At 30.2% G+C, this 255,943-nt stretch overlaps 25 protein-coding genes across 37 annotated transcripts; 14 read left to right on the plus strand and 11 right to left on the minus strand.

Moving 5' to 3' along the window:
• Positions 1–2,622: 2,622 nt before the first annotated feature.
• LOC145741426 (putative ATP-dependent RNA helicase DDX46) lies at positions 2,623–14,500 on the minus strand. The gene is made up of 29 exons (XM_082559054.1): positions 14,392–14,500; positions 13,975–14,102; positions 13,807–13,887; positions 13,552–13,637; positions 12,682–12,751; positions 12,536–12,604; positions 12,270–12,317; positions 12,006–12,074; positions 11,761–11,881; positions 11,496–11,670; positions 11,309–11,412; positions 10,999–11,121; positions 10,238–10,378; positions 9,793–9,944; positions 9,214–9,389; positions 8,780–8,901; positions 8,322–8,400; positions 7,597–7,679; positions 7,290–7,454; positions 6,600–6,762; positions 6,114–6,307; positions 5,509–5,646; positions 4,776–4,925; positions 4,247–4,426; positions 3,874–4,002; positions 3,663–3,752; positions 3,168–3,312; positions 2,988–3,061; positions 2,623–2,904 (listed from the first exon to the last, which is right to left on the minus strand). The coding sequence occupies exons 1-29, from the start codon at positions 14,422–14,424 to the stop codon at positions 2,857–2,859; spliced, it is 3,336 nt and encodes a 1,111-aa protein (XP_082415180.1). The 5' UTR covers positions 14,425–14,500; the 3' UTR covers positions 2,623–2,856.
• A 537-nt stretch (positions 14,501–15,037) lies between these two features.
• Positions 15,038–30,048, minus strand: LOC145755823 (G1/S-specific cyclin-D2-like). Its single transcript, XM_082572066.1, has 6 exons — positions 29,529–30,048; positions 28,772–28,909; positions 28,493–28,570; positions 26,796–26,955; positions 24,876–25,021; positions 15,038–17,398 (listed from the first exon to the last, which is right to left on the minus strand). Exons 1-6 carry the CDS (start codon positions 29,730–29,732, stop codon positions 17,207–17,209), a joined length of 918 nt encoding a protein of 305 aa, XP_082428192.1. The 5' UTR covers positions 29,733–30,048; the 3' UTR covers positions 15,038–17,206.
• A 2,269-nt stretch (positions 30,049–32,317) lies between these two features.
• LOC145749389 (ras-related protein Rab-21-like) lies at positions 32,318–35,459 on the minus strand. Its single transcript, XM_082565148.1, has 5 exons — positions 35,295–35,459; positions 34,255–34,314; positions 33,859–33,966; positions 33,471–33,678; positions 32,318–33,279 (listed from the first exon to the last, which is right to left on the minus strand). Exons 1-5 carry the CDS (start codon positions 35,403–35,405, stop codon positions 33,125–33,127), a joined length of 642 nt encoding a protein of 213 aa, XP_082421274.1. The 5' UTR covers positions 35,406–35,459; the 3' UTR covers positions 32,318–33,124.
• A 1,629-nt stretch (positions 35,460–37,088) lies between these two features.
• On the plus strand, positions 37,089–41,235 carry LOC145752216 (adhesion G-protein coupled receptor G6-like). The gene is made up of 15 exons (XM_082568491.1): positions 37,089–37,159; positions 37,276–37,466; positions 37,650–37,878; positions 37,952–37,986; positions 38,091–38,243; positions 38,328–38,525; positions 38,812–39,003; positions 39,094–39,186; positions 39,348–39,482; positions 39,553–39,662; positions 39,748–39,942; positions 40,014–40,171; positions 40,240–40,400; positions 40,549–40,722; positions 40,864–41,235. Exons 1-15 carry the CDS (start codon positions 37,123–37,125, stop codon positions 41,068–41,070), a joined length of 2,268 nt encoding a protein of 755 aa, XP_082424617.1. The 5' UTR covers positions 37,089–37,122; the 3' UTR covers positions 41,071–41,235.
• A 136-nt stretch (positions 41,236–41,371) lies between these two features.
• Positions 41,372–45,564, minus strand: LOC145756463 (YTH domain-containing family protein 2-like). Its single transcript, XM_082572369.1, has 7 exons — positions 45,546–45,564; positions 45,361–45,445; positions 45,100–45,210; positions 44,739–44,948; positions 43,769–44,559; positions 42,543–43,233; positions 41,372–42,452 (listed from the first exon to the last, which is right to left on the minus strand). Exons 2-7 carry the CDS (start codon positions 45,382–45,384, stop codon positions 42,357–42,359), a joined length of 1,923 nt encoding a protein of 640 aa, XP_082428495.1. The 5' UTR covers positions 45,385–45,445; positions 45,546–45,564; the 3' UTR covers positions 41,372–42,356.
• A 1,263-nt stretch (positions 45,565–46,827) lies between these two features.
• LOC145758758 (uncharacterized) lies at positions 46,828–49,545 on the plus strand. Its single transcript, XM_082572536.1, has one exon. The coding sequence runs from the start codon at positions 46,879–46,881 to the stop codon at positions 48,091–48,093; it is 1,215 nt and encodes a 404-aa protein (XP_082428662.1). The 5' UTR covers positions 46,828–46,878; the 3' UTR covers positions 48,094–49,545.
• A 275-nt stretch (positions 49,546–49,820) lies between these two features.
• LOC145751982 (cell cycle control protein 50A-like) lies at positions 49,821–52,016 on the minus strand. The gene has a single exon (XM_082568162.1). It carries the CDS (start codon positions 51,969–51,971, stop codon positions 50,901–50,903), a length of 1,071 nt encoding a protein of 356 aa, XP_082424288.1. The 5' UTR covers positions 51,972–52,016; the 3' UTR covers positions 49,821–50,900.
• A 6,083-nt stretch (positions 52,017–58,099) lies between these two features.
• Positions 58,100–70,078, minus strand: LOC145752308 (uncharacterized). The gene is made up of 9 exons (XM_082568607.1): positions 69,739–70,078; positions 65,730–66,013; positions 65,226–65,385; positions 64,237–64,360; positions 62,079–63,631; positions 61,870–61,928; positions 60,784–60,867; positions 60,586–60,590; positions 58,100–60,058 (listed from the first exon to the last, which is right to left on the minus strand). The coding sequence occupies exons 1-9, from the start codon at positions 69,803–69,805 to the stop codon at positions 58,408–58,410; spliced, it is 3,987 nt and encodes a 1,328-aa protein (XP_082424733.1). The 5' UTR covers positions 69,806–70,078; the 3' UTR covers positions 58,100–58,407.
• A 1,740-nt stretch (positions 70,079–71,818) lies between these two features.
• Positions 71,819–89,880, plus strand: LOC145763201 (multifunctional protein CAD-like). Its single transcript, XM_082574738.1, has 45 exons — positions 71,819–72,126; positions 72,290–72,431; positions 72,558–72,685; positions 72,857–72,999; positions 73,217–73,358; positions 73,506–73,580; positions 73,788–73,954; positions 74,157–74,297; positions 74,555–74,744; positions 74,897–75,075; positions 75,278–75,391; positions 75,814–75,933; positions 76,136–76,276; positions 76,447–76,527; positions 77,025–77,213; positions 77,398–77,522; positions 77,842–77,980; positions 78,629–78,736; positions 78,900–79,171; positions 79,373–79,628; positions 80,210–80,410; positions 80,573–80,719; positions 81,284–81,391; positions 81,689–81,815; positions 82,125–82,267; positions 82,621–82,854; positions 83,037–83,106; positions 83,188–83,300; positions 83,376–83,480; positions 83,739–83,993; positions 84,139–84,223; positions 84,825–84,991; positions 85,162–85,326; positions 85,647–85,778; positions 86,003–86,204; positions 86,527–86,642; positions 86,885–87,106; positions 87,423–87,648; positions 87,864–88,126; positions 88,363–88,504; positions 88,614–88,810; positions 89,025–89,180; positions 89,323–89,427; positions 89,511–89,605; positions 89,678–89,880. The coding sequence occupies exons 1-45, from the start codon at positions 72,030–72,032 to the stop codon at positions 89,778–89,780; spliced, it is 6,828 nt and encodes a 2,275-aa protein (XP_082430864.1). The 5' UTR covers positions 71,819–72,029; the 3' UTR covers positions 89,781–89,880.
• Positions 89,881–90,033: 153 nt separating this feature from the next.
• LOC145748978 (protein lin-9 homolog) lies at positions 90,034–93,846 on the minus strand. Its single transcript, XM_082564999.1, has 13 exons — positions 93,740–93,846; positions 93,376–93,431; positions 93,082–93,258; positions 92,611–92,762; positions 92,414–92,539; positions 92,118–92,281; positions 91,819–91,909; positions 91,538–91,718; positions 91,200–91,394; positions 90,986–91,111; positions 90,639–90,830; positions 90,263–90,357; positions 90,034–90,179 (listed from the first exon to the last, which is right to left on the minus strand). Exons 1-13 carry the CDS (start codon positions 93,759–93,761, stop codon positions 90,092–90,094), a joined length of 1,665 nt encoding a protein of 554 aa, XP_082421125.1. The 5' UTR covers positions 93,762–93,846; the 3' UTR covers positions 90,034–90,091.
• Positions 93,847–94,334: 488 nt separating this feature from the next.
• On the plus strand, positions 94,335–100,191 carry LOC145740714 (DDB1- and CUL4-associated factor 11-like). The gene is made up of 15 exons (XM_082558545.1): positions 94,335–94,720; positions 94,954–95,033; positions 95,328–95,380; positions 95,798–95,899; positions 96,209–96,282; positions 96,538–96,638; positions 96,905–97,054; positions 97,177–97,246; positions 97,408–97,473; positions 97,691–97,745; positions 98,150–98,335; positions 98,420–98,573; positions 98,820–98,975; positions 99,290–99,396; positions 99,719–100,191. The coding sequence occupies exons 1-15, from the start codon at positions 94,572–94,574 to the stop codon at positions 99,764–99,766; spliced, it is 1,551 nt and encodes a 516-aa protein (XP_082414671.1). The 5' UTR covers positions 94,335–94,571; the 3' UTR covers positions 99,767–100,191.
• On the minus strand, positions 100,014–101,290 carry LOC145740716 (putative 2'-deoxynucleoside 5'-phosphate N-hydrolase 1). Its single transcript, XM_082558546.1, has 4 exons — positions 101,061–101,290; positions 100,851–100,916; positions 100,542–100,652; positions 100,014–100,470 (listed from the first exon to the last, which is right to left on the minus strand). The coding sequence occupies exons 1-4, from the start codon at positions 101,215–101,217 to the stop codon at positions 100,361–100,363; spliced, it is 444 nt and encodes a 147-aa protein (XP_082414672.1). The 5' UTR covers positions 101,218–101,290; the 3' UTR covers positions 100,014–100,360.
• A 251-nt stretch (positions 101,291–101,541) lies between these two features.
• On the plus strand, positions 101,542–103,735 carry LOC145753239 (peptidyl-prolyl cis-trans isomerase FKBP3-like). Its single transcript, XM_082569643.1, has 6 exons — positions 101,542–101,738; positions 102,114–102,215; positions 102,601–102,832; positions 102,904–102,968; positions 103,075–103,172; positions 103,317–103,735. The coding sequence occupies exons 1-6, from the start codon at positions 101,640–101,642 to the stop codon at positions 103,369–103,371; spliced, it is 651 nt and encodes a 216-aa protein (XP_082425769.1). The 5' UTR covers positions 101,542–101,639; the 3' UTR covers positions 103,372–103,735.
• A 623-nt stretch (positions 103,736–104,358) lies between these two features.
• LOC145763421 (uncharacterized) lies at positions 104,359–105,771 on the plus strand. The gene is made up of 3 exons (XM_082574866.1): positions 104,359–104,758; positions 104,862–105,025; positions 105,139–105,771. Exons 1-3 carry the CDS (start codon positions 104,550–104,552, stop codon positions 105,393–105,395), a joined length of 630 nt encoding a protein of 209 aa, XP_082430992.1. The 5' UTR covers positions 104,359–104,549; the 3' UTR covers positions 105,396–105,771.
• A 462-nt stretch (positions 105,772–106,233) lies between these two features.
• Positions 106,234–111,764, minus strand: LOC145752405 (uncharacterized). Its single transcript, XM_082568723.1, has 19 exons — positions 111,716–111,764; positions 111,410–111,547; positions 111,071–111,223; positions 110,784–110,987; positions 110,557–110,709; positions 110,321–110,470; positions 109,873–110,208; positions 109,617–109,772; positions 109,352–109,504; positions 109,122–109,271; positions 108,674–109,009; positions 108,419–108,574; positions 108,153–108,305; positions 107,919–108,068; positions 107,473–107,808; positions 107,217–107,372; positions 106,954–107,106; positions 106,722–106,871; positions 106,234–106,628 (listed from the first exon to the last, which is right to left on the minus strand). The coding sequence occupies exons 1-19, from the start codon at positions 111,762–111,764 to the stop codon at positions 106,234–106,236; spliced, it is 3,627 nt and encodes a 1,208-aa protein (XP_082424849.1).
• Positions 111,765–115,844: 4,080 nt separating this feature from the next.
• LOC145759398 (uncharacterized) lies at positions 115,845–140,702 on the plus strand. Of its 6 annotated transcripts, XM_082573247.1 has the most exons (23): positions 115,845–116,016; positions 117,408–117,556; positions 123,577–123,824; positions 124,339–124,525; positions 130,809–131,766; positions 131,897–132,609; positions 132,708–132,810; positions 133,057–133,199; positions 133,561–133,704; positions 134,112–134,213; positions 134,600–134,770; positions 135,049–135,291; positions 135,553–135,665; positions 135,943–136,016; positions 136,089–136,162; positions 136,254–136,379; positions 136,546–137,118; positions 137,381–137,777; positions 137,862–137,990; positions 138,071–138,207; positions 138,465–138,900; positions 139,136–139,264; positions 139,655–140,702. In XM_082573247.1, exons 1-23 carry the CDS (start codon positions 115,906–115,908, stop codon positions 139,814–139,816), a joined length of 5,622 nt encoding a protein of 1,873 aa, XP_082429373.1. In that variant the 5' UTR covers positions 115,845–115,905; the 3' UTR covers positions 139,817–140,702. The 6 variants fall into 6 exon arrangements, with proteins under 6 accessions (XP_082429373.1, XP_082429356.1, XP_082429348.1 ...); XM_082573230.1 differs by lacking the exons at positions 115,845–116,016; positions 117,408–117,556 and adding an exon at positions 119,905–120,747 and having other exon boundaries at positions 136,552–137,118; XM_082573222.1 differs by lacking the exons at positions 115,845–116,016; positions 117,408–117,556 and adding an exon at positions 119,906–120,747.
• Positions 140,703–141,287: 585 nt separating this feature from the next.
• LOC145759452 (E3 ubiquitin-protein ligase MARCHF8-like) lies at positions 141,288–145,459 on the plus strand. Of its 3 annotated transcripts, none has more exons than XM_082573299.1 (9): positions 141,288–141,511; positions 141,818–142,165; positions 142,357–142,486; positions 143,079–143,146; positions 143,821–143,956; positions 144,188–144,276; positions 144,424–144,502; positions 144,735–144,905; positions 145,132–145,459. In XM_082573299.1, the coding sequence occupies exons 1-8, from the start codon at positions 141,380–141,382 to the stop codon at positions 144,878–144,880; spliced, it is 1,128 nt and encodes a 375-aa protein (XP_082429425.1). In that variant the 5' UTR covers positions 141,288–141,379; the 3' UTR covers positions 144,881–144,905; positions 145,132–145,459. The 3 variants fall into 3 exon arrangements, with proteins under 3 accessions (XP_082429425.1, XP_082429431.1, XP_082429418.1); XM_082573305.1 differs by having other exon boundaries at positions 145,169–145,459; XM_082573292.1 differs by having other exon boundaries at positions 144,735–145,459.
• A 2,600-nt stretch (positions 145,460–148,059) lies between these two features.
• On the plus strand, positions 148,060–150,312 carry LOC145762070 (PDZ and LIM domain protein 3-like). Its single transcript, XM_082574628.1, has 7 exons — positions 148,060–148,200; positions 148,672–148,823; positions 148,920–148,986; positions 149,323–149,402; positions 149,479–149,578; positions 149,650–149,777; positions 150,012–150,312. The coding sequence occupies exons 1-7, from the start codon at positions 148,093–148,095 to the stop codon at positions 150,148–150,150; spliced, it is 774 nt and encodes a 257-aa protein (XP_082430754.1). The 5' UTR covers positions 148,060–148,092; the 3' UTR covers positions 150,151–150,312.
• Positions 150,313–152,257: 1,945 nt separating this feature from the next.
• Positions 152,258–166,077, plus strand: LOC145764209 (uncharacterized). Its single transcript, XM_082575815.1, has 17 exons — positions 152,258–152,320; positions 152,839–152,937; positions 153,382–153,498; positions 153,686–153,867; positions 154,174–154,276; positions 154,598–154,643; positions 155,585–155,689; positions 156,372–156,564; positions 157,146–157,222; positions 157,979–158,120; positions 158,610–158,790; positions 158,861–158,963; positions 159,111–159,299; positions 159,713–159,898; positions 160,042–160,165; positions 161,132–161,320; positions 161,521–166,077. Exons 2-17 carry the CDS (start codon positions 152,855–152,857, stop codon positions 164,997–164,999), a joined length of 5,499 nt encoding a protein of 1,832 aa, XP_082431941.1. The 5' UTR covers positions 152,258–152,320; positions 152,839–152,854; the 3' UTR covers positions 165,000–166,077.
• A 5,043-nt stretch (positions 166,078–171,120) lies between these two features.
• LOC145764211 (calcium-activated potassium channel subunit alpha-1-like) lies at positions 171,121–188,663 on the plus strand. Of its 4 annotated transcripts, XM_082575816.1 has the most exons (30): positions 171,121–171,429; positions 172,775–172,929; positions 173,844–174,027; positions 174,275–174,336; positions 174,556–174,649; positions 174,885–174,996; positions 175,634–175,785; positions 175,958–176,038; positions 176,302–176,483; positions 176,695–176,805; positions 176,876–177,064; positions 177,331–177,436; positions 178,237–178,356; positions 178,689–178,798; positions 178,976–179,044; positions 179,127–179,171; positions 179,711–179,797; positions 180,380–180,471; positions 180,934–180,984; positions 181,373–181,453; positions 182,270–182,348; positions 182,501–182,654; positions 182,961–183,185; positions 183,526–183,718; positions 184,018–184,113; positions 184,548–184,678; positions 185,348–185,542; positions 185,966–186,039; positions 186,396–186,545; positions 187,417–188,663. In XM_082575816.1, the coding sequence occupies exons 1-30, from the start codon at positions 171,367–171,369 to the stop codon at positions 187,727–187,729; spliced, it is 3,756 nt and encodes a 1,251-aa protein (XP_082431942.1). In that variant the 5' UTR covers positions 171,121–171,366; the 3' UTR covers positions 187,730–188,663. The 4 variants fall into 4 exon arrangements, with proteins under 4 accessions (XP_082431942.1, XP_082431944.1, XP_082431943.1 ...); XM_082575818.1 differs by lacking the exon at positions 181,373–181,453; XM_082575817.1 differs by lacking the exon at positions 179,127–179,171.
• Positions 188,664–189,954: 1,291 nt separating this feature from the next.
• Positions 189,955–202,274, plus strand: LOC145742995 (F-BAR and double SH3 domains protein 2-like). Of its 2 annotated transcripts, none has more exons than XM_082560850.1 (16): positions 189,955–190,553; positions 192,003–192,100; positions 193,136–193,258; positions 193,430–193,574; positions 194,036–194,172; positions 194,583–194,646; positions 194,866–194,994; positions 196,119–196,241; positions 196,960–197,120; positions 197,726–197,819; positions 198,562–198,735; positions 199,045–199,287; positions 199,536–199,869; positions 200,710–200,942; positions 201,143–201,319; positions 201,512–202,274. In XM_082560850.1, the coding sequence occupies exons 1-16, from the start codon at positions 190,443–190,445 to the stop codon at positions 201,578–201,580; spliced, it is 2,415 nt and encodes an 804-aa protein (XP_082416976.1). In that variant the 5' UTR covers positions 189,955–190,442; the 3' UTR covers positions 201,581–202,274. The 2 variants fall into 2 exon arrangements, with proteins under 2 accessions (XP_082416976.1, XP_082416984.1); XM_082560858.1 differs by lacking the exon at positions 189,955–190,553 and adding an exon at positions 191,253–191,438.
• A 12,860-nt stretch (positions 202,275–215,134) lies between these two features.
• On the plus strand, positions 215,135–218,197 carry LOC145756665 (uncharacterized). The gene is made up of 3 exons (XM_082572384.1): positions 215,135–216,591; positions 216,707–216,880; positions 217,085–218,197. Exons 1-3 carry the CDS (start codon positions 215,422–215,424, stop codon positions 217,925–217,927), a joined length of 2,187 nt encoding a protein of 728 aa, XP_082428510.1. The 5' UTR covers positions 215,135–215,421; the 3' UTR covers positions 217,928–218,197.
• Positions 218,198–219,488: 1,291 nt separating this feature from the next.
• Positions 219,489–221,436, plus strand: LOC145752500 (uncharacterized). The gene has a single exon (XM_082568834.1). It carries the CDS (start codon positions 219,562–219,564, stop codon positions 221,434–221,436), a length of 1,875 nt encoding a protein of 624 aa, XP_082424960.1. The 5' UTR covers positions 219,489–219,561.
• Positions 221,437–221,581: 145 nt separating this feature from the next.
• On the minus strand, positions 221,582–230,863 carry LOC145759435 (uncharacterized). Of its 2 annotated transcripts, none has more exons than XM_082573282.1 (17): positions 230,661–230,863; positions 230,160–230,446; positions 229,909–230,022; positions 229,656–229,732; positions 229,108–229,256; positions 228,832–228,890; positions 228,669–228,758; positions 228,378–228,461; positions 227,842–228,036; positions 227,304–227,497; positions 226,916–227,057; positions 226,492–226,676; positions 226,071–226,173; positions 225,083–225,980; positions 222,513–224,957; positions 222,153–222,216; positions 221,582–222,056 (listed from the first exon to the last, which is right to left on the minus strand). In XM_082573282.1, the coding sequence occupies exons 1-17, from the start codon at positions 230,806–230,808 to the stop codon at positions 221,870–221,872; spliced, it is 5,421 nt and encodes a 1,806-aa protein (XP_082429408.1). In that variant the 5' UTR covers positions 230,809–230,863; the 3' UTR covers positions 221,582–221,869. The 2 variants fall into 2 exon arrangements, with proteins under 2 accessions (XP_082429408.1, XP_082429400.1); XM_082573274.1 differs by having other exon boundaries at positions 221,582–222,068.
• A 1,309-nt stretch (positions 230,864–232,172) lies between these two features.
• Positions 232,173–233,270, minus strand: LOC145752602 (putative hydrolase LipZ). Its single transcript, XM_082568942.1, is given in 3 exon segments — positions 232,173–232,714; positions 232,828–233,047; positions 233,169–233,270. Coding segments are annotated over 3 exon segments (864 nt in total).
• Positions 233,271–255,943: the final 22,673 nt, after the last annotated feature.

A 255,943-nucleotide genomic window follows, 5' to 3' on the forward strand; every position in this document is an offset into this window, starting at 1 on the left:
TGGGATCCCGCCTTGGCGAAGGGGTAATTTGGGAAATTTTTCTCGAAGAACTATAATACAAACAAAACATTTCAGCGTTTTATATTGATTTCAAATATCTAATTCTAAAAATCGATAGTTTATTGCATTACCCTAATTATCTAATTAGCCAGCATGGTTATGGCGACGCTTTACCAAAAAATGAAAAACTTATATTTTAATTTATTTTTTTTAAATTTTATGGTTTACCTTGTTAATTCAGCATTCAGACCAGGCTCGCATTCTGAAGATAAATTCTCCGACTTCAAACTACATGTTGAAGTATTGAGTGACGTATGTTCTTCGTCATATCCACTGTAGAATGATGATGTACTGCGAGCCCCATATTCATCGATATCAAAAGAAGGTAAAACTTTTGGCACGTCTTCTTTAGTGGTAGAACACTGTAAATCCGAATTTTCAGCAACACTGTGTTTGTTATCAATTGTAACTGTTTGTTCTGGTTCGTTCATATTACTTTCTAACTTTGTTTTAGCATTATTAGCATTACGGCTTTGGATAGTTGAATCTTCGATATCCTTTAAAATTCTTTGTTTCATTAACTTTTCTATGTTCTTGTCTGGCGACAAAACGCCACATACAAGTTGATCGTTTTTCTTGACAAGGTTACGTAGTCTAAAGTATTCCTGCGCCTGGTTGTCTTCTAATTCAGACGTCTCAGAATTCTGCAATAGCCCTGTGTTATCATTGCAAGTATTTAGCTCATCCGACGATAAGCTATTAAGTCGCCTAACAACGCTTTTCTTTATCGATTTCTTAACGACGCTCGATTTTTTCTTGGTCGATGATTTTGATTCGTCACTGCTTGACCTTTTGCAATCTACCTTGCTGGGTATCGAAGAATATAGACGAGATCGTTTACGTGGCATGGAAGTAGATGGAGACTCGACCAAATAAATGTTTGATGATGTTTTTGAGCAAGATAATGGAACTCGTGATTTAGCTGATGTGTCCACATATTTATTTGATCGGTGAACCGCTCTTCTTGGGACCGCACGCGGCTTTTGAAAATCGTCGAAATCATTGCTCGACTCTGAAGACGTCGTTTGGCTTGATGGTGACCTAGATAAAATCTTATAAACAGTAGCTCTCGATCTACTGTTACTTGAACTAAACGAGCTGCTATTCGATTGCGTTGTTTTAGGCCTCTTGCTTTCGCGGGCATCACTGCCAGAAGAATTACCAGAACTCAGCGAGCTTATACTTGATTTACTTGAACAAATTTTTGGCATTGCCGGTGAATTAACTTTACTTCGATTTCTTTTTACATTAAGCGATTTAATTGGGACGACTTGGTCATTCCATTTACGCTTTCCATTACTGTTTACATTCAGGTTTAAAATTTGATCAAGACTCGTTGCCGAAGGCCTTGGTAGTTTTTTTCTTTGCTGATAATTTACCTTGCTGACTACTCTTGGGCTTTCCATAGCAAAACAAAAAACCACCAAAATAAATGAAACTCAATATATAAGATTTAATATTTACAAAAGACACTATAGGTATTTCTGTAAAATACGTTTATAAAAATAAGATTAAATTAACTTTCATCAGAAATAAAGTTAACCTGTATAAATCCCTTTACTTCTGATTTTTAAATTTAAACTTGCATGTCAAGTTAAAACACTATTCCACCACTGTTGATTAGCTGACTAACTCTAAATATGCCAGTTACTACATTTTTACAGTGTTATAAACAAATTGTTCTCAGTTGGTTACTATTTTAAACTGACGAAACAAAACAAAAGGTGCGAGATACCCGATAAGTTCTGGCTAGAACACTGCGTGCGATGGTTTGATGTTAAGTCTACATTTCTAAACCCTTACTCTAATCATTTGTTTGATAACTATAGCCACAATCGACTACTAACTGTATTTTTAATGTAATATCAAGTTATAAATGAGATCCTCTTGCAAATTAAGTTTACGCTTTAAAAACTACATCGTGTTTTCTTACTAAGTGTTTAACAATTAAACTCATACCGCTTTCACCTTGACAAATAAACTTAAATTTAGTAGAAATGTTATGACGCCATTGTTATCTAATTATCGGATTAGGTCCTTGGCAAATGCTAATTAATAATCCCCAGTAACTTAATATTCAGAACTAAGTAGCTAAAATTAAATAAAATACTGCTTAGTCTAATGTTCTATTTCCTTAGATGTTTGTTTTTAGTCTGTATTAAGTTAAGAAATTAATAATGAATTGTTTATATATACTCACACAGCTGCATGCAAATCACTTTACTTTCTCTGCATGTTATGTCTGCTAAAAACATCATTTATTAGACAAAAGGGTAGTCTGCCTATTAGACATTACTTTGTCAACTACAAAGTAATGGCATTATCAGGCTTTTACCTTGACACTGTTTGATGTCTCCCTAAAACTAAACTTCCATATTACCTTTTTTAACAAAAAAAACAAATGAAATGCCCAATTTAAGGAACAGGAACGTATTTTCTCCTTTAAGTCATTAATTATTTAACATAACAGATAACACTCTTGTGGCGTTAATATAACCATGATTGCATAAACGCCTACATGTCTAAATAATGTTTAAGACTAACAAGACTAGGTTTTAATGCAATATGCATTCATATTTTGTTTTATTTATATAAAACAATATTCAAAACAGATTTAAACAAGTGTGATAATGGTTTTTAGGCAGACAAACACAATTTTAGCTAAATAATACCAAAAATGTATTAAAATTTCAGAACTAATGATTGTAAAGTAAAATTATTATAATTATTGTATAACGTAGTATAGGACCCTAGGGGTCGGCGCTTCTGGTGACATCACAAGAATGACGTCATCAGTTACATGACCTTATAACGACCCTTGTTTATAGGTTGATAGGAATTTTGCTGAAATAGAAGCAATTATTATTAAAGACTTTAGCAAGTTTTTTGAATTTCAAAAAAATATCGAAAAAAAAACAGGTGCTTACCAGTCTAATTAGTTCTTCTTTAATTAAACGAGTAATTTCATTCTTTGCTTTTTGCACAGCCAACTCAGAAACGGCTAAAAATAAAAATAAAAAAGATATTAAACATAAAGAAATTTGGTCTTAAAAAATTTAAAATCTTGACAACAAAATCCATCATAAAAGTGTCCTAAAAAAATCAACCTTCAATTGCAAGATAAAGTTTCCTGTCATCCTCTCCAGGTTGTTTGCCAGGTGGGTAATACTGCCCTCTAATGGTGATACCAGCTTCACTGTAATCACTTATTTGAATCAACATGTCCTTTGAAGTAACTTTCCATCGACATGTCTGCATTTTTTTTTTAATTTGAAAATTTTTTAATTTGAAAAGAGATATTAAATTATAATTGAGTAAAAAAATATAATTTCTGTAAAAAATAAGTAAAGCCTACTTAAAATTTTAAATAAAAACACATGTTTAAGTAATATTTAAGAAAGCTCATTAATTTAAGTAAAATTTAAAAAAGAACACACACTTTTATTAAATTTGAAAAGGGCACTTACTTAACAAAAATTCAGGAATAAAAACTTAGTTGAGTAAAATTAAAGAAAGAACTTAGATAAAACTGAAAGCACGACACTTAATTAAGTAACATTTAAAAAAGTATACCTACTTAAGTTATATTTAACAAAACTTACTTGAGGAAAGTCGTTAATCTCGAGTTCTTCCTCGTATCTCTTAAGATCTCCCTTTCCTTCCTCATCATCCTCGTCCTCCTCTGGTTTCTCCTGTTTTACAAAAAAATAATTTTTTATGTCGCAAAAAAATAAAAAAATTTAAATACCAGTAAAAGGGTAAAATAATGACAACTGTTTCATACCCTTCTAAAATTATTATATTTAGATTAACCTGAGGAATGTAGTTTAGTTTCTGGTGAATTTTCTCAGCAACTTGTTCAGCGATGGTTTTGGCCGAAACCTTAGGAGCTTGAAACACTCCTCCTTTCATCAAAGCTGTTGCAGCTTTCTGCATTACATCCTGTTACATAAAAATCAGTTGTTATTTCGAAAAGTAAGCTAGTTTAATTTTTTTGGGGGTTAACGAGATATATTCTTTTAATAAAAACTAAATTAAAGCATTAAAGTAACAAAATTTTCTTTTTTTAAATATGGAAAAATTATCTTTTAAATTCATAAAAAAAATAATTTTAAAAAACAATAAAACTGTAAACCTAACCAAAATTTTTTATTCATGAAAAGGGAACTTAATAAAAACACTCCACCTGTGCTCCAGCACCTAAGTTCTTCTGCATGTTAATCTTGTTAGCCAATCTCTTTGCAACATCAAGTTTCGCTTGATTGATCACAACTGTACCTGCTGAGCTACCAGCATTTACCAGAGGTCCAGCAATGTCTTTCACAGACTTTTTGCTGTTGAACATACTCTCAATTTTTTCGTCAATCTAAAACAGAAAAAAAATGTTTTATAACTGTTAAATTCTCATGACAAATTGTATTTATACACCCAATACCTAATAAAACGCATATATGAATACATTTAGTAAATCAATAATTAAGTTATGAACACATTAAGTAAATTTGGTTAGTAAATCAATAATTATAATAAGTAAAAGACTGTTAATGAAACAAAAATATTTGAGTTTTAAAATGCATTTTAAAAAAACTTAGGTAAATCTAATAAAAAAATCTAAAAACAAGCTAGAATAATAAGACCGAAGAAAACATAAGCAAGAATTTACTATATGCAAAAACTTTAAAAAAAATAAAAAAATAAATTGTAAAAAAACTTACATCTTGAGCATCTTCATCGTCATCAGAATCTTGTAGACCCAAAGCAGCTTTTTGAATTTGCTTTCTCTCTTTTGCCATCGTGTGTTCAACTTCATCGAATTTGAAACCTCGTCCTGAGAAACCACTATTTGACTTGACAGCTTTGCCCAACTGAAACAAATTAATTTTTGTTAGATCTTTATATAATAAAGCATATTGAACAACATATTTATGCAAATGTTACCCAAAAACCATACTACAGAATAAATATTTGCAGAAATCAAATTTCTTTACCAAAATTAAATTTGAAATGCTTTGAAAACTAAAGACATCTGAAGGACACCAAAAAAGGGTTACAATATAAAAAGTTTATTAAAAACTGGCTTATTGTTGAAAAGATGACTAAAAGGGTGAAAATGCAGCCCATAGCAGACTGGTCCAGTTGTAATGAGGTTTAATGGCAATTATACCAACCTTACGCTAGATTTTTTGTATTAGATACTGACATTAATCAAACTATTGTTTGTAAAATATTTTTTAAAGCAAATCAAAATTCTAATAAAACTAATTCATCTAGAATAACTAAAATCTTTAACAAACGCAAAATTGGACAATCCCTAATTAATTTATAGCATTAGCTAAATTATTTTTAAGACCACATTATAAAATCAATGATAGCTAACGTTTTTTAAGGTGCCCTTGAAGGTATATTAAAAAAAATTTACAAATTAACAGGTAAATCTTCTATACTTACAGCAATTTGATCAGTTTTAAATTGACTCCACAAATCTTCCAAGTTTTTAGGAACTTTAGTTCCACTCAACTCCAAAGCTTTAATAATTTCACCTGAATACCTGGCTTGATTCTCAGTTATAAAAGTAAATGCCCACCCCTGTAAAACAGAAAAATATTATAGGTTAATATGTAATCTTGGATAAAATATAAAGTTTTTTTGTACAATTGTTTTAAACTAAATATTTAAAAAAAAGTCATTACAGACCCCATAATATACCCTTAATTACAATAAATAAACATATTATAAGCCCTATTAAAAAATTTTTTTAGACAATAATAAATAAAATAAATTACTGTCAAAAATTTTAAAAAATAAGACTGTACATAATTAAAGCATGTTTTTTTTTTTAAATTAATAGTTAAAGGTAGGGTTACAAATAGTTTTTTAGATTATCTAGATGTCAGGTTGTTTAATTTAAGCTCTATGTGGTTTCGTGTAATAGTTAGAAAAATTCTATGTACCTACAAAATATTCGAATTGAACCTTAAACCATTTTAAATTCATTTAGTTTTGTATATGTTATAGGTACTTAAAGAAAAAAAGTTCCAAAAAAAAAATTCCACCTTATTTCCTGCCCTTCCAGTCCTGCCACATCTATGAACATAATCCTCATAATGATTTGGACAACCATAATTAACAACCATTATCAGACTTCTAACATCTAAACCACGTGCAGCAACAGAGGTTGCTATCAACAAAGGGTTGACTTTATTTTTGAAATCGTTGATGATAGAGTCACGGTCATACTGATCAATACCTAATATTTAAAATTACAATTAACTTTTTAAACGAACAAACAAAAAATAATATTTATTTCACATAATACATATAAAAAAACTAATTTAACAATATTTTATATGAAATATCAAGTTAATTTTTATTTTTCTAGTAGTTATAATTAAGATTTCGTCACAAAAAAAGATTTACTTGAGTACCACTACAGTTAGTTTTTTTTACTTAAAACGCACATAAATTTAACATAAAAAAACTTTAAATAAAGATTGCATATACTATACTAAAAAAAAAAAATTTAAAAATAATTTTTATACCTCCGTGCAAAGCCATACAAGGATAATTACTTCCCATCAAGTCCTTAAGTAAATGATCAGCATGTTCCTGTTTGTCCACAAACACCAACACTGAACCTTGTTCCTGATATTCTCCAAGAAGTTCGAGCAATTTAAGGTATTTCTGTTCCTCATTTAATATTATCTTAAAAATAAAATATAGATAATGATTTATGGTTTATATTCACTAGTACTGCTACAAGACTAGTGTTGTTGCAAACACATTTATAAAACACCAACAACCACCTTGATAAATCATTTTTTACCAAAGCATGAAAATATATCAAATTTTAAATAAACTTTGTTAACCTTAATATATTTTTTATAATAAAAAAACTAAATTAAAAAAAAATAAATATGTAAAATATATGAAAAAATAATAAAGAAACCTAACATTTTCAAAACTACTATGTCTACGGCATGTAACGCTGACAAGGACAATACAATATACTTACCAAACTGCAGCAATTAACCCAAGTTAAAGTTACTTAACTTAGAAACATAAAAGAAAGACTTTAGAGACATTTATGTGTAAAAAAATGAGGTTAACTGTGCACGTAATTTTAAAACTGTGTACTTTTTAAGCCACCTGTGCAGTAGGTTATTTCTTAAAGTGAACTTTGTTTAAATCACCATTTTGGAAAAAAATAATGTTAAAGTCAGAAAACTCACCACTTTTTGAACCACATCAGAACAAACCACACTTCTTCCCCCAACCTGAACCTCGACTGGTTTGTTTAATATTCGCCTCGCCAGTGCCTCCATCTGGCGAGGAAAAGTGGCCGAAAATAGAACAGTCTGGCGGTCAGGTCGGCAGGATTTGATGATGTGCATAACCTGGAAAAAAAAATTGTTAAGTTTAATAAAAAAATACATTTATATCTAAAACTTTATTTTTATTTAAAGAAAAAAAAAATTTTCCAAGATATTTATTATGTTTTATTCATACAAATTCAAATAAAAAAAAACAATTACTAACTTGGGGTTCGAATCCCATGTCAAACATCCGATCAGCTTCATCCAACACCAGGTAGGTACATCTTCGCAAATTCGTAACTCGACCTACAATAAAATAACCCGAAGGCAGAAACAAAAAAGAAAAGCATTAAAATATGTTTGAAAATTTTTATACAGTTTAAATTATTATATGTGGTATTCAGTGGGGCTTTGAGATGCTGAAAAACCGCACTAAAAATATAAAAATTTGCTGTTATGGTCACATTTCTTGAGCAGGAACACCTATGAAAGAAGTAAAACAAATTACATAGCATGTGTAGTGTGTTTGGGGCCTCTAGTACTAAATTATACCTTTTTTTACTAAATTTTTCATCATTTTTTTTTAAGAAAAATTTAAGATTTTTCTGATTTTTTTTTAATTTAAATAAATTTATGTCGAAATATTTGATATATTTGGTGGTGTGGCTGTGCGCTGGACCTGAAAAAAATTATATCCAATCAGTCCCGATATACATAAAAACAAAAAAAAAATTCAGTGTGCTAAATTTGCATTATGCTACAATGTTATTACTGATACGTGTTTTATAATACGCAAAAAACAAAAAAAAATAGTATAGGATTTTAAAATAACTAAAAATGTATAGAAATATAAAATACTGAAAAATTTAATAATAAAAAAAAACATAATTTTATTAATTTAAGTTAATCAAAACATAAAATTTGAAATAGTGAGGAACAATAAACTACCGTTATTAACAGTGAGCATGTCAATCATTCTTCCTGGAGTACAAACAATTATCTCGGCTCCTCTCTTTAACTCAGCAATCTTAACGAGTAAAATAAAATTAAAAATGTTATCCACTAAAACCACCCCTCAACTAACCCACTTTGACGATTAAGTTAACAAAAGTTTTATTTAAGTAAGACTTTCTCAGCAAATGTTATATTTGCCCATAAAACAAATATGTTAGTGGTACATGCACAAACTATTAAATGAAAATAGTTGTAAAAACCATATAACAACAACCAATTTAATGGTATAGGCTTATTCAGTTAAAACTAAGTCAATAGTCTGGGCATTAAACTATCATAGATAAACCTAAACTGTAATTTTCAACAAGTTTTTAAAACATTCATTCATGTCACCAACCCAATTTATTAGGTTAAAATAGTGAAACTGTAACAGTTAAGCAAGTTTTACAAACCTGTTCAGAAATACCAGTTCCTCCATAAACACAAACAACACGAAGTTTGAGGCCTTTACTGAACTTTTTACATTCCTTGGTGATCTGTAAAGCTAATTCTCTGGTTGGGCTTAATATAAGTCCTAAAAATAAAAAAAACAAGAATTAACTGTATAAAATGTTTAGATGGATGTTTCAATTACTGTCATATTGCCAAAAATCATCTTGCGCATACACATTTGGCCGAAAACCACATTCACAAAGACACCATTTAACAGTCAATGAGATATTTTTTATTAAAGTCCCACTTATCTAACTTATTTTTTTTGAAATGCCCTTTGATTTCTGTAAATTTACTTTATAGTCGTCTTACAATTATATATAGTATGTTAAATTGTTAATATAAACTTACAAAACACAGAAATATTGTTTTTACTTTACAAAAACATAAATACCAATTGGTCCTTCCGTATTTTCCAGTGGTCGTTGGTCCATAATCTGTCTGAACATTGGTAGTAGGAAAGCCACAGTTTTACCACTTCCTGTTTTAGCAATCCCAATCACATCATTACCAGCCATTATAGCTGGAATTGCTTGGGCTTGAATGATGGTCGGTTTCTCATATTTTGCCCTGAGAAATAAAAATAATATATATTGGTTTGATTTTTATTTAAACTAAATACATTTTTATGATTAAAATACAAGATACACCATTTTATAGTGCTTTACTTAATTGCTCTATAACATGAATGCAGTGGTAATTAAACACATGACCTTATGTTGTCAAGCCAAGCTTACTAACCACCACACCATGTCGCTGGGCATGCAACTTTGATATACTTTTTGAACTTAAAAAAAATTAATATTTTGTACTCAGTTTGACAACAAGTATTTATTTACAAAAAATATTACAATAATCCAGTTTTTATTCAAATTTATATAAGTAAAAAAATGCTACCATTTTATAGTCTGAAATATGCTTACAATTAATTTATTGAAGTAGTGTTAAACAAAGAAGTATTAGGCCTACTTACTTTTTTAAAGAGGATAACATTTTATAAGAGACACCAGCTTGTACCCAAGATTGAATTGGTTTTGGGCAATTTTTACCCCTGATTTTAATGTTTTCCATGTTGTATCTCATAGTTTCTACTTCTTCAGTTGTCAAGGATGCCAACTCAGGCACCTAAATATAAATCGAGTTTTATAAAGTTTACCATATATTGTTAAGTATTTTAAACGAGATCTTTTATCTCAAAACTTAACTATAAAATAATATATAAATCCATATTAAATTAGGCTTAATGAATAATATCATAATATACATTTAAGTTTAATTTAAAGCCTCCCAAAATAAAAAAAAACTGCTGTTTGTGGTGCACAGGCATATTTCTATTCGGCAGATGTTTAACTAGTATAAAAATTGCTATAGTAAAAATTATTTCAAATAAAAAAGTGCAAGTGACTTAAGGCATTTACCTCAACATAGAAATTTTTCCTGAAAGTTTCGTATTCAATTTTTGAATGGTCAACAGTTGCCTCAAGTTTCTTGGGTTGTTGTTTTGTTCGAAATTTACTGAAAGCTGAATCCAAACTTTCTTCCTCTTCCTCTGAAGAATACTAAACGAAAAATTTAAAAAAAATTTATTTATTGTAACTTTTTTAATTGTTAACTAAAAACATTTTTAAAAAAAAAAAATAAAGGTTGATCTAACAGCAGTTTTTAGTATAATGATTAATAAATACCTTCATTGAATAAACAACTATTAAGATGTATAATACACTTATCCAAAGGTTACACGGAATTATTTGAAAAACTAACTGTTCTATTTATCTAAGTCTAAAACACTAACATGAAGAATTATTATGTTTTTTTGTATATATCTTCATCCTCGATGTGGGAAAGTCGAATGTGCAACTTAAACATAGAGTAACATCAGTTACTCCGACCCAGTCTTGAGTTGCCTGTGGCAGTTTGGGATATTAGACTATAATTGCCCGATAATTATGCTGCTGATTAAGTGCTGGCTCAGCAGGAGTTTATACCGTTTATAGCGCTTTACTCAATGGCGGTACAGCATGAAAGCAGTGGGGATTGAACCCACGACCTCATGCGTGGTTCTTACCACTACACCACGCTGCCGGCTCAATTATAGAACATACTAGCAGAATAAATAATTTAGATGCAGCTATAAAAACTATGAAATTTAATTTAAAATACTATTATAAAAATATCAAACCTCCATTGCATCCATGTTTTCTTCCATTAATTCTCCCTTTTTCTTTAAAGCTTTTGATTTGTTTGCGACTCCAATTACTTGGCTCACTTTAGGGCCCTTGCTATCACCATCTTTGTTATTTTCCTTTGAACAACATGAATAAATATAGAGTTAAACAAAGAAATGAAAAACAACAAAAAATAATAAAAAAACAATTTTATCTGAAAAATACTTATGCTTAAATAACAAAATAAGTTGTTAAAAAATAAATTAAGCAAAAAAAGATATCAAGAAAATTTTTAATGTAGCCTACAAAAGGTAAAAATTTTACATTATTAGATTCTGGCTTATCATCTTTGTTTAACTCCATCATAAAAGCATCAAGAGGATCAATTTCATCTTCTTCATTTTCCCCTCCTTCAACTTTTTCAACATCTTTAAAGAGGCAATAAAACATTAAAAATAAAAAAATAGGAAAGTAATTTTAAAATTAAAATATATATATTTTTTTTATTTACTTTCGTCATCATCTTCATCATCCTCTAGTGACCAAAACTTTGAGTCGTTCATTTTACTTTCCTCCTCTTCTGCTTCCTTGTCCCCATCTTTCTGCTCAGTCCTCCACTTCTCAACTCTCTCTCTTCGCTTTTTCATTTCATCCTCAAGTTTTGCTTGTTCAAAATCTTTGGAGAGCTGTTAAAAAATAAAAAAGTAATTAAAAATAACAAATTTAAATAAAAAAATTTAAATAACAAATTTCAGTTTTTTATTTAATAAACTTACAGGATTAACATCACTAAACTTAGACGATGTTTTTCGTTGTTCCAAATCTTTTTCTGATGTTGATTTTGCTTCAGTCTCCCTCTTTCGATCTCGTGATTTTGATCTTTTTCGAGAACGAGATCTATATTAAAAAAATTATTTTTTAAAATACAGATTTATGTATTAATATATTTTCTTAGAATCAAACACAAATAAGAACACCTTAAAAATTTTAAACCAAAGAGAAGAGAAGTATTAAAACCAACCTTCTACCATGAGATCGTGATCTTCTACTTCTATCTCTTCTTCTTTCTCTTGACCTAGATCGCCGTGACCTAAAATTTTTTTGATTTTTTTATATTATGATTTTTTAATATAGCATTTTTATAACATAGCATAGCACAATATATTATAATTATGTTTAATCAATTACTAATTTTTTTTTAAATATATCATAGGTGGCCCTTTGTATTTTGAAATTTTGATTTTAGTAAAATAAATATGCTTGAATATTTATTTCTGTTTAATACCTGTGTCTACGATGAGGTGATCGAGATCTAGATCTTTTTCTTGTTCTACTGTAAAAATATACAAACCATAAACCCACCATATAGATAAGTTTGCTAATACTTAATATATGTTAAACACTTAACACTTTAAATTATTAAATTCTCTTTTAAACAACAAAAATATACATAAATTTAATTATAACCTAGGTTAAAGTATGTTTTTTGAATGTATACGGTAATTGATTGAATTTTTCTCAACTTTAAAAAGTTATTTATTTAAATCACACCTTTTTTCACTTTTAGCATCTTTGCTCTTCTTCTTATCCTCCTCAACTTTAACAGCCTGATCTTCCTTCCTGTTTTACAAAAACAATTTTTAAGTTGAACAAAAAAATGTCTAAATCAAGAAAATACGAAAAAGTAAAAACTTTACTTTGAATCGATTTCAGCAACTCCATTTCCATTCGTTGTTTCAGTTGTCTTTTTAACTTCAACTTTTACATCTATGTTAACAAAAACAGCTACATTTAATATTTTCAGGGTTAGCAGAACATTTATTTATTTATTTATTTTTTTTGTATATATCTTTATCCTCGATGTGGGAAAGTCGAATGCGCGACTTAAACATAGAGTAACATCAGTTACTCCGACCCAGTCTCGAGTTGCCTGTGGCAGTTTGGGATATTATAGATTATAATTGCCCAGTAATTATGCTGCTGATTAAGTGCTGGCTCAGCAGGAGTTCATACTGTTTATAGCGCCTTACTCAAGGACACTACAGCATGTGATCAGTGGGGATTGAACCCACGACCCCATGTGTGGTGTAGCAAGTGTTCTTACCACTACACCACGCTGCCGGTTATTCTGTATACTTGTGCTTATATAAGGAAGGTCATATTTGCTGCAGTGGCAGCCACTAGGAGATGTGAGACTAGTTAATACACATTACACTTAAAATGCAATATGTAACATGTAGCCTCACAGTTTAACACATGTTTAAAATTAAATTAGTTATTCAATCACCCGAACAAAAATACACACATTTTGTAACAAATGCTTTACAGCCTTAGTCTGAAGTTATTTTTCCTACCCCAGCTGAAATTGATACTATTTACAGGAGCTTACTTAAGGGGACTATGATATTGTAGTAGTGGGAATTAAACTCAAGATCTAATGCCTTGCACAACACCAATGTTAAATTGTATAAAAGCAATGAAACAACTGAAAAAGACAATTCTAGGCAACAAAACAAAATGTAAAATCTATGTAACAACACCTAAACATCATGAACATATTTTTTAACCTTCATCAGATGAATCTCCACTAGAAGAGCTACTTTCATCTCTCTTCCTATCACTCTTAGACGATTTGGTTTTTCTTTCTCTTGATCTTAAATTAATAATAAAAAGCATAATTAACTTCGATTAACTTAACAAAGTGTATGAATGTTAAAAAGCCATAACATATATACCTTATATATATTTTAAAGGAAACTAAAAAAATGATAAATTTTTTTTATATATATCCTATAAAACAACTAAAATTAAAAAAAAATTACCTTTTTCTTCTTCTCTCTGTTGACCTTGACCTTCTGTGACCTCTCTCCCGAGATCTTCTTCTATGACGACTCGACGGGCTTCTATTAATAAAAACAAAAATGTTTTAAAATTTTTATTAATCAGTTAATATTTTATTACCCTCAAAAATTAACAAATTGTTAACTTACCTTCTTCTTTTAGGAGATTTGTGTCTTGATCTTGACCTCTTTCTGCTTCGAGATCTTCGTCTTTTACGACTTGATTTTAAGTCAGATTTACTTTCTTTTTTCTCAACCTCAGTAATATTTTTAGTTTCCTTAAACGTTAAGATATTAACAAGTTGCTTTAAATAAGTCAAGAAAGGTAAAAGGGTTAGTCTTACTGCCTGACCATATCAATATCCACAAAACATAATAGAGTAGAAATTCTATTAAGCGAATATTTATAAAAATTTATTTATTTTTCCCCTAGCCTTTTACCGGGGCGGGAGTCAAAAGATTACAACTTACAAAGATTCAACCAACAAGAGCAGGGAAATATAAATATTAAACCGTTTTCGAACGTTTTGAGATAGACAACCATTATTTAACAAAAAAATAACTAACCTGGACTTCTTTTGTGGTTGTTTCGTCATTCATACTTGAACGTTTCGAGTTTTTTTAGATGATAAATATTTTTACGTAAAAAAAACGTGCAGCAACAAACATCAACAGCAACAGCAAGAGTAGAGATTTAGACCTAAATGTGCCCCACTTAAAAAAATGTACCCAAGGCGTTCAAAAGTCTTCTTTTAAAATATTTTTAATTTTTAATATAAAAAATTTATAATCAACTAATATAAGTTTTTTTTTAATTTTTACGCAAATATTACATATATACTTTTTTATTTTATATCCTCAACGTTAAAAAGCCACCTTTACATCCTTAGCATACTCATGACTTTCATAACTTTGTTCTAGAGAATACAAGTTTTAGAAAAGATTGCCTAAAAAAATTGTCAAAGTCTATTTTAATAATCGAATTGGAAGTATAAATAGAAATATAAACCTTATGTAATTCTCAATGTCTCAACCATTCTAAAATATAGATGCTTTTTTTAAATTCTATACAGGTTACCTAAATTGTGTCAAGTATTTATACCTTCTTATCTTATTAAAAATTTACAATCTTTACATCTACTACCTTAATTCTATGCAAAAACATTTAAATAACATAACAAAAAAGTTATCAATGAAGATTTTTATTTGCAACTATTCACAAATTAAAATACACTTGTTCAATAAACAAAAAGTGTTTAATCCAATCATATATATTCTACAAACAATTAGAAGAAAACAACATTAGGTATTATAAGAGATTCGAAGGTGGTTGTAATGTATATAATCATGTTTAAAAAGCAAATTTTCGAGCAATTTAAAAAACTGTTAAAAATTAAAGGTTTAAATTAAATAAGTTTAATAGATTTGAGGATATAGGTTCAGTAATTACAATAATGATTTAGCTATTTAGTACATGATAGTGTTAATGCCTATGGTAAATAAAGAGCAACTTATCCAGCATAAATTCGGAATTAATGGTTGATTTACTTATTTATGGATTTAAAATAAAGCACACAAAAGAAATAACATAAGCAATTAAAAAGATGTGACCATACACATAGCAGCATTTCGACAATTAGAGATATATATATTTTTATAACCAGTCGCTTAAATCTATAATATTTTAACACGATATATGGGCTTATATATTAGTATAAAATATATACTGGATTTTGCAGTGAAAACAAAAGCAGAGCTAAGAATGAAAAACAAAACAACAAACAAACGATTGCATTGCAATGCCAAATCGTGCTTAATGCAGCTAAACAAGTTACTTATACTAATAAAGCAAAAGGTTTTGTATCACAGCAAATTTTAACTTGACCTAAATTTTGATTTCAAATTAACTTAAAAGCATGAAATATTAAAAAAACTGCATTTTAATGAAAGTATGTCAGTTGATGAGTAATATTTTGTTAACATTTTGGTCCTTTAACATAGGAATGTACAGTAAAATAATTGACAAAAAAAATAAGACATTAGTGTTTCTATACATGCTATTATTGTTTAGATAAGATAATATACAAATTATTTTTTATATAGAGAAAATTGGTAGTTAGAAAAATATACAAAGTAAATTATAAAGCTATACTTGGAAATCTTGGAAAATACCAATGAGCTGTTATTATTATGCCACAGGTATGTACAAAATACAGCATAGACTGTTGATGATTTATAAAGAGGTTATTTGACACAGAAAATGTACTTTTCAAAGATAGCGCGGCGGTCCCGCATATTTCTCCGTTGACGTAAAAAAATAAGAAGAAAAAGACAGCTAAAATATGATAACAACAACACATCTAAATCCAACACAAGTTTGTTACGCAACCCAAGCTCGTTCTTTCATCTTATTTTTTATCATTTCTATATTTCCATCAACATCTGGTTATTAATTTCCTTTCTCAAACAAACGATCGAACGATAAAATCTTTTCGCGAAAAATGTGAAACAAAAGTGGTAGGATGACGTCATCGATAGGTGGCAGTGTCGGAAGGCGAAAAAAGGCAGCTACGCCGAGTTGGTGCTTATCAAAATAAACGATGAAAAATCTCGAATACGAATAAAAAACGGACGCGACTCGTCCAGTTGGGCAGTGACCGAGCAAACGTCAATAGGGCAGTGGAAATTTTCATTTAAAAAAGGTATAAAATATTGGGCAGTATAGGGCACGTGGCAGTTCTTTAAGGCACCGATTACAATGTCGATATACAAAAAGTTCGCATAAAAAACTATATGGTGGCAAATTATCAAAAATTTTGGCACAGTAGCATCACAAAAATAACTGTATGATTGGTATAGGTATTTACCTGGTATAAGTATTTTACCCTTGTTTAAAATAACGTGGCTTATACATTCTAAGCGGCCACGTGGGTTAATCTGGAAAACGCTCAAAATCATAAAAGCTTTTAAACGAAATCTACGTGAATACCCAAATATAAACACGCACACAAATAAAAAAAAGTAAGTGGTAAAAAAAGAAGTTCAATATATCTCTGGAGTGAAGTGTAAGATCTTTTTGTACAAATATATTAGGAAATATTTCGCGGCCTGCTTCTTTTCCTTGTGATGAAAATCATAAAAATTCCCGAAAAAGGCAATCGAAATACCGGTCTGATCCGGTATTTTAACGGCTCGAAGTATGGCAATATACATGTACACTGTGGCTTTTTGCGTTCCAATGGCTTTAAAGTTGGTAACATTTTGATTGAGGTTGTTTTTAGCATTTCGATGGCTTAAAATCATAAAATGTCGGCTAAAGACGTTTTAACCCAAGCCAAGGCTGTAGATAGCAAACCATGGCTCAAAAATTTTGGGACTCGGGCTAAAATACCATGTCGACATCGGTGGGTGTGTTGTCCTCCTGTCGGCATTCGGTGGTGGGGCCCCCGGAGTTGACCCCGTTTCCACAATGCTGACCCCCACCGACATGGTCAGCGTGCTTGTTTGGGTGATTTGGTGAATAGTTTGTGGCCAGCGTCGATTCGACTTGCTCTAAACATTCCCGCAAAATATCCTAAAAAATGAATAAATTATAAAAAAATGAAATAACAATATTTTCAGTTAAATTTAATTTTTAGCCCACCCATTTGAACACAAGAAAACAAAATCTAATTAAAGTTACCACACTATAAAATTTATCTATGATATTTCACCATGAATGTTGGTAGATAAATTGTAGTAGAGGTTTTGTACGTCACTCAGCGAAAACAAGTTATACAAAACATTACCGGGCAAACAAGAACATACCAGTTATTCGAACGCCGATTAAAAATTTAAAAAAATCACAAAAATAGTCAAAAACTTTCCGTAAAACAATTTGTTTTTAAACAAGCTCAAGGCCTGTGGATACAAACTTTAACTGTGGGTAAAGAGATTAAACAATAACTTGTGTTAAGTTGAACGGCGTGTTTGCTTAGCGCACTTACACACGGGCGAAGGGCTTCGTGAAAATCTAGTTTGTTAGTTTGTATGGTCGGCAGGTTACGCAATATGGCCTCGACATAAAGCACCGTAATTGATATCCTTTAATTGGAAAATTTTAATTGCAAAATTCGACAGCGATTCGAAACACGCCGGGCTTAGTCCTTTTATTCGCAAATAACCTTAATGAATAGAACCGGCGTTTTACTAATAATAGCTCTTTAATTATGTGGTTTATGCAAATAATTATTGGTTTGGACAATGTCGCCGAACATGAACTAACCGCAACTTTAATCTTACAGTAATACAAAAGCCCTTCAAACCCTTCGTATTTTATGACACAAGAGTCAGTAAAAATAATCAATCAGTCAGTAAAAATAACTTGCTTTTTATTGAAATTCCAGCGAGCACAAAAGCAAACAGGTTTAAAGCTCGAATACACAAACTGAACCGCGCTGTAGCTCTCCAATAAAACGCTGACTTTTACAACCTCCGGTATTTTAAGACTCTGGCATTTAATCAGCAGGTACGCTGTAACACTTGAGAAAAGTCGCAAACTCGAGGTTAATTCCCCTTTAAACCAAACACCCCAGAGTGGCGCTGTGTTGACTTTGAAATATGGACGTGACTAGACCGCCACATTGAGCAGTATGAATGCGCAACTTAGAAAACAACGCACACGAACAAAAATGATTAATTAAGCGAGTTCAAGGCATGTTGAAATTGTCGTCGAGTGGCTAAGAGATCAAAGATTGGAGATTATTATAGGCTGATCGATACCTAATACAAAAACCAAAGTTTAATAACAACACACGCGTTGCTGTTGTGCGCTGGTTTATTGTATCAACCTTCGGCAAAGCCGGGATGAGAGAGGGTGCTCAACAGTGGGAACAGCACTCTGGCCGCGAAGCATTCCACTCCAGGAGAGTGTTTCCTCTTGGACTGCGCGTTCAAAGGGTGAACGTTCATTCGCGGGCCCCACTTCACGTGCCTGTGCACTCGATCTCGGGCGCTTTGAATACCTGCGGCTGACGCAGCATTCACACAATGGGCCTAATTAGAGCAAAAAACGGCGCTCGTCAAATAAGACCGAAGAAGAACGCTAGGACTGGACGAGCGAGTGATGCTTGTTCAACCAAGAATGATCGATGTGTAGCCTAAAGTATGTTGGCACATGAGCTTTTCCTTGTTAAAATCTCGTCGAATTAAGAGAGTTTAATTGTTGTCAGCAAACCAGGGCTTTCAAGCTCGCCAACAATGGAATGTCGCGCATACGATTGCACTTCTGCAGAGCACCATCGCCAAAAAAATTCGCCAGTATTATCCGAGGCCTTATTTTGATACTGCACGAAATCGCATAATTGTCTCCACACCGCATTTCTCACGGCCTCGGTCTGAAAGTTTGAACTTTAATTATGTCGTCGCTATGTGCGGGCTTTTTGTCGAGAATAATGACAATGGAGTCTGTTCTACAGACACGCGAGAATCCGACTCGTCTTAAATGACCGAACAGACAAGACATCAAACCGTCGCTGCCCCTGACATTGAGCCAAAATCCGCTATAGGCCAGCGGCGGATAAAGTATGATTTCTTGCTTTACACGTTATACCGAGTCTAACTTTGAAGAGCCGAACGGGCATCTCTTTAACGAAAAAGGAACTCACTTCGCACGGCTAAATGCTAAAGTGCACCATAGGCGGTTGCTAGCTTCGGGCCAAAATACGTGCGTTTCATAATCTCAAAATATGATGCGTTTCGGATGCGCGTCGCCGCTCAGGTTCATGAATTTCGATATACCATCGCTCATTAACACATGAAAAGGGAAGTAAAAGCGATTCAACTTGATTTCAATACATATGCATACCAACTTGATCATTAAATTAGCCTACTATAAAGTACAGGCTTAGAGAACAGTCTGGCAATTCGACTGGTCCTTACACAGTGTCTTGACTGACGTGGTTTATCGTCTCGAGATTTGGTTGAGCGGTTGAAAAATCATTCTAAGAATTCGATCGATTTAAAGCACTTGTGATCGCTCGGTTTTAATTCGTTTAATTCGAGATGAATTTCGTTCAATTACGTGTTTTCTGCGTGAGAGGACCAACACGATAAAGAAAAGGCTTAAAGTAAACGAGTAACCTTCGCACTTGGGTCTTTCGATATTCGATCCCTCCCCGCGAATACCTCGCATTTTTGACATTCAGCCACTTGCAGGTCTTCCTTGAAAAAGGCGCTGGCCTTTTCACCCCGCAACGCCAGTTCGACTGCCTTAATTGTGTGACGTCATAGTTAAAAATGTAAACAATAAAGAAAACATAACAGTGATGACGTAAGTTATCTGTAAACGAGCTTATAAGATTAGTTGAGTAATATAGGCACCTTATCTCTTTAAAATTTGCACGTGATTAAACGGAAACACAATTATATAACAAGTACACTTATCGCATAGAATTCAGCGTCATTCCATCCGACGTGACGTCATTGCGCTAGCCGTGACGTAATTAAATTTGCTGGGTATAAATATTGTTCCGCGTGTTAAAATAGAAGTTTACGTCAGCGGTGGGTTTAAAAATAAGGGAAGACATTTTTCCCGAAGTAATTCTAAGCAAAAATAAACTTATCGGAAACCTCCCAATTATTTACACTACGGTGTATACACACACCCACCATAACAGATGCCTGGGCTCAGAGGCCCAAATTATTTTGATAGCGGATTCATGAAAGCAAAGTAAGAGGAAAACGAGATGCTCGTTAAACCGTGGTGGAACATTTTCTTAACCTAGCCTGACCCACTTTTTTGCTTGTTTAGGCAACAACGGCAACTTTGCTCTTTTGATTTCTCGTTTTAGAATGGTCGGTAAGGGCAAAGCATGTTTGTTTGTTCCTAAATGTAACTAGTTTATGCCCTTTACCACATGCGACCAACAGATCCCCAACAATCGGTTAATTATTACTGCAGGAAATTTCGCCAATAATGGCGCTGTTTGTTCTTTTTGACGAATCGAAATCGAGCGGAAATTGTGCCCAGAGATGAAGAGTAAGTTCAACATAAAGTCACACTCAGGAAATGAAGCGTAATGCTTTACGACCTCTGGTAAGCCTAAAACACCAGCATATCCATCTCTAACGAACACGTGAACAGACAAAACCATACCGCTACAGGTGCAGCAATGACGCTTTGCTGAAATCTCTTTCCCACAAGAAATATAACTACAAGAAATACAAAGAGCAAGCATACGAGTATAGACAAGAGCGTGGTTTAAATATTTTTCAGTTGCCGGACCGTAGACAGCACTCAACTTGACTTCGCCGCGCACTCGTTAGAAAGAAAACGGATCTGAAGCAATGATTCTAACGCTTACACTTTAATACCCAGCGCCTCTTAGTTCACACACATACCAAGTATTATCCGCCGTGTTATTAAGGAAATATGAAAATGGGCCAAAGTATCGTAGAGATTATTCTCTAATAAAGAGAAACTGAGGGATCAGAGCCGCGGAACTGAAAAACCCAACAATTGTAATAAAAAAGATCTGTGTGGAATGTACAATGACGTAACGCCTATATCGGCAGTGGCATTTATGCTGATAAAACACTAGGGTCGCCATTGTTGTTAAAAGCCCTAGAATGTGAAAAGGCCGATTTTGAAACAAACACAAACACACGTATAGAGCTGCTTCAGCGCTGCTGTATATACGATAATAACGATGTATAGTCGAATTAAACACCGCGTTCTTTGAATTCTTCTCGCCAAAGCCTTAAAAACCGTCAACCGCGGCAATTATCGACGATTATCTGTTAAATCGAAATGAATCAAAAATAAACACAGAAAAGATACAGCACCGAGCCGCTTAACTGTAACAAGTGAGGTAATATAATATATATCTCACGAGACAGCCACGTCATAACCTTTGATATGCGCATTATATCACATTAAAGCTTGAAGTTAAGATAGCTATGTACTCACTGCGAGCGTGGGCGGGCCGCAATTGAAAATGATAAAGAAACGTCACACGACTGAAGTTATACATTTTTCCCGGAAGCGGTAAAGAGCAGATGACGTAACGGTGCTTTTACGGGTCAAACTTCTTAATATCAAAACCGTAAAATTCGGAAATCGTGTAAGTTTAAAGTAGAGTCCAAAATTCGCGAATTGTTTTGAAACTTATTTTGACAATACCAAAAATTTGTTTCGACGCGTACTTGATTTTGCACAAAGAGTTCGCATTCACTCATGACCAAAAATGACGAAAAAATAACAGAACACAGAGAAAATTATTAGTTTTAATAACAATTTCGTTACCGACGTAATCTGGGCCCAGCTTTGAAAATTTAGACAAAGCTCGAAAATGAAAAACAAAATTATAATTATAGAAAAGGTGGTTTGTAGGTGTGTCTGTATAGCATACTTGAGGGCAGAAGCTATTCACATATAACCATAAACCGAATATAATTGATCGTTGGTAATGGAACGTTCACATATCGACTGACAATTAATTTGCATTATTGGTATACCGGCGTTTCTTCCTCTCATGTACGTGAAATTGACTGTGAAATCGAGTTGATTAAGCACATCAACACATCCGATAGGTTCAAATCGATCACGTGACCGCAATTCTTTCGTCCGCGTTATATTGTTTAATCGTTAAGTTAGTATTTTGTCAAAGTTGCGGGGTTTACGTAATTCCTATTTATTCGACCGGCTTTTAGGCCTAAAAGCAATAGCCAACAGTAACCTTACACCGTCATTAACACTGTTAAAAGCCTTTGCCGGTAATTAAAGGCCAGTTTTCTCGTCCATTTGTATTGTCAACCGGGATTTCTAAATTCCGTGTGAATGATAAAAAGTGATTCGATCACAAAAAAGATGTTGAAAGAAGTGTTGAAAACATTTTGTCCGCCTATAAATTAATGGCATTCTAGTCGAAAAAATATGCCAAACTAATCCAAGTTTTCATTGTCCCAACACAAAATATTATCTTCACAAAGAAAGGCGGAGGACGGAAGAATGGGCGAACTGCACAATAAGTTCGGGAAACAATAACTTTGGCACTCCCGAGTATTTTGAGGGCATGCTGTATAGTCGTTTGCTTCGCGCTAAAGCACACGACAATAGGCGTATGTGATAAAGGTGGATCTCACATAAAAAGCAAACAAATGAGCTGAAAAGACCAAAAAGAACGGTTGGCATGGGCGCTCGTTCGTTTAAGAGAACAAACAAATCCAACAACCTAACGGAGCCTCCAAATTTTGAGATTTACTTAAGCAAAGCCGATCAGATTCGTGCGAAAAAAGTTGGCCTGCACGCTGAACGGCGTTTACAGACAGCTTCGCACCTGAATAACCCGGGCTGTAATCACATAACGATGCTGTGCATACGTCATTTACCGCTGAACGAACGCTAGCTATGTTTCCGTCTGTGTGAGCTAATCGCCATTGGGCGAGAGTATACTGTTAAGTCCCACGAAATGTAACCGCACGGAGCATTTAAATTGGCTTAAAAATTCATCCGGTGTGCCTTACAGCGCATGGCCTATCATCGAAAGAAGCATTTTAAGCTGGCCAAACGCAAACGAAACAGTGATGTCAATCGGAAAAGGTTATCGTTCCACTTAAACACAAACCACGTCGTTCGAATTATGATTTTAGGCCGCGTCACGTGACTCCACCCACATTCCAAACATTCTCGAGTGTTTTTATCTTCCAAGTGTCGGATGTTTGTTTCTGGCCGCCCACGAGAATGTGTTAATGTTTTAACGTGACTAATCCCGCTTGTTTGCTTACCGGCTACGGGGTTTCCCGTGTTCTAAAGCCTTGTTTTATCGAACGACCTAACTGCCATCAACCTTCAAGATTGGTTAAGAATTATCGCAACAATCATTAACTGTACCCTGACCACACGCCATGACAGTCACACATATATGCGGTTTCGCCAGCGGCGGATCAGGCCCTGTCGCGATTGTTTCTGTTAACTAGGCGTTATTTTTTCAAGAGCATAAAAGGCCCGGTAAGGAAGAAATTAAATCAACGTGTCAGATGACACCGCGCGCGGTTTCAGTTGTGGCTCGTATATAAACATCCCCGATCGATTCCTGGTGTTTAAAAGAGGTTATCGTTTGATCTGGCGCTTGTTAACGAAAGCAGGAATTACGAGCGAATCAGGTCGCCCTAATGAATAGCTCAAATAAAGTCTACGGTGCTGCTAAAATGTCGGGTCGGTGTTCGCGACAAAAAGACCACTTCGACAAAGTCAATAAATGACCTAGGTAGGAAACGGTTGACAAGTCAAGGTATTTACATGCCAAAGCGTTTTCGCTTGTGCGCAGTGACCCGTGACCGTTGCCCCACGCACGAATGAAATACGTCATGCGGTCTTCTCGCTTCTTTGCCCGGGTTAAATCGCGCGCACACCTTAGCTAGCTTACGGCATACGTGGACACAACTTATTACGTGGGTGGAGTTAACGTACTGGAAAATGTTGTTTTTTTGAGGGTGAGGGGGTTACGGTACACAAATAAAATTCCTTAAAATCCTTTTAACCTTTTTCGAGCTATTTTTCATTTTTCGCATTTCGCCTTACCGAATTGCGTGGTTTTGCAAAATAAATGACGTCATTTCGAAAAAAAATTAAACTTTTATTTCGTCGAGTTAGAGAATGGCGTTAAAGAATATAACCGAGATTCGACACTTTTTTATTCCTTCTCTTTGTAAATAAAACGATTAAATTTCAATTTCATTCATAAAATCGACTTCCAAAACAGCCGCTTTTATTCGAGCAGCCGAATTGCGGGGCTCGAATTAACTGAAAGAGCCAATTAAAAGTTATTGTGGCTCGATTTGTGTAAAAAGAAGCCGAAACGCAGCACCTCTATGGAAGTCATTAGCGATGTTATAAATAGATTTAGACAAACAAAGATTGGTCAATAACGCTGAACTGTAAACAAAACTAAAATGAGGCTAAACCAGTAGAAATCCGAAAAAACGCTTACACGAAAGCTATTTTCTCTAACTTAAATATTCAATCGAAGTTAAATATTTATGAATGATTAAGAAAAAAAAAATTTTTTTACCGAGTCAACGGCGGTTATTTCATGTAGTCTTGTTAAAAGATGATGTTTCGAAGGGAACACTATTTGTGCGTTTGGCAGTCCGGAAACAGCCGCTCCGACGCTGCCAGCAGCAATCGTGGAAGGGGTATAAACCGAAAATTTGTGATCTGAAAAAAAAAATCATTAAAGTTTTTTGCAAAATATAACTTTAATATTTTTTTAAATAAAAACGAGAATATATTTAAATTAAATTCTGCCAACTTCAATAAAACGTTTTTTATAAAACAAAATCAAATTTTTGAATTTTTTTTTTTACTTATAGCAGACAACGGAAAAAGTTTTTAGTTTCTATTGCCCGATACGCTAAAACTTAAAATGAATAACCCCAGATTTATCAAAAAGCAGATGGTCGATGGGAAACAGTATTGCACTGGCGGTATGCGGGATTTATTTACTTTTCGAAATGGCAAAGTTAAAGGTAAACATTCGAAAACAAGACCAGTGTATTTATCTCGCAAGTAGGCTGCACTTTTCTAAATTTTAAAGCAACTTAAACCTATAAAAAATATTGTTTTAAACAAGGCATTCACTCTATACAGCTTTTAATACAACATAACTATTTCTTTTACTGTTACATGAAATCGTTTCTTTTAAAATGGAATTAGTAATTGGGTATCAATTTTCTATCTCTAATCGCATTTTGTAAACTATTTGGGGCGCGCATTCATTAGGGCACCCAAAAATGTTTAATGTACGAGCTCGTTATATAAGAAAAAAAGCGTTTCGCGGGGCCTTCTATCATATCAGCGCACACAAGAATTTTCATTTGAACACGTAGAAAGAGCATGCCGAGATTTCGGTTCTAGCTATTTTTGACATTGCCAAAAAGCACACGCCCCGGGGAAATAAGTAATGCATGTGTAGTTGTGTTGGTTGATAAGTTGTGTGTATACTGAGCTGCCAATGAATTCGAATAATGTCAACATGCTTATCTACACGCATTCCGCTCTCGAAACGCCAGGATTCGAATTTCGACTCTTCCGAGAAGAAATAACAAACTTCGCGAATTATTTCTCAAAAACGTTATTTATTAGCCGACGTGTTTGCCCATCATAAAGATAGTTAGGCAAGGTTTTTATTAAATAACGGCAGTGAATCATTATCAAGAAATTAAACAATGTGGCATGTTTATTAAAACACTGGGAACGACTTAATATGCACTCAGAGCCACTTTGACAAGTTATCATCACATATTTGCATATAAGGATGCTTTAAGAGCGTCGTTGGTGTTACCCTATACGCGGAAAAAGTTCTCTTGATTAGTTCCACGAAGCGAGACAACTGTTTTGCCAATATCTTCGAAACCCACACTTCAACACACATGATATTGATAACTGTTGGCGTATTTTCCAAGACGCTGTTGTTGGCTTTTTTCGGGTAGCGTGTCTGAGCCGTATTAGTGCGTTAAGCAGTAGAGACGCTAATTTACCGCGTAAAAAGGATATCCCGTAATTCGAGCCCCGATTAAACAACAGTCGTGTATAACGCGGCTCCGAAATAGACTGCCACCCTTGCTGTATACGCCATACATGCATTTGCACACACGCACATGAACAATTAACGATAATCAAGCTCAGGCACGCTGGGGATTGTGCAACTATGAATAATTGCCAAGGTGACTTCCCTGTTGCGCGAATGACACTATTTATCAATTACACTAAACGTCAGGATTTCTGACGTAACTAGCGGGGAAATTTCTGACGTAACTAGGTTATTTTAATAGAGGCAATCCGGCAAAAAAGGGGAAAAAATTTGCAAAATGAAAATCTACCTTATGCAATATAAGTACAAACATACATTTTTCTATAAGCCCACAAATTACCTTAAAGTTGCTTTAAACTAAGTTTAACACTCTATAAAAATGTTTACTTTTTTAATTACCTGTACAACAAAGATGTATTAAAATGTTGGCATGCTTTCGAGCTACCGATGACGTCACTTCGTCCAGCCTCAGGTTGTACAGGATCTGGTCGACAAAATCGATTGGGGTGATGGCCAATACGTCCCACTTTAATTGCATTAAAAGCAAAAGTTCAAAATGCTAAAAATAAATGCAGAATATACGTCACGACTCGAAAAAAAAATTAGTCAAAGAATTCTTATAGGTTTAAAATAATGGTTTACAAAATACAATACGTTGTTTAATCGCAAAACGGATACACATGCCTTTTAGAACAAGTTGTTAATTCGATGGCACAAAATAAATTAAAATTTCAGGGTTTAATTTGATAAAATATCAGCGATACGCAACGCCCAACTCGAATAGAATTGATCTAATTATGCGAAGACCAAATTAAAGACTTCCTCGAGTTTAAACACATCTAAATATAATATCCCGCAATTTGAACACCAATAAATGACGCCCGGCGGTCGAGAAAACAGCTTTTCAGCTATTTGTCGCCTTGATGTGACGTAGCAAGAAGCCGGTATCGCGTGGAAACCAATCAGTTGCCAACTTTTCAATTTTTCATTACGAAAACAACAGAAAGAACTTCTGCTTTTGCATCAAACAGAGTTATCGCAAGGGCTTTCGTTTTAGCTTCTAACTTTCGACTGGGCATGCCTGCAACTCGATACATAGCCGAAACGCACTGTCGGTTAGCTACGCGTTCCTACACAGGTTTTTCTCGGCTAAACTTTTAATCAGACCACACAGCATCCACTACCCGCCGTTGGAGATTAAATCCCCTGCAACATGGAATGTGCGACCCTTTGCTTATTTGTAACGGATTAAGCGGCACCCCATTTCGTCCGTAGGCAACCTTATCGGAAAGAGTTTAACTTTAACAAAGTCGCCGAACAGTAATTGACGTCACGGCGAATTACGTGTGTGCGTCTTTTGTCGAAATCGCGTCGAGAAATTTCCGAAACATTTGCTGGTTACGCGACTGCTCCGCCTTTTAAACCACTGGCTGCTCATAAAACGGGTTATAAATCGCTTGGAGATACCGAAGAAAATGCCAGGAATGTAAACGTTCCGCGAGAAAGCGATGGTATCGGTTCTTGCTTCGCGATTAGTATTCAGGATAAGTTACGTGCAAGGCAAAAAAAATTCGAAGTTGAATCTTTATTTCTAAAAACACTACAAAGTTTATTGCAACGTTTATACGTGAAAAAAGAGCTTTTTAAGCAAGTAAATTGTATCGCTTTCTAAAATGCATCCCCCTTTATACCACAACGACGTCACGCTTAGGACAGACCTCCGTGCGAGTCTTGAAGGAATTTCTCTGCCTTTGATTAAGAATGGAAGTCCGCCGATTGAAAAATATCCAGCCGTGACACGAATAATAAGAGAGATGGCACGGCCTCGAGAGGCGCGTTTATATAATGCCTTTCTCAGCCTATATCAAGCGGTGACGTCACCGGGCAAAAGTGAACGAGGAATGTAGCCAGACTCGATGCGACCCCGATATACTTCACTAACAATGGCGCTTAAACAAACCAGCATTTTCGAGCTGGCCCAGTTTTTGCGAGCACTGAAAGATAGGCGAAGGGAAGTCCCGAGATAACCGAAAGACAAAAAATCGAGAAAATTAACAGGCGTGTTGAAACGGCGATAGAATTAACCCGATTCTCACCAAAAGTTCTTCTTGTCGCACGGAGTGATCGGTATAAATAACTAACTTTTCGGTCGTGAGAGGTAGAGTTTCTTTCACCTGATAAGAAAGAAGTTAAGGTTAGGCACCAGGCCTTTGTAATTTGAGGGTAATTAATTACAACAATTGCAACTCCAAAACAATTTTAACACGCAATAAAACACAAAAAAAATCACTCCTATACGGTTTGTTGTATCTGCTATTCATTTTTATTACGTCATTTTAAACATTACGTCACCTAAAAACAATGACGTCACTCACCTTTGAAGCAACCAGCATACAGGCCGAACTGAGGGACTGGAGTTGGGTGCGACGAATGGGTTGCACGCTCAAAAACCGGTCGAGGTAGTTCATTGAAAGCGGAAAAACGTCCTCTTCGCATCTCTGCTCGTCGCATACCTGGAAAACACAACAATTCGGTTTAACAACCACCAAACTAAACTTATGTAAATTTCAAATATGCGCAAAAAATCCCATTAGTCAGAAACTAGATCCGTTTTCAAGAAACCGCAAATGTTTTATGCTAAAATCGACATCTACGGGCATTAGTATTTGTGTTATTTAATTTTCTCTCTTTGAAGTTATTTCCAGTTATTTTTATGAATGAAATCTGGCTTGGAATTTCGCTTAAAGAGATCTAACTGGCTTACTTCAGACCGGAAATTATTCAATTGGTTACTTATTAACCACGGTTTGCGTTTATCTGGGTTAAGTAGAGCATTTGGACTCTGCTACGTTGTTAGGCGGCCTACCTGACATAACATGTTAGAACCTAATCCATTAAACGCAAATTTGCAAAGTCACTTGAGGCATGTTTGGCAAATTAACACTAAAGATTAAAGCCTGTTCAATCAGGAGTACGAAATCCGAAAATAGTAGACATCAATATTTATTTTTAAAACCCCTAATAATTTATTAATCGAAAGAAACTCTGGCAAATGTTGGACTACAATCACATATCTTGTATACATGATAAATTGCCGCGTGTGCTCATAAAATATAAATGATTTAAACGCACCTGCATCATCCAGGTAGAAACGATTTTTCTCATGTAGGGCTGAACATCGGGTTGTACACATTCGAAATAACTTGTAGATACGAGATATCTGTCTTCCAATTCCAGCAAATTGCTTAAAACACGTGGGTCCTGTAGCAAAGCTGGGTCTCGTTTTGCTCGAATAACACGCTCCAGCATACAGGTTTCGGGACAGGCAAGATTCATGTTTAAATTTCGTAAACGTTCGAGTCGTTGGATTTCAATAAAAGTCCGTCAAACGTAAAAAGGGGCAAAAAAACACGCGCGCTAAGTTTGTTGTAGAATTAAAATTTTCTAAACTTGTTCTAGGATGACTTTTGAGACTCCATCATATCCCCATTCGCTCAAAATGCGCTGGGAGTCGGAAACGGCGGATAATGCAAAATAAAACCTTTTAAACTTTGATTAATTTGAACAAGTGATTTATAACGTCATAGTACGGTTACAGACCTAAATGACATTAACCTGCGAAAAAAAGGCATGAAAGTTAAGCTTGCGTTTTAATGCTTTGCAATTACCCGGTGCAGTAATTAAGAGATTTATTCGAGAGCTATTTGCCTGGGAGATGCACGGCTGGCATGTTCCTGTGGCAAGTTTACATCAGTTTGACGAAATATGCGAGCATATAATAGTGTCTAGACGTGTCTTATCTCGACACGGAAGGGGCGAAGCGATGTTACCAAGCTTGCACTGTTTAAATTTAGCAAAACTGGGCTACGAAAAAACCATCGATGGCGACGATACATTAAAATTCGAAAGGTGTTACCAGATCGCAGCAACGGAGTGACAATTGACACGAACAACAAAGCGGAAGAGATAACGAATTGCTAAAAGGAAGGGAAATTAAATTTTTAGGCCATTCACTGGTGGCCAAAAAAGTGTAAGTAATCCCCAAAGCGGTTGGGTTTCATGATTTAGCTTTTATCTAAGTTTTATTTAAGCTATAACGCGTATTTGGAGCACATCAATTTGAAACTGTTGCAAAATACCGCAGTGTATTGTGGGAACTTCATCAAAAAATTTAATAAATAAGCCATGCGGCCACCATTTTAATGTGATAATAAAACACTTATTTTGTCAGACTACATTTGAAATAAATTTTTAATGACAAAATGCACCTGCATGATGGTATAATAAATGGCATTGTTTAAAAATATAATTTATGCTATTACATTCCATTTAGTATTATTCTCTATCTAACAGCCTGTACGTTTGCAATATTTAAATTATTACTTTTACATAAAGAACTACATACAGCAAAACACTGACTGACAAAAGACATTTGACATAAAAACATAATTAGAGGTAGTGAACAAAAACTAACAATACCAGTAATTGGGATTAACAGCAAACACGCAGTTACCAACACGCTGGGTCTTTGTTAAGTTAATTTGCGATGCGACCTGATTCTATTGTTTTTTCCATAAAATGTTAATTGACCAAAAATTACTAAACCTGACAAGATAATCGATTAATACAACAACATTCTTATGTATTTATTATATAAAAGATTCTGTTAATGGCGATTTTTGCTTAAACGGATAAACGGCATATAACGCCCGAGGTATGCTTAAAAAAACAATATGAGCGTTTTTAACATTTTTTTGCTGTCATGCTATGTAAGCACCCCATTTAATTACAGGTTTATGTGTTCTAACGAAACACCTTCAAAATAGAAGCTGCCTGTAGACGCAACTACCAAAAAATGCATAAGTTACTGAGAACGTCGTACTAAAGTTTCTATAAAGTTCCCAAATAGTAACCAAATAAAAAAGTGGGTTTAAAATAATTTACACCTAAATTATTCTTTAACCAAATTACTTATTTCTACGCTGCACATAACCTATAATGCTTATTTTTTGTTGTCAAACGTGGTGCTAAAGCTTTTAAAGAATACCCGCACAGCATCTTGCCGGGAGTTGTAATGGTCTAACAACAGCTGATTGTGCCTGTTTTTTTCCCCTTTCTCTATTCCTCTCTCTCGTGGTAAATTTGATAGAAGTTTCGCACACGTGTTTAACAATTTTGGTGAATTAATTAGAAAATTAATAAATTTTTTTTAAAGAATTTTATTCTGTAATAAAATGCTTTTTTTAAAACAAGTTAGTTACCAATTTAAACTTTTTTTGCAAATGTATATTTTAATAATAAGGAATCAGAAAACATTTGTTTTTGTTTGTCCTCATATTTTCTTTAGCGTTAACATCTTTTCTAAAAGTTATTCTTGAAAAATACACCAGTAACAACAAATTTCTGCTTGTATTAAATACAATATAAAATTTACGTTGTAGAGTTTCTTTTTTTATATAGTCTTTAAAACACATTGTTGCACAGGTAATTTTTTGACTTTTGCAAAAGGGTAATTTATTAAACAAAAGCTAATCAGTTTAAAAATTAGACTTTTAGTAAGTTCGTTAGATGTCACAGATTTCGTTCTTCGCGTGCTGCGAGTTATAAATACACACATATTGCCGGATGTAACCAGTCATGAATAGGCTGGCTGGCCCATTCAGCAAATTGAACGAATGGCAGCGCTTGGTGGTTTGAAAGCCAAAAGTTACATTACATATATCATCCGTTTACAGTTTTGACTACAGGTCGTGGCATTTTTATGAATGAAATATCAGCTGTTTAGTTGAGCATTTGGCTAGGTCAACCTCGGTTTAATGTACGTAAATAATAGCAACTACACGATAATGTCATTTCCTTCTGCCACAACATTTTAAAACAGTCGCACCTTCCCATTACCAATAACAGACTACACATAGAATGTTTAAATTTTACTTTATCAATATAAATTAAAGGTCGATAAAAGGAAAGATATCACAATAAAAACAATCGCGTTATTGTAACAACAAAAATAACTTAGACCACAAAACATTCATAAGCAGTTGCAAAAAGGAACATATTTCCATAGAAAAAATAATTTAAACAAAAAATCAGCAATATTGCATTAAAGAAATAATCATTTTAATTTGAGCGTGTGCAGTGTGTTAACTGTGATGTAAAGTTGACATTAAGAGTAATAAAAGCTATCATTAAGTAGAAAGGTAAAGAATATACAGCTAATTTACTAAACAACACTACGCATAAATTGTATGATGAATATTTTTTTAAATATTTAAAACTTTACAACAATTTGCATTTAATTTAAAGATTACATCTATTGGACTAGTTAATAATTTAATCACAACAACTTTTACTTGCTAGTATTAGTATTTAAATTCTTTTGGTTAAAGAAATTATTTCTAGCAAACAAAATTTACATATAAGGAATTTTTTTGTACAAAATATTATGCTATAAGATCACTGACAATAACAACTAAAAAGAAAAAAAAGGGAATTACATAAATAGAAAACTGAATTTTGAGTTCCAACAACGGCAAATTTGAAACATGTTTGATTACAATCGAAGCTAAATTTAAATCATATTTTTATGAAGGTTTGCCAATCAGATGCTTAAAAACACAGCAACATGCAAATATAGTAGTTAAGCAGTGTTATTGGAAAAAAACATAACATAGACCAACTATTCTAGTATATCCTATGCTTAATAATTGTATATTGTACATGAAAAATCAACTACAACAACCAGATTTTTGATTCAGATTTTCAGTATTTTCGTCGCTAACAACAACCACCCCCCTTCTACTGCCTCCTCTTGTATTAGTTGTATTTAAAGATTCACTTGTTGGTGCATTTTTATCATTTTCCTCAGAAACTTGAAGCATTTCTAGACAAAATTGCATTAAAATATTAGTAAATATGTTTTTAAAACTGTAACCTTGATCAATGTGTTCTGTACATTAAAAAAGTGGTCATGAATAAGTTTTGATTCAGGTAACTATACTTTATTATCAAGTATTAACAGACAATTTGCACAACAAACACTTTAATATTTATTAAATATCTGAAAGTACTTACTTTTCGAAAGTGTTAGAAATACTTCGTCAATTCCTCTGTTTAACTTTGCACTAGTATGAACGTGTTTTGCACCAACTGATCGTGCATATTCTTCTGCCTCTTCCACAGAGACATGCCTATTCTTTTCTAAATCGATTTTGTTCCCAGCAATGCACAAGCAAATGTCTTGCCCAAGAATCTTTCGTAACTCCTTTACCCAATTTTTAACCTAGAAATTTATATGTAACTATTTGATAAACACTTTACATAATATTTTGCCACAATTTAAGCTTTAGTATTTAATTACCTATAAATTGCAAATACAAACAAAAGTTTGTTATTACACATGCAATACAAGAATCAGTTTGAATTAAATTAACAATATTGAATTTAAGCCCTTTGGCACCACCTTTTGAAAGGAATCTTCATCAGTGATGTCATAAACAAGAATAGCACCATTACTATCTCGATAATATATTGGACCAAGTGCATGAAATCTTTCTTGGCCAGCAGTATCCTGATACAAAAAAATGTAAAAATAAAACTGAAATCATTTTCTGTAAGTCAACAAATAGCTTTAATTAAATACTGGTTGATTTTTACTATTTTATTAATGTAAATATTAAAGAGAAATTTAATAAAATGCAAAGGTATGCTTTTTGTTTGTTTTATTTAGGTGAAACTATTATCTTAGTAAATACTAACTTTAATATAGCTCAACAACTTTTAATTGTTAAGGCTATTTAAGATACCAAAAATGCAAAGTAACAAACACTATAAAAACAGTACTAATTAACTGTCCTACCCAAATTGATATGTTTATTCTCTTTCCTCCAACATTTAACTTTTTGTTCAAAAATGAAGCCTAAAAGAAATAAAAAAAATTTTAACATAAAAAATTATCAACAAGTTTCTAATAAAGTAGTTTGTGCCTAAAATACATATATTTTAAATTGATGCTGAAAACTACTAATAAAGATAATTTGATTTGTACATAAGTCAGTAACAAACTAGATATATTTAAAAAATAAAATATTGTTTAAATCGTTTGATATTTTTTTCATAAATATAATAAAATTTAATTCGTAACTTAAATGAATTATAAATTAATTAAATTTACATATAAACTTTTTAATGATTAAACCAAATTTCAATTAACAAACAAGATATACCTGAACAAAATTTTAAAGCAAAATAACATTACTTAAATTTTTTAGATAAACAAAACTTTTAACACACTTTTACTTTACCAATATTTTAAACTCCTACTTATTGAATTTTTTTAAACAAACAAAAAATTATCAACTAGTTTCAGTTAGATCTTTATCTTAAATAGCAACATACTGAAAAACAGTTTCAACAACATATTAATTTTTGAAAGATTTAATAAATCATAACAAAAGTTATGACAATACTGGCAGCATAGTGTAATGGTAAAAACACTTGCTACACCATGCGAGGTCAAGGGTTCAATCCCCACTGCTCTCATGCTGTATAGCAGCCTCAGGTAAGGCACTATAAGCGATATAAACTCCTGCTGAGCCAACACTTAATCAGCAGCATAATTATTGGGCAATTATAATCAATAAAATCCTAAACTGCCACAGGCAAATCGAGACTGGGTTGGGGTAACAGTTGTTACTCTACGTTTAGGTTGCGCATTCGACCTTCCCACATCAAGGATAAATATATATATATATAAAAAAAAAACATTTCGAACCATAGTATATAAATAAAAATATGGCAAACCACATATTAAACACTTTTTATTTACTTTTAAGATATAATACTATAACAGACCTATTTTAATTAAAAATAGCAAGTTTAAAAAAAAATTAAACTAACCTGCAATGTAGTAATGTGTTTATCATTAAATTTATCTTCACAATATCTTAGAACAAGTGAAGTCTTTCCAACACAGCCTTCTCCCAATAAAACAACCTTAAACTGTTTCATTATATCATATACAAATTTCTTATTTTAATTATTATATATTTAAATTGTGTTGTAAAATCTAAATAGAAAAATATTATATTGACTGTTCAGCGATTAAAAGAGGAAGTAACTATCCTAAGGTTGTTTAAATTCCTAACCAACAAAAGATTTGTGTAAAGCATACGTTATACCTCTTTTACTGACAATACCATATTAGAAAGGCTATGTGTAGTTTTTCACGTCTTAAGACGTTTATTCGTTCGTTAAGTCATGGGACCGTGATGATTTTGATAACATTGCAAAATAAAGAAAAAAAGAAGTGTTGCCAGATATCATTTTTATTTAAATTGTTACGCAATAGAAATAAAAAAAAAATTATCTATCAAAAGACTAAAACGGCAACTATAAATATTTCTAAATAAAGTTTTTAGATCTTTAAATATGCCAAAACTTTTAAATATGAAAGTTTATACTTAACTTTAATGTATACTAGCAGATGGCAATCAAAAACTTATCCCCGTAAATTGGTAAAAGTATATTGATTAAACTTGTGTTATTATTGCTTAATTAAAGCACACAATTTTTGTAGAAAAATAACGAATAATAAAAAGCATTTTTATCAAATTAATAAGAGACAGTCAGTCTATTAGTTATAATTATTTTATAATTTATAACAGCATAAAATAAATAATAATTTTTTTTTACAGTACTAGACATTTGTGAAACATATTTTGAAAGAGTTAGTTTTCCGTTTTTGAAAAACACTACTGTTCATTCAGAAAAAAAACACAATACATTTTTTCTTCACAAAAGAAATGTTTTTAAGTTTTTTACTTTTGTGAGTACTATCCACTGAAATGTGACCGATTTATTGACCAATAGCTTTTTTTTCATTGTTTATGGTTTACGAACCCCGCAATTTTCCAGAAAGTAGTACCTTTAAAAAATGTTGTCGATTAATACAGCCAGTGTAAAATGTAAATAAAAAGTAACTTAACCCATTGTATTGTCATTTAGGTATTAACTTAACACGTAGATCCTTTTACTGTAGGCTATGGACGTTTTTTTACGTTTAACAGCATGACTAAGTGGTGTTTTATAAACGTAGCACATAAGTGACGCGTATAAAAGCTCCTGACCAGACGTGATTTGTTGGCAAAAATCGTGATGCCAGTAGTCTAAAAACTAAATCGCCATAGCTCATAAATTTTAACAATGCAAGTGTTTTGAAAAAAAAAATATTAGAGCAATTTCCTGTGCAAAATTACTAGTTTGTAGTTAAAATAACTTAATATACCATCTAACATTTTATGAGTTCTAGATTTATATTAGGCGTGACGTAGATTAGGATGAAATAATAGCTGACATAATAATAACAATATGCTACATTATTGTTTATGATTAATTTTTATTTTTATTAATATATAATTGTTATGTAACTAAAAAGAACTTATTGTAAAATGCAGCGTTAATAGTATATACGGTTATAACCCTGTTATCATAAAACTACAGATAGTTATTACTAGGTAAGTAGATGCGGTACTTTTATGTGAAGTGTGTTAGATTGTTGTGATAGCCTCCCGCAGGATAACGTTAACAATTTACTCTTTGCTTTAAGTTACAAATATCAGTCTTTTAAACAGTTTTAAAAAATTTAACAAATGAGTTTTAGAAAATGTTGTTTAAAATAGTTATAATCGGTATTGCAGTAATTTTAATACAACAGACGTCGTTGTGTATGGCGCAGACTTCGAGCAATAATGAAGACATATGGTGTAAGTAACACATTGTTATAAACTGTATATAGATTTAACATTATTGTAATTTACTTGTAATTATAATTTTTTTGCATTTAATCTGGAATTTTTTATATTTTGTTTTATTACTTTAGCCCAATGGAATTACGAGGGTACCATAAGGTATGGAATTCTTGAACAAAATCGCACTCGAGCAGAGGCAACAGAAATATGCCGTAACAACAACTTTCAGAGAGTGGTTACGATAAAGGACTCTCTAGAAGATGAGGAATTTTCGGAAATTTACAGACGTTTTTTCACTCAGAATGGCATAGACGAATCCAATGTAAAAAAGTGTTTTATGTATAAACTAACTACATCAAAAATTACACCACGTGTATAAATATCAAATTATATATTTATTTCAACTAAATTATAACTAATTCTATCTACAAAAACATTAATAACAAATTGACATAACTTGTTAAAAAGCTTTGTAATAAAACTTATCTTTTTTTTTAATTTTAAGTTTTTTCTTCCTTCGCGTACATTTTGGCATGGCCTTGATAGAATTAATCTAACCACATTTGAGTACGTGGATGGAACGCAGTTGGGTATGTATGAAAGATGGTTACCTCCTGCTCCCGGAATCGAAGGCAATTGTTCGACTATTCTTTTTCGGTGTATAGAAGGCTGTGAGCAATTGTGGCAAAATCAAAGTTGTGATTCAAGATTTTTTGTCGTGTGCCAATCTGTTGGTACGTCATCAAAACATCATTTTTATTTTTTGTTTATTTTAAAGGAAAATCTTATAAAAACATTTTATTGCAGAGAATAGAACAGAACTGGACGAAATACAAGAATTTGTAAGTACAACTTAGTAAATGTTAAGTACAACGTAAAAAGGCACTTCATATTATGGAAATGCCATTTAGGAATTTTGGTAAATCTATAACTTTTTTGGTTGAAGTTGGAATCTGGAATCCCCCTTACCTCAGCGCAAGCTGACGTTGTAACAGACGTAATTTTAAACGCAACTACAGACGAAAATTTAACTCCAGAGACTTTAGTTCAAGGAGTCGAGATTCTTACAGAAATTACTTTTCAAAACCCAGATTTAGAGGTAATTTTGCCATTACTAGATATTTTGATTTTTTTCGGTTTTATTATTTATTTAATGTATCATTTTTTTAATTTTTTTGTTTAGATATCTGAACTTGCTTATCAAAACGTAATAGAAACGGCTGAAAACTACATTGATTTTATTGAAGAAAACCAGGAAGAATTTTTGAATCAGAGCATTGGCGGACCTATCGTTTTGATAATCGAAGACTACCTCAACCGCGTCAACATCACTTCTGTACTGCAAGAAGTTGGTTTTCAAACAAACCGACTTATTGCAGAAGTAATTATAAAAAATCATTTTAAAGTTGCCAAAGTTAATGTGTTTGAATTATAGCACTTAAAGTGTTCTATGGTTACATTGCACATACGCAACTACTATAAAATGTTGTTTTAAAAACTTACAATAATCTTTAAAAAAAATTGTCTTAAAGGGTATTTTTTTAAGGCTAAAACGTTGCAAGGGCATTTGAAACACATTTAAGTGCATTTTTTTAATATAAAGGTTATAGTGTTTCATTGCTGTTGTCCAAGAATTTTAAGACGTTACAAATAGTTTTAATGTGTAGGTTCGCTACGTTTCTCCAGAAACAAACTTAACTTTCACGGTAATGCAAAATGGTTCCCTAGCCTCTATTTCAGTCCCACCAGAAGCCGTCGAATCAGTGAACCAAGTTGAAGGTCCAGGTAATCGCTCAAGAATTTCATTTGTGCGTTACAACAGCTCGATTTTATTTCCATCCCCTTTTAGCGTTTTTCAGGTAATTTGGGAATTAATAATACTTAATAAGTTTTACATAAACAATGTTGATTTATGCAAAAACAATTCAAAAATGTATTATTTTTGTCAGGTGATTTCTGCCCAGGTGAATAGACTACCGATAAACAATTTGGTATTTCCCGTCAACTACGTTTTAGATTTAGCGGACCCAACATCAATTTTAGTAAAAAGACTTTAACTTTAAATAAGATATTAGTTTAACATCTATATTTACACACCGGAATTTCGAAAATAGGATATTAGCCTCATATCTCTTTTTAACATTAAAATTTAAAAAATAAGATATAGTCTACTATCTATATTTATAGATTGAAATTTTTTAAGGACGTTCGTTTTATTCAATGTGCAGCCTGGAGTTTCGAGTCGTCGTCGTGGAATAGCAGTGGTTGTTTTGTTATTGCTCTTTCTGACCCGCCTCAATGTGGCTGTAACCACCTTACAAATTTTGCGATTTTAGTGGCAAGTACCAAATACAATCTCAACATTTTTCTATTATTAGAAAATAAACTAACTTTGTTTAACAATTTAGGAGACTTTTCAACGACCTTCATACGCAGTGTTTGATATCATTAATTCAGTAATTGGAGCTCTATCTTGTGTTGGATTCTTTTTAACGGGGGCTATCTTCCTTTGGTTCAAGTAAATGTTATTTATGGGGGACAATTCCTAAAAAAAGTTTTAAATTAAATTTTTATTAATCTATTATATTTATTATGTCCTATAGGGATTTACGTCAATCGAAGCCTGGCCCGGTACACATTCACCTTTGCTTTAATCTATTTATTGGATTTACGATATTTCTTGCTGGTTCAGACAAAACGGGCAGCAAGATTGGTTGCATTATAATAACTGTTGTAACCCATTACTTTTTTCTTACCAGCTGGTTTTGGATGTTTATAGAAGCCTTGTTGTTACACAAGTAAGCTTGTTCTCTTGGTTGTATATCTGAGTTTGTCGAAGGTTCAACTTACAAAATTATTTTTTTTCTAGAATGCTTGTGGTTAAGTCTCAGCAACTTGACAAACGGTTCCTAGTTTATTCATCTTTGTTGAGTTACGGTCTGCCATTAATTATTGTAATGATAAACGTTGGAGTCACTATACTGTGGCAGGACATGCTTAGCGATAACCCATGGACTCAACTAAATGGTAATTATAATTTTAAAAGTATAAAAGATTATTTTTATTTAATGTTCTAACCTGAACCCTTTTTTAAGATGACATTCTGTACAACTCAACTTACGTAGGCAATTTTTACTGTTGGCTTCAAGGATATTCGCTTTACTTTGGATTTCTAACGCCTGGAGCACTTATTTTTTCGACAAATTTGATTTTATTTATACTTGTAATTCGTGCGTTTACATGGGGCAGAAAAAAGGTAATTTCAGTTTTAACGTAAATTTAATTTACCTTAACTTAACAACACAAAACAATTTATTTTATTTTTCGCTTTATTTATCCTTTAGGAGTGACTTCACAAATTTGTTTTAAGAAAAACCTTAACTTAGTTTAACAATGAATTTTAGGTTCAGTCTTCTCGAGCAGAGGCTACTCCTGGGCAACAAATATGTCGAATAATGACAGTTGCTTTTATGATGGGAATCGTGTGGGTATTATCCGTTCCGCTGGAACTTCTTGCAAATGTCGAAACTTTAACTGAAATCTTAACTTACATTGTTTCTGTGTTACTTGCTATTCAGGTTAAAGATTGTTTAAATAACAAATCTTATTTATAAAATAAAATTTAAAACAATTTTTTTATTTTTTTAGTTTTTTTTCGATAATACTAATTTAAAATGTTACATCAATTTAGTTTTTTTAATATGTCAACTTATTTTCAGGGCATTCTTGTGTTTTATTTGTTTTGCATAAGAAACGAACGAGCAAGGCGCTTGTGGCTGAATCCGATCATTAAAAAAATGACCAGTTGTTGTAGTGAAAAGGGGGGCTACGAGGCCTCCGAAACGGGACAAACCAATCCAACTTCCACTACAAGAAATGTCCAAGGTTTGACTATTCAGGCTAATCGGTCAACAACTACTACCTAATGTTGTTATACCACATGGAATAAAACCTCAAATCTTTATCGAAGCAGATATATAAACATATATTCTAAAATAACTTTCTGCCAGTACCACGTGTCAGTTTTTATCATAATGCTATGTTAATATTTTTACGGTTGGCTGGCTGTAATTAATATTTTGTCATTTGGTAACAACTTATTCTCTATTCTAGCCACAACTTCTTCTTAAAAACTTAAAATTAATTAAAACTACCATGATAAACAGTCTACAGTCACCTTATTATTGATTTTAGAAAGTAGGGCATTCAATATAAATGAAGTTAGGCATGAAAGTCATCGCCTGAATAAATAAATATTAGATTAACTCTCAATCTGTATGTTAACTAAATTACATCAAAAAAATAAATAATCAACAATTTACAGCCATTTAGATGTATACTATTAATAATTTTTAGCAATATGCAGAATATATTTCTATTCTCCACACAAGCATATTTTTTCTAGTGATATCAAACTGTACATATCAAAAAATTTGTATACAAAATTACAACTACCAAATTCCACAAAATAATTATTATAATAGGCATGTCACAACAGTAATGACACTTTCAAAATAGGAAACACAATTTACAGTTAGCAAATCGTTCTTGCAATTAATTAAAAATTTTAGTCACAAACTAATGTTTTTTACTAAATTAATTCAAGCTAGCAGTTGTTGCTATTTTGACAACAGAATAGTTTAAAGCATTCATAATTAGCTAAAAGGCTTACAGCATCGCGCACACACACACACACACTATTTAAACAAACTAGATAAATTAATTACAATCATAACTTTAAAAATAACATAATTTAAATGCAGATTTAGGATTAATTTACGCGATCTATTTTAGTCAACCAAAACTTTTACTTTTCAACAAATACCCCACAGTTTGTATTAAAATAAGTTATTAAATACCAAAATGTGTATTTGCTGTTACTTCAATTTACTGATTAATTAACATAAAATGAATTGTAAAATTGTTTTACAAAATGAAGGAACTTAATGTTAGCAAAAAATTTCGATAAATAAATTCCAACAATTTGTAAAACAAAACTCACAATTAAGAAAAAATAAAAAAATAAAAACCAATCAAATTCGAATAAACACTATGTTTGCAGGACACACATTAAGTAGAACAAAACAAAAAAGGATAAGTTAATTAAGATTAAAACTGGGTTGTCAAAAACGTGATGGTTATTGGTTATATAATGTTGGATAATATGAACTTAAATGCCTAATAATAACTATTCACATCGCACAGAAATAAATTAGTTTCTGGGTGAAATTTGTTCAACCTGATCTTGTGGATGCAAATTTTTGTTATCTCCTCTGCTATCACCACGACGATTATTATCACGAGCTCTCTAAATAAATATTTCAATTTTTTATTAAACTTCAAAATTTTGCTCAAAAAACAGATAAAAATTTGTAAATGGCTAAAAAGGTGTATTTACCGATTGTTGCTCACTTCGCTTTGCACGAATACCGTCTTCTTCCATTTGACGACGTTCATAATGCGAAAAATCATCAAAGATACTTGTTTGATGTTTATATCCACTAATTATTTTGAGTACTTGTCGGCCCTTTTCTGCCAAAACTTCCTGCGTATCTCGAGAGTTAGTTACCGGCTTATTTTCGTTGTTTTCTAGTCGAATGTGCCTTAGTAAACTGTTTGGAACGTCCTTGGCATAAATCCACTTAACCTGAAACTTGCCTTTCCACTTATCTTGTGCCCAGACGCCCGCACGTTTGCTGTAGTCAATAGGAGTGATCATCTCAGCAACGCCGCAAAAATGACCAGAACCGTTTACAGAGTACAGCAAAATAACAGGCCCACGTCCTTGTTGAGCACGAAAAGCTGCATCGAGTCGCTTATTACCATGCTCAGTTGAACACCAAATATTATACTTAATAGAACGATGAATGTCGTCCTCAGAATAAGATTTGATAACAAAAAATCTGGCATTTCGGATGTCCAAAGTAAGCCTCTTAGGGTTGTAATCGTTTTCTGATTTTAATTTTTCAAGAATTGCTTTTCCGGCTTCATCGTCAGCAGAAGCTATACTTGCGTTCTGATTACCCATATTGTTGTCATTCGGCATTGGATTCACGGGGTACTGTCCATTACTTGCTGCATCACCAGGGCTACATTAACATAAAAAAAGTTTACCATATAACTTTGACAATTGACAACAACTTTTTACAATCTATTGTTACTTCTGTTTAAACAAAATACTCTACCTACAAAAGTTTTGAAAATTAAACAAATAGAATATTAAGTAAACAATATGGTATATTGTATATGAGTCAATAAATCAATAAATTCCTAAGAAAGCAAGATGGGTGAAATCTGATGGGCAAAAGCTTACCAAAATTTTATCTTACTAAAACCAATACAATATTTTAATGATTAACAAAGACTGTAGTAAAATTAACTAATAAGTTTAATAAATACCAATATTTTATGAAAAAAATAGCCCTTTTCCAATAGTTTAAATTACATAAAATCATTGATAACCCAAAAGGTAGGTATATATAATTGAAAATGAATAAAAAGAGACAACCTTTATCACTTTATGTAGTAAATTTAAATCTAATGGAAATTGTTGTTGGGTTATAAAACAAATATATGTCATAGAAAAAAATAATCATGAATTTTTATAACTTTAATAAAACTTACTTAAAATTTTGGGGACCACCTTGTCTAGGAGCAGTCCATCTTTGTGGGGCCATTTGCTGGCCAGGCATTTGTCCCCTAACAAGTCCTTTTGGTGGAGGGGGCTGTGCTGAGTCCCAACTACCAATATCCATATTATGTTTAATTGGTGGGGGTAATCCAGGACCAACATTTGCCTTAACTTTTTGCTTAGGTTGAGGTTTTGCAGGTTTTGATGCAATGGCAGCCCAGGAAACAGGCTTTGGCGCATTAGAACCAGGAGGGTTCCCACTATTTCCAACTTGTCCAGATAAATTAGAACTTTGATTTTGACCAGAGGAAACAACTGGACCAACATTAAGTGGCATTGCTAAACTTTGTTGAGGAGCTTGTTTCATAGGGTCGACAGTCATCGCTGCAACACCCAAACCAATGTTTTGCAAACCCTGTTCAACCATTTTACTACCATTAACAGTGGAACCAACTGGCATTTTTCCCATATGTTCAGAACCTGGCATAACGTTACTTGAACCTAGTGGCGGCATTGTGCCGGGTGCAGCAATATGCCCAAGCATGTTATTAGCGCCTGAAGGCATTCCTTCACCACCTCCAAGATAATCATGAGGAGTTGCAGGCATTATTGAATGATAATAATCTGCAGTGTAAGAAGGTGCAGTAACACTTTGCTGGCCGAAGCCAGGATTTCTAGAATTGTCTGGCATGCCACCACTGCCCTGTACAGTGCTAGGTGGAGCACCCCATGCACTAAAGTCATTGCCAGCCGGTAAAAAGTTGTAAGGCTGATTAAAGTAGGCCTAAATTAAATGAAAATAAATATCAATAATCTTAGTTAAAAATTGCTCTATACACAAGGGTATTTTTCAAAAATTTGACCTCTTCTTATGTTTATTAAAATAATAAATTACAGAACACATACATACAAACAGAACACTACTAAACAATATATCTATACTAAACTAACTAATAAACATACTTGTTGTGTGCTACCCAATGGCTGATTAGGTGGATGGCCAAACATAGCATCAGGCATAAAGCTATGCTGTTGGGCTTCGCCACCATAACTAGATAAATATGGCATCGAATCACCACCAGTTGACCATTCAGAACCACCCATATAAGGAAATGGCATTTGACCGTAATAACTTGGCATGTAGGACTCGCTTGTGGGTGCCATTCCATAAGTCTAAAAGCAGAATGCGTCTTATTATCAAGCTAACAACCATCTATTCGAAAAAAAGTTACAAAAAAAATCAAGCACTAATATTTTTCAAATATAATGTCAAGCACTAAGATTCAAATAAAAGTAAAAACATTAAAAAAAAACAGAAACAAACTTGATTTATGTTTGATTGTGGCATGTAAGCAGATTCGAACTCATCTCCTCGGTTATTTTTTTGCTCTAAACCATTTTGCACACCTCCTCTTCCACTTTGGTCTTTATGGTGCTACAAAAATGTGTTAAATATTTAAATTTTTGGATTTATTAATGTAACAAAGTCGATTTCATTGCTCATATAAATTGTCAAATCAAATATATACTGCTTTCATTTTGTGGTTTAGGCATAAGTAAGTAGAAAATGTGAAATATCACTTACGTGGTCTAGAGTTGTATTTGACATTACAAACTGTTAACTATTAGCAAAAATACCAATCACAAAATTATTTAACAGTTTGAAAATTCTGCAAAAAATGTAAAAAAGCATCTTTTTAGATAAAGATCTTTGTGCAATTACATCAATAAACCGTTAGAAGCCCAGACGAAATTTCATTTGTAGCTTACTTTTTGTAAATAATAAGTGTAGACTTATAATAACATATTACACCGACTGGCTGACTTCTGCTTACTAAGATATGGCTACCATCTGACAGGCACAGTGAGAGCGACAATCGGACAAGTACACTAACAGACTAAGTACCTGCCAGACAGTCTGGACAGTGACAGACAGTTCCGTATCAGAATTTAACAAATTTTCTCTGTTTATTGTGCAAGTCTGTGTTAGCACATCTCCCAACTATTTTAACATTATAATATAAAAAATTAAGCAATTGCACTTGTTTATTTGTTTATATAAATAAAAATTGGGCACGTAGCAATATAGCATTTTTAAGAAATTCCTTGACTTCGTGAATATGGAACCCACAAACTGAGGAAGTAGGTCTTTATGTTACTGCAGGGTTGCCAAACTAAATCACAGAAAAGCTGTAAACAAGTTTTACACGTTCCAATACATTCCTGTCTTGGTTTATACTGACCCAATTGTAGAAATAAAATTACTCAAATAATTAAAAAACTCTGTTAATGCTAAAAATATAAAGCAACTATTTTTTAATTAGAGAACTATTGCAGCGTAGCATATTAACATTGTATCTTTCCGATAATTGATTGCAAAATCAAGTTTTAGATTTTTTTGTTACATTTGTTTCTGATTTTCAGGTGGTTAAGTAAATAAATATTCCAGATTAACTTAAAGTTATGCTACATTTTTAACGACAAAACGTAAATACAATTTGCAAACACATTTTGATTAAACTGTTTGAACCACAAAGCCACGCATGCCTATGGTCATTAAACTTCGCGTAATAAAAATGTACCAAAATACCAAGCTTCGCGTAATAAAAATCATACCACAATATTACATAAACAAGTACTTTTACCTTTTTTAATATAAGATAACCAATGTTTGTAATAAGGTTAAGCAAAGCTCTTTAAATCTAAATTTTTATGTATCTGGATTTTTTAAGTAAGTACCATTTACATGGCAGCTCTGCCATTTGTAATTATCGGACTAATGAATATACAACGCAGAAGCGACTTGCCCATATGGTTTTGATAATGCGCCCTGTGTGGTGTGTTGTTACAGTAAAAGTAGCAACGGATGATAGTAGATGTGTATTGTAACGTATGCTACTGTTTTTATAGTCTAAATATCTGCTGGAGTGCTAGTAAATTAAAACCAGTAATACTTAAAATTAAAACAGCGTGGTAATAAACGAAATCAAAGTTTTAAGTTATTTAAATGTTGAACTGAATAATGGTATGTTTGTTAATTGTGGTAGATTAATATAGGCTACTTGCTAACTGTGACTGGCACTGCATATCTAAGAGTTGAATTATGCAAGCTGAGTGTGACAGAATGATTTTAAATGAACTGAAATTAATTCAACAATGTATGAAGAAAGAACTAAGATCCATCAGGGAAGAAATTATTAATCTCGGTGAGATATTTAAAAGTTCAAAACCCGAAAATCTGAATATAAGAAGAGATTCCAGTAACTATCAAGATCAGAATACTGATTTAAATGACCCATCTGAAATTAAAATAGAAAATTTTGGTAACTCTGACTCGAACTTCCAAACAGAGGTTATTAAAAATACAGACGATTTATCCAACAGGGAAAACTATGACCAAAGTATTAACGAAAGTAATTCAAAATCTTTTAATACCAATACTATAGGACAGGAAATTACTAAATTACGAATTCCATATGTCTTGATCAAAAATGAAAAAGAAATTGTGCAAAATAATTCAGGTTTTGTTACACCAACCTTGGAAGTTATAGAAAGCCCTAACATTTTACCGGATTTTAACTCTTTGCCTGATATTTTTGAAAATAAAGAAGAAATGGGTTATTCAAGTGTTGCTGATAACTTAAGAAGCAGAAATAAAGTTGACATTGATTCTGAAAATTTTGTTGGTTCAAAGAATACTTCAAAAAAAAAGACCGAAAAAAAATCTAGAAAAAAAAGAGACTGTAAGAGATCATTTTGTGATAAAATAAATGACAATAAAAAGTTGCATTCCAGTGAAAAAATCTATAAGAGATCATCTTGTGGTAAAATGAATGACAGTAAAAAGTTGCATTCCAGTGGATCATCTTGTGATAAAATAAATGACAGTAAAAAGTTGCATTCCAGCGGAAAAAGCTATTACAACAAACCGGGTTATTGTTCAATATGTAATAAAAACTTTGCTCAAAAACAATACTTACGACTTCATAATCGAATACATACAGGCGAAAGACCATTTACATGCTCATATTGTAATAAAAAATTTACTCAAAAAATAATGTTGGATAATCATATCCGAGTACACACTGGTGAGAGGCCGTATCGTTGCACATATTGCACAAGACGCTTTGGACGAGCCACTGCCCTTAGCAGACATTTAAAATTACACACCGGTGAACAATGTGAAAAATGTCCATATTGTAGTAAAAGGTTTGTTACTGGCTATGATATGAAAAGGCATATTAGATTACACACTGATAAAAAAAACCTTGTAAGTGTAAATAATTCACAGTCTAAAAGCTTGCGTGGGCAAATTTAACTGAAAAAGTAATTTTGTTGAATGGTTTTCATTTACCTATACCCTAGTTTTGCCAACATGTTAAACTAAATAAAATGGAATGAACGGGATTAAGAACTGTGAAAAATTTAATTACTGAACTTATGGTAACAGAATTTTAATTACTGAACTTATGGTAACAGAAAAGTATAATAAGAATTAAAAAAGTTAACCTGTAATTTTATCTCTAACTTAGAAGTTTACTTTTTTAAATCATGATTAATGAATCAACATTTTAATGCCAAATTTTTTTTTAAAACTTTATTTATTTGTAAAAAGAAATTATGTTATATATATATGCTTTATTTAATTCTGGGATAAGAGCTTTACTCTTTTAGTTTAACCTTATATTTGATCTTAAATTCGCACAAAATATAATCTTGTACTTGCACAATATATTAATCAAGGTTACTCGTGTAAGAAGGCATATGTATATTTGGATAAAAACAAATTTGTTAATAATTGCAAAATTTTTTAATAAAGCACCAAACTACAAATGCACCTAAACAAACAATGGTTTAGTTGTGTGTGGTATCACAGTGGCATTACAGTTACGATATATTTACTTTGCAAACTGTACCAATTTAAATTTTTATTCATACTGTGTAAATGTTTTTTTTTTGTTTTACCAAATTTTTACAAAACTACTTTTGTTTAACAAATTTAGAAACAAAAGTTGTTTTGTTGAAAGTTAACTTTAAAGCTGCAAAACAAAGATGAATACTTTATGTAACAACACAACTAGTTATTTACTTTTAAAGGAACTGAAATCATTTTGACAAGGCATAAAAGAAGTTAATTAATAATTTAAATCTGAGAAATAATGGTATACAGTACAATTTTTATCAGAAGGAATTCTGATTTTGGAAAATAACCTGCAATTAAAAAAAATGTTTAAAAATGTATGTAAACTAAATTTTGTTCTTAATTAAAATAATTTGTTAAACATCAAAATCAAAGAGTGTGACTTTGTATATTTGAATTCACAAGCGAAAATGGGCATTACTTTAGGGAAGCATATTAAAATGCACAATGGTGATAAGCCCTTTCAATGCAAACTTTGTAATAAACGCTTTTATAATACAAACAATTAAAAAAACTCATATTGAAATAACTAAGGGGTGGTAAACCATTTTTGCATATACTGTGATAAAAGTCTTGGTCTAAAGTTTTTACTAAATGGACATATGCAATTACATGCTAGTAAAATAACTCCATATTATGGGACAAAACTTTGCCATAAACATTTTTTTTAAATTCATGTACAAACAGGTGAAAGGCCTTACAAATGTATACATTGTAACAACAGTTTTTCTTGGAACTTTCGTTTAAAACAGCATTTAAAATTACAAACATTTTGATAACAAATTTTAAATGTATAATCTAAAACCTTTTAAATTTTTGTACACAGAGATTTTGTTGTGTCTTTGATTATGCTCTATATCGCTTTTGTTCTAATCCTGTTGAAATTATCATATTTAAATAATTTAAAAAAAAAAATTATGTTCATGTTAGTTTAATTTTTACAACAACATAATAAAAAAATTTAAACACTAAGAACTCCCTTTTACTATTAATTTTCTGCAGAAGATTGTTAAAACATGAAAGTTTAAATTTAAAACGTTTTTAACTGTAGCTAAAAAATTAATATTATATACTTTTTTATATTAAACAAGCCAATATAATTAAGAAATTTATTTACAGTATATAATAAAATAAAACAGGTTTATATACAATAAGCACAACGAACAGTAAATGCAACTGCTTTACTTAAAACATGTTAACAAACAATTAACTCCAGATATGTAAAAATTGCACAAATCGTTTAAAAAAACAACAAATTGCAGCTGGAATATAATGTCAATCAATAGTTTTTAAGTATAGACATTAAAATAAATATATTAATAACAAATTACTGGTACAATAAAGATTTACTTATATTATGTATGGTAAGTTTAATAGAAATTTATATTTTTGGTTTTTAAAATAAAAAATTTGTTATTAGTACAAAATTAAAATATTAACACTTACATTTATTCACATATTACACTAGATATAGTAATGATGTTGGGCATATTATCTGTTGATATCATTTAAAATTTACCAGTCAAAAATGTATACAAAATTTAACATACTAATGTATTAATTGTAAACCAAAACTTGATAACCACAACCCACAATGACAAATATTAATTTGTTATAATTAAAGCAGCTGTAAATATTACAAACATAAACTAAATAGGCCTATTAAATAAAAACCCAAACAAAAAAGTTTAGTCATCATATTGTTTTTCTATTTAAAAACCAACAACAAAAAACAGTTCCAAAAAAACAAAATATAAAACAAAGTTTCATATATTTTCTTTGTCAATGACATAAAACCTATAAATATACTCACAAATCATATATTAAAGCAAACTAGAGCTACAAATATAACTAATGTGCTAAATATTAATAAATTGTTAGATTAGCCTAAAACATCACTAGCGAATGTAGAGAAATATTAAAATGGCAAATTTTAAACAGATTTTGTTTCAACAACACTAGACTCACGGTAAGTGCAACAAACAATCTAATAAAATTAACAAAGCGCAAACTAATATGGTTGATTACAATAGTTATGTAGGGGGGACCCAGTTATGATTATGTAGAGTTTGTATTTGAAATTATTTTAGTTTAATAAATTTATTAAAAAAATTGCAGTATATTCTGACGAATGGACAGTTAAATATATATTTAGTTCTAAAATTAAAATTGAGAAATGTAGAAAAATTTACAATTAGTCAATGTTACTCAGAATTATGTCGATTTCGAGAAGAAGCATAATGAATAATACACAAACCAATACCAACTATAAAACTAAGCGATCCAACTACAATATAAGCAATGCCAAGAAAGTTATTTTTTCCACCCATCCAGCTTGTCGTTGATAGAATCAAACGTTTTGTGCCATCAAAAGCAGTCACAGGAAAGTTGTAGTCCACCACAATGGAATAGGTTCCCACATCTAGACTTTGGTTACCAAGACGACCGTAAAGCTTGCGGAAAGTTGGAAAAGCAGCAGTTCTCATCCAGACTTCAAATGCCTCATTTTTATATCCATTGTTGGCTGGTAGATCTGGATCCAGTTCCTCCACCCTTCTGTTCCAAAAAGGTGGCTTTGCGAATGGTGCAAAGGCTTCGGTAAGATTATTTGGAGGTGGTGGATTTTTAAACTTAAGTGTATGGTCAGTATACCAGGCGATGTTAGTTCGATCAACACCAATAGCAGTGTTGTCACTTAATCTTAAAGTATAAGTATCATTAAACATACTGTTCGCTATTGCACCACATGGTGCAATTGGGGTTCCATTAACATCATATTGATAAGGCTCACAAGAAGCATCCACAGTTGTTCCTCCTTCTCCTATTAGCTGAACATCATCACGTGACTTTACATACCTTCTGTGATTCTGAAAAAAATTAGTCAAGCCATAATACATAAACACAGGTGAGGCCAACCGCTTTGTAATCGTGAAATTAACACGGCAAGTACAGGGCTCAGCCATTCTGGAAGCGTTAAGGCGAAGCGTACTGCACATCATTCCAGGAGTTTCCAAGGAATCGCAGTTTGTATATTCAACTAATGTTTCCACCACTCCATCTGAGGTTGTGAGCAGCACGACACCAATAGGAATAAAAACTACAGCAACTAGAAAAAAAGTTGGAAGAACAGACTTTGGTGTGAGTATTGGTTGCCATGCAGGTAACTTCTGTTGCTTGAAAGCAGTATCATCTGGTTTTCTTGAATGAGTTGTCTGTTCAGAAACTGAAGTTTCTGTGGTGCTGTTATCACGCAAATCATAACTTGTTTGAGCCATTATATTTACTATACTTAGCTTTTTTTTAAAATCTTAAATATGTTTAACCCTAAAAAACAATTATTGTGAGTTTTTTAATAGTAGTCAATTTTATGCAGGGGTTAAGATTGGGTTGGCATTTTGGATCCTTAGTCAGTTAGCACAAACCTGTGATTTAAAGGATTAAAGAAAAGTTTATTAAAAAACCCTATTACAACTTTCGAGTTAGCTGATTAGAGAGTAGGAATAAAGTTAAACTCACAAAACTCCATCTGTCCACTGCCACTGTCCGTAAGTCGTAACTAAGATTTCGTTTTTAACGCTAATTTGTTAGGTGGTAGATTTTTACTAAAGATCTGACTTAACTAAATTGAGGTTTACCAAGGTTACTTGCCGATGGCGATTTTCAGTTAAACTGTGACTGTCTGTCAGTCTGTCAGGATGTAAAAAAAACTTAAAATTTCTTAACTTCGACCTTACGCTTGGTTGCTACCTTGGCATTAAATTATGAATCATATCTTTTTCTATGGTTTAAACAAACTTATCTACCAATCTTTTGTGACATCACGCCCATCCCATTTTCTACTATAAAACAAACAAACCACCAACGTCACCTGACTGCTTGACAATCATACAAATATATCGAGTTTTTTTGGTAACCAGACACTTCGGCCCCCGGACACTTCGGCCAAGACACTTCGGCCAAATTTTTTTTTTCAAAACAGCGGGGATTTGGCATTTTAATTACCGCGAGAAATTTTATTTTCGCGTAGTTATATACAGTTTTTTAGACAGTATTTGAAACAAAATAAGCAGTAAATTAATATTTTTTTTTAATAATAATGTGCAAGAACATGTTATCTTTCTTTTGCCGTGTCAATTTTTTAATTTTACAAACTAAAACCTATAAAAAACTTATTTTGAAAGCGCGCGCTTTTAGGTGACACAAGACGATGATGCATTATGATATCACGAAAGCGCGCGCTTTTAGGTGACGGAGGACAATGCATAATGATATCTCGTATTTTGCCAAATAGTGCCGCCTTTCCAAACAATATTTGAAGAAAATAAAGCGTTAATTTTTTATTTTTTACACTGAGGATTACTCATAAATATGTTATCTTTCTTTTCCCGTGTCAATTTTTTAATTTTACAAACTAAAACCTATAAAAAACTTATTTTGAAAGCGCGCGCTTTTAGGTGACACAAGACGATGATGCATTATGATATCACGTGTTTTGCGAAATAGGGCTGTCTTTCTCAACGATATTTGAAGAAAATAGATAATTAAATAATCATTTTTTACACTGAGGAATGTGCATAAATATGTTATTAGTTATTGCCTGTGTTAATGTATATAAATTTATATACTAAAACACAAAGAATAAAACGTTTAAAGAGTTGCCAAAAGATTTGTTCTGCAAAAAAACGGCGGGGAGTCGGCGATGAAATTCCCGTGTATAAAGTCAGCGTAAGACCGTATTTTACCGATATTCAAAATAAAATTTTGCATAAAGTACGGTATATTTAAAAGTTTTTATTGGTTGTTACGTTAATGACATATGTTAGTCATAAAATTTTGCAGTCCAAAAGCACCCATCTTTTTTTCGTTTTAAAAAAAGGTTTTTGAAACAAAAATCTTTAAAAAAATAAATATTCCAAAAACCAACATATGTCAATAACGTAACAACCAATAAAAACTTTTATATATACTGTACTTTGTGCAAAATTTTATTTTGAATATCGGTAAAATATGGTCTTACGCTGACTTTATACACGGGAATTTCATCGCCGACTCCCCGCCGTTTTTTTGCAGAACAAATCTTTTGGCAACTCTTTAAACGTTTTATTCTTTGTGTTTTAGTATATAAATTTATATACATTAACACAGGCAATAACTAATAACATATTTATGCACATTCCTCAGTGTAAAAAATGATTAATTAATTATCTATTTTCTTCAAATATCGTTGAGAAAGACGGCCCTATTTCGCAAAACACGTGATATCATAATGCATCATCGTCTTGTGTCACCTAAAAGCGCGCGCTTTCAAAATAAGTTTTTTAACGGTTTTAGTTTGTAAAATTAAAAAGTTGACACGGGAAAAGAAAGATAACATGTTCTTGCACATTATTATTAAAAAAAAATATTAATTTACTACTTATTTTGTTTCAAATACTGTCTGAAAAACTGTATATAACTACGCGAAAATAAAATTTCTCGCGGTAATTAAAATGCAAAATCCCCGCTGTTTTGAAAAAAAAATTTTGGCCGAAGTGTCCGGGGGCCGAAGTGTCTGGCATTCGAGTTTTTTGATAGTGACGAAATAATTTATTTCAACAAAAAATTTTATTATATGCGGGTTTCCAAAAAAAAAAAATATTATTTTGTGCAAATTTTAGCACGGTTTGGCCATAGCATGACATTACACTATAATTTACTAGTGTAACAGTTTATATGTAAGAAATCAAGTATAGTAAAGTTATTAATATTAAGTGTATTATAACTTTGTAAAACAGCAAAGTATAACTTTTTTTTGGTAAAAGTATTTGCCAATGATATATAATAAGTGTTTATTATATATCATTGGTATTTGCTATTACAATTTAAACCAATAAATACTATTTTTGTTTATTTTTTTGGTTAAATTTTCTTCATACAATAGTTAAAAAAATGTATACAGGGTATGTATGAACTAATTTAAAAGAAATATAATAAAACAAAAAATTTTGGAACATTTTAAGAATAGAACTACTGCAATAAATTGGATACGTGTCGAGTCAACGGTATTTATGTACAACTTTTACTCGTGTTTCGACTTTTCATGGCGGTGCTATTTTTATACACAGTGGGGATACTTTTCCGCTATGCTCCCTTTTTTCCAAGCAATTCCACTATCATGGAAGGGTAAAAACAGGCCATTGTATTGGTCGCCACGCAGCAAACTAGAAGCGGATAGTCGGTCTTCTGGATACGGTGACAAAATCTTCAAAAGGCAATTCGTGAACTTGGGACTAAATTCAGTCCAAGTCCTGTTTTCGTTTTTGTCATCCAGCTTATCTTAAGTTGTAAGAAATATTTAAAAAAAAAAAAAATCTAACCTATACTGAAGGAAATTATCTGTAAAATAAAACATAGTTACCATAATTTGTTTTTTCTAAGTAACCGCTCTTCATCATTTTCAGATGGCGGTAAGACTTGCGCAGTCGTTTTGTTATGCTATTTGCCCTATTAAAATACATTAAAACCATTGGTTAAAAAATTAACAGGTTATTTTTGACAACATAACAATAAGATTAGATTAAAAAAGAATTAAACTAACCTTTCAAATGTATTAAATTCATTATTTATTAAGTTGTCGTTTTCGCCATTACGCATGGAGCAGTCGGGATATCGTTTTGCGAAGTTTTGATCACACAAACATTCTTCGTCCCATGGGTTAACATTTTTTAAGCATTTAAACATTAAAAGTCCAAAGCATTTAACATCGTATTCGGTACCCAAGGCTTTAGTTTGGGAAAAGTTACATTTAAGACATATTAATTGTGCATTGTCATCCTTAGGCGACGACACAGCGTCACGTGACTTGCGAAAATCGTATAATTTGACGTGAAATCCGTCGATAGCGTGTTGGTCGTCTGTATTAGCGTCGGTAATAGTTTTAATAAGAATGTTAGATCCCACCACATCACCGTGGACAATTTTGATGGCATGCAAGTAATCGAGTGCCCTAAGAACTTGCGCGGATATTGATTTTGACGTGATTTCATCCAACACTTTATCAGGAAGCTGACTTTGATATTCGTTTAGAGTCAAGTTAGTAAAGTATTCTAAAAACAAATATAAATATTTAAAAAATAAACATAGAAATATTTTTTGACGGTTTTAAATTAAAAAAAAATACATATATATAATAGAAATAAAAAACTACCGGTTGAAATGTAAACGTTTTGATATCGATCCAACGCATATCCGAAACATAAAAGTGTGTATGGACATTTTCGTGCACACCTCATTAGCACAACTTCTTTAAACTGCTTTTTTGTCATTTCAACGATTTTTTGATCAGCCTTCTCTTGCGTTATTTCGACATATTCAGACAATCGATTGGCATTTTCCCCGATCCGATGTAAAACAACGTTTGTGTTGGTTAATTGGTCAAAAACCATCCATTTCTATAAGAATGGTTAATAATATATCAATAGATGGTATACTTTAAAGGGCTCAAATTTTAAAATATTGGTCGAATAATTTGATTTATTCGACAGAATTAATTACGCTTGATTAGCGTGGGTTTACCTTTCTGTTGCTCTGTAAATATACGGGTAATTTGCTGGTAAATTTGTGACGTTTCGTACTCAAATGATCGCAGGCTTAAAGAAATTACATATTTTATTTGTATATGAAATGTACTATTTAAACTCTATACAATTGTGGTCTATCCGACGAGTTTTTATACCAGTAAAAAGCTATTATCCAAACAAACCTACGATTTAATGACATGTCTGTTTCGTCTAAGCGATTCATGTCTTCCTCAGTTGGCGAAGTTCTCATTTTGCCGAAATCAATTGAACGTCTGGGGTCAATTGATTGCCTGTAATTATAACAAGAGCAGTATTACTAATAAAGACACTTGCAACGTATGTCCACACAATAACATAAAACAAGAACTAAAAATAGCAATACACAGGTTTCAAGGCAACTTTTTTTTACTGCTTCACTGCTTAAAATTAAACAACTAACCTTCTGTAACTCCCTTGGCTAAAACAGGACGGAATTTGGTATATTGTCAAGTTTTTAATCCTTCTCAACAAGTTCAGAATCCGAAAACGTTTGCCGCGTCGGCTAATTGGTATAACTTCATTCTTTTGAGGTTTTAAAGTTTCGTACTTATGCGGTTCTAATTCAATTTGCATAGTGTTTTCTAGCATCTTAATTTTATTAAATAATTAAACGCAAAATTCTTAAACCCCAACCTTTAAACACAAAAATAAGTAGCAATCCCAATTCCATATGGAAAATGCAATATTTATTGACACATTATTAAAAACACGCCAACTACACCTGCCTGTATTGCAATCCGTAACAGCTAATCGCATCGATAAAAATAGATTCTACCTGTTTTCATGCCCTTTTTTCTCAATTATTCTCAAGCTAATTCGCGATTCCAATTACTAAAACTTAAATAATCAATAATTTCGAGGTTTCACTGGAAATCGAATTATAAGGTACTGATGTGAACACTCACAGCTTAGCTACTACATTGAACATTTAAATTCGGATGCAATTATAGGCACGGTGGTGATTTAATATACTTAATTACAAGCCAGCTAATTTGACTGAAGGTGATAGTAGATCGTTCTTACATCGGTAATTATACCACTTTAACACGACTAGTTCTAACAAAAATTGACATTAGATTAATAGGGGTATAAATTGAAATTTTTACGACCCATTAAATATGAGAATTTTTTAACACATTTTGAACTTAAAGCAAAACTTTACTTGCCTAGAAAATATAAGATTTTTTTCTGTTTAAATTTTAATTGGTTACAAAAATATTGGGAATAATTTACAAAAAATCCATGACTAGTTCGACAAATAAATCAATAACATATATTTTTTAAATTACACACTTTGGTGCTCTTACAAGTGGCTGTATCCTAATAAATCAAATATGTTTGTATGTTTTTAACGTTTGAATCTATTTTTGGCGATCTGGAAAATGGAAAACGCGGATAACGCAGGATGTAAAAACAAAAATGTAAAACTAAATGGCATAACTAGGATAACGATAATTATTATAGTTGTGATAACAATTGGTCTTTTCTAGTGCTAAATAATTATTACACTAGTAAGGCGTAAAAATGTGTTCAAAATTTCATGTTTTCACGGCGAGAAAGAATCGTCACTTGAGCGTGCCTGACAGAAGTTGACTTAATTAAAAATAGATTTTAGTATTTTTGTTTAATAAGTAGGTTTACCGACAAATAATTCGCTAAGCGAATATTTGAATTTTTTTAATGCTTTTTAAATTTTTAAAGCTTTTCTGTCAAACTTAAGAGTTAAAGTTAATATATTGCAAAAAAAACAAATTTACCCCTTTAATTGTTTTTTATTTCAACCACAGAAAAACTTTACAAAATGAACTATTTTTTAATCTAGAATTTTATTTATCGCACCAATTTCCACTAAATTTACTTGTACCACCAAACCATAAAACATGAACAAAACTTTCAAAATCAAATGTTGGGAAAATCAGATAGGTTAAAAAAAATAAGAATAAAAAATATAGCAGAAAACATGTTGCTTTTTTAAAGAAGGCAGCATATTTTTAAAGGCCCTGATTGCCCATTAAACAAAAATATAACAACAAACAAAATATATATGATTTATGTACTTAAATAAAAAAAAAAGATTGAACTAACAAAACACAGACCACTTACAAAATAAACATCATGAAACAGGAACCGCACTGTTATCTATATCACTTATTATTTGAGAAACAATATCACAATCTTCTGCCGAAGTATTGACCTCTACTGTTTCGGCAATAGACATATCTGCTTCTGGTAATATTGACAATGTTTCTAGTTCTTCAGGAGAACAGTCAACACTTGCTGGTTTTTTTAACTTTGTTTTTCGACGTTTCTTTGCGGGTTTACTAATTTTTTCTTCATCTTCAGAAGAGGTGACTGGCTGAAACATATCATCGGTCCATTTGCTTAGATGCTGTTGCTGCAGTGCATTGTCAACTTTCTTGCAGTTTCGCCTGCTTTCGTTGTGATACTTTCTTCTAAGTTCGTCTGATTTACGATGTCGAAACATGGCAGCCATCAGTTCAAAGTCGGCCCCAACCACTTTAAGAGCAGAATAAAACTTTTCCGTTTCCTTGACAGTCCATCGACTTCCTCTGGCAATCGGTCTTCGTCTAAAACTAGTTTGGGTTATTACATGGTTGAGTCCGCTTTCATAGACAGCAGGACCATCTAATATATATGTGCTCGGTTTAGGTGTCGATTTTATAGTAAGACTTTCTTCATCAATAACAACAGTACCGTCTTCATTAACTCGAATTTGGGGAGTCAGCGAAGGTTCTTCATCATCCTGACTCACGGAGTCAGAGGAAACTTTAGTTTTTGGTGTAGATGAGGCCTGGCTTGCTGCATTGCTTTCCACGCTCTCCATTTGCCTTATTTTTGCTCTAATACCAAGCTCCTTGCCTGTACTCTCAGGTGGGTTTAAGTAAATTAGATCTGACATTGATATAAGATTATGATCGAGTTCAGGCCACTTTGGTTTGGTCCCATCTGCATCTGGTTTCGATTTTTGTTCTAACATTTTTAACTTGGTTAATGCTTTTTGCCTGTTATGCCTTTCCTTTACAACGGTCTCTCGTATGGAATCATGACGTATCCTACTTGCTTGTTCAAAATTTGGTAAGCGCTTAGACGAACCTCTTCCATGAAAGTTGGAATGCTTTGGAATTGGTGGTGATTTATATTGGGGACTTACGTTTTCAGTTGGAAATTTATCAACCTTAGGTGTTGGGGAAGAAAAAGGGGGTTTATCATTTGATCTCTGCTCAGTATTTTCTTGGTTTTTATTCGCCAATAAAGTTTGACCCAAAAAACTTGCATCTTCTGAATTTTCATTAACTTTATTTTTGTCTGGAGGTAAGTTGGATTTTAGTTCTGTTAACTCTGTTTGTGAAGATTCTAATGATTCCTTAAATTTTTGAGCTTCACTTTCACAAACAGGTTCAACCAATTTGGTCCCCAAGGTGTTTAAAACTACATTTTCGGAAGCAGTTTTTTGCAATGGCTTAGGCTTGACAACTGGGGTATGTACAGTTTTTCTTCGCCTTGCCTTAGGTGTTCGAACAACAATTTCCGACTTTTCAATAACTTCATTTGGGTCTTTCACATTTTCGTTATTGTTGTTTATTGGCGAATGGTTTTGCTGTGGGTTTTGTGCTAAGGGATTTTTAACAGATTCAGATGATAAGTTGACTAACTCAGTTTTTGCTTTAGGTGTTTTGGGTGTTAAACAGGGACCAGATCTTGGTAAAATGGGACGAAACTTTTCTTTGCGCCTTCTGCTCATACTTGGTCACAGTCAGTTAAGTTAAAAAATACAATAAATAAACAGATCTTTAAAAAAAAGTAAAAACAAATAAATTATGTTATCTTGATAAATAGTTTACTTTTAGTTCAGCACGCATTTAGGTAAAATTTAAGTTTGTAAATATGCGTAACTAAAGAGGTCATGTGAATATGCATAACTGAATAATTTTTTAGAATAGTATAAAATGTTTGTACTAAAAGTATAACTGGACCGGCAGCATGGTGTAGTGGTAAGAACACTTGCTACACCACACATGGGGTCGTGGGTTTAATCCCCACTGACCTCATGCTGTAGTGCTCTAGAATAAGGCACTATAAACGGTATGAACTTCTGCTGAGCCAGCACTTAATCGGCAGCTTAATTTTCGGGCAATTATAATCTATACAATATCCCAAACTGCCACAGGCAACTCAAGACTGGGTTTGGAGTAACTGATGTTACTCTATGTTTAAGTCGCGCATTTGACTTTCCCACATCAAGGATAAATTAATATACAAAAAAAACTACCCTGACTGTAAAAAGGATTAAGTTATAATGATAGATGTTAAAATTGACATAAATTAATCAAGAAGTTACTGGCCAGACTGGCAAAAATATCTGATGGTCAAAAATGTAATTTTATGTAGAGCATAAGTTTGTGTTAAGATTTACTAAAAATTTGTCAGTTTGTGTAAATGTTAATATTTTGAGTATATTTTAAATTACCAAAATTGATTTTGTTCGTTTTTTCTGTTGCATTAATACATTATCTATTCTATTTTGTATCTTTCTATTACTTTTATTGATGGACTAAAAACAAGAAAAACTCTTATGTTTTATTAACAAAACTTGGTATAAACTGATAAAAGTAATCCCAGTTACAAATTGGTCTAAGCAGCTAAAAAAATAGTTTAAACACATACTGTGTTTTGTGCCAATTTCTTTTACATGGAAACCAAAACATGTAAGTTTGATGTCCAAAATTAGTTGTTGCTGCTATAAACTGATACTTATATATGCTTTATTATTGTATTTGTTTTACAATTTTAATTTCACGTGAGCATAAAAACATATGCGGATTCTGAGAAAACGCGGATCGATTACGGATCATAAAAACAAAAGGACCAGCGGAGAACCATAGAAATACTAAAAAAACATTCTCTGATTTCAGCTATTCGCTTAATCTTTATTGAGAGCATATGTTTATTTATTTAATGATAACACCTACACGTATGTGTATTAGCACAACAAATGTAAATTAATAAATATTTATTTTAACTTTAAAGTAAAGTTTTTACGCAAAATTATAAAAAGTTTCCTAAAATATGTCCTATTTTTTATTTTCAAAAACTTATTTTACTTAAGTGTTTTTTATAGGCATATTTACATAATTAATCAACATAGAAAACGGCTTTTTATATTAAACTAAAAAAATAAGCCTGGTAATTATAATTATAAAGTATACTTGTGCTAAATAAATTCTGGCGTTCTGTACTATTTTTACTTTTGTCTAAATGCTTCCATCAGTACTATTTACGAAATTAAACATCAAACGCCACGATCATATATGCATTCTATTTTATTTGACAAAATATATCATTTGGCTTAGTTTGGCGCACTTTAAAATTTAGAAGAAATTAAAAGAGATACCGTAAAGCATTTGTACCGTTTCTAAGATCTCTAAATAAATAAAACAGGGTATACAGTTGTTCGCACTTACAGCTTATCCCATTTGTTCAATGGAAGCGCTTTGAAAAATATAAAAGCAAAAAAGAAACGATATATTAATATTTAGGTAACCTGTACATTTACGACAGCTTTAAATATACTAAATCTTGCTAACAAAACAACATTAATTGCATTGCACGTGTCTGGATAATAACGTAACATCTAAAATTAATAAAATAGTAAAACCTTTAGAGTATGTTTGTGTTGCGTTGTACAACACGAAGTGTATTTCTTGAAAATTTCGCAATATAATTTAAATTTATAGAGAAAACGTAATAAAGAATGTTATGAACAGCTTATCATTCCAACACCGTTGTTACAATGGTTCATGACAGTTGGCGACGACGGAGCGACGTCAGGTGGCGCCTTTGAGCCAGAACATTCTGCGATGTTCATGGCAGCGTCGCAAGGCTTTGGTGACCGTTGACGATTCCTCCAACGCGGCTTTAAATCGGTACTGGCGACCAATCGAAACGGTTCGTTGGTGCCGTCCGCACTTTTAAAATTGTTGTTATTAATGATATGGTTTGTGGTGTGCGCGACACCACGCGTTAAGTTATTAGTTCTTGAAGATACCGACGCGTAAGGTTTTAAACATTGTTTTGTGTCTTTAGAGCGCAAACAGCTCTTCCCTACGACCAAAAGCGGATCGTCTTTTGCCGTGACAGGTGACGACAGTGTCAGGGATGAAAGCTTTTCTGCACTTGGACTGACACATCGCCTGACAACTGTCACTCTGTCAGAGTGACCTCGGGTCCTACTGGTGGCGGTAAATTGTGAATTGGCAGACGACAATTGTTTTGAGCTTAGAAAAGCTTGATAGCCGTATTGTGGCCTTAAGTTTAAGTTAAACGACTTTTTTAGGACTTTAGGGCTGCGCGTGTTACGTGAAACGAATTTATCCACGCCTGGTGAGGTACAGGGCGAGCGACGAAGCTCACAAGGTGAATTTGATTCATTGATAAATGGTGATGGATCGGTATGACTTCGAAATCGGCCAAATGGAGAAGGGGGCGACATTGATTCGTCACTTTGAGTCATTTCAACGTCACTTGGGGTGTTACAGTTCTCCGTCAAGCCTAAGATTTCGTGCCTTACAGCAGGTGAGTTGGGTGCGGTGAAGGAGCGAATTTGTTGCAGCGATCGAACTCTGGGGATATACCCCGAGTTGCCTGATATAAATTCGCAGGACGTGCTTTGCGCTAAAGTTGGAACATCACCCGGGCGGTGTAGGAACACGTCTAGCCCCTGCGGCCGGTGACTGCCAACGCGACGCGGTAGGCTGCTTGATTTTTGCACGGCGTCCATTTTGCCGTAAGTGTTGTTGGAAGGCTTGAAATGCAAATCATGCCGATCGTCGCTGTGCTCGTCTTCGACGCCATCGCTGCCAAGTCTACGTGAATGCTCAACTGAGACGTGCAGGTCCAGTACAACTCCAGCCCCGCCCTGTACGGAAGGCTCGCTGGCAAACAATTGCCTGTCAATGTGTGAGGTGGTATTAACTAGTTCAGGATTGTGCGAAAAACAGCGGTTAAATGCGAGAGAGGGGCCCTTGCGTCGCCGACAAAACGACGAAGTGGATGACGTAGAAGCCGCCGTGCTCTGCGAAAAGTTGTTGACGACTTGACCCTTTGCCCTTGGGGGTGAAACTTGTATTTTTGGCACGACCGTTTTTTCTTGATTCTGTGGTGGCTCGGTGGGAGTTGAAGGCTCTTGTGTGACAGAATGATTGCTGGAAGTAGATTTTTTCATATGGCCTTGTTTTTGTAAGCCTTTCTCGTACTCCATAAGCTGCCCGAGAAAATTGAAGTTAGGCGAGATGGTCGTTCTTTTCTCTTTGACAAATCTTTAAAAAAACACATGTCAATAAAATATTGTTTATTATTGTTCAATAACAAGTCTACTAACGATGAAGGATGTAATTTAGAATACGCAGCTGTTATCGATAGATAACTGCCGATTTTGTATTACAAACAATGAAATGTTTACGACATTGTAAAGCCCTATGTATGTGTAAATGACGTAACGTATATAGATAACCAATAGGCTGGGGAACAAATCAGAGTGCTGTTAAAATACCATGACGTAACGGCGCTTAACCGATCTCACATAACTGAGATTCTTTTTCAAAAATGTACGGCCTTAAAAATAGATGACCTGATTTAAGCATGAAATCGAATGCCAGTAGTTTATAAAGCGCTTAGCCTACAGCAATAAGTCTGTGACGTAACAATGGCCTATTGTTAATAATTAATATGCGACGTTAATGGCATGTTGGCCTGATTAAAAATCACGAATATCAATAAACAAGTAAATGGACAACCAGCTAATCGCATTCCTTATCAATTTACCAATTAAACAATAACGCTCATTACATACACGAGTATTTGTTGAAGACGACAAACAGAATATTGCTTTTAGGGGGATAGCATTATAGTTATTTCAACTAACCTATAAGCTTCATCGAAACTAAGTCGCATATAATACATGACGTAGGCAATCGCAACAGTAGCTGAACGCGATACTCCAGCCAGACAATGGACCAAAACTCGTTCGTTCTTTTCTCTTGCTGCCTCTGTGAAAAAAAAAAAAAAATATATTGAAAGTGTAAACATATTTTCGATCGAAAATAATACGTATCATATTTCTATGTTTACACAAATTTTTTTAAGCTACAAATTGCCCAATTTAAATACAAATTTCTGAGTTTCATAACATTATTAAAACGTGATAATATATTAAGCATGTTTTTTTATTAATCGTTAAAATTGCTGAATAATACATTATACTAACTGGAAAAAAGCCCATTTTGTCACTAAAAAGCACGTATTAAATTCGCGGTAACATTACATTATCTGTGGCCAATTAAAACGTACGATTAGGTATTGTCTAAATAAAACACGACCTATTGACGTCAGAATCAATATAAGCACCACCTATTTAAAGCAAAACTAAACAATAGCCCAAAGGTGTATAAGTCGACTTTCTTTTAATATATTAAAATATACCATACATGTTTTTTTAACCTTCTACCATAAATATTTTTCCATAATATTTCTTAATGTCTATCCATTACACTAATATATATTTAAAGCAATAGGCTTTTTAACACAATCGCGTTTAAGTGTGAAAAAGATTTAGCACTGTCGTGGGAATATCCTTTTTTGGCGTTAATTTATTTAATTACTTATTCCGCGAATTAAGATTTAGTGGTAATATACTTTTAACGAACCTAATTGCCGAATAACGAACCCAATTGTCGAAAAACTTCAAAGAAATGTCATAATAACCAATCCAAAGTGTAATGTGCAATTATTACTATTTTTAAATCAATTAATATTTGGGTCTTTGGGCCAGCGAAAAATCATAAAAAACAGTCAAAAAACACAACTTTTTTTCCCTTTAGCTAAAGACTTGGTAACATTAGAATACTGGCTTACCTATAAATTTGACAGCGTCGTCCAAGTGCGGTGTTATATATTCCTGGTGGTTATCTCTAATGGCAATCCTTCGAAAATGGTCGTCGTCGAAGTTGTCAGGTCGGCCGCAGTCGCAGCTCACATTCAACACGTTCGTTATATGATGACTTTCGAGCAAATTCTGAGTTAAGCAAATTGTCATCAAGATATTCAAAATTAGACAAAACACAAGAGACATAATGAATTTTTTAGTAACTATTAATAGCATGTGATAAATTCAACGTTTTTACCATGAGTTTCTAATATTATGTGATATATATGCATTAAAAATCGGTTTGTTACATAACGTGACTCGTAAATCTCTATAAAGCGCACGATTAATAGTCAAAAAGTTTATAAAATAAAGTGGCATTTTTAATGACTTTACCGTACGTGTTAATAAAATGAACATTAACACGCCGCTGCATAGTCTTTGTACAAACATAATAGGCAACTAATCAAGCCGATGTTAACACTTGTAAATACCTTGTCGGCAACATCATTTTGCGAGCCCAAAAATAGATGTGGAAATATCCGGGTTGCAACGGTCGTTCGTTTCGTCAGGCATGGCTGCGATAAAGTCTCGCGAGAGCTAGTTACTTGCAAGTGATCATTAGTTTTAGGACTCTGCGCACTTTTGTCATCTGCCATGTTGTTTGTACCATCCTTGCTGGACGGCAGTTTGAACGTGGCATCGTTCGTGCTAGTCGTGGCGGCTAGATCCAATTGACACGGCATTGTAAAACAGTGTTTTAAAGCGTGCAAGTCGTCTGTAAAACAAAATCATTAAGTTAAACACAACTAATAAGGTTAATTCAAAGTATATAATACTATTAAGTTGGGGGTAACGTTAGCTTAGAGCTGCATTAATTTCACCGGTCGACCGGTTAGAGGTTGCGAGTGACGTCAAAAATAAATTATTCAACGTATGAAATCGAAGGATTTAAAGTGGCTTTCAGTGACGTACATTTCTCGTTGGAATCGAGCGAAGTAATCTAGTTAGAGGCAAATACGTCATAATCCAATAAACAACAAGTTTTGATTGGCGTCGTTCTTACGTGTTACGTAAACTCTTTATACATTTTTAAATAAAACATTACCTAACAAAAATGTTTTTTCCCATTTTTTAAAATAATTTTTATAAATTTTGTGTAAAAATAGAGCTGCGACCTTTTTGAGAAAAAAATGCGGCATTTAATTAAACCTCCTTGGCGGCCATAAAAAAGCCCAAAATAGATCTTGAAGAGCTTGGAATTCTAAACATATTTACAAAGTTGTTGTTGGCATAAACAGAGGCAGGCAAGGGAGAACAGGGAAGACAGTTAAACGTATTCGTCAAATTCCTGGTACGCAGTGAGTCAGTTACGATCGCGTGTCAAATGCAACCTCGCTTCGCTAACGACAGTCTTTTCTAAGCAGGAATTCCCGCACTTAAAAGCATACAGGCAAGGCATGGTCCTGCGCGCTTTATCTACATATTAGGAGCGCAAATGGCTTGCCGCGTGTCACCTGTTAACGAAAATATTACTCTATTATGGTAGTACGTCAGTTGCTTTACGATCATGATCGGGTTATCATGTCTATAACAGGAAAATAGCCCTTATTTAAATCCCCAGAGATTTTCGCGAAAAACATTTTAGGCGAAATTATTTTTGATACGCTTACGTCATTTTCGCTGTATCTATAATGCGATACATTATCTGATGGAGTAAATAGTGGCAGCAATGTCCACGTTAATAGCGCCGCATATGCTCTTACCCCACATGTTAAATTATTTCTTTATAGATAACGTAATGTCTAAAAGTATATGTGTTTTGTAAGGCTAACGCATGACGTCATTTATTTAAGTGCTTTCAGAGTCTTCTGAAATAATGGCGTAAGAGCGCTGCGGAATTTTAATGAAAAAGAATTGAAACTGTCTGTCAACCCGTATTTAACAGAAGGAAATTTTTCCAGTGATACATGCAATTTTTCATTGACAAAAAAGGAACACTAACACGATTCTACAAAGTCTTATTTAAAACTACCAGTCAAAACGGTACATGTGATAATTCATTGACAAAACAAGAAAAAAAAACTGTCTGACACTTCACTAATGTCAGCTTGAAAACTTGTGTAATTCCACTTATCAAACAACGCTTGTTTGACAACTTCCCCGTCCAGAAAGTTCCCCAACGACCGAACAAAATGCGACATTTTTTTTGTACCAGTATCAGGTCATTACTAACTTAAACACTTTATTTAGTGCTAGCCCGCAATTGAAATGCCTTCTAGAAGATTTATAGCGCTAACTACATAGAATTATGCCATTAGATCGGGGTGTGGTGCGCGGTAAAAGTTCACCACCTTACCTTTTAGGGAACCCATCTGTCTTTAATACACAACGCAGTCAAGTTAAGTCGACGAATTACTTAACAAAAACAACGCCATATTTGGTTGCAGGTTTGAAACTGGTGCGAACGCTTGCGAGTTATTTTAAGTAACGCTGTTTTGCTCGAATTTTACAACGCTTGACGAAAAAATGGTAAATCGTGATACACAAACAACGGAGCCTCTGTAATGCTCACAAACAACGTTTGTTCTAGTTTTGAAAAAAAGTAGGGTTTGGGTTCGAGCCAGATCGTAACCTAACTTTCTCGTGTTCGGCGAGGCGAGCTTTCGCTTTACAAAATATCGACCAGCGGTGACGTAACCACTCGATTATGTTGATCGCGTGCAAAGCCCAGTCGATAGATGGCACTGACTCACGATCATTTCGCCTCGGGATACGCTCGCTGGATTCCATCATGTGTTTCCGAATTGTCTGATTTCGTCGATTATTTTCCGTCGGCTAGCTTCGATTTTTATTTCACTCTCGATCGAACTTTATCACAGCACAATCAACACAATGCAAGCCTAAATAACGCGTCCACAAATAACGTTTTCTGACGTAATGCGTTGAAACATTCCGAGTAATTTTCGCAATCGTACAGTAACCACAATATTTAATTTAAGTAATTCTGTTGATTTCGTGATTGCATGAAATTTGCGGGCGTCCGCGAAACAGATCATTTTGGCTGCGAATAACATTTCAACCACTAACTATATACATATATACGAGCTAGGAAATATCAAAGTTTGAAGGCACTTCTATTTTTGTATGATGATTCGCTTGAGTGACGCATTAGAGCGAGGCGACAAGAGATAAAACAACAATCATCTCCTTATTTTACATAAATCGAAAATAAATTGACAGACTGACACATTTTTATGAATAAAATCGATAAACCCGCGCATTGAGGTTAAAAACAATCTTATTTTTTCCGTGACGACATGCACGTTATGAATACAGTTAATAACTGAATCGATTTTCGAAACAAATGAAGTTTCACAGTTAACAAAAATAGGCCTTATCGACAAATAGGCTCGGTGGTAGGCTAGTGCTAAATTGGTCGAGATAAATGACAAAACACACATGCGCAATACACACTTTACCACATGCTGGTTAAAACTGTCAGTTTTAACCCCCTCTATCTTGAGGAGGCCTGGTTTTGTATATACTAATTTTTACGAAAACATGTATTGGCATAAGCCAGTTTAAAGTAGAATTCGCAGGTGTGAGTAATATTACATCACATATAGCTTACGAATTTTATTAATATAGCAAATTTAAATGTTGTGTGTTTCTAACCGAAAACACAGGCCCGCACTTGTTTTGCTTTAGTTCCAATATGCCTGTGTTCCGATGTCATTAATCAAAACATGGAAAAACAAGTCTAATGATTCAGCAACGGCTGGCAGCTAAAACAAAAGCTAGATTTATTTTAAGCGAATGACGTAAAATCAATCCTTACAATTAGTCTTAGCTCTGGAATCCCTCTGGCTTGAATGTCATACGATTGAAACAGCAGAAAAGTATTCAAAACATATCACACATTCACGATCAAACAACGAGAAGTCGCTGGTTTTGTTATAACATTACTCGCAATGTTTCGCGATATACTGGCTCGCGACCAACGCAAAGACGACAATCAATGGAAATCCAAACTATTTAAGTTATCGACCAGTAGACTGAGCTAAGGTGTTACTTTAATCTTAAATTATCGACCTATCGGTGTCAGTATTAGGCTTAACCTTGCCTTAGAATAATTTTGTAAAATGCTGTAAATAATAAAAAACCTATCTGTTACATGCGCTAAAAGTAAAATACTAACCGCTACAAACTACTAAGGGGTAACTAATCTTGAACTCATGACATTGTGCGTATACCTGATTACTTTTAATTAACATACGTTTAGTAATTTGATCCAAATTACGTCATAAGCAACGTTTTTAAAAGAGTAAGCTCATTATCAATTTAAGCCTACTTTAAACGAACCCATAACAAATAAGTACTGCCGTACGTGCGCTAGGTTTCAGGCTAATCGATATTTAGTAATATCCGTAACCTTCGACAACAGTTTAACGTAAACAAAAACGACATTTTGTTTTAATTATTATCACAACAAAAACTCACCTGGACGTTTTATGTACTTTCTTGCCTCAATAGACGAAGGCAACGAAAGGTTTCTACAAACTGGCATCTTTATATCGTGAATAAGAGATATTTATCTTTGAGGTAATATATCTGACGTTGTTAGCTGTGTTTTTTAACGATGAAGGTAGTTCTTCTACAGTTGATTTAAAATCAGCCTTTTAACAATGCTGCATATTCGCTAACAGTAGAAAAGAATACTATCTTGTTTTGTACGTAACAGTTTTAATTCACCTCTATTACCAAAATGGTTTATCCTATTTCTGTAAATCCAATTAAATATAAGGTTTTGTCTGATTGTATATTACAGATACTGTTTAAATTTTAAAAGTGAATAACAGTTTAAACAACTACTGATTAATCATCTAGTTGTTTGACTACCAGACTGTAACAGAGCGAACAGCAAATAAGACTAGCTTAACCACTAAGAATAACTAATTATTTTAAAACTCTTTAAATAGTATTTAAAAACGGCTTTAAATACAAATTTCATGTTGTTACGCTCGAAAACAATCTACAGGCATCTACAGTTAACCTAATAAAAATAAAGAACCCATTTAACCTGGTTAGACTAGAGTAATAAAGCTATATATTTTTTAGTCCCAAAAGAATACGAAACAGAGCTCGCAGAACCGTACAACTGCATGGTGATGTAATTCTAAACGATTACGTATTTCTTTTCGCGTACCCTCTCTTTCCCAGCGTAAAGCCAGATGTCTTTCCTTTTTTTAATAAACGAGCTAGCTGCACTCTCAAATGGCGTTCTGCGCTCAACCCTTGGTTTCTTTTATTCTCTTAATTCAACAATGGTATGCGCACATACCACAAAATACATTACGTCATTGGCAATATATATCTCTCTTTTTAGTACAGCCTTTTTTTCCTTTCTACATTCCGCGTTTACTCCTCTCGATTTTTAATTTAATCGTAATTAATTTTCCAGTTGTAGTTTATTTAATACATATTCTCTGTGTTGCTACTCTTTTATATTTGTGTAAAAACATTAAAACCCATGTGATTAAATCAACAATTAACTTAAAACTATATTATAATGCAGTATTTTTCCATAAAAACTACATACCAAACATCTTTAGATTCTAAATTTCAGCTTTTAGTGTTTTTTTTTTATTAGTTTTAATAAAGGTCGTTTAAAACACATTACACTTTTTTATAGTACACGAATTATACTCAAATTAATATAAAAGTCTAAGTTATTTATATTGGGCGAGTAATATTTGTATTTCTACGTAGTTGGTGACGTATGAGTCACGTGATGTTTGCGTTGACTATATTGCGCAACGATTTTCAATGTAGAACTATGAATCATAATACCTTTTACACCACTATTAATTTTCTAGTTAAACATACAAAACTACATTTTATGTTAAGGTCTTAAAGTTACACAATGATCTATTTTTAAAAAGGTGTGTAGTCTTTTGGTTATTATTCATTAAAAAGATAATTATCCGCCAATTTTTATTTGTTAAAAGTGTCATATGATCCCTAGCTTATTTTATTACTTAAACTTTTTTTTATTTTACAAGTACCTCTTTTTATGTAAAATGTGACACTTTTAGAAAGTTTTTGACAGTTAAAGGGCAAAACCTTTATATGGCAACATAAGAAACAACTTGAACCTTTAACAAACAATCTTTATATACCGTTTCGGTAAAGGTTAAATATCATAAAAAATAAACACAACATGACTTATAACGTTTAATGCGTCAACGAAATTTTACATAAAACTGTTCTAAAGTTAGGTTTAGAAAACACATGTCTATTTATATAATGTATAAAGAAATTAAAGGTAAATTATTAAATAAAAGCGCTATAAAACGTATAAACGTAATTTGTGCTTGTTTTAAATTATTCAACTTTTTTGTATTATTTAAATTACTTGTAGCTATTAATATAAAACTAAATATTTCTTTTATTCCTTATAACTAGTAGAAACAAAATAAAATCTAATAAAAAGTTATTTGGAAACACATACAGCGTGGTTTTGTTGTTGTCGTCCAATCTCGCTTTAAAGCATTTTTTATTTAAATGGCTCGGTAGTTACATAGAGAAAAAGCTTTTTTGCTATGTAAAACTAATTAAAACTATGATAAATTTTTGTTAATTTTTTATGTTTCTTTTCCTTTAAAACTTATTTCGGTAATAATGCTTTAAAATATTCTTTAAAAGATCTCAACAACAGACATCGACAACATTTCGATTATTTTCTTAAAAAGTAAAATAGACTTCAGACATTCAGACATTTGCAATTTAGAATGCAAGAAAGGGGAAAAGTGACCCTGTATTTGGAAGATGGATCTACTTTTGAAGGCCAGCGATTTGGAGCTAACACTAATATTGATGGAGAAATTGGTAATTTATTTTTGTAATTGAATTAATTTTAAAAATGGTTTTTGGTATTTTAAAGTAAAGTTAAACTGTAATTGGAATTTTTTCAATTACTTTTGTTGTTGGGCATCTTAAGTTTTTACCTTGTGGTTTTTATTATATTCAACAATCTATTTCTATTTTTAAGTTTTTCAAACTGGGATGGTGGGTTATCCCCAATCTTTAACTGACCCCTCCTATTGTCGACAAATACTGGTGATCACTTATCCACTTGTGGGTAATTATGGGGTACCGGGGGATGATTTGGATGAATATGGATTGTGTAAATGGTATAATTGGTGTAAAATTGAATGAATAAGCAATACCCATGGTGTAAAATTAAATGAATAAGCAAACCTGAATTTATTGCATTCTGTTGTTTTACAATAAAATGGAAGACATTTTTTTATATATAGGTTTGAATCAGCAAAAATTCATGTTGCTGGTCTTGTGGTTGCAAAGAATTGTTTACATCCAAGTCACTGGTTATCTAAAAGATCTTTGTCCTCATGGTTGGAGAAAAACAATATTCCAGCTGTGGAAGGTATATATAGCTATTTTAAATACATATTGTAATGCATTAGAGTTAAATTATGCATATCCTATAAGGTAAACATAATCTATAAAAAGTCAATTTATCTTAAACATAACTTAAATATAATTTAAGATGTTCTGTAGCATATGACATAAAAATATTTAAAAACAACATTTTTAGGCATTGATACAAGGGCATTGACGACAAAAATAAGATCCAAAGGAACAATGCTTTGTAAGTTGAGGGTAAATGGAGAAAAACCAGTGTCCGATGTTTTTGAGGATCCAAATACAATTAATTTAGTCGATGAAGTATCAGCCAAGGTAACTTAACTTTTTAAATTTAAAAGTGTTGATTTTTTGTTGTTATTTCAAATTAAATTGTAATCCTGATGTGCCAAGATATAAGTTGTAGTCAGGTCACATACCCCTTTTTAAATTTTTTGTTACATTTTTAACCTTTTTTTATTTTTTTACAACAATTGTCTTTTTATTCATTGCTATTGCAGTTTTGTAATTTTTTTTTATCATTTTTGTTCAGGTTATCAATGTGTTTAATACCTCTGGCGAAATTCACATTGTAGCGGTGGATTGTGGAATTAAACAAAATCAAATCAGATGTTTGTGTGAGCGTGGTGCAAAAGTTACTGTGGTACCTTGGAATCATGATTTCAATAAGATTGGTAAAAATATTTTTGAAAGCCCCCAAAAAACGCTTGTTACTTTTGTAAAATTCATTGAACTCATTTTTTATGTTGTTTTTTTTTGCATTGGAGATTGTGTTAACTTAAATCTGCTTCAGTTAGATAGAATATTACATTTTGTTTCAGAATGTGATGGAATATTTCTCAGCAATGGACCTGGAGATCCAACTAAGTGTATTGACACAATTCAAAATATAACAAGTAAGCTTAAAATAGATTCGGACTAAAACCATTTATTTTTCCCATTTTAAAACAGGGTTTATTTAGCATTAGAATGCCTAAACTTACATAGCTCTGGGCTGTCTTGTTTATTTTTTTATTTGGCAATTATACTAGAACATATTTTGTAGGATTTTTAATCTAGATTAAAGGATTTAGCTCTTATATAATATTTTATCTATTTTTTAGATCATTTGAATAACAAGAAAACAACACCTTTATTTGGAATTTGCCTTGGTCACCAGTTAATTAGTTGTTCTATTAAAGCAAAAACTTATAAGATGAAGTTTGGAAATCGCGGACATAACCAACCTTGCATGCTTTCAGGAACAAACAGATGTTATATTACATCTCAAGTACGTGAAATATTTTCTTGTTACTCAAAATTGTTTTCATGATTAATTTAATAGATTTTTTTATTTTTGTTTGGAAGCCAAATTAAAAGCCGTTTTTTAATTTTAGGTGTTTTTTTTCCTAATATGTTTACCTTTTCCAATATATTTAGTTTATTTAACTTTTAAGTTTTTTAATATATTTTTTTACCAAGTGTTTTTTTAGAATCACGGGTTTGCTGTTGACCAGGAAAGTTTACCCCAGGATTGGCTTCCTTTGTTTTATAATGCAAACGATGCAACAAATGAGGGGATTGTTCATCGAAACTTGCCCTTTTTTAGTTGTCAGTTTCACCCAGAACATACTGTAAGTTATTCAACAACTAGTTATTTTTTTACTTTTAACAACTAAAATAAGTGTTTTTGGCTTTAATAATGCAATTTATCTTCAAGAAAAAAGCCCAATGGTATATGTTAAATTGTTGTTTGTGGTGTGCAGGCAAATGATTTTTGTTTTTTTTTGTTTGTAATTTTTAACTAAGTGGCCAAGTTAAATGCAACCTAGGGAGTATTTAACTTATGTTAAACTGTAAAAATATGTTTTAATATTTTATTTTTGTTTAGCCTGGCCCATGCGATTTGGAAAATTTATTTGATGTTTTTTTGGAGTCAGTAATATTGTACAAAAAAGACGAACCGAACAAACCCACCATGAGTGCTTTAGTTCACAAGCATTTAGAAATAAACAAACAACTACCGAAAACTATCGACAGCACAAATCGGCCAAAAAAGGTCCTTATTTTGGGCTCTGGAGGTAAATGTAAAACTTCTTCAAAAATAATGAGTTTGTTTGGAATTTAAAACAAAAATTTTCTATTTTACTTATTTTAATATACTTTAAAACAGTTTTTTTATATACTATTATTGGATTTGTTGCCATTAATTTTTTGTTTATAATTATTGAAGGTTTAAGTATTGGACAGGCCGGCGAGTTTGATTATTCTGGAACCCAAGCAATCAAAGCCTTACTTGAAGAACAAATTCGAACGATTCTTATTAATCCAAATATTGCGACTGTGCAAACATCTCGAGGACTGGCAGATAAGATTTATTTTCTGCCAATTACTCCAGAATATGTGATACAAGTACGAGTGTATTTGCTTAAAACTGATTATATCCAAATTTTTTTTTGTTGCTATGTTAAACTTCCCCTGTTTACCAACCATTTAAAATAAAATTTTATTGGCAATGTTTTTTAATGTCCAAAATTTATACCTAAATCTTTATGTTTAATAGCCTATTGAACTAATTGGTTTTATTCAGATTTGTTAAAATTTTGTATACTAGGTGATAGCATGTGAAAGACCTGATGGTGTGTTGTTGACATTTGGAGGCCAAACAGCATTAAACTGTGGAGTTGTGTTGGAAAAACAAGGAATCTTTGAGAAATACAATGTTAAAGTAGGAGAAATCTCCTTTTTAAATATTAATTGTAAATAAAACCAAACAGTATATCGTACTTCAACCATTGAAATCTATATATATATAAAATAGAGCTTAGTAGATGATATGTAATTTTTTAAATTTTTGTGGTCTAAAATCTTGTTTTGACCACATTGTATTAATTAGCATTTAACTAGAATTAACAATTTGCTAAAATAAAAAATGTTGGTAGCATGGTACCAGAAGGTCGGAAGACTAAACATATTTTTGTTTTACTTTTGTATTTTTATTCCATTTTTTAAGTTTACTTTAATAGTGCTTGGCAAAACAATTTTTAAAATAAGGTGGTAATGGTATAATGACTACATTGTAAATATTGATTTTGTTTCTAAATATTGAATATTAATAACTCAAAAATGAGGTAATTGTTTATTTTTAAGGTTTTAGGCACTCCGATTAAATCAATAGAGATGACTGAAGACAGAAAAGTATTTGCTGAAAAAATGTTGGAAATCGGAGAAAAGGTTGCTCCCAGTGATGCTGCTTATAACCTAGAAGAGGTCAACATTTTATTTATTTTTTATTTACAGTTCTAAAAAAATTATTTTTCATGACATGATTTTTTAATCTTTATTAAACCTTTTATGAACTATTTTGTGTTTCTTTTTTGTAAATTGGTAATATATTGTTGTATTATATTTTTTATATGCTTAAGTAGGTTTAACTTGGATTTTAAAATACTATATATTTGTTATTTTTTAGGCACAACAAATTGCTGAAAAATTAGGTTACCCTGTCCTTGTAAGAGCTGCATATGCACTGGGAGGTCTTGGGTCTGGGTTTGCTAACAACAATGAAGAATTGACCAAACTAGTCAAAGCTGCTTTTTCTCATACTTCACAAGTAATATATACATCTTATAATACATTAAGATCCGACAAATTTTAACTAAAATGTAAAAATCTTAATATTTTGTTATTCATCTAGTGTTTAAGATATTGGTTTTTAAAATTTTTTGTAATTTGGCAGTGTTTTTTTTTTAATTTTTATATGTTAATGGTTATTATTTGTAGGTGTTTGTGGACAAATCTTTAAAAGGTTGGAAAGAAGTTGAATATGAAGTTGTAAGAGATGCCTACAACAACTGCATTACTGTAAGTTTATATTTTTTTCTTGTTACTTTATTTGATTTAATAAGCATATATTTAGTCAAAGTAACATAAATGCAAGTTAAATTTATATATTTTCAAAACATACTTCTTAACACAAAAAAAACATGTTTTACAATTTAAAGCCAATGTCTAGTGTTGTGGCTAGATCACTTTGCTTAACTACTCAAGGTTTCAGGCACTCAAGGTTTCAATGCTTCTGCACTGTAATGCCTATTAGTAGGGTGCTATCTACAGTATTAACTTCTACTAACACAAAAACCTATGGTTAATTATAATCAATAACATTCCGAACTGTCAGTGTTATTAAAAGACTGGGTTGATGTAAAAAATATCAATCTATGTTTGGGTCTTTGAGTTAGCCTTACCACATCATAAATAAATAAATATAAAAAAAGTTTAAAAGTTAAAAATTGCTTTTATGTATATTATTTACACAATTAAACAACAAAAATTTAATTTCTGATTTCACATATGTTTAGGTATGTAATATGGAGAATGTAGATCCATTAGGTATTCACACTGGTGAATCTATCGTTGTAGCACCAAGTCAAACACTAACTAATAATGATTACAACAGACTTAGATCAACTGCTATTAGTTGTATAAGACATCTTGGTGTAGTAGGAGAATGTAATATTCAGTATGCTGTTAACCCATACTCTGATGAGGCAAGTATTTGTTTAAAATTTATGATCTATGCCACTTTGTTTTTTATTCTACCTGTATAAATAGCTATGTATAAAAATATCTAAAAATAGCTCAAATTGATGGCAAAACTGTTATACTGTAAATTTTTTAGAAAATTTATTTTTAATTTTAAAATATTTTTGTAAATAAAATATAAATTTTTAGTTTTACATTATTGAAGTAAATGCTCGCTTGTCCAGAAGTTCAGCCTTGGCAAGTAAAGCAACTGGTTACCCTCTGGCCTACATTGCTGCTAAACTGGCACTTGGAATACCACTATCTGAATTAAAGTATGTCAACTACTAATAAGTGGTTATTTTGTAGGTTAAATATATAGAATACACATTTGCTTATGTAGAAAATTTAATTTTAACTTTTTTTTATAGAATATTTAAAACTTTTATATGTTTCTAAACTAACATTTTTTTATAAATTGTTGTGAATAAAGAATTTGACTTAAAATCCAAAAAAAAAAAAATTACATTTTCCTATCTAAAAAACATGTATTTATATATATTGTTAATACAAAATTCTACATTTTGCTGTAACTGTATTACATTTAAGTTATGTTCATCAATTTTTTACTTAAATTTTTTATTTTTTTTTTAGAAATTCTGTAACCAACTCAACAACAGCAAATTTTGAGCCAAGTTTGGATTATTGTATTGTTAAAATACCAAGATGGGACATGAACAAGTTTTCACGAGTCAGCTCTGAAATTGGAAGCAGTATGAAAAGTGTTGGGGAGGTAAGTAACACAAAATTATATTATTTTTCTTTCTTATTTTTACATTTTAATTACTGTTTTTAGTGTTATATAGTTATCAATTGCATTTTTATTCCACGACCTCATATGTGGTGTAGAACACTTGCTACACCACACATGATGTCGTGGGTTTAATCCCCACTGCTCTCATGCAGTAACGCCCTCGAGTTAAGCGCTATAGGCGGTATAAACTCCTGCTGAGACAGAACTTAATCAGCAGCCAAATTACCGGGAAATTATAATCTCTATAATATCCCAAACTGCCACAGGCAATTTGGGACTGGGTCGGATTAACTAATGTTACTCTATGTTTAAGTCGCGCATTCGACTTTCCCACATCGAGGATAAAGATATATACAAAAAAAAATTGCAGAAAATTGATTTTTTATTTGTTTTTAAAAAAATTTATAATGTTCGATTTTGTCATCAGTATATAATGGAGCTTATTAAAAGATTTGTGTGTTCAAATTATAAGCCTTAAAAAGTCTGTCGATTGTGGTGCACAGGTAAATTATTAAGAGCAAATATTAGTTACGAATGCAGCTCATAAGGCAGGCAAATGACTAGTATTACTATTATGATTTTCATTTCGTATTTTGGTAAAATTAATATTTGTTTATGTTTTATAAGGTGATGGCAGTTGGTGTGACATTTGAAGAAGCTTTTCAGAAAGCTCTAAGAATGGTGGATGAAAATTGTAATGGGTTTTGTTATGGAAAAGAAGAAGTTTCCGAAAAGGTTAGTGAAAAAAAGAATCTTATAGATGCTTTACACTTATACTATATAATTAAACTGAAATTCAGAATATTTTTAAGGCAAGTACCATGATTTTTTAACATTTAAAAAGTTTTTTTAAATAATGTAAAAACAAAAAATTTGGGATATATTTAAATATTTTTAGGCATTACGATCGCCAACTGATCGTCGTATGTTTGTACTTGCTTCTGCATTAAGGAAAGGCTACAGTTTGGAGACGTTAAACGAGCTTACCAACATCGATATGTGGTTTTTAAACAAGTTTAAAAACATCATGGACGTCACCAGAGAGTTAGAGGAATATGCCCTTGAACAAAACAGTGCAGAAAAAGATGTTGTTCCATTTACTGAAGAACTTTTGCTAAAAGCTAAACAACATGGATTTTCAGATCGCCAAATTGCAGATTGTACAATAAGGTGCTTTTAAATTTTTTAGATAAAATTTTATAGCAAACAGATTTTTTTGAAGTGATAAGTATAAAATACATCTAAATATTAATAAGTTAAAAATCACAAAATTTTACCCTTACTCTGTACCGGCTATTTACAATAAAAATTTATACTTACATTTTTTTAAAATTTCATACTAAAATTAACTTTCAATTTTTTTTCATATAGGACCGAGCTTTTTGTTCGGGAGTTTCGAAAATCCATCGGTATTACTCCCAGTGTGAGACGTATTGACACAGTTGCTGCAGAATGGCCAGCTTTTACCAACTATTTGTACCTGACTTATGGCACTGGAAGTTATACAGCAAACGATGTTGATTTTCCAGGTGGTTCTGTAATTGTTTTAGGTTCAGGAGCTTACAGGATTGGAAGTAGTGTAGAGTTTGATTGGTGTGCTGTGCAGTGTGTAACTGAGCTAAGAAAGGTAAGCATATTGCAATGTTTTATACTTTTACCTAGTCGTATGCTAGTAATCTTAAATTGAATCTAGCTTGTAACGGATTTCTTTGCAAAACATTTGGTAAATTTAAATTGATAATACAATTTATCAGCAAGTCATTCAGCACATTTTATTAAAAATTTGCACAATACAAAACAATTCAAACCCCATTTAAAAATGTAACCTGCCTAATCAGAAAATTCCAGAGTCCAGGCATATAATTAGTAGTTCTGGCAATTTAAAAGGTGCAACATAGGTAAATACATCTCTAGTATCCTTTTTTGAAATTAAATACGCTACTCCACATTAATGTTCGATCAAGCAGTTTCTAAATGGAAAAACTAGTTACATTCACCAGCTAATTTCACTAGCCAAATCTAGCAATTGTCATATTCATTTTTGTTTCTGAATAGTGTTTAAAACCCCATTCTTGAAATAAAACCCAAGAATAATAAATTTCTTGTACTAGTTTATACTAAGTTACACCTTTAAAACTTTTATCTAAAATGGTTATTTTGATGTTTTTTTTCTATGCTATTTTATGAAACATTCTACGTTTTATTTAGCTTGGCTACAAAACAATTATGATTAACTGCAACCCTGAAACAGTCAGCACTGATTATGACCAATGTGAACGACTTTATTTTGAAGAGTTATCATTTGAAACTGTGATGAATGTTTGTGATATGGAACAACCTTATGGAGTTGTTTTAAGCATGGGTGGACAGCTTCCTAACAATATTGCAATGGCGTTGCATCGTCAACAGGTAAAAAATAAAAGTTTCTGATTTTTTCAGTGTTTTTTTTACTGTTATGCATTTTTAACCAGCAAAACTAAAATCAAAACATTTTTTAATTTTTTAAAAATAAAATAAAAAAATGGAGATGAAATTTAAATTAAAATTTTTTATTTATTATGTGATGTTTAGGTAAATGTACTAGGGACTTCACCTGAATATATTGACAATGCGGAAAATCGATTTAAATTTTCTCGAACTTTGGACAACATCAACATAAGCCAACCTCGTTGGAAGGAGTTAAGTGATATCTGTGAAGTAAAAGAGTTTTGTGAGAAGGTCAGTCGGAACTTTTGCTTGCACTAGCTATTAGTGCCAACTTGATTTACTAACCATGTCATATTTTAGGTAACATTATGTATAAATATTCAATATTTATGGCATGTTTTAAAAAATGATAAAATGTTCTGTTACATTTATTTTTTTTTGTATATATCTTTATCCACGATGTGGGAAAGTCGAATGCACGATTTAAACATAGAGTAACATCAGTACTCCGACCCAGTCTTAAGTTGCCTGTTGCAGTTTGGAATATTATAGATTATAATTGCCCAGTAATTATGCTGCTGATTAAATGCTGGCGCAGCAGGAGTTCATACAGTTTATAGCGCTTTACCCAAGGGCGCTACAGCATGAGATCAGTGGGGATTGAACTCATGACCGTATGTGTAGTGTAGCAAGTGTTCTTACCACTACACCACGCTGCCGGTGAATATATATTTACCTGTCATTTTAAAATACTAGCAAGCAACAAGTTATTAGGTTTTTGTCCAAAGCTTCTTTGTATAAAAACCTTAACCTATGTACAATTTAAAACTATATTTATTATACTTATAAATTCAGGTAAAATACCCATGTCTGGTGAGACCTTCATATGTGCTGAGTGGGGCTGCCATGTCAGTAATTCATTCTGATCAAGATCTTACTGAATATTTGGAAGAATCTGCACAGGTGAGTTTAACTGTAGTTGAATTTAAAAACTAAAAAATCACTAAAACATTTTTGAGATTCTAACCATTTAATGGATTCTTTTTTGGGAAAATTTATTTTTGTCATGTAATCTAGGAAGTCTAATGGACGATATGTGAATCTGATTTTTGGACTTTTAAAATAAAAAAAATGCTGTTTGTGTTGAGTGGGTTAATTATATGGGATATTTATTGTTTGCAAATTAAGACCATCTGTAACACAGGCAAAAAAAACTTTTAAAACTGGGTTAAAAAATACCAACATGGTGTCTATGTGTAGGTTTCCAAAGAACACCCTGTAGTGATTTCTAAATTTATTCTGGAAGCAAAAGAAATAGATGTGGATGCTGTTGCTAATGAGGGGGAGGTTGTTGTCATGGCAATATCAGAACATGTTGAAAATGCTGGTAAGGAATTCCAACATAAAATTGTTTTTTCTATAAAATGTGTCTATAACTTACATTTAAAAAAAAAAATTTGTATTTTGTTGGTGTACCCTCCAAAGCAATATTTAAAATATTCGACAAACCATGTTAAACGCATTTGTTTGCTGTAAAACAACTGTTACGAATTCGATCCTAAGATGTGTTTTGTGTAAGTTTATTAAATTAAAATGAAAAAAAATGCATTTACAACCTTTTTCGAAACACAATGAAATACCTCATGTAATAGGCATAGGACTTAAATGATACATTTCAGGTTAATTTTTTTTCTAGGTGTTCACTCTGGGGATGCAACCCTTGTAACTCCTCCTCAAGATTTAAACGATGCAACGATGGAGAAAATAGTTCAGATTGTTCGTGCAATCGGAAGTGAACTTGAAGTTAACGGACCTTTTAATCTACAACTTATTGCCAAGGTAACAACCCTTATTAGTCGATGACCTGCCCTATGGTCTGGTTTTTAATTGTCGTTGCAACTCTCTACTAATATTTGCCCACAACAAAATAACCTGAGCATCATAAATGACAGTTTTATTTACTTTAAAAGCCTATAAATTAACAATAAATATATGAATATATATCCACTTAGCTTCATTATATAAAGATTACTAAAAAATGTATTCAAATGTAGTTGGAAATCATTTTTAATTTGTTTCAGTTTGCAACCCAAACCCTTTTCATTTAGAATTATGTAATTTTTTGTATTTAATAATGGTTTTTATATTTATTAATTTGAAACATTTTTTTTGTAATTTATCTTTTGATTCAGGAAAATCAACTTAAAGTGATTGAGTGCAATGTCCGCACATCCCGCTCCTTTCCCTTTGTCTCAAAAACTCTGGACTGCAACTTAGTTGCCATAGCAACCAGAATCATGATGAAACAACCTTTTGATATTTTTAACATGATTCCTCAGGTTCCCTCAAACAGGTGTAGCTATTTGGTCGGACTCTCGAAAACAATTGTACTTTTATCTGGAAACACTGCAAGGGTTGGCGTCAAGGTATTCAAATTTTCTTAAATTTGTAAAAAAAAAGAAAAAATGTTTAAATTTAACAAGTTGCTATTAATCATTGAATAAATGACCCTGTAGTAATTGTTAGTGCCAGTTCTATATCCAATAAATCATACAGAAAAAAAATGACTAACTTTATGCTAGCAATAACTTGAATTTTTTTTTTTTAGGTGCCACAATTTTCCTTTTCTCGGCTTGGTGGAGCTGATGTAATGTTGGGAGTAGAAATGGCCTCAACTGGTAAAAAAAACTATCTACAATTTTTATATTTTTTATTAGCAACCTATAATTTTTTAACGTTTTCCAATTCCATTTTTCTAGGTGAAGTGGCATGCTTTGGACAAAACAGATATGAAGCTTATCTTAAAGGGTTACTAAGTACTGGATTTAAAATTCCAAAGAAGGATATTTTGCTTTCTATTGGGAGTTATAAGGTATTTTTTACTTTGTCAAATTTTTTTGTCAACATATTATTTTTAAATTTTTTACTAATATTTTAAATTTTTTAGCACAAATCAGAGCTTCTTCCTTCTGTACGAACACTTGAAAGTATGGGATTCGTGTTACATGCTACTTTGGGTACTGCTGATTTCTATACAGAACATGGAATCAAAGTATGTTTAAAATTTTATTTTTTAAACTTTTTTATACACTTATCTAAAAAAGATTGTACTGTGCTTAAGATGCTTAACATCTAGTCTTATCATAACATGGAGTTTAAATTTTACTTTGTATAATAGGATAGTGCAACATTAACAATAATTTTATAACCTTATATCACTGGATGGAAAATTTTATCTAGTATGTAAATTAGCACATTATTATCTATATAAGCTCGTTTATTTATATTTAAAAAAATCATATTTTTTTAGGTTAATTCAGTGGATTGGCCATTTGAAGATTCTGAAAAACCACGAACAACTGACTCGACCCAAAAACCACAAATTTCTATCATGGATTATCTGGCTGATCATGCATTTGGATTGGTCATTAACCTGCCCATGCGGAGTGGTAGTGGTCATTCTATGTCTTCCATCACAACGAGAGGTTATAAGTTTAGAAGACTTGCAATCGACTTATCTGTTCCTTTGATTACCGATGTAAAATGTGCGAAACTTTTTGTAAAGGTAAAAAAACTTTTAAAATTTCGATCTTCTAAAAATAAGTTAAAAATTTATTATTGTTTTTACATCTAGCAAAAGCCTTTGTCAAATACTAAAATTATAATGTTAAAATTGTAACTATATTTTATTGGAAAACTTTTTTATTTAGTCCTTACGTCAAATGAAAGGTCAAGCCCCAGTATTGCAACCTCATATTGATTGCATAACCTTACGAACTATTGTAAAACTACCAGGTAAAGCAAATACTAGAACAACAGTGGCACATATTAAGTTGTACTTTTAATCTTTTTAATATTCACATACATTTTGTTATTTTTTAACATGAATTGTTATCTACTAGTCATTAGCCTGTCTTTCGGTCAGGATTTTATTGTCATAGTGTGATTGCAACTCTGTTTTGTAGGCCTATAAATTGAAGATAAATACAGATTTATTGCCCACTAAGATCTATAATTTCCATAATTTTGAACTGGCATCATGGTGTATGGGTAAGAACACTTGATACACCACCATAATGTCGTGGATTGGATCCCCACTGCTATTATGCTGGAGCGCCTTTAAGTAAGGCGCTATAAATGATATAAACTCCTGCTGAGCCAGCACTTAATCAGCAGCATATTCACCGGAGAATTATATCCTCTATAATATCCTAAACTGCTAAAGGCAACTCGAGACTGGGTCGGAGCAACTAATGTTACTCTATGTTTAGGTCGCACATTCGACCGTCCCACATCGAGGATAAAAATATATACAAAAAAAATAATATATAAATGTTTAGTCAATGACAGTTAGTATCCAAATATATAGTTTTAAGTTATTCAAAAAATATTTAAGGGCTTGTGGATGTACATGTCCATGTTAGAGATCCTGGGGCAACACACAAGGAAGATTGGAATACATGTACCTCTGCTGCCCTCGCTGGTGGAGTGACTACTATCTTTGCTATGCCCAACACCAATCCTGCTATTGTTGATGATGAAGCATTTCAAGTAGCACATAAGGCAAGAAATTTGTTTCTTTTTAAATTTGGAGATTATTAATAAAAATAAATTAAAACCTGTATTTTTTGGGCATTTTGTCTTAACATTAGTGTTATTTACTCTTTTTTATTTGTTGTCATTTGCCAATTTTAGGTATAATATTTTTTTTAAATCTTTTAAAATTCCTTAAGATTGCCAAAGCAAATGCAAGATGTGACTGGGCATTATTTGCTGGTGCAGGACCTGGAAATACAACAACAATTTGTGAGCTTAGCAACAAGACTTGTGCTCTGAAAATGTATTTGAATGAAACTTTTACAACTCTTAGAATGGATGATGTCACAACTTGGATGGAAGTAAGTTTAATATAAACAAATGGCTTTACTGTAAGAGGTACTGGGTCCGATGCCTACTATTTCCAAGCTGTAGCACAATTGAGTAAGATGGTGTAGATGGTATGAATTCCTGCTGAGCAAAAAATAAATAAAAAGATAATAATCAATAATATTTAAATCGCCACAAAACACACAAGACCAGTGTAACAATTTAACAATAAGGGTAATATAAATTTATTTTAAGCTTTATAGTAAAAACCATTTCCATATAGTTGTGTTAGTTTTCCCAAAAATTTTAAATGTGTAGTTAATTCTTAAATTTTTGTTTGTTTTAAAATTAGCATTTTGAACACTGGCCCAAAGATGCTCCAATATGCGTACATGCAGAGAGAAGAACCGTTGCTGCTGTTCTATGGTTAGCTGAAATGTATTCGAGATCTGTTCATTTCTGTCATGTTGCTCGTAAAGAAGAGGTAAAAAAATATTATAATTTTAAATTACTCTTTTTTTTTTATTCCCTGTTTAAGTGTTTTTATTCCTATTTTTTTATCGTTTTTGTTCCTTCTATATTTATTGTTTAAAAAAATAATTTTTCTAGGCTGATTTATTTCATAACTGTCTTATGTCTATAAGATACTAAAATAATTTCAAAACATATTTTTAACCAGTATTTTAACTCTGCTTTTCTTTTTGACAGATTTTACTGATCAAAGCGGCAAAAGAGAAAGGATTAAACATCACCTGTGAGGTTTCTCCCCATCATTTGTTCCTTACTTCCGATGATCTTAAAATTATCGGTGATGGTCATGGTCAGGTTCGACCAATGCTTGCTTACAAATCCGATCAAGATGCATTGTGGGATAATATTGACATCATTGACTGTTTTGCTACAGATCATGGTAAACCATTTTTTTATAACAACTATTACCTTCCATGTTGCATTTTGAAAACATTTCGAAACAACTTTTTTAAGAAATAAAAGTCATTATTTTTTTGCAAATTAAAAGGCTTTTTAGGACAAAGGTTGAGGCAAAAAGAGGTTAAAAAAATTATATTGTTACAAAAATGGTGTTTTCTGACATATTGTTTTTGATTAAAAGTCTTTTTAATAAATTATTTTTTAGTATAAAATTATCCCCAAAAAACTCTTTTTGCGTAGTTTTATTTGGCGTACTTTTATAAGAAAAACTTCTATAAAAAAAAAAGTTATTTTATTTTTAGCCCCACATACAGTTGAAGAGAAAAGTAGTTCAAAGCCTCCGCCTGGATTTCCTGGTTTAGAAACAATGCTCCCACTTCTACTTACTGCTGTTCATGAGGGTAGACTTACATTACAGGTTGGGTTAAAACAATATTATTTTTACTTTTTATAGCTGAATTAGGTGTGTCCTTAAAATGTTTTTAATAGTGAATTTATTTTGTTTGTTGCTTTTACAAACTAATATAGCTATGTTTGTAAAAAAATGTTGTTTATTTAATTTTAAAGTTAGTTTCAATTATTGATTTTTTTGGTAAACCTAAATTTGAAAATATATTAAATTTTGTTCGATTTTAAAAAAATTTTAATTAAATTTTTCAGGATATTATTTTACGTCTCCACACCAACCCCCACAAGATATTCGGCATTCCTGTCATGTCCGATCACGAAACTTACATTGAAGTTGATTTAATGGAATCGTGGATCATACCAAAAGCTCCTAAATTCTCTAAAGCTGGCTGGACTCCTTTCGCAGGGAAAAAAGTTGTTGGTAATGTGACAAGAGTGGTTCTTCATGGAGAAGTTGCTTATATTGATGGCAAGGTAATAAACTTTTTTTTTATTTGTTACTTTAAATTATAAATGATGTTATAAAGTTTAGCAATACCAAATTAAATCAGACTTTAAGATTAAGATTAAGCCAGCTATAAACATGCCATTCTATACTGTAAGATCATGTGTAAGTTATTGATAATTTTGACATGTTTTAAATCATGTATTGTTAATTGTAAAAAATTTTTTAGTCATTTTTGTTGATGTGAAAAAATGTATGAGCTTTCTTCTATGAGTATTAAACACACATGTTTAAAATACCAATTTTTTTTAAATACTTTTATAATTGAACAACATTATTTAATAGGTTTTGGTTAACCCTGGCTTTGGAAAAGAGGTTCACCGTGAAAGTGTTCAACCAAATGAGGCACTAAAAGTTGCCATCCCAGATTACAGTACCACTAATGCAATAACAACGATTGTAAGCCCACAAGGACCTGTAACAGCACCAGATGGAAGGTTGGGCCTACCACCCAGAGTTCACAGAGTTTCTGAGTTACCACAGGGTTTGCCAACACCGTTTGGGCCAATGGGTAAAACTTGTTTTCGTATTTGTTATAAATTACAAGTTTACTTTAAATAAAAAATAAGTTCAGATGCCCAAATTTTTACGAAATTTAGTTTGATTTTTTAACATTAAAAAAAAACTGTGCTAATAATTTTTGATTGGCTATTCATAGCATTTATGTATATTGTCTCAGAATTTTTTTTTAATATATGTAAATTTTTCCACCTTTTTTTATTTAAGGTGACAATACAGGTTTGCTTGCAGTACCAGCAGTCCCATACGAAGTAAGCACACCACAAACTAAAACTGGTGCCAGTGGTGGCATGACAGAATATCCTGGATCACTCGGTGTGTTTCAACGCGAAGTAACCCATGGCTTAACTGGCAAGCATGTTCTGTCGGTAACAAGTTTTACAAGAGATCAACTTCATCACATGTTTAACCTGGCTCATGCTATTCGCACCTCTGTACAGCGAGATAAACTTATCAACACAATTCTGCAGGTATTTTGGTTATTATATTTAAATATATGCAATTCTACATTTTAAAGAATACGTGATAATGTTGATTTACACCATTTTGCTGGTATTTTAAATATTATTTGTAAACATTTAGTTAACTTAGTTAAACTTTTGATTACAGTTTTTGTATGTTAGTTACTAACTAAAATCTACTATAGCTTTTACTTGAAATATGCATTAAAAATAGTAAAATTTAAGTATTTTTTTGTATCATTTAGGGCAAAGTAATGGCCACTATGTTTTACGAAGTGAGCACAAGAACAGTATGCAGCTTTCAAGCAGCCATGCAAAGACTAGGTGGCTCTATTGTGGCAATTGACGAGCAAAACTCTTCTTCGCAAAAAGGAGAATCTCTATCTGGTAAAATTAAAATTTAAAGCTTAAATATTTACTTTTTTTTAGCTTTAATTATGACCTATAGCAAGATGCATTGGTTACAGTTTATAAATATTTGTAATTTTTTACCTAGATTCAGTGCAAGTGGTGTCCAGGTTTGCAGACGTGGTCATTCTGCGACATCCCAAACCAGGAGCAGTAGGCGAAGCTGCATCACATTGTCACAAACCCGTTATAAGCGGTGGTGATGGAACTGGGGAACACCCCACACAAGCATTATTGGATGTATTTACTATCAGAGAAGAACTGGGTACTGTTAATGGCATGACAGTAAGAGATTTTAAAATTTTTTTTAAATAATTTAAATTTTAGTTTTTACTTAATTTCACATTTTTGATTTGACAATATTTAGTGTTGATAATGACCATGTTTGTATGGTAGTATACCCAAAAAACTGTTATTTATGTTTACTATTTAACTTCTTAAAAATTGAAAGGGTGTAGGTAAGTATATGGTTTACTTGAAAAAAGTTTGTTATTTATAGATCACACTTGTTGGTGACTTGAAGCATGGCAGAACAGTTCACTCTCTTGCCAAACTGTTAACCCAATATCGAGTCAGTTTGCGTTATGTTTCTTTACCTGAACTAGCTATGCCTAAAGATGTCGTTGAATTTGTTGCTGCACGCCATATTCCTCAGGTAGTTAAATCAAGTAACTTAATTATAACTAAGAAACAATTAATTTTAAACATTAAATTTTAAAGTAAATGCTAAGTTTTTGTTTCTATGTATTTAAAAAATAAGGTTATTAACAATTTGTAAATTTTAAATTCATTTTTAGGCTGTTTACAATTCAATTGAAGAAGCCCTTCCCGATACAGATGTTCTGTACATGACAAGAATCCAAAAAGAGCGCTTGGAATCAAAGGAGCAATACAACAGAGCAGTAAATTTCTATATTACCACACCTAATTTTTAATAAGGTATTTATTTTTGATCCTGTATGTAAACACAACACTATTTTTTTAGTTACTTGGCCAATTTGTTCTTACACCACATTTGATGACAAAGGCAAAACAGAAAATGGTGGTTATGCACCCCCTGCCAAGAATTACTGAAATTCAGTAAGTAACACAAATATCATGTTTATCATTTTGCATTAAGTGTCAAAATAAAATTTATTATTTTTCAAACAGGAAAACAGTAGACAGTGATCCTAGAGCTGCTTACTTCCGTCAGGCAGAAAATGGGATGTATGTCCGCATGGCACTTCTTTGTATGGTACTCGGTAAATGTTAATCACCACATACACACAAGCAATTAATTTACCTAAGGTACTTTTAACCCACTGCCATTTTTGAAGCTCTGTAACTATGCTATGCTAGCAAATAAAACAAAAGCACAAGTTTGAGGATTGATCATAGTGGTTTTATTTTGTAGTAGAATAAAGAAGAATATTTATCTAGAGTAAAGATAGGAAAGACGTAACGAAATAATCCACTTTTTTGAGGTTTTATGGTATTGTCCCATCCCCAACCATACACCTCTACAACCTAATCCAACTGGCAGTTAGTTTATGCATTCGCCTTGTTTGTAAGTTAGGTTTACTTTCAGCGATTGCTAGAGTGATCAAAGTTAACTTCTTCCATTCCACTTCGTATATGGGCTATATGGATCTCTACATTGTTTTGAAAACACCTAAAAATTAAAAGTAAAATAATAGAAGAAATTTAATTTAAAATCACATGTTATTCCTACAGTGCTTGCCTACTAGTACTTACCCAGCATTTTCGGGGCTTATTTTTAACTTGATGTCCTTCACAGCATCAATTAGAGATTTGTATTCCAAAGATGTCCCCTTGCTTTCTTTGAGGCACTGCCAAGCAAAACATGATTAAATCTTTTAGTTTAAGTAAGGTAGACCTACATAACTATTTTGAAACAGAGTTTATAAAAAAAATCGTCACTGTTTAAACAGAAACACTTAAGTAAATAAATCAATTGCAGGCCCTACAGGCTGCATTTTGCTTGTCATATAATGGTTGTAATTAACATTTGCCCAAAGTAGTTTAACCTAGCCCCACAAAAAGCATTTGTTTATTTTAAAGACCTTTAAATAGAAAGTATATATAGATGACAATCCAAATATGTTTATACCTTCACTTGTATCATTAAAGCAGTTAATCTGGTAATAAGATCATTAAGTTCTACATTCCTGACAGCTTGTCTCGAAGTAATGGCATCTTCTTCGCCAACGTTTTTCGCTGCAACCATTTCTTCAGCTGACTTCATACATTGTTGTCGTAAGTAAGATGATTGATCGTTTGGCAGTGATTGTTCGGGGTATAACTACGAAGAATTAAAAAATAAAAAAAATATTACGTTCTCTATATTATGATTATTTTTTATTATTTAGCCAATACCACAATTTAATTAATTATATTGGGTTTGTAAATTTAGTAAAAATTAATTTTTTTATTTAAAGAAAGTTTAAACCAGCTTACTTCAAGGCAAAATTTTTGTACTCCTAACAACAAATCATTGAGGTCTTTATTTAATCTCTCCAAGTCCAATATGATCGTTGCATATTTTCTTTGAAACTCAAGAGTTAGTGGTTCTCCATATGAATTCTACAAAAATAAAAAAATAATCTAATTTAAGCAAACTTTATTTTTTTTAAAACATTGCGTATATAAAGAAGAAAAGTAAAAAACTTACAGCTTTTTCTGCATCGGCATTCATTTCAGCAAGATTTCTGATCTTCTCCCGTTTCATTGCCAACACTCGTGACAATCTTGCAATTTGTCTCAATAAATTAACTGGGAAACCCCCTAGGGTCCCACCCATCTGACTGGGGGTTGAAACGAGAAGTTTGCTTCTCAAAGGAGATCTACCAAGCACTGGATCATGCTCCTTTAAAAACAAAAAAATTTTAAACTGTATTTACCATTTCCACTAATCTTAATATTAATATCTAAATAATTCCAAACAATTTGATATCATATACATTTTTATTTATTACATATTAACAATGAAAATATTAATAGACTCTAAACCTTTGCTGGGCTTTGGAGGCTTGAATCTAGGTCAGTATGAGTGGGGTTGAAGAAGCTGGGGTACAGGCGATGCGACGGTAAATGTCGTTTTCTTTCCATTAATGAAAGTAGGTTGATCGTTTCTTGTCGGTCACAACTTGCCACTTCAATATCTGGTACTGAGTGAGTACCAAGGTTTGATCTAACAGGGAAATAATTTTTTAATTATTTAATACAAAGTAATGAAGACATTACAATGTTTTTTGGGGGGTTTGGCTGTTTAGGCGTTTTAATAAACAAACCTGGCAAATGTGACTCTATATGACATGTTATTAGTGTCCACCGCATCTATTTGTCCAGTAAATAAACCATCATGAGATCCACGCAGGCGGGCTGCAAAATTAAATATTATTTTAAATAAATAATCTATCTCAAAAAATTAAATTCTTTTTTGAGGTATTATGGTATTTTAATAAAAAGGGTAAATTTTAGGAGCAATAATTAGGAAGTATTTATTAAAAAAATTTCTGAAAACAAAAATGTTAACTCAAATAAATCAAAAAAATCCAAAATTAGAAATAGTTCTGCTAAATATTCTTACCTGTAACATTAGTTCCAACAACCAAAGGCATGGGAACCTCTTTTGGTAAATCTGACCACATATCAGGATCATCTCGAGCAATTTTGCGCTGTTGTAATCTTCTAATCCTATTTCTTTTGCTGTCCAGTGCAGCTCTTTCTTCCTCGAAAAACGCTTCAGAACATCTATCACATCATTTAATTACTTGTTAGTGACTCTTTTTAATTAGTTGTCAGCTTAGTGTTTAAAAACTGAAACAAATATAATTTCCATGCTATTTATTTACACTATTGGGATTTAAATTGTTTTTTAAATACCTTCTGGGCTTCCCCATTAAACGTCTCACTTTTGACCATTGTGCCCTCGTCAATTTCTTTGTTTTTAATTCCGGAAAAGATTCTTTCAGGCAAAGACAAAAGTCATTGTCACCACCAAACAATACACTAAAAAAATATTTTAGTTACAACACCTACCATTGAAATTCACTTTGACAAAAAAAAAATAATTATTTTACCTGTCTAGGTGGGAATAAAACCACTCGAACATGCACATTTTATGAGCTTTTGGCAATTTAAGCAAGTTTCGTAATCTAGTTCCAACATCTTTGGCTACTGCTTTGTCTGTGTTGGATTGTAAGATTCTTAAAGGATCCGATTGTGGAATTGTCTGACAAAAATTTCAAGTAAGTTTACTATTAATTTACTTCTATATTTAACATAAAATTAGGTGGCTTCATTGTTGCTAGCAACCCAGTTCAAGTCTTGAATTGACTGTGGCACCTTTCAATATTGGTGATTGTAATTGCCTGTTAATTTTTGTTTTAGCAGGTGTTCATACCATTACTCAAGGTTGCCATAGTATAAAATATCACGAATCTAATAATATTTTTATGTACATGAAATATTGTGTTACTAAAAACTGCTGTTAAGGTCTATCTAAAAGCCAAGTCCGGATTTAAAAAATCAGAAAAAAATTTAATAAATACCTTATCCCTTGGTCTTATTGGGGACACTAAGTTTTTGTTAGTCCACATCGAGCTCGGACTAGAAGTTGCTCGATCTGAGTTGCTCATTCCACTTCTTTTGTGATTTCTTATTTGATCATCAGATGTTAACTCACTCTCGTTAAAAATTAAACGATTTCTTTTTCGGTTTCGTTGAGGCTGCAATTTGTAAAAAACATGATGATGTTAAACTAGAATTTAAATCTTTGGTTATAAGTTGCTTTATTTGTTTTAATATTTAAAATAGTGGGATTATATTCAAATTTTAATATATACCCTTTGAGGTGATAACCATCCCATCTGCATGTTCATCAAAGCCTCGACCGAGGAACCTTAAAACAAAGTATTACAATACTTGTAAATAAATAAAATTTCAATATCAGTACATAAGTATATGATAAGATTTGCTATAAACAGATAAACGATGTATCAACAGACCTAGGTCACAATATTTTTTATTTAAAAAAAAAAAAAAATTTATATATGACTCAAAGCAAGATTGCTTTTTCTGACAAAGTAAAAATTAAAAACCCAACCCTAACTGCCCAACCAAATATCTCGCGGCAGCTAATAATTGATAATCAAATAACTACCTGACACCATTCCAGCTGACCAGTACAAAATAATAACTTTAACTTACTTTCCATGGCGTTTTCCGTCATTTGACGTCGTTAATATGCACTTATTGCTGTTCAATCAAACTAATTTTCGGACAACCTACAAAGTTATTGGTTCGTATAGAAATACACCCAAAACAATCGTTCAGAACTGCCGCTGCAGAATAATTTATTCCGGTGGTCACGTGATACGTGTCAAAGTTAGCGTACGAGTGACGGGTTTTTAAAAAAATAATTATGTATTTTTAATTTATCTTTAAATTAACATTATTTTTTTTTTAAATGTAATGTTATTTGAATTAAATTTTGTTCATAATGCAACAATTGTGCCGTTTTAAAACTTTTAAGTTGTTTTAACTTATTGCTTAAAGATGATTCTTAGCTTTTGCAATTTTTGAACTTCAGGGTATTCGTATACTTGAAAACGTACAGGTATTAAGTAATTAAATATTTTTTATTTTGTGCCTAGTTTATATAAAGCGCTTTAAATAACAAAGAAACGTATAGTATTTGTTTTGTTTTTGTGAGTTATCGAACTTGGGAAATTCCCGCTGTATCAAAAATTAATGAAAAAAGTTTAGTTTTTGTGTATTAGCAGATTAGTAACAAATTAAAAAAATAAAAAAATATATTTATTTATTGGTTTGTTAATTCCTTTTCCTTTTTGGACAGAGTAAGATTAAATTTTGTGATTTGCAAAACAGCAATCGGGTATTGTTTCAGGTGTTGAAGCAGTAGCTGAGTAGGAAGCAAACTCAGGACCTCACATTTATAGTCATCTAATTTGCTAATTGTGTATTAAAGATATTTTATTTATTTGTTGTAATGTTGTTTACATAGTTTATCAATAAATTAATGGGATCTAGAATATCATCTATTTTCAGAGGAAATAATACAAATAGAAGGCAACAATTTTCTAATATGGAAAGAAATACTGGATTGAATGGGGAAGATATGGATGAAGATCTTGATTTTGCAGCTGTTCTTGCATTACTACTTAGAAAGTTAATAAATTAAAAAATATAAACTATTTTTAAATAGTATTTTTAAATAATATTTTTAAATAACATAATAGAACATAAATATTATGTATTTTAAATAGTTTTATTTTCTCCAAAAAGTAAAAATATAATGATGTTTTATTATTATAACCTAATTAGCTTACAATTGCTTATTTACTAACTATGTGTTTTATAATAATTTTTGGCTAAGTTTATCTAATATTTTTTATTTAAAGTGGAGAAATGCGATTAGTTCAAAGAAATCTAGAATTTTCTGATGCTGAAGAGGAATCAATAAGTGATAATGAAAATATTGGCAAGTAAAATGTTTTGATCATAAAATGTTATTTTTTCACTGGACAGATGGATACTTATCTTAGTCGTACTTCAAGATGCCTTTAAAATATTTGAATATCATCAATGTTGTCATATTGCTGGATTATAACTCGTTAATTGGTTTTCAAATTTGTCATAAGTAATTCCCATTAACATTACACAACAAAATTGAAACATGGAAGCAGTACGGATTAAATCTAGGATCATACATGATTAAAAAAATTCACAATTCTATGATGGTATTATTGTAATTTGTATAATTTATTATTTTTAGAGGTTGAAACTAATGACAGCCCCACCTTGGATTCACCTTCTGAAAGCATGAAGGTCAAATAAATGTCATTCTTAATTTTAAATGTTTCAATCAAAATTTTTGTATATATCTTTATCCTCGATGTGGGAAGGTCGAATGCGCGACCTTAACATAGAGTAACAACAGTTACCCAGACCCAGTCTCGAGTTGCCTGTGGCAATTTGTATTATAAATTATCATTGCCCTATAAATGAGTTGCTGATTAAGTGCTGGCTCAGCAGAAGTTTATACCGTTATAGTGCCTTACTTAAGGGTGTTACAGCATAAGGGCGTAAGGATCGAACCCAGTACCTCATGTACTGTAGAAAGTGTTCTGACCACTACACAACGCTGCTGGTATTTAATTGTATATCATATCTTTTATTTTAATTAACTATTAGTTTATAGTAATTAAATACTGCATTCTGTGTTTTTACAAAATAATTGTTTAGGAAAGTGACCTTTCCAGAGAAATTCTAATGAGACAAGGATACACAATCACTAAATTTGAAAATCTTCAACATCCTCTAAATATTACAAAACACATTCAAATGGTAAACATAAAATCACATATTATATATTAAATAAACTAATATTCATCAAAGCCCATTTGAGAATGGGATTTGGTAGCAAATATTACCCTATGTTTAGAATGTAGGTTAACTTTATAAACATCAAGGATAAATTTATGCAAAAAAACTTGGGAAATTAATGTTATTTGAATTTAGTATATATACAGTTAATTAAATATAAATTGCAGTACTATAGGATACAGCTATGGTTTTTCTTATAGTATGTCATATTATAATTTAAAATATTTATGTTTTATTTTGTTATTAAATCTAAATTTATTATTTTTAAAGAGAGATACTAATCAATGTGGTGTCTCTGGCAAAAGTAATTTCACTCGTGGAGTATGTACCTCGATATCATCAAGGTGAGTATTGTAGCATTAAATAAAATGTTTAATATTTAATGTAAGACAAACTTACTACAACTAAAATACAGAGAATGTTTAATAAGCCATATTCTAATAGACTGGTAACCAACTTTTTTCAAAATTTAATTCCAGTTTTTTATGTACTGTGTATTGTTTATTGTGTTATGTTTCAGAATTTTTTAGGATGCTAATCATATTTGTTGTTGTTATACTTAAATTAATCTTAAAAAATTATATTTTTCATATTCTTAGGTACATTCCAAATCACATCGAACAAAAATTAACATTCGACGAAAAATTATTTTGTGGAATTTTTTCTGAGAATGGAGATATGTTTTTATCAGCATGCCAAGGTAAATTACTTGGACTTAAAGCTTATTTTTGTAGATTGTTTAGAATTAGTAGCATAGCCTAGCATTTGTTAAAAACCAATTTATATAGAAATTTGCATTCCTAAATACATTTTTATATTTTGGTACCTAATTTTTGTGTTATATATCATTTTAAAAATCTTATCCTTACAGGTAACTAACTTTTTTTAGTATACATTTATTTAAAAACTTTTGGTGAATACAGTTTTGTAGTAGGACATTTTTTTAAGTTGTTAAAATTATTTTAGACCGATATCTTCGTGTGTATGACACCAGTCACCGACGATTAAACAAACCAGTAAAAACCATACAGGCAAAAGATGTGGGATGGAGTATTTTAGATACAACTTTCAGTAGAGATTCAAGATATGTTGCTTACTCTAGCTGGTCAAAATTTGGTGAGAACTATTTTTTGATACAAATAAATTTTATTTATGTTTGTTTTTTTACTAATAATAGTGTAAAAATCAGAATAAAAAAAATAAATATTTACAAATTGTATTTTTAATTTATTTATTAGTTCATTTATGTTCTGTGTTTGATGGTGGTGACACTAAATTAAGCACGGAATCTGCCCACCCTTTAGTAAGGTAAAATCTTAATTAATTTTTGTGTTATATATTTGTTTTTGATTTTTGCACTAAGATTATCTTTTAAAAATATTTTATATGCAAATAATAGATCATTGTTTTTTGTCCACTTTCAACCTCATAATTAAATGAACTCTATCTTTTATTTTGTTTTTTTTCAGTGCTGATCATGATTTTGCTATTTTTTCTTTAAAATTTTCCAAAGATAGCCAAGAAGTAGTTTGTGGGTAAGTTGAAATTTACCTTATATGCGAAATTGGTATGAAGATGAATAGATAAGACCTAATACTCGAATACTTTATAAATATTTGCTAAATTTGATTTAAATGGAATTGCTACCTTTGTTACTAGGGCTCAGTCTAAAGATGCTTTGAGCAACAGTGAAATTAAAAATACTGTAATAATAAAAAAAAACAAGTTTACCAATATGTTTGTTTCTTTTAGTGCAAATACTGGTTACATGTACATTTATAACTTTGAAAGAGAACAATCTGTTCAGGTAGGATACCATTTGTTTAATAATAAATCAAATATAAATACCCTTAACACATTTTAAAAATTAAAACCTATTTCTATTAAAAAAACTTAACTTGTAAAAACAAGAAATATTTAATTAAACTTTACTTAAGAAAAATTAAGAAACCATTGGGTTAAAGTTTAACATTTTAATACATCTCATATGCAAATTCAGGTTTTACAAGCATAAAAATCATATTAATGTAACATAGTGTTGAAAGTACATGCTATGCTTTCTTTTACCTTTACAGTCGATAATGCCAAATTGCACAGACAAAACTACAAGATTAAATTATTGCCAAGCCTTACCAAGCAAAATATAAGCACAGTCACACTAAAACAGTAGTATAACTACAACCTTTTTAAATTTTATTTTAATTAAAACAGATAGATGCACATGAAGATGACATTAATGCAGTTTGTTTTGCGGATGATAGCTCCCATATTTTATATTCGGGCGGGGATGATGGTTTGGTAAAGGTTTGGGACAGAAGATGTTTGTCAGAATCAAATTCAAATCCTGAAGGAGTTTTTGCTGGTCATAGAGATGGTATTACTTTTATAGACTCCAAGGTACATATACTATAAACAAAAATTTTAAATACAATTTTTTTATGTTTTTTGTTAAAATTTATAATTTGATTTACTTTTTCTTAGGGTGATGCTCGTTATCTTATTTCAAACAGTAAAGATCAATCCATTAAACTTTGGGATTTAAGAAAGTTTTCATCTGAATCTGCAGTCGAAGAGGTTCGAGATCTTGTTTCAAGGCAAACCTGGGATTATAGGTGGCAGGGTGTTCCCAGGAAAAGTAATTTAAATTAAAAATATTGTTCAACTTTTTACTAGACATGTACCTTAAATACATCCTTAAAGGTCAAAGTATATGTGAATAGCAAAATAAAAGCTTCTATTTTTGAATTGTCAAGATAACTGGAAAAATTGATAGTATTTTAAAGGATTTTGCCTTTTTGCCGCGTGGTTTAGCAAACTAACCAATTTACTTTTTTTTATTTGACAATTCTTTCAGATTGGATAAAATTTAATTTAAATTTAGTGAATAAGTGTGTCCAAAAATTGGAAGGGGACACCTCAATCCAGACCTACCGTGGCCATCGAGTTTTAAGTACATTGATAAGAGCTCGATTTTCTCCACTTTATTCAACTGGAAACAAGTATATTTATGCAGGATGTTCTACAGGGATGCTTTATGGTTTGTTAAATATAGAAACAAACTTTTAATACAGTTAAAAATTATGTATTAGGAAACCTTTTTTAAAAAAATTTGTGTCAAATAATTGCGAATAATCACTTTTTTTTTGGCCTTAAAAATAATTTTTGGCCTTAAAAAATAATAATTAAAAAAATAAAGTCATGTTGGCCTTAAAAAATAATAGTTAAATGAATAAAGTCATTTTGGCCTAAAAAAATAATTTGACAAGATTGTATTAGTTTTTTTTAAATTTTTTGTTGGTAAATGAAATTCACTAAAATTTAATCTAATTTGGTGTTCTATTTTTTTGTCAGTGTATGATGTATTAACTGGTGAAGTTGTGTCAAAAATCAAGAAACACCGAAACTGTGTAAGAGATGCTTCATGGCATCCATATGAACCTTTAATGATAACTTCCTCTGTAAGTATATGTCTTATCATAATAAATTAAAAACTGTTAATCTACTTGAAACATTTTAAGGTTAACAGAACTTATGTCAGTAATACTTTCCTATAAATAAAGCTAGCACAAGGTCTAAGATTTAAATCTTGCTGCTTCTCTGTGCTAACATCATAAGAAAAAAAGGATATTGATGGCAACTGGTTTTGCCAAATCCAAAAAACTAAACCGCCAGCCTAACAATATATCATTTTGGCACAGGCAACTTAGGGCCTTGTAGTAAAAAAAATTTTTGTGAAAATGTTTTTGCATAATTATTACTAAAAAAAATAATTTTGTTTAGTGGGATCACACCTTGGCAATGTGGAACTGGGAGGAAGGTTGCTTTTAGTTTCTCTTTTTATTATAACAATTAAGAGTTTTACTTATTTTAATATAAATCCTTTCTGTGAGGTTTCTAATGTATCTTAAGTGGTTGAATAATGTTCCCAGTGCATGTGATATTTTATGCAATTATATTTTAATGTTTCTGTATTAAAAATCGTAGAGTATTGCATCACTGATTAGTAGATCTAATTACGTAAATCAATTTTTGTCTTTAATATCTAAAAACTAACTGCCTTTGAAATGTTACTGTATTTATAATTGTGGTCCAGTTTTTTATGTAATTAAATACCTTTTAAATCAAATTTATAACTTTTCTTTTAAGCTCTAATTTTTATTTAATTACCCTTATATAATAAACCTTATTTTTTAGTAAAAAAATTATTTTATTGCTTTCTAGTGAAGTGTAGTTCAATAGTACATTTTACAATCCCAACCTTAATTTTAAATAATAAACAATATTTGATATGTTAAGTTTGTGTTGTCAGCTATAACTTTAGCTTATTAGTTTTTAAAAACCAGCTACAAAGTTTAGTTATGAAGTATTATTTGTTGCTTATTAGTGCTATGGTTTGGCAAATTAACCACCTATATTTTTTTCTTAAGTCTTAAAAAAGGTGTCCAATTTTGAACAAGCATCATCAACATTTGTGTAGCTTAACACATGGAAAGAATTACCGTTTTCTGCACCTTTTATCATGGCAGACAATCCTGCAAAAAATAAAAAATATACAGTTTGTTTTGTGGATAGAAAATTTGTAAAATAAATGTTTGCAACCAACTCTTTCCAGGGGTTTCTCTATACAGACAAATTATTTTCTTGTTCATGTGCACAGCTCTTCCAATTTCATAACCAACTCCCAAAGATGTGGTGGTTACTTCCGCAACCACAGCTTTAAAAAAAGTTGGCATTTTATTTTAAGCCCAATATTTAAAACAATGGTTTAAAATTAAAGTTTGAAAATCTATAAAATTTGTTAGTTTTGGGTATGTTTTGATATATTTTAAAAGAGCCAATTTAATGTAATTGGAAAAAATAAATAACTTGATTGGTTTGTTGTGTAAGACACTAAATTTAAAATATTACATACTATCACATTTTTTCAACCATTCGATATCCCTGTCATGAATTTCTTTATCTGATAATTGCCCATCTTCTACAAATTAGATTTTGTGAGTTGTAAAAAATAATTAAATGTAAACCAAATCACTCATAAATTGCTTAATAAGTTCCATTAACAAATAATTAGCCATATCTAATAAACAGTCTTGTTTCTAATTTAAAAAAATGTTTTGGTTACCTTTAAGTATGCCGTCTTGGTTAACATTTTTGCTACCAACATGCTCAGTTAAAACACAGCCAAATTGTTTTAAGTGCTTGATTAGATCAAAATATATTAACGCATCTTGTCTCCCACCTCGTATGCTGCCACAAAAGTATATGCTACGATTTGCCATTTATAAAATTTCTATAATATTTTTGTATTTTGGTAAATGTTTCCTTTTTAATCGGCCTGTTATTTTTTTTCACTATTTTCTGAGGTTTGTAAACAAACATGTTTTGCCACGTGCGTCTATTCAAGCGTGAAATGACTTATAAAATAATTAATTTTTTGTTAACTAATTTTATAGATAATAAATTTTAAACTTAAATATTTAAAAAAAAAATTAAATTAAATTTAAGTTGATCATAACTTGATAGTTGTTATGCAAAACTATTTGGTAACCTTGCATTAAACTATAGTACTTTTCTCCTTTTTGCACGAGGTCTGATTTCAAAATAATAATTTTGCACCTTTGCTTCTTATAAAAATCTTAATTTATATATCTGCAATTTGTGTAGGTTTATATTTAAACATATAAACTCAATAGACATAAAAATGGCCGTAGAACAAAAATGGAGTAAAGACGAACTTTCGTCAGATCAGGTTGGAAAAAAGGACATTATTGTTTTTCTTCAAGAAAATGCTGCTCCAAAGGTAATTTAAAAGTGATTAAATTGTTCAGTTTGCTGAGTGTATAATAATATAATTAATATTTTTGTTACGTTTTAATATTTTTGGTACAGATTTAAGTGTATAAATTATTTCAATATTTTACACATCTTTTAGATTATATAAAAAACAGATTTAACTTAAATTTGCTCATTTATACAAAAGTTAATGTCAAAAATAATGTGAGATAATGCAACAGTGCACTCTTATAGTTATTTTATTTTTGTGCAATAAGGCTTTATTTGCAACCTTCCAAATCCAAGATATGCTTTGCAACTATTAACCTAATAAATTGCAGAAAGTTGCAATTGTTATTCTATGCATTGGCATATTTGGTAATGCAATATTTTCTGTTTTTAGTTTTTGCAAGAGCAAAAATTGCAAGGTAGTTTAAAAAATGTTGTTAAAACTTCTAAGAAGGACCACTTGGTGCAAGCTTATGCAGAACTCTTTGAAAAAGAGGTATTTTTGTGTTGATTTCCTATAAGGTTTTATTATATAAAATTAAATTTCTTTTTGCTAAATAAGTACAAATATATACAAATATGATTATTATTATTGATAAAATAGGAACACATAATAAATAAATGAACACAAAACTGTCATGTTTAATTAAATTATTGTCATCATTCAAAACGAAAAATTTATAGAAAATTATATTTTTTAAAATCAATTGAATATGTATATATATATATAATATATATATGCCTATATTTTATAATGTAAAAAATAAAATAACATAAATAATTATTAAACTAAGTTGTGCATTAGAAACTGTTAAAGATGTAGTGATCAATTGTTAAACACTAAATATTATTGTGATTTGTAATTTTATATTATTTTATAGGCTTTTAAGGGAAGTGCCTATGATGTAGAGATAGAAAAGGTTGTTAAGGTTGTAAAGGATTTGAGTGTGTCTAAAGCCAAAACTGAAGTTGTTGACGAAGGGCCACCTAAGTTTAGAAAAACTGTATTAAAAAAAGGAGACAAAACAAATTTTCCAAAACGTGGAGAAAAAGTAACGGTTTACTACATTGGAAAACTTGCGGATGGAACTGTTTTTGATAGTTGCCAGCCAGGTTTGTATAAATTTGTTTTATTATAAAAGATATCTATTGAAGAAAGGTGAAAATTTGTTTATTTTTATCAGGTTCCAAGAAAAAGAAATTAATGCCCTTCTCATTTAAAGTTGGAAATGGAAATGTTATAAAAGGGGTGAGCGCTATTTAAAAAAATATTTTTATCTTGGCATGATTGAACTAAACATGAGTAACATTTGTTACTTCAACACTTATTTGTAATTTTTGGCTTTATATTTTAGTGGGATGAAGCTTTATTGCAAATGAGCGTAAATGAAAAAGCTGAGATTACGATTGAACCAGAGTGGGCTTATGGTAAAAAAGGAAAACCAGAAGCAAAGTTTGTTAACATTTTTTATAGTCAAAACTTTTGTTATTTTGCTTAAAAGGTGTAGTTTTTTTTTTTTTGAATTTTATAACTTACAACGGCTGAGCATCATAAGGCAACTTAACACAAAGCTTTATATGTAAATATATTGTTTAGAATTCCACCAAATGCAACTCTCATTTTCGAAGTGGATTTGATTAGAATTGATTAAATACGCTATTCTCTACAAACTACAGCAGTTTTTTTCTATCAAACATTACTTTACTGATCCATTTCATTATATCCACTGCCAGTTATATAGCCCCAAGAATACGAAACAGAAATGAGTGGCTGTGATTTAAAGATTTTTTATTGTTTTAGGTGTTTTATGAGTTTATTAAAAACAAAAGTTCAGATTTTAAGTGGGGTCTTTTTTAATCCTGCTTTAAATGTGGCAATAAATACTTTTTAAGCGCTTTAAAGAGCTTGGTATTGTCGCATATATTTTTAAAAATTTTCATAATAAAAAGTTTATGTGCATAAAACTGTAAACCATTTGTTTGTTCTTGTAATAAAAATAAAACTGGGTATTTACTCCATGGGGAATTTAAATTGTACTATCGAATAAATTAGGGCATGTACCTTAAATGAAATATTAATGGCTTTGTGTTGGCAAAATTAATTAATCAGCTATGTAGATACGACGTAGTTGTTATGACCTAATACGAGATAAGGTTATTTGTAACAAAACAAATGTTTGGAGGTGTGTCGGTATTGAGAAAATGTCATTTAACAATTCTGTGAACATGCGCAAATAAACAAAAGTAAACCAGTTCTTAGTTTTAAGAAATGTGTTAAACGCTACTAAAGTAACAAATTACCAAGTTATATAAAAGTTGAGTAAGTAAACAACATATAGATTACCGCAAAAATTGAAAATAGATATTTGTATAACTGAAAAGAATTAAAAAAAAAACTTTTTCTCGAACGTTTATTTTTGTCATTCAATACGCTCTTTTGGTTTGATCGGTCGTAAAAACAATACCCTTTCCCTTTTTCGGGTTTCGCTGTTGTGTCATTGTGTATTTTTAGCCAGTGGAATTACAAAATCCATGCGTCATAAACAAATATTACCGTTAGGGTACTCCCCGTTTAAAACTCTATATATCAAACGTTGTATGATGAAAGCGCTAGCAGTTGAATAACCAAGTAGTAACAGATAATCGCCGGAAATAAGTCAGAGAATACCTAATTAAGAGGAAGTTAAAAAAAATAGTCAGCATAATCTACATTTTGGCTTTAGGTTTATTGAATTGTTTAGCTGATTTTACATTTTAGAATCACTACAGGAATTTTAGAAGAACTACATTTTAATTTATTTACCAGAGATCTTAATATAAATCTAGTATAATGGTGTGCACAAAGAAGGACTATGATGTCATTAACACTTCGTTGGACAATATCAGTGATATATCTAAATGCGTGAAGCCCAAACAAGAAATGAATGGCGAAACGCCGAAAATTTACAGGGACGAAAATGGAGCCCTGATATCAGAGTCAGCAATTAGCTGGGAAATCGCTGAGAATAAAATCAAACAAGGAGATTTATTTTTTGGAAGGTATTTTATAAAAATGACTTTGTTTTTGGTGTGTGAAACCTTGTTGATTTATTTTAATTACTTTGGAAATATCAGAATATTGAAATTGACTTTTATATTTTAGGTCTCTGGAATTGGCATACAATTATAAAGATGCTATGACAATAGTAAAAAGGAAATGGTTCTCTATTGATGATTACTGCAAGAACAAATTTCTATCTTACCCAAGCAAATCTAAAACATTTGAGGGTAGATTATTAAACTATGTTGATCCCTCAGCAAAAACAGGTAGACAACCATATATTAAAGCTACGTATATTGAAGAAATACTAAGTAGATGTTTAGTTAAATCGTACAACTTTTGTAGTAATATTGCCTAACTTTTTTATTTTGAATTACAGTCTTAAGTACGGCCCTTTGCAAAAACGACTTTCCATATTATTTTGAAGATGGAATTGAACATTACACTTTATGGACAATTAATGCTGAAATAAACCCAGTCGACTACGTTGAAACTATATACCCTAAACATAAATACGACGTTATCGTATTTGAAAATTTAAAGATAAACAAGTCCGTGAAAAGTGTTTTACACTACCATGTTTTAATCAAAGAGCATCAAAATAATCATTTAGGACAATTTCACGCTCATCTGTAATATTACGTATGTTTATAATTTACTCCGTATACATTGTTAAAAAATTTGTCACTGTGAAATTTTTATATGTTATTTTGTTTAAGATTTTTTGAATTAGTGTTTTAAAAAAAAAACTTTCTTAATCTCATTTGCGTGATGCAGCATAAAAAATTAAAAAAAACATGAATTGTAATTAACCGTATTTACGTCATTTATGGCCTAATAAAATAATGATAGACGTAATTACTTCTAAGCATAAGATTTGCATTCAAAATTAGCCGATAGTTGATTGATATCATTAAGTTGGTGTTTAGGATATAAAAAGGAAATTAACGATCTATGTTTAAAAATAAAATGTCATATTTTTTGAGAGTCACATTACTTAATACTCGGTAATAAATCCAAAATTTAAATTAATTGATTGTAAGTTTAATATAGAATCGGAATTTTTTTTAAATTTTTAAACAATGTTTTTAAATTGTAAAACCCCTCTTTTTCTGTTTCTACAATCTAAACTGAAACTTGTTTTTTTCCTCTTGTACAATACCAACTTTTACTCTCCTATACATTTTTACTAAACGGCGCTTTATAGTCACTTTGCAATTTATCTTTTCCAAAGGATATGAAACCAGCACACGTTTACAATAGCGTTATAAGATGTTTAATATACAATGCTTGGTCTAAAGTAAAGGAAAAACATTACAAAAAACAAATCTATATTTTCGACACCAAATCATGCTGGCGTGTTTTATTAAACCAAATGCGCGTAACTTTTATACGATTACAAATGTATTAACAAGTTTTAACAATGTGCATTCGCATACAAAGTTCTTAAAGGCGCATCTGGTTTCTTCAGGTTTTATTTTCCTGCGTTGGCTGGATATCCAGCTCCAAGTGGATGAGGAAATCTTGTAGGCGCTCCTGTGGCTAAGAACCCGCCTTGGGGTGGACCTCTTCGTCCTGGAAAGGCATGTGGACCCCCGATTCCTTGTTGTGGACCCCCTAAACCTTGTGGTCGACCTCCAAACCCTTGTGGGCGACCCCCGAATCCTTGTGGTTGACCACCGAATCCTTGTGGTGGACCCCCAATTCCTCGTGGTGGACCCCCTACTCCCTGTGGTCGACCTCCCATTCCTCGTGGTGAACCCCCAATTCCTTGTGGTGAACCCCTAACGCCTGGAAAACGCTCTTGGCTAAATAAAGTGGAGCCAAAAAGAAAGCCAAACATATCGTCGTCGTTATTTTCACTTGAATCTATTAAAAAAATTGTTAAATTTTATTATGAATAAAAATTGACTTGGTAGTGTTATAGTACAATTAAAGTTACATAAAAATCTTTAAACTTACTGTCGGTTGTACAATTTAATAGGCAATGAGTGCAGTTTTCCATTCTTTTAACATCTTCGGCCGTCGGTACTGAACAATCAGTGCATTTCATTCTCGCCTCTCTAATACACCTTGCAAGTGCACTACGGTTTCCCATTTTTGCAACTGGTCCTAAACAATAAAAAATATTTAGAAAAACTAAGTTATGCTTGTTAATGAAGTTACCTTTATTTGCAACAAACAATTGCCTTACCACACATTTTAACGACACAATTTCTGCACTCCTTCTTCTCTTTCTTCATATTTTCTAAAACTTCTCTTGGGGTTGGACATCTATCTTCAGACACGCAAGACTTTGCACAGGGACTTGGTCGAGGTCCAAACCCATGATGTCTACCGGGGGGTCCTAATAAAAATGTAGATAATCGTAAATGTACTGCAATCTCTTTTATATAACGTACACCTTTTTTTTTCCACTTGGTTCAAAGTTTTGCTACAAATAATGTTTTAACCCACCTGGTCTTTCTCCCCTAGCGACACATCTATGTACGCACTTTGCACATCTTCTCATTCCAGATTTTTCTTCAGGTGTCCCGGGACAAGCAGAACAATTAGCTCGAGCTTCGATAACGCAATCCATTTTTTCGCCACGTTGATCACCATCAAGAGATCCTAAATACAAATGTATGAGTTGTTCAGAAACAATTTTTAGATGCGAAAAAACGGTATTGTAAATATACACAGATTATTGCCAAATTTTAAGTTATCTTACCACATTCCATTGTAACACAACCCCAACATCCTTCGACCTCACTACTAATGTCGTCATCAAATCTATGATGTGAACATTCACCTTCCCTGCGACATTCAATCATGCATTTGACCAACCTTGGAAATCTTTTATTCTTTGAGTCGCCTTTTGAAGCACCATTCATTTCAGCTAAACCATATTGTAAAGGACCACCTCTTGTTTGAAATCCGTTTTGTAAGATATTACTTATTCCTGATCTACCGCTCTGGAATGGTCCGCTTCTACCCAAAATTTCTCCAAAAGAAAATTTTTGTCCAAATAAGAATCCAAACATTTCGTCGTTGTTCATATCCAAATCTAAATTTTAAAAAATGGTTGATTTGTAATATTTATATGAAATTGCATTTACAAAAAAGGATAGCACAATGTAAAATTCTTATTTGAACAACAACATATTGTTTACATACCGCCTGGTGTACAGTTCTTTAAGCATTCGTTGCAATTTTCCATTCTTTTAACATCCCCGGCAGTTGGTACTGAACAATCAGTGCATTTCATTCTAGCTTCTCTAATACACTTTGCAAGTGCACTACGGTTTCCCATTTTTGCTACTGGTCCTAAATAAACACAAGTTTTTAAATAGAATAACTTAGTTTTCCATTTTTTGTGAATTAAATGTGTATTATTCTACTAAATCTTACCACACATTTTGATGACACAATCCCTACATTCCTTCCTTTCTTCCATCATATTTGCTAAAACTTCTCTTGGAGTTGGACATCTATCTTCAGAAACGCAAGATTTTACACAGGAACTCGGTCGGGGTCCAAACCCATGATGTCTACCGGGAGGTCCTAATAAAAATGTTACATAACTGTTAATGTAATGTAAATTTATGTTATATAATATACAGGTTCATTTTTTTGATTTAGTACAAAGCTTCGCTTAAAATAATGTTTTAACCCACCTGGTCTTTCTCCTCTAGCGACACATTTATGTACGCACTTGGCACATCTTCTCATTCCAGATTTTTCTTCAGGGGTCCCGGGACAAGCAGAACAATTAGCTCGAGCTTCGATTAGGCAATCCATTTTTTCCATGCGTTCATTGCCATTAAGAGATCCTAAATACAAAAGTATTAATTGTTTAGAAACTAATTTTAGATACTAAAAACTGTATTTTAGATATATACAGATAATTGCCAAATGATAAGTTATCTTACCACATTCCATTGTGACACAATCTCTACATTCTTCGACCTCATCACTAATGTCGTCATCAAATCTATGATGTGAACATTCTCCTTCCCTGCGACATTCAATCATGCATTTGACTAACTTTGGAAACTTTCTATTCTCTGAGCTGCCTTGTGGGGGACCATTCATACCAGATAAACCATATTGTAAAGGACCACCCCTTGCTTGAAATCCGTTTTGTAAGATATTACTTATTTCTGATCTACCACCTTGGAATGGTCCGCTTCTACCAAAGATTCCTCCAAAAGAAAATTTTTGTCCAAATAAGAATCCAAACATTTCATCGTTGTTATTATCCAAATCTAAATTTAGAAGAAATTGTTGTGTTATAATATCTAATTAAAGAAAGTTTTTACAAAATATGTCTAAAACAATGTGAAGTTCTAATTTAGTCAACAGTTTCTCATTTTTTACCGCCTGGTGTACAGTTCTTTAAGCATTTATTGCAATTTTCCATTCTTTTAACATCCCCAGCAGTCGGTACTGAACAATCGGTGCATTTCATTCTCGCCTCTCTAATACACTTTGCAAGTGCACTACGGTTTCCCATTTTCGCTACTGGTCCTAAATAAACACAAGTTTTTAATAAAATAACAGTTTTTTTTGTAAATTAAATATGCATTCTTTTACTTATAAAATCTTACCACACATTTTGATGACACAACCTCTGCATTCCTTTCTTTCTTTCTTCATATTTTCCAAAACTTCTCTTGGAGTTGGACATTTATCTTCAGACACGCAAGACTTTGCGCAAGAACTTGGTCGAGGTCCGAACCCATGGTGTCTACCGGGGGGTCCTAATTAAAATATAAGATCATGATTATTGTACTGCAATCTCTTTTATATAATTTACAGCTTTATTTCTTTCACTTGCTACAAAGTTTTACTAGAAATAATGTTTTAACTTACCTGGTCTTTCTCCCCTAGCGACACATCTATGTACGCACTTGGCACATCTTCTCATTCCAGATTTTTCTTCAGGCGTCCCAGGACAAGCAGAACAATTAGCTCGAGCTTCGATAACGCAATCCATCTTTTCCATGCGTTCGTCGCCATCAAGAGATCCTAAATACAAATGTATGAGTTGTTCAAAATCGATTTTTTAAATGCTAAAAACCGTATTGTAGATATACACAGATTATTGCCAAATTTTAGGTTATCTTACCACATTCCATTGTAACACAATCTCTACATTCTTCGACCTCATCACTAATGTCGTCATTAAATCTATGATGTAAACATTCACCTTCCCTGCGACATTCAATCATGCATTTGACCAACTTTGGGAATCTTCTATTTTTTGGGCCGCCTTGTGAGGCACCATCCATTCCAGTCAAACCATATTGTAAAGGACCACCTCTTGTTTGAAATCCGTTTTGTAGGATATTACTTATTCCTGATCTACCGCCCTGGAATGGTCCGCTTCTACCCAAAATTCCTCCAAAAGAAAATTTTTGTCCAAATAAGAATCCAAACATTTCGTCGTTGTTATTATCCAAATCTAAATTTAAGAGAAATCGTTGTGTTATAATATCTATTTAAAGAAAGTATTTACAAAATATGTCTGAAACAATGTGAAGTTCTGATTAAGTCAACAGTTTGTCATTTTTTACCGCCTGGTGTACAGTTCTTTAAGCATTCATTGCAATTTTCCATTCTTTTAACATCCCCGGCAGTTGGTATTGAACAATCAGTGCATTTCATTCTCGCCTCTCTAATACACTTTGCAAGTGCACTACGGTTTCCCATTTTTGCTACCGGTCCTAAACAAACACAATTTTTTTATAAAATAACAGAGTATTCCATTTTTGTAAATTAAATGTGTATTAATTGTATTATGAAATCTTACCACACATTTCGATGACACAATCTCTACACTCCCTTCTTTCTTTCTTCATATTTTCCAACACTTCCCTTGGAGTTGGACATCTATCTTCAGATACGCAAGACTTTGCACAGGAACTTGGTCGAGGTCCGTACCCATGATGTCTACCGGGAGGTCCTAATTAAAATAAAGATAAGATTTTTTTACGTTTCGTATGAAAATTACTGCGTTGTTAAATAAATCACACATACCTGGTCTTCTTTGAATTTGTCCTTGTTCTCTGTCTTGAATTTCACGCTGAGGTGGTCCCTGTCTTCCCAAAATACCGCCTTGGCCACCTAATCTGGGATAACTTCCTTGGTTTCGTGCATTGGACTGAGGTACCCTTCCTGAGGTAGAAGCAGCAGATGGACGAAACTGTTGATTTTGTCTTGGGCGTTCTCTGTCTTCGTTTTCTTAAAATATAAGTTATGTTTTACAGTTAATTATACGAAATGTATTCAATTATATATCAATTTATTCCAATCTGGTAACCTACCTCGGGCTGGTCGTGGACACTGTTTCAAGCACTGCATACACGTCATTCTTTGTACTCTGTCGTCATTGCTAACAGTGGGGCAAGATTCACAGCTTATACGAGCCGCCATGTCGCATGCTGCCATACTAACCATGTTAGTTGTGTCTACACTTGCTGTAAAAAAGTAAAGTGTTTAGTTTTGCTGAATTTGATCACCTTAAAAATACACTTTGTGTTAAGCAGTAAATATATATGGTTTAAAATATATTGCTTATTAAACAGCTTTTTTTTAGTTCAATTAAAAAAAGTGATATAATATTTTAAACTGATAAAAGAACTAGAAAGTTTAATTTAACTTACTGCAAGTTTGCATAACGCATGAGTCGCATTGGTCTTCTGTGTGATCTTTTTCAAAAACCATTCGGTCAAGACAATTTCCCTTCATTTTGCATGAGTTCACACAATGCAAATTGGGTTTTGCTCCTCTCAGGCGCTGAGCTAAATTTAATATTTCGTTGGTAACTACTAAAGCTAGTTTTTATCATTTTGATGAGAGACCTTATTTCTACATATATTTATTTTGGAATTTGGAAACTTTAAGGTGATTATATATTGTCCAATCAAATATTATTTTTTTTAATTGCTAAAATATTACATGCTACTTACCATAAGTCAGAGCACAACCAAGTAGTAGGACTACGATTGAAATCTTCATTTTCTTTTCTTATTGAAATGTTCTTCTAATAAGATGTTAATGATTCTGTGGATCTTCAGTCGAAGTTTGTCTGCTTATATACTAGTTTTTGGTGACGTAGGACGCTGTTGATGACGTTTTTGTACCAGGAAGAGACAGCTCCAAATATAAGTTATTCCAAAATAGACACCTTATTTATTCTACCTTACTTTGGTGACCTCTGTTTTTGTTAGTGATACCTACAAAACCTCGCTGGTCAAAAAAAGAAAAAGGGGACAATTCAAAATTGGACGAATGCGATACGTTTTAAAAAAAAACTTTATAACATTTTCTTAAAACTTTCATTTTATTCGTATTTTTGATAATTTATAAATTGTTTGGGTTAAATTTAATTAATGATTTCTGTAGATATTAATTTATATGTAAGTTAGGTCTAAATTATCGAGTTATTTATCATTTTATATATTTAAATGTAATTTTTGCTATTTTTGATTTCTGTTATTAAAAACGATCAGAATCTCTTTTAAACTTATGTTAATTTTTTAACTTATTTTTTAACAATTTTTGCAAAACAGTTAAAGCCTATTTCGAACAAAAACAAAATTACAAAATTGATTTAAAAACTTTCCCTGGGGCTAAAGGATGCGGTCTGACGTCATGAAGTTAAATGTTGTTGCTATTTTAACTCTAAATATTGCAGCGACTTTAGCAAAATGTTACTTAAGCTTGTCGCTGTATAGAGTTCACAGACAATTATTTGGATTTAATGACGTTTAACAAGTTTTACCCTTACGTATTAACCTCCGATGTAAATTAAAGTATAATTACTTGTTAATTACTTTTTATAAATAGAAATTGTCGCTACTTGATTTGTTCAGAGCAATACGTCACTTGACTGGAAAGTTATCACAAGTTACATTTCAGAATTTTAAACCTCGCGCGTTTTCAACCGACTTTCTAAATTTAATACAAGCTAAAAATAGTGGCTTTATTTTACCTTAAAAATGTTGTAAACAGATTAATCTGCCACTCCTTTGCCCGTGTTAAAATCTATTAATAGCATCATGTTTCTTTTCAAAAAATGGTAATTTTAGATTTGGTTTTTTGTTTGCTCATATGCACATGACAATAATTAGTGACGTAGGCGGATGTGACGTAATAACAGCCTTCAGGGTTTGAAGCTGCAAAATGAATGACGTTTAATGTAACACGTATACAAATGTAGGCTTAATTAATTTTTTTTAAGTTTAATAAATTCTTAATATAGAAAAGTTTATGTGTATTTTAATAAAACGAAAGGTATGCTAACTAAGGGTTGCTAAATTTAAATTTAAATTTTATTTTTATATACTTTATTATGACGTGAAAAAAATTATTTTAATATTTATAGATTGTTTTGCCAACTTTAAGTTTTTAAATTCTATTTGAAATTAAAAATAAAAAAAAGGGATTTTTTTGTTTACAAACTAAACCTGCATAAATTTTGGATTGTTTTAGCAATATTCCACTAACAATAATTAAATTATACCGAGAAAAATTGGTGTACTATATTATATAAAACTTTACTGGTATTCAATAAAAGTTTTTGCGTAAAATTAATACAAATTATAGAAAATTTGATTTATTTTACTTGTATTTAGGTAAACAACTCTGGTGCAAGCACAAATTTAAATATGTTTATTTAGATAAGTTAAAAGCTTTTCCTGAATTTATTTTTTTAACAGACATTTGCCAAAATACCAATGTCCCTGCAAATGTTTTTTAGAAAGTTTGGAAAGTTTGGGTCAATAATAAAGTCACTTAAAGCATTTAGAATTCTACCAAGAGGCTATTTTTAAACGATATCAAAGATAAATATTTGATTTTATAAAAGGGCAATATAATTATTTATTTTTAAAATACCTGAGTACAAAAGTTTTATTTTATTGTACATTTTTTACCATGTTAAAATTTTATTTTAATATTGCCTGTTATACATCGCAACTGCAGCTTTAACAAGCAATAAAATTCCAAATAACAAGTTTAAATTTTAAACAACAAGTTTAAATTTTCCATTAACATCTTTTTGTCTTTGTTCTCCAAAACAGGTGAAACTTCTTTAACATATTAAAAAGTTAACTTTAGTAAAATCCTTTCTAAGTTTGGTAAAATACTATAAATACAGATTGTAAATACTATAAATACAGAAAGTTTTTTTTTAATATTACTTGGTAAATAATTATAATAGTTTGCTTGGTGTTACCTATGCAAGAAAGCTTTTTTGTGGAAATAACTCTTTTTTTCGTCACAAGCGCATATTTTGCGGCCATTATTCGTAGAACACAACTTTATACAACCATGCACCGTTGCTATTCTTAAAGTTGCTATTCTTAAAGTTGATTTATTTAAACCATAACCTTAGCACATAAATCAACATTAATACTCATAGGTCTCAATAAAAGCAAAAGACTGTTTTCATGATCCAGATCACGATACCAACAGGATAAGGGTATTAAAATTAGAAATGTTTAACAAAAAAAAATGTATTTTATAAAGAGCTTTATTTTTTTGGGCACAATCAGTTCCACTACAATCGTTACAAAAACAACTGTACTGTACAATAAACATATTTGTTGCTCTGCTCAGATTTGTCTAAACAAATGAGGTTAAATTTGTCTGAACAAATAGGATTAACTTAATCAAGATTGTCTGATCGGAGTTGTCAATAACTTCAATTGCATCACTTAAAAAAATAAAATGTTAGCGTGACATCTACGTTTAAACACGATTGATTAACTTAAGAATCACTAAAATAAACGTATATATTTGAATTTGCATAAGTTTAACCAATATTTTAGATAAGTTAAGCTAGCCGTTAGAAAAATAAGCACATGTTTACAATAATAGGATATTAGACTACTCTGTTGATCATCTTTGGGTGATGCCCAAAACTCATGAGCTTTTAAAACATATAATTTAGCGTAATTTTAATAACATTATGTTGAAATAAATAATCTTAACACCTTAAGTATACAACGTTTTGAGTTTTTAATGTTTTCTTTTATTTAGGTTGTGCCCCAGAGAAGTTGAATTTGAAATTGAATTTGCCCAGTTATAAGATTTATTGCACTTTTTGCCGATTGGTCATCGATTAAAATTTTTTTTAAATAAATTACATAGAAAATGTGTCGTTTTAACCCCTTTAAATTATTACTAGTCTATAAAATTTGAGGTTTAATTTTAAATTCTTTAAATTTGTTAGGGTACATACAAGCATAATTAAAGCAAAAGCTTTCTTCTACTCTGAGAACCGTGTTTTCAATATCGAAAATTGGTATTGCCCAAAAGCTGTATATGTACGCAATATGGGTATTATTTTCTTAACATAACAGTCCAGAAAGTGTAAAGGTTTGTAAAGGCAGTATTACTTTTTAGATTAACCCAAATACACAACACAAAACAAAAAATAACAAAGTTCTATATTATTGTTCGGCTTACATTCTCTACATTTAAAAAGCAGTTTCTTAAATCAAAATTAAACGTAGCTCTGGCGCTGTGCATCAAAACTGGGTGACAAAACTCGTATTCAGAAGTTAATTGAAAGAAAACGAGTTGCTCGGGCGCAATCACCACTTCGTATAAATAAAGTCAAGCCGAAATTCTCGGAGAACCTGAATTAAGTTGACTTAATCGCCACATTGTTGCAAATCTTGAACGTAAAACAACATCATTATTATTATAATGCTTATATGAATATTCTCACAATATTTAACAAATTTAAACACTTTCGCTCTTACAAAAAATTTCAATTCGTTTTAAAGTTTTTTTTGAAAAACATGGTAAGTTTAAAATAATAAAATTAAAGTTTATTTAAATTTTTATTGAATTATTTAGTATTGTTTTTTTTTTAGTTTTATCTTAGTATTTTTTGCATAATTGCCATTTTCAAATAAAAATTGTTTAAACAAAATTAACCCTTATAATATATGTGTGGGGATAAAGCTACATTTACGTTCGCCCTTGTTTTGGACATCAGACATTACGTTACAGCCTCGTTATAGATACGAAATGCACTTTGTTAAAAACAATTTCTATCTAAAACACTAACAATGTATGAACTCTAAAGTTGAATAGCTACTTTTGATTTCGTTGTGCCTAGATTAACCAGATATTTTAATCAAAAATGGCGTTTGTTAGAAGGGAAAGAATGGAGATATATTTGTCGGGTGGAAAACCGTGGGGTTTTTCTATTAAAGGTGGAAGAGAAAGTAACAAACCCTTGGTTATTTCAAAGGTAAACAATAAAAATGTTTTTTAACTGTTTTAATATTTTTAAATTATTATTCAACACAATGGCAATTGTAGTTTCATTTTTGTCTGTTTTTGTTAGACATTTTTTTACTGTCTGTTAGATGTCTGTCACTGTCAGTCTGTGGCCATGGCCTATCTCGCCTATTTTGTTAGAATGTTTAATGTATCAGTCTGTCAGTGATTAGTTGCAATAGTAATGTATTTTGTTTCAATTAAATTAAACCTGTTAAATCATTATTTAAATAGAACTACAGTTTAATATTTTTGCAATTAATTGACTACTTTTTATTCAGGCATTTGCCAACATTTTTACTCAGGCGTTTGTCAACCTGTAAATGTTATAAGCAAGTTTGTTGTGTATATATAAATAAAATGAGGTTATTTGAGTTAAGTTTAAAAAACATAGTTAAAAATATAGTACGGTTAAATTGCGTTTTTTTTTAATATTCAGGCAGTGTTGCTTATTAATAAAACAACATACAGTAACAATGAAATACAATAAGATATTGAATAAGAATTTTTTAATTTTATATATTTTAAATTTTTATGATATTAATTTAAAGGTTTGGTGTCACTATTTATGCACAAAATATTAAGTTTAACAATTTCTAAATAAGCTATTTAAAAATATGGGACAATCTTTCAGGTCAATTTGTTGGTAAAAATTGCTTTAAACAGTGTTCATGTAATCAAAGAAATTTTTCTAGTTATTTATAATTTTTTATGCTAGCCTATTTATTAGTGCATATAAAATTAGCAATTATAAACGTTTAGTTATTATGTAAACATTTATATACTAAATTGCAGTTTAATTTTAAAGTAATTCTCTGTAAGTAGTCCTGGTAGTTACTCTTGGTTTTACAACAGAGCTTTGTAGAAAAGGGTAACTTATGTTAAACTAAGCTTTATGCAGTTTACAAATTATTAATGTAATGTGAAATCAGTAAGTGCAAGTGTATGTGCTTAAACAAAGAAAGTGCATTTTGTTTAACTAGCAAGATTAATTAGCTTAACAGCAAGCAAATAGAATAAATTGTGTTATCATTAATAGGCAAATACCATTGGATAATTGGAAGGAATGTTTTAATGAACTAATTAACAAAATTATAGTAATTGTTTCAACGCAGTGTAATCTCAGGTAAACTTGTTACTTTTAGGTCAGTCTAAGTAGAACATAAGCTACAGTAATTGTTGTTTAAGTATTAAGTGAGAAATTAACTAACTGTTAGATTTAAATAAATCTTAGTTTACATTCACGCAGTCATTATTTAATATTTGTATTATTTAGTTATTTAACAGCATTTTTTTACCTGTGTTTATACTTGGTCAACACAACATTGCCTCTTTACCAATTCTTATTCTTTTTTCTTTAAGTTGGAACATAAAGGAAAAGCTGAATGTGGAGGTTTGTACGTAGGTGATATGATCTACAGCATTAATAATGTTGTTCTCAGTGGTATGAGAGATCAAGCTATCAAGTTGGTTAAAACCTCTGGGCCAAGATTAACACTGGAAATAGAAAGGTAAGAAAGCAGATATTAAAAAAATAGGTTAGTATAAAATTCTTGCAAAATTATTATTTTTTTTCGAAGACATCGATTTTATTTGTTAATTATTTAAGGTGTTTTTATACGATGATGTAAATGTTACATTCGCTAGATTTGAGTTGGAACTTTAAACTTATTTTATATTTTTTTTTGTTTCGGTGACTTTCTCATTTTTTCTGTTGAGTCAATTTTTAAGGTTTTGGGTCAAGTTGATATTTTAAATTGTTTCCTATTGTTTTATTAATATTATGGCAATACCTGATTCATCAACATAAAGGTTGATATGTCTTAATTGCTTTGTTTTGGTGAATTACTACTACCTTGTTCTGCTCTGTTTCTTTTAATAATGTAATTTACATTATAAGGGAATTCTTTAAATGGAAATGGCATCACTATTTCCGCATAGTTGCTATTTAAAAAGTACAGTATTGAATTCAGATTTTATTACAGCTCCTAATAGCAGTTTGTGTAATAAAAATCAAATTTAGTTTTTATAGTAAATTTATCTTAAATAATTTGTTATACTACTGAGATATGTTTAAGTGTTAGCAGTAATATTTACAGGTGCGTTGGTATGTAAGTATTTATGTACGTCACCGCTAAGTTTATGTTACCTTTTTCACCGAATAAGGCGAATCAGAGATTAATGTGGCGTAGTTATGAAAATTTACTGTTAATATAGAGACAGACATAATACCCGCCGCTCTTACTCGCAGTATATTATGTTATTATGTTCGTGATTCGATTTTTCCGAAAACTGAATTTTAAGTACGCGAAATTATAAGTTCGTAATCGTGAAGCGTTATGAAGTGGTGCTTGGATTTTATTGCCGTCCGCGCATGGTTTAAACCACTGCCCAACCTTGCGTTAATTGCCACACCGTGAAAATCTTATTTGCTATATCGTAAATATAGTTTGAAAAATCAATAATTCACCATACACATTTGTTATGTTGCCAATATTTTTTTGCGAAAACAATGATAAAAGGTAATTTTTATGACGCCCTTTTTAAATGGTCCACAATTTGTTTGTTCATCATATTTTATTGCTAAGCCACCTTTTTTTATCTAATATAAAACTTGCCTAGCTTAGAAAATTAACTCATGCTTCCGATATGATTTTCTTGCTTATAGGTATATCAACGCCTTTTATTATGTTGCTGTGTAATACAGGGACTTCTTTATTCGTTTAAGTTGTTTAATGATGGTAAAAAAATTTGATAAATGTTGTAATACGTGTTTGTGTGGCACCATCGTTATGTAAATGCTCGATTGTAAGTATTTTCTTGGTAATAAGTCGACAAGGTGTGACGTAAATTTGATAGCAAGTAAAAATTCTGCTAATATTTAATACGCATTATACGTTATTGGTTCTAGATACAAAGAAGTTATCAAACGGTTTTATACTATGGTCAGTTAACAAAAACACTAGGTTTGTAGATGGAGAAAACTATATCTATAAAAATAAGGCCCATAGTTTTTTAGGTAGCTTATTAAAAGAGCGTTTGTGCAACGGTACAATTAAATCAACATCAAGCTAGCGCTGTAAGAGCTGTTAGCGGGTAGGTAGATTTGTTATTAAAGACATTTTTGAGTCTAACCACTTGCGTGGTTAATCATAGTCATTATATTGATTGTAATTACACCGTCGAAACATAGCAAGCTGTCGCCTACATATTTAGGAAGATTTCAATTCTGTTTAACAAACTCAGATGTTCGTTTTTTTTTTTTTCCAACGAGCAGTTAGTTTCAGTTTGATTCAAGTCTTAGTTATGTCCTGTATGGCCCAAGGCAGCATGTACTTGAGTTATTTGAAGATTAAGCCAGCCAACATAGGGAATGTATATTATGGGTTCGGTCAATGGTTTTCGCTGTGTTGATTAACGTAAATAGACGAACGAACCTTTTTTTGTTTATGCAATTTAAAAATGAGCTCGTTCTTATAATGTGACGTCAGTTTAGAGTTTAGTTACAGGCTATATGTGGGTTATGTTACTGTATAAATATAATTAACTGTGCGCGTATATATAAGAAACGAGTTCTAGAAACCGCATATAAGGATTTGTATTACGGATTAATAATAATCGGTTTAACTTAGACTATTGCGCCTAAACATTTTAACAGTCCAGTGTAGGCGAAATAGTTTTAATATCACCTAAAAAAACATTTACTTTCTTTTTATATCAAACGGCCTTCCCACATCGAGGATAAAGATATATATAGAAACTGTATGCTGACAATTTGCAAATATGTGACGTGGAGTTAACGTATCTAAATAATTACAATTGATTTGTTTATTTATAGAATCAATTATATTCGCTATTTGCAAACTAAATTTAAATTACACAAATCTTAAAATATGACGCAAGTTATGTTGCCTTTGTTGGATAATAAACGAATTACGAATGCCGAAAAATGCAATTCGATATTCAAAACCCGAAGAAAAATCGGAAGTTTTTCGAATTTGACAAATCATTTTAACCAGCGAGTGACCGTGAATTCAACCGAGCCTATAACCGATAATAAAGACAAGAAAAAATTAAACAAGACTCTGCATCGTAGTATGTCCATGCCTTTGTTCAATTCCCAGCTTGTTCCGAACATCGAGCAACTACCCTTGCCCGTTTTATCCCCGTATAAAATGAACGCATCGCCGAAAAGCCCAGTCGGTAAAATAAGGATGCAGTTTGAACGAGATAATTCTCATCTGCCTCCAATAAGGTTGTGGCCTTTGGGTAAAGTTGAAAAAGCAAAGGCGAATTTGCAGTCCCGTGGAATACTGAAACGTGCAATGAGCTATATCGAACCTAGAAGAGCGTTAACTAGCATTAACTCGCCAAGAAGTGACGTACTTCAACCTATTTTTGGTGGCAATTACAACAGGAATGCTATGGATTTTAGTACTCCAAAGTGTAATAAAAATACAATGCCAAAACGAATGAACTTTTTTGTGCAAGATGATAACAATGCAGTATTTCTGCCCGATAATACTACAATAACGGATAATGAAAAGGACCAGAATTCGGGTTTTAATCGTTCAAACAAGGACTGGAGACAAAACCAAGAGGAATTTGTGTTTGATCTTCGCCTTAACCTAACTATCGCCAAACGAAATTTTAATGTTCAGAGCAATCAAGACGGGGAAACTTTTTACGACGGAAATCATAAGTATATTTTTTATTTTTGTTTTATCGGAAAATTGCTTAATGTAATTGTATGTGGGTTTACTTGGCTTAATTATGTACTTGGGACTGGCTCGACCTTGTTTCCGATTAGTGATAGTTTTTGTATTGAGAATCAACTTTTTTTAATTTATTATATTTTAGCAGGTTATCTATAACATATGTGTGCAGACAAAATGATAATAAGTAGTGTTAAAGGTTTAAATTTTTTTGTAAGAATTTTTTTTTAAATTTAGATTTTTTAACTTAACTTGTGTTTTCCGCCAGTGGGCGCTCGCGCGCGTGTTTTTTTATATATACTGTTGTAAACTAAGCACAAACCTATATCACACCCTGGTTACACCTTTTTTATTGTAAAAGTTGATAATAATATCCTTGAATTCAAATATAATATTTCTGTGTACGTATTCTCTGCGCTATAAAAAGGTGTTTTAAATAAGTTTACAAGTTTATTTTTCAGTTTGGGTTAAAATCTCGTTAGGATAAAACTGTCAAGGAAAATAATTTATGATTTGAATTTTTATATTTAATATTTGTGACAGCAAAAATATTCTTAATCTTGTGTTTGTAATCTTAGATCTTTGTTTTTAATAGAATTACCGAAGTCAGATTCGTAAGCAAATAGATAAACTTTAATATACACATCTCTAGCAAATAAAAAACTTTATCATGGACAGCATGTAAATATATATTCAAGATATTTTGATTGGTGATTTGCCATGTACAGCACTATATCAAGATCGACTCTTGTCGTCTGTTGATTTTATGGCCCAGTGAAATTAAAGGCAAATGTGGCCCACAATAGATTCTGTCTCTATTTCTGGCGATGCTGTATCAATGTTTGTTTTACGTCGGAATTTCTCGAAAAATTAGAAATTCAATATTCGCCCGTTTGTCTCCGGCAAACACCGTGATTTGATTATGGAACGAACGACAAAGCTTTTCGTTTATCATTTGTAATGTTTTTTTTATCGATATATACAGGCTAAGGCTTTATAGTTAAAAGGATTGTTTAACTGGTATGGAGCTATTACACGGAACAAGTAAATGCTATTTAGAATGAATAGTGTGTTTAGAATCTAGGCCTTCAGTTTATTATTAGATTTCAAGTGTAACTAAGTATAGGCAGGGCACCTACATCTAGCAATAAGGCCATGTTGATTATATATTTATTGCCTTTAAAACGGACAAAGGGAAATTAATTTAGATTAAATTCTATGAAATACAAACCTTTTTAACCTATAGCGAAACGCATAAACGTATCATCAATAAATGCTAACCAATCGTGGGAAAGTCTCCAATTTGCACTCTTTCCATTGTGTTTATTTTCGATTACCTATTCTATTATTGTATGTGTTAGCGTGGCCTTTAAGTTTCCCCCATTCTTTCTGTCGAGATAAAATGTATTTTGTTCTGGGTGTAATTACGTAAATATTGTTCTGGTCACTTAGTTTTGATTAGCTAATTCGTGATAGTAACTAAGCGTTATTTGCCCACGCTAAATGGCAAAACGATTTTTATTAACTAATTCGTTTTTCTATTTATTCAAATGACCATAATTGGTTTAGATTTGCATAAATTTTGATTATCGGAATTTTAAATACAGAAAACGTTTTTATTAAATATAACTATAACCAATCACTATTTTAAACTTTCAAATTTATAAATGTATTTTTATTCCACGTGTTGTGCCTTACCCGTGGACGCCAGTTTCAAAAAGATTGAAAATCGCGATTAAGTCCAAACCCCGTTGTGCAAAGTCTCAAGGCCGTAACAACAACGATTGTACATCGAAATCTCGTGTATTCAATAAATTCGATCGGAATTCACGCGGTTATATCCAGTAATTTTCCGCTTATGCTATAGCGTACGTTCATTCAATTTAACATTTGATCGTATTGTGCGGTATAGGCAAAGCAATGACGTGGGCCCACCAATTGATAAATTTAGAAGACCTGGCGTCTTTTAATCGTAAAGAAGAGCGAATAACAACAAGATTTGTGTGTTTATTAGCCCGAGCAGCGAGTACAAATGCTTGTTTTTATGGTTTTTATGATTTTTATCTTGGAAAGTTTTGGCGTCTGGGCTTAATTCAACTAGAGTGGCTTTAATTGTGTTTTAAAGCTTGTTGACTACAGAATTACGAATTTTCTTTTTTAAATTTTCTTGATACTTCGTCTCGTCCAGTGAGTTCGAAGTATTATTAAATTCAAAATTATTTTTTTGTGTTTGCAGTAGGGTGCCCTGATAAGGGTGTTAACGAACGAAGTTAAATTTTAACTACTCGCCGAGTATGAATATTTCATTGCCTTGCGGTTAGCTTCGTACACCCAATTGACGTGTGTATATATATAACCCAATTGTTAATGCGATTAGGTGCTGTTGATCTTGCCCAGGTTATTATCAAAAAGACAAAAGAATTTATGATGTTATTTAGCATGCGATGTTTAACTTTAATTATAAGCAGCGTTGTGTAGAGCGCATAAGGCTACCTTCGATACATATTTAAATAGCTGCGTGTTAGCTTAAAGGAGTGCACTGTTTAGCTACAGTGGAGGTATTAAGTATGTTAAGGTTAGAAACACAAAAACATGCCTGAAGAACGATTGTTACTTTAAAATTTATTATACGTTTTAACATACTGTATACTATAGGGTTTAAGGTGTTTTGGCAGTATGAAGTCAATGGTTAGGCAGTAAAATATGGTTGTTTGCTGTTTGTGCAATTTATTAACCATTTAACATATGGTTGTTTGCTTTTGGTGCAATTGTAAATCATTTTGTTCAGGATTTTAATCATTTTCATATTATTTTAGGGGTAAGATTCAAAGTAGTGTAAACAGTGGTTCTCACAACTCGTTACATCATCATGACGTCACCGCTGGTTCGAATTTTCCTCACGTGAGCAACCAGTTCGACGACCAGTATTACCAGGGGCACAATTCGTCTGCGGACGAGTACGAACCAAATTACATGAGAAGTGACCACTACACATCAGCGCATAGCAGTCGCGTGGAAAGCATTAATAATAATACACAACGCGACAGAGAGACTGCATATAAAGGTGGGAGAATTTACTTTAAGAATAAAAGTTTAACAATAACTAACACATCAAAAATTTTATGTCTGTCGATCTTTTTAAACAATTAAAATGCAATTTAATTTTATTGTCTAGACAAATATAGGACTGTGTGTGTGTGTACATTGGACTTATTATTTTTATGTGTATAGGTTTAGGCATTTTATGATGTCAGTAACTAAAATAGATTTAAAACAACATTTTGGGCTTTTTGTTAAATGTAATCTATTTAATCTTTTAGGTAAAGTTTAACTTTTTTTATCGATTTTTCTGGTTAACAATTAAAGTCAGAAAATTTTATTGTAGTAAAAGATGTTCATATTAATATCGTGAAAATGTTAAATTAATTATAATATACAGTTCTAAGAAACATTTAATTAAGAATAAGTCAATATGCGCTATTACAATGCGGTCGTACTTTCATTTATTAGTGATGTCATTCACTTTGCATGGACTTTGCACATAACCAAATTTAACTTTGAAATTTTTTTTTTTGCAGATCATAGTTCGTCACCGCCAACCGATTCAATGTTTGCAACGACTTCCCAAATTACCGAGCTCAACTCTAGAAGGAGTTTGTCTTCTCAACAGCTGCAACAGCCACAACATCAACAAGCGCTTCAACATCAACAACAGACGCAACAACAACTTGTTGAACATGCCCCGGTCAAACTGCGGGAAAGAAAGTAAGATTTTCAATAATTTGTGCAATTTTAAACGACAAAAAAAAATAGTTATTAGATAACGCTTAATAGCAAAAATAGTTGTGTTTTAGAATATATATGGCAATATTATATTTAAATTCCTTTGTGAGATTTGGTATAGTTAAGTAGCATACCAGTACTTGTTGGTTTTTCGAGTGCTTTCAATTATGTATTATGATGAACTACACAAAGGCATAACTTTATTCTCCAGTATTATTTACATTCTTGACACAATCACAATACTTTTATTATGACGTGAAACCTTGACTTGGTTATGCTTTACAAGTCATGCTACTTTTCTTTTAAATTCAAGTTAAATTTACACAAATGTAGATTTTTTGATATCTTTAAAATAATGGCAATATAAGACATGACAACGCACAATTTTAGCATTTTAAATCAGAAAGTTAAATAAAATTTAGGAAAACAATGATTTGAACTTGATACAGGGATTATTTTACCATATGTAGAAATAAAAATGGGTTGTTGTCATAATTTAGAGCTTCACTGGGTTTGGGCTGCTTTACAATGGGAACAAAACAGTTTGTAGGCATTTACAACGCAAAATTCCGGGCCTTTGTTGTTAGCGTAACTTCGTGAACCCTATGTCGACTTATCCGCTCATCTGCAGTAACTCGAGAATTTCTTGCAACGACTTCGTGTGAAATTCGAACTTTTAGGTCTGTGTAGTCGCTCTAATTCGAGGTTGAATTTAGTGTCGTGTTTCGGTTCTTGACAGACGGATTGTTTTTTTTAGGCTAGAAAAACAATTTTAGCCTTGTGTGTTTATTGGTTTAAATTGTTCGAGTCCAATATGCTTAATAGAGCTTGAGATAGGTAAAATAATAGTAAATACAGTTAGTTATCCATATAGTTAGCATTTGTTAATAATATCCCAGAAATAAAAATATTGAAATTCCCAAGTCTTCAATTCGATTTAAAACAGCAAAAATCTCTGTAGTTTTAGTTGGTAAGACCCAGTGTTTATTTGCCGTTGTCGTGTCAGTGCCACCGAGTAAACTCGATCCCGCGCTGATTTGCACACTTCCGGTCAATCGAACCCCGTCGAGTGCCTATCGGTTGCCCGTTTTATTCCATTACCGCCCATACAACGTACACACAAGCATAGCCCATATTGTAATAGTGAGTAACATGCTGTAGTGCGTACAAGTACCGCAAGGGCTCACACAGCCTTTGTGGAACGTCGAGTGGCCACTTACTACTTAAAACTTGGTTGTACTGATTAGCTTTGTTCTGTTGGAACGCTAGATGGTGTGTTATTTGCGACGTATTTTTTCGTGTCCTTTTGGGCTAACTTAATCAAACTTAAATTTGAATATTTGAGATTTTGAAATTCTGAAGAGCGCTATTTTAAAGTTGAAGTTATAAGTTAAAATCACTTAGAACATATGTGGTAAACTGATTGGCGTGTAGGTTCGTTAAATACATACCAGTTTATGTTTTTCTTTTTTGATCGATTTGATGTTTTGGCTTACAAATAGAAACCACCTTAAGATATATTTAGAAACTGAACATTAAGGAACGTATTTGAATCAGCTGTTCGCTATGGGTCTATTGTTTAATTATTCTTCCCGTTTTAAAGCTACTGGGCCAAGATGTTGAGAAAGGGCAGTCATTGAAGTACCAAAAGCGTAATTGAGGTGTCCTATAACATCACGCTCGCGTTCAGTTAGTTTTGCGGGGGCTTTCAATGGCCGCATGAGTTTGTTTTACTCTTAAATTACATGCTTTTTCTATTAAGAACCAGCGCTTTTTAAGATTTTGTTTAATCTCATAACGGTTCGCACGCGTGGTTCGTAATGGAGGTCGACTATGGGTTCGAGTAGTTGTGAGGTTATGTAGGGAGCGAGTCGAACCCTTTGTTTTCTTTCGAACGCGGTTTTGAACGATCGCGCACAAAATGTGTATTTTGTTGGTCTTAATATGCTCGCAACTACCGATACACAGGCACTCGAGATAAAACTCGTGTGATACGGTGTTTCGTTAAACAATAAAAACTCGTTAGACTGAATCAGCAAAATTGTAGAGGTTTTGGGTCGTATTAGGCAGGTGTTTCGACAGAAAGTGGTTTACTGTCGTCAAATTGGCGATATCTCTAAAAGCAATTTTCAGAAATATGTAAACGATTTGTGAAGTGTTTAAAATCATGTTGGAGCTTTTGAGGTGCCGGTGCGTTGTTGTTTTGGCAAAGTCTTGAAGAGTGGGAGTCAGATTTTTATTTAATACTTCCAAATATGTAAGAGCTATTAGTGGATATTTCGTTCCAACCGTTTTCGAAATGTTAAACCCTAAAGAATTTAGACAGTGTAGTAACATTTTACGAGTTTAATTATTGTGATAAAAAATAATTAGAATCTCAAAACACGTTTTGCAACTTGAACAATTACATATTTTACTACCAAAAGTCAAATTGTTAGGTTAAATTTTTTCAAAAAATTAATTGGATTAAAAATTTTGGCTTAATTTTAACCAAGAGGATAATAAACTGTAAAGGATCCAATGAATATGACTGCCGACGAAGGCTCTGAGGCCAGGTCACGTGTTAGAAAGGCACGATCAATATTGTGTCGTCATCTTTCTATAGCGAGGTATGTATTCGATTGAACAAACAAAATGTGTTTTGGTTTCAAAATATTAAAAATATTTCAAAAATTTCGCAAACAGCTTGTGACCCATTGCCTGAATCAATAGCCTAAATGTGTCAATTTCTTTGTTATAAGTAAATGGTGAAGATCATATAATTTTAGAACTATTAGGCAAAATATGAAAAATACCCTGTTTAAGTCAATAGTGTATAGCATATAATTGATCCAGAAAATGCCAAAAATATGTATATTTCAACTCATCAGTTTTTTTGATTGACATTTTTCTGTAAATTATTACCAAAGTACCGTAGATAATAATGTTTAGCAACAAATTGACGGTTTCAACTGAGTGCCAAAGTGTGCTGAACACGTGCAAAAATGTTCTATTGTGTTACATTCTGATGTAGTCTTAAAAATATATCCTGCTCATGTTACGCTCTCGAGTATTCACAATTATTGGAAAAGCATATTTGATAACTCGGAAATGAAATTCAATATATGTAAAGCTATATTAGTTATTTTAGGCATTGTTTCTTTTGTTTTAATGTAACAGCTTACTTGGTTTAAGTACGAAATATGTTGCAATATTTGGAAAAAAATAAGGGTGCTATTTTTTTGCACTTTTTTTACTTAAAATAAAATTCTTTTAATCAAAGTGAAAAATTTACTTGAAAACATCCTAAAATGCGTTGCTGTATATTTAAATTAATCACGGGATTAAAAAGGTCACCAAAATCTTCGGTAATTCATCAAAATTAAATTCAGCTCTGTCGCTGGTTTTAGAAACAGGTCTAGACGATTTAGCGCTCGTTTCATGGCCTATACTTCCGAGCTTTCTTGCCCAAAATGAGTCATTTTTAGCCACCTATTTTCGGAGACACGCGAATCGCGTGTTTAACAATTAAACGAAACGACGGTAAATACAACAGGCAAGAAACTGGATAGACTTGTACTCAATACACTTTTAAACAAATACGTGACTCATTAAACTTTTAGTTTTTTGCCCTTTTAACTAGATCAGTTAGTTATCATTAGCGTTAGAAGGTAGGCTTGTGTATTATTTAGCCACGCTCAATTCAAACTTGATTTCACCATGGGTATATTTGTTTACGGTATGCTTTTAAACAAGTAGGGTTGTTGTATTAGCGAATTGAAATTCGTAGTTTTATCAGGCTACACACGAAAATACGATGTTCAATTTAATGTAGGTGTTTGCAGCCTTCATAAAGGTAAGCTAATATAGGCAGGTAGGTGTAAGATGTTGACATTACTAGTTGTGTACTGTGTTATCAGTTATCGATAACTGTAATTTACAGCTTATGTGCACAGCGGGAATTTTTAGCAAGTTCAAATTTTATGAAGAAAAAAAGTGTTGTGCATTGAAGAAATTCTTTCATTCGACAATCATTTTTTTGTTGGAAGTAGAGAAAAGTTGAAAAACAACTAAACTTTGATGGTGTCGCATTTCTTGAGGTGTATTGGGTTACGTTGTATAGAATAACATTTCTACGTGCTTTTTACATGTGAAAAGAATTGCGAAAAAATTTCTATTCAGGATTCTGTTAAATTCATTGACGTAACTAAGGCATGTCTTTAAAATTGTTTTGTTATATTTAGTTTTTGCCCAATTTGATAACAGTTTTTTTTATCTTATCTATTGTAAATATTTTCAACCGTTTTTAATAAATTCATCATAAAAAAACTGAAAATAAGCTGACGTGGCAAAGCGGGAATATTTCTGTGGATTTATTAATATTCATGCCTGATTTCACTCTAAAGTTCCTACATGGACATTACAATCATGTCGTTTGGCTATTTCCATCGAAACATTGTTTATTGTTTGACCCCCACGTTAGAAGCCAGTAACAACATTCTACGATTAAGTTTGGCAGGTTGCCCTTATATAGCGTATGACTAAGGCACTTGTTCACGGGCCAGTGGCGAAACAGACGATATAAAGAACAACCCTACTGCGCTGAGTATACAGACGTGTACTAGAGTTTTTAGTTCAGTTTTATCGTTTAGTTTCAAAGTGTAGTGTTAAAAATTACCAATTTTTCAGATTCGTGATATAATAAAACGTTATATGTTATTTAGCCTTTTTTTAATTTGCTTATCAAGTGAGGAAATTGCTTTTTAATGAGCATGTCGCATGAAATATTTAGACTTTATTTACATTCTGCTGCTTGGCGATTAGGTAATTGGCAAATATGCGATGATGTAATGGCTACGGTTTTGTTATTGATTTGGTTACACATTAACCAGTTTAGTGTAATTTGGATATGTAGCGTTCGTCATAAGTAGATGGCCCTCGAAAATTTAAAGTATTTAAAATATCAATACTTTTTCAATTATACATAGGTTATGTACAGATCAAGTAGTAAGCTGTATTAGTTGTTTCGTGTATTCGGTAAGAGTATTATCCTAGCTTGAGCATAGCCTGTAATTGCGCATACTAATACCTTGTTATTATTGTAATCTTTTAATCAGATACCTTTAGTAAAGGTAGTTTTAAAGTGGGGTAGTTTTTAAGGGTAGCACTTACACGGGCGTTGCCTAAATGTATTTCAATTGCCCAGAGCAATGTTGTAATGCCTTATGTGGTTGTGTATTCAAATTAAATATAACTTTGTCCTTAAGCTATTAATACGTTAGTATAGTTTGTAGTACAGGATATGAATTACTAGATTACGAAACAGTAAAGCAACTTTTACGAGCTTGTAAGAAAACTTAATTAACAAGGCAGGATTTAACATCATTTTGTTAAAACAAACAGGCAGGCTTCTTTCATGTTTTCTTATTGTCCGAAATCTTAATCGCGCTAACAGACAACAAGCCATTATAGCTAAGTCAATAAACGATAACAATTTTACGTCAATATTATTTCACATGAAAATTAGTCGTAGCTTACAAATACAAATGTACAGTTTTAGTTTGGGCCTAAAAATGTATTATTGCCGTAAGAGTAGTTCTTTAAATATCGGAACAGCGCAATTAGCCGCTAAGACCTCTTAACTGCCCAATTACGTTGTAAAACTTTGTTTTCGATCGATGCCAAGGTAAATTCCTATTCAGTTAAGTCAACTGTTCCTGGGTTTTTCGTCGAATAAAAGGAAACCACCGTCACTTTATATATTCAGATGACTAGACGCAGATTTTGTGGTTTTTCATATAAAATCTATAATAAAAAAGTTCCAACATAAAACTTTAAACAAAAAAGCGCCTGTTAAGAATAAATTTCTCTAATTTTAGGGGAATTTTGCCGCAATGCAATTCTAACATTTAAAACGCATATCAGCTTACAGTTAAACTTCCTAAAAATCGTGATTCAATTTTTCGCTTATATTTCTTTATGGTTAAGTTTTTTTTATGCTCCATTGTGCTAGTTTTTCGCGTGGCGCCCAGTTTTATTACTTCTATGATAGCACTCCTTTTGTTTATTTAATGTTTACCTGTCAACTCTGTATGTCTCACTTGACTAGTTTATTGAATAATTTTTTATTAATTGTTTCGTGTACTTTAAAATTAATGTAAAAGTTCCAGGAAAAAAGTCATACTGTTGCTTAGTTATACTTAATCCTATGAATTCTTATTAAATTTAATATAGGATAGCAAGTTTAACCTTTTTTTAGTAACTTTTTTTTAAATTGTTTTTTTAGAGCTAGGGATAAAGGAATAACAACTGAGAGACCTCGTTCCTGGCATGCTTCCAAACATTTAGGGCTAGGCGAAGAAACAAGAATGCGTTCACCTGTAGGATGTACCTCTAAACCAAACTATTACCAAAAACCACTTTCCAAACAAAAACGGCGCTCTAAAGGCTGGCTAGAATCGGGGGACTTAAAATCAGTGTTTAAGGGTGATGTAAACGGCTCACATGATTCGTTAATTTCAGGCAGCTCCCACCAATCATATCGCAGTGATCGTTTAAGTGTGACAAGTTCTAGAAGCTCTGGTGCCATGTCAAGCTCAAGAGGAAGCCTCGATAATTTGTTGGACAACAATGCTTATAATCATTCTCGCACTGGGTCTAACGACACCAGCCCCACTTATCGCCAAACTCACAACCAATATAAATCGCCTTCAAAACCACAAGCCGGGATCGTTAACCACCAGAAAAACATGTTTGAAAGATTGTCACATGATACCAGTGCTCAATATGACTCTCATCAATACAGTCGGGGATCTAGGGAGGACTTGAACAAAATAAGTCGAGTACGAAGGACTCCCTCGGAAGACTCAGACTCAAAAAGCCAACGGGAGGGTACAATAAGCCCGACATACAGCAGTGGAAGCAGGAGATATTCTTCCTCTCCACCTCCTCTTTTTTCACCTGAAAAATCGAGAAATTATCGCAAAAACTCAAATGATAAATCAAAGTATGATAAACCAACACATCAAGTTTCAAACCATTATCATGATCTACCCGATACAAGGTCAGATAAACAAACTTATCACACCCACGAATATACATATGGAGATGCCAAAATAGTGAAAACCAAGTTTGATAACGCAAGAAACAGTAACCAACATATCCCCGATCCACCAATCAGAGATACATCAAGTGTCCAAGCTGTCATGCATTATCAACCGAAATCAAGGAACCAGAATGCAGAGGTAACTATCAATCTCAGTCAACATACATATTATTTTAGGGATTCTATTTTATTGACATCATTTTTTAGCCAAAATACTTATTAATAACATTAGGTAAAATTTGTTATTTTAATACATGTTATCTTTTCAGCTTTCACCAACTTATAAATCAGATCCATATGTGTCCAAGCACACTGAGCCAAATGTAGAGACCCTTAAAATGCCAGGTCGTCAGGAAAGAGTGTTTGGGGTGATGTCAAAGGGTAATTCGAGAAATGTAGTGTCAGCCAATGTGACCGTATCGCCAAAATATAAAGTTGAAAGTGTGGTACACCAAACTCAACATTCCAGCGACTCTGGCACCGATTATGTGTCGAGAAAATCAACCAGTGCCGCACAGCACAATGAGAAATCTGGCAAACTTGTTGAACATGCTCAAAGCAGTTCTGGCGAGTTTTCAGATGAATATGACAAGGGCAAGAGAAAGTATGGAGCAATTTGGAAAACCCCTTCTATACATCGCAGAATGAAGTCTGAAGGCTCAGAGCAATTAAAATCTAATTTGCTACAACAACAGCAACAAACTAAACAGCATGAAGCTGAAAAATCAGACAAACGTTTAACACCGCAACAAATAAAAAACATTGAGTCAACGCCAATCGAAAACAAAGAGGAAAATATTCCTTACATTTTAAAATCATTGCAACAATCTAAGCAAAAAAGTGGCCAAAGACAAGCTGAAAATTCGGGAAATTACGAAAAATTGTGGCTCTCTGAGTCTGTTGATGTGAATAAGATTGAAAACAAACCAAAACAAAGTGATCGCCAGATTCGAAGAAACAAATCGAGAAATTCTTACAAAAAGTAAATTCCTTCCCCAAAAATATATTTGGCTCATTAATTAAAAAATATATTTTTTAAAAACTTTTTACAATTTAATAAAAAAATTACTTTATTTAAAGGGATTGGGCAGCTGAATTAGATGCAGAAGATCAAATTGAAGATGATGCATTTGATACACAGGATCTCATGTACAGCAACCAACTTAAAGACATGACAAGCAAGGTTTATCTTTACTTACAGTTTATAGTAACTACATTAAACCACTACTTATTTCCAAGTTTTTAATTGATAAGGAAATGGTTATTTAATCTTAGTAATAATCTTCTTTTATACCGGCACTAGTATTATAACTAATATTTAAATAGATATTGATTATCCTAATTCATTGAGTTTAGATTGGTTGTGGTGATTACCAATATAAGATTAAAGTTTTTGAATCTCATTTTTACTGAGTTTTTAATTTTTCAGGTGTTACGAGCTACGTCATTCACTCGTAAAGACCTTATGTCTTCACCCTCCCTGATGACTTTTGACCAAAAAAGAAAACAATTTCAATTTCCGGGTACTTCCAAAACTCAAACAAATTTAAATCCTTCTGTTATTCACAGCAGGTAAGTTAATTTTTATCATTTTAATTTTAACTTGATGAGTAATATTAGCATTACTTTGTCAATGAGACAACAAGTACTGCGAAATATTTTTATTGGAAAGCATGTATAGTTGTAGTAGGAAATTAGCTGTTGACTTAATTTTTATTACCAGGTCATAAAAGTTCATTTTATAATGTCGCATAAACTTACTTTGATCACTCTGTAGGTAAATTCTAAAAGACTGTTTAAAGCCGTTTACCACAAAAATGTACCTTAATAAATGTAGCATTTAACCTGTCTAATAAGTATTTTAATTATTTACCAAGAATATTTAAATTTATTCCCTTTTAATGTATAATCTTCTGATTGTTGTTAATTATAGATCTCGATCTCATGGTAATGAGATAGATGAATCAAGTGAACCAATCACTTCAAAATCCAGTCATAACTTAAAGGTTATGAATTCTACTTCTGATATCAGACAGCGGCCAAAATCTGCTGGCATATCCAGATCAAACACAAGCAGGTGGGTTAACTTTCTCAAAGTATTTTAAAGTTAATACAGTGTTTATGTGAATAATACAATATACCATATTGTGTGTATTATTTTTCTATTGTTCTATGCTATGTCATTGTTTTAATTTGTTTTATTTAAAAAACTATCGCCATGTTAAATAACTGAGTTAAAAATTACAATCTAGTTTTTAAATCATTTTGTTGTACACAATTTTTCACAAAATGCATGATATTTTAACAACTAAATATTGCATGTCAAACAAGTTTTTGAGACTGTTTGCCAAATAACATGTATTCCAATTAAAAAAAAAATTCAAAATACTGACAGTTATCTGGTAATTTTTGTCAATTTGAAATTTCACAAACACCTGACTAATTTCACTAATTTCTGCATGTGTGTATTGTTGTATGTTTCAGGCATGTTTCAAAACCTCGGTACTCTGATAATTCAAACATTTACTCTTCGGCGTCTTTCCATAAGCGAAAATGGGAATCCCTGCCACGCAATATGATTTCAAGGTACATACAAAAAGAAGACTAAATTTTTAAAAAATAACAAAGTTTTTGGGGAATAATTTCTATTTAAATAAAAAATCTATCTGGTATTTGTATTACGCATGAAAGAGTTATAACAAAAAAGTTATGTCTGCTTTACTAACAAGTTTACCACAGTTTAAGTTTGTAAACTGCACTGTGCACTTGATTGTATTTTTAACAATTTGAATTTAATTTGTCATTTTATGTAAAACAAAATAATTTGAAATTTTAATAGTAAATTGGCATGTGTTTTATGAAACCTTTGACCTAAAGAAAATTACTATAATTATATTTTACAATTTATGCTAACTTGAAACCAATTTTTTAATAATATAAAAAATAATTTTTTGGATTGAACAAAATAATAGGCCCGACGAAATAAAGCAACAAATCTCACCCACCTTACCCTCACCCCATAGTCATCGAACCTCGATCGACGTAAAGCCCGAAATAACAACAAAAGACCCGGCTCATAATGAGGAATCAAGAAAAGCAATGCTTGAGTTTTTCACAAGAAAAACCGGACGTACTCCTAATATGTAAGAAATAAAATTTTGTCATCATTTTAAAATGGATTGATTGTTTATGCATTTGATTTTAGTCAATAATAATAGTCAAATGAATGTAATTATCTAAATATTTTATTTTGACACTGTTATCCCCACAGTTTGTAAAAATTAGTGATTTTCTTTCTTTAACGTTGATCATTGCATTTTCTTTGATTTTTCATGATTTATGTTACATTTAAATGCTGTAAATTATGATAAACAAAATAATTTTACCTATTTGTTAATATAAAAAATTGTTTATATTTAAGTGGTATGAGTAACTCATACACATCGTCCAGCAGCATACAAACATCACATAGTGACGAGACTGACAAAAGAAACAAACAAGTAAAATCGAGGGACGTTACTTCTCCTCAAAGCAGTGATGGAATAACATCAAGAAGTGAGTATAAGGATGAGACAACTCCAAAATCAAGCAGGAAAGAAAATGTTGGTAGTGTGAGGAGGTTAAAGAATTTTAACGAAACAAGGGCAAAGTTTGGCGACAAAAGGTAAATTTTTTTTTTTTGATTTGTGATTTTGTTTTGATTTTAACGGATAAATCAGAAAAATGAATATAGAATTTTAAATATAGACATTTTTATGTATTCTAATAACATTTCGAAGACTAATTAATTTTTGTGTTTTTTTTTATTAATTTTGATTTATTTCTACTTTTGGGTTTCTATGTTAAATCAATTTATCTGATTTTTTACATTTCTTCCTCACATTGGTATATTTACTAAAGCTTACAAAATTTTTGTATATTTTAGGCCAAAATCGATGTCTTCCTTATTGGAAGAAGAGCCAGTAAAAGTGACAAACGAACATCGAACAAGTCGACTTTCCTCCTCTGCATCTTTGGAAAACTTGGACCCAACCCTAGGTAAATTTGAAAAATATTTTATTTTTATATAACAAAAAAATATTCCTAACGAACCTACATTAGTTCCATTTCTGTTGGCTTTGAATTGTATTAATCATTATTGTATTGATTTACATCTTAGGCAAATAAAATACTAAAATCAAGTATTGTTTTCAAATTATATACTTGAATTGTTGACATAGCAATCAATATGCTTTACGCACATAATATATTTAATTCTTTGCAATACATAGTCCATTAAATATGTTATTAAAAAATATTTAATGAAATTATTTAGATGAAAGCCAGTTAGAAGAAGAGAAAGAACATGTTGATATTGTTATTAAAGATCAGCCTGTAAGAAACCAACAGGTAATTATTATTATCTTATTTAAACTACACTAAACTTCTGATATTTATTTTTTATTTTTGTTATGTTTACAGATTTCGTCAATCCCTAATGATAATTATTCTAAAGATATACCTAGAAGGAATAGAAGAAGTGGGCATTCTAACAGGTTAATAATAAATCTTAAAGCTTGTTTTATTTTTATGTTAAAAATCAAAAACAACATTTTTTTGGCAATTTTTTATTTTATGAATTTACAGTAGTAACGCTTCCTCCGTAACAACGATGAGCACTTTATCCTCCTTTTCTTCTTCTTCATCAACCTCGATCGGAGGAAGGTTTCCTCCACTCGGAGAAGAAAATCTATCAACCTCACCTGTTAAAGTGTAAGTTTCATAAATTTTTAATATTAATTTTTTTTTAATTTTAGATTTTAAACACTTTCTAGAACTTTCAGGTGACAAAATTAAATTTTGCGATTTTCAATAAATTTCTGGCTTATTTTTTGTTTTAATACAAGTTTGATTCATTTTTTATTTGTTTTTCTCTTAGACACAGTTCAATACCACAAGATACTTCTTACTCAAGTGATGACAATCCCCCAACTAACCCTGTTCCTACCAAACAAATATCAAGAACTCGACAAATCGACTCTGGCACTTATCGCGTCGTTAAAGGAAAGAAGAGTCACATCAAATCTTCCAGATCGGTCGACCCAACTTCTCCAACCCCATCTCTGAAATCCTCGATCGAGATTCGCTTAACTGCAAATCAGAGTCCTGCAGTTCGAAGTCCTTCTCTTAGCGAGGAAAAGGATATTGAGCCAAGAAATAAGTTAGAAAGAGCAGCTACTCAAGGCGATATACCTTTGCCACAAACTCCCGAAAATCAAAACCAAATAAACCCCGATAAAGTTTCCTCAATCATTGAAAAAGTCAAGCGAACCGCTTCCTTTAAGGACACATCCAAAGCTTTGATTTCAACTTCCAAGGAGCTGCCTCTACCACCTCCTCCTGCTCCTTTGGATGAAGACAAGCAGCAGCTTTTGGAAAAGTTGGTAAAAAAGAGAAAAATGAGTGAATTGCCACCAATGCCCGAAATTCCACCAAAAACAATTGATTCAAGGTAAGTGAAAAATGTTTGTATTTGTTTGGTTTATAAAAAAAATATTTATTATAAAAACTCCACAATACGCAAGAAGATTATTTGTACCTAGATTTAAAATTAAAAAAATTATTTAGTTACAATTTAAAATTAGTTTTGCAATTCAATTTAAACTTCTGTACCGAAGTTAAATCCCTGCCAGCTGTATTTATCTTTAAGAGATAAGGTGCTCATCTACTTACATTGTGGTAACACAAGTTTTATTTTTCACATTTCTTTTCAGTGAACAAGCCACTTCAGATACGGAGTCACTTTCCACTGATAGTATAAACCAACACTCAAAAACTTCTCCTAATTCCTCAAGTGATGGCGTAACCAGTAAGCAAGAAAACACGTTGCCTAATTCGAAAGACAATGAGCCGATCAAACCTAAAAGAAATTTGCTCAGTAACTCGAGGGGACCTTCCTATGAAAATGTTCATTCAGCTACAACTGATTACCAATATGAGAATGTATTTAGACCTATTCAAGTTCCTGTGTCAAGTGCGCCCACTAATAACATTGAAGATAACTTAAAAACAAAAACAGAAACCGACTTAGAAGAAAAGGAAAACATTAAAAATTTAAATCCAAATATAAAAGGCAAAACCGAAAATTTAAAAGCAGTTGAAATCAAAAAGGTAAAGTATTTTACATGTTAAACAAATTTCAAAAACATTTTTTAGCATAAAATGTTTTTATTCACGAAATCTTTTATTTTATAGCCCTCTAACACTCCAGAGATTTCCTGTGAACCACTTTTACCAGATGTTCCTATTCTACCTTCAGAATTAACCACAATACACACCCCTACTCTAACTAATGTTCTTATACAAGATAAGGCCTTATCCCAGGTATGTCTTTAATATGTTAATACGCAAAAAAATATATTTAATAAAAACTTAAAAAATTAATTTAAAAATTACTTTTTTAGGTTTTGTCCACGAACAACAAAAAGACATCAGATTACATGACAGGGATCCTTCCCCAGTCCTCCCATGACATTGTTGAGGAAGGTATGAGGTACAGGAGGAGGAAGCCTAAGATTACAGGGGACCCAGTTGAAGTTGGGTAAGTTAATAATTAATTTCAAAATTATCTTTAATATTGAGAATCTTAATTACTTTTAGTTTGTTTTTGTTATATCAAAAAAGCTTTTACTTTTAAACAGCTAATAAGTGATATTTGATCTCTATTTAGATTTAAAATTTAATTTTGGTTTGTAAGTCTTTATAAACTTTATAATTAGGCCTTGCAACCCAATAATTTTTGCCCGAAAAAAATAATTTTTAATTTTTTTAAAAGACAAAAATTATATATTTTTGTAGAAATGACATTGCCGGCAATTCTAGTTTACCAGCTTCATCAAGTTACTACAGCACATCAGCATCCAAGGGAAAAATTCTTAATCTTGTAAAAGAAAAAATTGCCGACGGTGGAGTCATCCCGGAGGTTGACCAAGACAGCCAAGATGACATCAATCAGAAAAAGGTTGAACTGATAGTCAGTATTAACGACAAACTGGATGACTTGTTTAGCATGAAAGACTTTCTTAAAGAGGAAATGAAGGAGAATGAGGTGTTGGGCAAACACGTTCTTGATCTTACCAAGCAAGTTTGCACACAGAGGGAACAAGACAAGTACAACATCTTTGTGCAGGATGTGGATGGGATTATCAATCTACTGCTAAGTTTATCAGGGCGCTTGGCACGCGTTGAAAATGCCATTCAGATGCTTCCCCCAGATAGTAATCAAGGTGAAATGGTAAGTAAACTTTGTTATATCTTTTATTTAGTGATAAATGGCCACCTTAAAAGATTTAGTTTGTTTACGTAAAGGGCATACAGTTTACAGAAAAGGAAAATTAAACTTAGGCTTTTGGTTACTACAACATGTGATGTTTATAACCCTACTATTGTGCTTATGCCAATTTTGTTTGTATTTAAAAGTAAATGCCCACAGAAATTGCAATTTAGAAATTTTTCTTAATTTTTTGTAGGAAATCTTGAGTGAGAAGCGAAAGAAATTAACAGAACAACATCAAGAGGCAAAACAATTAAAAGAAAATATTGACAAGCGACAAAAAACTGTGTCAGAAATACTTGCCAACTACTTTGACCAAGAACAGGTTCGTTTTATAAACATTTTAAAAGCAAGCTTTAATTTTAAGTATTCCTGCAAGTTATCACAATTTTTTAAGGTCAAAAATTATTTTTTATAAATTTTGTCTATGCAAAGATTTTTGTGTATATCTTTGTTCTGATGTTAAAAGGCTTATTCCATCGCCTAAACGTAGGTTAGATATATATTACCCCAAACCCAAGGCTGATTTGTCTTTGGCAGATTTGAATAATATTTAGCATATTATCAGATAATCAGCGCTTTACTCGAAGGCGCTACCAGACGACGCCATAGGAATCGAGCCCAAAACCTCATGTTCTGAAGCTTAGCATTCTAACAAATTTACATGCAAACACTTTGTATTAGTTAGTAATATCTACTTTACCTATGTTTTAAGTTTGCCGACTACGAGCATTACATCAAAATGAAATCGGCTTTAATAATGGAGCAGCGTGAACTTGACGACAAAGGAAAACTAGGCTACGAACAAATGCAATGTTTACGCGAGAGCCTACCTGACGAGTGGCAAAAGAAGCTTGACAAACTATTGGACGAGTGAAAAAACTTGAGTGCTAAAAATGCATGCTGTATTGTTACTGATAGTCTGACGTCACAATAAGCCTTATTACAGCTGGGATGTAAGGTTGGTTTATAGATTCAAGGGACAAAAACGCTAAGCGGGCAAACAGATGTTGCTTTCGCTGAAAAAGCACTTTTCTTCTTTAAAGTTCAATCGTATCAAATAGTTTATGTGCCTTTGCTTTGTTTAAGTAGAAGGGTTTTCAACCTAAACGTAGCAAATATCAATGGTGTTAATATAATCCAGCTATTCTTGACCTGTCAGTCTTACCGATAAAACGTAAAAGAAAAAATTCTTATCCATGGCATTGTGTTTTTTATTGTTAATAGAAACAATAATATGTTTGTTTTGCAATTAGGATCTTGTAATAAGTCTTAAAATTTGTTTTAATTTCTTTTACAGCTATTTTAAAAAAAATGTTTTATTTTATTACTTTTTTACTGTGACAATCGCTTGTGCTTCTCTGTAAGTAACAAACTTACCGGTTTAGTCAAATCATCATATAAAAACACTCATTTCTGTACCAAATTTAATCAATTCCGCAGTATTCGCGGGTGTATTATAACTGTATTAACTGTTCAAAGCTGCTGCCTGGCGTAGTACTTTGACTTAAAATCTAAAAAAAACGTTTTTTTGTTGCAATTTTACCGCGTTTTTCTGTAAAAATTTTCACGTGCTTTGCATTTTTAATTTTAGTCTTCTGTACATTGTGCTTGTTTAGAAATCTATCAACAATAAATTATCTTCGTTGCGATGTTCTATATGGAAACTGCCAGCCTTCGTACGCTGGTAACACAAAATGTTTCACAGTTTGGAATACATTTTGCTATAACTTCGTATTGTTACAATTTAAACTAATAAAATAGCACAGTATATATAAACCAACTTGCAAACTATGATTAAATGTAGCTTTTGGTTCCAAGTAAAAGAAGTATTAGGTAACTATGCAGTGAAATTTCGTAAAATTTGGTTGTTCTTTATTCTTATTTAAATTAACTCATACAGACATATTTCTAGATTAATTGCTTAAGTTTTAAGTGTGCTTTAAGTACGTTTGGCGAGAAACTGTTCGAGTTAACATTTTATGTCAGCACTAACTTTCTTCTGTCAATTTTTTGTTGTTTTGTTTTCCGGGAGCATCACAAACAGGTCGTCAGTAAACCAAACTGGATTTTTTTATTGCGTATCAATATATTTTCACAACAAATTTTAAATATAGCCTTGGGCTTTTAGGTTCACCATAACTTTCGAAAAAACAAATTCTGTGTAGGGAGAATATAATATTAAAGTATTTGAATATAGTCATAGTAAGTGAAACTATCCGAACTGCTGACTTACAAACTAAAAACGTGATGCTAACAAGTCAGCAAGTAACAAGAAAAAGGTAGGAACAGAAGAATGTGGTAATGCCAAAGTGTTACATTACTTTTTATTTTGTTTTAGAGGTTGATGCGATTGACAATTAGGCTAATTAGTTAAATGTCAAAATGTGCTTTTTATTGTTATTTTTGAAGTATTAATCATTAATAGTGTTATTACACAATGGATATGGATCAAAAATCGGAGTTTTCACAAAACTCAGATTCTGACCTTGAGTGCAATGAAGACAAAGTGTTAATATCGGCGACAAATTCACTCGAAAATTTGCAAAAGATTGAAAATTCTGAAAATAAGGTAATACAAAGAGTTCTCAAAGAGTTTTTTTTAAATATTTAGTATTTTATGGGTTTTCTACAGTAGTTTTGCTGTTTAATTTTATTTGTAACACAATGTCACTAAAATTAATAATAAATTTAGTATATATATATTATATTTAATTTATTTTTCTAGTGTGCCTGTTTATCGGTATATTCTTCTTGTATTAACTATTGTTATGTATTTTAAAGTTGTTTTTAATGTTTAAACTTAGACTGTGGGCAACTTATAAAAAATGATTAACTATTTTTAGTAAAATATTATATTTTCAATTGTGTTTTAAAGGTTGATTTTTCTGGGTCTCATTTAAAAGTTGAGTGTTTAACAAGTGACTCAGTCGCAGATTTAACTGAAGCCTTAACTGAAAATTGTACTGACAATGTGGTTATCGAAAATGAAAAAAGTGTGCAACAAAATAAGGAAATAAATTTATTGAACAACACCACAGCTAATCATGACCAGAAAGAAGAACTGTGCAATAACACAAAAGAAAAACCTAAAAAGTCAAACACTTGTGAAAATTGTGGCCAAGCGCTGCAAAAAGAAGTTGATAAGAATGTAGAAAAAACTAACACCATGCCGGTAGCAAAATCTGCAAGTTCTTTATTGAACTATGGACAGTCAACTGGTGGTGTAAGTTTGCAAAGAAAATAAACAAGAAAGTTAACCTTTCTTTATTTACCTTTAAGTAGGTTAGATCAACAGACAAAAATATAGTGTTAAAAATTTAAAACATGCGTGTGTTTATTTTTACAATTCAGACAACCTGAATTTTTACACAAAAACACTTTCCACGAATTTAATTCTGAAATTTTTTTTTATAGGAGGATTTTTGTCGCATCTGTCATTGTGAAGGTGACTCGGTTGTTGGACCATTAATAGCTCCTTGCAATTGTAAAGGAACATTAGAATATATTCACCAATCGTGCTTGCAACAATGGATCAAAAGTTCAGGTGCGATACCATTTTTATTTACTTGTTAAAATTTCAAGGTATATATCTTACTTATTTGTTAGTTACGTTAAAAAAATACATTTTAAACATTTGTTTTAATAGCCTCCTTTTTTGTTCAGGCAAAATGTATATTCATGTCTAATTTTTTATTACTAAAAAATGTTTTGTGGTTTAAAAAAGCAATTTTTCAACCTGTCATTAATAAATTAAATGCATTCCTACTTTAGCTTTTTCACTTTATGTGGCTTTGTGCCTGGTGTTTAATTAAACTTTAGAGATTATCACCTATGGTGCAGAGATTGAATTACCTTAATTATGTGGTAGTGTTACACTACTTAAAAGGACAGTGTGCATTGATTTACCCTGCCTTTTAGGAATTGATTTTTTTATCATTTAAACATTCTTGGTAAACAATTTATTTGTATGGATAGTCTTTTAAACTTTTATTGTGATTTAATTTGCCCTATTTAGTATTTAAAGCAATATGATTCACATGAGCCATCAATGAATTCATTTTCCTGTTTTTTTTTCCTTATTTTTAGATTAAGAATAAGCTATTTGTTTATCTATTTATAATCGATCATATGTTTAGATTACAGACACTGTGAATTGTGTGGATTCCATTTTGCCATGAATACCAAGCTAAAACCAATAATGAAGGTAAATTTTATGGTTCTAATCTTTACAAAAATCTTTTTTTAATCAACTTTTTTTTGATACAAATAACTACTTGTTGGTTAAATTGTAGTTTGTATTAAATTGTGATCAGAATTTAAATTCTATGATATTACCTGAGCCTGTAGGCATACCTTAGCAAAGTAAAAAGTTAGCTAGGATTGTTTTTTCAAGGTGAGATAATGTTATCATCTATTGGTTGAGGTTCATAATCAAATTTATTAGATTAACATCATAAAATGACACTAGCAGATGGCAAAGTGTCTTCCCCACAGTAACCCTAACATCTTATTGATTTTTTTATTTGAAAAAAACTTTGTGTTCTTTACTACTTATTACTTATACCAGTCCCTTGGTTATTTAAAATTATTGACAAAAATTTCCTTTTCTATGTAATACAATACCTTATTTCACTCAAATTTGTGAGCATATGGCAAACAGTAACTTCTATATACTAATGGCTTTAAAGAAATATAAAAACTCAATTTCTTATTGCTCATTTTGTTAATAACTATATACTTTATTCCCTTTTTTCAACAATTTTATTCGTAAGTGGTTATTACAGTTTTTTCTATTGACATATTTGACACCTAATTTTTTCCAAGTTTAATTTTTTATTCACAACTATATTTTTAATCTGTTGATTTACATTTCCTTAGTGGGAAAAACTGTCAATGTCAACAAGCGAAAGACGAAAAATCGTCTGCTCAGTAATGTTTCACATTATTGCGATCACTTGCGTTATTTGGTCTCTTCACGTCCTTATAGAAAGAACTGCTGGCGAGCTTAAAGAAGGTACGGTTGTTTGCATATTAACGCTGTTTCAGCTTTCGAAAATTCGAAAAGGAAATGAGCTAACTTCCTGGTACAAATAATGCTGACAATAACCCAATTGTTTTTGCATATTGCCCTGTTTATTTACTTGATGTTATTAGTAATACAGAACATTATGAATCTAAACACTATTTGATATATTTTGATTGATAAAAAATTATTGTTAATTTGTTTTTTCCTAATGTTTTCTAGGTAAACTGCAGTGGCCTTTTTGGACGAAACTTGTTGTTGTAGCAATTGGTTTTACTGGAGGCCTTGTGTTTATGTATGTGCAATGTAAAGTGAGTATAGTTGTTTTTGCTAATCAAAAATTCATCAAGGAAATATGTATTGAATGAATTAAGTTTAAAATGAAATTCGATTGACTAAAATTGCTGTTAAGGCTATTAAAACTTTTTTTCTTGTAAAATAACTTTTTGTTTTTATAGGTTTATGTTTTACTTTGGAAGAGATTAAAAGCGTTTAATAGAATTATTTATGTTCAAGATCAACCATCGAAATCATCAGGTTCATTTTATTTAATTTAAGAAGTAAAAATTTACTTAAAATTATTAATTTTTAGTATAGATAATAAAAAGAGGTTAATATTTAGTTAAGTATAAAATTTTTTTATTTAAAAAACTTTAGAACAAAACGTTGCAGAAGTTAAAAAATCAATTTTTTCTGAATATTTTTAAGTCAATTATTTTCTGTTTTATTGACCTAGCTAAAAATAACGTCAACTTTTCTATTTTTTTAGGTTCCCTCCACAAGCAAAACTTGCCCCAGTCTGTTCCATCAAACAGCAACATCAATTATTCATCAGATAACATTCAGCCTACTAGCAGTCAAGAAGACTTTGTTGTTGTCGTTGAAATTTGCGAGCAACAAGAATCAAGATTATGATCTAAAACCACAGCTACAATAGTGGGTAGGCAAAAAATTGTGTTTTTTGAACACTGTTGTATTGATTTTTGACTTGTTTTAAAATCAAAGTAATTTTATTAAAAGAAAAGTTAAAATTATCAGCAGCTATTTAATAGAACTCTATAAAGTAAAATTCAATGCACATTTTTGTGACAACTCCCTCAGTTCTAGCTATGGTACTTTAAAACCACATTTTGTAACCAATAATATTAAATACCAAATCATTTTAGGTACTGGTTATAATAAAATCACAATCTTGTAATTTAGTGTTTACTGTGGAACAATAATTTTTTCTATTTAAACATGGAATAGGTGTTGTCTATATATATGTATGTTTAATTGTTTGTTGTAATATCCAGCTAGAATAATAGTTACCTAACACTTGCAATATATTAAACTTACTTGGAAATCTACTGTTACTTCGTATTGTGATTGTTTATGTCTTACATCAAATTGTGAAAATACTAGTTAAGTGCATTTTTACAATCAAAGATTGCTATTTGCTAAAAAATTAAAATGTGTTCTACATTATTGAAGTTTAAATTAGATTTAACTCAAGCACTGAATTATATTTAGTATATATATATAATTTTTAATTTTCATTTAAATAATTTAGCTAGGTAATCTTTATTTTTGTATTTAAAAAATGTGCTTTTTCCAAAGGGTATAGATACTTTTTAACATGGTATTTATATTTTTTGCTGTAAACTGTTTTAAGTATTTGTATTATGGAAGCTAACTAAATTTTTTTTAATAAAATCTTAAGAAAAAAGTACCCAAAAAATTTTTAAAAAAATAATGGGTTTTGAAAAAAATGTATACTGTCTAATGTTTCATTGTAAAAAGTTAATCGAATCGTGTTAAATGTTTGAAATGTGATGCTATTGTGTATTATTAGTATTAAGGTTTCTATATTTGGATTGACTATGTTATTTTGTTTAGATGGTACTATATTATTTCTGTTTTTTCTGTGAATTTCTTATTATTGCGTTTATATTTATTGTTAATGTTTTTTTACCAAGAATAAATGCATTCATTCTATTTAGCTACTGAAGCGAATAATATTAATTCTAAAAAAATTACAATATTAATTTAAATTTGGAAAAAATTAATTCACTCTATTTGTAAATATTTTTTTGGTGTTATTGTGTTTAATTTTTTTTTCATTTTTTTGCAAATTTCTTCAATAATTGTACGGGGTAGCTCTTTCTTAAATATGTGTTTCAACTATCTGAAATAGTTCAATTTTTTCGATTTCAAAATTGCAGTTTTTTTTCTTTCTACTGTTTTGTGTAAATGCGACGTGCTTGCTTATTGTATCGAAAGATATTGTTAAAAATAAAATGTTAGCTAATAACAAATGATATAGAAACTTAACTATTAAAACTTAATTAAAGTATATAAGAACACTATTATTCACATACTTTTACGAATAAAGATCTTACAACGTAGGTTTTATGCAGCATTGGTGTAACGGTATATCAATAAAATTAGTACAACTTTTAACACAAGTCTATGTCGGTTTTCAATCCAACCAGTGTCCTGACATTTACGTTTTCTGACAACAGTAGATATCACTTTTTTGTAAAAAACTTAACATTCTTTGAAAATGTTATGCGAAAAGTTTGATTTTAAATGTTAAGCATAATTTGTTACTTATTGTGAGTTTGCAACGATTTTAAAATATTGCCCACCTAATAAACTTAACTCGTGTAAATCTTTTTTAAAGTGTATTATGAAATCAAAAAAAACATCAATCACTTTGGGATAATAAGGTCAGACTTAATTTGACTTATTTACATTCTGCAACAAAAAATTAAAAATTAAAGGTCTTTACTTGTGGTTATTTTACCAACAGTTTTCTACTCCAGCATTTTACATCCTTGAAATTTTGCAAAGTCTTCATGGATGGTCATTAGGGAATATTACCCAAGATTATTTGGTCTTGTTGTTTTGTATCTCTTGGGATTTTGCGTCAACAGAGCTATTTAATAAGTAATTACTACCAACGTTTTTAGTCTTTAGATATACTTGAAGTGACCGATACATCTAAAATAAAATTATGTTGTTTTGTTAGAGAGATAAAGTTATTTGCTAAGATTAGTTAGTAAGCTATCAGCAAAATTAAACAATTTAAACCTCTTCTTAATACGCTAAAAAACAAAATACTTAAAGAAACACACATATAGAAATGTATGTTATAACATAATGATGCATTAAACACGTTTAATTGTTTTTTTTGTTTCATGTTATCAGCATAAATAAAGTCATAATTGGTGACAGACGTAGTTAAATTTGACATCTGATATTGAGAAAATCCAGGCACGTTTTCACTTGAATAAAGTGAATAAAATGTACGTTCCGCTGTAACTACCTGACCTAGCCATCATATATAGTTACGCAAAAATAACTTTTTCAACCACAAATTGTAAACAAACTCATATTTAAAAAACTCCAAGGAGTAAAATGTAAATATTTTAAGGAAAATGTTTCGTTGCTACTTCAAGTAAGCTGCACAATTTAAAAACATACCATTAAGACATTGTCGTACATATATTGCCAAATTTGTTTTAAATAGTTCCAAACAAAAACAAGAAAACTTATGACTGGCAAATGTAAAAAGCACAAGCGCGTTCTCCCTTTTTCTTGAGGCAATCTTACTGCACGTCGAAATCGTGTGAACTAAAAGCTACTAATGTGTTCAGCTGTCATTTTCAGTAACTGCAAATGTAATAGAAAGTTTAGCCAGTAGTGCTTACCACATCCACATTTGGCCTGATCACTCATGGAAATTTAAAAAAGTTGATTATTGTAACGTTATAATCATATTGTAACGTTAAAGTCATAAAGTGGATAGCTTGTGGTGACTAAACTAAGGAGATTTTGAAAGTTTAAGAATTAACTAGAGCTGTAAACATGCCTTACCTGAATTAGATTTTAATCCATCGGATTAATAAGGATGTTATAGAGACTTTAAAGTATCATATAATTGTTTTATTACATTAACAAACTGGAAGAGTAAATTTAAATGCGTGAGAGATAAAATTTAACTATATTGCTTTAGAATAATATCTTGAAATTTTAGTTGGTAGTCAGCAATCAGTTTTGTTTTTTTTACTTTAAATCCCCACAAATTAATATTTTTAAAGACATTTTAATGTGCCCAGATTAAGGTTTAAAATAAGGTAAAAATGCCTCTTCCAAGAATACAGACTTCAGTAACCCTATTTGGATCTCCACCTTGGGGGTTTCGCCTTTCCGGGGGTAAAGACTTTAATCAAGCCCTTGTAATTACACGGGTATGTAATTCTTATATTTAACCTGCTTTAAGTAAAGTTTGAGATAGTTTTAGTTGTTGTCATTTACTCTTGAAATTATGATGGTTCGCATTCTTTTCAAGGTCACGTAATATTTATATTTTCATCGCTGTTTGACGTAATTGTCTATCGTAATGTCTATTTTTACGATCTTATCACAATGTGCTTGTAATGCAAGGCAATAAATAATAGATAAGAGACTTTGTAATGTTTTTTGACATATAACTTTTAATAAAACGTTAACTATCCGAGTTTATTAAAAACTTATTATATGAAAATGTATACGCTTATTGTAAAATATAGCTAATCAAATTTGGTCATTATACAACAACGTTATGTTTCTTTTGTTTCAATGCTGCTGCCTGTGATTTACATATGCTAACGTGGCAATTTGATATAAATACATTATGGTGTGATAGTAACTGTAATTGTAAAGATATTTGCTTTTTGCAGGTTACACCCGGTAGTTTAGCTCATAAATGTGGACTTGCTGGTGGTGATGTACTTATAGCTGTCAATGGTCAATTTGTTGGTGAACTAACACAAGACGAATGTGAGGCGAGAGTTAAGCAGGCTGTAGGCTCCCTGCATTTAGTAGTAGAAAAGTAAGTTCTAAGTTATTAATAAAATTATATGCGCTTTACATGAGGCTACACATTGTTGTTGTAATTTATTTTAACATTTTTGTTATACTTTCTAAGAAACGCAGCTACTCTCACTAATTTACCGTCCGGGGAAATGTCCTTGGAGGCTGACAGAAGCGTATATGTAAGTACCTTGCGCTATATTTGTTTGTGTAAAGTTATATAATTACTGTTTTGTAACTAAAATAGCTTTTTGATAGCTTTTCGATTTAAATTTAACTGTTGTTTCACTATGATGACATACGTTTGTTACTTTTACATATTTATTTTAGGTGTATATGTATAGATTATATGTATAACTTCTAACATATTTTTTGTTGAAATATTTTTTTAACAGATGTATAGGAAATTGATTTAAAATTTCGCAAATATGTAAAAGCAACACGTGTTGTCTTTGAAACAGACTACAATTAACAAACAGCAAAGAGAAACTTTTTTAAAGAAGTATTTGTTTTTTTAGACACCAAAACATGCCGGTACCAGTCATAATCGTACACCAAAAGGATTTAAACCTAGCAGTGGACCCCCTACAGCCCCAAGGTATTTTAAAAGACCTACACAACTTTGGGTTTTACATTAATTGGACTTTAAATAATTTATTTATTTTTAATTTAAGGCCATTGCGCGGAGCACCGATGGCCAATCCTAGACAGGCTCCCATTTTTGATCCCTCGATTCTTAAAAAGTCAGCAGCAACAAAACAAGGCACTATGGTGGTAAGTTAAATGTAACTTTATTTCTATTAATTTTTCTTTTAAATTTAAAGTAAATGTGTCTTTCAATTTAGATGCAAGGCCCTGGCAAATCGAAAGTTGTTCATGCTCAGTATAATACTCCCATGGGAATGTATTCTAACGATAACATTATAGACACCGTTCAGGCTCAAGCCCAATCAATGGGCGTTCAGTTGCCTGGGTGAGTTTGAGATAAAATTGGGTTTGGTATAGTAATTGCTGTGCATTTAGTTTATATAAACAATGACAAAAATTATTTAAATTTTAAGTAAAGTTTACTTTGTTAATATACAAAACTTTTGGTTTTGCTACCGCCGTTAAAAAAATATTATACTTTTTCTAACAAAATTCGTGCATTTAAAAACTTAATGTTTATTGTAGTGATTTGGCATACTTTAAAACATTGTTTTTGCAGTGCTGATGACGATTTGATCAACATTGATCCAAACTCAGCAGTTTATAGGGAAGTACATAGAAGAGAAGCTGGACCTAAACCTAATTCAACACAATCTAGAAGCTTTAACATGCTGGGTAAATTATATCCAGAAGAATAATAAGCAATGGTTTACTAAATACGTTGTGTATTTATAAATAATACAAGGGTATCCTTTTTATTTAACTCAAAAAAAAAGTCACTGAATCCGCATGTTCTTCAATTTTTTATAGAAAATGTATTAAATGTTTAAAATATTTTTACGTTTAAATAAAATTATATTTTAAACTTACACTTTTATGATAATATTAAATAGTCTCAACTGTTTAATTAAGATTTAACTATATGCTTAATCTACGGGGGTGCGGTGCAGTTGGCACGACAAAGCTGCTATTGTTTTGGATATGCAATTGGGGATAAACTGCAACAGAGTAGTCTTCATGGTCGTACCTGTTGTGATATTCTTCGTTGGCTCTATAAGCTAAATTTCTCATATCTATATTTTCTCCTGGGTAGTTCTCGTTAATAGGGTGGGTTGGTATAATACTCGAGTTGTGAGCCTGCATAGTTCTTGCGCTAACCGTGTTTACATTTTCGTCATTCTGATTTGGAAAGGTGGCTTTGTAGTAATGCAAGCAACCGAAGTAAGCAAAAAGAACACCGGCAAATAACATCACTGTTCCCTCGGCTATCATTACACTGTCTTTATGGTCAGTAGATTCGTTTTGTTTAGAAGTTGGCGTACTTGAAGTAGTTGTAGTACTAGTGGTTGATGTTGTAGTAGTCGTAATAGGATGTGGATGTGGTTTGTAATGTGGTGGCATATGTTTTTGCTGAAGATCTACCTTTTGCGAAAAGTTAACTATTAATTTGGACCATTTCGGTTTGGTCGCGGGATTAAATGTAGTTGGCTTCACAAATAGAGTCGAATAACTACCAATCGGCAAAAGTGTTGTAGTTGATTTATACGCTGAAGAATGAACAGTATTAGTTTGATGGAATCCACCTGTTGCAAGAAAGATTATTCCAGCAGAAAAAATAACAAATCCCACTATTCCTAGTACTACATACATTTTTCTTTTTCTAGACATCGATGACACAAAAGACCCTTTAAAGTTAAACTAAAGCTTTAGAGTTGATAATAATACCAAACTAATTGTTGTGACAATAAGTTAACTTACTTATATTTGTTTTTGCTGGTTGCTGTTGAATGACAATGTTAACTGTCGGGCTTCTGCTGGGATTGTTACGCATTTTACATATAAATTAAATACAGTTTATATCACAATTATTTCTATAAAAAATAACAACACCTACACACCTGTTAAAATTTTGTTAAATAAATTTCTCTGTAGGCCAAGTCATATTTTCGAATTCAAATGATTAAAGTAGGTTATTTAAATGTAAACAAGTTCTTTTTAGGTTAATATTTATTGCTCACTGTATTATGATATATGACGCAGTTAAACTAAAAAACAGGGCAAGGAGAAACATTGTATTAGGCCAAATTTGTTTTAAAATTTTCTTTAAATTAATTAAAAATTTATAACTTTAAATGTTATATCGTACAACTTAAAATTTTATTTACGTTTTTTTTTATTTTTGTTTAATATTAAAAATGTCATTGGATAAATCTTTTTAGCTAGGCAAACTCATAACACCTTTTCTATCGCCTAAATTTATTATAAACAGGTCAAAAACCAATGAAACCTTAGATGTAATTTGTACAAGTGGTTGCGCTGACTGACAATTTACAAATAAAATAAAAAAAGCATTACTTGAAGTAAAAAAGCAAAATACATTTTATGCTATCACTAAACTTGCCAGATATAGGTAAAATATCTATGATTTATGGACTTATATATTGTGGTCGTCAAGTGAATATCAATAAAAGACTTGTTTTTGTTAAAACAAACTTGGTTGACAAAAAATATTTTTAAATGCAGTAAATATTTTTAAATGCAGTAACTGTTGGACATTTCATTTGGTATAATTTTTTTTCGTTGGGGACAAACGCACGATGCATAAATTAAACAATAAATAATTTTAAAATTTAAATATAATACAATCAAACTTAAAAAAAATGTGTTTAAATTAAACTAACTGACAATTTTTGCTCAGTCTAAATTTTTTAATCCAATTAAAATAAAATTTGGAAACCTTTTTTGTTTGATTGTCGTTATCGTAAAAAAATGCGAAGAATTTTGTCAACAAACGTAATTCTGCAATGTAGTTCTGCGAATTTAAAATAAGTTTAAATAAAGAACATATAAATTCAATGGCATAAAAAAGTAAGTGAATTAATATTTTATTTTAAAATTTAAACAATAAAATTGAATTTACTGTTATTGTTGTAAAAACAAAGATAATTAAACAAAAAAATAGTAAAACAATGCTTAAAATTTTGCGAAAATCAATAGTAATTTTATTTAATAAACAAATCACAAAATCTAATAGTAAATATTCGAGTTAGAAAGCTGTTAAGCATTATGTAATGCGTATTTGGCTTTTTAAAAGTCTATTTACTTTGCACTTGACTTTAAATGTTTACCTAACCTATAATTTTTGAATTTACCGCGTGGTATTTAAATACCTTTAATTTTATTATGTTTGCTGACCGTCTTTCGAATTTAAAAATTTTTAACAAGTGGATATAAAATATTTATGTTCTTCTTATACTTTTAATTTATTACTTTTAATTTATTACTTCTAAAATTGTAAATAATAAATAGATTAAATAAAAGATTATAAAAGACTGAAAAACACACAATAATTATTTTAAATAAATATGTAAACTTTATTTTTTTAGATAAATACAAAAGACGATGAATTCAACACAGGGTCTGCCTGCTTTGCCAAGTGGTTGGGAAGCTAGACTAGGACTAAATGGCAGGGTTTATTATTACAGGTGATTGTACTACATTTAAGTACAAAAAAATAATGTTTATCCAACTTTAAAAATAATATAGTTATTTTGCTTATATTTAAAAAAAAACATCGAAACGTAGTATTTTAAATATATATATATTGTTAGAAAACAATGTTATTTTTTGCTTTTAGTGCTAGCATGCTAGTTGTGTTTAAGTTTACTATTATTTAAATAACATTTTATTAATTACAAGAGGTAATTAAATTTGTTAATGGCCCTCTACTTAGTTTATATTATCCACTTAACTACGATTGATATTTTAAGTTTTATTTTATAGCTTTTATTTGACAGATTGCATAAATATACAAAGCTTAAAAAAACAAGGTTTAAATTTTGTTTATAGAAATTTAAATTAATATAAAGGGGCTTAAAATTACTGTTTAATTTTTATAGACAGTTAAATAGTTTCCGTTTATTTTCTAGTTTTCACAGCCAAACCCTTCAAATTTTACCCCCACCAGAGTTGTGGAGATGTGTTTTTGATTTACCTTATGGTTGGGAGTTAGCTTCTGATTATGAGGAGAATTTCTACTTCATAAAGTAACAAGTTTATTTTATTTTTTGTTAAAATTTTTATATTTTGTAAATTTATCATAAAATATTACAATTTAAAATTGTAAAAAAAGGCAGTATTTTAAAATATCGTACAGGTGTTACTTATAGTTATAGGGGCTTTTATTATTTTATACATTTTAAATATTTTTTTAATTTTAAATTTTTCTTGCAGCCATATGCTTCAAACAGTCACATATGAAGATCCCCGAGAACAGGATTCTAATGATGAAAATAAACCAACTCTAGCATCAAATCACCAGCCACGACAATGTATTATTACACGTGATGATAACTTGGGATTTGGATTTATTGCCGGCAGCGAAAAACCTGTCATTATAAGATCCGTTACGCCAGGTAACGGTATTGAACCATTTTGTGGTTTTCTTTGTTAATTTTGTAAAGATTTATTAGTCTAATTGTTTAAAATTTATCATTTTTTTTATCATCACTGTGACTGAAGCTTCAAATTTAAAATTTGGTTTTATCATTTATATTTAATAACCATTTAATTTGTATTGTAACATTTTACTGTCATTGATGCCTAAAAAACTTAACTAAAAAAAAAATTTTAGACAAAGTTACAGTTAACTAAACAACTAAGTGTTTAGAAACGCTAAATATAAAGAAAAATTTTTTTTAAATTTTAATATTTATTTTAAGGTGGTCCTTCTGATAATAAACTACTGCCCGGAGATTTTATTATAAAAATTGGAAACGAAAATGTGAAAAATGCCAACAGGGAAAGAGTGATTGAGCTAATAAGGTAAAACTCAAGGGTTTGCATTGTTGTTGTGGAAAGGTCGCCTGTGGTTCTGGTTCAATAAAATTAGGAATTTTTTGAAACAAGATCATTTTTTACACAACAGTGGGTTTTTTCAACTAAAATGACACAAATTGTTACAATAATTTAGAAAAAAAAAATTTTTTAATTTAAAAAAATTTTGAAAAACACTTCTTCATTTTTCCATTTTGATAAAATTCAATTTTTAATGTAAAAATAAATATTTTAATAAATAATGAGGAATAGCACTAGTTGTTGGTCACCTGTTTTATTTCGAATTATTTAAATTATTTATTTTAACAGGGGGTGTGAAGATAGTGTGACTTTAACAGTTCTACAGCCAAGCAGGGTATGTTTAAATTTATCTTTTATACATTCTTTAATTTAAACATAAAAATTGTTTTGATATCAATTTTGTATAAATTTATTTATAATAAGACGATCAATTTTTTTCATTACAAAAAATATTAATTAAGACTTATAAATATATATAAACAAAATTATTTTTGCTGTTTTTTGATTTGTATGCTGTGGTTGCTTTTGAGTATACATATGGATATTGATTGTTTCAAATTAATTAGTGGTTTTTAATCATTGTTTTGTTTTTAATGCCTTATCGGTCCTTTATAAATCAATACTTAATGCAGTCCTAATATATACAGTTTTATTCTCACATTTTATTATAGAGAAATATTTAATCTTACTGACACTTGATATTTTAATATTATTTTAAAGCATGTGGACCGTAAACTAAACAAAAAAATTTTAAAAATAGTTTTGGTACTGTTTTATTATTGGTAGGCCTATATAAAATTTACAAACATGCGCGTAAATAATACTTATATAATTTGTTTACTTTTAAAACAAAAATTTGCTTACATTTTTTAAGTTTGTTTGTATACTGTGGGCTTGTTGTGTGTTAAACTATGATGTGGAACAACAAATAAATCCCATTAATTGCTTTGTAAAGATTTATTGATAACAATACCAACAAAACCTAAACCAATATCAAGTACCAATTGGTATAGCCGGTTAATAATTACAGGAATGCAAGATAAAGTGTTACCTTTTTTATTATCAATCATTAATAGGTACAAGTTTCTGTAAAAGACTGTAATTTATATGTTGATCATCTGCGTTTATGACTAACAACTTTCATTTTAAGTCTTTTAACTTCTATTAGAAAGAAGAAATTTTAGAATTTCTGAAGTAATTGAAAAGATGTTATTTTGATCAGATAATTCAAGACTGAAGTTTTAAGTAAAACTTTTATTTTTTTAAAATTTTTAGACTGCTAGTTCATCTTTTTTAAAACCGGAAAAAAAGTTAATAAAAGGGATGAATCGGCCAAGAGTAAGATTTGCAGATGACTCCGCAGTGAATGGCGAAAATAAGGTAAATATTACACAAATTCAGAAACTAATTTTTGAAACTTCTTTTTTAAATTTATTTTGCATTTTTGTGTTGTAAAGTGTGAGAAACCTTAGAATTTTTATGTATTTATCTATTTCAAGTATTGTTGCATGTTATTAGATAGCATAATAAAACAAGGAAGTTAGTTAACAACTTATAACTTCCTCATTTGCAATGCAGGATATAAGTTTTAATAGTTTAAAATAAATTTTATGTTTTTCACATACCCACTACTACTAATAAAGTATATATTGTGCTTTTTCACATAACTTTATTCCATAATTTTTTTACATTAATATTAATCAATCTTGGCTAGTTTAGTTTAATGTATTTAACCTGTATTACTATATTTTTGCATCAATTTAAAGCATTAATGCATAAACTTATCTATTTTTATTATAATTATAGGGTGTTAGGCTTTAGATTATGGTAGTCCAACTTTTTCCAAAATTTAGGTTGAAAAAGTTTACTTTTATCTAATAATAAGGATATTAGGTCCTAAATTTAAATTTATCCTAAATTTTTTTATGGTCCTAAATTTAAATTTATCCAAAACTACTTAAGTTTTGTGTTCTTAGGTTACCTATTTTCAAGAGAATGATGTAAATTTTATTCTATTTATAGATTCTTAACATTTTACAAAAGTAAAATAACTTTTTTTCAGATTTCGGGGTCCAGTCGGCTTCTCGTAGTTCCAGGTGTGTTGAGAGTTATCTTGGAAGAAGGTCAAACCAGATCGTTCCAGTTTAATCGAGAAACAACGGCCGGTGACGTGGTAACCACATTATGTGAAAAACTTGAGATTGTTGACTCACAGTTGTATGCACTGGTACTTGCAGCACCAGAAAACCAAAAAAGTAAATATTTTTCAAGTTCCGCTATTGGTATTTCAAAAAATGTTAAAATGTATTGGTAATATTTTTATCTAAGTTTGGTTCTTGTAAAATTGTCAAATTTTTTTTTTCAAATGGGTATTTTTTTTGGAAATTTTAACACTTATTTGTGTAGACTTTAACTTTTATTATGGGTTTATTGGTATTGTTAAAATTTAAAATCTTAGTTAGGGCCTATCATGTTACTTGAAATCTAAATTAACCATTTAATAAGTATTGTCATTAAATTTCCTTGAATTAACTTTTTTAACTGAATAACCCAGTTTCCTGAAAGAAGCATGTAAGTGCAACATGATATAGTTACCCTGTATCTTTTTACTGTTTAGTTTATTGTATAAAAATACATCTAAATTAATGAATTAAATTAAAATTTTAAAAATAACTAATCTCTTAATGGTTATTTAATTTTGACTAAATAATTTAAAATTAAAAAAAAATTTATTTACAATTATGAAGATTGAGTTGTTTTATTAATATATGTTTTTGGAATTTTGTTGGTTACCTAACATTATTTATTGATTAAATTTAAGATAATTTGTTTTTAGATTTAACAAGGAATCATGACGATGAAATAACACATTTTAATGAGATTTTAGTTGCACCTTGGGACAGTATTGAAAAGGTCATAAAAATAAAACAACCTTTTTTTTCTTTGCTCATAAAAAAAGTCGTATTATCTATATGGAAATTAATCCAAGAATTTGTGTGCTTGTTTTATATTGGCTATTTGCTTAACTTGCAATTTTAAAATTTATTAACGTAGATTAAAATTTTATTCTTGGTAAAGAGGGTATAATGTTTATTAGTAATATACTAAGCAGTAAATTTCAAAGTTTAATAAACTATTTCAATAATAAAAAATGCTTTAATATATTGTTTTGTTGACTGACCCTAATATAAATTTATTTTATGCAATATTTATTTATCATGATTGATTGCAATTTAATATTTGCTTTTATCACGTACAAATATGCTACACGGTTGACATTTCATTTTCATTATTTAAATTTTAATGAAAATAGATTGTTGGGCTGTTTTTACCTAATTAGGTATTTGATAACCTGATATTAATCAATTCAAAATATTTTATTTTTAGTATTTAATATTGAAAAAATTAACAATGTTTTTTCGTTTTTGAAATACTTAAAACTATTCTAAAAAAAATTAAAAAAAAAAAAAATTAGTAAAAAAAAATTAATAATTAAAAAAAATATCTTTTAGATGATTTAAAATTTTTTTGATAATGATGTTATAAAAAATAAAATAAATTTTTTTTACAGATAAAATTTTTAAAATAAGCTAAACAATTTTTTAATTATTTATATATTAATTATTTATTAAAATATTCTGAACAACTTTTAATTTTTTTTTGTTTTAGGTTGTTAGCAATCCTTCTTTAAAATATCATGACTGTCATTTTCGACTTGTGTTCGTAGCAAAAGATATTCACAAATTATCCCGAGACGACCCCAAATCTTTTCAGTATCTTTATGTACAATGTGTCAATGATGTTGTATCAGGTGGTGCATTGTTTTTTCTTTGGTCTTATTAAATTTAGATTTTGTTTAGGCGTAAACAAATACCATATAGTTGTTACAATGGCCTGGTTAATTAGGTTACTCCCTTTTGTTTAACACCTTGTGTTTTATTAGCGAATATAAAACATGGATATAAATAGAATGTATGCTGTTTATTAGCTAGCATTTATAATGTAATATAAAAACACTTTCAAACAATTTGAGTACTTTGTAAATGTACTTTTTTACTTTGTAAATGTACTTTTATAAATACTTTGTAAATGTACTTTTATAAATACTTTGTAAATGTACTTTTATAAATACTTTGTAAATGTACTTTTTATAAACAGTTTGTGCAAAAAAAATCTACATTTACTAGTTTAACAATGATATAATTCAATTTTTTTTCTTTTCTTTATTTAACATAAAATTTTATTTCCTTAATTAAATTCAGTAGTTTACTATTTCTTATTTTATTTATTTTATTTTTAGGTAAAGTTTACAAAAATGACCTCTCCACAGATGAGCTCCTCAAACTTGCTAGTTTACAAATCATCGAGTTAAATGTTTCACAAAACTCCGATTTTGACAGAAAAAGTTTGACCCAAGCCAAAAATTCTGGCAGAAGATTATCCTTTCAGTCCTCAAGCAAAATAAGTGTAAAGCAAATGGAGTAAGTACATTTTTTGAATTGGTTGCAAAGTTTTTATTTTATGATTATTTTATACTGAATATTTCAAAAGGAAAGAATATGGTCTCTCACGGTTTCTTCCACCCGAGATTTTGGCCGATGTCAATTCAAATCAATCAAAAGAAATGAGAAAAACTTTACAGAATTACATAAAAGTATGAAACTAATTTTTTTCCCAATTGAAAACATGAATTTAATTAAATTTCACTATTGTTGGTTTAATTTTTTAAATTTTAATTAGTTTTATATTTTTTTGATAGATTTTCAAAATTTTTAAATTTAAAATTTTTTTTTAATTTTAGACAAACTATCACAATTATGTAATCATGGGTGGATCCGGGGTCGATCAAAAGGGGTTTATCTCCCCTGCCCCTCCAAACAACATGCCGATGAGTATTGAGAGTGTGTTGACCAAGATAAGAATGCAGTATCTTAAAACATTATCTCATTTACATCCTTATGGTGGAAGCTATTTCGAAGCAACTATACTGGTACAAAAATGTTAATATTTTTTAAGTGTTTGGATTTTTATTTTTTACTTTTTTAAACAGTGTTTTTTTAATAGGATTTTTTAAAATTCTGACAGTGTTTTTTAGTTGGATTTTTGTGTGTTTATAATATTTTCTTTACGATATGTATGTATAGAAATACGATTTAATAAAACTTTTATACTTATTTATTTTTATTTCATTTTGGAAAAATATCCTGAAATGGTTTTTTAAACAATTTACATTTGTTTATTTTTTAAATTTTTATCCTTATTTCAAAGGTGCCTTTAATATTTTTTAATTTTATGTATATTATTTTAACTAAATAATTTTTTTCTTTTTCAAAGTAATTTCTTCACAGTAATATGTAAATTACCTTAAATTGTTTAACATATTTTAAAACTTTATGTGTTTAGGATGTTATGGAGTCTGACATTACGCTGCTAGTAGGCCACCATTACGGTATCAGTCAACTTATTAAAAGTAAAACAAAGATGGCGTCGCTTTTCGCCGATTTTCCGCTGGTCGAAGCTGTCGAGATAGCTCCATGCCCACCCGAAGCAAGAAAAACTAACGTCCGGGTTGATTTTAAGGATATGGCCGTAAGTGTGTTAAATCTTTAAAAAAATTAGATTAATTTTGGTACCTGCAATTTAATTGTGAAAACATTTAGAATTTTTGAAAATTCTGCTATAAATTTGAGAACTACAAAATACGTGAAATTTTTTTGAATTTATTTTTGCAGCCATTAGTATTATCCATGCATCCCTTATCAGCGTTAAACTTTGCATTTATGATATCTGGATATTGTCGAGTCCATGAAAATAACGACATGATGCTAACATTACCCTTGTCTGGCAGTGAAATAGGTAAATATGAACGAAAATATAACTATCTATACCTAATTAATAAATTATATATATATATATATATATACTATATACTGGTATATATATATATATATATATTAACTTAGATTTTTTACATTATTTTTACTGAAATACATATATATGCCGTGCAAATATCCTTCTTTGTTTTTTTTCTATAAAGCGCTAATGTTTACTTATAAATCGTGTGTGTTTAGTTACATAAAGCTGGGTTAAATAGGTCCATTACATGACTTGAAACTTAGGATGTCTAACTAAAATTAGAATTTGAATTGCTGAAAATAGAATCTTGCAATTTATCGTTTATTTCCCGCTAACTTTTGACCCTAATAATTTGTCATGATAAAATTAGAATAAAAAAACTATAAATATTAGGAATCCAATTACATATCTGACTTAATAATACTAATTAAATCACTTTCGACCTGATTTAAAAGCAAAATTGTACATTTATGACTTTTAATAACATAAAAACGTGCTAGCAATAATAATATGACTAGGCATCGTACGTCAATGCAGTCTAAGCAAATTGCGTAATAATGTTACCATTAATGATTCTTTTTTTACTTTACGCATATAACTACTACTGTTTGACACATGTTCTTTAAAGTTCATTATATATTTTAAAGGTTTTTGTGATTAAGGCTCGTGGTCAAGTAATGCACCATGATTAATAAATTTCAAGTATGCAAATATGACTTTTAAATACCATGCGAATCCTGAAGTGTGATTTGTTAACTTTAAAAACGTTTTAATAATTTTAAATACTTTTCAATTATTTTATAAATACTGCAATATTTTACATATCTAGTAAAAATGGTGTATTCATAAAAAGTGTTTTATTTAAAAACGCATTTAAAAAAGTTTGGTGGGATTCAAACCTTACGGACGAACCTAAGACCTTGCGACTTAAATTACATACATTTAACAAGCACTTGGTATTTTTAGCACCTGATTACTTTGGCACCCACAAAGTGCGGACCTCGAATTGGAATTATCCGCCAGATGACAGCAAAGATCCCACCGATCTTTCCAACTTTCACTACAGTGACTTTTCGGAACCGATCGATATTACACTCTTGTCCAATCAAATTCCTGCCTCCGTCCGGGCTATGTTTCAACAAAATCGAGATCCAGGTAAAATAATTTTTTATTATTAAATATTTGCCTGGTTTTATTTTTATTTTTTTGTGAGAGTAGTTAAAAATTATTTGTTCTTTTATTTTTTTAAAAAAAAGATCAGTAGTTATAACCTATAATTAAATAAATACTAAATCAAATACAAACCCATTTAACTTAGGTCAAAAGTTTTTGTTAAATATTTTTTTCATAAACAGACGCAAAACCAAAGAAAGAAATCGAAGCTCCGTCATCGTCGCAACAACGTCCGACCACAGAAGACGAGGGCGTGGCCATGGTAACAAACGACCTCTCGCCCATGTCCTCTGTATCGTCCGTGACGTCGCTGTCGCCGTCTTCCGGAATCGGGTCGGTAACGTCACAACGCGAGCATGTGGTCGAGGGTCACGTGACCAACGGGGCAAAGTCGGACGACGACGCGGAGTGGAACGAGCTAATGGTCGCCCTCGAGGTCGACGAGGAAATTTCTTCACTCAGTTCGAACAAAATTGATCAAAATAGTGAAAATCCTGAAGAAAAGTGTGCGAACACCGATCAAAATGTAGACATAGAACAACCTGAATCTTCTTTAGATGGGTCTGACAACAGCGACACCTTATTGGTAGTTTCCGTCAACGAACAAGAAAATTGCGAAGAAAATGTCAACCAAAATGAAGTACAAGAAAATGCCGTAAAAAATGACAACGTTGAAAATGATGAAAATTCGACACAATTAGATGGCGAATTAGATTCTGACGATGCTGCAGTTCCTAAACAAGATAAAGAAAATGAGCAAAACGCTCATTACGATGGAGTACCAATGGAAAATCACTACGACCAAGTCCCTAAAGAACTTAATGATAAAGTCACCATGCGAAATAAAGTCGCCAAAGGCGACTCTGGTAAAAGATTATCATCATTTCAATCAATGGGCGGGAACGATCCAAATCCAGTTGAGGTCTCAGCAGTTGATGAATCACATAGTCCTATTACCAGCGAGGAATTAGAGGCAAATCTGAACGGGTCATCCGTCACTCCAGTGGTTCTCCAGGGACAGGAAGAGGAGGAAATACCATCCAGTCCGTTTCCCGTGGCCGATCTTGCGCAAAGTCAGAAGAAGCAAACAAAAAGGAGGTTTTGGTTCCGGAGCAATCGGCTTTCTAGGAGCATAAGCCTTGACAAAGGTTTGGCTCGGCGAACTGAATCGTCAAACAACAAAAAGTCGTTCTTCCGACGCCTTTTCTCACCCAAACGCTCGTATTCTCTCAAAAAGGGACAGGAAAGCTCTACGTTTTCGTTAACTGGAGACCAAACACCTTCAGACGGAGGCACTGGCCGAATAACCATCAAATCAGCCGACCGTTCGACCAGTCGCTTTCGGTTTTCGTTTTTTAAGGGTTGGGGTCGCAAGAAACTAAGTCGTACAGTGGTGTTTGACCACGACGAGCAGAGCCCGCCAGCTAGCGGTGACGTGATGTCGAGTGGCGTGTATTCCGTGTTTGATTCCCCTCCTGGAAAAGTGGCAGTCGACGAAAGTGAAAAGTCGGGGAATGTTCGACGAACAACTTCGATGGAAAACGTTCAGTTAAGACTGCACGATAAATCGCCACCTGCACAACGGCCTGTCAGTTTCATGACTTTCCAAAGATCGTCGACTCTTCCCTCCAAAGATATGACGACATTGCTCGAAAATACACCTTCCACGTCAAAGGAAGTGACGTCATCAACTAATGCTACTCTTGAGACGGATTCGAAAAAATCCGAAGACGTCGACGATACTACGGAGACTAAAACACAATCCGATGAAAAAATTGAATCTAAGTCAGTCCCACCCAACAAGCCACGTCGCCTTACAATGGAGAACAAGTTAAAGGAAAATGCTTCGAACGAGGATTTAAGCGAAGCGCCAGCCTCCCCGCCAAAGGCCACAAAAAGAAAAGCTCCTCCGCCGCCTCCCGCGTCTAAAATTCCCGCGGACGAGGACGAAGACGAGGAAGATCGGGATTGTGACAAGGTTACAGAGTTCAACTCAGTTGCCGATAATGACACAGCAGATTCGAATTCCAACGAAGACCATATGTCTAATCACAGCAGCGTTTCGTCTGACAACCAAGATGCAATATTCGATATAGATGTTGCAACCACTGACGTAGTGTCACGTGATAAGAGTGACGTAAATAATTGCATCGAAAAGATAACTGCCATCGAAGAAAATGAAAATATTCAAGCGAGCGAACATCAAAGTATGGATAGCTCAAGCGAAATTTCCGACGAAAACGATTTCTCTGACGTCATCAACTCCCATTACGAAACGGATATTTTTAAAGCAACTAAAACTTCTGAAGTATCAGACTCCTCTGACGTAATCGAAAAAATCGACCAAGGTGACATTAACGAACAAGGTGCTTTTCCAATCCAAGATTGTAAGATTCATGAACAATCACGTGACCTTACGCAACATCAACCCGAAATCAATGAACAAGATCAAAATAAAGAACTTGAATCGGCAGACCACAACGAAACTGGCGAAAATGGAAATATTTTTGAATCGCATAATGATTCGACCGCATTTGGAATTTCGACCTACTCTGAGCAACCGCATGACCTTCAAGATGACAACAGCGACGCTGAAAGTGCGTTAAAGGAAACTTTTACAAACGACGTCACCGAATACAACGCTAACGTGGTTAATGAATCAAATACCCAACACATATTAAATAATACGAAGAAAAGTGATTTAACTTCCGAGAAATACGAACCAACCGTTATTATTAAACCACCAGCACCGTTCGATAGTTCAACTCCAAGTTTAAGCAGCGAAAAATCAGATAGCCAAATCGGTGACGTCATACTGAATGGTAACAATCATGAACAAGCACACGGCGTCGAAGTTGAAGCTAACAAACCATGCGACCACATAACTATCCTTGCTCTGCAATTAGATACAGATGATACAAATTCGCGCTCCCAGGTTGTTTTGGAGCCTGAAATCGAAACTAAACAAGTAGTTGCTGACGTCACGGCGAAGGATTCAACTCCACTGAACTCGAGTTCAGTGACCACGGATCAAAATCAAATTGACGAATTACCGGAAGTAATCGCAGCCAGGTCACCTCGTTCCGAAATTTTGTCTGTAGTCACCACCGAAACCCAACCAAATCTCCCCATGACGTCATCATTTCCCGGGTCGTTACCGAGTAATAATGACGTAACAATCGTGACTGACGTTACCAGTATACCTCCCCCCACTGGTTTCGATTCGCACCTGTTAATACAGCAAAGCGCTACTAAATCGGACCAAAATAAATCCAATTTAAACAGCAATTTAACGAACGCTTACCCCGCACGCTTGAGTACACAAAGTGACAAGGAGAATTCGCCTATGAGTAACGTGGAAACTACTAAACCTACAGAGAAAGTCGCGGATTTACCTTATAAGGGCAACTCGTATATGCCCACATCGGGTTACAGCTCGCTCATAACCCCTCGTCTGTTTGGTCAAAAAAATGAATACAAGGCCTACGCTCGCATTAAAGCCCCCGTCGCCAAACAAAAACCTAATCAGCAAACCATTAAACCAGATTACGTCTCACCCTTCAATCAAAACGGCGAGACCGAGCCACCTGCATTTATTGCTAAAAGAGTTGTCAAATCGGTACGGCCTCCAATTGCCCCTAAGCCCAACTTCTTGCAATGATAATATTTTTTTCTTTGTAATTTGCGTTTGTTAAAGCTTTGATTTTGCATATGATAATATTATACTGGCTTGAAATATGCAATGTGAACACGATTTACCGCGGACAATCTTTTTTTTGGACTCGTTTTTCTTTAAATTTGCACTGCATCATCGGTACTACGTTACTATTACTTATCATGACTCGTTAATTGAGAAAATGTGTTGTAATTTCGGCTGAGTAAGGCTTAGGTCTGACGTATACTATATTACCGTGGAATTTTTTTTGGTATTTTCCCCCTGGTATTTTTTCGTTTTTTCTTTATACGGTTCTTCATCAGGCGTCTATTTCATTTTTTGTATTTAATTATTATTTTTTTGATATAAATGTGTTCAACTTTGTTGTTTCTTCATTTTTCTGTAGTATACATTTACGTTGCATTCTTCATTTTCATATCATGCCGCTTTCACATTATATTCTTCATTTATTTCTGTATATTTTTACGTCCACCTTTCATTATATGCATGCTTCGTTTAAGGCAGTCTCTAAAATGCGCTGTATAGATTTTTATGAGTAATTTCCCGGCGTAATTTCAGTACGTAGCAAGTCGATTTTTTACCTATTAGGCTTAGCAGCGTCATGCTGTTTTGCCAGCGCATAGTTAGTTATTCACACGCCAAATCGTTACAATTATCTTGCCATTTTTCTTTATCATTATCAATATCATATTTACATTTAAGGTATTTCTTTCGATTTCGCTGTAGCGATTTTGTCGGGTAGCATTGATTGTGTAGTGTTCTCGTTTCGTAATTTTTTTGGTTGATTTGAAGCTTGCTGTACAGTTTATTTACTTTTTCAATTTTTTTAGTTTTCAAACATTTTAATTACCTCTTGTTTACCTATAATTTGAACTCTTACGATACCAACCCGTTTGCTGTAAAAACATCGTATCAAAAAAATCGTGTATTCAATTAGTTTATTGTTTTATTAAAACGCCCTACCATTTAAAACGAGTTTTTTTTTAATTTAGAAGAAAAGCATGCCTAATTTTGGGTATGATTTGGCAAACACATATAAGGTCCTTTTACAGAAACGACATTGTATTTTTTAAGCACATGTAATTGTTCTGTTTCATGTAATTGATAAACTTAAAATAAATTCCTGAATCAACTCTGCTCACTGTATAGTTCTGCAATTTACACACGTTTGGGTTATAATGGGCGCCGTTTAAGAATAGATGAACTCCTGCATTTTCGTTTTCGTAAAACCTCTTTCTATTTCTATGAAGCAGGTAAATGCAGTTTAAAATAACTCGATTGTTCCTCTATCTTTAAACGGCTGACTTAGATAAAGCGTGATCGGTATTACGTTATATTAAACCACTATCCACCCCATACTTGGCGAAGGACGATGCGGTATTACGACATTAGTTATTACGTCACTAATTGAAATCGGATATCGAATAATAGAAACACAAGATTAAACATTGGTTGCTATGGCGAAACAAGGGTGACGATAGAATAATGCATGCAAGAAATGGAAAAACTGAAGTTGCGTGGGCCGACACCGTAAGTTTTTGTTTATTTACCGATTGAATCATGTAATCTATTTATTACTTATGAGGGTTTAAAATAGATGGAGTCTTGCTATTTATGTCGTCCACATAGCAATTGTTCGTCTAATTTTATGAATGGAAAGCACGTTGCATGTATCGAAACGTGTTTATTGGGACTATTTAATCGGCATAATCTAAGCAGAATTGTTTATTTACGAATTCGTTGTTTTCAAAAAGAAAACAAAAATAAAGCGATTTGTCATGTAAGACAGTTTGTTAAAGCGAGCAACCCGTATGGCAGTATTTTATGCAGTCAAAGTAGAGTAAACTACTAATTGTCGTGTATATTGTATAGATTCACAGGTTAACTAGGCCTAAATTTTATACGTGTGCGCATATCAATAACGAGTTTTTAACCACGTTTACAGACCAGCTTTATTGTGATATTAAATTAAACTTTCATGGCTCGCCTTGTCGTACTATCCTAACTTTTGCTTAATTCTACGTTACAATTTTTACTGTACCGCTTAAGCTATAAGGTAAACCTAAACCTGCAATCTGTCAAAATAACATTATTAACCTAAGAGAGCAAACTTTAAAATAGCGGAACAATTTTATAACAGTTTAAGCTTACTGTAACGCTCTGCAATTTTTCACTCCCTGTACTTAAGCTGACTACAATGTAGCGATATTGCATATGCTTTGTAATTACATCCGATATTTCACCAGTTCTTTTCTTAACTTGAAATGCGACGTATTTACATATAGTTTGCACGCGTACTTTTTTTTAAGTATTTTTGATTTCCTTTAAATAATCAAACAAACAAATAGCAACATTCAAACGGAGTTTTGTATTGTTTTTTTATCACAAAATAAATACCATACCGAGATGTCAAAAATCAAGGGTAGGATATTAGCAAAGTTAGATTTTAAATTTCAAAGTTTCTCTACTAAATGGGTTCGCGGGAATTTTAGTCACGTGCTTAGAATTTGCTAAACGGATGAGCAAATATAATATCAGATTATTTATCGATTTCAAAATTAAATCAGATACGCGCGAACTGACTAACAGAATATTGATATGACGAACATTTTTCCTACGTAATATTCGAGAAAAATCTTATAAATTAGAACGTAATAGAGCTTTTGATTACATTAGGTTTTACAATAGTTGATTGGAATTTTTGTATGGGTATTAAAGAACAGTAGTTTAGTTAAATATGTTGCGCCACTACTGTAAGATCGGTCTATTGAATTTCGTTATTTATAAATGTCAACTTTAAAACAATATTAATGAGGATTTTTAGTATTATTTTTTTCTAGCATAAGCATGCGTGAGTTACTTGGTTTCAGTTTCTTAAAAGATTTACCCTTTGTCAAAGCGACTTGTAAAGATCTATTTAAACAGCCAAGCAGAATTTTTAACTTTATTTTTTTGGTATAACTAATTAAGCAATTCATTTTCAATTATAGGCTACAAATTTTCAACTTACAATATAGTCGTAAGGACAAAGTAAATTTAAAATGAGAGCCAGTTGTCTTTTAACGTTAATCGGTGGATACTATTTATTGCTGACCAATATTTGTGGAGCCAGTATTCTCAGAGACGTTATTCATAATCTTAATAAGCGTTCAACCTGCAAAAGCATTGACGAGCACTGTTACTTCAAGGACGGAGACAAGTTCGTTATTCCAATATTTAAAATAATGAGAAGCGGAAAAATGAGGGCTTATGTAGATGTCCGGTACGTCGCAGACCCCGAACAATTAGACGTTGGTTGGACATGCAGAAGGTACCAAGCATGTACACCCCTTCCATATCAAGACGATACATGCCAAAATAAGAAGTGCTTGGTTTTTCGGAAGAAATACCAAGACACGTGGTACACGCTTACTGCTAAGAAGACTCTAGAACCGGAAAGCCACGAAGCGGAGAATCTTTTAGTCCTAGCAGAAAATGTTATAGGGCTTACGACTACGCTGCGCTCTGCTGACGACCCTAACACTGACTTACTCTTTTTTGACGACCCAAACGTGTTAAAGACTAATTCCAAGAAAAGGTGAAAGCTAACAATTTTATTGCTGTTTTATTTTTATATAGGCAATCGCTGCTATAAGGTGGTATTTTTAGGAATTTATTTTTATTATGCACTTATATTTTTAGTTTATTTATTTTTGTACTTATTTAAAATTCTTTTGTTGCCTGTATTAGTTATAACAAGCAATTGTGTTATTTTTATTTAATTATGCTTTCCTTTCCTAGCGTTATTTTATTTCTATTTAATTATTTATGCCCTATTAAACCTTTTTAAGAAGTATGAAGTCGTGATAGTAAGCCTTTTATTCTTCAAAATTCACCTTTAATTTATATTTATTTATTTTTATTTATTATATTATTTAACTTGTATGTTTGTACACATGAAATATTTATTTATATTTTTATACACATTAACGGTAGTAATAAACTATTCTTCGTATTACGAATTGATATTTAAATTTATTATTTAGCAATAAGGAAATCACGTTTTCCTTTAATTGGGTTTTACAAACATTGGTATATTTCCTAAATAGTATTAAGCATTTTAATGTTTAGAAGATAGTTGAGCATACATGTATGTAATACAAAACTTAGAAAAGGGTAAAAGGGGTTACCTTAAAAGTTCAAGGTTGAAAGAAGCTACAAAAAATTAGCTTATTATTTTTAAAATATTTACCATCAAAAACCAAGAATTTGGTGGGTAACTGGTATTTTACAGAGTATTAATAATATTTTAAAATAAAGTTTTTTATTACTTTGCTTAAACTTATAAAATTTTACAACGTTAAATCATTCGTATTGAGAAATCTTTGTAATTTTGTTTCTCCAAAGTTTTTTTTATGACGTCATGTAGGTGACATAGCGGTTTTTATATTGGTCTCGAAAGATATATTTTTCAAGTGCATGATGTCATCGCAATCTTTGTGTAGCAATTTTAAAGGCTAACAAATAATTTTATTCTCTAGGTGGCGGTAGATATAAGCAGATTTTGACATCTTACATTGCAACTAGTCATATTTTTTTTAGCTTAGTGAAACCCCTTAAAATGGTAAATATAGCCAACGTTTGCATGGATAAGTTACTTATAAACGACTACTTCAAGTTAGTACAATACTTATTACTCAGATAAGAATTTAAAGGTTTTAAATTCAAATTACACGTAAAAGAGTTATTTGTAATTAATTTATGTAGCTAAGCTGTTTGGTAAAAATAAAATAAAAAATTGCGAGTGGTATTAAATTTGAATTTCTTTATAAATATAAATTTACCCGGCCTCTGACGCTTTGCGTCGTTTTTATAGGTCTAATGTTTTAGGTCATTTCCATACAGATTAATTAATTATTTACGACCTTGGTTATTGTAAAATTTATTTTTCATCGCAGAACGGGCAAACATTCCCCGAACACTAAAATTATCGATTGTTCGTTCTTCGTTTTAAATTAGACTGGCTTTGTTAGGGTACAGGGTATTACAGTATTACGTTAATATCTAATTCTGGTATAAATAATTTTAAGTAGTGCAATAAGCCTCAGATTTACGTAAATTTCGAGTCATTTTTAAGACAGTTGTTTAACTTTATAGAAGTTAAAATATGTATTTTGACTCTGTTTTAGACTTACATTGAAACTGGGTTATTGCTCGATAAGGGACCATATGTCAATCGATATTAGGATTTAAATGGTCTATAATCGCCTTAGGTCAAACATCATAATATAGTTTGTTTTTAAAATGTCTGTTTAAATTTAAAAGCGTTAAAAAGTCTAAATACTTTATTGTGATAAAATTCGAAAAAGTTATAAAACATGAGTTTCATCTGCAAAAACGTATAGATTTTAAAATCCCTAAACAATCAAGATTGCAGTAAAAGCTATTATCAGAAACAATAGCTTGGGATATTGGGTTATGCTCAACAAACAAGCAATTATTGATTGTTATTACTTTTTAAATGCATTTAACGCCAAAGACACATCAAAGTTTGCGACAGCGCATCAAAGCTGCGTTTAAGTTTTCGCGAAGAACTAAATCTGTTAAATCGTTTACCGTAAGCAGCTAAGCAGAGGGTTTAAACGAGCTAGTTATACCGCATTGCCCTTGGTTAGTCGCTTAACTGTGCTTGCTTATAAATTTTACAGATATAATTATTCTAATGTCAACCTGGCTTTTGTTATGCTACCACAGTAACAATTTGTATGCATTACGTGGAATATTTTGACGTTGCTTGAAATGTATATGGTAAAAAAAATTATTAAAGAGAGTTCAGTCAAAAATGAAATATCCGTTATTAGTCGGTTAGAAATGCAATGTGCATTTGTCTGTAATCTGTCAGAAGGCAGGGGGGTTTTTGGTATCAGTTTACTGTTTACACATAAAACTGACAGACGCCTAATATTTACTTTACGTGTTGGGGGTTTTTGGGTTCCCACGTAAAAAGTCTTGACATGTTTAGTTGTATAGTAAATAAACGAAGTAAATTCAAATGAAGTATAAAGTGGGTAAATTATTAAACTGAAACTAAACATGTTATATGTTTTTATTAATACAGAACAAAAAAAGATAATAGATTTTTAAATTCATATCTTGATCTGTATTAGGCATCTACGACATTAAAGTAAAGCTAATTTGGGAATTATTTTGAGTTTACCACTGTTAATAAACATGGTTAAATACCCATGAGGAATATCGTTTTGCAAATGGATGTAACTTAAGCAAGCTGAAAATATCAACAACATTACTGAAATTACATCAATTAAATTTGATTTAAAACTGTGACAATATATATACAAAAAAAACAAGCAAAATGGCTTTTGTTGGTACTTGCAACTGCACAAATGTTGACGATAAGCTGTATAATATGATATTGGTAAGTTTAAAATGTTTTGAGTAAAAATAATCATTGTTAAACTTAGTCAGGCAAATTAGGGTCTTTTTATTCTTACCATACAATATTATCTGATTATTGTATTGTTACTACAAGAATTAATTGTTTATGTATTTACTTGTATTACAACATGATAAATGTTTTAAAAAATTGAAAGATTGTGTATAGTTCTTTAATTCATTAAACTAGTTGACCTGCGTGATGGTTTATATTTTGTTGGTACTAGTTGTTACTACTTAGTTTGTTAAACTTATATTGATTGGTGTTTACTTTTCTAAATATGTTTAAATTGGGTTAAAGCATCCTGTTTTAAGTTATATTTAGTTACAGCACAGTAGCTTATTGCTTACTAGCAAAGTCACCTAAATAATTGTATTCTATAAATTTAGGTTTATATATAACTGTATATGTTATAAAATCTAAAATAATTTTTATTTCTTGTGTTGTATTTTGTTAGTTCTATATTTCGAAAACTAATTTCTATTTGTAATATAAGGCATTTTAAATATTAAATAGGTCTTTGTCCTATTTTTTTAATATTATAACATTTGGCATTTCTTGAGTAAAGTGCCCAGTGAAATGGACTTCTAGGAAATCAATAATTATTTAGTGTAATTAAATAATAAATGTTTTATGCATATCCCAATCCCCGGAGACCTACTCTCTTGCATGTTAATATTTGATAGATGGTGTACAGTTGCAGTTTATTAAACTGAGCTATTTAAATAGGTTCATTATAATTTTATACATAAAATCAAAATTTATACAACATTGGATCCCATCAAATAATAGACTAAATAGTATAAAAATATATCATCAAGCATTTTTATTTATCATTTATTATTGTAAGCCTAGACTTATGTGATGTAGAATAACAAAAAGGCCCAAAAATTTTAAGTTTTAACAAAACACTGTATTTGCATGCGTTGGTATTTCAATGTGTTGCAACATTGAACTTGCAAAGCTTCATTTGTGTTTAAGGTTACATTGTCAGGTTTATTGTATTAAATTTCTTTCTAAAAAAAGCTAATTCAGGTGTTTGCTGAACTTTAATTACCTGTCTTTTTTAGGTTTTAAGATGTTTTTTAAATTTTAAATTATTTAAAAATGTATTTTTTATAGATATATTTGTTTTTAAAGAAAATTAAATTTATAATTTATAGGCTATTGTAGTTGATTAAATTTAACATTTTTTAACAAAAAAATCCAACTTATTTTATAACCTTTTTTTACAGCATTACCAAAATACACAGCAAAAAAATTGTATAGTTCAAATTAAAAAAAACTTACAATTTTTAAAATACAATTTTGTTTAATTTTTTTCTAGGAGACGACATCTAATGTGGATGATTTGTCAATTAGTGCAGCATGTGAATCTACTCGAATGTGGTATGCCTTTCTACTGTCTTCATTGGTTACTTTTTTCGGAGGTCTTTTTGTTATATTGGTATGGAGAGTGTTCAACTACATGTGCTGCCCCGAGTAAGTTTAAATTGGTTTAAATTTCGTTGTTTTGGTAGAACAATCATTTTTTTTTGTAAAATTTAGGGGATGGTGTTGTTATAGATTTTATAGAAAACTTTTTAAAAATTAAACCTTTTTAATAAACAACATTTGTCGGCAAATAGATGATAAAATTAAAACTAAAAAAAACTGCACGAGTGACTTGTTTGGTACTGCAGGAATAAGGTGTTATTTTGTGTCATAATTTGATTGGACAAGCATTATCAGTTGTTTTTTTATTACAAAAAAATATAATGTGCAGCAAGTATAAAAACAATTTAATATTGTTAAATTAGATTTTTACATTGTTAAATTTCTAAGATCATTTAAAAAAGGAAAGAAAAATTTAATGCTATTTTAAAACCTTCTTTTTTAATATATACTTTAAAACAGAAAGTAAACATATATACAAATATCGTTATATTTTTTTATTCTCTTTTTAAACAATAATTAACTTAATCTTAAACAATAGAAAATTTATAAAGCTTGTAAGTTATCAATTGAACGAAACTTAAAATAACAAATAGAAAATTGGTGTTAAAAAAAATTTTTGGTTTAAAACTTAACCAAAATATTTTAAATTTCATTCGAGGCATCTTTATTATTAATGATTTGCTTAGTAGATGTATTAGGCTTAGTTATTATATTTTTACTTTTGTTTTTTAAAAGCAATTTTTTTTGTTTTTTATATTTTTAAATTCAATATCATTACTTTGGGAAAAACTAAAACTTATAAAAACTTTGTTTTTTTAATTGTTAAAAAACAAGAATAAAAATGTATTGTTACAAAGCATGGTTACAAATCCAATAATATAAAATTTTTTTTTTATTATATATAGTTTGTAAAAGTTGGCTTAATATAAGAAAAACTTAAGGTTAACTTTTTTGTTTAGAGCTGGCTCATCAGTGGTAGGAAGTAACATGGATAAATTAAACGAATCAGGTGACAGCGAAGATGAGGTCGATGGGTCAACTAGAAAGCTAACACGAAATGTCATGGAAGTGGGGTGGATGACAGCTGTCAAAGATTGGGCTGGAGTAATGATCTCTGCTCAGACATTAATCGGCAGAATTTTGGTAAGTTTTTTTATATAAACTAGTCATAAACCATTCTATGAAGGGAATTTTATTATTCATAATATGGGTGCAACTTTTAACTAAGTTTGCCTGCAATTATTTACTCGTGCGCCACAAATAACAGTTTTATTTATTTTGTATTTTGTAGGCCTATGAATTAAACATATATAAATATATAAATGTATATCGTTCACTAAGGTTGATTATAGATCTCATTTATAGTAAATATTTAATTTTTCTTCACTAGGTTGTACTTGTGTTTATGTTGAGCATTGGAGCACTTTTTATTTATTTTATCGATTCTTCTGAGTAAGTAGTAGTTAAAATTTTGTATAAACCTTAAATATTTAGTTTTAAATTATTCATAAATAATATATTTACACTTGTCATTATAACGTTAACACCTATGGAATATTTTGTAAAAATAATTTTGTAATAAAATTAAAATTTTAATGAATTTAAGAATTAAAAAAAAATAATTTTGGACGTTTTATAAATTAACTACAACAATTGTAATTTATTTTTAAGTCCTATTGAAACGTGCAAGAACTTTTTTACCGACACTACTCTCCAAATCGATTTGGCATTCAACTTGTTTTTTCTTTTGTATTTTGGACTAAGGGTAAATAAAAATTTGTATATTTACAAAAAAATAAAAATAATTCTTGGTGATAGTAAAAACATACAATTAGGTATATTTACAATACTAAATTAAACATAAAAAACTTTGTGAAAGGAAAAATCTGTTAACAATTGGAAAACTATATATCTTCTAACACATAATAAAGAAACAAATTTTTTTTAAATCCTAATCCTTTTTGCCTTATGAGCTTAAAAAGAATTTGTTTTCGTTTCAGTTTATAGCTGCCAACGATAAGTTATTGTTCTGGCTTGAAGTCAATTCTATTGTGGATTTTTTTACCGTCCCCCCTGTGTTTGTGTCTGTTTATTTAAATCGCACCTGGTTAGGTAAGTTATTACATTTTACTTAAAATTAAATAAACAACGTTTAAATTTTATTTGACTTATTTAAAGAGTTTTTTTTTTTAATTGGTATGACATTTGTAGTTTAACTTTTTTGGGGGCTTGTTCAAGTTATTTAAATTGTTTATCATAATCTTTTTGATGTTGTTATTTTTATGTGCCGTAAGATTTTTGCAAAAAATATTCTTTAATTGGTGATGATTTATAAATGCTATTTAAAAAGGTTATATAATCCTTTCCATTTCCGTTTGACGTATTTTATATATGCTACATTCAATTTACCAAAGGGTTGTATTTAGTTTGCTGGGAATTAGTAATTTTCTTTTCCTATAAGATGATATGAAACAACAACATGTTAAGTTGTATTAGCGGATGTGTATAATATATATATATATACATTGGAACGATTAACTTTTTACATGGTTGTATTTTTTAATAGGAAAAGGCAAATGAGATAAGGAACTCTGTGTAACAGTTTAATTTGATTGATTTATTAATACTGTTAAAAAGGATATTCAATTTTTTTAACCAACACAACACATTTTTTTGTTTACTACACTTTTAATCTGTATCATTTAATTTTAAACATATTTTTTTTTCTAAACTTGGGTTTTATTTTTAGGTTTAAGATTTTTGAGAGCTCTTCGACTTTTACAGTTTTCCGAAATTCTCCAATTTGTTAATATCTTAAAAACTAGCAACAGCATCAAGTTGATTAACCTTATATCAATGTTTATTAGTATATGGCTCACTGGAGCAGGTTTTATTCATCTTGTGAGTTGATAATGTTAATGTAATTTCATATTTTTGTGTTAATATAACTACACTATATCTTTAGTGATGCAATTTTAACTATATTTATTTATTTTTTTAAATGTAAATTATTAGTTCAATCTAAAAAAATTTTAATTATTTGATTTTTAAAATTTGTTTTTATTATTTTAAGCTTGAAAATACCGGAGATCCTTGGTTAGGCTTTTCAAATCCTCATAAAATAACTTACTGGGAAAGTGTGTATTTATGCATGGTATGTTACTTCTAAAACTGTAAATTCCATGGCGATAAATTGTGTTTAAATTTTAAATGTGTTGTATACAAACAAAAGATTAAAGCGGTCACATAATTATTGTTTTAACATTTAAGATGCACTTTAAAATCTCTTAATTGGTTTTAACGCTTGTTATTCTTTCGCTAATTATTTTAGTCTTTGTTGTTAAAATAGGATTAAATTGGTTACACCCTTTAAATTTAGTGCGGCTTTCAACATAACATTTTTTGTTTTTTAATTAGGTAACAATGTCAACGGTAGGCTATGGCGATATCGTTGCCACCACCACGCTTGGCCGATTTTTTATGGTTTTCTTTATTTTCGGCGGTCTTGCCATGTTTGCCAGTTACGTGCCTGAAATTATCGAACTAATTGGCACCAGGAAAAAGTATGGGGGTGCCTACACAGCCGTGTGTGGCAGAAAGTAGGCTAAATTTTTTTTCCCAAAATAAAAAAATTAATTTTTAAACAACTGATAAATTCTAACTTAAAATAAATGTTAAATTAATATTTTAATGGTAAATATATTTTATGTCTTTCATTAGTCAAATATAATTTTACACTAGAATAAGCTTGGATGGAATTGAATAAACTTTGTAGAAATTAATTTGATTATTTTTTTAAAACTTTTTCAGGCATATTGTTGTCTGCGGTCACATCACCCTTGAAAGCGTTTCTTATTTTTTAAAAGATTTTTTGCATAAAGATCGAGACGATGTCAATGTTGAAGTTTTATTTTTACACACGTAAGAAAATTAAAAAAAAAAGATTTTTTTAAAAATTTTTTGCTTTTTTTGAAATATTATCTTTTTGTAGGATTCCACCAAATTTAGAACTCGAGGCATTATTCAAACGTCACTTTACTCAAGTCGAGTTTTTTGAGGGTTCGGTTTTGAACTCTAACGATTTGTCAAGATTAAAGATGGAGGAAGCGGACTCGTGTATCATCCTTGCTAACAAATATTGTCTCGATGCTGATGCAGAAGATGCATCAAATATTATGAGGTGAATTTTTGGACATTTTTTCATAAATTTTAATAAGTAAAAAATTAAATGTTGAACACTATTAATATTACATTTAGACTGTAAGGCCCAATTATTTTTAACCTTAATTTCAGTTTAGAATCAATTGCTTGAATTTTTTTAGTTGATCTATTTAATATAACAAAATCTTTGATATAGCTACTGAAACCTAATTGAAAATAAATCAAAATAATTTATTTTTGAAATTTTAGTTGTGTTGATTTTAATTTATTTCATCTATGTATTAGAGTAATTTCAATTAAGAACTACCACCCCAAAGTCAGGATTATCATTCAAATAATGCAATACCAAAATAAAGCTCATCTACTTAACATACCAAGCTGGAACGTAAAGGTAACATTTATTTACATTTTGAATAGGGATTATTTGTTTCCTTTGTGGCCTGGTTAAATGTCAATTTTATTTCCAATTGACATATTGATTAATGATTTTTATGTATTGGAAAACATACATTTATTTAAATAATCAATTCTTAATAGGCAATGCATTAGTAGGTTATAAAGAAAAATATTATTGGCTTATTACAATTTTTCTTTAAGCTTAACTACTGTAAAGTATATATCTATTTTTTTGTATATATCTTTATCCTTAATGTGGGAAAGTCGAATTCGCGACTTAGAGTAACAACTGTTACTCCAACCCAGTCTAACATAGAGTAACAACTGTTACTCCAACCCAGTCTCGAGTTGCCTTTAGCAGTTTGGGATATTATAGATTATAATTGCCCAGTAATTATGCCGCTGAGTTCATATCGTTTATAGTGCCTTACTCAAGGGCGTTGCAGCATGAGAACCGTGGGGATTGAACTCACGACCTCGTGGTGGTGTGGCAAGTATTCTTACCACTACACTACGCTGCCGATATATATTTCCTCATGATAGATTTATTAAAAAAGGGATAATGAAAATTAACTTAAAAATGGCAATACATTTATCGAAGAAATTATAAACAATATGCAACTATGTATTACTAAAATACATCTAAAACTTGTATATTGTAAACTTTAGTTTATTTTTAAATTAATAATTGTACCCATAATATCCACTTTTGTAAATTGCAAAATCAAAGTGTTGTGACTTTCAACCAAAGAAGAATTTGTTACGCAATTAAACCTATACCTTTTTATAATCAAGGGAGGAGATGATGTCATATGTTTGTCAGAGTTAAAATTAGGCTTCATTGCTCAGTCCTGTCTGGCTCCTGGCTTCTCCAGTTTAATGGCTAATCTTTTTTCGATGAGATCAACAATGAAGGTAAATATTGCAATTTATTTGTTTATTTGCTGATGTTGAAATTGTACGATAAATCTGAAAATAATGATATGGGACAATATTGTTCTAAAAAATTTAGGAACTTAAAATTTTTTTTTTTTCTGATTTATTTTAACGAGAATTTGTTTTTTTGAATATAATTTACCTGGCAATACAATTAAATTAAATTTCTTTATTAACCTAAAAGTAATTTTTTACTTAGAAAATGACTAAGTGTTTTTTGCTGCAACGGAAAACCTAATAAATAGGTGTCAGAAGAATGATGTATTTTTAACCAAAAAAATCTTTTTTTTATTTTTTTATTTTTAATTTAGTTTGATGGAGATTCATGGCAAAAACACTACCTTGCTGGAGTAGGATCAGAAATGTACACAGAATACTTATCTACATCCTTTGTTGGCTTTACTTTCCCAAAAGTTTGCGAGTAATAATATTTGTTTACTTGCTTCTAAATTATTTATAATCGTATTGAATACCTTTTATTAGTGCCTTAAAGAATATATACCTACAAATGTGGTGTATTATAATTTTGGCATAAAAATTTAATGTTGATTATATGTCTGGAAATTTTGAATAGTGAAATTATGTATTTATTTTAAAGGTTATGCTACAAAAACCTTAACCTTTTGCTTGTTGCTATTGAAGTCAAGTCTGAGTTTGAAGATACAAAGTAAGAAAGAGAATTTAATTTTTGAAAAAAAATTATTAAAAGTGTTTTTTTTTTTTTTTTTTAAAAAACTTGCGACTTTTAGTGAGTATGTTGAGGTTTTTGACCAGGAAAAATACTTTTCAAAACGGTCAGTATGTCGAAAATCATTTTAACAAAAAATCCATTTTTTGGTTTCATTACCATTAATTAAACTCTGTATGTAGGAATCAATACTTTGCTATACTACGATTAATAATTAAAACTCAATTTACATTTTAATACATTATTAAACAAGCATCATTTCAACATAAATTATTTTATAATAAAATCCATTTTAAAAAAAAGTTTTGAGCCATAATATTTTATAGCATTGCTTTCTAATTCTTGTATTTTACAGTTCATCGAAATAGTTTAAATAGTTTAAACTTTAATTTTTTTTGTCGTAAAATAAGGATTTTATGGCTGCTCTAACAACAATTTCATTACAAAAACAACATGAGAGTTTGTTTACTATATTACAAAAATCGATTTTATTATGCTACTATTGATAATTCTATTAATTATTGACTAGTAGGTAAAAAATAACGAACAAAAGGAAAGAAAAAAATAATGTTGTTTTTCTTTACTCCATTTTATCATTATGGGTCCTTTCTTATTTTTTTTTAAATTATTGATTAATTTTTTTAGAATTTTAATAAATCCTGGAAATCATGTTAAAATAGAAGAAGGGACTCTAGGTTTTTTTATTGCACAATCAGCCAAAGAAGTAAAAAGGTAACATGTCATTTGATGTATTTGTAAAATGGTTTTTAATTATTTACACCTTGCAGTTTTGATTTTAAAACTAGGACAAATGTAAACGATTTTTAATCCATTTAAAAAGCCTTTTACAGTTTTCATGGACATTTATCCAGGCTTTGACATTTGTAACATTAATTCAAGGGCATATTTGTATTTGATTCGTATTGATTAAACGCCAAGGATCTTTTTAAGGCAATCAGATAAATTGTTTTGTGGTTTTTGCTTTTAAATCAAAAACCAATTTATTACATTTACGTATCCTAAATCTTTTAACTTGACCTTTATTTTTAGATTACATTTTTACAAGCTTTTTGCTTTTTTTTATATATTTGGTTTCTGATATATCATTTTTCTATAATCTTTTGTGAACATTTTAGTAATTTTGCAAAGCCCTATAAATGTGTCAAATAACGATAAATATAGTCACATTATGCGACTTATTTTAACTACAAATGTTACTTTTTTATAAGAAATTATAACTTTAGGTAATAGATATAATAAATGAACAGATATATTTAATAATTTTCCTAAACATATTTTTGTATGATTTTTTAGAGCACTTCTATACTGTAAAACTTGCCACGAAGATATAACAAATCCTGAACTGATTAAATCATGTGATTGTAAGAGAAGACATGACTTTGGAAGTAAGTTTAAAAATTATAAAACAAAATTTTTAAAAAAAGGCGTTTTGTTATAGAACAACTGTTATCATACATAAACTCAACTAATTTGAATAAAAGCTTCAATGATATACATATTATAAAAATTTATTGATTATTTAAATATAAAATTATTGTTATTAGCTTTATGTTAGAAGTATAATTTGTTAAAACAAAACTTAAAGTTTAGTAAAAAAATCAATATTAACCTAGTATTTATGATTTTATTTGATTTTAAATAGCAAAATAATAACTGTTGAATTAAAATGATATTAATATTTATATCAGTAACTTACGTATAAGGAATTTAGATTTACATATCATTATCATTTAGTTCACATTTACATAGATAGCATTAGTTTATTGCATGAACTTATATAGATCATGTACATTTTTTGTATATTGCATGTGTGTGTGTTTTTTGGGTTACTTTTGTATTTATTGCAGAGGGGAATATGCTACGGTCCATGCTAGGTCTATCTAGTAAGGCTTGCAATGGTAAATATTAAAACAATTTTATTTTGTAGCTTTATGGCCAACGACAAAAATAATTCAAACTTAAAAGATAATTATTTTTAATTTGGAACTATTATTTTTGTTTTAAATACAATAAAAAATAATTTTAAATTAATTTTTTTTTAAATTTGTTTTTACACAATCCTTATAAGTTACTTGAATTAAATCCCCCTTTTGTGTTTATTTTTTATAATTAAATTTATTTTATATAAAAAAATTTATATATCTCAAGTAATTTAAACAAATTTTCTTTTCCTTAATTTTTATTTTTTAAATTTTTGTTTTCCAAATAATTTTTTATCTTCTGTTTTTGGTGCAATTTAACTTTTTAAAATTGCCTGTAATTGGCAAATAGTTGTATAATTTGTAGCCAGTTCAGCTGATTTGAGCATACAGCCGTTATGGCCTTCCAACCACAGACACAGAAACGTTGAAAAGTACAAACACCAAGGTAAGGAAGAGCACAAAAAAATGCTGCACCGCCAACACCTATATTGCACCAACTAATGCGATAGCTCTAACGCGACGACTCTTAAAAAAACAAGAGTGTTGTTTGTTGAAAGGTTATATTGTTACCAAAATCAGTTGCAAATTTAGGTAGAATCTTGAAAAGGTTTATAAATAGATTTCCTTTTAGGCAGGTACAGATTTGCATCAGAAATTCACTGTTTATTGCATGCACTTTTTTCTGTATTTTATTTGTAGACTTATCTATCCATTTTGCATACCACATCATAGTTAATAGCTAAGGGTGATCATTGCTAGCTTACGGTGCTTAAAATTTCTCTACCATGTTATACAGCACCACATCAGATGGTCACAACTGGAGAGAAGTCATTTTTGCTTCTAACTAATAACGTACATGACAAATGCATGCCAATGCAAAAGAGGACAAAAACTTGTAAGTGGTGGCTTGACATGTTGTAGCAGAGATGTTGTCAGTCAAATGAATAAATGGTGTAAATAAGCAGTTTTTTATCTAGTTGGGTTAACTCAGTTGAAAGAAAACAGAGGTTTTAGGCTGCGAAGGCATGTACCAGTTCCTTACTTATTTTTTTAAGCTTTTAAATTTGCATGTTTTGATTCTATTTTGTGTGATAATTAAACTGCATGCACAGTGGTTATGTTTTCCTTCTTATATAACATTTATATAATAGTATTAAATGTAGTGAAAATATTAACATAGCCAATATAGTTAACAATGGTGTTATAAGCAATAGGTCAACTTGTTTATGAGATATGAATAACATGTTGTTGATGTTTAAAGCTGATGTAAAGCCACCCACTTACTCAAGTGCAACTTCAAAATTACCCCAAACCCTTAAGGAGGAAGGCCTCAGAAACAGGTAATTAGGTTTAAAAAAAAACATAATATTATTGACAAATATTCCTAAAATTTTTGCTCTTAATGTGATAGATATTTGAATTTACTTTATGTAAATAGTTTTAAAAAGGGTAGGCTAGTAAAATGTGTCTAAAGACAATTGATTTCTTGCAGAAAAGACAGCGTTCCCCCTAAAGTCTTGCCAGCGTCTCTTCCCCCTGCCAGCCCAGGTCAAATTCACCAACAAGATGCTGACTCATCGATGAAATATGATGTCACTGGAATGTTTCATTGGTGTCCAAACAGGGACCTTAACAAATGCCTATTGGTAATAAGAATTTATATATAACTATTAAAATATTTCATTTTATCCCTTTATATTTTAAACTGTTAAATATAGTAACTAGTTGATTGCTTATCCTAAAGTCTGACTTTTGATTGTTGCAATAATACAACTTATTTATGCCAATTTACTTGCACACCACAAATGCCTTTATGTATATAAATATTTATATTAATGTACACACTCTATTAAGCTGTATTACAAATAGATGATGTCATATGTTTATATATTTTCTTCAAACTTTCTGAAAATGTAAGGCACCAAAAAAGAATTTGTTTTTATTTTTCCTAGAGTCGCGACAGAGCTGCAATGACTGTGCTAAGTCGTCACATTGTAGTTTGTATTTTCGGGGATGGAAAAAGTCCATTGTTGGGTCTTCGCAATTTTGTGATGCCTTTAAGAGCATCTAATTTTCATTACCACGAACTTAAACAAATTATTTTGCTCGGTGATTTGGATTTTATAAGAAGGGAATGGGATACTGTTTGTAACTTTCCTAAACTTTCTGTGTTGCCGGTAAAACTTTCTTTTTTGGTTTAAAAAAAAACATCTTTTAAATTATTTGTAATGTAGGAAAGTAATAGATTAAAAAAAATGTGGGAATTATAAATAAAAAAAAATGTAATTGATTAACTTTTAAAGTTAAATAATTCAGCAAAATTTAAAAATTTTTTTGAAAAAATGTTAAACCTAAAATTTCATTTCTGATTTATTATAAAACATAAGTTTTATTAGATTTTTATGATATTTTCTTTGAAAAGTTACACTTAAATTTTTTTACTAGAATATTTGAATAACATTATTAAGAACACAAATTCTTGTTAGACTCATTAACCAAATTAATTCATTTTTTAAGGGCTCACCTCTCAGCAGAGCTGATTTACGAGCAGTGAATGTCAACTTATGTGACATGTGTGTCATTTTGTCAGCCAATCAAAATGCAATCGAAGATCCCTCCTTACAGGATAAGGAATCTATTTTAGCATCACTCAACATTAAATCAATGCAGTTTGATGATAGCATTGGTTTATTACAAGCCAATTCACATGGTAATAAATTTTATTTCATTACTTTAAGTAGAATATGAATGCAAAATTCTTGTTGTAGTCTATTTTATGTTGTTAAAATAAAGGTTTAGTTTTAATTTTATTCATTCAACTTGTGAACAATTAATTTATTTGTTAATTTTAACAAGGACAATTTTTTTTTGTTTTAATTATAAATATGTTTTATTTAGTAAATGTTGTAATTTGGTTTAAGCATTTGTACCAAATTTTCTGTTTTTTTATATCTCGATTAGCCAATTTTAAACATAATTTTTGTATTCAATTACTCGTTTACGTCACAGGTTTCAGTCCTCATGGTTCCACGTCCAACACCGACAAACCTTTATGTGCCAAGGGAATAACCAGCGGTGCTAATATACCAATGATCACTGAACTAAGTATGTTAATAATTAATATCAAACTTCATGTTGTTATTTAAGTTTAAAGTGTTGCTTGGTTAATGTATAAAGTAAGTATTACAATGTGGTTGAAATTTTTGTATTAGGTATCAAGTTTATTTTAAATATCGGTTATTAGATCATCCTTTTGGTATAAATAAATTATTAAAACTTGTAAGCTAATTTTTACTTTAATATCTCGAGAAATTTTTTAAAATTTTTTTTACATAGATTTGACAATTATTTTATATATATAAATTCACAAAGAGGTTTTTAGCAAATGACTTTATTTTAGCCATAGCATATGAAACATATATAAATAATAAAAAATTATTAACTTGAATGTATTGTACATAAATCAAATAATTAATGATGTCATAAATCAGTAAAAGTAATTTTGTAATTTTTATATTTTATTAAATTTTTTATTTTAGTAAATGACACAAATGTTCAGTTTCTTGATCAAGATGATGATGACGATCCAAATACTGAGTTGTACCTCACCCAACCTTTCGCATGTGGAACCTCGTTTGCTGTCAGTGTTCTTGACTCTCTCGTCAGCGCTGTAAGTTTTTTTTTCTTAAAAAAAAACATTTAGAGGGTTTGTAATTCTTTAAAATTTTGAATTATTGCAAAAAATTTTGTCTCCAAATTTTGAGGCGTCAATTTAAAATCACTTATTTTATTACTGTTGTTTTTTATTAACTAAAATGTTTTAAAAACTTTTAGTTGTTTTTTAAATCATTATTTTTCGTTGTTTATTTAAAATTTTAAAATAATGATGGTTATAATTTTTTAGTTAAAATATTTGTTATGGTTAGTAATTGCTAAGTAAGGGTCATTTACAAGTAGAACTGATATACATACATTCTACCTATAAATATTTTATCTAGAGCTATATTTAGATTGACCTTATTTGGGTATAATCCATTAGTTCACTTTACTTAATAGATTACTTTCATTCTATTTTTAAAATCACTTAATACCAAAAGGAACTAACCAAATAAACACTGTTCTTTTTTAAATGCAAAAGTTTTTTTATAAATTGCTTTGACAGTTTAGAATAATAATTTTGTACTTTAAAATTCAATACAAAAAAAAACTGTTTTTTTTGAAAAAAAAAAATTGGGATTTTTTGATTATAATTACTATATAATACTAAAATAGTTAATATTTATCAACAGAAAATTAAAGTAGGCATTTTTTAAGCATATAATTCTCTGTGCTTGTTTAGGCCTACTTCAACAGCAATGCATTGATGCTGATTAGAACTTTAATTACTGGAGGTGCCACACCAGAATTAGAAGCAATATTAGCGGAAGGAAATACACTAAGGGGTGGGTTTTGTACAAGCGAAACACTGGCTAATAGAGATAGATGTAGAGTTGCCCAACTTGCCATCTTCGACGGACCATTTGCTGATTTGGGGGTAAGTTGTTTAAAAAGTTTTTTTTTTTTTTAAATTACAATCTATATATAATGATGGTGGACAATCATTGTACGGTAAATTAAAGGCCTCAAAATAAAAAAAAAACTGCTGTTTGTGGTGGGCGGGCAAATAGAACAGTCAAATATTAGTTGCAAGTTGCAACCGTATTATGACAATTAAAATACAGGGCAAGCAATACACTTGTTCATAAAAATATGATACAAAATATATATACAAATATGTATATACTTTACTACAATTAATAGTATTTTTCTACAATTTCAACCTTGGATATTGTTGTCTAAATTTTAGGTTTTTTATTTATTTTAGGGGTCTTATAAAGTACCACTTAAGTTTTATATTAAATTGTTAAATAAATAAAGTACTTGACCTTACGTTAAACTGTTCAACTGTTTGTTATAGAATGGAGGATATTATGGGGATTTGTTTGTAAAAGCATTACAAACTTACAACCTTTTGTGTTTTGGAATATACAGGTAAGATCAATATATAGTTAATGGCAAACTTTTAAGATAATTTAAATTATAAACGAAGTTATTGTAGTTTTAAATATAAAATTTTGGGTCAAATCTTTTGCTTGTTTATCTTGTATTTTTTTATTTTAAATGGGAGATTAAAAATGGTTTTATTTTTGTTTTAATTATTTTTTTTTTAATTTAATATCTTATAGAATACATATACATAATAATCAAAATGGAATTACGAATTTATTGGTTTAAATTCACCAATTTATCTAAAATTTTGTATTTATTTTTCTTTTTTCTACCTTAAAAATATTTGCATTTCTTTAAATTAAAAAAAAAATTGGTTAATAAAATAAATTTGTTTTCAGGTTTCGAGATGTAAATGATCCTGTAGCAAATCCGACTTCGAAGAGATATGTCATTTCTAGCCCACCTGATAAATTTGTCCTCGTTTCATCTGACCTTATCTTCTGTCTCATGCAATTCGATTACTGTGCTGGCACAACTGGCACCACAAGGTTTGTTGTTATTCAGTCATTTAAAAAAATTCTGTTATGAGAAATATTTTAAGATAAATTTGGTTGTCTGATTTTCTAAGTGTTTTTTTTTTTTAATTTTTTTTTTTTAATGATCTAAAAACTTTACTTTTTAAAATGCGAAATTATGGAACTTTATCACTTTCTACTTTTTCATTAAAATATTTTTGATTTATAAGTTTTTAAACCTTTATTTATCTTATCATACTTTTTCATATTTTCTTCTCAAATCTTTTTTTTTTGTCTTAATTTTCTCATCTTGGATCAGTGAATCGATTAGTGATCGACGCCTTAGCTCAGACGAGAGTTCTACATCATCCATATCACCCACAATATCTTCTTTATCACCCTCATTTCATCAATTTCGTGTTGAAAAAACACCCTCCCCTCCCAAACTATACTCTCTGGTAGACCCCCCGATTCCCCGCGGGGGTTACAGGCAGGCTCGCAGACCCAGCACCCCTATTTTAAACGTGCCTTCAAACTGGGCGCCCCAGCGTCGTAACGCGGTAGTTACAACCCCCGGGTCGGCCCCCGCGGCGGGAAAAAGAAACAATTCGCTTCGCGTTGAAATTCAAGGTCGCCATTCTTCCACTTCTGATATCCCGGATAAGCTTTATACCGTTGTGTCGCCGAGCTCGATAGACGAGAGAAAAGAGTAGCATTTTTTCTTTATTCATACACTTTGGTAGTACTTCTTTTAACATGCATGCATTCATCTACAGCATGTCGTTTTCAAAGCATCTATCACTTAAAATACATCACTCTCAAAAAATGGCTTGCTCTTAAAATTCTTTTTTGAACTCGAAAAACTGTCATTGTAACGCTTAGTTTTAAACCATGTAAATTTTAGAAAAACGTCCACGTCAGCAGCGGGATGGGGCGGTCCGAAATTATCGGAAATCAACCTTCAACCAGTAGACTCTATCCCGCCCAAGTACAAACCACCATCAACGTCTATGAACGTCGACAAAAACACAACCAACCGCAGCCCGATGCCTAAATACAGTCGGCAGCCTTCGCGAGCAAGCAACCAGAGCTACCAGCAGGGCGACGGGGAAGGCTGGGGGAACTCCGCAAACCACTCGTCGCCACCTAGCGGTCACAACTCTTCCTCGCATCACCACCACAGGAGGGGGAACAAATACGACGCCATGGTGTCATAACCCCCTAAATAATAAGCGTTAAATAAAAATAAAAAAAAAACAATATTTCATACTGAGGGTTTTCTATTTAATGCCATAATGGAAAACTGCTTGCCGTTACCATTATGGGATACCTAAACTCAATTATAAAGCTTAAAAGACTAAAATAGTATCTCAAAAGGGGGGTTACGCTAATTCAAGGTATAAAATGATCTTCTTGTAAAAATATTTCGTTTGTTTCTTGGGTCTGGTTAATATGTTAACTAAATTTAAGGGGCTTTAAAGTTAAGCGCCAACTATTCACGATACTTTCACGAAATAACTAAACCAATAAATATAAATATATTTATAATATTTCATTTGAACCCCTTTTTAAATAATATATTTTTATTGTTGCGTTTTACGTAATTTATTTTTTTAATTTTCCGCCTTTTTTATGTTGCAACATATAGCGGTGCAAACGTTTATCTATAAGCTGTAGGACTAAGTGAAGCAAAAAATAAATATTTATTATTATTGTAACAGTGTATACACGATTTCTGGATATTAATTTTGGGTTTTATTAAGCTATGTTTGTAATTTTGTTTGTGCTATTTCTGTAGCGAAATATTTTGTAATTTTTTTTTGCGAAATTGTGTTTTCTTTTTATTTCAATTTTTATTTGTAAATATTCTTTGCTTTTTTTGTTTTCTCGTTGCGTTAAACAGTTACAATAATTTTAATTATTTTTTCTAATGAAATTAACGTACTTCTTTGCACATTTACTTGTCTTTCTGTATAAAATGCGAAAAAATGGCAAGTAGCAATTTATGAGATTTAGCTTTACCATGTAGAGATTGCCGTTTTAATTTGTTTATATGTTCTTAGCGAAATAACGATACCAATAACTGTATTGTGTATATGCATGTTAAAGCGCAGGTAATTGGGCAGATTGCCTTTTCAATAAACAAATGTTGTTGAACTAATGACGTCATAATTTATAAGGTTTTTACATAGGAATAAAAATAAAATTAAAAAAAATGTTAAAGAAAATTTTTAACATTTTCTGGTTCAATACACGGTTATTAAGTTAACACTGCCGAACAAATTAATTATTTTGGACAAGCCAACTAAGAAATTAAACTAGCTCCACAGTAAAATGTATTTACAATCAAGGGTTTATGTAAGGTACGTATATGAACTTCACGTGGATTATTTTTATTGTGTTGAACATCGCCTTTCTTCTACTTTTACAAGGTTATATATACAAGACTTAAATTTATTATACCTTAACTTTATAAAACCATCGTAAAAAACTATTAATACCTAAAGAGACGACAGAGTTTTTACCGAATTGAATACAATGTAAATCAACCTCATTTTTTTATAATAAAAATGCTGGTAAACTGTTTACAAAAACTTTTTTTAATTTACGGTTGTATCTATTTTTACCTCACTAAGATAAACTAAAAAAAAGTATTAAGAAACGTTACCTAGGGGGTAATTATAACTCTAATAGATTGTTTGTCTTATGATTCACAGTTACGTCAGTATAGAATTGCATGCGCATGTCTATACGTCTTTCATACGATGGCTTGCATTTTTTCGATTCCATAATAAAAATATAAATTTGTATTGCCTAAAAAATAAATTTGTATTGCCTAAAAACAGTTAAGCAAAAAACGATTGCAAATTAAACCTGAGTACGCGTCGCCAGGTTTAAATTTATTTTCTATTAGTTAAAGACCTCGTGAGTTCTCTTTGTTTGCTCAAAATAAGTATTTAAATTCCAAGAGCAACTATTCAAACAAAAGCCCACGTCGTATGGTTAATGCCACGTTTCAGCGCTGGTCATAATGTCGATTTTAATACCGTAACGTGAAGACCCTATGCCTATGTAGCCAGTGCGTTTAGCCTGTAATAATGGCAATTCAGATTAAGTTAACCTTGTCTCCTAACACATCTTATTTTTGGGTGAGCGCGTCTCGGTCGGTTGGGCGCACGGCCCATTCAAAGTATTGTATACACAAAAGGCGCTCTAAGGTAGGTTTCTTAATTCATTGTACAAACGAGTAAGGTCCGAATTAAATGATATTGGCACTGAGTAAAGATCGCGAATAAAACAAATGGTAAGTATAGCAATGTTGTTTACTTACTTAGGTTACCGAACTGGAATAAAAGAATACAAGCTTGAGAAAGTAATGTTAGTCAGCGAGTTTTAAAATGAGAATAAGCGGAATTTTAGGTCGTTTGTGGTTACCAAAAAACAAATTAAGTAGATATTTTGCACTAAGCTTTGTAATCTGGCTAATATTTTTTCTTTGGTGTATAAATGTAAATATGTAATGATTAAAAATTAACACCTTGCTCTATTAAAGTATTTTTTATTTCGATTAACGTTTGTCATAACTTAACGCCAAAAATTGTAGGACGAATCGTTGTTACACGTGACGAAGAAAAATGTACGAATTTAAGGCAGAACGTAAAAAAACGAGAAAGTAGTATCGCTTATGAAAAGTTTTGGGTTGGGTTATAACTATAAGTTGTATTTGTATGCTAACATGTGGGTTTACTAAAAAATATAATGTCTGTATTTTAAAAATGTACAATAATTAATTTATTAATGTATGTTTCTTTTTTATAGTCCGCTGGCAGTAATAGAAATTAGACTGTACATATTTTTATACAATATATTTATGGAAAGCACCGGCTTATTATATTTCATTTCTATACAACGTTAAAATATTTGGCAGTCATGACTCTAAGAAGGTCGGGGATTTATTCCAGTAGCGGGTTGGGTCGTTCGAAAAGTATGTGGAGTTTGTCATCAGATGAAAAACGGAACAACTTTGCCAATCCGGATAAGGTACATTTGATATTATAACTTCTATGCTTAAGGTGAATGTGACAAATACGTGGCTATGTTACAATAGAGCGCCTTTGAAAGCCTTTCATGAATAAAATGTCTTTTATTTCAATATTATTACACCGCTCTAGGTGGAATTCGAGTAATATATGTCAATCTTAAATTGAATATACACATTTTGGATCTAACTACATACATAATTTATAACTTGAGCTTTTGCTTATCTCCAGATTTGCGAATGGAATCAGTTTAGTTAAAAAAACAAATCATTTTATTTTGAGAAAAAAATTGATTAAACAAAAATAAAATTAAACTAACTTTCTAAAAAAGTTTAATGTTCTAATTTGAACATATTTTATTTAAAAAAACAAAAAACAAAATAAATTTTGTGAGTAAATACCCTACTATAAAAAAATTTTGATTTTGCACAGACAAAAGTAGTTACTCTCTCTCCTTTTTATTGACTCGTTTTTTTGTATTATTTTTAACTCTCTCACATGCTTAATGCTATGTTGTTTTTTTTGGGAAATTCTATGACGTAAAGGTTCGGTCATTTTAAATATTTTAGATTTAAAATTTGTGCGAGAATTAGGCAAGCAAGTGGTTGTTTTTCAGTGATCATGCTTACCAAAATTTTACTCGTGTTTTTCCAGTCAGTTTAACGGCGTTTTATATTTATAAAAAGGCAGCACTTTTTACAATTTAGATTTGTTATTTAGCTGTTTAGTATCTACATTTGCGTTTGTTTTTCTATAGAACTTCCTTATTTAAGTGGCATATTTTTTATTAAGTGTTTAGTTTTGGAATATTATAGTATTGACCTAGCTGCTTGTTTGTGGTTAGTTTTTATTGACTATGCATGCACGCGACCCACCGCCGAGAAAGGTTGGTTATTTTGATTTTATAAAATTTAAGGACTTTATTTACAAATATTAAAATAAATATGTATATATATATATATTTATTTTTTTACAGTTTAAAAATAACTTCTATTATTAACTATAAAGAAAGTCGTAATAATGATTTTAACAACTGAAACTGTATAAATACACTAACAGACTAAGTATATATAAAATAAAGTTGTGTTTTGTTCTACATATATAAAGCATATTTGGAATTTTTATAAAATATGGACAAACCACAATTTTATTTTATATATACAATATACGAAATATATTTATGCAGTCCTATTCATCAGTTTTATATTATGTTTTTAAAATCATAATTCAAGGGTAATTGTAGAATAAAAAAAATTAAGCTAAAAAAAAGAAAAGTGTTTTCTTGCACAAAACAGTTTAAATTTAAAACAGGGATTTGGGTTTTGATCAAACATTTTTTTTATGATATAAGAGACATTTTATATTAAATTTAATTTATTTATAATATTGCTATAAAAAAATTCACTAAAACAAAACTTAACAAATTAAAATTTAATTTACTTTGTTTTAGGCGAAAATAACCCAGCTTTTAAAAACAACTCAACTAGAGCAACTATCAAAACTTCAACACAAACATCAACAAGAATGTGATTTGTTGGATGATATTAGGTATTTTACAAATATAAATTTACTTTAACTTATTATAAGTAAGCATGCGCTGTTTGATTCATAAAATAGCTTTTAAGTTGTTGAATTTTAAAAATATAAGTTATTTAGGTAAAAAAAATTGCTATAAATAAAAAAAAGTTCATTTTTGTCCCAATAAAATAAATTTATTTTTTATTTTTTGATAAAAATTCCAAGTATTTAAATATATTTTATAACGGTCATTATCTGTTAGTAATAAATTCTTAATTTAGCCCCAGGAAATCATGATTTTATTGTTGTTGTCTGTATGTTTAATGGTACAAATAAGGCCTCAGTTGTAAGTGATTTCATAATTATGTTATATTCACTTAAAATGAATTTGAGAATAGTTCACTGAGCATTTATTGATCATATTGATTTTTGTAAAATAAATGTTTTATTAAAATATTAACAAAAACTAAAAGCATAGTGAAAATCCCAAAATAAAAAGTGAATCAAAAGTCATTATCTCATTTTCTATTTTTAAATAAGTTTAATTTAAGGCATAAGATATCAAGGCGCACCTATTTGTCTTGGTGTAATAGACATAATTTTTTTCAATTTTTCTCCTTATTAAGATACATTTAAACTAATAACATGTTTGTGAATGTGTAGTACTACTATGTTTAACAACATTATGTCATTTTATTTTATTAACAACATACACGGTGTGGCCTATAACTATGTTTGTTTTTTATAGTTTTAAATTGTAAAGTACTATTGAATATCTATAAAAATGACTTTATGAGCTATACGCTGCTGGTAACCAACAGTAAACAAAACCATTAATCATGTTGATTTTTATATTACATTGGGATGGAAGTATCACATTGGTGTTAGTGTATTTAATGTTGTATGTACATTACACTTGTCATTCAATCAAGTTGAATAGTCAAATATTTAAACACTGCACAAATAAATAAAACATCAAATTTAATACTTTAAAATTTATAGCAAAAAATTTTTAAATTTCAGTTTGAGACGAACTTTATTTTCAAAATGTTTTCTTTTTTGTAGAAATTTTGGAAAGCAAAGATCACAACTGGAAAAAGATTATGCCCAAGCACTACAGAAACTGGTAGCTCAATATCAAAAGAAAGATCTATCCAACGTTACTTACTCAGAAGAAGATGGCCCCAAGTAAACTAAAATTTAAAATTTAATTTATTAGATTTTATATTAACCTATTTCAAATATTTTTAATGCAAATTGAAAAGCTAAGATGTATTTAACTTAACAATTAAAAATGTTTTACTAAAATGTCAATCATTTGTATTTTAAAATTTTTTATTTATAAATTTGTTTGTTTAGAACTGTGGTAGAAGTGTGGAAATCATTGTTGGAAGCAACAGATACAGCAGCTCATGCAAGAATTGAAGCGTCGGAAAATTATAAAAATAATGTTTATGAAGCTGCGAAAAATTGTAAAACACAAAAAGATCAGCAACTAAAAAAGGTAAATGGAAATTATGTTTTATTGAAACTTTTAATTTTTGCTACTCTAACAAACAATTTGCTAATTTTTTTACGTTTTTTGTTTGTGTAATTTTAAAATTATATTAATATGGTAGTAATTTATTTGTGATGCAATTTTATTTTAGGTATTAAAATATTAAGCATTTGTTTATAACTACATTATTATAAAAAGTATATAGTTTCTGTTTTTATTTAAGTATATTTAAAAACAAGTTTAAAACTTTTTTCTATGACAATTGAAATAAAAAAAATGTATATATCGTTAATTGATTGCAACTTATATTTACTTATAACTTTAGCCTATGTAACTTAGCTACTTTAACTGTTAACCAATAATTTAAATAACTAATTCACTTTTTCTAAGTTATATATTTACAAATTGAATGAGGCATAAATGTTACTAGGCTGTCATTTAAAATTATTCATTTTTTATTTCTATAGTGCCAAGATTTATTAAATTCCTTACAAAATGAAATTGCTGAAACTGTAAAAGATTTAATGAAATCGAAAAAGAAATATTTTGAACATCAACAAATATCGTCAAACGCTAAAGAAAAATATCAAGAAGTTAACGAAAGGTGAAAATAATTAAAAAAAATTAAAAAATAAAAGTAAATTTTTTTCCCCATTGAAAAAATAAGGTATTAATTACAACCATTCATTTACACAAGATAACATAAAGCTGTTTGTTTGTTTATGGTAAAAATTATTGTTTTTATGATTAATTAATACCAACTATAAACAATGGCTTGCACTTATATAGTTTATGTGGTACACACAAAAACAAATTATTAGCATTATCATCGTTTATTATTGTAATACTAATTTGTATATATAGTAAAAAAAAATGTAGAATTGAATTCTTATTTTTTGTTTTTCAATTCTTAACACTTTAACCTTTTTCAAGGCTATTTCTAGCCTGTTGAGTTAAATCAATTTTTTGTCTGATATTAAATTTTAATTACTGGTTTTTTAACTTTAATTCAAGGTTGAAAAAGAACGCAACTAGTATTTTTAAATCCAAATCCGGTCTAGAAAAAACTTTACAAAAGGTGAGATAATGTGTTTTATGTATTTAAGAAGTTTACTTAAAATATCAAAATTAATAAGTTTAAGTATTACATACAAATCAATCATTCAAATTTTTTTTTTCAAATTCACTAACACACCTTTTTGTTAGAGATTTTTATTCCATTTAAAAGTTATTTGACAACTATACACTTATTTTATGATTTATTAAATATTTTTTTTAAAGTTATTTTTTTTTATAGCTTGAACAAAGATGTGATGAAAGTAAAAAATTTGCAACTATATCGAGGAATGATTATTTGTTAATGTTGGCCGTATCAAATGCCCACCAGAAGCGTTATTATGAAATTGATATGCCAGAAGCAATAAGGGTATGTATTAAAATTCAATATAGTCATTAAAAGGGATCTGAAAATATTTTCTATTATTTTTAGTTATAATTATTTTGTAAAATTAGTTTAATTTTTTGTGCATAATTTTTTTTATTTGTAAGTGATAAAATATAAACAACAAAGCCTAAAAATTATCTTAATAAAAAAAAATTATCTTAGTAAAAAATGTCCTTGCGATAAGTGCTTATTAAATTATATAAATAGACTAAGTAAATGTTTAAGCATATAAGATGACATAATCTGCACTTCCCGTAATTCAATAATGAACTTTGTATTAAGATCTTGAAAAATGTGGTGGCTTGATGGTATTTAATTTAATTATAGTGTTGTCATTTACTTACCCTAAATATGTAAATATTTGCAACTTCTTCTATTAAAAAATTTATTTATGCAAAAAAAATATTTTTGCAGTTTGTTTTAATCTTTATCATGTAAGTGAAGAAATAAGTAAAAATTTAACAAAAAGTCAAACTTTAATCTAATATCGAATTGTTTTAATGTTAATTTTAATAAAGGTTATATTGCAGAAATTTTTAAAAGTAATAGCGCTGTATATTGCCGACCTAGCATCGTGTATCGATAATATTTGCTTTTAACGCCAACATTTCTTCGTCTGTGTTTGTTTAAACAACCACCAAGTCCTTGACAAAGAAAATAATAAAACTTTCGCGAGACTATTTTCCTGAACCCAAAATAAAAAGGGTTTGGCTTGTAATAATGGTAAAGAATGTAATTGATCTGTTTAGGACATGTACACATTAGAAAGAGATATATAGGCTACCAGTCCTTTGAACAACAATAGACAACACCACAAATTTTGATTGCCCAAATAATTTAAAAAAATTACCACCAAAATTACTGTGCGGTACATAGGATTTTGGTTACGGTTCATATGTTATGGCATGCGACGTTTTTTTCCATAAATATTTTTCGACGTTTTTTCCATAAATATTTGTTATCTATTTTTGGCTAGACATGGTTTTTGTGTAAAAGGTTAATTAACATTTATTAAACAGTAAACACAAAAAAAAAAAATTTTTTTGCAAAGTTTTTGTTCAAGTTAAAAAAAATTTACTCTTGATTTAAAAATTATTTTTTTTAAGGTACTTGATGGTGATATTCACACGAAATTACAAGGATATTTAACGGCACTCAATAAGTATGAGGTTGATGCTTGTAATCGAACTCAAGAAGCTTTTATTAAACCAATGCAGTCCGCCGACCAGGTAAATATTAACTTTTTTTTGTAACTTTTTAATTAATAAAGCTAACCCATTCTGTTTCAGTATTTAGTATAGATGGTGTTTAAAGTATATTTCTGGTTTGTTTTCTGTTTTTTTAATATTCTTGTATTATTTGAGTTTTTGCTTTTTTTGCATTGTAGACTACTTTTATTGTAAATCATTTCTCAAGCTTTTCCCGTTTAGAAGAATAACAAATTTAACATTGATTGATAACTTTCGATGGGTTTTCTATGAAATGCCAATCAAGTGTTTTAAATGTTTCAATTTTTAACCAAATAAGCAATAAGGCAGTGGGATTCGCTTCCTGTATTGTCATTCAAATATGGTCAATGTGGTTTAAACACTCAAAATGTGGCCAGATTTCAAATTGTTTTTTCATAATCTGTAATGGAAATTTTTGCCAATCTAGTTTCTATACTTCGAAAAAAAAAGTTTTTATAATCTTATAGTTGTTTCCTTGGCATTTAATTTTATGCGAACACCAAAAAAAATAGAAATTTTAGTTTTATTTCATACTTTTTAAAAATTTTTTTAGGCTAGTAGTCTAGTAATGTTGTTTCATAATTATGTAGGCCGTCAATCAATGCATCTAATAAATTATTTAAAGGTTTTATGTTTATTCCTTCCCTACTGAACTGGGGACTTTACACAATTAAAAATTTAATCTCCAAAAATTATCAAAAAATCAAATTTTTTTTAGATATCGCGAGAGTATAGTACTCGCTGTTTCTTACACGAAAACCCCGTGTTTGAGTGGGGGCCTAGATATGAGTTTGAAAGTTGTGGGGAGGACCCAGTTGGGGGTTTACTTACCTCTGAACAACCTGGAGAAGATAATTCACTCAACAGGGAGGCAAGAAAGTAAGTTGTTAAAAAGGATTTTATTTTAACGTGACTTAAGAAATAAAATTATTTGTTTTAACTTTTTTTTGTAGTTGTCTTTTATTTTTTGTTATTTTTCCTTTTTTCTTGTTTCACTTAATTTGTACACAGAAAATTTCAAAAAAGCAATATGATACCTGGATTTTAATTGCAGAGTATTGTATTAAAAATATGCACCTGATTAACCTTAAAACATTTTGTTATATTAAATTTTAATTTTAAAAAAGCTAAAAAACAACTTTATATTTTTAATCCAGTAACATATAAAAATCTGGTTAAATGTTTAAAATAACACAATTAATTTAAAATGAATGGAAAAATTAAAAATTTCTTAAATACAAATTTACGATCATTGTTTTTTATAATTGACGTCATAAATTTTAAAAAACAATTGATTGATTTTAATCAGGAAGTTATTATAACCTACTTCATTGTTTTTTTTTCTGCTTAGATTTTGAATATTAAGGTCAATAAAGTTAGGAAGTAAAAAAATTGAAGTAAATAAAATAAAAGATCACCAAAAAATATTAACATCAAAAATAATTCATTTCAATTCTTTTTTTAAAGTCAATTTTTTATTGTAGATGGTCAACCAAACTTGTAAGAGACGAAAATCAAATAAAAAGATGTGAAAAAATTATACAAGGTTTTGAGAATCGATGTTTAAAATTTGCTGAGGTAATTATAAAAATTTGTTTTTTTTGGGTATTCCCGCATAACTAATTTAGGTTTGTTCAGTGTAATTTGGTAAAAAATATGCAATTTTTGCAATGCTAAATATAAATTGAGATTTGATAATATATTAACAAATCAAATACTAAAAATGTAACAGTTAATACATTGTTTAATCAATACTGAAATTTAAAACATACTTTTTTTGTTAAGTTATAAAAATTATGACTAAAATATTAATTTTTTTGTTCAATGTAGTACTACATTTTAAGAAACTTTTATTTTAAATAAAACCGATTACCATTTTTAAAAACCTTTGCCAGATTTCGATATTGTACGGTAATTAACAAATAAGTGGTGCTATTTTTGGTGTCTAGTAGTAACTGTTACAATACCAAATTACATTTTAAACCATTGAAAAATAACATATGGATTTATTTTTCTAGTGGTGTGCATTCTAGCAATTGATTTAGCTTATGTTCATTGGGGCATAAAATATGGTTTTGTGGGTTATTTCACCTTACATAAAGGTGGATTCATAATTGAATTAAAAGCTGTAGAGTGATTTTTATATGGGGATAATGTAGCAATAAATTAAATTAACATTTAAAATATAAAATTCCTATTTTGAAAAAACCACCTTCATGAATATTGTTGTTAAAAAAATTCTTATTAAATAAAGGCGTTTAAAATTTAAAATTTAAACTTTTAAAAATTTTTAAACTTTTAAATTTTTTTAATTTTTTAGAATCCATTATCAGCCTCTGAAACAGTAAAACTAGAAACCGATGTTCGATTGGAAAAAAACAAACAAGATTTGCGAAAATCAGAAACAAGTCGTCTAAGATGTTTGGCAAGGTTGGATTTATTAAGAAATGCTGAAATTGATGTTGATACCTGGATTGAAAGTGCAACAGCACAGGTATCGAAAATTTTTTCTTTATAGATGTTTAAAAATTAAACTAATTTATATAAAAAGGATTTAACTTAGTTTTTCTTTATTTGTAATTTTTTATTTTGTAACAAAAAGTTAAAGAGAATCAATATTTTTGCTGTTTTGACATTTTAAGTTTTTAAAAATTGCAAAAACCCACATAATTTTTAACAAATTGCCTCCAATTATTTTTTGTCATAAACATAAATATAACTGTATATTTTGTAGCCTTTTTTTCTCTTAACAATTGTACAATTTAAACCTTTTTTTTTAAATAATTTAATTTACTTCCCACAGGCTGCTAAAGAACTGTCGGAGTCAATAGCCAACACCCCTGTCTCGGTTAACCACAAGCCTAGTCTTAACCCCTCCTCAGCTAATACTCCATTCGAGGGAAGTTTTTTTGATGAAGATTTTGTGGAAGATGACACGTTTAACGAGGATAGTGCATTTGGAAGTGAGAAAGATGATCTCTCGATTCCCTCTAGTGATCATAGTAGAAAATATCCAATAACCTGTACTGTTAGTTATGCTTATAAGGTAATTTGGTTTAATTTTTGGTTGTTGATAAAAAAGTGTAGATTTTTTTAAATAAACTCAATCTTAATAAACTTGGGGTTTTGTAAAAAAAAAAATATATTTTTTTAAAATTTATAAACCATAATTTTTCTTATCAACTCCTTTATTTTTTTTCTATTTTGTTAGATGTTTTTTTTTCTTTGTCATATTTATTCCTAAGTTAGACGAAAATACTTTGCAGCATATTAAAAACTTTTTTTTAAATAAAGGCGACTCGAGAAGACGAACTGACCATTAAGGTTGGAGATAAAATTGAAGTTGTTGAGGATGGTGATTTAGATCAGTGGGTTAAGGCCAAAGACTTCAACGGAAAACTCGGCTATGTTCCTGAAAACTACTTGGATTTTCCGGAGAGTTCAAACACCTCGCCAAATCATCACTATGCTCTGCCACCGGGTGACACCGATACTCTGAGATCAATGTCCTCAGAATCATCGACTTCTGAAAACTCGATGACAACTAATTCGTTGGTGTCGCAGAATGATAGCGAAGTTGGAAATATTATTTCTGGTGCTGTCTTGATTCAAAGCATGCCAGTTCCAAGTAAGTTAATTTCTTTGTTGTTGATTTTATGTTAAAATCTTTTTGGTTATTTTTTTGTAAAATCTTTTTGGTTATTTCCCTTAGTTTTTAGAAATGATAATTTAATTTTACTAAATTTAAATCGATTATTTATCAGGTAAAATAGCAGTTTGCTATTTATAAATTTACGAAAATGTTTTCCATTATTTTATTAATTCTTGTTTAAATACTACAACACATTTCATTATTCAAAAAAAATAAGACAAATTTTAATGAATAATCATTAACAATGGTTCATTTTGCCAAGTTCAGACTTTATTTTTCAAATTCAGAGTGTGTTTGTGGAATGATAAATTATAAAATACACGAGGGTTTCTTGAAGCAATAAAACTAATGTTAAACAAATAGACCAAACATAAAACCGTAAAGAAACAACATAAAAGCTTGTTCACCTTATACTGGGCATAAAATTTGTTTGTTCAGTAAACATTAAAATAACATAAAGATTATTTTCTTACATGTTTTATATTTGGTAATCGCCCCTTCCAAAATATTTAAACAGTGATTAATTATAACATACTAAAATTTAAAAAATGTGCAAGTGAGGTCATAAAATAATAGAATTGATGTCCCTTAAGGCTTTTTGAATTTAATAGTCACAATTAAATATCTATCTTTAAATATAACTATTATGAATAAAAAAATATAAGAAACTGCACATTTTAAAACATTTTAGAAATTTTTTCAATTTTAAAATGTGTTTGATATTATGCTATACTAAAAATATTTTTGTGTCAAGTGTAATCATAAAAATTTTATGTTTTTTTATTTTTAATCAGTATATTTATTTTATTTTTTTAGACGACAATTTATGTCTTGGCAAAGCAATATACGACTATGACGCAGCTACTGACGAGGAATTGAGTTTTCCAGAGGGTGCAATTATTAATATTTTAAGTAAAAATGACAATGGTGTAGATGATGGTTGGTGGAAGGGCGAATTAAATGGAAAAATTGGAGTTTTTCCAGGTCTCGTGGTGGAAGAGTTGTCTGCTAATAATAATAATTCGGTTTCCCTACATGAATCTCCTGCTGTAAGTGTTGAATTTTTGTTTATTTATTTTAATTTTTTTTCAAATGTGATGTGAATTTATTGTTTGATTATTGGCAATTTTGTTTGGCAAATATTTAATTTATTTTGTGTAAAATATTTTTTATTTTGTTAAATAGGCAATTAATTTATTGCAAAATAGTTTTATTTAGTTTTCAATTTAACTTAAATTTTTTTTTTTAGGATTCTCCAACTCTGGATGCACCCCCATCATTCTGTCCTCCTCCTCCTCAGAGCATTCCGCCAGTGATCTCGGTTGATCTCGCTCCACAACAAACAGGAAAAGTAATTTCCGTGCGGGATGGAAGAGCAAATTCTGCTCCCCCTTCTCCCCTCTACTCACAAGTTAACAAAAAATCGGTAATTTTATTAAATAAATTTTATTTTTATATTTTGCTTTAAAAAAAAATTTAATTGGTTTAGTTACTTTGAAAAGTTTGTTATTCAGAAATTTTTAGTTTATAGTTGGGTTTTTACATTTAAATTGTTTTTTTTGAACAATCTATTATTTTTTATTGGATCTCAAATTTAGCTTTTTTAATTTGTTTTCAGCATCGATCAGCACCTGCCCCACCCAACAGACCAAATTCATTTTTACATCAAAATAATTTTTCAAGATGACAAAATTAACCAAAATCATCTTTTAATTTTTGTCTTGTGAGATTTTCATTGTCAACCTTTTTTTGCATTGATTTTAAAAGTTTGAATTTCGGCACTTTATAATACAAAAATGAGAATTATACAAGTACATCTGTAATTAGTTCCTTTAGTATTGTTTTAACATTTTTTTTATTAATTTTGGAATTTATTTTTTTTCTAAAAAATTTTGCAGAATTTATTTTTGTTTTAATTCTCTTATGGGCAATGTCTATTTCTATGGTTCTAATTGATGTTTAACGTTGTAATTAATAAATCTAACTTTATTGTGGTCGTTGTTCAGCTGGCCTGAATGATAATTTTCCACATAAATATACATGTAGTATGTATTTGGTGCATAGTTTTCAGTACTCTATATTCTTCAAAAAATACCACAAAATGTCAATTTAGTTTTTATGAAACAAACTCAAAGTTTATTTAAAAACATAATACAGTGTCTTAATCAGTAGTTACTTTTAGTATATTTATGGTAATTTTAATACAAATGCCCAAACACTTTTTTGTTTAATTATTTTCATCGACTTGTTAATTTCTATGAGAGAAATTTTATGAGAATTGAAAATTAAGGCGTTCGAACTTAAGTCTTTGTCGTTATGTGTATTTCTTTGTATTGTCAACATTGCCAATATCGTGTAAAATAAAACATATGTGCTGATACACAAAAGAGTTTGTGGTATTTTAATAAACCTAGCATTCTTTACTCTAAAAATTCTTTTTACTACAATGGGGCACTTCAAAATCAATCTATGGTATTGGTGACGTCAACGGTAATTGAGCGGGGATTTTTTTTTCGCAGGTCACGTATTTTCCATCTTTTATTTATAGGAGAAAAGAAATATATTTGATTTCACTTACTTGAAAACGATTTACGTGACAATACGCATTTACTGTTTTAACTAGTTGTAGCAAAACAAATCGAAACAAGGCCATTGAGTTTGGTATTTTGTTTCACTAAAACGTGTAAACAGTAATATTACAAATATAAAAACAAATTCATCATGATAGTAAATAAGGAAGTTATATTTAACTAAGTTAGCTGAGACATGAATCAACTAAGTCTTTAGTTAGTTAGGATATGAATCAACTAAGTCTTTAGTTAGTTAAGACATGAATCAACTAAGTCTTTAAACTTAAATGAGTGCTTTTAATAAAAAAAAAACTAAATTTATTTGATAAATAAAATATGGTTCGAAATTATTTGATTATTTTTAACATAAAATTTTATAAATAAAAAATATATGCATAAACATTAACTAAGAATATTACATACCTTTGATTTTTAATAAACAAACCAGCATTTAATATAACAAACAAACAAGAATTATTTTTTAATTATCTTCAAATTTTAAATATAATAAGATATAACCGACCAAAATTTTAAAACCCAATATCAATCTTTAAATTTGAATAAACAAACACCCATTAATTAGTAATTAGTGATAAAAATTTTAATTTTAATTCATTTTTGAGTTAGTAATATCATGATATACAATTGACCAAGATTTAAAAAGTTAATAACAACCCTTAAATTTTAATAAACAAACACCTATTAATTAGTAATTAGTGATAAAAATTAAAATTTTAATTCGTTTTTGAGTTACTAATATCATGATATACAATTGACCAAAATTTAAAAAGTTAATAACAACCTTTAAATTATAATAAATAAACACCTATTAATTAGTAATTAGTGATAATTCAATTTAAAAAATAGAAGAATCAGAAAACTTTATTATGACAAACAACATACTAAAATGTCAAAACCTTTAAAGTACTAAAACAAAAGTTATTTTGAACCAAAGTTCGGACTAGTAAGAATAAAAACAATAATAATAAATATAATGACAATAACTATATAATTAGCTCTAACTTTTGTTCTACCGAAAATTTTTGCGAAATGTTTTATCTTGAATGTTAGTTAGGCCAATGTACGTCTAATAAAATATAAAATTTTAGGTTTTGAGATTTCATAAAATTTTAATAAAAGTGTCATAACTTTTATGAATATTAATATTTTTAAAAAATATTTTGTCAACACGTTAATTGGACCTGTGCAGTTTTAAAAGAGCAATTATTTTTTTATTTAAAATTTTTTAATTTTTTTCAAAAATTTTTTATGCAATATCATTGGCCAAAAATATCACGTGACCTAATTAAACCCAAAATAAAAATTAGTTCTAACTTTTATTCTAATAAATATTTTTGTAAAATGTTTTATCTTGAATGTTAGTTACACCAATGCGCGTCTAATAAAATATAAAATTTTAGGTTTTGAGATTTCATAAAATTTAAAAAAAAGTGTCATAACTTTTATGAATATTAATATTTTCGAAAAATATTTTGTCAACACGTTAATTGGACCTGTGTAGTTCTCACGAAGCAATTATTTTTTAATTTAAATTTTTTTATTTTTTTCAAAAAATTTATATGCAATATCATTTGCCAAAAATATCACGTGACCTAATTAAACCCAAAATAAATTAGCTCTAACATTTGTTCTAATGAAAATTTTTGCAAAATGTTTTATCTTGAATGTTAGTTAGGCCAATGTACGTCTAATAAAATATAAAATTTTAGGTTTTGAGATTTCATAAAATTTTAATAAAAGTGTCATAACTTTTATGAATATTAATATTTTCAAAAAATATTTTGTCAACACGTTAATTGGACCTGTGCAGTTCTAAAAGAGCAATTATTTTTTAATTTAAAATTTTTTATTTTTTTCAAAAAATTTATATGCAATATCATTGGCCAAAAATATCACGTGACCTAATTAAACCCAAAATAAAAATTAGCTCTAACTTTTGTTCTAATAAATATTTTTGCTAAATGTTTTATCTTGAATTTTAGTTACACCAATGCGCGTCTAATAAAATATAAAATTTTAGGTTTTATGATTTCATAAAATTTCAATAAAAGTGTCGTAACTTTTATGAATATTAATATTTTTGAAAAATATTTTATGAATACGTTAATTGGACTTGTGCAGTTCTCACAAAGAAATTATTTTTTAATTTAAAATTTTTTATTTTTTAAAAAAATTTATATGCAATATCATTGGCCAAAAATATCACGTGACCTAATTAAACCCAAAATAGAAATTAGCTTTAATTTTGTTCTACCGAATAATTTTGCGAAATGTTTTATCTTGAATGTTAGTTACACCAATTGTACGTCTAATAAAATATAAAATTTTAGGTTTTGAGATTTCATAAAATTTCAATAAAAGAGTCATAACTTTTATGAATATTAATATTTTCGAAAAATATTTTGTGAACACGTTAATTGGACCTGTGCAGTTCTCACGAAGCAATTATTTTTTAATTTAAATTTTTTTATTTTTTTCAAAAAATTTATATGCAATATCATTGGCCAAAAATATCCCGTGACCTAATTAAACCCAAAATAAATTAGCTCTAACATTTGTTCTAATGAAAATTTTTGCAAAATGTTTTATTTTGAATGTTAGTTACGCCAATGCGGGTCTACTTAAATATAATATTTTAGATTTTGAGATTTCATAAATTTTTAATAAAAGTGTCATAACTTTTATGAATATTAATATTTAAAAAAAATATTTTGTCAACACGTTAATTGGACCTATGCAGTTCTCACGAAGCAATTATTTTTTAATTTAAAATTTTTTATTTTTTAAAAAAAATTTATATGCAATATCATTGACCGAAAATATCACGTGACCTAATTAAACCCAAAATAAAAATTAGCTCTAACTTTTGTTCTACCAAATAATTTTGCGAAATGTTTTATCTTGAATGTTAGTTACACCAATTGTACGTCTAATAAAATATAAAATTTTAGGTTTTGAGATTTCATAAAATTTCAATAAAAGAGTCATAACTTTTATGAATATTAATATTTTCGAAAAATATTTTGTGAACACGTTAATTGGACCTGTGCAGTTCTCACGAAGCAATTATTTTTTAATTTAAATTTTTTTCAAAAAATTTATATGCAATATCATTGGCCAAAAATATCACGTAACCTAATTAAACCCAAAATAAATTAGCTCTAACATTTGTTCTAATGAAAATTTTTGCAAAATGTTTTATTTTGAATGTTAGTTACGCCAATGCGGGTCAACTTAAATATAATATTTTAGATTTTGAGATTTCATAAATTTTTAATAAAAGTGTCATAACTTTTATGAATATTAATATTTAAAAAAAATATTTTGTCAACACGTTAATTGGACCTATGCAGTTCTCACGAAGCAATTATTTTTTAATTTAAAATTTTTTATTTTTTAAAAAAAATTTATATGCAATATCATTGACCGAAAATATCACGTGACCTAATTAAACCCAAAATAAAAATTAGCTCTAACTTTTGTTCTACCAAATAATTTTGCGAAATGTTTTATCTTGAATGTTAGTTACACCAATTGTACGTCTAATAAAATATAAAATTTTAGGTTTTGAGATTTCATAAAATTTCAATAAAAGAGTCATAACTTTTATGAATATTAATATTTTCGAAAAATATTTTGTGAACACGTTAATTGGACCTGTGCAGTTCTCACGAAGCAATTATTTTTTAATTTAAATTTTTTTCAAAAAATTTATATGCAATATCATTGGCCAAAAATATCACGTAACCTAATTAAACCCAAAATAAATTAGCTCTAACATTTGTTCTAATGAAAATTTTTGCAAAATGTTTTATTTTGAATGTTAGTTACGCCAATGCGGGTCAACTTAAATATAATATTTTAGATTTTGAGATTTCATAAATTTTTAATAAAAGTGTCATAACTTTTATGAATATTAATATTTAAAAAAAATATTTTGTCAACACGTTAATTGGACCTATGCAGTTCTCACGAAGCAATTATTTTTTAATTTAAAATTTTTTATTTTTAAAAAAAAATTTATATGCAATATCATTGACCGAAAATATCACGTGACCTAATTAAACCCAAAATAAAAATTAGCTCTAACTTTTGTTCTACCAAAAATTTTTGCAAAATGTTTTATCCTGAATGTTAGTTAGGCCAATGTACGTCTAATAAAATATAAAATTTTAGGTTTTTAGATTTCATAAAATTTTAATAAAAGTGTCATAACTTTTTTGAATAATAATATTTTCAAAAAATATTTTGTCAACACGTTAATTGGACCTGTGCAATTCTAAAAGAGCAATTAATTTTTGATTTAAAAATTTTTTATTTTTTAAAAAAAATTTATATGCAATATCATTGACCGAAAATATCACGTGACCTAATTAAACCCAAAATAAAAATTAGCTCTAACTTTTGTTCTACCAAAAATTTTTGCAAAATGTTTTATCCTGAATGTTAGTTAGGCCAATGTACGTCTAATAAAATATAAAATTTTAGGTTTTTAGATTTCATAAAATTTTAATAAAAGTGTCATAACTTTTTTGAATAATAATATTTTCAAAAAATATTTTGTCAACACGTTAATTGGACCTGTGCAATTCTAAAAGAGCAATTAATTTTTGATTTAAAAATTTTTTATTTTTTAAAAAAAATTTATATGCAATATCATTGACCGAAAATATCACGTGACCTAATTAAACCCAAAATAAAAATTAGCTCTAACTTTTGTTCTACCAAAAATTTTTGCAAAATGTTTTATCCTGAATGTTAGTTAGGCCAATGTACGTCTAATAAAATATAAAATTTTAGGTTTTTAGATTTCATAAAATTTTAATAAAAGTGTCATAACTTTTTTGAATAATAATATTTTCAAAAAATATTTTGTCAACACGTTAATTGGACCTGTGCAATTCTAAAAGAGCAATTAATTTTTGATTTAAAAATTTTTTATTTTTTAAAAAAAATTTATATGCAATATCATTGGCCAAAAATATCACGTGACCTAATTAAACCCAAAATAAAAATTAGCTCTAACTTTTGTTCTACCGAAAATTTTTGCAAAATGTTTTATCTTGAATATTAGTTAGGCCAATGCGCGTCTACTTAAATATAAAATTTTAGGTTTTGAGATTTCATAAATTTGTAATAAAAGTGTCATAACTTTTATGAATATTAATATTTTCGAAAAATATTTTGTGAACAAGTTAATTGGACATATGCAGTTCTCACAAAGCAATTATTTTTTAATTTAAAATTTTTTATTTTTTAAAAAAAATTTATATGCAATATCATTGGCCAAAAATATCACGTGACCTAATTAAACCCTAAATAAAAATTAGCTCTAACTTTTGTTCCACCAAATATTTTTGCGAAATGTTTTATCTTGAATGTTAGTTAGGCCAATGTACGTCTAATAAAATATAAAATTTTAGGTTTTGAGATTTCATAAAATTTTGATAAAAGTGTCATAACTTTTATGAATATTAATATTTTCAAAAAATATTTTGTCAACACGTTAATTGGACCTGTGCAGTTCTAAAAGAGCAATTATTTTTTGATTTAAAATTTTTTATTTTTTTCAAAAAAATTATATGCAATATCATTGGCCAAAAATATCACGTGACCTAATTAAACCCAAAATAAAAATTAGCTCTAACTTTTGTTCTAATAAATATTTTTGCTAAATGTTTTATCTTGAATGTTAGTTACACCAATGCGCGTCTAATAAAATATAAAATTTTAGGTTTTATGATTTCATAAAATTTTAATAAAAGTGTCATAACTTTTATGAATATTAATATTTTCGAAAAATATTTTATGATCACGTTAATTGGACTTGTGCAGTTCTCACAAAGAAATTATTTTTTAATTTAAAATTTTTTATTTTTTTAAAAAATTTATATGCAATATCGTTGGCCAAAAATATCACGTGACCTAATTAAACCCAAAATAAAAATTAGCTCTAACTTTTGTTCTACCGAATATTTTTGCGAAATGTTTTATCTTGAATGTTAGTTACACCAATTGTACGTCTAATAAAATATAAAATTTTAGGTTTTGAGATTTCATAAAATTTCAATAAAAGAGTCATAACTTTTATGAATATTAATATTTTCGAAAAATATTTTGTGAACACGTTAATTGGACCTGTGCAGTTCTCACGAAGCAATTATTTTTTAATTTAAATTTTTTTCAAAAAATTTATATGCAATATCATTGGCCAAAAATATCACGTGACCTAATTAAACCCAAAATAAATTAGCTCTAACATTTGTTCTAATGAAAATTTTTGCAAAATGTTTTATTTTGAATGTTAGTTACGCCAATGCGGGTCAACTTAAATATAATATTTTAGATTTTGAGATTTCATAAATTTTTAATAAAAGTGTCATAACTTTTATGAATATTAATATTTAAAAAAAATATTTTGTCAACACGTTAATTGGACCTATGCAGTTCTCACGAAGCAATTATTTTTTAATTTAAAATTTTTTATTTTTAAAAAAAAATTTATATGCAATATCATTGACCGAAAATATCACGTGACCTAATTAAACCCAAAATAAAAATTAGCTCTAACTTTTGTTCTACCAAAAATTTTTGCAAAATGTTTTATCCTGAATGTTAGTTAGGCCAATGTACGTCTAATAAAATATAAAATTTTAGGTTTTTAGATTTCATAAAATTTTAATAAAAGTGTCATAACTTTTATGAATATTAATATTTTCAAAAAATATTTTGTCAACACGTTAATTGGACCTGTGCAGTTCTAAAAGAGCAATTATTTTTTGATTTAAAATTTTTTATTTTTTTCAAAAAATTTATATGCCATATCATTGGCCAAAAATATCACGTGACCTAATTAAACCCAAAATAAATTAGCTCTAACATTTGTTCTAATGAAAATTTTTGCGAAATGTTTTATCTTGAATGTTAGTTAGGCCAATGTACGTCTAATAAAATATAAAATTTTAGGTTTTTAGATTTCATAAAATTTTAATAAAAGTGTCATAACTTTTTTGAATAATAATATTTTCAAAAAATATTTTGTCAAACCGTTAATTGGACCTGTGCAATTCTAAAAGAGCAATTAATTTTTGATTTAAAAATTTTTTATTTTTTAAAAAAAATTTATATGCAATATCATTGGCCAAAAATATCACGTGACCTAATTAAACCCAAAATAAAAATTAGCTCTAACTTTTGTTCTACCGAAAATTTTTGCAAAATGTTTTATCTTGAATATTAGTTAGGCCAATGCGCGTCTACTTAAATATAAAATTTTAGGTTTTTAGATTTCATAAATTTGTAATAAAAGTGTTATAACTTTTATGAATATTAATATTTTCGAAAAATATTTTGTGAACAAGTTAATTGGACATATGCAGTTCTCACAAAGCAATTATTTTTTAATTTAAAATTTTTTATTTTTTTCAAAAAAATTATATGCAATATCATTGGCCAAAAATATCACGTGACCTAAGTAAACCCAAAATAAAAATTAGCTCTAACTTTTGTTCTACCAAATATTTTTGCTAAATGTTTTATCTTGAATGTTAGTTAGGCCAATGCGCGTCTAATAAAATATAAAATTTTAGGTTTTATGATTTCATAAAATTTTAATAAAAGTGTCATAACTTTTATGAATATTAATATTTTCGAAAAATATTTTATGATCACGTTAATTGGACTTGTGCAGTTCTCACAAAGAAATTATTTTTTAATTTAAAATTTTTTATTTTTTTAAAAAATTTATATGCAATATCATTGGCCAAAAATATCACGTGACCTAATTAAACCCAAAATAAAAATTAGCTCTAACTTTTGTTCTACCGAATATTTTTGCAACAAAGTTAAAAACTATAATCTTTAAAATTAATATTGTTGTTAATTATGTTTTGGTTTTCCTTTTTTTATGAAGAAATGATGTAGTTGCAATAATGTAAAGCTTAATCTTCCACCCTCACGGCTTGATTGTTAATACCCCCAATTTTCGATTCGACTTAAAGCGAAAATATTTTTATTGGCCTAACTAACATTCAAGATACAACTTTTTGCTAAAATTTTTAATAGAACAAAGTTTGAGCTAATTATTATTTTAGGTTTAATTAGGTCACGTGGTATATTTGGCCGTGATATTTTTGGCCAATAATATTGCATACAAATTTTTTTAAGAAAATTTAAAAAATTAAATTAAAAAAATAATTGTTTTGTTAGAACCACACGGGTTGAATTACCTTGAGTACAAAATATTTTTTTAAATATTAGTATTCATAAAAGTTATGACACTTTTATTAAAAATTGATGTAACCTCAAAAACTAAAATATCATCTTTTAATAAACGCGCATAAGCCTAAATAACATTCAAGATAAAATATTTTACGAAAATTTACAGTAGTATAAAAGTTTGAGCTAATTATTATTTTGGTTTCAATTAGGTCACGTGGTATATTTGGCCGATGATATTGCATACAAATTTTTTGAAAAAAAAATAAAAATTTTTAAATCAAAAAATAATTATTCTGTTAGAACCGCACATGTTTTATTATAGTGGTTATAAAATATTTTTTGAAAATAATAATATTCATAAAAGTTATGGTAATTTTACTAAAAATTGATGAAATTTAAAATTTTAAAATCATTAAAATTAAAATATTGTTATCAGGTTTTTAAATTTTGGTTGCTGGTGTTATATGATATTAATATTATAAAAATAAATTAGTTAACTCTATTTAATTATTGTTTAATTATTTTTGTTTGTTTATAAAATACTCGATCAGTGGGAGTTTAACGCTTTTTACGCTTGAATGACTTAATAGCGATCTGGTCGCTGTCAAATATTGTCTTGTTTGCTGTACGTGTTAAAGTGATCGATATTGGTAAAGGGAAATGTGTATAAAAAAATTTTTAATTGTATTTTAGTACTTGTTTATTAAATAAAAATTAAATATCGAACTTTAGCTTACAAATTTTGCTATTTTGCATATCATAACATAAAACCTCTAAAAATGAGTAAAAAATTTACATTTTTTTGTTAATTGTACTTTAATACTCGTTTGATTACTAAAAAATTAAGATTGTTTTTAGCTTTTAAATTTAGTTTACTTTTATCTTACAATATCAATGGATGCGGGTTTGTTTGTTGAAATTTGGTTTAATTATAAAAATGTTATATTTAAATTTATAATTAATTAATAAACGAATTAAATAAATTATGTTTATAAAAAAGGATCAAACGATTTTAAACCATATTTTATTTTTCAAATTAATCTAGTTTTGTTCTATTTTTTAACTACCATTTTAATAAAATCAAATTAAAATAAAATGTTTTGCTTTTAAATTTTTTTTATTTACCTTTTGTAAATGTATTACAATATGCTTATTTAAATATTATTTTACAAAATTATAGTATTAAATAAAAACATTTAAGTCAAACTATACAAAGATATATCATCTTTAAAATGTTTTTGGTGTAAAAAGTATGCTGATAATACGGTTTGTTAAATGCCTACAATATCTCCAATATGTTTAAGAGTTGCCAGGTTAACAAAAATATAAAATAACTTTATTTTAATTTAATTTAATAAAATCAATTACATTTTTTGGTGAAATTTAAAAAAAAGGTTTAAATTTTGTTAAAATAAACAATATTTCTTAATATTGTACAATACTAAAAATATAAACAAAATGATATACCTATTTACGAAATTTTTTTTTTTTTTTTTTTTTTTTAAGTTTACGTTATAACTTTAAATCATCCCCAGAGATATAGACAGAAATTTTTAATCTTTTTAAACATTTTAAATTTTATATTAATGTTATATATAGGGCGTGATTTTAATGTTGTATATAGGGCGTGATCACAAATTATATTATCGGAATTGTTATTTTTTAATCTATTTAGATATAAACGTTTATATAAAAATCGTTTAATTTAGTTATTGCCACTTGCACGATAAAGCCTAGCTAATATAAACACTGTAAACACCTGGTTATCTTACTTAACCATCAAACCATGAGTTTACTATACAACAAGCTTTCTTTGTACATTAACCAGCTTATAACCTTTCTCTTATATTTTTTAAAATTAGGTCATTTAACTGAACATTAATGGCTTCATGAATATAAACAAAAATATTTTGTTTTAACACTAAATTAGTAAACTACATTTCTAATCACAGAAAGAATACTGCCCAAAAGTTTATTTACCTTAAAGGACTACTGATAAAACAAACGCATGCTGAAAGCACCAAGCTAGATAGTTAATTAACTGAAGCTAGAATTGAATTTTTTGCTGAAAACGTTTTAAAAAACATAACCCCAATGTTTAAAACGTAATTTTAAAAATTATTTTTATGAATTTTAGGAATACACAAACCTTAATTTATTTAAAAAACAACATTAGTCATTAACATATTTGAGTTATTTATGTAAATGTGAGCAATTTACCACAAAGGTGTGTACGCTATACATTTATTACGCAAAATATCAAAACGTTTTAAAATATTTTTAAAAATAATTTTTGAAAATTTCCCAGAAGATATAGGGGCTCAAAGTGAACGTATACCGGTATTATTAGAAAAGAGGGAAGGCGAACTGAAAAAAACACAAGAATTTCGAAAATATTTTCGTGTAAAAATTTAAGGCATGCGCTATAATGTTATGCTATTAGCACACTGCCAAAGCTACCCAATTTAAAACTAGATCAAAAGGTGGAAATTTTAGCAGAGACAATAAAAATATCAGTCTAATGTAAATTTAAGATTAAAAAAGTTGTTTTACTGCAATGCATTTAGTTAAGTTAAGTGGTTAGGTAAAGAAATATTAAAAAAGGTAAGCACTTTAGATCAAAAGCTTAAAAATGTGATTTTTAGCATATTTTTGAGAAAGTTTATTTAAAGAAATTATATGCTTTTTGCCTTTAATCTCGGTTATTGTTTTTTTTTTGTATATGGTTTAAATAAGGTAAGAAATTTAATGCTGTGTTTAATATAAGTTAAGTAAAATCTATAAATATAATATCTTTTGAAATTTAGTAAAAGGCGTTAAATTAAAAAAAACACAATAAACGTAGTTTTAGTAAAATTGGCACAAACTACTAATATATTTAGACAATGTCATGCGCCGTACATAAAAGTACAAAAACAATTCAAATTGCCAAAAAATGTGAATTTAACAAAAACATTTTTTTTGAAAAATTTATTTTTAAAAATTCAAGGACCTTATATTAATCATAAACGAATATTCCCAACATAGCACTTATCGATTGGTTATTCCCAACGAAAGGGCAACTGTGCTGTGTTTTGCTTACAAAGGCTTTTATTATGCCGAAAATCACCTGGTCGTAATTCGTGGATGTTTGTCCTTTCGCGAGCCGATTTAAACCATTATGTGGCATTAAAGACAATTGCTTATACGTTATCGAATGCCTTAAAACACGATAAACCAACAGATGAAACCGCAATGTTATTTACCACGACCGTAAAAAGCCAAATTTCCCTGAAACCGCTACGTCAAAAGAAAATACGAGAATGATGCGATTTTCGCTCCGAGGCATACGTGACATGTTGCGAGAAGTCGCATTTGTTGCTTGTTTACGGTGCCAGCGAATCTATTTAAAACACGGCCGTATTTTTAACATGGTTTCACTTTTTAAAAACAACAAAAGCAAAAAAAAATTTGCATAAATTTTAATTTTAAATGTTCGAAGGGTAAAAAATCTATTGGAATTGCCCCGAAGTTCGTTCTTTTCTTTGCGATTCGATTGTAGAACTTTCCAACACCTGTTTCCTAACAGCTTATAATTAATATAAAAATTACAATCTTTAATAATGCTTGCCACAATTATATAATTTTTCGCTTTTCACAGCCCATTATCAAAATTGCGAAATCGACGTCAGAAGCGCTTTGCTCAATTACGCGGTTGAACTAAGCCACATATCGAAAAACCTAAAGGAAGCAATTTCGTTAAATAACCACCTAATCGACTGGGTCACGGCTTAAAAGTTTCGCGATAACTATCCATTTAGGCTAAACTTCAATTCGAAGAAAACCCGTTTAGTCATCACCTTTGTGACGTCACAAACACACCACAAACACTCCGGGCGAGAAAAAGGCAAACGTCACAATGGTTTGTGTCGTTTTAATCCGGCTGAGCTATTTTGGTCGCAATTATTCTATTTTTACCCGTCTATTAATACTTTTGTAACATGTTTTGCATACCTAAGTGGAGGCAAAGGTGAAATGCAGATTTTTCCCTTATTTTTTTTTTTTGCAAACAACATTTAAATAGCTTTGTCCTTAAAACCATTTTTAAAGGCAAGGCTTTAATGTGACGATACTACACAAAATTATTAAATATTTTTTATATGTATTTTTTTAAACAAATTTTAAAAACCAGCAAGTTTTATATAAAAAAATTTCAAAATATAAACAAATTTAAAAAGCATTAAAAAAAATAATATACATAAAAAACTAAAAAATAAATTATTTGCAAAATTTTATTTAAAAATTATTAATTTAAAATTTTTATTTTATATTTGTTTTTTCAAGGTCAATAAAAGATAGACATTTTTGGAAAATTTGCGTAGAAACAATTACTACTTAGAAAAAAAGAAAAAGGCAAACGCGTCATAATCGTATGGCGGTAGAAATTCTATTTTGAACTTGGTCATCTATTTTTACACCCGGCTATTATTACCTACTTATACCGTTGAAATAGAGAAGACAGTTTATTATTAACCTGCGGATTACGAAGCAGACAGGGTTAAAAATGTGAGAATCTAAATATTTGTAAAAATAGCTAAGTTTGGATGCACGAGGTATTTTAACGAACTTATATTAAAAACGAATGTGATGAATTAGATGATTACTCATATTTACAAATTAATATTATTTTATTAATTTCGAACATTTTTGATTTTCAGCAATAACTATTTAGGATATTATGTCATTAAATATTAGTAACTGTTTGAGTATGGCCTCATTTAAAGACAGCCTTCTCGGCAATGACGTCAACACCAAGACGAGTTTCTTGTACGACTTGGAAAATGTTGTAGAAGATGTCTATTCTGGAAACTTAGATGTTGATTCGGGTGGTATTCCGGACAACACTAATCAAGAGTATTTACACTATTTTAACGACGTTCAATCAGATGTTATAAATAATAATAGCCGTGACAATGCAAAAGCCTATTCGCCTGACAATGCTGCCAGTTTTATACCAAAGATCTTAAGCGAGGAAGAAGAGCGAAAATTAGTGCTAGAGAGTGTGAAAGATGTCAACTGCGACGATTTTCCATTTGACGAGGTCCTGTCGTTGGAAGATACTGTGAACAAAGAGAAGGCCAATAAATCCAAGTCGAAATCTAATGTAAACTCTTATCAAGCAACAAGTAGTTCAATATTAGGTACAAGAAAACGTGGCAACAGACCACCTTTGTTAAAATGTCAGACTTGGTCGCATTCGGAATTTCCAGACGACGTGGCAAAAACTGAAAGTAAAGTAAATGACAAATTATCTTTAGATTCGCCTTCATTTTACAATACGAGCTCTATCGATTTCTCAGCAATATCACACTTGTCTGAGGAACATGATAAAATCATGGCCCAAGAAAAACGATTAAGTGAAAATGTCAAACAAGCACAAGTCAATGCCATTTTTCATAGTGCGTCAAAAACAAAACCGCAACGACGCACAGTTAAGGTAAGCAAGTACTCAACTGAAGCTTTCAAGTCAACACACAAAGTTTTTGACCTCTCCCAATTAAACTTAAGTTCACAAAAAAATGACCAGTCGAAAAATGGACGATCCTTTTCGTTAAGCACCGAGGTAGACAGTTATAAAACTCAACAAACTCTTCCAAAGGAAGGCTATACCGTACATTCTCATTCAAACAACATAAGCCATCAAACAAGTAATTTGCAAAAAAGATCTCAAAGTTCCAATAACCTTCTTCAAACCAATTCAAAGTCGTCGGCAAAAAATTTACTCCAAATGTCAATGGAAAAACAACCCTTGCCGCCTGAAGGATTCAAAATAACAAGATATCCATTGCAAAGTAGTATGGTACAATCATCAAAATCACTTTTACAAGAAGTTGACACAATAGACAAGGTAAAAACTAGATCTTAAAAGTTAGCCAATTTTTCTTTTAATTTATACATTTAACATTGTAATATTTTTACAATAATTACATTAACAGTCTTTGAAATAAATATCACATTTTTAGAATACATGTTCGCAAGCAGATCTGCTTCAAATTATTCTTAAGCTTCGCAAGCGGTTAGAGTGGACTGAAGAAAAATTAGAAAGGGCTGAAAACGAAGTTCAAGAATATAAAGAGATTGCAATGAAGACTGTCAACCCAACTAAGCTGAGTAAAGCTCAAGCAAAGAAACCAAAGGTACTGCAACATGTTATTTTAAAGAAAAAATGTCAATGCACATCCTTAAGGTTTAAATATGAGGCAATATATGCTAAAATTTAAAAGTTGCTTAACCAAACCTGACAAAAAAACCACACCACATTTCTTTTTATTGTGTTTCGTTAATTTAACTGTAGTTGTCAAATTTCAAATATATATTTTAAATAGGTTATTTTTTTACAGAAAATGGGTATGTATAACGGTACACTTCCGCCAAATAATATCTTAACTTCACAAACACCAAGGCGATGGAGTGACGACGCGATATCAACGGTATCAAGTCAACAGATGACACCATCATTGCGCAAACGAGTAACCTCAAATGAAAATCATCAAAATACAGACACAATTCTCCTTAAACGTCGCAAAACTACTGAAAATGTTGAAAGAGGTTTAAACAATGTAATTCAACATCAACCAGAAACCGTGCAGAATTTGAAAAACAAAGGTTTGTTGGATTGGCTTTCAACAACAACTAACGACACGGAAGATATGGAAATAATGAGCATGCTTCAAAATCCAAACGACAAATCTCAAGTTGCAGTAAGCAAAGTACAACAAACTTTCTCATCAACTCGTTCTATGTCACATGACGAAGTTAGAATGGCCCTGAGAGCCAAGGTCGGTGGCCAAAAATCCTTAACCACAGACAAAAATACCGTCCACAAACCGAAACTTGATAATATACAAGAACATTGCGATTTGGAACAACAAATGTGTCCGGGAAATTTGCAAGCGGAATTTCCAACTTTGGCCGAAAACGCTGATGCCATGTTTTCAAAATCTACTTACACGGAAAAGTTTAGTAAACCGAATGCGTCAAACGAAATCTTTCACTCTCTCTCTGACTCAGAGTTACACAACGCAAGTAGAAATGACAAAAACACTAATACCACCAAACATATCTCTGCGGAAAGCCTTCCCAATATAGCAAGTTTTGATGATTTGAAATGCCTGACTTCCAAAAAAGATCAAATAAAAGAAAATGACATTTTTTCACAACTTGACAGTATTTTAGAATTATAATAATTTAAAAATGTTTTTATTACTATTTCAAGCTTTATTTAACAATTTGTTTACAAAATATTCTTGTATTATTAAATATTATTACCAAGCCATATTTGTTGATGTACAGTAAACGCAACTTTTTTTGCAATTTTTTCTATTCAGTTTTGTTATTTATTGGCAATTGATGCATTTGTAAAATGTACAACGACGACCACTTAATGTGTTAAATTTAAGGCTTTGCTTGTTTTCTATTGATGCTTTATTTATATAAATGTACCGAATATGAAATACAAATCAAATTATATATTAGCTAAGTCTGCAATGTAAGTTAAAAAAAAAAATACAAATTCATTTAAAGGTATAAATAACAAATAAATAATCTTCCACCATACGGCCATTTTGTTTAAATTATAAACTGATAACAACAACTTTATTTTACCATTCATACGAAATATTTATTTGGATTAAAATTTTAAGGTTGTCAACCTAAAAAGCTAAAAAAAAATGCTCAACCTAATTTTAACGGTTTGCAAGATTGACAAAATTGGTTTTAGTGTTTACAAATAGCATATAAGTGCCGAGCATGTTTTAAGAATTAGGATGCTTTTCTCAATCGGTAAGTGTTTTGTAAATCAATGCTTTAACTACAATATCAGTATTATATAATATGCGATAACACAGACTGAGTAATAGCGATTCTTTCAACAAAATTATTTTAAATAAATAGTTACGCTGATACCCAAGATGAAACTTTGTATTTTTAAGATCGGTTTTTGCACAAAATTCCGGATAACACCTAAATTATCATATATGACTAAATAACGAGATTTTAAGCCAAATAATTTGGACTAGCCAAAAGTTGAGGTTCTAAAACAGATTGTAATCGTACACCAGTAAAATAAATAAATATGAATAGTCATTTAACTTTATCGATTTACGTCACTTTGGTGTTGTACGTGCTGGCATTTGACTCGGGTTAATAAATTTTATTGTAACAATAAATGAATCACAACAACAATTATTCGATTACGCCTTGTTTTCGTAGACTTTAGTTATTTTTTCGAAAAATAATTCTGCGTAAAAGTTTAGTCACAAACTGATCTAGTTTTTGAACTGAAATTTTTTCGTTGATGTTTTTAAACTTTTGATACATGACAATTAACAACAAAACCCTTATATGAGTTTGAAGCTTGTTGGTTTAACTTAATTATGACATATAAATGTTTACCCCAATAACTATCGACATTATGGTAAGGATTGCATTATTAAACTTAACCAATATGACATTGGAAAACTTTACGATTTTATTTGTTAAACAAACGAATATGTTTTTTAGTAGGTACAGGAATAGGCATTTTAATTTTGGATAATCAACATTATTCAAAAAAACATGTAAATTCTAGTTTAAATAAAAAGTCAATTAAAGTAACAGTTTTGTACCTAATTGCGACATTGCATTATTTTTTGTTTTAAATAAAAATTATTCGGAAACACTGATTTTATCTTTTTTTTGGAAACACAGATTTTGCAAGTTTTTAATATTTCGTCAGGGAAATTCGGCATACACGTGTTTAATATTTCCAACTTATTGTAAACATTAGTTAACCCAAAACCACGTTGTTTAGTTATGTATTCCCCTATTTAAATACAAAATGAGAGTAGATTCAAAAAGAACGATTTGCCTAAGAAAAAAACGAAAAGCCAAATTGGTGAAACATAAAAGTAATCTAAAATTGTTAAGAACAAGACTAGAAGATAAAGAACTTGTAACGAATCCTGTTAAAGAACTGCAAATCTTGTCTAAAGCGTGCATTTTATCATCAAATTGCAAAATAATTCCAATAACACCAGACTGCACTAGCGTAATTTTAGCTGTTAATGGGAATCAGTTATTTAAAGTACATGGACAATGCAAAATATCATCAATACGCGGAAGTTTTATTATAAATGGCCATTTATTCCAACCCGGTGAATCTGCGAAATCCATTTATGCCCCTATTAGTCACACCGCAATTAGCATCAAAGTATTGCAGGGTAATGTTAATAAGAACAATGTTGTTATATTTCCGGAAGATTTGCCAACAGACTTAACTTCGTTCCAAGAATTATTAAATGAGTATTCAGTTCTGATATTATGTCAATGCATTTCCAATTGCAATGAACCAAAAGCATACCCAGATTATAAGGATCTATACAATGTAAAGTCAACCGGTTATCCAACTGTTGCTTTATGTACAGGTTGTTGGTTATGCGATACCAGTGAATACTTTATAGAGCACGAGGCATATAATCATATCACATCATTATTAACCGAACCAATTAAGTGTAAATCAAATGTACCTTATGCAAAAAGTTTTCCCGTTTTAATAGCGACTGGTGGAAAAAATGTTGGTAAATCGACACTAAACAGATATTTAATTAATTCGCTTTTGAAAGATTATGACCATGTGTATTACTTGGAATGTGACATTGGCCAAAGTGAGTTCACTGCACCAGGACTAATATCTATCCACAAAATTAATAAAAATAATCCAATTTTAGGTCCACCTTTTACGCACAATCAAAAGCCTATTTTCTCTGTGTACTATGGGCAAAGCACACCAGTTGGTAACCCAGACAGATATATCAAGTCTATCGATTTTGTGTGTTACTCTTTTTTCCAGTCTCTGAACCACGGAGAATTGGATGGGCCCTTAATAGTAAACACTATGGGTTGGATAAGAGCTCTAGGTTTAAACTTGCTTATTGACACCATTAGAATTATATGCCCTACCCACGTTGTACAGTTGTCATCTCAAAGGGAGTCACGAAACACTGTTAATTTAACAAGCGATTATGTTTCCAAAGCAACTGGTTGGATATTAAATCCAGATGTCAATAAAATGGAGTTCGAACATATTTTGATTGCTGTTGAACCTAAAAAAGCCGAGGTTAACAACTACATTGCTACCGACATGCGGCATCTTTCTATCTATGCGTCATTCAATGTTATGACAAGAAATTATTTTGACAAACAATCAAATAACAACAAAGTAGATTCTTTAATAGAAAGGGTTCTTCAACTACCAACCCAGTCAGCCATGCTAAGTGATTTGTTAATAACAAATGCAACTGATATAAGTATTAAAAGCCATTTGGCTTTGGCTATGCTAAATGCATCAATAGTTGGATTGTGTGTAATTTCAGACCAAGAAAAAAATGATCTTCAAGAGCAGGAAAAAGAGGCCTTTCTAGTTCAACCACCCCCTGTAGGAAACTGTCTGGGAATTGGTATAGTAAAATGTGTGGAACCTTCCACAGGTAAAATGGACATTATATCTGATGTTGATATTACTAAAACAAACTGTATAATAAGGGGGTCTATCAATATTCCAGATGCATTTTTACTAAGACAAATGAATCAAGATGCAACGAAAACAGGAATTCCTTATGTAACCTCTAATTTTCCATATTCAACTATTGGTTCTGGGACTTTTAAAGTATTTAGAAAATTTAATAAGTTTTCGGGTAATAATAAAGAAAAATGAATTTTATAGTAAAAATAAATTCTACAATATCAAAAACCTGCTGTGTTTAATTTTTAGTCACTAGCCTAATAAAATAAAAATTATTAAGAAAGTTTATCATTAGGTACATTATAACTTCAAAAACTTCACTAAAACAAGATTTGCAGAAATATATGGCATTTAATAAAAGGAAATCTAAGGCATTAAAAATCATAAATCATAATTTTAATCGAAACAAAAAACAGCCTACATAATCGTCAACAGAAAGTTAAGAAATTTAACCCAGTTTTGGGTTTATAAAATTGTTAAAACAGAAGAAATACTAGGACTATATATAAAACTGACACAAGTACTATTGTAGTCCAACAAAAATATTTGATTTTTGAATTATTAACTTCCTCAAAATAATGTTTAAAAAAAGGTGTAAATCGAAAAAAAAAATTTTACTTGTATACTAACTACCAAAATCCCCAAATTCATAAGGATCTATGGCTTCAGTTTTTATGTTTTGTGTAGTAAGGGAAAGTTTTTTTTCTTCTTTTAAAAACTTTAATTTAGTTTTATTAAATAATTCGATAGAAGGCGTTGGATCACTTTCTTTAGAGGAATTGTTGCTCGTTTTTTGAAGTTGGGAGTTCAATCTGTTAATTAACCTTAATTTATAATCTTACTTTTAAATAAAAGTAAAGTGATTGAGTAAAGGGGTAAAAATATGTCGTACTGGTAAGATAACTTACTTGTAAGATGTAGGTTTAATGGGTGTTGTTAGCTTTTTTCCTATCATATCCTGTTGTGGCATACCTTAAAACAAATTTAACATTAAAACATCTAAAAAAAGTATTGAATGCAGTATTATCGAAAAGCTAAAATACACTAGACATAACAGTGGTCAATTCAAACCAAAGATAACTCAACCTGATAACAGTTTAACCACTAAAGGTTTATTTTTTTAAATTAAACAAAGGAAAGGTGTGTAAGTTAGTTTCTCAAGGACTTAGTGGTTATCGGGGTAATTTGTCATAGGTTTGAGTTTGAACCGGTATAATTGACATGAAATCGAGTTTACCATTTATTTAAATTTTAAAAGCACGTTTTACCTGAATGTAAAGGTAACTCAGTATTGGTCAAATGTGGCTGAGGTAATTGCTGTTTATGATTAGGTTCCAGTTTTGATTCAATATTTGCTGTTTCAGCTGTCATTGTTGTGGCAGTAAGACTTTTTATTTGAGACCTATTCTCTGAATCATCAGATTTTATATCAACTGTCACTGAAGTTTCGTGTTCCCTTACTTTACGTTTTTTCCAATGACATTGTTGGGGTGAAGTCTGTTCTTCTAAAAATGGCTTTTGATTGTCACTATTTAAAATGTTAGAAGAAGTAGCAGGATTTTCAACCTGCGTTGGCAGTGTTTTTGGTTCCTCTTTAATTTTTCTAGGCCTACCTCGCTTTTTAACCTCCCCAGTACTGGATTTGGCAACAGCTTTAGGTTTAGGTTTATTGGTTTGTGGCAAAGTTATTTTTGATTCTACCTTGTTATGTTCATTATTGTCAGTTGGATCAGGGTCCTCACCATCCAAAATTTGATATTCACAAGGTTTTAAACCATTACGCAAAGTTCTGTCACTTTTTTGGCCACAAAGTTTAAGTTTTAGGGGCGAAACGAAAGGCCTTGATTGTTCTGGGGATGAAATGTTTAAGTTGTCTTTCGGATCAACTTTAGCAGATTTTGCTGGATTGTCCATGTCAACAATTCGACTGCGGTCAATTTTTAACAAAAGTTTTTCAGATTTAATGGGAGGCGTTATGTTCGGAATAACATCAGTTGTAGTTGCATTTGATAAAATTTCTTCATGGGCAGTGCTATCACTCAGTTGTGACCCCAGCTCTTCAGCTTGCGCTGGGTCTAGGATGGAACAGTATTCGACGCAATAATCGTCAAAACCCAACCCACTACCTTCACAGTTTGAAACCTTGTCACTTTCTTGCGAAAGTTTGCGTTTTTTCTTTTTCTTCTTCTTTTTTGATTTCTTTGATTTTTTCTTTGAAACCTGTGAGCTGTTATCAGACTGGGGTTGGTCTACTGTTGTTGGTTCTTCAGGGTTAGCTTTATCATCTTGATTCGGGGTTACAATTGACCCACTTGTCCCAGTTATTAACGGCACAGGTAGGGGAGTCTCGGTATTATTAATTGGTAATTGTTCTGGTTCTCGTTTAACATTTAAATTTTGTAAATCAGGTTGTTGAATTGCATTTGACAATAATGGCATTTGTGGATTCTCAAATGTATTTAATCTTGGAACATTGGGGCCCAAAGATTCAAAACTTTTTCCGAACAAATACTGAGATAAGTGTTGCATGTACACTGTCTTTTGCTCATGGGTAAGATTGGAGGGCAAAATGTTATTTAACATAGGTGGATAATTGGCAGTGTTATTTTCAGTATTAATTTGGTGGTAATTTTGGTCAAATGGCATAGGTTGTGGATTAGATAATTGAGGATTTTGACCATGTGGGTAAATATTTTTTGAGTTTTGGACCAAAAATTGATTTTGCTCGTAAACAAATGGTTTTGAGAAGTTTTGATTGGGCATTTGAAAGTTCTGACCGGGGTAAAGTAACGGGGTTCGCAAAGTTAAATCCTGATCAAAGTTTGTAGGTTCCTGAGTTAAATGACTTGTTGACGTTTGGGATATTGTTGGAGGATTTTGGCCGTCGGCGACACGAAAATATTTATCTTTCATCAAAATACTTGTGTCAACGCAAACATCGCCGACGGCTAACTCGTTTTTTGCCACCAATTCTTTTTTGATAGCAGGGGGACTAAGTTTATCTGTAAAATTGGTTACTTTGTTCTCCACGCTAGAGCACTGCGATTTACTGGAGTCAATAATGTCCCTAAATCCCTTAAACACAATTAATGTACTGTCTTTACGCCTTCGATTTTGAATATTGCGAAATCTGCGCCGACCGTGTGATTTTGCAGTTTGTTTTGCGTTTGAATCTGTAGTATTGGCCGAATCCGAAAATGTTGCCGATTTCATTCGAGATTGTGATACAGAATGGAAAACTTTTTTGTGTGATACGCTAGAGTCCGGAGGAGAGTCGGACTCAGTCTCATCCATGTCACCCTTATAACCTCCGTCATCATCCTCTTTTGGATAAAAAGAGTTAATATCTTCGGAGCGGGAGGTGCTGGCCCGACTTTGATTCTTTTGCAGTTTTCGCTGCTTGGTCCCTTTGCTCACTGCCTGCTGAAACGAAGTCGACGTGTGTATTTTGCGGAGCTCTTGTGCTGACAATGGGCCAACTTCGATTTCAGCATTACTCTTGCCACTGTCACATAATTGAGCAAGAGCTCCGGACTCGTTTTTTGCCTTAAGCGCCGATTCACGAGTAGAAGGTTTCCTGTGGGGAATGGAAAAATTTTTCTTTGAATTGCCTGGCTGACTGAAACCGTTCGATTTGGATCTGGTAAATGATGAACAACTGGTACTGCTATGATCAATGCTGTCATTTGATAAATGGCCATTGGATTTGCAATCTGTAAAGAACTTTAATTTAGTAATTAGGTATTAATTTAAAAATATCAATTATACACTTAAATCACCATTGCATATAGTAATCTATTGTACACAAAAAAAATTACAACTAGATGAAGGTACTGGCCTGTTTCTTTTCTTTGAGATTTGTCCAGGATTTTTGACTTGTTTTTACTTTTTAAAGTTTTCGATTTGGAATTATTGTCGGGCGTGTTATTAAAGTCCCAATTCATACTTGATTGTTCCTCGAGGTCCGACCTTGTAGTCGTTTTCCAGCGTTTGTTGTTTTTGTTTTCAATACTCGTATCAAGACTGAGTTTCGGGGATTTCTCATGTTTATTAAATATACCTGATGCCCTAGTTTGTCTTACCGCAGCCTTTTTGATGGTATGCGATTTTGTTAATGCGTTGGCTTTAGTTTCAGTTTTTGTGGCTAATGGTTTTTCTGATTTTACTTGGAATGCAGATGGTGATGCAGTGGCACCAGTTGAATTCCAAGTCGACCAATTTTGAGTTTTATTGCGCCTAGTTTTATGTGGAATTTCAGTTACAGGCATCTGATTTTCACTTTCGAAATCTGATGATGAATTCATGGGAAGGGACCTTTTTCTTGAGGGTGAATTAATTTGTTTGTTATCTAAAGATTTTGAGTTTTTGCTGGGATATTTTGGCAGGTTAGATTGCAATCGATTGTTTTTCTTATGTGTGCTTATGTTTGTCTTTCTGTCCAATTCATTGCCAGCGACTATCTCCTTATTAAAATTAACTATTGAGTTCAGTTTTTTGGGTTTTATTTTGTCACTTTCAGATACAACTGAAACTGAGGTGACTTTTGGAACTTTTTCAGGTTTTTTATTTTCAGCTGGAGGGCGCTGCTCAGACCATTCTGGAGCTTTTGCCAACAAGAATGATTCCTTTTTGGCTAGTCTACAAACTTCTGGCTGTCCAAATCTAGCAAGATTTTTGACAATTTTTGTAGAATCAAAACGAGGATTGTCAGCCATTTGTCTTTCCAGAACTTTCATCTTAAAAGTTTTTTTTTTGGGAAATTAAAAAAAAATTTGTAAAAATTCAGTATTCGATTTTTTTTTTTTAAATTTAAAGTTGTGTGTTACCTGATTAAGAAAAACGCTTTCCATGTTTTTAATTGTCATCCTTTTCGTTTTTTCCCTCTTGCCGATCATGTAACATAAGTTTCTCACTCTTTCCAAATCTTGCCTAAATGTTTAAAAAAAAATATTAATATATATCAAAATGTTAGTGGCAAAAAGATCACAAAAAATCTTTTACATTTTTATTTGATTAAAACATTTTTAAAAGTTTACACAGAGTTTTATTATATTATAATGTACAAAATTTTAGGTTTAAGCTTAAGATGTCCTTTAATGTTTTTTAAAATATTCTTTTTCGCATTGCAGAAAAAAACAAATGTTAAACTTTGTAATAAAAAAAACCTTAAAACCACTCTGCAAGTGTAAAAACCAAACATATAACCCAAAAGGCTCCAATATTTATAAACTACAAATTTATTCCAACCTTAAGTGGGTGAACATTCTTAATCTTCTCTGCAAATTAGTTTCTGCAGCATCAGCAAGTGCGGTACCCTCTTCGTGTTTAGGGGTGATTAGAGGACGATCAAATTGAGCTCTTCTTTTTAATTTCCAGTATTCGATGACCTCTACGGTGGTTTCTAAAGGAACGCTGAGTGTGCTGGCTACCTCCTGGTTTTAAAAATAAAATAAACATAAACTTCTAAATTATTTAAATGAGTAGCAGTTTTAAGATAGTTTTAATGTAAACTTATTTAAAATTATTTTAAATGTATTAAAAGCCAGTAAAAAGTTACATAACAAAAAAAAATTAGAAAGGGTATTTAAAAAATAACGGATCGAAATATTTTTTTTATAAAAATGATAATTTGCTATTTAAAATAATTATGAAAACTTAAAAAAATTTTTACCTCACACTTGACTAAGTTTGAGAAGTCCTCGCTCATCTCCATGATTCTCTTAAATTTTAAACTCCTCTTATGCTCCTCCTTCTTCTCGTCATTCTCTGAGTCACTCTCCTTTCGATTTTTGCTGTGTTTCTTGCAATATGATCTAAACAATTTTTAAAAAATAAGATATACTTTCTAATCACTACTTTGAAAATTAAATTTTTTTAGGAAGTTGGAAGGACATATAGGACAATTTTGTAACAAAATTTATACAGTTAGGAATGCCTTATTTAAGCTTGCAGCAAAGTACTGGTAGATACAAAAAAATAAACTTCACACAATAGGCAAAAAGGGTAGTTAATGCCAAATAAAAAATGCAACATGTCAAAAAATATATTTTTTTACAAACCTGAAGATTACTGCATCATCCATCCCATTGGCAATATCCCCATAATCAGCTACCATGTCCAACTTTGATTCAATTGCACAAGTGACATGATAAGCAACCACACAATGCTTCACACTGCACTGTATACAAGCTCCCACTCTCTCTTTACATATATTACAACAGAGTGCCCAACGTGAGGCAGGAATATGAGATACCTGAATAAAATTAATTAAACTTGTTTTTAAATGAAGTTGTAAATTGGGTTATTTTTACATGGTATACAATTATTCCTGTACCAATGGCATGGAATTGTACAAATATTACTTATAAATAATGAACATAAAAAAAACGTTATGCTTAGATTTTTAACATTTGCAACCTGGCTAACTGTATTTAAAAAGGGTTTAACAACTACACATTAAGTTTAATAACCATCCAAATTAAAATGAAATGTATATTTTACTAAAACTCATGTACAATTTATATTCAGTAAATAGGCAGTCATTTTGCATTTATGTATGGCTTCCACTCTAAAAAGTTTTCTATCAAAAAAAACCACCTTTGCTATAGGTTCCATTCTTTCTGGGTCCATGATAGAAATTTCTGGGATCCACAAAGCACAACTAACATGAGCCCACTTGTTTCCTGATCTCGTACTCTTCATTGCTCCTCCCTTTTTGTTGCATAATATACACTGGGTGGAGCCCTGTATTCCAAGAGAACAAGGTCGACACAACCAGCCACCCTCTGGGACCTTAATAATTATTTTAAAAAGTAAAAAAATAATAATTTTAGAAAGTTAAGTGTTTTCTTGTCTTTTTTTAAATTAAAATTTTTTGTCTTTTTAAAAACCTGTAAAGTTGTACTTCTACAGGTAAAAATTGGCAATATCATGGGAAAATAATAATTAACACATCAGCTTATTGCATTTTGTACAATAAATATACAATAGACAAAAAATATCAAAATAAAACTTTTTAATTTTTTTTTTTAATTTTTATAACTGAAAACATAAAAAACACAATACCAAAAATAAATAATCAGATGCTATCAATCAACTAATAAATAAGAACATATTTAAAACTTATTTTTTACCTTTAATATTCCATAGCAAGCTTGGTGAACGCATAAATTACAACCATCACAAAACACCATCTCATTTCCTTCTTCACAATCAAGCTGAATAAAATAGGAATAAAAAAAATAAACTTTTTTTATAAACTATTATGAACTAATTTAAAAAAAGTACTACTAAAAACTGCAAGGTGCTGGTATAGATACTACTTAGTATAGGTTAAAAAGTGAACAAGGTTTATACAAACTTAAAAAAGGAACTAAACAATGCATAAATTTTTTATTTTCTAAAAGGACAATTTTTTTGCTTACCAATCTGCAGACATCACACACCACATCTTCATCATATTCAATTCCAAATTCTTCCTTGTTTTGTATTGCTTTCTGAAGATTATCGTGGCACTGAAATGATTAGTTAAAATTATCAAATGTGTAAAATTGGTTTAACCGCAATTTTTTTGTTAAAATTTTTTACTTGAGTTTCCAGTTCCTCCATTATTTGTTCCATAGAAAACTCGTCTAATGGTTGCAAACCTTGTTTTAAAAAAAAAAATTAAAAAATTTTAAAATCATAGGAATTAATATCAACCTGTGGTTTTTTAAAATAAAAAAAATCCCATTTATAAAAAATTTGCTTATCTTAACAAAAATTGATACAAATTAGACAATTTTTTGGTAAGAATTGTAAAGCAAAAAAAAATTAAATAAAATCGTAGCGAAAAGAAAAAAATTTTTATAAATTTAATTTTACCCATAAGTTTTCTTTCTTCATTGTTTTCTTTTAACCAACATACATCCAACTCGTCAAGATCATACCGACAAGTATTATCAGCCAACACGTTGAAATCGATCATATCCTTATCGCCATTGTCTGGACAGGATTTCAACATTTTCCGGGGCCTAAACAGTAAGAAGGAGAGCAGGTATTAAGCATTTAGGCTATCTTTATATAATGAAGCACAATGGACAATATATTTATATGACCAATTTAAAGAGGTCTTTGAAATAAAATAAACCGATGTTTGTGGTGCATGTGCAAATTTTTATAGGTAAATGTTAGTTGAAAAAATATTATGTGGAAAAAAAGAGCACTAATTCATGATGGGAGCCACTTAACTAGTAGCCAATAAAAGTATAAAAAATAAACAAAAAAGTCACACGAACAGTAAGTTGTTTACATAATAAAAAAGTTTACAAATATACTTTATATATATATATACACAAAAATATAATATGGTATTATTTTCGAAAAAATTATAAACACTGTATTAAAAAAAACCTTGATCACAATTAACTTACATTCTAAAATCCCCATTAGTTGCCTTAGGAATAACACTGACATTTTTGTTGTGGATAGCCTTGGTATTAACAGGAACCTAAATAAGAATTTATTATTAAACTTAAAATATTTAACATTGAACCTTATGTTTAGGCTGTTAAGTCAACCTTTTAACAAAAAGAATATTTATAAGTATATACAGAAAAAAATTTAGAAGCAATGATTTAGACTAACAATAAACTAAATTTAAAAATTATTTTTTGTTTTTTTTACCTGAACTCCCTTTTCCCATTCAATTTTCCATGGGTCTTGCATAATCCAATATTTATCACACAATTGCTGGTTATCAGGTATTTTCATTGCACTAATTAAATCTTTTCGAAACATCTGCAAAAAATACAATTTTTTGGGGAACTAAATATTACTTTAAGCCTTTGGTTCCAAAAGTAAAAGAAATTGGAAAAAATTTGAATTCGATATTTAAATTGTTGTCAAAAGTCACTGGAATTTGTTGTAAAATTTACCTCCACAGGTTTTTGACGAATCGAAGAAGCTCTGTTCTTTTTTTGCGAGCTGGACATTTTCTGTACACCGGGTTTCGACAAAGGAGTGTTTGTTATCGGCTTTTGTGTGGGAAACATGAAATTGTTGGACTCGCAATCCAGAAATGCAGGAGAAGGTGAACCATCGACATCATTCAAAAAGTCTTTCGAGTCCAGCATTTTTGACAAGTAAGCGGTGGGCATCCGGCTGTTATTGTTTTTTTCTTCCGCATTCGTCATGTCATCTTCATCGGGGGAGATGTTATCAACTAGTTTAAAACATAAACTTTGTCAAATTTACTATTTTTAAACATTTATATATACATTATAATGAGTAAGAGCACTTAACAATAAAGAAGATAAAGCCTACCTTAAGCTTGTATGAATTAAGATTTATGATTAGAGCACAAGGATATGTAATCATATTGAATAAGTTTATATACATTAAGCATAAAATAAAATTGTAAATAATTTATAATTTACCATCATCATTTTGCATGCGATCCATAAAATTTGAAGATTTTGAGAGGTGAGACATTCTTGGGGAGGAACTAAGATGGTCACATGTTGAAGGAAGTCGTAACCTTGAGTGTTTACGACCAGGTGCCATAGCAATTAAGCTACTTGACATTTTTTATCGATTAAATTCAGGTACATTTTATAATAAAAACATTCACATGGTCAAACGGTTGCTATAAAAAAAAATCAATTTATAATAAAGTTAATTTAGCAGTAAAAAGCCATTACTTCCATGTACTATGTAGTATCAACAAACAAATATTGAAAACCAAAAAAGAGAAGAGATACAATGTGCAATCTTGGCGACCAGATAAAATAGTAAAAAAATTAAAAAAGAAGCCAGAATAATTCCTATAATTTTAGGTAATATTTTAGTATAAAAAGGTTACTGCCTTAGATTCTTTTTTTAAATCAAAAAAATTTTAGATTTAAAATTTACAAAATAATTTAAAAAAAGGAACAATTCTGTAAATTGCATGCAAACTCATGTCTGCATGTGAGACAACAGAAAAAGTTCTAACGATTGCCAAGCCCACACATAATGCAGACACAAATACATTTGCAATGCCTTTCACTAACTACTTAAGCTTAAATCTGGCGTGATTAGTAAACAACTTTAAAATACATTTGCAAATTGTCTCATTTGCATAATAACAATCAGATAATCTGATACTAAAAAGTAGTCATGTTAAAATTCTTTTAAAAGAGTTTTGTCAACATAATAACCTTTAAAATAGGTTTTTAAACACAAGACATATTAAATAGAGAAATACAATTCATATTTAATAAACGTTTGCAGAGATTTATAGCCTAAACAAGCTGTTAGTGCCATTTTTAGGTAGTTTTTCAGCCAAACCCTGTCATCTTTTCCCAACATCCCGCGAAGTAAACACTTTTTGTGGGACAAAAAGAAAATGAGTAAATTGTGCAAAACAAAGCAAAATACATTGTTTTAAATGCGTAACATACTAATTTATATTATTTTTAAATTTTTGTTTAAAATTAAAATAATAACGTTAAATAAAACTTAACGTAAAATGTAAAAAATTAAAAAAAAAAACGATCGTAAATAATTTATTTTATTTTTTATTTAAAGTTGTTACCATAAAAAGTAGACACTTATAATTATGTTTAATTTTAAAGTAGACACTTTTTTATTATTAAAATATTATATAAATTTATAATTTATTTAATTTATGTATTAAATTTTAATATACTTATAAAAAGGATTAGACGATATCAAACCATATTTTACTTTTTAATTAATTCTAGATTTTAGTCTAATAACCGACTTCTTGAGAAAAATATAGTGTCGCTTTAGCTGATTTCTTGAAAATTACCTAACGTTACTTAACGTTTTAGTTTATTTGTAAAAGTTAATATATATACAATTTAATTATAGCCTATATAAATTCACAAAAGTGTTCAAAAAATATACAAGTAAAACGCTGTATCAGATTTCTATAAATTATGGTTTTAATTCAAACATTGGATAATTTTGTCGACCCAAACTTTAGGTTTTTCCAGCATCCAAAAATGCCCACAACCCTCTACAAACTGAAATTTAGTTTGATTATTCGGCATCCAATCCATGAAAAACTGCGGTATTGTAATTGGCGCTATCGGGTCTGCTTTCCCCCAAATAAAATGAGTTGGAATATTTGTGTTTTCTAGCGCTTCAAACCAGCGAAACTCAAAATGCGCACGATCCCATAAATAATAAATTGTCTCACTGGCTATTTTCATGCCCCCGTTAAAGTTAAGTAGTTCTAAAAGCAGATCAATGTCCAAGGACTTTTGCTCCTCATCATAACCATGCGGCCATAAAGTACCAAGTCCTCTACGAAATATGGTAGCAGAAATCTCAAATTTAAATGCAATGTGAGCAAATATAGGGCCAAAGACTTGGTTGCTTAAAATAATTTGTCCCAATCTTATATTAATTAAAGAATATTTCATTCCTCCGTTTGTAAAAGTTATGCTTTGAAAGAAGTCGTCAAAATATTCGGGCAGCATTCCTGTAAATTATAAAAAAAAATATTCAAACAAAATATAACCGTAAAATTGATATATTTTTTAATTTAGTTTTTTTTTAAAGTTAAACAATAATATTAAAACAAGAGAAACTAACGTCTGTATCTTCTTGCAATGATTTCAGTTAGTACAGTATCGCCCATATCATGCGCAATAACATGAGCCTTTGTAACCGCTATATGGCGTCAAAGAGCAAGGGTATTATCAGCCGCTTCCACAATCGAGTAAGTATAATTTTTGGCTGGTTTTTCAGATAGACCAAACCCAATGTGATCGTGAACAATAACGTTGCCATGTTGCAATAGTAAAGAAAGCACCTAAATTATTAATTACTATATAAATGCCATTATTTTTATTACGTTAAATCATTATGCTTAAACTAACCATTCAAAGATACGAACTGTTAGTCTTACCATTGCGGTTTTATAGTTTAGTTACCTTATGATATTCAAAACTAGATGATGGGTACCCATGTAATAAGGCAAACGTCTGTGGGTCTTTAATGTTAAGATTTTGACATTTCTCGTAAATATAAAACATTTTTTTCCTATTGATTTTTGCTATTTTACCTATAGCAAACCAATCTTGAATTTGCTTCGGTAATTCTGATATATCGGTAGGCATATAAGGTGCTGGCAAAAAAGTAGGGGCCAAAATAATCGCCAATAAAACAACTAAAATTGTTACTACTAACTTCATATTTACTATAACGAAATAAAAATATAAAAATATGAGTACTTAATCAATAAATACAACTCGTAAGTTAACATGACTTAATAACTATAAATAAACCAATTAACATTTATATAAAGCAAAAAGCTATTTATCAAACATACATAAGTGATATGCCATTACTTCACATATGTGAGTAATATGCCATAAACCAATAAACGTGCATGTTAAAAAGTGCAATTATGTTTTTTTTATTCAACTCGGTTTATTATGTAAAAAGGGTACTAATGGAATTTTATATGCTGTAATATTTAAATTATTACTTGCTCATATAAGTTTAAATGGTAAAAAATCAATTTTAGTCTTCTAAACTTGGAAATAAATTATGTTTTATGTAACAGTCACCACTAAGCTCAGTTTACACGCGCGCAGTTAAATGTTTTGTTTGATTGTGTTTTTTTTACATCTAATCCTGCTTTTGTTGCAAAAATTTTAATAGGTATGCAGTCGCTTGTACATTACCTAAATTAGTAGTTACCATACCCTTCTTTAAGTTTTAATTTATTTTCCAGATTTACCCTTTTTTAAAATCACTTTACGTTTTTAAATTTCACTTATTAGTTATATGCGCAAATTTAAAATTACACTAAAATGTAACCATGATTTGGAATTCTAAAGATCATAGTTTTATTTTAGACTTTGAATAATTTTGTCGAGCCAAACTTAAGGTTATACCAGCAACCAAAAATGGCCACAACCTTTCACAAACTCGAACTTGGTTTTGTTCTTTGGCATTCAATCCATAAAAAACTGCGGTATTAAAAATGGCGCCACCGGTTCCGATTTTCCTTAACGAAACGATTTGAGATTTTTATATTTTTTAACGCTTCAAACAATGACATTCAATATGCGCTTTCGAAATCATTTGATTGTTTTTATCCTAAGTATATATATATACACATTTTCAAATTTAAACATTACAAAATATTTAAAGAATTACCCGGTGCGATATAAAGTTTTAAAAATTTAAACTGAGCGGAGAAGGGGGGGCTTGCATTTCTAAACAGAGAAGGGGAAGGTGCTTCAAATAAATGCAAACACACAAAAACTTATAGCGCACGAATTTATTTACTTACCGATGACGTCATAGTCAGTATGACGTCAAAATTTATACCTCAAATTGGGCTCATTATAAACGTGACAATATTTTTAACTACGTTTTTAAATTTAGAGTAGCTAAACAAAATTGTATTAAGAAGCTAAACTTTTTTAGTTGAGTTTTCCTTTAAGGCCGATATATTTTAAATATTTTTAAATTTTTTAACCCCACAATTCCTTTAGCAACTACTTTTAAGCTGAATTTTAGCTAATTTCTTTATAATTTGTTGGTATTTAAAGATTCATAATCAAAATATGCTATCTATCATAGTAAGATTGTCAATTGCTGGGATTTCAGATGACGTTTTTAATAACCTAATGCTTTGTTTTCCTAATATGCAGACTTTTGCACTTTTTAATGTAGCCTAGTAGCCTAATGTCATCTTTTAAAAATTTTAATTTTTTGTTTGTAGATTTCAAGCAAGGATTGTATTGACGACGAATATATAAACACGAAAATAAGTTTTCCTCTATTTGTTTAAAAAAAAGGTAATAACCTTTTTTTTGTTGCTTAAATTTTTATAGGATCGCGATAATTTCTCTAAAATAGTATTATTTAACTTCATTATACGTTGATAAAGTTACCTTGTAACTTAATTTAATAGAAAGTGTATAGGTTAGGTAAGAAATAGGTAAAAAACAGTTTAGCTTAAATTTATCTTTTTTTATCCCTTACGTTAACAAATTTTTATTTTTATAAGGCCTTTAAAGCTTTAGTCATTTATTGTTCGGCTCAGGGGTTATTACCTGCTCATACACGGAAGTTAATTTAAGTAAAAGTCACCAGACAGCAATTTTTATTTTAAATTTAGACAGTTTTTAAAAAAATAGTGTAATATCTTTAATATGTTAAAAACATTTTAATGTTTTAAATGAAAAATCCTACGTTTACAAAATTTTAAAAACTTAAAAAATTCCTTTGTTGCCCTTATGATTTTAGAACTCTAAGGTTAATTGTTATCAACTGGTTTTGAAGCTTTAGTTAACATTTATTTTATTATGCCTAAACTTTTAATAAAGTATAATAAATGTTGGTAGCCTATATTTAAAATGCAAAGGGTTTACTCGTTAGCAAAAGTACCATAGGGCAACTATATGATAGTGGCAATATGCACAGAGACCCCAATTTATTGTTACTCGGTAGGCAAATTAGTAAACCGGCCTTTACATTTAACAAACGTTCTATTAGTTTAACTGAAATAACACTAAGTAATAGTTAACAGTAGAGTTTTTTATTGATAAATGCTTGTTTGATATATTATTAGAAACCGAATAAATCTGCAAATAGGTTTATCACACAATTATGGATAAAAATATAGTTATTGAAAAACTTAGACAAATTTGCGACGAAAATGGGAAAGAGTTATACCCTAAAGAATCTGCAAAACTTTTTTGTGAACTTGGTTTAATTTACAAAACGGAAGGTTTAAACATAAACTTGAATAAAAAAAGTAAAGAACATTGTTTTAAAAAGGCTGACAAAATCAAATTAATTCAAAGTGCAGCTTTACTGAATGCAGCTATTTTACGAAATCCTGAAAATGTGAAAAAAATTAAAGAAGAACTTAATAAATTTTGCTCTGAATTACTTAAAAGTGCGAATTCAGTAAAATGTGAAGCAAATTTAGTTAAATTCTCTCAAGAAATTGCTAATGATGTGGCCAAAATGAGAAGTAAGGTTGATCAATTTCTTACAACCATACCCCAGATACCTAAAGACATATCTGTTGAAGAATTTACAAAAGTTAAATGCAGTAAGGTTAGGGAAATTTGCATTTTGCAAAATAACATAAGTGAAGATTATATAAAAATTATGAATAATGTTTCTGTATTTTGTGAGGAAATAATGGGAACACCTCCATGCCAATATGCTTTAGTGGGACTTGGTTCACTTTCCAGAAAAGAAATAACTCCTTACTCAGATTTTGAGAACATTATTGTTTTAGATGATGATATTAAACATGAAACTGAAAATATTCAGGAAAAAATAAAGGAATACTTTAGATGGTTTGCAGTTATTTTTCAAATTATTCTAATTAACCTAGGAGAAACTATTCTTCCTGCTGTTCACATTCCAAGTCTAAACAGTGAAGATGAAACTAAATTTAACTTATATGATGATATTACACCACGTGGAATTTCTTTCGATGCAATGATGCCACATGCTTGTAAAGTTCCACTAGGAAGACAATTTAAAACAAAAAATAAACCATTTAAACTTGAATTAATTCAAACCGTTAGCAAAATGGCAAGTTTTATTGGGTCAGATGAAGATATAAAAAATGGTTACCATTTGGCTGATATGTTAATGTCATCATGTTTTGTTGCTGGCAGTCAATTAATATTTCAAATATTTAAGATTTTAGTTAATAAGGTATTAAGCTCATTAAACAAGAAACAGTTCCAATCATCTGTTAAGGAGCAAATTTTAACTGATAAAGAAGATTTTTACATTTTAACACAATTAAAACTATTGGAAAATAAATCCAATTTTAACATAAAAAGGATGGTTTACAGAAGTTCAACGTTATTTGTTTCAGCAATTGGTAAAATTCATGGCATAAATGAATCTTGTTGTTTTGACATTTTACAGAATCTTATACAACAAAAAATAATAACTGAAAAAGTTGGCTGTGATCTTAAATTTGCTATTGCTGTTGCATGTGAAACAAGATTAAGAGTTTACATGAACAAGAAATCACAAGATGATTTGGTCCAACAATCAGATATACAAATTAAATTTATAAATACAATCGGAATAAAAAGTCTTCTTGAATATTTTTTAATTATCTTTTTATTTCAAGAAAACATTTATACTCTAAACAAAATTACAAACCCTCAAAAATATTTAGTTCCACTGATATGTTACTACTTTCATGAGTACAAGTATGCTTTGGACTGGGCTAATGACAATTTATCTGAGAAGAACCTAAATTTAGGTGATTTTCCTTTCTTCTGGATTGGACTATGCAAACATAGTCTAGGTTTAACTAAAGAAGCCTTATCTGATTTCCAGAATTCACTTAAAATCTGCCGTCGAATAGACGAGAATCCACTTAGGAGCATTGCTGTTGCTGAAGATTACTATTGGATTGCAAGGTGTAAATATAAGCTAGGTAAATATAAAGAATCATTATCGGATTTGCATAACTCGCATGAAATTTATCTTCGAATTGCCGAAAATCCAACTAACAGTTGTGGTGTTGCTAAATGTCATGATTGGATTGGAATGAGTAGATATCAGCTTGGTCAATATTACGATTCTTTGATAGATTTTCAAACCTCACTCGAGATTTACCAACAATTAGAGAAAAACCAAACTAATAGCAGTGATATAGCTAGTTGTTATTATTGGTTTGGAAAGTGCAGGTATAAGCTTAGTCAATATAAAGAAGGATTAAGTCTTTTCCAAACCTCGCTTGCACTTTACCAAAAAATTGACATGTATTTAGCTAAAGAAACTAAAATTTGGAAATGTGTTTATTACATTGAAATGTGCAAAATTATGTCTGGTCAAAACAAAGATGTTTTCAATGCTTCCCAAACTTATCTTAAAATCCACCAACAAAGGGGTAAAAGTCCAAAACGGTATAATGAAGTTGCTCATCGTAATTATTGCATTGGAACAGGCAATTATCAAAATGGTCAATATGAAGAAGCAATACTCCACTTTGAAACCTTTACTAAAATCCACCAACAGTTTGATAAAAATCCTCATAAAAGTAAAGATGTTTCTAAAGGTCATCATAGAATTGGAGAGTGCAAATATCAGGTCAGTCAATATAAAGAAGCAGCATCACATCTCCATACCTCACTTGAAATCCAACAACAAATTGACGAAAACCAAGGCAATATGGAAAATGTTTCAAGCCTTCAATTATTGATTGGAATGTGCAAGTATCATCTTAGTCAATATAAAGAGGCATTATTACATCTTCATACCTCACTTGAACAAATTGACGTAAATCAAGTTAACAAAGGTGATTTTGCTAATTGTCATTATGTCATTGGAATGTGCAAATATAGCCTATGCCAATATATAGAAGCATTACCATATTTACATTCCTCCCTTAAAATTCAACAACAAATTGAAATGAACCCAGCTAATAGGGGTCAAGTTGCTAATCATCACTTTTTTATTGGAATGTGCAAATATCAGCTTGGTCAATATAAAGAGGCCCTAACTAACTTGCAAATGTCTGTTGAAATTTACAAGCAAATAAATGAGAATCCAAATAAGGAAACAGATATTGCTAAATGTTATTATCATATCGAAATGTGTATAAGCTTGATAATTCATAACACTGTGTTAAGTGATTTCAAAACTTCACTTGAAATGAACCAACAAAGTAATAATCTTTGTAAGCACAAGGATATTGCTAATCAATATTATGTAAAAGGAAAATGCAAATATCTGCTTAAACAATATATAGAAGCATATTGTGATTTTAAAACCTCTCTGGCAAAATACCAACAAATAGATAAAAATTTAGCTAGAAGCAGTGATTTTGCTAAATTTTATTATTGGATCGCAAAGTGCAAATATCAGTTTGGTCAATATAAACAAGCAGTAATCCAGTTTCAAACCTCAATGAAACTTCTTCAACATATCGAAACTAACCCCTCTAAAGATAGTAAAGTTGCTAGTTGTTGTAACTGGATAGAAAAATGTGAACTAATGTATTTCATTTCAAAATTTGTTGTATATAAAGTTAAATAATTTTTTTGCTGCAAGCAGCATGCAATCAAGTATTTATTCCCAAATTGTGTTGTATAAAACATTAATGACAAAGATTTACCTAAAATTAAAGTTTTTAGTACCTACAAAGGAAATTATTTTAATTATAAACTTAAGAGCATAAAAAACTACAGCAAATTAATTGAAAGTCTACTTTTTTGTAACTGCAATATTTGTAAAGAATAACCTACTAATATGTTTTTAAATGATTTTTGCAATTTTATTTCTGTAACACAAACAAATTATTTAAAATGTTTGTAAAATTGTAATTATTTTTTTAAGCACAATGTGTTAATTTAGGTTTACGAAGAAAATTATAGGCTAATGAATTTTACAAAACAATTTTTATTTTAAACTATGTCCATTTTTCTTTAGATCATTTAATTTTAATAATTTAAATATAACTAAACTAAATATTATTTTAAGTTTAAAAGATTTTACTCATTATTACTGGTTGTTATGTTGAAAAAAAAGACAATTTAAATTAGCAAAAGGTATGGGGGTATTAAGCAACAGTTATACATGATTTTAAAATAGGCTATTTAAACTAATGTGTCTTCTTTTACACTTATTTCTGCTTTTGACACTACAACCACTACTCCTAATCTTGAAGTTATTACAATTATTACTTTTATTACCACCTTTAGCTTGATTTATACCTTTGTTTACTCTCTAAAAATAGGTAATTTAACACCCTGCTCGATCTTACTAGCAATAATAGTAGTAACAGTATCAAAATGGAAATAGTTGCAGCGATAATATCAATTTTACGCATTTTGGATCTACCAGAGTTTCTGCAATAAAAACATACAACTTTAACATAAAAATATGTTATTCAAAGGTCTAGGGTTAAATTTTAAACATTCTGATGACCCTTTCATATTAAGATTGGGGTGAGGTCTAAAGGTAATTTGTAACATTTACTGTTATTAACGGCTGCTTTTTTATATTAAGTTCTTTTTCGTTAACTTAAAAGTTAAGCAAAACTAACAATACTTTAGGCACAGAATAAACTAGAAATGTAGGTTATAAGTAAACTTTCGCAAGATCGCAAGGTTAAAAACATAGCAAGGTCATGTTGTTCTAATCGTTAGTGCGTAACAGAGCGAGGCTTTAAACTTATATGCAGGCAACGTACTTCTCACAGACCGGGACCAGACCACGGTCCGATGGTTGCCGACCATGTTCTGTCTAATAAACGATATGCATTTAAAGGTATGAGAAAAAGACAACGCAAGGTGTACGTATACGTAGTGTATTCCAAAAAGGGTGTTGGATCTTTGCGTTTATAATGTACAAGAATTATGCTTACTGACGTAATTTAAAAATAAAACTAAACGTTCTTAAATAAAAATATACAATTTGCTTTAAATTTATATGAACTTCAAGTTGTTTTATTGTGGGCACTTTAATAGTTAGGTTATGTTATTAAGATTTACACAAAGGTTAAACTTTATTAAATGTTTGTTCAAGATAAGAGCTTTAGGTTTAGTTGTAAAAAGCTAAAGTCAAACATACGGTGGTTCTTGTCTGTTTTTATTGCGTTTGTGTTTTTTGAGCAAACTAAGCGTTAGCGAATAACGATAGGTTTTTTAATTACTAATTAAAAAGATAAATATTTATGTAGAGAAACTTAAAGAGATGGTGTGGTCGCAGAGTTTTTTAAGTCGTGTTAGAACTTTTCTAACTTGCACGAGAATACCATTATTTCAAAAATTGGACAAGTAGTTTTTAAGATATTGGGATTTGAAGGTAAATCACGAGTCACGTGACGCACGACGTCATCGTCGTAAGTTTATAAGCTGGCAGACATAGGAAGATGACCACATTTTGCCATTTCTAAGCCGTTTTTTGTCCTTTTTTTGGCAAAAAACAAACTTAGCATAAAAAGCAAAATTTTGCCATATTATATAAGACGGTTGTTTCTTTTTTAGTATTTTTAATTGGAGGCTGTAGTTAAAAGAATTTAACAAATTATGGTTATGCTGTTCATTTTGAAAGTTTACCATCCCAAAACGCTTACAAACACTTGCAAGAAAGAAACAGGCCAACTGAGTGTTATTGAAGCAAAGTTTACCATTAACACAGTCTTAGTTTTGTATAAAATAAAATGACTTTAACATTGTTAACTGATACATTGTCAAATTGTTTCAGTTAGCTTAAATAGCCTATACAGACGATATATACGTTTATTTTGGTTATATTATAACAATTATTTTGGTTATATTTTTACAGGTGTAAAGAACAAACTAAAGTTAAGAAAAGCAGAAAACACTGGTATTTGTTACCAGGGGTAACAAATTTAAGTAATTTTGTATATTGTACGTTATATTAAATATTGTTTGAAATTATAGATTAAAAAAACATATATAAGATGTTAACCAGAATATTTAGCGTTTATAGTTTATTAATGTATAGTATACATATGTCTCAACCCTTGTGAAATTTTTAAAATTAACAACATAACCTTAATTTAGTAGAATTTTTTAAATACAACCTACCTAATTACAAAAAAAACTTTAAAAGTAAAAAATGTAATATAGATAAATTTTTAGACAATTTTAAAGATAATGGTATCCTCGTGTAAGTTGAAACGACACCATCTCTTTCATTTGTAGTTTTATTCCAACTAAACAAGGGCATATTTAATGTTAGAAAAAACTAACCTAAAAGTTTAGTTAACAAAGTTGAAATAGACCCGTTAGGTAAAACAAAATACTTAACGTCATTATTGTTAAAGAATAAAACAAAAAATTACTTAATATAGTAACAAAACCTAATTTTGTTTATTACTTAAATGCTGTTATATCTTACTATGCCTTATCTACGTTATTGTCTGTATCCTTACCATTGCGCTTTTGACACGAGACGTGTTGTTTTAACGGTGAGAAATGAATTGTGGGAAAGTTGCGTAGTAAACAGCCTGATGAACGATTGTGGTTTGAATGCACAATAAATAATAATACTATGTTACTTTAATTTATATTTAAACAATATACACGTGATTTATAAATAGCTAGCAATGAACAAAATTAAGTAGAAAATATGCCTTTTGTCTGACTGAACTGAAGAGAAGCAAACACACACCACAACAACTAAACCGAAAAAACTAATGGTTTACCAAACAGTTCTGTTTACTAAACAGAACACGCATTTATAAGTGGGTTTGATGACCATGCCGTAACACATGTATTTATAAGTGGGTTTGATGACCATGCCGTAACACACTTGAAATCTTAATATAAAAATTAATACTTACGGCATGTTTAAATTATTAAACTGATTTTGTCATTTTTTCCCGTCGCATTATTATATAATATTAATTGCATATCTTTTTATTTACTTCCATCAATGCGCGAAAAACCGAAATAAAAAAAATTCAATTATGTAGATAGAGTTAAGCTCAAAACCTATTTTTATAAACAAAAACAGAAAACTACTAAAATATAATGACAAAAAAATCGATTTAATAAATCCCACATTGTGCTAATTAGTGCTTCAACAAAAAATTAACACTACATATTATAGACGTGTAACACTACTTTTTCTCTTTATAAATAAAATAGACATACTAGAAAAACGGTTGTTGAAGTCAACCGATAAAAACACTAAAATGATAATTTAATAAACAGGCAAATAAATAGGATTGCTGAAAAATGGATACAGAAGAGAATATTGTTAAACAACTAAAACAAATATGCGACACGAGCGGAAAAGAATTATTTCCCAAACTATCTGCCAAACTTTTTCACAAACTTGGTTTACTTTACAAAACTGAAGGTTTAAACAAAAATTTAAATAAAGAAAGCAACTTCTTGAAAACAAAATAAAACGTTAACAAAATAAAATTAATTCAAAGTGCAGCTTTACTAAATGCGGCCATTGTTCGAAATCCCGAAAATGTAGAAAAAATTAAACAAGACCTTTATCAACTTTGCCTTGAATTACTAAAAGTTGCAAATGCAGCGAAATGCAAAAAAAACTTAATTCAATTCTCCCATGAAATTGCTGATGATATTGCAAAAATGAGAAATAAGGTTGATATAGTACTTTCAACCATTTCTAAGATTCCTGAAGATACATCTTATGAGGAATTCGCAAAATTTAAAAGCAATAAAGTGAAGTCTATACAAAATCTGCAGAATATTATAAGTAAAAATTATACTAATATAATGAAGGGTGTTTCTGTATTTTGTGAAGAAATAATGGGAAATCCCCCATGCAAATATGCTTTAGTAGGACTTGGGTCACTTTCTCGAAAGGAAATAACTCCCTACTCAGATTTTGAAAACATCATAGTTTTAGATGATGATATTAAACATATGACTTTAAAAAATCATGAAAAAACAAAGGAATACTTCAGATGGTTCGCAGTAATCTTTCAAGTTATTCTAATTAATCTTGGTGAAACAATTCTTCCTGCAGTGTATATTCCAAGTTTAAGTAGTGAAGATGAATCTGAGTTTAACTTGTATGATGCTATTACAATAATGGGCATTTCTTTTGATAGAATGATGCCCCATGCTTGTAAATCTCCACTTGGAAGGCAGATTAAAACAAAAAACAAACTGTTTAAACTTGAATTAATTCAAACTGTTAGCATAATGGCAAGTTTTATTAGCTCGAAGGAAAATATGAAAAATGGTTACCACTTAGCTGATATGCTGATGACGTCATGTTTTGTTGCTGGCAGTTTAAGGATATTTTATCAACTGCAAACAGCGGTGGATATAGAAATAAATATGCTAAACAAAAAACAATACCAATCATCTGTTAAGGACCAAATAAATAAAAATAAAGAAGATTTTCACATCTTAACACAATTAAAACAGTTTGAAAATAAATCTAATTTTAACATAAAAAGAATGATTTACAGAAGTTCCACTTTATTTATTTCGGCAATTGGTAAAATTCATGACATTAAAGAATCTTGTTGTTTCGACATTTTAAGCAACCTAATTCAACAAAAATATTAACTGAGAAAGTTGGCCATGATCTTAAATTTGCCATTGCTGTTGCATGTGAAACAAGATTAAGAATTTACATGAACAAAAAATCCCAAATGGATTTGGTTAAACAATCAGATATTCAAAAATTTATTGAGACGATTGGAATGAAAAGTCTTTTGGAATATTTTTCGATTATATTTCTACTTCAAGAAAATATTTATCATCTCAATCAAATATCAAGTTCTCAAAATAAAATACTTCCTTTATTATGCTATTATTTTCAAAATTATAATTATGCAATAGATTGGTTTAACGAAAATCTAATGCTAAATGACATAAATTCGGATGATATTCCCTTTTTCTGGATTGGACGATGTAAACACAATTTAGGTCAAACTAAAGAAGCATTACATGATTTTCAAAGGTCACTTAAAATTTATCTTCGAACTGAGGAGAGTATAGAGAAAAGCTCTACTATTGCTGAAAATCTTTATTGGATTGCAAGATGTATTTTTGAGCTTGGTAATTATGAAGAATCAATACCAAATTTGCAACACTCACTTGAAATTTATCAAAGCATTGCTAAAAATCCAATGAGTTGTTATTTTGTTGCTAGATGTCACAAATGGATTGGTAAAAATGAATATAAGCTTGGGCATTATAACAAAGCATTAATTGATTTAAAAACTTCACTTAAAATCTACGAACAAGTAGAGGAGAACCAAACCAATAGCAGTGCTATAACTGGTTGTAATTATTGGTTTGGAAAGTGCAAATATAAGCTTAGTCAATATAAAGAAGCTTTGGGTTATTTTAAAACCTCACTTACACTTTATAAGTATACTAATAAGGATTTAACTAAAATAAATAAACTTGCTGAATGTTATTTGCTAACTGGAAAGTGCAAATATCAGCTTGGAGACTATGAAGAAGCAATAACTTATCTTCAAAATGCACTTGAAACCTACAAACAAGATGACAAGAATCCACATAAAAGAATAAATATCGCAAAGTGTCACCGTTGCATTGAAATGTGCAAAAGTATGTATGGTCGAAAGAAACAAGCTTCTAATGCTCTTCAAACTTCTTTTACAATCCACAAATACTTTGATCAAAATTCAGAGAAAAGCAATGATGTTGCTAAAGATCATCATAAAATTGGAAAGGAAAAGTACCAAATCGGTCAATATAAGGAAGCAGTATCACATCTTTATACTTCACTTGAAATTCAACAACAAATTGATGTAAATCCAGCAATAAGGAAGGATGTTGCCAGTCGCCATTATTTGATTGGAATGTGTAATTATAAGCTCGGTCAATACAAAGAAGCATTAACTAATCTGCAAATCTCAGTAGAAATCCACAAACAAATAGATGAAAACCCAAATAAGAAAACTGACATTGTTAAATGTTATTATCGAATTGAAATGTGCAAAAATGTGTTGAACCAAAATACAGTGTTAAGTGATTTAAAAACCTCTCTTGAAATCAACCAGGTAATCGATCAGCAACTTAATAGCGCTTATCAACATTATTTGGCAGGAAGATACAAATATCCACTTAATCAATATGCAGAAGCTTATTCTGATTTTGAAACCTCCCTGATATTATACCAACAAATAGATGAAAATTCTGCTAAAAGTGGCATCGCTAAAAACTATTATTGGATCGCAAAGTGCAAATATCAGTTTGGTCAATACAAAAAAGCAGTAATTCACTTTCAAACGTCCATAAAAATCTTACAACAAATTGAAACCGACCCTACTTCGAGCTGGAGAAATGCAAAATGTTATAATTGGATAGAGAAATGTGAAATGACGTCCTTTATTTTAACATTTGTAATAAAAAAATAAAATTGATTCCTTGTTATTAAAAACATTCAAGCGCAATATTTTTTTTCGTAAATTTCAACTTAACAGTCAAATCTGTTATAAAATCAACATATATAAACTTGCAAAATTGATAAACTATATAATTATATTTTATATACTTTAAGCTTGCAATTTTCATTTTTAATCTAACACACAAACAATTTTAAAATATTTGTATAATTATAACTTTATTAGTTCATTGGTTTTATAGGCCACATAACACTGAATTTAACATAATATTTTTTTCTATATATCTTGTGTAAATATTCTTTATGTCGTGTTCACATATTTTAATTTGAATGCTTTATCTTATTTGTAATATAGAATTAAAAATTCCTTTAGAGGCGATAAAATTTAGTTTATAAATAGTTTAATACAAATTTTGGTATACAACTGTAACAAGTTTTTAAGACTTTACTTATTATAAAGTTTGTTTTTTCAAAAATAAATAACGTAAAGATTGTTTTTTTAAAAATAAAAACCAATTTAAAACTAAAAAATGACAAAAGAGAATTATGCAACAGTAATATATGATTTTAAAATAAAGTATATTTATATACCCTAAACCTAAAAATAGTAGATAAAGTATATTTATCTTCAAAAAAAAAACATTTTATAGTTTAGATGCCAGAAGGGTAGAATTTCCAACTTGGGGGTCTCTTAAATATATAAAAAACCCAATCTTTCTGCTATTACACTACAACTTTTTGGTATTTCTGCTTATGCCACTATTACCAATTGGTTATATTTTTAATATTGCTACTATCCCTACTTTAAACCAATTATCACCAGTTTTACTACACTCCTACCTTTGCCCATTTTCTATAAAGACCTAATCTACTATCTTAGTTTCTTTACGAATCTCGGTAAAAGTGAGAATAGTAGTCATATCAGTATTATGCAATTGGCAAATACTAGAGTATTCCTAGTGAGAACATACAGCTTTAACAAAAAATATGTTATTTAAAGGTTTAGGTTTACATTTAATCACTAATGCCATTTTTACAAGATGATTGAGGTAAAGTTTTATTAAATACCTATTTTTTTATGATTGAAGTAAAATTTTACTAAATTAAGCTGTTTAAAATAAAATTTAATGGTTAATTAGGTCCAGGGCCTAAAGGGGTAATTTACCAAAGTACATAAGACCCAAAAAAATGATTACAGGTAAAAACTTTCCTTTTTTATTTCTAAAAATTTAAACAATTGTCCTTAAGTTAAATTTAATCTAACAAATAAACCTTGGGAAAAATATTATATATATATTCAGTACAAATTCAAAATGTTGTTACAAAACTGGTGACAGCAAACAAAAGCAATTTGTGCAGTTAAAAGATTTCATATACTAAATATCTTATTAAAATGTATGGCAATAGTCAGATAGTACCTTATCTATTGAAAACAAAATTTAAAACAGTTTAACATAAAAGCAGTTGTAATCTAGCCCCGTCCCTTATATAGTAGTACCAAGTATTCTTATCCCTATACCAGACTATCAACCAACAACCTCTTGTTTCAAAACGCAACTTAAAAGCATGCTGATAAAAAGACAAATTGAAGCCAAGCGTGCATTTAGCATGAAACTCGTTATGACGTATTTTGCCTGTAGTCTTTTGTACAAAATCCGTATTAATATTAAAATTAATATATTTCGGAGGATTAACATACAACGTTCCACAAACTCGCATCACGAATATTTTCATACATAACATTTCAATACATTTAAACAAACAAGTCACGTGATAGAAAGAAGGTGTGAACACGTGACTACAGGGGTAAACACGTCACTAAATGCAGATAACAACAAAGTAAATATGAAAATGACTAATTCGTTACATTACACAGACATGAATGTAAACCAATTAAACTTTTTAATTTTGTTTAAAACAACATAATATAATTTAAAAAAACAGAAATGACTCACACAACTTGTTTAACATGAAGTTAATACATAATAAAAAAAATTGCAACGTAGTTACAGCTAGTGTCAAAAAACGTCTCAACTTGAGAAAACGTACCCTGTTTAAAGTACACCAGGATTTGTCAAACGTAACTGTGTGAAACGCATATTTAACAAAAACAACAGTTATATAGCGTAAGTAATATATTAAGTAAAAAATATTTTCAACGAAAGTCTATTCCTTTTGGTTTATGTCTTCATTTAATTTTAAATTATATGTACGTAACTATACGTGTATAAAAATTCGTTAATACAATTTCATCAATACATAAATATATATCTCATAGGAAGAAGGGCGTGCGCAAGCTATCAGTAAACAACCGTAAATGTAGTTTTTAAACTTATTTTTTTTAACGACAAACGTCAGGAAGTAATTTTACGGCAAGTCGTTGAAATTACTTTAAACAACAATGTGACCTTTACAACCAAAAAAGGTAAGTGGGTATTTATAGCACGTTAAGTCACTTTTATGTAGCCTATTACTCTAGATCAATAACATTAAAAATTGCAATGAGATTACAGCAAAAATTGCAACGAAATCACAATAGCAAACGTTTGAACAATATTAGGGTTGCCAAACGTAAAAGTGTAAAATGCATATTTAACAAGAACAATAGAATGATAGAGTATCTACTTTTGAGTACTAATACCTACACTAGAGTAGGCGTTCTCCGAGCGTTTTTTTAGGTCCTGGTTTAATGCCCTTTAGGTAAAAAAAGCCAATGTTTGTGTAAATCTAGTGTTTTAACCGTAACGACAAGCGGAATGATTTTACGACGAGTTGTTAAAATTCATTGCCGAGGTAGGAGGTTTTGGTATAAAATTAACGGCCGTTTTTTTAAATTACAACTATACTTGGACACAGAATATACCCGAGTTTATGTTATAAGTGAATTTAACTAAATATTGCAAAGTTATGTCACTTCAGGAAACGCGTATAACAGGGCGAGACTTTTATTAGGCTACTGTTTGATAATGTTAACTGGCGTTTTTATTCTAGTTTTTTTCAATAATAAAAAGGGTAAATTAGTTTATTTAATTATACATTTTTTATCGAAAAAGTTTGTAATAGTAGGTAATAATGAACTTGCTAAAGGATACGTGATGTAGATTTAGGTTTTTGTAGTCGACCGCATGTTAAATAGTATTAGTCTATTAAACGTTATGTTGTATTTGAAAAAGGTAAAATAAGACAACACTAGTTATATACGTAGTGTAACCCAAAAAGGCTGTATTTACGTTCACAATGTACAAGAATTATGCTTACTGGTCTAGGCCTTTTTTATATTGTTTTTTGCTTATTCTTAAAAGTAAATATAAAAATATACAATAAATATAACATCAATTCGACTGGAAAAAATGACAAAAGTAATTTCATAATTTAAAACCATTTTTTATTAATGTTTACAAAGTATGCTATGGTATGGTCACCAAACCTTGATATTAAAATAAATTAATTACGATAAAAATAAAAGACAGTGTAGAAAAAAGAGTGAAATGTGAATAAAAAAAAATAAGAAAAATGCGAAAAAAATTTTTGCGACCATTGGCTTACATAGTGTAATATATTAGAAACGGTGCGGTGCAATAATACATTTTAAATAAAATTATTATAACCCAATATGACTCTAGTACAAACTGGTCACAATAAAAAAAAAATTATGTTGAAAGTAACAGCGAAACCCGTTTTTAGCAATGTACGTTAACCGAAGCTTTATATTCAGTTTAGAAATATAACGTTTTCGATATTTTAAATTTACAGTTTGCTTTAAATTTATATTAACTTTAAGTTGTTTTTTTGTGGGCCCTTCGCTTTAAGGGTTAGGATTTTTTATTAAAAATTACTTCTTCAACATTTAAGGTCAAACTTTATTGAGTTTTTATTGCGTTAGTGTTTTATATTTGCAATTTCGACGTTAGCAAACAGCGACGTGATTTTAACACCAATATAAAAGTTAAAAAATTAGGTGTAGATATTTAATACTATGTTTGACTTAAGTCATTGTAGTGTTGCCTTTTTAAGGTTTAAATATGTTTTTTTATAAAAAAACACATCCTTAAAAGCTTGGGTAAAAAATTAAAATATAATTTGAATAGGTTAAACAAAATTATAAACGTTATTATTGGTAAGTAATAGGCAATAACTATCCAATATTTGATAATTAAAAAAACACAATATTTCTAAATTCGAAATTCCAAACCTGAATCGTCTTAATTTACGATAATTTTAAATTGAATTAATGCACGAGATTAAAAATGTTATTTAACTTTAATTTATGTTTTACGAGTATACATCTAGTGTATTTTTAAAAATACATTTTCTTTCGGGATAGTAATAGGTTTAACTTGTATTTTAATTAAATTTACAAGTTGCAGTCTAGTGTTTTGGAAAAGTTATTATCTTAATTTTATTAGAATTAAACTTAAAGAGAAAAGTCTTCTCATAAAACTCCAAATGACTCAAAAATAACTTAGTTTAATCTTAATAATTAAAGAACGCGAAATAGGTCTAGCCAGTCAGGTATTCAGTCACTTTGGTCTACAGTCACCTCGACCCAAAGATTATTTTTTATACAGCAATAAATTACATTTTACCCACTACGAAAGATGTATTTTTGCTTTAAAAGATATAAGTTAGTTCAAAAAGTGTGCGGTTTTAGGCAACAGAAGCGAATGCGTTTTGATAGGACATATTTTGCAAATAAGTATCGTTTATTCTTAAAATATTTAAAGAAAATTCATCATCATATAACTTATTTTTTAACTAAACAAGTAGAAAAATAACGAACAAGTAGAAAAATTATGTAGCGCATTTTAAAGCAGGAAAACTATTTAAATTTTCTGTAATTTGCAATAGTCAAATTCCTTATGTATTTTCTTAATTTGGTTTAAAGAATTTTTCGTTATAACACCTGTACATAGCACCGTTTTCGACGGTGAGCTTTAAAAAAAAGAAGATTGAATTAATTAAAATAATCGCCCTCGTTGATATAATGGAAAAATTTCGAAATTTCCGTTGTTTCGAGTACAAAGAAGTACGAGTCGACATAATAAATTGCCCTATTTCAAGGAAATATTACAAATAAAACATAAATCGATATATTACTAAAGTGGTATTCATCAAAAATCTGTTGAAATTCGATTCCCGTGTAAACTTTTAAAACTTGTACATTATGGGTGGAGTTATTAAAGTCGAGGTAACTTAATCCCCGAATAACGTTTTTTTTAAGCAACGAGTTTAATTGTGTATAGTAAAATTGATTTTTAATCGAATATACTCTTTAAAAAATGTTTGTTAAAGTCAACTGAGACATATAAACATTACAATGATATTTTAATAGACAGGCAAATGAATAAGTTTGATGCTTAAATGGATACAAAAGACAATATAATTGAACAAATAAAACAATTATGCGACACAAACGGCAAAGAATTATTTCCAAAACAATCTGCCAAACTTTATCACAAACTTGGTTTAGTTTACAAAACTGAAAGTTTAAACAACAACTCAAATCAAGAAATCAAGTTTTTAAAAAATTGGTTAAAAAAAAAACCTTTTACCAAAGAAAAATATTTAAAAAATGTGGACAAAATTAAATTAATTCAAAGTGTAGCTTTACTTAATGCAGCTATTTTACGAAATCCTGAAAATGTCGACGAAATTAAACAAGATCTTTATCAACTTTGCACTGATATACTTAAAGTTGCAAAGGCGGCAAAACGCAATGAAGATATAATTCAATTTTCTAAAAAAATTGCTAATGAAGTCGCAAAATTGAGAAAAAATGTTGATGAAATTCTTTTAACCATTCCTCTGATTCCAAAAGACATATCTACTGAGCAGGAACTTACCAAACTTAAGAGCAGTAAAGTAGACGCAATACGCAAACTTCAAATTATTGTAAGTAAAGATTATACAAAAATTATGGAATATGTTTCTTTTTTCTGTGAAGAAGTAATGGGAACACCTCCATGCACATATGCTTTAGTGGGACTTGGATCACTTTCTCGAAAGGAAATAACCCCATACTCAGATTTTGAAAACATTATTGTTTTAAACGATGATATTAAAGATTTAAATGAAGATGATCAGGAAAAAACAAAGGAATACTTTAGATGGTTTGCTGTAATCTTTCAAATTATTCTAATCAACCTAGGTGAAACTATTCTTCCTGCTGTTCATATTCCAAGTCTAAACAGTGAAGATAAAACTAAATTTAACTTATATGATGCTGTTACACCGATGGGCATCTCTTTTGATGGAATGATGCCACATGCTTGTAAATCTCCACTTGGAAGGCAGATTAAAACAAAAAACAAACCGTTTAAACTTGAATTAATTCAAACTGTTAGCATAATGGCGAGTTTTATTAGCTCAAAGGAAAGTATAAAAAATGGTTACCACCTAGCTGATATGCTGATGACATCATGTTTTGTAGCTGGAAGTCAATCAATATTTATACAACTGCAAACAATGGTTAAAAACGAAATAAATAAGCTAAACAAGAAACAATATCACTCATCTGTTAGGGATCAAATCAATAAAAATAAAAAAAATTTTCACATTTTAACACAATTAAAACAATTGGAATATAAGTCCAATCTTAACATAAAACAGATGGTTTACAGAAGTTCAACTGTATTTATTTCAGCAATTGGTAAAATTTATGGAATAAATGAACCTTGTTGTTTTGACATTTTACAAAATCTTATTCAACAAAAAAAGTTAACTGAGAAAGTTGGCTGTGATCTTAAATTTGCTATTGCTGTTGCATGTGAGGCCAGATTAAGAGTTTACATGAATATGAAATCACAAGATGATTTGGTCCAACAATCAGATATACAAATTAAATTTATAAATACAATTGGAATAAAAAGTCTTCTTGAGTACTTATCAATAATTTTTGTATTTCAAGAAAACATTTATACTCTAAATAAAATATCAACCCCTCATAAATATTTAGTTCCACTAATATGTTACTACTTTCATGAGTTCGAGTATGCTATAGACTGGGCTCATGACAATTTATCTCAAAAGAAACTTAATTCGAGTGATTTTCCTTTTTTTTGGATTGGACTATGCAAACATAGTCTAGGTCTTACTGAGGGAGCATTATCTGATTTTCAGAACTCACTTAAAATCTGCAAACGAATTGATGAGAACCCACTAAGGAGCACTGCTATTGCTGAAGATTATTACTGGATAGCTAGGTGTAAGTATAGCCTAGGTAAATATAAAGAATCAATACATGATTTAAATATGCCACTTAAAATTTATCTTCGAATTGCTGAAAATCCAACAAAGAGTTGTGATATTGCTAAAATTCATGATTGGATTGGAAAAAGTAAATATCAGCTAGGGCAATATAAAGAAGCCTTAATTGATTTTCAAACAACAAAAGAAATCTACCAACAAGTAAAGGAGGACTCAACCAAAAATGACTGTGATGAAACTAGTTGGAATTTAACTAAAAAAATTAATGCTGCTGAATGTTATTTGCAAATCGGAGAGTGCAAGTATCAGCTAAATAACTATAAAGAAGCATTATCTGATCTTCAAATAGCACTTGAAACTTATCAACAAATTGACATAAGTCAAAGTAAAACAACTAATATCACAAAATGTTATCTTTGCATTGAAAAGTGCAAAAATATGTTAAATCAGTATAAAGAAGCTTTAAATGGTTCTCAAACATCTCTTAAAATCCCCAAACACATTATTAAAAATTCAGATAGAAGCAATTATATTGCTAAGGATCATTATAGAATTGGAAAGTGCAAATATAGAATTTGTCAATATAAAGAAGCTGTATTACACTTCCAAATCTCACTTGAATTTCAACAACTAATTGACAAAAATGTACCAATAACGGAGGATGTTGCTAATTTCTATTATTTAATTGGAAATTGCAGGTATAAGCTTGGGCAATACAAAGAGGCCATAACCACTCTGGAAACTTCAGTTGAACTATTTAAGCAAATAGATAAAAATCCAAATAAGAAAGCTGACATTGATAAATGTTATTATTACATTGAAATGTGCAAAAGTGTGCTTAGTCAAAACCCAGTATTAGGTGATTTAAAAATCTCGGTTGAAATCAACCAACTAATTGATAATCTTACTCAGCAAATTGATGGTGCTAATCAATTTTATTTGACAGGATTACACAAATATCAACTAAGTCAATATACGGAAGCATGTCTTGATTTTGAAACCTTTCTTATAATATACCAACAAATTTATGAAGATCCTGCTTCGAGCAGTGGTATTGCAGAAGATAATTATTGGATTGCAAAGTGCAAATATCAGTTTGGTAAATATAAAGAAGCAATAATCCAACTTCAAACCTCGATAACAATCCTTCAACAAATCGAAACCGATCTTACTTCAAACAGTAGGAGGGTAAAATGTCATAAATGGCTGGAAAAATGTGAAGTGATGTCCTTCATTTCAAAATTTGTAATAAAAAAAGTTTAATAAATTCTTTGTCACGAATAGCATGCAAGTTATCCTTTATTTTTAAATTGTAGTATGTATCACAATTTTAACAAAGTCCTGAAATTTATTAGATCTAACTTGATATAAATAGATTTTTTAATGACTTAATAAGCAAATCATTTAATTTATTAAAGAAGATGAAAACTTTGAAACAAATTTTTTAAAAGTTTTATTAAAATGCCAAATAGCGAAGTTTTATTCTTTTTTAATGTGATATATGTTTAATTTAAATGTTTCATCTTAATTGTATTTTAAAATTCTTTTAAGGTGTTAAATTTTAGTGTTTAAATAATCTAACGTAAATTTTGTTATATGATCGTAACAAGTTTTGCTTATTTTTATTTTGCATTAGTTGTTTTGACGAAAATAAAAGCAATTAAAAATTAACAAAACAAGTGGATATCATAAAACAGAAATTTATGGTTTTGAAGTAAAAACCAATATTAGTTGAGAAAGTATAATTATCTTACAACAAAAACATTTATGTAGTCTAAATTTTAAAAGAATCTAATTGGGTGTCTTTAAAACACTTATAACCCTAGTGTCCTGCTATAACCACTACAGCTATTTTTTTATTGACACTATCGCTACTGTTCTTGATTTGCACCTTTTACCACTATATTATTATTGCCACAAGTCTATTTTTGCCTGTTTTCTATAAACATTATTCATTTCCTGGTTTTCCTTACTTTGAGAGTCTTAGTTAGAGTAATAATAGTAGTAATATAAGTGTAATGCATTGGATATTTTTTTAAATGCTGTTTTATCGTAAATTTAAACAAAGGTTCTAAAATCAATATAAAAAACTTTCTGGGAAAACAAATTTATGAAGTATATACAAATATTAAAAAAAAGTTGTTGCAGTTTTCAATATATCTTTTTTAATATTCATAAGTTTTGAGCAGTTAAAAGAACTTCTGTGTATTAAAATATCGAATTTGAATTAATGGCAATGCAAATACTATAATAACAAAAATTAAAAACAGTTAAACGGTAATGTAACAGTAAATATTGAATTCTGCAAACCTCTGCAAGCAAAAAAAAAATCACTTAGGCTTTATATAGAGTAGGCCTACACTAAGTTGGTTCTGTCTGTTTGTATATTGTCTCTGTCTCAAAATTGATCAAATAGATTTAATTTATTTTTAATAAAGTTTAGAGTTTACATACTAATTGTAAACTATTGTAAACTGTCTTAAAAACTATAAAACAAAATAACCTCAATTCTTACACGTTTTTTAAAACTCCGGGGTATATTTTATATCAAAAACTTACAAAAAATAAAATTTACAAATAAAATAACAACAATTATGTATATTTTTTCTTAATTATCTCAGCCTCTTACTTGTATTTATAAAAATTAGCC

The sequence above is a fragment of the Corella eumyota genome, chromosome 1 (assembly GCF_963082875.1).
Source record: "Corella eumyota chromosome 1, kaCorEumy4.1, whole genome shotgun sequence".
NCBI lineage: Eukaryota > Metazoa > Chordata > Ascidiacea > Phlebobranchia > Corellidae > Corella > Corella eumyota.

What these genes read in the sequence shown, in the direction of transcription:
- LOC145741426 (XM_082559054.1), bottom strand. Translation starts at nt 14,424, where the DNA reads ATGAATGACGAAACAACCACAAAAGAAGTCCAG. An exon ending in AACTAAACTACATTCCTCAG is followed by an intron (nt 3,753 to 3,873) that starts GTTAATCTAAAT and finishes TTTGTAAAACAG; the next exon opens with GAGAAACCAGAGGAGGACGA. An exon ending in AAGAAGAACTAATTAGACTG is followed by an intron (nt 2,905 to 2,987) that starts GTAAGCACCTGT and finishes CTTCTATTTCAG; the next exon opens with CAAAATTCCTATCAACCTAT.
- LOC145755823 (XM_082572066.1), bottom strand. Translation starts at nt 29,732, where the DNA reads ATGAATCTTGCCTGTCCCGAAACCTGTATGCTGGAGCGTGTTATTCGA. An exon ending in GTATGCTGGTTGCTTCAAAG is followed by an intron (nt 28,571 to 28,771) that starts GTGAGTGACGTC and finishes CTTTCTTATCAG; the next exon opens with GTGAAAGAAACTCTACCTCT. An exon ending in AAATAACCGCCGTTGACTCG is followed by an intron (nt 17,399 to 24,875) that starts GTAAAAAAATTT and finishes TTCATTTTTTAG; the next exon opens with GATATTTTGCGGGAATGTTT.
- LOC145749389 (XM_082565148.1), bottom strand. Translation starts at nt 35,405, where the DNA reads ATGAAACAGTTTAAGGTTGTTTTATTGGGAGAAGGCTGTGTTGGAAAG. An exon ending in AACACATTACTACATTGCAG is followed by an intron (nt 34,315 to 35,294) that starts GTTAGTTTAATT and finishes TATTTCTTTTAG; the next exon opens with GCTTCATTTTTGAACAAAAA. An exon ending in ATGAAGATTCCTTTCAAAAG is followed by an intron (nt 33,679 to 33,858) that starts GTGGTGCCAAAG and finishes ATAAATTTCTAG; the next exon opens with GTTAAAAATTGGGTAAAGGA.
- LOC145752216 (XM_082568491.1), top strand. Translation starts at nt 37,123, where the DNA reads ATGGCGCAGACTTCGAGCAATAATGAAGACATATGGT. An exon ending in TGGACGAAATACAAGAATTT is followed by an intron (nt 37,987 to 38,090) that starts GTAAGTACAACT and finishes TTTTGGTTGAAG; the next exon opens with TTGGAATCTGGAATCCCCCT. An exon ending in CAAATTTTGCGATTTTAGTG is followed by an intron (nt 39,483 to 39,552) that starts GCAAGTACCAAA and finishes TTAACAATTTAG; the next exon opens with GAGACTTTTCAACGACCTTC.
- LOC145756463 (XM_082572369.1), bottom strand. Translation starts at nt 45,384, where the DNA reads ATGTCAAATACAACTCTAGACCAC. An exon ending in GGTGGTCCCCAAAATTTTAA is followed by an intron (nt 43,234 to 43,768) that starts GTAAGTTTTATT and finishes ATGTTAATGTAG; the next exon opens with CCCTGGTGATGCAGCAAGTA. An exon ending in AGCGAAGTGAGCAACAATCG is followed by an intron (nt 42,453 to 42,542) that starts GTAAATACACCT and finishes ATATTTATTTAG; the next exon opens with AGAGCTCGTGATAATAATCG.
- LOC145758758 (XM_082572536.1), top strand. Translation starts at nt 46,879, where the DNA reads ATGCAAGCTGAGTGTGACAGAATGATTTTAAATGAACTGAAATTAATT.
- LOC145751982 (XM_082568162.1), bottom strand. Translation starts at nt 51,971, where the DNA reads ATGGCTCAAACAAGTTATGATTTGCGTGATAACAGCACCACAGAAACT.
- LOC145752308 (XM_082568607.1), bottom strand. Translation starts at nt 69,805, where the DNA reads ATGCCAGTTTGTAGAAACCTTTCGTTGCCTTCGTCTATTGAGGCAAGA. An exon ending in CGACGCTGTCAAATTTATAG is followed by an intron (nt 64,361 to 65,225) that starts GTAAGCCAGTAT and finishes TTTTTTTCACAG; the next exon opens with AGGCAGCAAGAGAAAAGAAC. An exon ending in TTAGTATATTTAAAGCTGTC is followed by an intron (nt 60,868 to 61,869) that starts GTAAATGTACAG and finishes TCTTGTTTTTAG; the next exon opens with TCCATCAATAAAAGTAATAG.
- LOC145763201 (XM_082574738.1), top strand. Translation starts at nt 72,030, where the DNA reads ATGCAAGAAAGGGGAAAAGTGACCCTGTATTTGGAAGATGGATCTACT. An exon ending in CCTACAACAACTGCATTACT is followed by an intron (nt 76,528 to 77,024) that starts GTAAGTTTATAT and finishes ACATATGTTTAG; the next exon opens with GTATGTAATATGGAGAATGT. An exon ending in AACTATTGTAAAACTACCAG is followed by an intron (nt 84,224 to 84,824) that starts GTAAAGCAAATA and finishes AAAATATTTAAG; the next exon opens with GGCTTGTGGATGTACATGTC.
- LOC145748978 (XM_082564999.1), bottom strand. Translation starts at nt 93,761, where the DNA reads ATGACGGAAAACGCCATGGAAA. An exon ending in GACGGAAAACGCCATGGAAA is followed by an intron (nt 93,432 to 93,739) that starts GTAAGTTAAAGT and finishes CTTTGTTTTAAG; the next exon opens with GTTCCTCGGTCGAGGCTTTG. An exon ending in ATGCCGATGCAGAAAAAGCT is followed by an intron (nt 91,112 to 91,199) that starts GTAAGTTTTTTA and finishes TTATTTTTGTAG; the next exon opens with AATTCATATGGAGAACCACT.
- LOC145740714 (XM_082558545.1), top strand. Translation starts at nt 94,572, where the DNA reads ATGGGATCTAGAATATCATCTATTTTCAGAGGAAATAATACAAATAGA. An exon ending in GTTTTTATCAGCATGCCAAG is followed by an intron (nt 96,639 to 96,904) that starts GTAAATTACTTG and finishes AAATTATTTTAG; the next exon opens with ACCGATATCTTCGTGTGTAT. An exon ending in GCAGGGTGTTCCCAGGAAAA is followed by an intron (nt 98,574 to 98,819) that starts GTAATTTAAATT and finishes ATTTAAATTTAG; the next exon opens with TGAATAAGTGTGTCCAAAAA.
- LOC145740716 (XM_082558546.1), bottom strand. Translation starts at nt 101,217, where the DNA reads ATGGCAAATCGTAGCATATACTTTTGTGGCAGCATACGAGGTGGGAGA. An exon ending in ATGGTTGAAAAAATGTGATA is followed by an intron (nt 100,653 to 100,850) that starts GTATGTAATATT and finishes CTTTTTTTAAAG; the next exon opens with CTGTGGTTGCGGAAGTAACC. An exon ending in TAGAGAAACCCCTGGAAAGA is followed by an intron (nt 100,471 to 100,541) that starts GTTGGTTGCAAA and finishes TATTTTTTGCAG; the next exon opens with GATTGTCTGCCATGATAAAA.
- LOC145753239 (XM_082569643.1), top strand. Translation starts at nt 101,640, where the DNA reads ATGGCCGTAGAACAAAAATGGAGTAAAGACGAACTTTCGTCAGATCAG. An exon ending in TTTTGATAGTTGCCAGCCAG is followed by an intron (nt 102,833 to 102,903) that starts GTTTGTATAAAT and finishes TATTTTTATCAG; the next exon opens with GTTCCAAGAAAAAGAAATTA. An exon ending in AAAGGAAAACCAGAAGCAAA is followed by an intron (nt 103,173 to 103,316) that starts GTTTGTTAACAT and finishes TATATTGTTTAG; the next exon opens with AATTCCACCAAATGCAACTC.
- LOC145763421 (XM_082574866.1), top strand. Translation starts at nt 104,550, where the DNA reads ATGGTGTGCACAAAGAAGGACTATGATGTCATTAACACTTCGTTGGAC. An exon ending in GGAGATTTATTTTTTGGAAG is followed by an intron (nt 104,759 to 104,861) that starts GTATTTTATAAA and finishes TTTATATTTTAG; the next exon opens with GTCTCTGGAATTGGCATACA. An exon ending in TGATCCCTCAGCAAAAACAG is followed by an intron (nt 105,026 to 105,138) that starts GTAGACAACCAT and finishes TTTGAATTACAG; the next exon opens with TCTTAAGTACGGCCCTTTGC.
- LOC145752405 (XM_082568723.1), bottom strand. Translation starts at nt 111,764, where the DNA reads ATGAAGATTTCAATCGTAGTCCTACTACTTGGTTGTGCTCTGACTTAT. An exon ending in TTGTGTCACAATGGAATGTG is followed by an intron (nt 108,575 to 108,673) that starts GTAAGATAACTT and finishes TTTTGTATTTAG; the next exon opens with GATCTCTTAATGGCAATGAA. An exon ending in CGCTAGGGGAGAAAGACCAG is followed by an intron (nt 107,107 to 107,216) that starts GTGGGTTAAAAC and finishes CATTTTTATTAG; the next exon opens with GACCCCCCGGTAGACATCAT.
- LOC145759398 (XM_082573222.1), top strand. Translation starts at nt 119,939, where the DNA reads ATGACGCAAGTTATGTTGCCTTTGTTGGATAATAAACGAATTACGAAT. An exon ending in TCCAGATCAAACACAAGCAG is followed by an intron (nt 133,705 to 134,111) that starts GTGGGTTAACTT and finishes TGTATGTTTCAG; the next exon opens with GCATGTTTCAAAACCTCGGT. An exon ending in AGCCTGTAAGAAACCAACAG is followed by an intron (nt 136,017 to 136,088) that starts GTAATTATTATT and finishes TTATGTTTACAG; the next exon opens with ATTTCGTCAATCCCTAATGA.
- LOC145759452 (XM_082573292.1), top strand. Translation starts at nt 141,380, where the DNA reads ATGGATATGGATCAAAAATCGGAGTTTTCACAAAACTCAGATTCTGAC. An exon ending in TGCTGGCGAGCTTAAAGAAG is followed by an intron (nt 143,957 to 144,187) that starts GTACGGTTGTTT and finishes AATGTTTTCTAG; the next exon opens with GTAAACTGCAGTGGCCTTTT. An exon ending in TCAACCATCGAAATCATCAG is followed by an intron (nt 144,503 to 144,734) that starts GTTCATTTTATT and finishes CTATTTTTTTAG; the next exon opens with GTTCCCTCCACAAGCAAAAC.
- LOC145762070 (XM_082574628.1), top strand. Translation starts at nt 148,093, where the DNA reads ATGCCTCTTCCAAGAATACAGACTTCAGTAACCCTATTTGGATCTCCA. An exon ending in AGGCTGACAGAAGCGTATAT is followed by an intron (nt 148,987 to 149,322) that starts GTAAGTACCTTG and finishes TTGTTTTTTTAG; the next exon opens with ACACCAAAACATGCCGGTAC. An exon ending in GGACCCCCTACAGCCCCAAG is followed by an intron (nt 149,403 to 149,478) that starts GTATTTTAAAAG and finishes TTTTAATTTAAG; the next exon opens with GCCATTGCGCGGAGCACCGA.
- LOC145764209 (XM_082575815.1), top strand. Translation starts at nt 152,855, where the DNA reads ATGAATTCAACACAGGGTCTGCCTGCTTTGCCAAGTGGTTGGGAAGCT. An exon ending in CTTGGGACAGTATTGAAAAG is followed by an intron (nt 157,223 to 157,978) that starts GTCATAAAAATA and finishes TTTTTGTTTTAG; the next exon opens with GTTGTTAGCAATCCTTCTTT. An exon ending in TTGATTTTAAGGATATGGCC is followed by an intron (nt 159,899 to 160,041) that starts GTAAGTGTGTTA and finishes TTATTTTTGCAG; the next exon opens with CCATTAGTATTATCCATGCA.
- LOC145764211 (XM_082575816.1), top strand. Translation starts at nt 171,367, where the DNA reads ATGGCTTTTGTTGGTACTTGCAACTGCACAAATGTTGACGATAAGCTG. An exon ending in AAAGTGTGTATTTATGCATG is followed by an intron (nt 176,039 to 176,301) that starts GTATGTTACTTC and finishes TTTTTTAATTAG; the next exon opens with GTAACAATGTCAACGGTAGG. An exon ending in GATGCATCAAATATTATGAG is followed by an intron (nt 177,065 to 177,330) that starts GTGAATTTTTGG and finishes TCTATGTATTAG; the next exon opens with AGTAATTTCAATTAAGAACT.
- LOC145742995 (XM_082560850.1), top strand. Translation starts at nt 190,443, where the DNA reads ATGACTCTAAGAAGGTCGGGGATTTATTCCAGTAGCGGGTTGGGTCGT. An exon ending in AAGATCAGCAACTAAAAAAG is followed by an intron (nt 193,575 to 194,035) that starts GTAAATGGAAAT and finishes TTATTTCTATAG; the next exon opens with TGCCAAGATTTATTAAATTC. An exon ending in CAATGCAGTCCGCCGACCAG is followed by an intron (nt 196,242 to 196,959) that starts GTAAATATTAAC and finishes AATTTTTTTTAG; the next exon opens with ATATCGCGAGAGTATAGTAC.
- LOC145756665 (XM_082572384.1), top strand. Translation starts at nt 215,422, where the DNA reads ATGTCATTAAATATTAGTAACTGTTTGAGTATGGCCTCATTTAAAGAC. An exon ending in AAGTTGACACAATAGACAAG is followed by an intron (nt 216,592 to 216,706) that starts GTAAAAACTAGA and finishes TCACATTTTTAG; the next exon opens with AATACATGTTCGCAAGCAGA. An exon ending in CTCAAGCAAAGAAACCAAAG is followed by an intron (nt 216,881 to 217,084) that starts GTACTGCAACAT and finishes ATTTTTTTACAG; the next exon opens with AAAATGGGTATGTATAACGG.
- LOC145752500 (XM_082568834.1), top strand. Translation starts at nt 219,562, where the DNA reads ATGAGAGTAGATTCAAAAAGAACGATTTGCCTAAGAAAAAAACGAAAA.
- LOC145759435 (XM_082573274.1), bottom strand. Translation starts at nt 230,808, where the DNA reads ATGTCAAGTAGCTTAATTGCTATGGCACCTGGTCGTAAACACTCAAGG. An exon ending in GAATGGAACCTATAGCAAAG is followed by an intron (nt 227,498 to 227,841) that starts GTGGTTTTTTTT and finishes AATTTTATTCAG; the next exon opens with GTATCTCATATTCCTGCCTC. An exon ending in CAAACTTAGTCAAGTGTGAG is followed by an intron (nt 226,677 to 226,915) that starts GTAAAAATTTTT and finishes TTTTAAAACCAG; the next exon opens with GAGGTAGCCAGCACACTCAG.